Source organism: Meles meles, chromosome 1 (assembly GCF_922984935.1).
Source record: "Meles meles chromosome 1, mMelMel3.1 paternal haplotype, whole genome shotgun sequence".
NCBI lineage: Eukaryota > Metazoa > Chordata > Mammalia > Carnivora > Mustelidae > Meles > Meles meles.
The window spans coordinates 155,369,462-155,657,819 of record NC_060066.1 but is presented as its reverse complement, the minus strand read 5'-3'; positions in this window follow the sequence as shown (position 1 = coordinate 155,657,819).

Here is a 288,358-nt window from a genome sequence, read left to right as displayed (position 1 = left end):
AGTTTTCTAATGGTTTTCTATTAAGACTATTAATAGTCTTAATAGAAAATTACTCTATGGAATTACTTAAGAAATTGATTGGCTCACATGATTCAAGGTAGCATTTTGAAGCAGGAAATAATTCCACTTTGGTATTAAATTGGAATTGGGTCTAGAAGAATGCACTACTTTACTCTAGAGAGCTATAAGGAAAATGAAGAGAAGGTTTACTATATTTATGTCAATGTAATTCCACAATCAAAGAGTAATGTGCAGAAAGAGGAATATCTGTATTGGTTTGACTCACATGACTTTGCTTTATGAAGTTATACATTATCATACTAGTTAGCAAAAAAAAAAAAGGATTGCAGGAAACTACTACATTTAAATAAATGGGTTGTTTCTTTATGTACTGAAAGAAAAATTAATCCAGTAAAAATTGTATTTCTTTGAATGTTTTTCTTATGGTCTTTGATTTGATAAAGTTATATCCTACCAGTTAATGTGAAATCAGAACGCTCACTACTCCAAGCTGAAAGTTGCACACTTGTCATTCTCATTTTCACACTCAACAAACACTTACACCTACAACTCAACAAACACCTACTCTAAGTAGAGCAATCAGTTCCAAGTATTATAAATAGCAGAATAAATTGTGGATTGTTGGGGGATTGAATTCTAAATTTGCTTGATTTAAACTTACAAAAATCAGATTAAAAACTACCTCTATATACTTTGATATTTAATTATCTAAAAGCATAGAAACATTATCATTCTGAAAGTGTTTTTTATAAAAATTCATGTAAGTAATGTATGTTTTTAAATTACAAAGCTCTCTTCTAATCTTGTTTTCATAATGAAATTTAAGTCTAATATAAGCATAATGTAGAGTAATGTGTCTTCTATACCACAAAATGAATGTGGTGAATAAATTCATTATTTCTCTAGCGGATCTTTTTAATCTCAGAGCTATAGACAGAATAATTTTTTTTCTCTGACTATACTGATGAGGATTCCAAACTAATTTTCAATAAAATGAGAAGTCTTTAAAAATGTTTTTATCATATTCTTCAGCCTCCTCAACTTCCCAAATGTCTTCCTTTTAATCCCAGTTTTCATTTAATATGGTATTATTTGCCCTCTGTTATCAAATATAAGATAGTAGACATGTGTATTCAAACTCTCTGAAGGTAATTTTGTAAATAATCTTTATTTGATATAACTTTTAACCAGTATTCTCACTTTTTACATTTTGTAAATCAACTTTAGGTTTTTTATAAATGGAAAAAAATTCTATATGTTGAAACTCCTATTTAATTAAGTTTAAACATAGTGACTTTGCAATATAATCTCTAGTAGGACCAGTCCTTTCCAATCAATGGTCTAGAAGCCAAGTTAAAAATAGTCCATATGGCAATATAAATATTTGTAGAAGAAGCAGTTGCATATGTTTTAGAGAATGTATGCAGACAAAATCAATTGCGAATCCAAAATAAAAAGTTTATATCTTCCAAAATGTTTATTTATATTTATGTATCATTTTAATTTATTTACATTTAGGCATTGCAATTTCTTGAATTTTAACAATATGAGTATTTTTGTTTTGTTTTGCTCATTATGCTTTGATTCTCTATCACAACTCCTATAATAGATGGTTTTCACTTAATTAGGAAATTAACACATGGGGTTTAAGACTTGCACTTTGAAAATTCTATCTAGAGTAAGAATGAAATCGAACTGTACTTTATCCCTCTTGCTGGGTACAGGGGCTTCCTACTTTGGCTGAGTGTTTAGGAATGCATAGGCCTGCAACCTAACATATCTCATAACCATATTTAATCTGATACAAGACTAAACTTCATATGTATTGCCAATGCAAATTTGTATATACATTGTTCTTACTTTCTGATACTTCTGAATATTTCAGTAGAAATATATTTTAAAAATACAAAATAAAATGACTGTATAAGAAGTTGTTATTTAAGATTGATTAGCCTATATAATTTACTTCCAACAGAAGAATTTAAGGAAAAAAAATCCATGCTCTCTTCTTGATCCCTGAGAAAAATATTAAGTACTTATTACTAAATAGACATGCTATAAAATCAATTTATAACTTATAGAAAATATATAATTTAAAAATTATATATCAATATGCATCATGGTGGGTGTGATCTTAAAATATACAGCTTGGTGAGTTTTGACAAATGCATCCAGTTATCAGTTTATATCACATTAAAGCATAAAATATTTTGATCACCTTCAAAAGCTAACTTGTGTCTGTTTGTATGGTCATTCCTTTCTCTATCCCCTCAGTCCTTGGTAACTGATCATTTGTTTCTTACCCCTAGGATTTCATTGTTTTTGTTGTCTTTTGCTTTTTATATGGACTTATGTAAATAGAGTTATACAAAGTAAGACTTTAACATAATGTTTTTGAGATGTATGAATATATATTTATCAAATATCCCATTCATATTCATTTAAATTGCTTTCAGTTTTGCTTCTAATGAATAAAGCTACCATGAGCATTACACAAACGTCTTTCTGTAGACATAGTTTTTCACTTTTTTAGATAAAAACAAGAAGTGGACATGGTGGGATGAATGGTAAGTTATATATTTAACTTCATAAGAAACTTCTGAACTGTTTTCAAAGTTGCTACGTCATTTTGCATTGCTATTAGAAATGGGTGAGAGTTCCAATTATTCCACATCCTCAACAATATTTTGGTATCTTTATCCTTTTTAATTTAAAACCATTCTAAAAGGGATATAGTGACATTGCATTGTTGTGTTCATTTGCATTTCCTTAATGATTAATGATATGGAACATCTATTCATGTTATTATTTATTAGCTCTGTATCTTATTTGAACAACTTTTTGCCCAATTTCATTCTTGCTCACTATTACTGAGTGGCCTGTCTTATCATTGTCTTGTAATGATTCTTTATATATTCTGGAGGAAACAAGTACTTTCACAGGCATGTGTTTTGCAAACTAAAGTGTATGGCTTATCTTCTTAGTTTTTGTTTGTTAAGAGCAGAAGTTTTTAATTTTGATGATGTCCATCCAATCTATTTTTTTCTTAGTATGCTTTGTGTTTTATTCTAATAAATTGATACCTAACCCAAGGTCATAAACATTTAACATATGATTTATTCCTAATATTTGCTCATTTTAGTTTTTTCCATTCATGGATATCATTCATTTTTGGTTAGTGGTTATATATGATTTAAGGTAAAAGTTAAGGTTCATTATTTCCTTTTGAGATTTTATGTGCAAATTTTCCAACATATGATTAAAAGATTTCTCTCTTTGAATTACATGACCAGTTATACTGAAAATAAAATAGCATTTATTTGTGGATCTATTTATGAGCTTTCTAGTCTGTAGTTTTATTATTTTTAATCCATATGTTAAAATCATGCAGTCTTAAACTCTATCCATTTATGATAGGGATAGGAAAAAAAATCATGTGGTATGCATTCTCCCTTTCATTCTTTTTATGTGTCATCTTAAATGGCAGAACAATACACTTAAAAAATTATAAATCCAAGAGTACTTATTAAAAAAAGCACAGAGTATCATCACCTACATAAAAATATTGAATATAAGAATCAAATGATCATAACATTGATGGTTTCATATGGAAGACTGTGTAAGCATTCTCCAGAAAACACAATCAATAGAATATATATAGAGAAAAAGATCTGGAAGTCAAGTTGATCAAAAGTACCCAAGCTGAACAGCAAAAAGAAAAGAGAATAAAAAAAGAAGATATGTTAAGGAATCTCATGGATAGTATCAACAAAACAAATGCTGACAATATAGGGATTCCAGAAGGAGAAGAGAGAAAGAAAGAGGCAGAAAATATTTGAAGAAACAGTAGCTGAAAACTTCCCTAACCTGGAGACATCCAGGCTGAGGAAGCATGGAACGTTCCAAACAAGATGAACACAAGAAGGTCCATATCACACTGCATAAAAATTAAAATGTCAAAGATTATAGATAAAGAGATAATTTTAAAAACAGCAAGTAGGAAGCAACTAGATTTATACAAGGCAAGGAAAACCCCCTAAGCAAGCCCCTGATTTTCCAGCAAAAACTTAGCAGGTCAGAAGAAAGTGGCATAATATATTCAAGAGTGCTAAAAGAGAAAACAAAACAAAACAAGACAAAACAAAACAAAAACCTGCAACCACTAATACTTTATCTGGCAAGGTCATTAAGAACTGAACAAGAGATAAACAAGTCAAACAAGAATTAAATGAGTTCATCACCACTCAACTAGCCTAATAAACAGTGTTAAATGGACACCTTTCAATAGAAAACAATAGGCCACAAACAGAAGGGAGAAAATTATAAAACAAAATAATTTCATGAATAAAAGCAAACATGCAGTAAAGATAGTAGAACTATCACTTATAAAGGTACTATAAAGTTTAAAAGACAAAAGTAGTATAATGTGTCTAGAAAAAATAAGGGGACTTACAAAAAAACATGTTGGGCTATAAAGCAAGTTTCAATAAATTTAAGAAGACAGAAATCATCAAATATCTTTTCCAACCACAATGCTTTGAAACTAGATATCTATTACAAGGAAAAACAAGATAAAAAATACATGGAAAGATGGAAGCTAAACAACATGCTGCTGAAGAACAATGGATCAATGAAGAAATCGAAGAGGAAATTTAAAAAGTACATGGAAACAAATGAAATGAAAAAACAATAGTCCAAAATCTTTGAGATACATTCGAAAGCAGTTCTAGGAAGGAAATTTATAGCTCAACAAACAAAACATCAAATAAATAATATAACCCCACCTTAAGATACTGGAATGGAACAAAGTCCAAAGTTAGAGAAGAAAGAAAGATCAGAACAGAGAAGTAAAATAACTAGATGAACTAGAAGAACTAGAGAAGTAAAATAAATAAATAAATAATAAAGATAATAAATAAATATCAATGAAATTAATAGATACTTTGGGAATAAATGAACAAAGCAAATTGATAAAACTTTAACCAGACTCATCAAGAAAAAGAGAAGAACCAAATGAATTAATCAGATATAAAGGAAGAGAAATAACAGTGCACCACAGAACTGCAAAGAATTGGAGAAGACTACTACAAAAAATAATATGCCAAACAATTGAATAACAAAGAAGAAATGGATAAATTCTTAGAAACAATCTTCTAAAACTGAAACAGGAAGAAATAGAAGGTTTTAACACTCAGGTAACTAGTAACAAATTTGAATACATAATCAAAAACAAAACAAAACAACAAAAAATTCCTAACAAGCAAAAGTCCAGGACTAGATGCTTTTCCAGGTGAATTCTACCAAACATTGAAAGAAGAGTTCATACTTACTCTTCTCAAACTATTCCAAAAAATAGAAGAGGAAGGAAAGTTTTCAAATGTCTTTTACAAGGTCACCAGTTATCCTGATAACATAAACAAATACCCCCTCCCGAAAAAAAGCAAGTAAGCAAGAAAACTGCAAGTTAATATTCCTGATAAACATAGGTGCAAAAATTCAATAAAGTGGGATACAAAATTAATATACAGAAATATCTTGTGTTTCTATATACTAATGATGAGGGAACAGAAGGCAAGCTGAGGACAAAGCAGAAACTGTCACCCTGTAACATCTCATTCCACTCCCATGGGATGTATGTGACATTCCCAAGCACTCCTGGCTGCTCTAAAGGAAAAACAAATAGTTGACTTAGAGAGACCACAATCCTTCAAGACCTGAGTCTTCCTCAGTTTATTTATGAAAGCCTTCGCAATAGCTTCCAGAAGGGAATTAAATACAATCAAATGTCTTTATAACCGGCAGCCCATCAACAGATACTTGAAGTGGGCAGAGTGTAATGTTCCTCCAGGAAGTTCCCAACTATCTAAAGTTAATGCCTTACTAGAAGGGTAACCACCTTAACTTGATAATGTCAAGCCCTCAGGTATCCTGTGAGTCTTCTTTAGCATATGAAAGTTCTTTTAAAACCTCCCTTTTTCCTTACATTCCCCCAAGCCCATAGTATATAAGCAGCCACATCTCACAGTCCTGGGGTAGCAGCTCTGGCTGCCCACTGATCCTGTTCCCAAGCTTTAGTAAACCACCATTTTGCACCAAAGAAGTCTCAAGAATTCTTTCTTGGTCATTGGCTCTGAACTCCACTCCACCGAACCTGACCTATATTCCCAAACTCCATCACTAATAAGAGACAGAAATTAAGAAAACAGTCCTGTTTATAATTACACCAAAAAGAAACCCTCAATTCATTGTTGGTAAGAATGTAAATTGATGTAGTCACTGTGGAGAACAGTATGGAATTTCCTTCAAAAAAAAAAAAAAAGAAATAAATAATGGTAGAAATATCATACAATCCAATAATTCTCCCACTGAGTATTTATACAAAGAAAACAAAAACACTAATTCAAAAAGATACATGTCCTCCTTTGTTTATTCAGCATTATTTATAATAACCAAGAAATGGAAGCAACCCAAGTGTCTATCAACAGATGGATAGATACAGATGTGGTATACATATACTCACTCAATGGAATTTTACTCAGCCACAAAAAAAAAGAAGAAATTAAAAAAAGAAAAGAAACAAAAGAAAAAAGAGAGAGAGAGAGAGAGATCTTGCCATTTGCAACAACATGGGCATTAGACTAAGTGAAAAAAACCAAACATGAAAAGACAAATACTATCTGATTTCACTTATATGTGGAATCTGAACAAACAAAACAAAGAAATAGGCAAACACAAAAAGCAGAAACAGGCTCATAAATAGAGAATTAACTGGTGATTGCAAGAGAGAAAGGAGTAGGGTAATGGGCAAAACAGGTGAAGAGCAGTGGGAAGTATAAGCCTCCAGTTATGGAATATATCACATAGTCAATGGTATTGTAATAGCATTATATGGTGAGAGATGCAACTATACTTGTGGTGAGAACAGTATAACATACTTTTTATTTAAATCACTATGTTGAGTACCTGATGCTAATGTAATATTGTGTTCCCACTATACCTCCGTTAAAAAACAAATAATCAATTAAATCATAGTTTTCTGCTTAGGGTTAACTGACACCACCAGGCACTGTGTTGGGAGAATCTCTTTGGATTTGTCCCTTAAAAAAAGGAGGGCTTCAGTGCTATCAAATGTTATCTGTGGACTCAGTGCCATGTGGATATGATAACTGTATTTAAACAACTAACCTACCAATTTAGATAGTATATTTTTAAATAAAGAACAGAAATAGAAAATAACCTAATAGCCTAATGGCTTTACCTATATAAAATTGAATTTTTTTTCTATATAACAAGGTTTCAAAAGGCAAGAATTTCTAGTTGTTCATTGACAACTGGGGTGTATACACACACACACACACACACACACACACACACATTTTTTGGGTGATCCTCATGGTCAAAGGAGAGCTGCCAGTCATTTAAGAAGGATGGGAGTTAGAGAAGGGGGCTTCTCTTCTCAGTATTCTGTATTTGTATTGAAAAAGAAAATATTTTTTTTTCCTAGTATATTGTCCTTTGCATCGTATTCATTGAACTGGTTCATATGCCTACTTGATTTAAAGTAATCGTGAGCATTTGCAGGTTGAATCCCCCAGGGAGTAGTTGCTAGATAGACATTAGTATGTAGGACCTTCACTAAGGAATCCTCTTGAGATCAATACTTCTGAAAAGGCAGTGAGAGGAAACAGGATTAGACAGAGGGTGAAGTTAGACTTCAATCAGGAGCATGAAGGCCTCTTCTGACCCATAGGAAGATTTGGAAATGAGATAGCCTTTTCAGAGTTTCACATGTTTGGAGTGAAGTTTCTGGGCTTTCTTACATTCAAACTACTTAAGCACTAATATAGCCTGCTGCCAGAAAAACAAAACAAAACCAACTTACCTTTGGTGAGTCATCTGTCTTGAACCAAAGCAATCCTCAAAGAGTGCTGATAGCTGTGGTGTATCAACTGACAGCACATTCGACAGCTGGGAGAATAAATCCTTCATTCTCAGAGATGGTTTTGGGCTCTGCATCACAAAATTGAAAAAGAGAAGTGGAATTACCATAAATGGATTAAAATATTTATGATTCATGCTGAGTGCTTACAGGGAGGTACCCCTCTCTCGAAGGTAAAATTTCTCTCCCATACTTATTGCAATTCTGCAACTCAGGAGAAATTGCTCTTTGGTAGACAACCAATGTCTGTCTTTATTTTCACCCTTTACCCTACTATACTCCCTCTTTCTATTTACTCTTTCTCATTAAAAAGAAAAAAAAAGATTTTATTTATTTATTTGAGAGAGAAATAGCAAGAGAGCTCAAGCAGGGAGAGGGAGAAGCAGGCTCACCTTTAAGCGAGGAGCCTGACACATGACTCATTTCCAGGATTCTGGGATCATGAATTGAACTGAGGGCAGGTGCTTAAGCAACTGAGCCACCCAGGCACCTTCACTCTTTCTCACTTATCGATTCCTAACACACTACATAGCCAGAAGCAGTAGCTTTTATCTGTAGAATAAAATCCTAGGAGCAGCTCTAGAAACACTCTGCATGGAGTTTTATGGTTGATAGGTCCTGGGAGAAAAGCAGACCAGAGCTGTAAGTAACCTTGGATATCTACTCATCCCAGGGTAAAAAAACAATTATGAGAAGGAAAATTATAATGACTCAAAACATTATTCTAATGCAGTAATTTTTTGAGTTAGTCTCTGTAACAATCCCATCATGGACAGGTTCTAAATGCTTGAACTTTGGCTAATTATTTCATATATTTGAACATTAGTACCCTTCTATTAATCAGAAAACATAATACCAAATTGGTAGAATCATGGTAGAAATATACATTTACATCGCACATTATATATATATATAATACCATATAAACACTATGTTTATATTATATAACAGTGTTTAGTTCCAGTATATGTAATATTGCCTATATATATATAATAGTGTTCAGTACCTCAAACACAATATTACAAACACTCAGTAAAATTAATTGCTTGTCTATAATGAAAATTCTTAATATATATAGTTTTCCATTTCTAGCACTACACTAAGTATTTGGGGAAAAATTAAAAATTAAAAAAATATTCATAGAGTATGTCATATCTTATTTGCTTTTTTAAGAAGATATAGTTATTGGAGAGAGAGAGAGTGAGCAAGCATGCAAGCACAAGTGGGAGGGGCAGAGGGAGAATCTCAAGCCAACTCTTTACTGAGGGTAGAGGCTGAGGCAGGGCTCAATCTCACAACACTGAGATTACCACCTAAGCAGAACCTAAGCAGAACCACCTAAGCATGACCATGTCCAATTTTACTTTTTATGTATATTTTTAATTTCTGTCACCCTTTTATCCATACTACTACTGTCCTAGGTCAGGCTATACTCAATAAGATTCTTTATTACCATAATAGTCTCCTAACTGATCTCCTTAGCTCTAGTACACCTCTTATTTTCCTCAAATCTATCCTCCTAATGTATATTAAAACAATCCATGCTAATTTGACCATATCAATTTTATATTAAAGTTCTTCACTGGAATGATGTTGCCCATAAGTGGATGTATATAAATGTTTTAACATAAAAGGTTGGAGTTCTCATTACCTGGCCCCTGTATTTATTATTGACTTCTGTTGCATTACCTCTTCATTCTTCACAGTTGTAAATTTAACAAAAACCTTCACATAGTTACACATGCCATACTCTGTCTTGATTGTATGCCATCCTTCACATACATGAATTTTATTTTTTATGAAAAAAACAAAAACAAACAACAAAAAAACAAATTGTGTTCACCTGATACAATGTGTGGAGACATTAAAAGGACTTTCTGAAAACATTTATGTTTAAATTGTGGTGAAGATTTTTATTAAAGTCAATTGAGTTATACATCCTAGTCTGCTTATATCTGTATGAGTAATAGAAGGTAATCACTGAATTTTAATTGTTGAGGTTTAGTTTAAAATATTTTTGCTAAGTTTCAGGAACAAACTGAAGGAAAATCATTCATAAATCAACGTATTTGAATGGATTCTAACTTTAAAACTTGTAGCAAATTCTTAATAACTCATAAATAACAGTAAACACTGAAACTTCACATTAATCCCAAACATCCCTTTCTTATTAAACCTTGAGAGAGAGCATGCAATTTCCAAACAGAAAGCAATTTAGCACTTTTTGTGCTTAGAATATTACCTATCACTTTGGATAGGCAGGTTTCCTTAATTGCTTTGTTGCAAAAACAATTTATGTGCTTTCTAAATGAGTTTAATTTTCTTTTAAGTTTTTCTTATAAAAACATGCAGTATAGTAAAATCAAATAAATTATCCACATGGCAGACTTCATTCATTCTTCTTCTATCAATAAAACTAAATCCCTCAAGACTCTATCAGCAAGGCATATTGTATAGAAAGGCATATGTTGGTGGAAAATTCAAAAAAGGAAAATATTATTACCTGTATTATAAATATCTCCCTCCCCCCATTTCTCCTGAATCGTCACTGTAAATAAATAATGCTGTAAACTTAAATTGTAAAGATATGACCTGGAATACTACTGAAGATAATGGAGATTATGGTATATTTGTAAAGGATTTTCATAGCAACTTTAGAGGAATTGTAATGTTCTATTTAGCATTTGAATTATTTTAAAAAATCAAGGACATCTTTCAGCTAACCACAAAAATGTTTTAGTCTCATTTATTCTATACTGCAGCAGTGAGAACCAGAAAAGGAACACTGAGTATCAGATACAGAAGAGGACTAAGATATTCAAGTACTTGTTTGAGCCACTTAGAGGATAGCCATGGCATAAACTTTTAGTTAGGCTCTATAACATAAATAAGTTATGACTTAGGCAAACGCTTTATATCTGATATATACCATGCTCAAAAATTCCTGCTGGAGATGGCAAACTAAACTGCTGTTCCAGTTCACCGAAGGATAGCATTGTGCTTTTCTTTTCACGGGAAGAGGATATCCTTGGACACCACTGACAGAGCTTGTGTTAAGATGTTTTGTTCTCACACTGTGTGTGTGGTATGTCTGCATCTTTTTTGCTTTTACTCAGGGTCTCTACTTTTTTTTTCTTTTTTTTTTAAGATTTTATTTATTTATTTGACAGAGAGAGATCACAAATAGGCAGAGAGGCAGACAGAGAGAGAGGGGGAAGCAGGCTCCCCGCTGAGCAGAGAGGTCGATGTGGGGCTCGATCCCAGGACCCTGGGATCACGACCTGAGCTGAAGGCAGAGTCTTTAACCAACTGAGCCAGCCAGGCACCCCCAGACCTATACTTCTTTCAAACTTTAAAATCTCAAACTTTAAAATCTCAAAGATATGTAGAACCTTGATGTTGGCCTTGATAGATCTGAGGCTCTGTATAAACAATTCCTTTTTTCATTCTACTCCTCCAAAATTGTTGTATTTTTGTTTTGTTTTGTTTTAGGGCATCATGTTGGAGCTGGCAGCCCACTAATAAATCCTACTGCACTGTGCAATTGATTAAAACAAACTTGGGAAATGTAACAAAAACATGTCATTATGAGTTGTATTTATTTTTATGTATGATCCTTATTTAACCAATATGTTCAGATAGCTTTTTCTTTTTTCAGATAGCTTTTGCTTACGATGTCTGCTTCAAGTGGCTAGCACTAAAACTAAAGGAATAGCTACAACATGCTCCTACGTACTAACCTCAACTGACCTTCACTCCTTAGGAATAGGAGGGCCAACAATAAAGGCCATGGATAGTTATGGAGCTGCTGTGTTAAGACAGAAGAACTGTAGACCAAGTAGGAAGGGTCATCACTTAATGGAATGCTGAAACAGATCCAAAAACAGTCCCTGGATCTTCTGGAAACAATGTTGGTAGACAGGTCAAAATGATTCCTTGATCCATGAGCTACAGAATGGATATGGTATTAACAAGCATGAAACAGCATGATTGTTACAGATTTCCATCAGTTTTCTCAGGTGACCAGGTGCATTGTTGATAAGCAGTAATATTTTAAAAAATTTTTGTTTTTGGTTTTTTTCTGAGCAGTGGGTCTCAACCATCAGCTTAAAATACTCAGTAAATCTCACTGTAAATAGATGTGCTGTCATCCCAGCTTTGTTGTTTCATTGATAAAGCATAGATAAAGTAGACTTAGCATAATTCTTAAGGGCCCTCGCATTTTCAGAATGGTAAATAAGCATTGGCTTCAGCTTAAAATTATCGGCTGCATTACGCTCCAACAAGAGATTTAGCCTATCCTTTGAAGCTCTGAAGCCAGGCACTGACTTCTCCTCTTCAGGTATGAAAGTCCTAGATGGTACCTTCTTCAAATAGAAAGCTGTGTGTCTACACTGAAAAGCTATTACTTAGTGAAACCATCTTCCTTAGTGATCTTAGCCAGATCTTTTGAAAAACATGTTGCAGCTTCTCTAGCAGCACTTGCTGCTTCACCTTGCACTTTTGGTTATGGAAACCACTTAAAAAAAAAAAAAAAAGCATACCAACTTCATGAGTCAACCTCTGCTAGCTTCCAAGTTTTCCTCGGCAACTTCCTCACCTCTCTCAGACTTCATAGATTTGATTAGAGTTAGGCTTTAGCCTAAGGGACTATTATAGCTGGTGTGATCTATCCAGACCACTAAAACTTTCTTCATATCAGCAATTAGGCAGTTTCACTTTATCATCATTCATGTGTTCACTGGAGTAGTACTTTCAATTTCCTTCAGTAACTTTTCCTTTGCATTCACAACTTGTCTAACTGTTTGCCACAAGAGGCCTAGCTTTTGGCCTATCTTGGTTTTTGACATGCCTTCCTCACTAAGCTAGATCATTTCTAGCTTTTGACTTAAAGTGAGAAATGTGTGACTCTTCCTTTCACTTGAACAGTTAGAGGCCATTGTAGTATTAACTGGCTTATTTTCAATGTTGTTGTGACTCAGAGGATGGAAGAGAGGGATAGAGAAAGGGTAAAGGTGGGTTGGTAGAAAGAACACACAGAGCATTTACTATGTTCACCATCCTATATGGTTGCAGTTCACAGTGCCCCATAATGATTACATTAGTAATGCTAATGATCACAATAACAGATCACCATGACAAAGTAATGAAATATTTGAAATACTGTGAGAATTATCAAAATGTGACAAAGTGAGCAAATGCTACTGGAAAAATGGTACAAAGAGACTTACTTAATGTAGGGTTGCCACAAACCTTTAATTTGTAGAAAACATGGTCTCGGAGAAACATGATAAAGGGAAGTGCAAAAAAATGAGGTATGCCTGTATTGCAAATGCCTATTTTCAAATTTGTCTGTTATAAAGAACTTGATTAAATCCATGCATTCACTCAAATAGGAATTAAAAACATCACCATCAGTGGGAAATTTCCCTAATTTTTCAAGTAAAAGTTTGATCATCTGAAATTTAATAATTATGATTCTTCATCTCTATTCACACTAGTTTAATTTCAACAACATTCTGAACTGGAACACTTACTTTTTTTCTTACCTTTGATGAACTAAAATATTTGCTTTTCTGTGCCTGCTACTTTTCAACTGGGATTTGTTGGCAAAAGTCAGACAGGGCAGGGAAGTGGAGGGTTATTACTATAAATTCATGATAAATGCCCTCTCTAAATTTCCAATCTTCTACTTTTACTTAGTATCTTTCCTTATGTATGCAATGAACCAGGACTAACACAACCATGAAAACAAAAGTAAAATTTCATCATGATTGAAATATCACCTGACTGAAATCCACAAATGACTTTGCAATGTGAGGCTTCCTCAAATCAGTGTGATCCATTCTCACTTCATCTGTACTTCCCCTTTATTTTTTAACATTTCCCGCTTTTTAATAAAATTTAAGATTTTGAATGTATTCAAAATTCCTCTATGTAGGAATAGAAGAGATATAGTTCTTTTGTTCTGCCTCCTGACTTTCCCTCTCAGACAAGAAAATTTTTATGCTTCATCTTGAAAGACTACCTTTCTTAAAATTAATGATCTGTGTGTGCCTGCTGATTTTACTTTGCAATTGTTTTCGGTGGGAAAGAGAATACAGAGAAACAAAGACATGCTTTCTTCTCTCATTTGAAGGGCTTGCAACTAATTATTTTGAAACATTCCACCTACGCAGATTCGTGAATCCTGTTAAGCAGAATGTAATTTTATACATGTTAAGAATGTGTTTGAATTATATGCATGCATTCAACACATTTATTGAGGATCTTACATTTGACAAGCATTTTCCTGGATGCTGGGGATACAGAATACAATCTTGCACTCAAGTAACTCACCAAGTCTAGAGGCAAAAAGTATATAAATAAACCAACAGCATAAAGAATGTTGGGTGCTATGACAGAGATTTTTCTGTGTATATCATTGGAACCCTGAGATCAGCAGGGAACATCTAAACATGGCTTGGAGTATCTAAACAAGAGGCCCTGTCTCACACACACAGACAACCATATTACCTGGGCATTAATGAGGTATACATTATATATTTAATTAAACTAAGTTTCAGAATTATATCTGAAGTCAGGCTACCTACTGATCTCTGCTATGTCCGTGCTCTGTGTCCAAATTTTCTCAGACGTCAATTTTAAAAAATGGTAGTATTAATGTGATAAGGTCGTTGAAAGTATTAATAAAAAATGCACAGTATAAACTTAGAATAGGTCCTGGCACACAATAATCAATAAATCTTAGCTACCATTACTTTTAAAATCCTACTGTGACTAAAAAGCAGTGTTTATTGATTTTAGAAACAATGAAAATAAGTACATTAGCAACATATTTTTAAAATATTCCCTAAGAAAATTACCATGAAAAATATTTCTATTTATCTTCATTAAGATCATGATCCAATATATTTTTGTTTGGGCCTGTATATGAATGTACTTAAGACATTTATGAATCATTTCATACACTAAGGAGTCTTTTTCACTTAGCAAGGCATTGCAAATATCTTAAATTAATAAATACTAATTTGAAACATTTTTTCTTAGTGACTCAATAGCATGAAGGTTGAGTAGGTGTCCAATGATTTATTAAGCATATTTTCTATTACAGGACAATTATGTTGAGTCCTTATTTTCACTTATTAAAAAAGGCTACGATGAATAGCATTGTCATTTAATGCATATATAGTTAACTACTGCCTTAGGATTCATTCTTAGAAGTCGGAATTTCTCTCTCAAAACCTTGATATACCTATAAAATATTGCATTTCAGTTGAAAATGAAACTCTACTATAAAATACATTCTAAATCTGCAATGAAAAGGTTATTATAGGTGATTAGTCGGAATTTTAAAAAAGTGACAATAAACAGCCAAAATGGAAAAAGAATTTTTCTACATTTGCCATGCAGCTAGCCATTACTCAACACTATGTATCCATTAGCTTCTATAGAAAAAGCATGAAAAAAACTCATGGAAGTTACCAAGGCTTCCCTCCCTTCTTATACAAAGGAAATCTATTTGTATGAATCGGTATTTCTTTTGTGATTTTGTTTCATGAACTCTGCATAAAATTTCAACTCCAGGCTTTTTGGCGGTGGTTATGTTGGGGGAGGGAAAGGTTTTTTTGTGAAAAGTCTTTCCCAAAGTGATGACAAAAGCACTTTTTATTTCTTTGTAGGAAATAGGGATATTTAGAAACAGTCTTAGTTTCTTTGTTCACTGTTGAAAAAAAAAAAAAAAGCTTCATAAGTTTCAATATACTTTGAAGCTTTTTATTTTACACCAAAGGTACTAAACTTTAAAAAGTATTAAAAAATGTATTTTCCTCTTAAGGGGTGCTGCATCTTTTAATTTGGGAAACTACAATATTTGATTTGCACTCATGAATATTTATGTGCTCAGGAAGTATCTGAAAAATAACAACAATATTTCAAAGCGACTAAACTCAAAATAGCTCTTTTCCTCATCTGCATGTTTGGCATGAACAATGGGTCAGGCTTTTTCTCCTGATACCATGCCAATCTGTGATCTCAATATGGAGATTAGCCCTACCAAAGCCGGGAGTAAGGGAATCTTCAGAGCTGTAATTATTCTTCTTCCCCTAAATTGAGCACTTATGCTGTACCAAGAGCTATAGTGAGTGATTTAAAGTTATCTGTTTTTCATTCTCACAACAGCCCTGTGATTTTAGTATTTTATCTCCATTTTTCAGATAAGAAAAAGGAAAATCAAGAGTTGAGCTCAATTTTGAAATCTAGTATCTTGACCTAGAAATCCTTGAATTTTCATTTCCAGCATTCTGCTTCTCATTTTCTTCCTTGACTTACTCCTAGACCATTTTTGTTGTTGTTGTTAATATCTTAGATAACATTCTCCAGCTGAGCACAATGTCACCATGTGTCTTTGCTGGCCAAGGTGAAGCTACCTTGGCTCCTCTAGCCAAGTAGTAGTAGTCTAAGTAGTAGTAATAATAGTAGTCTAAGCTTCACCAGTGAGATTCATTAAACCCTTCTTTTTATAATTATAGATCATGTATTCTTTCCTAGAAAGAAGAGATCACTTCTATGTCACCAGGCTCTCCTGCTTCACCCTGAGCACCAAGGAACCAGACCCCATTGCACAACCTCCAGGCACCATGATGACATCTGTAGGTGGCACCAAGGAGACTTGTCACAAACCACTGTACTCCTTTAACTGATTTTTATTATTTATTTTTTTAGGTAGGCTCTATGCCCAGCATGGAGTCAACACATGGCTTGAACTCATGACCTTGAGATCAAGGCCTGCATTGAGTTCTAGTGCCCCATGGTTCACACACTGAGCCACCCAGATGCCCCTCCTTTAAATGATTAAATTCCCTAAGCCCCTTTAAAAATCTTTGGGCCAGGCAGAAACCTTGGAGTTCACTTTTGGAGTCCACCTTCTTTGCAGGTAGCCAGGCTCTTAAATAATACTCACATTCTTTTCCAATCAAAACTCATTTCAAAAAACCTACACACAAAAACATAAAACCTTATCTCTCGAATACTGACCTTTCAAGCTACAGGCAGCTATGCTTGGATTTCAGTAATAATGATATCAATCTTTGCTCCCCCACCTTGATCTGCTATTTTTAATTTCTATATTTTTGAATTTTCCTTTTATACCAAAACCAATACAATATTCTTTGTACCATACTGATATTCAGGGTTTTATAATTCTCCCCTATTTTTTTTTTAATTTCCTGTTTAAGAATCTTTATAGAGGAGGGGTTTTGTTTATAAGAAAGATTCTAAAAAGACTTTTAAGAATATAAATTATAAGCCTTACAAATTATTTTATAAGGTTATAGCAAGGTTGTACCAACGCATGCTCCCAGAGTGACCTAGTGCCATGATAAATAGTTCTGATGTGTTTTATTTTAAATTTAAAAGGTAGATGACTATTCCCTTATTTTTTGATACTTTCCTGTCACATAATTAAGGCTTCTTTTTGTTTGATTATTGGCTATTCCTATTTCCTCTTTATGAATAGACTACTTATAATCTTTGACATTGTTTTCTCCTGGGTTTATCTTTTAAATCAAATATAGAACCTTATCAAATATTAAAGAAATATTAAATGAGCATTTACTATAACTATCATAACTAATTTTCTCAATCTATTGTTTGTCTTTCTATTTTGTTTGGGTACAATCGTCATACATACATTCTAATTTGCATGTTGTCAAATCTATCAGTTTTTTTATGGTTTATGGCTTTTTTGTTCTGCTTAAAACATTCCCACCGGAAGGCATTCACATATTATACATTTTTTTTCTAAAATTCATTTTATTTGGGATATTACCATTTGAATGTACATGCTAAATTTCTCATTCTGCAGAGAGTAACTTATAGCCACTTGTAATCATGTAATTAAAACCTGCCTTCCTGTTCAAATCCCTTTTTCTATTTGATTTTGTATACAGCTCTCCTGGGAAGTATATCCTGAGATCATGCTTTTCTACCTAATGTAATCTCCAGTTTTTTTCTTCCACAAGAATGACGAACAAGAGAGGGAGCCATTAATTCAATTTGGGCAAATTCAAGTCTTTTTTTCTAAGTAGCTATAATAAAATTGGCATTTAGGAAAAAGAAATTGGCATTTAGAATAAACGTAATAACAATAAGCCTGACTCCCTTCTATCTTACTGCATTTGGGAGAGCTTTCTTCAAGGATCCTCACAAATCAGATGTAAGCTTCATGCATATGTGTATTTATCACATTATTCCTGAGCAATTCTCCTTATCTCCAAACAAAAATATATTTTAACATTCATTTTTTGATGTCTAACTCCACCCCCATCTGTACATTTCAGTTGTATTTGTGTGAATTTCAATTCTTGTCTCCTTCTGCCTGCAACCTGGCTTATTGTCCAGGAGATGCTGTCTGAAGATACTTCCTCATGCAGCTTTTCTTCCTGGTATCTTTCCTAGTCAAGCATTCAGTTCTGCTTTGTACTCCTCTTTCCTCATATTCCATGATCCCGAATATTTTCTTACAGACCATTGCTGATCCTGCTTTATCTTTTTTTTTCAACTTTCTAAGACAAGCAAGTCTCATTAAATATACTGAATTCTGCAAAATTTGTTTGGGTACCCACATAAACAGAACTCTTCCATTCCTTCCTGGGAATGGGATAGTAACATTTTTCTTGATCTTTGTTACTCCCTACCAACTACAGTTCCCTCTTTCCAGAAGATAATTCAGGAGGCATGAGCCAGCTATCACCAGTCACCCTATTAAAACAGTTCTAACTCCAAGGTGAAACAACACAGGTCGAAATAATAATGAGACATATCAGACTGTTAGAAACATATCTAAGATAAATGCTATAAGCAAGCAGTGACAGCGTCAAAAAAGATCTCACTGGCAACCCCAGGAGCAAATAAACCTTTTCGATTTTACATCATTTTTGTGTAACAAAATGGAAGGACATTTTCCCCTTCTTTGGCACCTCTTTCTTTGGAGAGGCCGATAAGAAAGGCAATAGAACAAATTACCAAACGGGTGGCTAGATCCTGAGTTCTATAAGAGATCAAGGGATTATAAAAGAGGAATGACTGATATTCCATTTTAGGGGTTTTGTTCTGCTAAGGCATAAATTCCAAAACCTCTCAAAGATGGAACTCAAGACTTACCCTGCATGCACTGCATGCCTAGCACAATGATATTTATAGAATGTCTAATTATAAATTGGACCTATCTGTAATAACTTTCATCATTATAGTTTTTAAAGATAAGTGTCATCGTGTCATATTTACAGGTGGGGAAAATGAACAGCTTAAGGTATTTACTCAATGTCACACCGGTGGTAAATATGGAGGTAAGAATTGAAGTGAAGTGATTTGACTCCCATAGCCCACAACATTAGCAGCATACAAAGTGTTCATTCATTAAAGGGTGAGATACACAAAAAAGTAGAGAGGTATTTTTTAGCTGGGTGGGTGAGCACTGAATACAAGGACTGAATTCTATGGCTGGATCAATCTGTAGCAAATCATAGAGAATCATGAGGATATTAAGGTGATTTCTTCATTGTCACTTACTCTCCATTTTCTTTCTTTTTATATTCTATTGGCTGGAATATAGACCTGATGCATATGAACAGTGTCAATGGAGATAAAGGAGATATTGTAGATAATGGAGAATGGCAACACCTACTTCCCTCTCTACTTGAGAAATACATTTTCATCTTACACGCTCTATTGAATTTGGTGACTCTCAATTACAGACATCAGTCTCTACCCTAAGGAATGCATTTCCTTTAATTCATTCTCCATAAAGTGGTCAGAATAAATTTTAAAATACTTTTCAGATCACTTATTTGCCTTAAAATCTTCCAGTAGCTTCTAATGTACTTTATTTGAAATAACCCCCACACCTTTTTTTTTTTTTTTTAAACCACAGCTCACAAGGCTCTTCTACTTTCCTTACACTCTCAAAGTGGGCCATACTGGCCTTTTTACTGTTCCTTGAACAGCTTGTACCTGCCTTTGGTCTTTGATACTTAATGTTCCTCTGGCTAAGGTCTCAATGTCCTTTGCATAGCCAAATCCTCTTCTTTTTTGTAGATCCCCTAAGAGAGATCTTCCATATAGTTACTACTCATTCTCATGCATTTCTATGAGTTATTAGGCTTATAACACTTTTCAATTTCTGAAAGTATTATGTTTATCTATTTTCTTTTTCATTACCTCCTCTTCTTCTCAGAAGGCAAGTTACTTGGAGGCAGGAACCTCTGTTCTCGTTAGTTCTGTAGACTGCCATTTAAGACAGGGTCTGCCTCCTTATAAACCTTAAAAATAATAATAATCAATAATTCGGTAGATGGAGGAACTGAGAAGTGAGCATGAGAATGTTCTATTTTTGTTCATCTTTTGCCATCCATTGTTTCCATGATTCTTGGTAGTATATTGGGATTATGATAGTTTATAAAGGGAAAGGAGTAATATACGGAGCCAAACATATATTAAAACACATAGTAAACCCAGCAGACAATGAGTTTTAAAGATGTTTCAAGCCTATATTAAAAGCTTTAATGTTATATCCAATAGAATGCAATTTTCTAAAGAAATTGTTTCCTAATGTAATCAGACACTTAAATTCTGGTTTAGTGAGATAGTTGCTTAATTATTTAAGATAGGCAATTAAGAGGAAGGGCTATAGAAGCAAATATAGTTCAGTAGAACTTTGGAATATTTAAAGAATTTTAGTTTGTTATGTCCAAAAAATATTTCTAATTGACATCTATACCATTCAAGCTTTCTTTTCACGAATGAACTGCTTACCACAAATCCCAGATGGGAATATTTATCCAGATTTAGATTTAACTCTAGTGTTTCAGAGTATGGGAACTACTTGGTTGAATTTTACAAAAATGAACTTAAAGTAAGAACAAACAAACCAAAACCTTGAAACTAAAATTTCCTACAAACTCCAGGTTTTCTTGGGAGCTGAAGAGCAGAAATTATGTAATTGGTCTTTAAATTCCTCCTAACAGTACAGTGTGATGAAAATATTATGTATATTGGCAGGAGAAGAGTTAATAGGCTAAGTGGGACTAATTATTTGGACAATATTTGTTTTCTATCTGGAGAGATGGTAGAATTTTCATACTTTCATTGAAGCTACGGAGTACTGAGGACTAATGTCTCACAATTTGCATAGCTAATTTCATTTAACTTTGATGTTTCCATCACATTTTCAAACATTATAATTTTTTCCTCTCTAATGCCATACTTCTGTCCCTGATAGCACTTAACATGGAGTTTTGCATATAGTAAGTGCTAAAAAATTTGGTTGAATAAATTGTCATCAGGAAACATATCTTACATATAAATTACATTTTCCCAGAGTCTGTGTATTTAAAAAAACAACAACAACAAAATAAAATTTTTGTCTGCAGGAATTTAAAATCTACACCTCTTCAACACTTGTTCTCCAAATTCAATATAGCCTATATTATTATCTTGTGGAACCATGGTGTGTGTGTGTGTTTAATATATTAACTTTACATGACCTTAATGCTGGTGAATTACATTAAAAAGAACAAGAAAGGCAACCAAGCTTGAAGCAAATATTATAAATTCATACATCCAAGATTTCAAATGTTTAATTAGCTATCCCAGTGTGATCCCTTCCAGGTATAGTATTGTTTAATTTCCTGGCAATATACAGCTTTCTTCTTTTCTCTTTTTGGTGTTAAGATTTTTATTGAACTATTTGATTCATTTTTACTGCAGGAAACAAAAGAAAGAGTCAAGAGAAAACTTTGAATGTCTTCTCCAACATTTTAGCAGGAAAAAAAAAGGCAAAATTCACATTTGTCTTTGAAAGAGGAGGTTTCCACTTTGATGTTTTATTTTAATGCTAATGTATTTGGGAAATGACTTTGGTTGTGTTACATTCACTCTATTTTGGGATAGCTAGGTTTATGAGCTATAGTTCAGTTTCTTTAACTGTATATGCAGTGGATTTATACACTAAATATGCCCACTATTCTAGTAATGGAAGAAAAATCTTAACAACCTGCCAATGACTGCTAAAATTGACCCTAAGAGAATAACTCCTATAAGTGATAACCAATTAGGCTATGGAAATCACTGGTAATTTTTGGAATGGTAACAGTGCTTGGGAATTTAATGTGGGAAGACCAGCTACTCTCATTGAGTACAAGGAGAAGAAATAGGACTAGTAGCATCTTCAAGCATGGAATGTGAGTGCCCTTCAAGAAGATGAAGGAATGAAGTGACACCGAATCCCTTTTCAAATGTAAAGTGTCTTTATTTTATACACACAAAGCACAATAAACGATAAAAGCTAGAACTGGAATGCATAAAAAACAAACAAGAGAAAGATAAATGACCTGCCTGGGTATGCTTTCTCCTTTAAAATAGTTATGGAGTATGTCTCCAAAAAAGATGTTGAAGTCTTAACACCAAGTACATCTCAATACAATCTTATTTGCAAACAGTCTTGACAGATTTAATCAAGTTAAGAGGACATAATTAGGATAGACCTTAATCCCATATGACTGGTATCCTATAAAAGGGAAAACAGAACACAGACACACAGGTAGAATGCTATGTGGCAATAGAGTTAGAGTTAGAGATTGGATGGATACATCTACAAGGTAACGAACACCAAGAATTGATGGGAACAACTGAAAGCTAATGAGGCAAGAAACGATCCTTCCCTAAAGGCTTCAGAGGGAGCATGGGCATATAAACATTTTTATTTCATTTCAGTTTTCTAGCCTCCAGAATTGTGAGGGAATGCATTTTTATTTTTTTAAGCCATGCAACTTGTGGTTCTTTGTTATAGCAAACCCCAGGGAACTAATACAAGATTATTTTCACTTATGTTATGGTAAAATCCATCTAAAATTACTCACATAATCCCCATTCTAACAATGTAGCAGGAATAATGGGATACTTATCTAGAAGTCCAGTCCAGGTTATTATTTTGATTTTGTTCATTTCTTTCTTTTTTTTTTTTTTTTTGTTCAGTGAATTGCCCCAATCTTATGTACCTAGGATTTTTTTTTAAGATTTTATTTATTTATTTGACAGAGAGAGATCACAAGTAGGCAGAGAGGTGGGCAGAGAGAGAGAGAGAGAGGGAAGTAGACTCCCTGCTGAGCAAAAAGCCAGATGTGGGACTTGATCCCAGGACACTGAGCTCATGACCTGAGCAGAGGACAGCAGCTTAACTCACTGAGCCACCCAGGCATCGATTTTTTCTTAAATTGAGGAACTTTATAGGTACATTCTTTACATGAATATATATTTACATTAATACTTACATGCTATAATAAAAATGTGGCAGAGTAGATTTTTAGATTATACCCAGTAGCAGTATATTGCCAAATATCAATTTTTTTAAAAGATTTTATTTACTTGACACAGAGAGAGAGCATAAGCAGGGGAAGTGGCAGGCAGAGAGAGAGAGAAGCAGGCTTCTCGCAGAGCAGGGGAAGCCCAATATGGGACTCAATCCCAGGACTCTGGAATCATGAACTGATCCACAGACAGTGGCTTAATAACCTGAACCACCCAGGCACCATCAAATTTTTTAAAGATTTTCTTTCTTTCTTTCTTTCTTTCTTTGAGATAGAATGAGAGTGAGAGAAAACATGAGCAGCCAGTGTGGAGGGAGAGAAGCAGGCTCCCCACTGAGCAAGGAGCCTGACATGGACCCTGGGATCACACCTGAGCTAGGCAGATGCTTAACCAACTGAGCCACCCAGGCACTCTGCCATATATCAATATTTTCAATGTTTGTTAATAGTGACATTTAGATAAAAGGGTATATTCCTAACTCATGGCTCCCAATTTTAAAACATCTCTGGTCAAACACTACTTTCAGGATCATTGTTGGCTGGTTCTTAAAACATAGATTCTCACCTACCTTTATTAGAGTGCTCATAGTTAAGCTTTCTGTAATCAAAGGTAATCTTTCTTCCTTCTATCACTCAAGCTCAATTCCTGACATGCAGTACTCATATGCATTATTAGAGAAGCAAAAAATAATGTTTTAAAAATCTATTTAACTTCCCATAATGCTGCATCACCACCTCCTTTTCTTCCTTTTTCCTACTTTGACAATGGAGGCCTCCTCTGTTTCTGAAGTTCAAAGTCACAAAACTTGTTTTACATCATGCTTAGTGATTCTAATGGGAGACAGATGAATTTCTATAATTACCTGAGATATATTTGAATAACATTATTTCATACATCACTCACCCACAAGTATTTATCATACACCTACTATATGTCAGATATGATAGTTAATTGCTGGAGATAAAAAGATAAATGCAACACAGCTTCTTCTAAGAAGTTAGAGTTCCCCATAAGAAGTAAATATGCAAATAAATTTCAATTCAATATAGCCTATAGCACTATAGGGACAAAAATTGTGCCATCACCAAGAACAAAGTAAGTGTTCCTGCCTGAGACACATTTTATGAAATGAATGTAATAGCCACCCCTACCCTTTGGGAATAACCTACTTGAGACAATATTTTGAAGGACACACTAAAGTCATACTATTTAACCTGTTGTGGCACAAGTTCTCTAAGTGTTTACCAGTTTTTCTGTAGTTTCTCTGTTGAACCTTAGTTCAAGCTGCATTTTCTGGGCCTTTGTTTCTAGATGACAATATGTAACTACTTTTCACCAATGGAAGCAAAAATGATATATAGCATTTCAGGAAGGGCTCCTAAAAATCTCTCAAATGATCTTTATTTTCTTAACACATATTTGAATATAGACGATCCAGTGGAGGACTGAGAGCTTTCTCAGAAAATCACAGTATTGAGATAAAAAGAGCCTGGATCCCTGAATTACCATGTGGAATGCAGCCTCCCAAATTCTCAATGGTGTGAATACATTTTTTGTATTATGCTTAGTCAATGATATTTTGGGACTCTTTGTTAAAACAATTAGAACACCTTTACTAATATGTACCCTTATCATATGCTGTTAATATGTTGGAAACTGAAAGTTTAATGAAGAAAGACAAAGAAAGATGAAGGACATTCTAAGGATAAGCAACACCATATACCAACAGACTGAGTCACAAAAAGTAGACTATCTAGGGAAGAGTGACTATCAGTGAATAATGATAGGTCATTCTCTGGAAATGCAGAGCAAGAAATATGCAGAAAAATGCAGAGCAAGAAAATAGGATAGTAAATTAGATGGATTTTAGAGGATTTTTATATACCAAGAAGGAAATGGAAACCAGAGACAGAAGGTTTTTCAAACAAAAGAATAAATGACACCAGTCATTCCTTTTTCCTCTTCCTCTGATCAAGAAGGATAACTCTATAAACAGTGTAGTTAATGATCTTAAAAGTGAGAAAGGTTAGATGGCTGGGAAATCAGAATACCAATAGAGCAGTTTCAAAGTGGTAGTAGGCCTTATGTATATAATAAGGAATTCGGCCTTGTCCAAAGAAAATCTGGCTTCTGTTCCCAGCTCTTAGGAGATAACTTCTAAATCCTTGGAATTTCCTGAGTGATAGTAGTATCTCTTTTTTTTCCTTTCCAGGTTTTCATGGCAGGCCCATTGGACCACACCTGATAGTTTACTCTAAAGAGAAGACACAGGTTCCACCAGCTACATCAGAAAACCCAACCACATGATTTAGAGTAAGAGTTTTGGATCCTGCACTATTAGTTAACCTAGAGACTGAGTTCAATTTAAAAAACAAGCATATTTTAAAGTTAAAATAAGGGTAATCAATCATGCCTACATAATAAAGCCTCGAAAACTCTGCTCACCTAAACCTGTATGTTTCCAGAGTTGGTAGTGCTCTGTGTGTACTATCACATATTGATGCTGATAGAGTAACTTATCTGGAGGACAACAGAAGTCTTGCATCTGGTATGCTCCTAGACTTTGTCCTCTGTATTTTTTCATTTGGTGCATTTCTACATCCTTTTCCTGTACACATTATAACCATGAGTGTAAGATCTTCAGTAAGTTCTATAAGGCTTCCTATCAAATTATCGAACCTGAGGTTTATTTTAAGAAATCCTCAGACTTGCAGTTGGTGTCAGAAGTGAGGATGAACTTGTGTGAACGTCTATGTGGCTTAACCATAATTGTTTGCAGATGGGGTTAGAAGTCTTAGATAAACGTAGCAGTATGGAAGATTGTTCCCTTAACTACACAGTGTGGCCAACTCTAGGTAGCCTGTACTAAGAATTGAGTCATCTTCAGTCATGATAGTGGAACACTTCCTTCCCCTATTCCTGTAAGTAATACCAGCTTCTATATGCTATCCTTAACTATGGCCCAGGGAAGTGGAATAAGATATCCTAAACATCTTGAGAGAGAAACAGAGTAACTCAACTTACTTTCTCTTCCTTCTTTCTCTTCAAAACAGTTTCTTGCAGGAAACGGACATACAGTTTTGTTACTTTCTGCTATAAGTTATTGGGCTGGCTGCAATAAGAAGTTTGACAAATAGATTTCTAATATACTAGTCTGTCTAATTCTGAGATTCAGTATTAAGTTCATTGTTAGTACACATCTAAACCTGTTCCTCCTATCTACCATTAGTTACTAATGAAGTCACAAATTAATTTCCATCTTCTGAGTTTGTCCATCTCTCAATTCATCCAGAATTGAGCCGGATTAATGAGGTTATTTATTATTGCCTCTCTGTCATCCTCTCCAAAATTTTAATAATAGAAATAGATATCTGGGGAAAATTTTTCTTAATAATAAAGAATATAAGATAGATTAATGATATCTACATGATATTTGATGGCAAGTTTCCACTTTCCACTGTACCAGACATTTTTTGTAACTATTTACTTTCATCTATTAAGATAATGGCAATAAAGATGTATAAGAATGGCAAGTTTGGGAAAATATTTTAGTTTTTGAAAATTAAAATTAACATGATTTGAAAGTTATTAGGTTTGAGAAAAGAGAAATAGTTTGAGATTTTGGGTATGGTAAATTAATAAAATGCAATATGAATCTGGGGAAAAGATAATTTCCCTTGTGAACATATTAATTTTAAGACTGTATGTAGGACATATAGATGTCTGGAAGATAGTCTAGACACCTGGATTATATAGCTACTAACCAATGCTAAGAGACCTGAATGTTTCCTTCATCTTTAGAATCCTATACTTTCAATTTCCTATATTATTTACACATAAATTGATTTTGACATCACTCCTAAATTAGGAAGAACATATAGAGTTGCTCATGCTTAGAGACCTGACACATCTTTTTTTTTTTTTTTTTTAAAGATTTTATTTATTTGACAGAGAGAAATCACAAGAGAGGCAGGCAGAGAGAGAGGAAGGGAAGCAGGCTCTCCGCTGAGCAGAGAGCCCGATGCGGGACTCGATCCCAGGATCCCGAGATCACGACCCGAGCCGAAGGCAGCGGCTTAACCCACTGAGCCACCCAGGCGCCCCGAGACCTGACACATCTTTAAGAAATTTCTGTTTATCTATGGCATGGTATGTTAGTTCTACTGAAGACTCATATCAGAGAAGCAAGGACAGTGAGGTGTAGAATAGGAGTTTACCATGCTTGTCCCCTCACAGAAACATCAACTTGAACAACTATCCACATTCAAAAATACCTTAACAGGAGTTAAAAATGCCAGGAAGAGACTGTAACATCTCAGTGGAGAACAGAAATAAGGGGGGGGGGGCATTGAAAAAGATGGGAAAGACAAACTTATATTACTCGTATCACTCCTCCCTCAAATCTAGGCAGCTCAGTGACAAGAGACACACATTCTCATTGGAGAAGGAAATGAGCACTTGATTTTGACATGGACCCCAGCATCAAGTCTGCCCCAGTAAACCCCATGCCTAGGCCAGCCGCCATAGGATGAGGACCCAGCCCAAAACCCTGGACCAAGGCATCAGACCAGGCCAGTGGCAAGCCAGCCCCCATGGACTTGCACTCAAGAGCTTCTCCAGCACCAGGACATAGGATTCAGATTGGCCCCTATGAACACAAGGCCTAGACCCACCTTTTTGGATCTAGTCATTAGGCCTGACCTCACAAACCCATGTAAAGGGCTCACACCAGTTGTCCCTGGTGGCAGGATGGCACCCACAGACTCAAGATCCAAGCCTACCTATGGACTCATGTATTAAGTCTGTCACCACAGAATCAAGTGACAAGCCATCCCTTTATATAGAAGCACCAGACTTGCCCCAGTGGACAAAGACTCCAGACCCACTCCCATGGACACAGATACCAGATCAGCCTACCTGTAGACCCCACCAGATAGTCTTTCCAGAATCTCTGATGGGCTGACTGGTGAAGGGCTTTCCCTGCCAAAGCCAGTCAGTAAAGATTTAGAGGTGCCTACTTCTTCAATGTGCAGACACCAATGCAAGGCCACAGGTATAACAAATAATCAAAGAAAGACACTATCAATGTAACAAAATGAAGCACCAGTAACTGACCCTAAGGAAATACAGATCTAAGGGTGCCTGGGTGGCTCAGTCAGTTAAGTGCCCAACTCTTGATTTTGGTTCAGGTCATGATCTCAGGGTTGAGATTAAGCCCCAGGGTAGGCTCTGAGCTGGGTGTGTTTGGAGCCTAATTAAGATTCTCCCTGTCTATCTGCTCCTTCTCTCTAAAAAGAAAAAAAAAAAAAAACCACAAAAAAACAAAACCAAAAATAAATAGATATATATGAACTGGTAAAAAAAATTCAATATAATTACCTTAAAAGAGTTCAGTGAGTTACAACAAAATCAGTAAAACAACACATGAACAACATGAGAAGTTAAAGAGACGATTCCAGGCAAACAAAAGCTGTATGAGTCCATCACCACTAGACCTGCCTTACAAGAAATATTAAAAGGAGTTTTTAAATTGAAATGAAAAGATATTAACCAAAAATGTAATAACATATGAAAATATAAAATACTAAAGGTAAGAATACAGTCAAATTCAGAATACTCTAATACTGAAGTGTGGTGGATAAATCACTTTAACCTTGATGTAAAAATAAATGATAAAAAGTATCAAAATATAACTATAATAATTTTAATGGATACGTAATACATAAAATATGTAAACTGTGACATAAATAATAAATTGTACTGGAAGGATAAGTTGAAGTATTAATTTTTCTATATGGCCAAACTTAAGTTTTTCTCAGCTTATAATCATTTTATAAGATGTTTTCTGTAGGACTATTAAAAAAACTGGTAAAAAACAACTAAAAACCAGGGGGAGGAGTCAAGATGGCGGAGAAGTAGCAGGCTGAGACTACATCAGGTAGCAGGAGATCAGCTCGATAGCTGATCTAAACATTGCAAACACCTACAAATCCAACGGGAGATCAAAGAGAAGAAGAACAGCAACTCTAGAAACAGAAAATCAACCACTTTCTGAAAGGCAGGACTGGCGGAGAAGTGAATGTAAAACGACGGGAAGATAGACCTCGGGGGGAGGGGCCGGCTTCCGGCAAGCAGCGGAGGAACGGAGCACAAAATCAGGACATTTAAAAGTCTGTTCCACTGAGGGACATTGCTCCAGAGGCTAAACCAGGGTGAAGCCCACGCAGGGTCAGCATGGCCCCAGGTCCCGCAGGGTCACAGAAGGATTGGGGGTGTCGGAGTGTCGCAGAGCTCGCAGGTATTAGAACGGAGAAGCCGGTTACAGAGACAGAGCCGAGGACTGAACTCTCAGCTCGGGGTTACCTTGAACTGGTCGCGGGCTGGGTGAGCTCGGAGCACGGCTAGAGGCTGGGGATACAGGAGTGATTGGGGGCTGTCCTCTGGGGGCGCACTGAGGAGTGGGGCCCCAGGCTCTCGGCTCCTCCGGGCCGGAGACTAGGAGGCCGCCATTTTCATTCCCGTTCTCCGGAACTCTACGGAAAGCGTTCAGGGAACAGAAGCTCCCAAAAGTGAACCCGAGCCGATTAATTAGTCCGGCGGCCGGTAAGGGCGGTGCAATCCCGCCTCGGGCAAAGACACTTGAGAGTCACTACAACAGGCCCCTCCCCCAGAAGATCAACAAAATATCCAGCCAGGACGAAGTTCATCTATCAAGGAAAGTAGGTTCAATTCCTAAGACGGCAGCGCAATTCCAGAGGAGGAGAAAGCAAAGCATGGAACTCATGGCTTTCTCCCCATGATTCTTTAGTCTTGCGGCTACTTCAATTTTTTTTTTCTTTTTTCAATTTTTTTTCTTTTTTCTTCTTCTGCTAAATTTTTTAAAACTTTTACCCTTTTCTTTTTTAACGTTTTTTGACTAGTTTATCTAAATATATATATTTTTTCTTTCTTTTTTATATTTTTTATTTGTTTTATTTTTTAAATTTTTTTCTTTTTTTTTCTGAACCTGTTTTTATCCGCTTTCTTCCCCCCACAATTTGGGGTCTCTTCTCATTTGGTTACAGCGCATTTTTCTGGGGTCTTTGCCACCCTTTTAGTATTTTATTTGCTCCTTCATATCCTCTTATCTGAACAAAATGACAAGGTGGAAAAAATCACCACAAACAAAAGAACAAGAGGCAGTACCGAAGGCTAGGGACCTAATCAACACAGACATTGGTAATATGTCAGATCAAGAGTTCAGAATGACGATTCTGAACATTCTAGCCGGGCTCGAAAAAGGCAGGGAAGATATTAGAGAAACCCTCTCTGGAGATATTAAAGCCCTTTCTGGAGAAATTAAAGAACTAAAATCTAACCAAGTTGAAATCAAAAAAGCTACTAATGAGGTGCAATCAAAAATGGAGGCTCTCACTGCTAGTATCAATGAGGCAGAAGAAAGAATTAGTGATATAGAAGACCAAATGACAGAGAATAAAGAAGCCGAACAAAAGAGGGACAAACAGCTACTGGACCATGAGGGGAGAATTCGAGAGATAAGTGACACCATAAGATGAAACAACATTAGAATAATTTGGATTCCAGAAGACGAAGAAACAGAGAGGGGAGCAGAAGGTCTATTGGAGAGAATTATTGGGAGAGAATTTCCCTAATATGGCAAAGGGAACAAGCATCAAAATCCAGGAGATGCAGAGAACCCCCCTCAAAGTCAACAAGAATAGGTCCACACCCCGTCACCTAATAGTAAAATTTACAAGTCTTAGTGACAAAGAGAAAATCCTGAAAGCAGCCCGAGCAAAGAAGTCTGTAACATACAATGGTAAAAATATTAGATTGGCAGCAGACTTATCCACAGAGACCGGGCAGGCCAGGAAGAGCTGGCATGATATATTCAGAGCACTAAACGAGAAAAACATGCAGCCAAGAATACTCTATCCAGCTAGGCTATCATTGAAAATAGAAGGAGAGATAAAAAGCTTCCAGGACAAACAAAAACTGAAAGAATTTGCAAACACCAAACCAGCTCTACAGGAAATATTGAAAGGGGTCCTCTAAGCAAAGAGAGAGCCTAAAAGTAGTAGATCAGAAAGGTACAGAGACAATATACAGTAACAGTCATCTTACAGACTAATAATGGCACTAAATTCATATGTCTCAATAGTTACCCTGAATGTTAATGGGCTAAATGCCCCAATCAAAAGACACAGGGTATCAGAATGGATAAAAAAACAAAACCCATCAGTATGTTGCCTACAAGAAACTCATTTTAGACGTGAAGACACCTCCAGATTTAAAGTGAGGGGGTGGAAAACAATTTATCATGCTAATGGGCATCAGAAGAAAGCTGGGGTGGCAATCCTTATATCAGATCAATTAGATTTTAAGCCAAAGACTATAATAAGAGATGAGGAAGGACACCATATCCTACTCAAAGGGTCTGTCCAACAAGAAGATCTAACAATTTTAAATATCTATGCCCCTAACATGGGAGCAGCCAACTATATCAACCAATTAATAACAAAATCAAAGAAACACATCAATAATAATACAATAATAGTAGGGAACTTTAACACTCCCCTCACTGAAATGGACAGATCATCCAAGCAAAAGATCAACAAGGAAATAAAGGCCTTAAATGACACACTGGACCAGATGGACATCACAGATATATTCAGAACATTTCATCCCAAAGCAACAGAATACACATTCTTCTCTAGTGCACATGGAACCTTCTCCAGAATAGATCATATCCTGGGTCAAAAATCAGGTCTCAACCGGTATCAAAAGATTGGGATCATTCCCTGCATATTTTCAGACCACAATGCTCTGAAGCTAGAACTCAATCACAAGAGGAAAGCTGGAAAGAGCCCAAATACATGGAGACTAAACAGCATCCTTCTAAAGAATGAATGGGTCAACCAGGAAATTAAAGAAGAACTGAAAAATTTTATGGAAACAAATGACAATGAAAACACAACAGTTCAAAATCTGTGGGACACAGCAAAGGCAGTCCTGAGAGGAAAATATATAGTGGTACAAGCCTTTCTCAAGAATCAAGAAAGGTCTCAAGTACCAACCTAACCCTACACGTAAAGGAGCTGGAGAAAGAACAAGAAAGAAACCCTAAACCCAGCAGGAGAAGAGAAATCATAAAGATCAGAGCAGAAATCAATGAAATAGAAACCAAAAAAAAAAAAAAAAAATAGAAAAAATCAATGAGACTAGGAGCTGGTTCTTTGAAAGAATCAATAAGATTGATAAACCCCTGGCCAGACTCATCAAAAAGAAAAGAGAAAGGACCCAAATCAATAAAATCATGAATGAAAGAGGAGAGATCACAACTAACACCAAAGAAATACAGACAATTATAAGAACATACTATGAGCAACTCTACGCCAACAAATTTGACAATCTGGAAGAAATGGATGCATTCCTAGAGACATATAAACTACCACAACTGAACCAGGAAGAACTAGAAAACCTGAACAGGCCCATAACCAGTAAGGAGATTGAAACAGTCATCAAAAATCTCCAAACAAGTGGCGCCTGGGTGGCTCAGTGGGTTAAGCCGCTGCCTTTGGCTCAGGTCATGATCTCGGGGTCCTGGGATCGAGTCCCGCATCGGACTCTCTGCTCAGCGGGGAGCCTGCTTCCCTCTCTCTCTCTCTCTCTCTGCCTGCCTCTCTATCTACTTGTGATCTCTCTCTGTCAAATAAATAAATAATCTTTAAAAAAAAAAAAAAAATCTCCAAACAAACAAAAGCCCAGGGCCAGACGGCTTCCCAGGGGAATTCTACCAAACATTTAAAGAAGAACTAATTCCTATTCTCCTGAAAATGTTCCCAAAAAATAGAAATGGAAGGAAAACTTCCAAACTCATTTTATGAGGCCAGCATCACCTTGATCCCAAAACCAGACAAGGATCCCACCAAAAAAGAGAACTACAGACCAATATCCTTGATGAACACAGACGCAAAAATTCTCACCAAAATACTAGCCAATAGGATTCAACAGTACATTAAAAGGATTATTCACCACGATCAAGTGGGATTTATTCCAGGGCTGCAAGGTTGGGTCAACATCTGCAAATCAATCAATGTGATACAACACATTAATAAAAGAAAGAACAAGAACCATATGATACTCTCCATAGATGCTGAAAAAGCATTTGACAAAGTACAGCATCCCTTCCTGATCAAAACTCTTCAAAGTGTAGGGATAGAGGGCACATACCTCAATATTATCAAAGCCATCTATGAAAAACCCACCGCAAATATTCTCAATGGAGAAAAACTGAAAGCTTTTCCGCTAAGGTCAGGAACACGGCAGGGATGTCCATTATCACCACTGCTATTCAACATAGTACTAGAAGTCCTAGCCTCAGCAATCAGACAACAAAAAGAAATTAAAGGCATCCAAATTGGTAAAGAAGAAGTCAAACTATCACTCTTCGCAGATGATATGATACTATATGTGGAAAACCCAAAAGACTCCACTCCAAAACTGCTAGAACTTGTCCAGGAATTCAGTAAAGTGTCAGGATATAAAATCAATGCACAGAAATCAGTTGCATTTCTGTACACCAACAACAAGACAGAAGAAAGAGAAATGAAGGAGTCAATCCCATTTACAATTGTACCCAAAACTATAAGATACCTAGGAATAAACCTAACCAAAGAGGCTAAGAATCTATACACAGAAAATTATAAAGTACTCATGAAAGAAATTGAGGAAGACACAAAGAAATGGAAAAATGTTCCATGCTCCTGGATTGGAAGAATAAGTATTGTGAAAATGTCTATGCTACCTAAAGCAATCTAGACATTTAATGCAATCCCTAATCAAAATACCATCCATTTTTTTCAAAGAAATGGAACAAATAATCCTAAAATTTATATGGAACCAGAAAAGATCTTGAATAGCCAAAGGAATATTGAAAATGAAAGCCAATGTTGGTGGCATCACAATTCTGGACTTCAAACTCTATTACAAAGCTGTCATCATCAAGACAGCATGGTACTGTCACAAAAACAGACACACAGATCAGTGGAACAGAATAGAGAGCCCAGAAATTGACCCTCAACTCTATGGTCAACTAATCTTCGACAAAGCAGGAAAGAATGTCCAATGGAAAAAAGACAGCCTCTTCAATAAATGGTGCTGGGAAAATTGGACAGCCACATGCAGAAAAATGAAATTGGACCACTTCCTTACACCACACATGAAAATAGACTCAAAATGGATGAAGGACCTCAATGTGAGAAAGGAATCCATCAAATTCCTTGAGGAGAATGCAGGCAGCAACCTCTTCAACCTCAGCCGTAGCAACATCTTCCTAGGAACAAAGGCAAAGGCAAGGGAAGCAAGGGCAAAAATGAACTATTGGGATTTCATCAAGATCAAAAGCTTTTGCACAGCAAAGGAAACAGTTCACAAAACCAAAAGACAACTGACAGAATGGGAGAAGATATTTGCAAACGACATATCAGATAAAGGGCTAGTATCCAAAATCTATAAGGAACTTAGCAAACTCAACACCCAAAGAACAAACAATCCAGTCAAGAAATGGGCAGAGGACATGAACAGACATTTCTGCAAAGAAGACATCCAGATGCCCAACAGACACATGAAGAAGTGCTCCAGGTCACTCAGCATCAGGGAAATACAAATCAAAACCACAATGAGATATCACCTCACACCAGTCAGAATAGCTAAAATTAACAAGTCAGGAAATGACAGATGCTGGCGAGGATGCGGAGAAAGGGGAACCCTCCTCCACTGTTGGTGGGAATGCAAGCTGGTGCAACCACTCTGGAAAACAGCATGGAGGTTCCTCAAAATGTTGAAAATAGAACTACCCTATGACCCAGCAATTGCACTACTGGGTATTTACCCTAAAGATACAAACATAGTGATCTGAAGGGGCACGTGTACCCGAATGTTTATAGCAGCAATGTCTACAATAGCCAAACTATGGAAAGAACCTAGATGTCCATCAACAAATGAATGGATAAAGAAGTGGTGGTATATATACACAATGGAATACTATGCAGCCATCAAAAGAAATGAAATCTTGCCATTTGCAACAACGTGGATGGAACTAGAGCGTGTCATGCTTAGTGAAATAAGTCAATCGGAGAAAGACAACTATCATATGATCTCCCTGATATGAGGACATGGAGAAGCAACATGGGGGGTTAGGGGGATAGGAGAAGAATAAATGAAACAAGATGGGATTGGGAGGGAGACAAACCATAAATGACTCTTAATCTCACAAAACAAACTGGGGGTTGCTGGGGGGAGGTGGGATTGGGAGAGGGGGAGGGGGCTATAGACATTGGAGATGGGAGACGAACCATAAGAGACTATGGACTCTGAAAAACAACCTGAGGGTTTTGAACGGTCAGGGGTGGGAGGTTGGGGGAACAGGTGGTGGGTAATAGGGAGGGCACGTTTTGCATGGAGCACTGGGTGTTGTGCAAAAACAATGAATACTGTTATGCTGAAAAAAATAAATAAAATGGAAAAAAAAACAACTAAAAACCTATAGTAAATGCACAAAAGATAATGAAAAAGGGAAGCATACTACTATGAAAAAACCAAAAACAAACCAAATTGTAAGAGAACAAGACAAGGGTAGGAGGGGAGGGAGGAAAGGAAGGATAGAGGAAGGAAGGAAGGATGGAAAAAAGAGAGGTAGGGAGGCAGGGAGGCAGGCAGGGAGAGAGAGAGAGAAAGGAAGGAATAAAAGAAGTACAAAAGAAAACAATTAACAAAATATAGGAGTGGCTGAATGGATAAAATAAAAATTAAGCTCCAATAATATGTTGCCTATAAGAGACTCACTTCTGCTTTGAGGAAACATATACGCTGTAAATGAAGGGATGGAAAAAGATATTGAACATTAAGGATAAACCAAAAAGAGTAGGGCTATACTTGTATCAGACAAACTTTAAATCAAGAACTGTCACTAGAGACAAGGAAAGTCACAACGGAATTCTACAGGGGTCAATTCATCAAGAAGATAAACAACCATATATATAGATACACCTTAAATTGGAGCACCTAAATATATAAAGCAAATATTGCAGAATGGAGGAGAGAAAAAGACCACAATAATAGTGGGGACACTGATAGCTCACTCTCATGATGAATAGATCATACAGACAAAATATGGAAGATGAAACAGCAAGCATGAACTACATTACGGATGAAGTGGATCCAACAGAATACAAAATGGCGCATCCAGTAGAACAGGATGCACATTCTCTTCCACTACACGTGGAATATTCTCCAAGATAGGGTAAGTGTTAAGGGGGAAAAAAAAAACAGCTCTTAATAAATTTAAGAGGACTAAAAGCCTATCAAGTATCTTTTCTAGCCACAGTGGTATAGAAGTATACATCAGTAACAGAGGGAAATTTACAAGTTCATAAATATATGGAACTTAACATAATCCTGAACAAAGGTGTCAAAAATGAAATCAACGGGGAAATCAAAAAATATGTGGAGACAAATTTAATGTAAGAACAATGGACCAGGGGCGCCTGGGTGGCTCAGTGGGTTAAAGCCTCTGCCTTTCGCTCAGGTCATGATCCTAGGGTCCTGGGATCGAGCCCCGCATTGGGCTCTCTGCTTGGCAGGAAGCCTGCTTCCTCCTCTCTCTCTTTCTATGCCTGCCTCTCTCCCTACTTGTGATCTCTGTCAAATAAATAAATAAAATCTTAAAAAAAAAAAAAGAACAACAGACCAAATATTATGGGATGCAACAAAAATAGTTCCAAAGAGAAATTTATAGCAAGAAGTCCCTACATGAAGGGGGGAAAGAAAGATCTCAAATAAACAACCTAGCTTTACACCCCAATAACAAAAAGAACACACTAAACTAAAATTATTAGAAGGAAGTAAATAATAAGGATCATTGCAGAGACAAATAGAGACAAGAAAAAGAATAGGAAAGATCAGTAAAAGTGATAGCTCGTTTTTGAAAACAAAAATAAAATTGACAAATCTTTAGCTGAACTAAGGAAAAAAAGTTGTAAATAAATTATAAATGACAGAAGAGACATTACAGCAGGTACTACAGATATGTAAATGATCATGAGCAATTACCATGAACATTTACACATCAACAAATAGGATAATTTATAACAAATGGATAAATTCCTAGAAGCATACAAAGTACTAAGATGGAATCATGAGGAGGTAGGAAGTTTATTTTTTTAAATATTTTATTTATCTGAGAGAAAGTGAGGATGTGAGAGAAAAAGTGCACACAAGTCAGGGGGAGAGCAAAATGAAAGAGAGAAACAGACTCCCCACTAAGTGTGGATCCCCACCCCCACCCATGCATGGCTCAGTTCCAGGACATTGGGGATCATGACCTGAGCTGAAGGCAGATGCTTAACTGACTGAGCTAACCATGTGCCCCCAGGAGGTAGGAAGTTTAAATAGGCATAGATCAAGTAAGGAGACTGAGCAGTATTGGAAAACCTCCCAACAAAAACAATAATAAAAAACCAAAACCTCAGAGCTTCATTGGTGAATTCTACCAAATATTTAAATAAGATTTAATGCCAATCTTACGCAAACTCTTCCAAAATGTTGAAGCGCAAACACTTTCAAACTCATTTTTCAAGGCCAGGATTATTCTCATACCAAAGCTGGTCAAGTACACTGCCAGAAAAGAAAATTCCACACCAATAAGCTCGATGAATATGAATTTAAATATCCTCAATAAAATCTTAGCAAACCAAATTCAATAGTATATTAAAAAGATCATACACCATGACCAAGTGTGATTTATCCCTGGGATACAAGGATGGATAAATTTATGCAAACTATAATTGTGATACATCTCACTAATTGAAAGTATATTATCGTATGATCATTGCAATAGATGAAAAAAAAGAATTTAACAAAATTCAATACTCTTTCATAATAAAAACTCTCAATGAGAGAGGTATAGTTTGATGACTTCAACATAATAAAGGCCATGTAAGACAAATCCATAACTAACATGATTCTCAATGTTGAAAAGCTGAATCCTGTCCCTTTAGATCAAGAAAAATACAAGGATGCTCATTCAGGCCACTTCTATTCAATATAGTGCTGGAAATATAAGCCAGAGCTATTAAGAAAGAAAATAAAGTGCACCCAAATCACAGAAAGGAAAGTTAAAATTACTTCCTTTTGGATAAGACATAATCTTTTAAAAAATTAATTAAATTTTTTCTCACCATAGCACATACCCTCTCCATCCCCCAGCCACCCTATCCCTTCCATACCTACTCCCTTCTAGCAACCCTCAGTTTATTTTGTGAGATTAAGAATCTCTTATGGTTTGTCTCACTCTCTGGTTTCATCTTGTTTCATTTTTCCCTCCCTTCCTCTATGATCCTCTGTCTTGTTTTACATAGGAAACCCTAAAGACTCCACTAAAAAAAACCTTTAGAATAAATTCAGTAATGTTGCAAGGATATAAAATCAACATACAATAATTAATTGTATTTCAAAACACTAAAAATGAATTCTCCAAAAAAGGAATTATGAAAACAATGTCATCAAAAACAATGAAATACCTAGGAATAAATATAACCAAATATGTGAAAGACCTGTACATGGAAAACTATGAGACATTTATGAAAAATATTGAAGAATCCACATAGATATCCCATGTTCATGGATTAGAAAAATTAGAATTGTTAAGATCTATATTACCCAAAGAGATCAGCAGATTAATACAATCCCTGTCAAAATCCCAATGACATTTTTCATAGAACTAGAACAAATTACATTAAAATTCATATGAGAACACAAAAGATCATCAAAAGCCAAAATAATCTTGAGCAAAAAGTACAAAGCTGGAGGCATCATACAAACTGAATTTCAAAACAAACTACGAATCAATAGCAACCAAAGCATCATGGTATTGGCATAGAAACAGACATACAGACCAATGGGATAAAATAGAGAATCCAGAAATAGATACACACATTTATAGTCAATTGATATTTGACAAATGTGGCAAAAATACATGATGGGGAAATGGCAATCACTTCATTAAGTGTTGGGAAAACTGATTATTCACATGCAGAAAAATAAAATTGGACGTGTATCTCATTCCCACCAAAATCAACTCAAAATATTAAAGACTTAAATGTAAGACCTAAAACTGTAAACCTACTAGAGGAAAACTTAGGGGAAAAGCTTTATGATATTGGTCTTGACAATGGATTCATGTGTATGAACCAAAAAGGATAGGCAATAAAAGCAAAAATAGACACATGGACTACATCAAACTAAAAAGCTTCTGCACAGCAAAGAAAACATTTCAACAGAGTGAAATGACAATTTAAAGAGTGGGAGAATATATTTGCAAACCTATATATCTGAGGGGTTAGTTTCCAAAATATATAAGGAACACAAAGAACTCAAGAAAACAAATAGTAAGAAGACAAGCAAAACCCAATTAAAACAATGAGGAAAGGACCTGGATATTTCTCAAAAGAAGACATGCAAATGGTTAACAGGTACAGAAGAAGATGCTGAAACTCACTAATCAGCATGGAAGTGTAAATCAAAACCACAATGAAAGACCACCTCACATCTATTGAATGACTACTATTAAAAGGACAAATGATTCTAAGTGGTTAGTATATGAATAAAAAGGAAACCTTGGGCAACTAAGTGTCCATCAATGGATGAAAGGACAAAAAAGTAATAAATATATAAAATAGAACATTATTCAGGCTTAAAAAAATAGAATCCTGTCATCTGAGACATGAACCTGGAGGGCATTTTGTTAAGAGTAAACCAGGCACAGAAAGACAAATACTGCATGATCTCAGTGATATGTAGACTCTAAAAAAGCTGAACTCAAAACAACAGACAGTAGAATGATACTGGTACTGAGAGTATGGGGAAGTGGGAAAATGTTCTTCAAAGAGTACAAAGTTGCAGTTGTGTGGGATTAATAGGTCTAGAAATAAAATGGATAACATGTTGGCTATAGTTAATATTGTATCATATACTGGAAATATGAGAGTAGATTTTAGTTGTTCTTATCTCACACACATACACACAAATGGGTGAAAACGGTGAAGCGATTAAGAGGTATAAAATTCCAGTTATAAAATAAATAAGTCACTGGGATAAAAATTATAGCATGTGGAAAATAGTCAATAATATTTTACTGATGTTGTATGGAGACAGAAGGTAACTACACTCATCATGGTGAGCAATAGCTTTTTTTTTTTTTTTAAGATTTTATTTATCTATTTGACAGACAGAGATCACAAGTGAGCAGAGAGGCAGGCAGAGAGAGAGGCAGAAGCAGGCTCCCCGCTGAGCAGACAGCCCGATGTGGGGCTCGATCCCAGAACCCTGGGATCATGACCTGAGCCGAAGGCAGAGGCTTTAACCCACTGAGCCACCCAGGCGCCCCAAGCAATAGCTTTATGTATAGAGTTGTTGATTCACCATGTTTTATACCTAAAGCTAATATAACTTATTTCAACTATAATTTTTTAAAAAGGGTAATTATGTAAGACACATTAATTAGCTTGACTATAGTAGTCTTTTCACTATGTATATCAAACCATGTTGTACATCTGAAATACAATTTTTATTTTAAAAATATGTACAAACCTAGATTTATATATGTAATTAGATATATACACACATAAAGCCTTATATTCTTATAACTTAGGTGTAAGTTCAGAGAAGATTAAAAATATAACTAAAAACTATTTTTTCTTTCTCCAAATTTCCAAGGGAAAGGTTCAACAAGTTACCAGGCAAAGATAGAGGATTTAAAAAGGGAATGATCTGAAGACAGCAAATAAAGGACTAATTATCAAGGATACAATCATTTTTTTTATTTTAAAAGAAGTAGATAATATAAATCTTTTGGGGCCATATGAAACCTAAGATTTTTTTTTTTTCACTTTCTGATCCTTATTTGACTTTTTGAAAGTTTTAGTTAGAAAACTAGCTCAGGGGACACCTGGGTGGCTCAGTGGATTAAGCCGCTGCCTTCTGCTCAGGTCATGATCTCAGGGTCATGGGATCGAGTCCCGCATCGGGCTCTGAGCTCGGCAGGGAGCCTGCTTCCCTCTCTCTCTCTCTCTCTCTGCCTGCCTCTCTGCCTACTTGTGATCGCTCTCTCTGTCAAATAAATAAATAAAATCTTTAAAAACAAACAAAAAAAAACAAAAAAAAAAAGAAAACTAGCTCAGGGAACATACATGCTTTTCGCTAAGCACTCTAATAAACCACCAGTCACTTTAAAGTTCTTCAAACTGTGTCATACTTACTTGTCTGGAAAGAAAATCACTATGTGCATCTAATTTTAATAAGCAGATTATTTTCACTAAGGGCCCTGAATACACCTAAGGAAAAGTTAAAAAAAAAATTCAGATTTTTAATTACTAGGCAGCCTGTTTGGGTTGAGAATCCGTAATTATATGTTAGAAGATGTCAGGCAGGAGAACAAATAAGAAAATGCTTAAGGGATTGGGGTAAGTATAAAAACAAATGTGATTTATAAGTTTGTATTTAACATCTAGGACCTCAGATTTTAAGATCCATATTCTCAGGGGGAAAAAATGGCTGTTTTACTGTGATAGGATTTCTCTGGACGAAATTGCTGAGCAGGCAGTTTGGAATAGGAAGCATGTTCTAAAGTGTTTTGAACTAATACCAAACATACATATAGCAGTTAACTGTAAGCCTTCCTCAGTTCTGGATGAGCTAAAAATATATACAGTTAATACCAATGAAGTCTATATGATTTTCCCAATTAGTAGATGAGGGAATTTAGGCAAAGAGTGATTTGATAACTTGACCAAGGTCATACAGCTTGTGTATTTTTCAGAACTTGCCACAAAAGCAAAGCCAGTAGGATGTGCATGTATATTACATTGCAAATATGTATATATGTATGGTGTGTGTGTGTGTGTGTGTGTGTGTGTGGAGAGAGAGAGAGAGAGATTTAAAGGAATTGACTCATACAATTATGGGGATTGCCAAGTCCAAAATCTCCAAGACAGCCTGAAATGCTGGAGACCCAGGAAAGAGCTTAATATTGCAGCTTGAGTCAAAAGGCAATCCAGAAGCAGAATTCACCCTTCCTTGGGGGACCTCAGTCTTTTTCTCCTAAAGCCTTAACTGACTGCATAAACCTCACCCACATTATGGAGGGCAATTTGCTTTACCCAAGGTCTACCAATTAAAACATTTTCATTTAAGAGGAGCCTGGGGGTTCCGTTGGTTAAGCAAACAACTTGATTTCAGCTCAGGTCATGATTTCAGGGTCCTGAGGTGGATCCCCCACTTCTGGCTCCACACTGGACATGGAGCCTACGTAAGATCTTCTCTTTCCCTCTGCTCCTCTCACTGCCCCCTCCCCAAATATGTGTACTCTCTAAAAGAGTTTTTAAAATAAGGCAATTTTATTTAAAAATTACCTTTTCAGCAACATCTAGGTACTGTGGTCTAGCCAAGCAGACAGATATTAACCATTATTTCTAAGTAGTAGAGTCAAAATATAAACCCAAACAGTGCTCAAATTTTGAAAAGCTCCAATTAAGACTAGGAAAAAATGGTGACTATTTAGCTCAAAGGAAAATTGTGAAGTGTTTGCCAGGTTGATTTTATTTTCTTTCTATAGCCCATTTTTCTAGAAGTCTCTTGTTTTTATGTTTATATCTTATTTTTATCTTCTTATATATCTTATTTTTAATCTTCTCTTTGGTTAATGGTACCAAAGTCTCTCTCTCTTTATCTTTGGTTAATGCAACCAAAATGTCCATTGAAGTAAATGAAGGCTTATCATTTCAAATGATTTTGTTTTCTCCATGAGATAGCATGATGGACTAAGAAGGCACATGCACATTTGTGGTCAGTTCTCATGTCTACTCTAGTTTCTCTCAATACTTATAGCACATCTGTAAGACCCCAGGCACAATAGCAATCCTTAGTTTCAGTTGTTTTAAAACCTGTAAAACAGGGGCACCTGGATGGCTCAGTGGGTTAAGCCTCTGCCTTCAGCTCAGGCCATAGTCCCAGGGTCCTGGGATCAAGCCCCACATCGGGCTCTCTGCTCAGCGGGAAGCCTACTTCCTCCTCTCTCTCTCTCTCTGCCTGCCTCTCCAACTACTTGAGATCTCTGTCTGTCAAATAAATAAAATTTAAAAAAAATTAAAAACGTGTTTCTTGATTTGCCCCCTCTCTTTAAAAAAAATAAATAAATAAAAATAAAAATAAAACCTGTAAAACAGTGTAATAATAACTACCTCATAAAAAGTTTTTAAATTTAAGTAAAAAAAGTCACACAATATGTCCAATTTAGTAAGCCTCATACATATAGGCATCCAATAAAATACTAACATCTTTCCCTTGAAGCATACACAGATGCCAAAATTATTTCAAAACTCAAATGAAACTTTCTATTGGTAGAATATTTAATGGCAGTAAGTAGTAGAGATGCTTTTGACAAAGAGGGATCTTATGTTTTCATTCTCTTTCCCCCTTTTATCTATGTATTTATCTATTTTCTACCTTAAAAAAACCCTACATTCATATAGTACTGATTCCATATATGAAGCACTATGTTAGAAGGCATATATAACATACATCATTTTATTTAACAATTCAAAAAATATTTATTGAATATAAACCATGTGGCAGGCACATTTTATATCCATATTCAATGGCCTTTTGTAGTTTTTATCCTTATTTAATAATATTTTATCCATATGATATAGATAGGAAATAATAAAGATGGTTAGAACCCATAACTATCTGCTTTCAATGGCCTCAGGACCAAGGTTGTCAGAAATATTTGTTGGTCTAGTCAGTTCTCTCTCAGACTAGTTCTGATTTTCTTTTTTCTCGATTAACTTGCTTCACTGTGAGTGGTAAGATTATAATATTGTTTATGTGCCAGTATTGTATCAATTAAAATCATATTCTTAACAGAAATTGAGCTCATTTTAAATAGCACTGCTGGGGTAAGAATAAAGATAATTGTTGTTACCTGATCCGCTAGCCATGAATATTAATTAAATACATCTCCCAATTGCCCAGCCTATTAATATGAAGAATTCATATGTGAACAGATGGACCACACTTGGCAGGTTTTTTTTTCCACATTCTCTAAAAAAATATATCCTGACAGAATTTGTGCAGTCCTGCCGTATTCCATTTTAGCCAGGCTTGTTTTAGCTAATCAGGCTTTCCAAAAACTTAAAAGCATGAGTCATAAATTGAAGCAAACAGAATATTTTTTATAGTACAAATGGCATGTGAACCAGTGGTCACATGGACTATGTACATGATTCAGATTGCTACATTGTGTTTCAGACATAGGCAGGAGCCTGGTTTGAGACTAATTGCTCTCGGTTCTAGGGTTTAAACCAAATCATCATCATCATCACCATCATCATCATCATCATCATCATCTAATAAAATGACATTTCCATTAAATTATGTATCATGAGTGATAATATACATGGTCCTAGACATTCATATTTGAAATTTACTGTTCTCAGTAACTAAATATGTCTGCTCAGTAGTTAAGCACAACAAATAATGCAAGTGTCAAAGAGAGAAGCTTAAGATATATTATGGGGACTCTTAAAATGTTCTCTCAGAGCACCAAGAATACTTATTTTTTCTTCAGTGTATGTACAGTATGCCATGTGGTTGGCAGTGAAATTTTAGTATTTTATCCCATTTAACCCTAGGACAATATTGAAATGTTGGCATTTCTATCCCCATGTTACAGATTAGGATACTGAAGCTTAGAAAGTTTAAGTAACTCATCATTATCAAATAGTGCTTGGTAGAGCCAGGGTTTGAGGTCATTTGTCTAACTCAAACCAAACTCTTATCCACACAATATCTCTCCATATAGGGGCTGGGGAAAATAAGGATACCAAATGTATAAGAGTTCATTTTTATAGTATCTGATTCTGTCCACTAGAATGTGTGGTTGGTACTTTATGGATACACCAATATTGATACACAACCATATTAAGTAAGTAATATTTTCTTTATTCTGCTCTCAAGAAAATTGTTTCAAACAGGCTAAGTAATGTATTTAAGGGAATGCAGTTAATAGGAGATGAAGCCAGGTTCCAAAACCAGATCAGTTATCCCCTCTACATTGCAGTCTCATTATGGTAAACTAGGCATCCAAAACTTAAGTCCAAAACTAAGGACATATTTTCAACTTCTCCTTCTGTCTTACTCCCCACAACCAAATAAAATATAAATGCTAATTATTTTAATTTCTACATAAGTACAGATTCCATTTTCCCTTCCCCAAATCTTTAAACTGTTCTGTTTCAGGATTTCCTTATTTTTGACCAGAAAAATTCCATCTGTCAAGAGTATGGCTGATTATTTGTTGAAAGTATTATTCTTCATGAATGCTGTCAGACCATTACAAAACCACATTCTTTAAAACAAACCCACAAGCAACCAACAAATAACCTTATTTCTTAAGATTTGGCATCTTTTAAAACCCTCCTCTCTCCCATCTTGGTTGCCAATATCCTCTGACTTTATAATCCCTCTCCTTATTTATTGTTCTGATATGTGAGCAGAGTATCTATTGCACTACGTGTATCAGTGTGGGTAACTTCCACATTCACATAGATGTCTTATATATTGCTCTAGTCTCTCAGTTAATCTCATAACGATATCATCATATAGTCAGAGTGCTAGATCATGTTACCAAACCCTCAGTGCCTCCATGTCATTAACAGAGGAAAGCCTAAGTTTCTTTATGTGCTATAGACAGCCTTTCATGACTTGGTTCATCTCTTCATTTCCAAATTCAGCTTCCAGCACTACCTGCTCTGCACTTTACGTTCTAGTAATACTGAATTATAGTGTTCCTTATAAGCACCAGTCTTTCTCATTTGTATGTTTTTGCATGGAACATATTTTTACTTTTATTCACCTTATTCAATCTTACACGTCCTGAAGATTTGTTTCAATGTGATCTTCTTGACCTTCCCTATATCAGTGCTGAATTATACTATGATGACCATAGGTTAGAAAAAACTTGGGACTTTTTATCTATTGTGCTCTGAATGTGCTTCCCCTAAGGCCCTAGTAATGCTTTAGTCTCTAGACTAGATGTTCCAGAGTTCAGGCTGCTAGCAAGTCTCATGTCTCCAGGATGGGAAACTGGATCACTACATTAAAAAAAAAAATGAATAAATAAACTGAAAACCTATGAAAACAGGGCTAGAGATATAAAAAGCAGTGTTGGAAGAAAGTCTTATTTCAATACTTCTGCTGTATTATGGGTTAGGTTGCATTAGAGACTTGTTAGAAACAAGTTTCTGGATCAGTACAAAATTCTTGCCTACCTATATTGCTGTCACATACACCACACTCACTTTAATTCCATGCATCTGTTAATTCAACATTTACTGATTACATTATATATAAAAATCAGTGAACGATTGCACATTCAAATTTAAATATTATGGACCAAATATTTCAAAATCTTACCCTTTTGGGAAGAATAGTTGCATTCAACTGTATCATTAAAAAAAAATGTCCGGATATCTCAGAAGAAAATGCCAAATTTAGTGCTGTTACAGTTTTGAGAAAGAGACATTTTTCCAGGTGAAAAGTCAGGAAGGGTGTCATGGGGCATGTACTATTTGTACCGGACCATCCTTAAACAGTTACCAGGATTTGGCTGTATAGAATCTGGAAAGTTGGAATGACTTTGTCCTATTAAGAATCTTTTTAAAACACACACACACACGGGGCGCCTGTGTGGCTCAGTGGGTTAAGCCTCTGCCTTCAGCTCAGGTCATGATCTCAGGGTCCTGGGATTGCATCAGGCTTTCTGCTCAGCAGGGAGCCTGCTTCCCTGTCTCTTTCTGCCTGACTCTCTGCCTACTTGTGATCTCTCTCTGTCAAATAAATAAATTAAAACACACACACACAAACCCACTAATACAATTTTCTTTCTTTCTTAGATCAAAGGATGAGGTGAAGAGTAAATTTGTGCAGTCATAGAACAGAGGCTTAGAAATACTAATACATCAGTTTATTGTGAATTGCTATTGATATATAACTGAAATCATTATGATTATAATTATGTATTAATGGCAATTTATAATTTCATAATTATTAAATGTCTGGACTTCTTTTTTGTCTTTCTATAGGAAAGGCAAACACTCTTTATCATAGAAAGTAGATCATAGTAAGTAGATCACAGAAAGTAATCTATAAACATTTGTAGAATGAAATGAGTGTTTGGGCAAATATAAAGTCTGTCACTTTTTCCACTCTTTATTGGGAAGTTGATTTTGCATATAAAAGAGTTGGGGGGGGCGCCTGGGTGGCTCAATGGATTAAAGCCTCTGCCTTGGCTCAGGTCATGATCTCAGGGTCCTGGGATCGAGCCCCACATTGGGTTCTCTGCTCCGCGGGGAGCCTGCTTCCTCCTCTCTCTCTGCCTGCCTCTCTGCCTAGTTGTGATTTCTCTCTGTCAAATAAATTAAAAAAAAAAAAAAAAGAGTTGGGGGAACTTGGATGTGGTCATTGGAATTTAAAGGTAATTAAGAGAAATCTCAATTAGTAAAACTATTCCAGAGCTTTGAGTATCCTTATAGGGAAGGTGCAGTTTTGTTTTTATAACAATGTAAGTTCATAGAAATTGATTCAGAAATATGTCAGACTTGTTCAGGAACATTATCATGGATAAGTTCTATGCATAGAAATCAGAAAGTGCCTTAAAAGTGGACTCTTCCTATAGGTTGTCAGCCTATACTATGTAGGGACTGGGCATCTGGGCAGATGATTATTTTAGGCAATCATTCTAAACAGAATTTATTTATATGCAACAGGACATCAGGTTAGCTACTTCTGCAATTCACATAATTTTAGAAAATCATATTTACTTTAATATTACACAAATCAAAGTAACATGGTTAAAATGTGTTTTTAATCAGATTCTCTTACACTGTCGAATGTTTTGAAAGTATTAATGATAGCCTATTACATCATATGTATATGCCAGTAAGTTAACCACTCAAAAATTGTTAGATATTAGGTTGTTTTTATCTTTCTTACTGTAGAAATAATTCTGAGTACCCTTTTATATAAAAAGTACAACATTTTGATTATTTACTTAGAAGGTCTAGAGTCTCAAAGAGATGTAAGTCTATTGATGTGCATTGCCAAATTGCTTTAAGAGAATATATACTAAAAGCAGCAGAATGGGAAAATATCCTGAAACCTACAGGAGTACATTAAATGGGCTCTACCTTTTAAAAATGTTTTTTGACTGAAGAAAAATGGGTTTGTTCTTTTAATGTACAGCATATTTTTGCTGCTGAGGTTTATATTCTGCCATCTTTATTAGCAATTTATATCTAATCTTTTAAAAAGAACATAATCTTAGTTCATTTTTAAATTAAGTTCATTAGTATTGTCATTGTTTTGTGTATAAGTGTACTATTTGTAAAGTTTTATCTCTTAAAGACATTAACTAACTATTTGATTAATTTGTTATAAAAACTTAACCCAAGGGGTGCCTGGGTGACTCAGTTGGTTAAGCATCCAACTCTTGATTTCTGTTCAGGTCATGAACTCAGAGTTATGAGGTTTAGCCCTGCATTGGGCTTTATGCTGGGCATGGAGCCTACTTAAGATTTTCTCTCTCTCTCTCTCTCCCTCTTCTTCCTCCTCTCCCCTACCTAAAAAAATAATAAAACATAAAAATAATTTAAAAAACTAGTTTATCATTTTTTAAAGATTTTATTTATTTGATAGACAGAGATTACAAGTAGGCAGAGAGGCAGGCAGAGGGAGAGGGGGAAGCAGGCTCCCCATTGAGCAGAGAGCCCAATGCAGGGCTTGATCCCAGGACCCTGTGATCATGACCTGAGCCAAAGGCAGAGGTTTAACCCACTGAGCCACCCAGACGCCCCTATTATTTACTTAAAATATAATTTAAAATATTGAATTTCAACTGGAAAAAATGAAATGACAAATTCCTAAGGAATGATTGCAACAGTGAATATTTATCATTATTTGGTAACCTAGTCTACTGCAGATAGCTTATTCATTAAGTTGAATTACCATAGATTTCAGTCTTGGGCATTGGCATCACTTATATTGGATCAGCAGTTACCTATTAGCTAAATGACTCCTAGTCTATTACTCGAGCTTCCATAGTTCTACCTGAAAAATCCCTGTATAACTAAAGATGAGTGTACATAGAAAATATTTAGGGGCACCTGGGTGGCTCAGTTGGTTAAGCCACTGCCTTCAGCTCAGGTCACAATCCTGGAGTCCAGGGATCGGTCCCATATTAGGCTCCAGCTTCACAGGGAGTCTGCTTCTCCCTTTGACCTTCTCCCCTCTCATGCTCTCTCTCTTTGTTTCTCTCTCAAATAAATAAAATCTTAAAAAAAAAATTTATTTAAAAAAATATTTAAGTTTCAGTGACTAATTGATAATAAATTATAGAATATGGTTCAACAATAAAAAAAAGTGAAGTAGATTTTAGAAATTATAGGATACACTTGGTCTGTAAGAGGCCAATATAAGTGAATCACTTCTAGGATTAAAATTTGCTATTTTTTCCCTCAGTCAGAATTTTCCACTTTAAATGACATTTTAAAAAATATTTTATTTATTTGTCAGAGAGAGAAAGAGCAAGAGAGTGTACAAGCAGGGGGAGCAGTAGGCAGAAAAAGAAGGCTCTCTACTGAATAGGGAGCCTGATGTGGGACTCCATCCCATAACCCTGGAACATGACCTGAGCCAAACGTAGACGCTTAACAGACTGAGCCACCCAGGGTCCCCTCTTTTTTATTTTTATTTTTTAAAGGTTTTATTTGAAGAGAACGAGAGTGAATGGGGTGAGAAGCAGAAGGAGAAGCAGACTTTCTGCTGAGCCAGGGGCCCATTTTGGGGCTCAATCTCTGGACTCTAAAATTATGACCTGAGATGAAAGCAGATGTTAACTGACTGAGCCAACCCGGCAGCCCCAAGTGACCTTATTTCAATTGGTGTTAAACTTCACTATTTCATTAATGTTTATCTAAAAACAAAACAAAACAAAAACTCTTATTAAAAATTTTATAAGTATGAATCTATATAAAAGTGAAGAAACAAAGGAAAATATAGATAAGCACATACACACACACAGAATTTATAATATTGTAGTTCTTTATTCTTTGCTCCCATCCATACTCTCTAGTGAATTAGAGACTTAGTTTCAGTCTTCTGTATCCTTCTTACTCTATTCTCCCTACTAGTTATAAAATCCTATCATCTTTGTTTTTAAGAAAAACTCCCCAATGTTTACTTAATTCCTCTCAAGCTTATTGTCACAAATTGAGTCCAGGATTACTTCCAAACTTGATTTCCTTCTTCTGATTTGAGTATTCTCAATTATATTACCATATTATATTATGAGCTCTCATCTTCAAACAATTCTGATCAGACTGATGTCTCTTATAAAAACTTCATGTGGTTTCCTCTCCTCCTTAAGATAAAATCCAAACATTCTGAAATGGTTATAAGATCTTCAAGATCTTGCCTTACTTTCTCCAGTATAATCTGCTCAAAATATATGTTCACTTTTATTTATATCCCAAATACACGTTTTCTTATCTGGGTTCTCCCAGGGGGGGTCATATTTGAGAAAATATGAATGTCAATGGTTTATTTGGGAGGAAATACCAAGAAGCCAGTGCAGTTGTGTTAATGAGTTACTATGATCAGCAACAGACCTGGAGCCTCTGGAGGACTATATGGTAACATTCTATGTATTCTCACCTGAGTGAAGAAGAGTTGGGATATTTATCTACCATCCCTGATCTTTATTTCTGTGGGCTACTCACAGGACTCCCTAGCAACTCTTGCCTGTCCTGAATATGGGTCAACTAGGGCTGACTTATGCATTTAGTAATGTCTATGACCTATAATACTTTTAGAGACTACCAAAGTTTTAATTTCCTTTAAACTCATTAGCAATGAATATAATATAGTACAGATTTTGTCTTTATACCAACACAGGCATGAAATATAATGCTTAATACCTTTTTTTATGGATAGGGTGCCTGGGTGGCTCAGTCCATTAAGCATCTGCTTTTTGGCTCAGGTCATGATCTCAGAAACCTGGGATCTAGCCCTATGCAGGGCTCCCTGATCAACAGAGAGTCTGCTTCTCCCTGTTCTTCTGACCACCCCCCCGACCTTGTGCATGTGTGTGTACGAGTGTCCTTTCTCAAATAAAATTTAAAAAACATATATACTTATTTTTTATGGATGAAGAGACCCTATGAAGACAATTTAGGGTCCATAGAAGTTGTAATATGGGGCGCCTGGGTGGCTCAGTGGATTAAGCCGCTGCCTTCGGCTCAGGTCATGATCTCAGGGTCCTGGGATCGAGCCCCGCATCGGGCTCTCTGCTCAGCTGGGAGCCTGCTTCCCTTCCTCTCTCTCTGCCTGTCTCTCTGCCTACTTGTGATCTCTCTCTCTGTCAAATAAATAAATAAAATCTTTAAAAAAAAAAAAAAAAGAAGTTGTAATATGGGCCGAGGATAAATGTGCTCATGTAGCCAGAAAGGCGTCAGAAAGACAGATATGGTTAAAAATTAGGGTATCGCATCATCTGGTCCAGAGTGCTATCTGAGTGTATCTCAGATACACTATCAGATACTCAGATACTCTATCAGAGTGTATCTGCAAGTGCTAAAATATTTGTTATCTGTGGAACACTCACTCTATATCATTTAACCCATACCTTTTCCCTTCAATAATCCCCTAATATACATGCATACATTCTCAAAAATGGTTCTGATAAATTCCATTAACTCCTCCATTTCAAGTTTAAAACTCACTGAATCTGGGAAGTATTTCCTGATCCCCGTGTTTGGATTAGATGCAGTTTTTATGCACTTTGCGTTCTCCTTTTATTTCCCCACCATTGTGTTTTTCACACAGGGATTTCATCTTTACTTGCATTCCTCACCTCTACTAGATTACATGATCTCTGAGAGTAGGATCCATTTTTATATCTACATGCACCATGCAAGCACAGTGATTAGCACATAGTAGGTAATCAGTTATAGTCCGGTAAATTAAACTCTTAGTCATGAACTTAAACTGCTGAGTTATATTTGAAGTCAACTTGATTAGAAAGATTGCACTAGATCATGTTATGTCAAGTTGACTAAGGCTGGATGGTTTTCCAAAATCACTTTGCTTGTATACTTCTGTATAAAAACCAAAAGAAGAAAGTACATGAGATTTGGCAGACATAAAGCAGAAATCATTAGTCTCCAAAGCTTATCACAATCAGCCATAGTGATGGACATAGGTGCCCAGAGATTCCTCATTCTTCTCTGTTGCACATTCTGCTACTACTACTAGCCATGCTAATTAAAAGTGGATTTAAGTCTGCCATTAAGACCTTGGTTGTGGACCTGAAGCAGGATGACTACACTACACACAAAAAAAAATTCCCTAGAGGTGGGTGGGGGGAGGGTCCCTCTTTGTAGTCCCTCTCTGGTATCAAGGTTTTCTTAAAAACCTTGGTCTGGAACAGTCTATGTAGTGGCAGAGGGAGGAAAGGCAGCTACAATGTGAAGAAGCTATGCATGGCTGACTTAAGTAAGACCCATGAACTAGATGTGGGTCACTTTGAAGGGACCAGCTAGTAATCATCTTTAAAGGAAATTTGCCCAAGAGTCACTTAGAGGTATGGTAGGGCTCCATTAGAAATGGTTGTGTTGAATAGATTATAGGACACTAGAAACTGAAGACAAGTTGTGGGTGGGTGGTGGGTGGTGGGCCATAGAAAATCCAAGTCTCACAGCAATTTTTGTTGGATGTTCCCTTTGAGAAAATCTGAGAAACCCACAGAAGCATTCACGAGAGAAAAGTCAGCTTTCAAGTCCATTATTTTCAGTATATACCAATACGAGATCACATATGCACCAGTCAATTAAGACTTTTTAGTCCCTTATTTCATCTTCTTTTTTCTTCTCAGAGCTATAAAATAGAGGGTGGTAAACAGCTATAGAATGGGGCAGAGGTAGGAGGAAAAGGGGGTATTAAAATTATGTGAAGGGAGAAGAGATTGATGAGGTCCCTCCTTCACAACTTCAGTCTCCCCCAACCCAAACCACTCCGCACTGGAGTAGATAAGAAGATACAATTTTTTTTAAAGATTTTATTTATTTATTTATTTGACAGACAGGTCACAAGTAGGCAGAAAGGCAGGCAGAGAGAGAGTGGTGGAAGCAGGCACCCCGCGGAGCAGAGAGCCTGACGCGGGGCTCGATATAGGGAACCCAGGATCATGACCTGAGCTAAAGGCAGCAGCTTTAACCCACTGAGCCACCCAGGCACCCTGAGAAGATACCATTTTAAAAGATGTTTGGATTTTCCTTATTAAAGTCTATTGAGTATTGTAATAGCTAAATTGTGACTGTTCATTTGGCTAAAGTGATCAGAAATAAATTTTAATATATAAGACTGACCAAAAGATTATAGCAGACAGAGATGCAAAAAAGAATGAGTCACAGATTGAGATTTAAAATGAAAAATGCTTTCTATTGAGCCCTATAGAATCCTATACTTTCAAAACAGTAGTTGGTTTTAGTTATAAAAACAAGACCATCAAGCATGATGATCAACTCTACATATATATAGATTATGTTCCTTCAACTATTACAAAATAGAATTCACCAAAAGGAGAAAGAAAAAGCAGGGTGCCCTATTATATGAAAAATCATACTTTAACATAATTGTTTCATTTTATGTTTTTAAATACACAATATATTTTTCAGCAACCCTTTAAATTCATGGATTTCATTCTAAAGACCATCTATAATAATCTCGCCATGTAATTCTTGGCCAAGAAATCTTTATTCCCACAATTATACTAAATGTATAATACAGAATGTGAGCTTTGTTGTGAGAGCATTATATAAATGTACAATAATGGTATAAAGTCCTGATTGAAAATATTATGATCAATATTATTGTTGTGCATTGACAAAGATAATTGTTTTTGTTTTAAACAAAATTCTATTCAATGACCATCAATGTTATGTGCCAAAAGGCATGCATTTTCTTTCTTTTTTTTTTTTTTAAGATTTTATTTATTCATTTGACAGACAGAGATCACAAGTAGGCAGAGAAGCAGACAGAGAGAGAGGAAGAGAAGCGGGCTCCCCGCCAAGCAGAGAGCCCGATGCGGGGCTCGATCCCAGGACCCCAGGACCATGACCTGAGCTGAAGGCAGAGGCTTCAACCCACTGAGCCACCCAGGTGCCCCGAAAAGGCATGCATTTTCAAGTGAAATACTTCTCCCTTCCTTGACAAAGGACTCTCAATTACCTACAAGGAAATGCATCATATGTGATGGGCATCAAAATTTCTAAAAATTTATAAATAGAAGATATTATTGGACATAAAGTAGAAAGAATATTGGTCATAGAAACCACTGGATTTAAATTTCAGTTCACTTGCTTATTACTTGTTGGTCTTGGGCAAGCCATTTAATCTTTTTCTACATGGAAATCTATCAGAAAAAAATAAAAAACAAAAAGGAGGTAATATGTACTTAGAGATTACTGTAGGGTTAAAAATAATTCACTCACAGGCGCCTGAGTGGCTCAGTGGGTTAAAGCCTCTGCTTTCGGCTCAGGTCATGATCTCAGGGTCCTGGGATGGAGGCCAGCATCTGGCTCTCTGCTCAGCAGGGAGCCTGCTTCCCCCCCCCCCCCCGCCCACATCTGCCTCTCTGCCTACTTGTGATTTCTGTCTGTCAAATAAATAAAATCTTTAAAAAAATAATAATTCACTCACGTAATATCTTATTCTACTCTATTACTGTTCAAATACTATTTTCTCTGTTCCATGGATTTTTAAGGAATGAAGTTTATATAAGTTTAGTGATTTTGATAAGATACATAAAAATAACATGGTCAGATTTTCTGTCTCTCTTGGTTATTTAGCTCTGCATAAAAACCTTGCTTCCCCATCTCCACCTAAGAATTCAATGTTTTGAAAGAACAACTGTTTTGCTGTCTCTCATGGTTTCATGTACTGACTGGCATTAGCTGTTCCACATGATGTCAGCTACTGCTATAATCACCTGGTGGATATTTGGGCCAGAATATCAATGATGGCTCTCTTATAAGGAAGAGCTTATATAGACTGTTGACTGATCATTCAGCATAGGCTCTGAAACAGAATGTCTACACACTGTTTCTCCATATGGCCTGGGCTTATCATAACATGGTGGTTGATTTCTAAGGGGGTCGGGGGTGGGGAGATTCCCAAAAGCAAGAGTTTCAAAAGACCAAGAAGGAAGCTGCAAGATCTTTTATGATCCAGCCTTGGAAACCAAGCAGTATCATTTCCACCATGTTTTATGATTACAAAGGCCAACCAACATTTAGTAGAGACTGGGGTTACTGGAGCGGGGCATCCTGTAGACTAGCTATTACATTGATTATAAAGCCACTGCATCAAATTATTTTTATGTAATATTATCTGCTCCAATTATTTCAAAATGTGGTTGGATAAATATAAAATGGGGGAAAATGAATGACTCACTATAACATTATTTGTCTTTGTCTATTCTACTCCTGGAGCGCTCTACCCATATGACAGGTTTATAGATATTTAAACTTAAAAAAAAAATTATCTGTTTGCACCTCTAACCACCGTCCTACTAAAAACTCCTTATATTTAAGTAGAGAGCAAGAACATAGATATTAGGGCACCTGGGTGGCTCAGTGGAATAAGCCTCTGCCTTTGGGTCAGGGTTCTGGGATTGAGCCCCACATCAGGCTCTCTGCTCAGCAGGGAGCCTGCTTTCCCCTTTCTCTCTGCGTACCTCTCTGCCTACTTCTGCCTACTTGTGATTTCTCTGTCAAATAAATAAATAAATAATCTTAAAAAAATAAACATAGATATCAACGTCAATTTGACATTCAATATACTTGTTAGTAAAATAGAGTAATAATAAGTGGTTATGAAGTAGCTGCTCTTCTGTTGGTTGTGAGAATAATATAGGGCAGTGAGAATGCTTAATATGGGGGTTGAAAGATATTAAGTTGTTAAATGTATGGTAGCTACTTCTATTATATGCAACGAACAATTAAATGTAGCAAATACAAATTATTAGTCTATAAACTTAGAGAGCAGGAAATGTAACTCTTTTCCCTATAACGGAATTTGATTTTTATTTCAAGACTCCATTTGACAAGGGGTGGCTTTATTTTAGCTAATGCAAGTAAATTTCAACAAATGTATGTCTTGCCCGCCTTTCCCTAACTCAAAGTCTATGAATCTGAGGTGAACAAAGAAATCTCGAATAACCTTAGAGAAAATGGAGAACAGAGAAATTCATGCTGTGTTCTCAATAAAATCCCCCCAAAATGGAAGTTGCCATTTTTCTCACCCCTACATAACACGTGATGTACCTAAGCCAAAAATTCTTAAGTACTGCAAGTTGCCTCATGATCTCAGATTGATTTGGAAACAGGAAACATTTGCTACATGCTAGAGAGGAGTAAGAAAGTAGTTGAGAGAACAAACAAGACTAGGAGAAGCCTTCTAATTAGGTTCAGGTTTTGTGACAATGCTCAGACCTGAGGAGGCGGGGGTATTTTTGCAATGACAATATAGCTATGTAACCAGAGGCTGGAAAGCCCTCCTCTACACCACCCCCTACCCACTCTCCCTGCACCACTCCTTGAGCTTCTAGAAATAAAGACATAAGCCTGGGAAATAAAGTGGTAAGGTAAAGTACAAAATTGATAGAGATTGCAATTCTTTTCCTAACTGAAATAAGATTTAAGAAAATAATTTTTATTTAATTATGGAAGGAATGTAACATCTTTTCAACTTGAATTTCTGACTTAGATTTTATCAGGTATGTATGCATCAAAAAGAAATCACAGCCTGCCACAAAATCAGTTGAAGGAATCATCATTGTTGGATAAACTAATTTGTGGATGTAATTGGGAATACAACTGGGAATAATCTGAATGACTTCCATGTGTAACTTTATGGAAATCATGTTAAATTTCAATCTAGGGTGGGTTTTTGTTGTTGTTGTTTGTTTTTGTTTGTTTTAGGTAATTGAGTCAATTCTCAGAAAGTAAAATAGAATATAGCCATAGAGTGTCAGTCAGAATAAGCAGAGAATACTTATGCACAGGATATCAAAACGTCTTAGAGTCTACGGAGATCTTCCTGGCAGTTGCTAAAAAGGCCATTTTCAAGTATGAAGGGCAGTAATATTCACTTCTAACAAGTCTTCATTTGTCTTGCTATGGCATGGGACTTAAGATCTCAAAACAATTGGGCCACTGTGACTTAATATATCATTTTCTCTTGGTTTCCAAGTAGCATAGTGTTGCATTTATATAAAGCTATGTCACACTTCATAAATCAACCTCTGAGACAGAGGATAAACAGTCACATAACAAAAAGCATGTGGACAAATGCTTGAGCTCACAAGTCACAGCTCACTGAGCAGCCTTCCCAAAAGCATCTACCTCAACTCCCGTCAGCTACTTGCTCAGAACTTACTGCATTTTGCAACTTTCCTTTCACCAAAATCACCCAGGCTGATGACATGTGATCAAAGCATCAGAAACAAATCAATGAATGCTTTACTTTCCAAGGTCTTTTTTCTTGTTTGGTGATTGGTTGCAGTGGATCCAGCATCTAAAGTATTGTGTAGCATGACCAAACCATGTGTGTTTTCTGTTTAAGCACTTGCTGAGCAGGATATAGAATGATTTTTTTTTTTTCAAGTCAATATGCAGTGTCTTTTGTTGGTATATTGTAAAAACAAAACAAAACAAAACAACTGCACCTTTTGCAGTCACTTTATAATTAGTTTCTAGGAAATGGAAAGGTACATGTTTACATACCCATGCAAATATTACCTCACCATGTAAACTTCTCTCTTGATATGGTTCCTTTTTCCCCTCCCACTGACATAAGTAGACTAACACACCTGGCCCACAATGGGAGAAAGGGATACCAGTCAAAGTATTCTGCATCAGATGGGTACATATGCATCTTCAGCCTCTAGATAAAAGCTACTTTAACATTTCAGAAATTCGCAAAAGGAAATAATCTAGGATCCTTTCTTATATTTGCCATCACCCTTTATATGTTCCTCCGTAGTGGATACTCTGTACCTTAGAACTAGTTTCTGAGGGCATGTCGGATTAATCCTTTGTTCCTCTGTAAGTAAGTTATCCTCCCCCACCCCGTCCCCAGATTTTTTTTTTTTAAGATTTTATTTATTTGACAGACGGAGATTGCAAGTAAGCAGAAAGGCAGACAGAGAGAGGGGGGGAAGCAGACTCGCCGCTGAGCAGAGAGCCTGATGCAGGGCTCCATCTCAGGACCCTGAGATTATGACCTGAGCTGAAGGCAGAGGCTTAACCCACTGAGCCACCCAGGTGCCCCATTTTCTACTGTTTGAAAATAAATATATGCTGAAGCATAGTTTTTGGATATTTGTCCTGCTTGGTGTTCTGAGTTCCTGAAACAGTGGTTTGATGTCTGACATTAATTTGGACAAATTCTCAGTCATTACTATTTCAAATATTTCATCTGTTCCTTTTTCACCTTTCTTTTCCTTCTTTTCTTTCCATTACATGTATTATACCTTTTGTAGATCACCCACCATCCTCAGACATTGTCATGTTTTTCTCAGTCTTGTTCTCTTTGCTTTTCCATTTTGGAGGATTCTATTGAGATATCCTCAAACTCAGAGATTCTTTTCTCAGCTATGTCCAAGCTAGTAGTAAGCCCAAAGGCATTTTTCATTTCTGTCACAATGTTTTTTAATCTATAGAGTATCCTTTTGGTTCTAAGGAATTTCATCTGCTTAACTGCCTATCTGTTCTTGTTTGCTGTCTACCTTATCCATTCGACCTTTAGCATATTAGTCATAGTTTGCTAACTTCCTGATGTGATAATTGCAATATGTCCACTATATCTTGTTCTGATGCTTCCTTTATCTCTTCAAATTATGTTGTCTTTAGGTAATTTTTTTTTCTTGATGGCCAGATATGACTTGCAGAAAATAGGCCTTTTGCCAATTGATGATGAGGTTTTGAGGAAGAAAATAACTTTACAGTCCTATGATTATGTCTCAGTTCCTTAGTGAGTCTGCCTCTGGGTGGTAAACTTCAAAGGTTTTGTTTTGTTCTGTTTGTTTTGTTTTGTTTTTTAATCACCCCTTATGAGAGAAGGAATGGCTAGAGTGGGCTAAAGTTGACTATTTCCCTTCCTTCAGATCAGTTAGGATTCAATACTACCCAAACTCATTAGGCTCTGGTTAAGTAGCTTCCCCCCCAAAGCAGGCCTTGTTAAGAACAGAGTACCCTGTATATTACCATATTATCATGAGATTCCTTTTCCCTCCCACTGCCAGAAACTGGGGGGATTTTTTCTGACATTTTCCGTGGAAAACTAGTTGAGCTCCTGGAACCTCACTGAGATGTGGAGCTCATAAAATTGTGTCTCCCACCCCCACTGAATTTCCTTGAAGTTTTTAATACTTAGGAGTTGTCCATACTGAGCCTCCAGCAATTCATCAAATGTAGTATTGGGTTCCTAAAGTAATTACTACTCTTGAGTCTCTGTTACATTAAATTGTTAGTATCTATATTCTCCTGTTAGCCTCTCCAATCTTGGGTGCTGTGATTTGCCCTTTGTCCTCACCTCTTATAAATCCTAAATGTGTTGTTAATTTTTCAATCTGTTTAGCTTTTCACTTGTTGCTAGGATATAATGGCGACTTCCAAGCTTCTTACATCCAGAATTAGAAATTACAAATTACTCAAAGGATTTTGAAGGCAGTGAAAATACTCTGTATATTCTAATGATAGATACTGGTCATCTTGCATTTGTCTAGTCTATGTAATATACAACAGCAAAATTGAATACTTAGGTAAATGACTGGATTTGGTTGATTATAATGTGCCAATGTAAATAGGAGCAAAAGGTATATGATAAATCTCTGTACTTTCCTCAGTGTGCTGAGAATCTAAAACTGCTCTTAAAAAATCTTAAATAGAGATCAAGGTGATGCTGGCCTCATAAAATGAGTTTGGAAGTTTTCCTTCCATTTCTATTTTTTGGAACAGTTTCAGGAGAATAGGAATTAGTTCTTCTTTAAATGTTTGGTAGAATTCTCCTGGGAAGCCATCTGGCTCTGGGCTTTTGTTTGTTTGGAGATTTTTGATGACTGTTTCAATCTCCTTACTGGTGATGGGCCTGTTCAGGTTTTCTATTTCTTCCTTGTTCAGCTGTGGCAGTTTATATGTCTCTAGGAATGCATCCATTTCTTCCAGATTGTCAAATTTGTTGGTGTAGAGTTGCTCATAGTATGTTCTTATAATTGTCTGTATTTCTTTGGTGTTAGTTGTGATCTCTCCTCTTTCATTCATGATTTTATTTATTTGGGTCCTTTAAGGATCCCATCAAAAGAGAGAACTACAGACCAATATCCTTGATGAACAAAGATGTGAAAATTCTAACCAAAATACTAGCCAATAGGATTCAACAGTACATTAAAAGTATTATTCACCACGACCAAGTGGGATTTATTCCAGGGCTGCAAGGTTGGTTCAACATCCACAAATCAACCAATGTGATACAACACATTAATAAAAGAAAGAACAAGAACCATATGATACTCTCCATAGATGCTGAAAAAGCATTTGACAAAGTACAGCATCCCTTCCTGATCAAAACTTTCAAAGTGTAGGGATAGAGGGCACATACCTCAATATTATCAAAGCCATCTATGAAAAACCCACTGCAAATATCATTCTCAATGGAGAAAAACTGAAAGCTTTTCCGCTAAGATCAGGAACACGGCAGGGATGTCCATTATCACCACTGCTTTTCAAAATAGTACTAGAAGTCTTAGCCTCGGCAATCAGACAACAAAAGGAAATTAAAGGCATCCAAATCGGCAAAGAAGAAGTCAAACTATCACTCTTCACAGATGATATGATACTATATGTGGAAAACCCAAAAGACTCCACTCCAAAACTGCTAGAACTTGTACAGGAATTTAGCAAAGTGTCAGAATATAAAATCAATGCACAGAAATCAGTTGCATTTCTGTACACCAACAATAAGACAGAAGAAAGAGAAATTAAGGAGTCAATCCCATTTACAATTGCACCCAAAACTATAAGATACCTAGGAATAAACCTAACCAAAGAGGCTAAGGATCTATATGCAGAAAACTATAAAGTACTCATGAAAGAAATTGAGGAAGACACAAAGAAATGGAAAAATGTTCCATGCTCCTGGATTGGAAGAATAAATATTGTGAAAATGTCTATGCTACCTAAAGCAATCTAGACATTTAATGCAATCCCTATCAAAATACCATCCATTTTTTTCAAAGAAATGGTACAAATAATCCTAAAATTTATATGGAACCAGAAAAGACCTCGAATAGCCAAAGGAATATTGAAAAAGAAAGCCAAAGTTGGAGGCATCACAATTCCGGACTTCAAGCTCTATTACAAAGTTGTCATGATCAAGACAGCATGGTACTGGCACAAAAACAGACACACAGATCAATGGAACAGAATAGAGAGCCCAGAAATAGACCCTCAACTCTATGGTCAACTAATCTTCGACAAAGCAGGAAAGAATGTCCAATGGAAGAAAGACAGCCTCTTCAATAAGATGTGCTGGGAAAATTGGACGGCCACATGCAGAAAAATGAAATTGGACCACTTCCTTACACCACACACGAAAATAGACTCCAAATGGATGAAGGACCTCAATGTGAGAAAGGAATCCATCAAAATCCTTGAGGAGAACGCAGGCAGCAACCTCTTCGACCTCAGCCACAGCAACATCTTCCTAGGAACAACGGCAAAGGCAAGGGAAGCAAGGGCAAAAATGAACTATTGGGATTTCATCAAGATCAAAAGCTTTTGCACAGCAAAGGAAACAGTTAACAAAACCAAAAGACAACTGACAGAATGGGAGAAGATATTTGCAAACGACACATCAGATAAAGGGCTAGTATGCAAAATCTATAAGGAACTTAGCAAACTCAACACCCAAAGAACAAACAATCCAATCAAGAAATGGGCAGAGGACATGAACAGACATTTCTGCAAAGAAGACATCCAGATGGCCAACAGACACATGAAAAAGTGCTCCACATCACTCAGCATCAGGGAAATAGAAATCAAAACCACAATGAGATATCACCTCACACCCATCAGAATGGCTAAAATTAACAAGTCAGGAAATGACAGATGCTGGCGAGGATGTGGAGAAAGGGGAACCCTCCTACACTGTTGGTGGGAATGCAAGCTGGTGCAACCACTCTGGAAAACAGCATGGAGGTTCCTCAAAATGTTGAAAATAGAACTACCCTATGACCCAGCAATTGCACTACTGGGTATTTACCCTAAAGATACAAACGTAGTGATCTGAAGGGGCACGTGCACCTGAATGTTTATAGCAGCAATGTCTACAATAGCCAAACTATGGAAAGAACCTAGATGTCCATCAACAGATGAATGTATAAAGAAGAGGTGGTATATATACACAATGGAATACTATGCAGCCATCAAAAGAAATGAAATCTTGCCATTTGCGATGACATGGATGGAACTAGAGGGTATCATGCTTAGTGAAATAAGTCAATCGGAGAAAGACAACTATCATATGATCACCCTGATATGAGGACATGGAGATGCAACATGGGGGGTTGGGGGGTAGGAGAAGAATAAATGAAACAAGACGGGATTGGGAGGGAGACAAACCATAAATGACTCTTAATCTCACAAAACAAACTGAGGGTTGCTGGGGGGAGGTGGGGTTGGGAGAGAGGGAGGGGGTTTTTGGACATTGGGGAGTTTATGTGCTATGGTAAGTGCTGTGAAGTGTGTAAACCTGGCGATTCACAGATCTGTACTCCTGGGGATAAAAATACATTATATGTTTATAAAAAATAAGAAATAAATAAAAAATTAAAAATTAAAAAACATCATTTGACAATACAGCATCCATTCTTGATAAAAACCCTCAACAAAATAGATATAAATCAAACATATCTCGGTATCATAAAGACCATATATGAAAGAACCACAGCTAATATCATCCTCAATTGGGAAAAAACTGAGAGCTTCCTCTATGTTCAGGAAGAAGACAGGAATGTCCACTCTCACTATTGTTATTTAATATAGAATTGGAAATCCTAGCATCAGCAATCAGACAACATAAAGAAATAAAAGGCATCCAAATCATCAAGGAAGTAGTCAAACTTTCTCTATCTGCAGATGACATGATATTCTATGTAGAATATCCAAAAGATTCCACACCAAAATTGCCAGAACTAATACATGAATTCATGAAAGTGACAGGATATAAAGTCAGCATACAGAAATCTTGTATTTTTATACACTAGTAATGAAGCAGCAGAAAAAGAAATCAAGGAATCAATCCCATTTATAATTGTACTAAAGACTGTTAAGATACTGGAGACTCAATCTAAATGAAGAAGTAAAAGATCTGTACTGAGAACTATAAACAAGAAATTGAAGATGACACAAAGAAAGGAAAAAACCTCCCATGCTCATGGATTGGAAGAACAGACATTGTTAAAATTTCTATATTATCCAGAACCATCTACACATTTAACAAAATCCCTATCAAAATACCACCAGCATTTTTCACAGAGCTAGAACAAATAATCCTAAAATTTGTATGGAACAACAAAAGACCCTAAATAGCCAAAGCAATCCTGAAAAGAAAAGCAAAACTGGAGAGTTCAGGTTTCTGGACTTCAAGCTCTCTTACAAAGCTGTAGTCACAAAGACAATATGGTACTGGCACAAAAACATGTTCAATGAAACAGAATAGAAAATTAAAAAATGAACCCATAACTATATGGTCAACTAAACTTCAATAAAGCCAGAAAGAATATCCAATGGAATAAAGACAGTCTCTCCAACAAATGTTGTTGAGAAAACATGACAGCAACATGACCACGTTATCACACCATATACAAAAATAAATTTGAAATGGATTAAAGACCTAAACATGAGAGACGAAACCATCAAAATCCTAGAGGTGAATACAGGCAGCAACCTCTTTGACTTTGGCCATGGCAACTTCTTACTAGACATGTCTTCAGAGGCAAGGAAAACGAACAAACAAAAAATGAACTATTGGGACTTAATCCAGATTAAAAGCTTCTGCACAGGAAAGGAAACAATAAAACTAGAACACAGTATATGGAATGGGAGAAGATATTTGCAAATGACATATCTTAAAAAAGGATAGTATCCAAAATCTATAAAGAACTTATCAAACCCGACAGACAAAAATAATCTAGTTAAGAAATGGGCAAGGAACAGACATTTTTCCAAAGATGACATACAGATTGCTAACAGACACATGAAAAGATTCTCAACATCACAAATCATCAGGGTAATACAAATAAAAACTACAGTGAGAGATCACCTCACACCTATCAGAATGGCTAAAATTAACAACACAGGAAACAATAGATGTTAGCAGGACATGGAGAAAGCAGAACCCTCTACCACACTGGTGGGAATGTAAACTGGTACAGCCACTCTGGAAAACAGTGTGGAGGTTCCTCAAAAAGTTAAATGTAGAAATACCCTAAGTTCTAGCAATGCACTACTAAACATTTACCCAAAGGATACAAAAATACAAATTTGAAGGGACACATGCACCTGGATGTTTATAGCAGCATTATAAACAATAGTGGAACCATGGAAAGGCCCAAATGTCTGTTGACTGATGAATGGATAAAGAAAAGTGGTACATATACACGGTGGAATATTACTCTGCTGTCAAAAAGAATGAACGCTTACCAACTACACTGATATGGATGGAGCTGGAGTGTATTATGCTAAGTGGAATAAGTCACTCAGAAAAATAAATACCATATGATTTCACTTATGTGGATTTTTTTTTAAAGATTTATTTGATAGTGCGTACACAAGCAGGGGGAGTGGCAGAGAGAGAGGGAAAGGGAAAGGAGAGCCCCCGCTCCCCAACTGAGTGCAGAGCCCTATGTGGGGCTTGATCTCATAATTCTAAGGTCATGACTTGAGCTGAAACTAAGGGTGGAAGGCTTCACCAAATGAGACACCAATATTTGGAATTTAAGAAACAAAACAGATGAACATAATGGGAAGGGCAGGAAAAAAAAAGAGAGAGAGAGAGAGAGAAAGAAAGAGGAAGCACACCATAAGAGACTCTTAACTATAGAGAACAAATGGGGTTGATGGAGGTAGGTAGGTGAGGAATGGGCTAAATGGGTGATGGGTATTAAGAGGGGTCTCCATTTGATGAGAACTGGGTGTTCTATGTAAGTGATGAATCACTAAATTCTACCCCTGAAATTAATTTTACCAAATATGGTAACTAACTAGAATTTAAAGAAAAACTCGAAAGAAATTAAAAAAAAATAAATTATTATAAATAAATAAATAAGTAAAAATAAATTACAGATTTAATGTTTTTAGGGTAAAAATCTCAAGTAGGTGGCCCTTAGGTTAAAATACAGTCAAAATTCAGGGTGGTTTGTTTTTAAATAGACCAAATAAATTATAATTGGAACATAACAGTGATAGAGCAAGTTTCTATATTTTGACTAAAGGTATTATGCAAGTGCACCCTATATCACGCAGTACTGTCAAATAAAAACTCACCTTAGCTACTAAGAAAGTAATAAAGCTTTGATAGTTATAATGAATTCTTGAATCCTAAGTGCATTCCTGAATGGATACAGGCATTTCAATTACCTCCTTGCAAGATGGTACAGAGAGAACATTCACTTACTAAGTATGAATTATATTCTTAACAACTACAAATTATTTTTCTATTTTAGTGTCAGAGGACAGGTTTCCAAGCCAATATTGGGAAGCTTTTGTCTTTTAAGTTTTATTGCAATTTAAAATATATCTTTAATATAACTCAATAAATCCTTAAATACAGAAATAGAAAAGCAATTAATACCGAAGAACATTATTATAACAACTATGTGATTAAGAAGAGGCTGTATTCCAAGAATGACAGCAATAAAGCTTCTAGAGAACCATTTTGTCATGTCCCTTACTGACTACTGACTTTTTTTTTTTATATATTTATTTGGCAGAGAGAGAGTGACAGAGAGAGAGGGAGAAGCTGGCCTCCCACTGAGCTGGGAGCCTGACATAGGACTCGATCCCAGGACTGTGGGATCATGACCTGAGCAGAAGGCAGATGCTTAAGGACTGAGCCACTCAGGTGCCCCTGACCGCCAACTTTTTGCCATTTCTTAGAATAGTTTCCTGATAATAACCATGAGGGTAATACTCTATTTCGTCTATCCCTCTATACTCCGAATAATCAGGCTAAATCCTTAGCTTTAATAATAACTCCTTATCTTATGAAGATTATGCAAGTAAAACAACTATGCAGCATGGACACAGAGGTTGGGCTCAGGTACAGTTTTAGAAATTATCACCTAAACTAAAAGCTCTTTCCAGGTTCCTGTCATTTTTCTTCCTGGTCTAGAAAAAATTCACAAGCCTAAATTCTTCATCTACTCATTAATTTTCTCAACAAGTCCACAGTATATGCCAAAACCTTTAATGGCATAAACCAGACTGCTATGCTATAGCCTTATGATACTTAAGATATAGTAATAAATTTAGATGTTTAAAACTAAAATTTTGATGAATAATATCAGGAATGTTCATAAGATATCATGGGGAAACATAATGATGCTTTGGGCTCAAGGGAGACAAGAAAAATGTTTTCTTAGACCAATTTAGTAGGAACAGTGAGTTGAGAGAAGTAGAGAAGAGATTGAAGATATAATTAGGAAGTGTAACTGACAAAATTTGAGTGGACATTTTTGGAATGGACCTAGACAGGAGAGTAAAATAAGATGAATCAAGGTTCTTGTCAGTAAGAATATACAGGAGGAGGAGTAAAAATGTCATCACATGTTATTAATCTGCATTCATATCTGCTGTGTTTGAGATGTCTGAGGTCTTTCTGAGGCGGGTATTCAGAATTGAGGTAACTGGAAGAGATTTGTATATTTGGCCTGAAGTATAGGGGAGATTCTGCAGATAGGATTTTGGAATCACATTATGGACACTGAAACTGTGAGAATGGGTGACTCCACTCAAAAAATGTATACAGAATGAGATACTTGCAGAAAAAGGCAAAATTCCCGAGTACACAAACTTAAGGCAGAGGCCAAGGAGGTTTCACAGGAGACATGAAGATGCACTGAGTTACTAGAGTCTTCAAAGTTGAGCAAATAGTGTGTTCTCAGAAGACACTGGTCATCCTCATCAAATTCCAACAATAGGAAAATGAGAGATGGAGTGTCTACTAGAAATGATAACAGGGAAAATAGTGCTGACATGGTGGGAGGTTCTTTCAGGAAAGTGATAAAGACAGAAGTAGGATTGCTCCAGATTGCAGAGTAGGTTGTAGCCGCCAGACTAATCTTTTAAAGACACACATATTAACCATTCTCTTTCTTAAAAAAATGTGGTAGGTTTCCATAACACATTAAATAAAACACTATATCTTCACCCTGGCCTCCCAGACACATCCTAAACCATTGTCTTGTACCTACCTTGCTTCTCACTAATCTCTTTACATTCGTATAAAACAAGAAATGATTTGCTTTTGAATTTGCCTTTTCTTCTTTCAAAGAAAGTTTTCCCTATTACTCTAGAAATTTTATCTCTTTATTAATTTTAAAAAGCTCTTTATGTCTAATATTTTAATTATATGTCTCTAACAGATATTACAAGTATTTTTTCTAGTATCTATGGTCTATGTTCAAATTGCAAACATATTCTGAAACCTTTCAGCCACCAACAGAAAAATGAGTAAAAACATTTTTCAAAAACAAATAACAACAAAAAAAACCCTCATTTTGTAAGGCCAGAGTAGGAATTTTTAAATATGTAAATGAGACCATAAAAATGTTAACTTAAAACTTTCCAGTGAGTTTCCATCATACATGGAAGAAAATCCTATTACAGCCTGTAAAATGTAACCCCTCTTAGCCCCTTCCTCCCCCAACTCACCTTGTACTGATCTTCCCCTTGCTTGTTGCACTCCAGGCACAACTAAGAATACTCCAAGTTTCTTTCTGTTTTTGTCTTTGAATTTGATGTTTCTTACTAACTTCGGGGTCACTCAGATTGCAGTTCAAATGACACTCTTCAAATGCTACTCTATTTTTTTTTGGAGCTTTTATTTGCTATTCTAATTATCTTCTTGGTTGTTGTTTCTCCTGCCAGACTGAAGTTCCATGAGGGTAGAGGCTTCTTTTTTTCCCTGCTGTCATCCGTCATATTGCACAGTGCTGGGGTTTGCTTTTTTTCTTGAGTCAATGAATTAATAGATGAATGAGGGCAATACCGAGGGGGTTGTGGATTAGATAAAAGGCCCTTTGTTTGTTTTTGTAAACTAAGAGAAAGTTGAACATTTTCATTGTTGCTGGGAAGCAGATTATATATACACACACACACACACACACACACACACACACACATATATACACATATGTGTGCGTGTATACACATATGTGTATATATATACACACACATATATAATGTATATAATACATATAAACAGATCATTTTACACACACACACAGGTTAAATATATAGGAGACAATAAGGATAATAGACAGAATAAAACTGCTAGAAGATTTAAAACACAACACCACTCTCTGCAGTAATCTATATTTTATTTCACATAAGCTACTCATACTTGCTTTAAGACGATAATTTTTCAAGCCCTGTGGTAACAATTTCAAGACAACAATTGCATTTTTGAAATATACTATTTTGGGGAGGGAAAAAAAACCCTCAAAAACTAGTGCTTGAAAATGAGGTCAATAAGGAAGACAATTTCAGAATCTTTCACACACAGTAATGTACCTCATTCAGCATGAGGCAAATGAGACCAAGGCAATACCATAGGAACCCCAAAGAAAATTATTTCTCCAATTCACAAGAGGTAAAAGATGTAGGTATATTTCTTTTGTTGACTTTCTGTACCTCTCATGTCAGAACATTTTCAATAGGCTTTTGAATATGCTACAGCTAAACTATAATTCTTAAAAGCAACAAAATGACCCCAGGAGTTCAAGGAAAATTCACTGATATCTCATCCTATTTCACTTACATTAACTGTGCTAAGCATTGAAAAGGGATAGGTAAAAAGATGAATTTATGTATGTGTGCATGTGTGTATGGTTCATACATACATGTTAAATATGTCACCTATACAATGATTAAGTGTTCTATCAAAAACAAAGATGTAGTATGAAATGGGAAAACATAAAGGAGAGCTGATTTTTTGGAAGGTAAAACAAAGGAACAGTTGATTTCATATCTAGACAATTATAGTAACTTCTCAGTCACCTAAAAGTCATCTTACTTTTCACTCCATAAACTCAGAATTACTATTCTAAAATATAAATTGAATCAAAGTAACAAAGTGATTTCCACCCTCCATTGGCTCAAACACTTCATTGATTCAGCAGGATTATTTTGCCAGGACCCCTTCTGCTTGATCTAACTCTTTTCTTCTTTCTCAACTTTATTTACCCCTCCTCCCAATATGCATCTTACGTTCCAAGTAAGGTAAACTATTTACATTAATTTAACACACTATGCATTTGTGTCTCTGAAACCCTCTACACATATTGCCTAATTTCCTGAAATCCTAGACTGTCTGTTCTTATAATATAAGTGACTACCATATATTTCTATACTAACACCTCCACCTTCATCCTCACTCAACATTTTAGCTAGCCTTCTTCTCATCAATTTTTGTAGCACACTAGGACAGTTACATTTTACCTTAACTATTGGTAGATTTCTGTGAAGAGACTGTATTTGGAGAAAAGCAGTCTTACTTATAAAATGGAGATCCACTAAGTATTAGATGTGAACTTTTAGCAAATTATATATAGACTTTCTCAGCCTCCATTCTTCATCTGAAGCATTGAATTGATAATCATGAAATCATTAATTTGTCATAGAACATGGCATATAAGACATTACTAAAAACTCAATCTGTATTAGTTCCTGTCCCTTTATTCCCCATTGATACACAAGCTGCTAGAGAACAGTGACTGCCATATGTCTTTCTCTATTCCAACACTTGACTTAGCATTCGAACATCACAGTTCTCAATAAATGTTACTGGATAGTGAATTAATTGGGATCGTTATAACCATGTGGTGAGACATGGAAATTTTTTAGAATATTGTCATAACAGGCTGAAAAATGTATTTGCTTCATTATACAAAGTTAGATCTGGTACATCAAAGTAGAAATTCCACATTTTTACCAATGGCTGTAACAACTTTATAGGACTTATTTTAAAGACTGAAGTAATTTATTTTCCTTATGAAGAACTCTTAAATATTACACTGCATGTTATCAGAAAAGAAATATCTTAGTTTTAGGGCCAGAACATTTATTCAAATGGGTGTGCCATAAATAGTTAAAAAGGTTAAAATTACATATGTGGCTTTGCTGTAGTATCTCTGGGATATATATCGTTATGTTCATTTTACAGACCACTTGAAGCAGTGTGGGCAAAGCAACAATGTGTTAAGAAAAGCATACCAGTATCAAGGGCAAAACAGTGTAGTTTATTTCATAGGATGTAGACAACCTGGATTCTAGATACAGATTAGCTCCATTCTTGTTCAGTGACTAAGCAACCCTCTGAATCTTCTGAACTCACTATCCTTGACTATACAACAGGACTAACTACTTTTGGCTATCACACGAATTATCATTAGGTCCAAATGTAATAATAAAAGTAAACACAGATGTTAACAAGGATGTGGAAAAAGGGAACCCTCTTACACTTTTGGGAATTCTGGAAAACAGTTTGGAGGTTTTTTCCAAAAAGTTAAAAATAGAACTATCTTATGACCCAGCAATTGTACTACTCAGTATTTATCCAAAGGATATGAACATAGTGACTTAAAGGGGCACATGCACCCCAATTTTTATAACATCAATGTCCACAATAGCCAAAATATGGAAAGAGCCCAAGTGTTCATTGACAGATGAATAGATAAAGAAGATGTGGTATATACACATAATGAAATATTACTTAGCCATCAAAAAGAATGAAATCTTGCCATTTGCAAGGACATGGATGGAACCAGAGGATATTATGCTAAGTGAAATTGATCGGTCAAATACCATATGATTTCAGTCATATGTGGAATTTAAGAAACAATACAGATGATCATAAAGGAAGAGAAAGAAAAATAAAATAATAGCCAAAGAGAGGGAGGCAAACCTTAAGAGACTTAACTGTATAGAACAAACCGAGGGTTGCTAGAGGGGAAATGGGTGGGAGGGATGGGGTAAGTGGGTGATGGGCATTAAGGAGTGAACTTGAAGTAATGAGCACTGTGTGTTGTATACAACAGATGAATCACTAAATTCTACCTCTGGAACTCATAATATAGTATATGTTAATTAAATTGAATTTAGGGGGACCTGGGTGGCTCATTCAGTTAAGCCTCTGCCCTCGGCTCAGGTTATGATCCCAGAGTCCTGAGGTCAAGCCCCACATGGGGCTTCCTGCTCAGCAGAAGTCTGCTTGTCCCTCTGCCCCTCTCCTCTGCTTGTGCTCTATCACTCTCTCTCCCAAATAAATAAATCTTTTAAAAAAAGGAATTTAAATTAAAAAAATTAAAATAAACATGGTTTGATTTTTTTTTTAAGTGTACAAATTTAAGGGACTAAGTACTCATAAAAGTGTAGCACTTGAGATGTACAAATGCATTCATTTGCAGATTTATTCTTACTAACAGTGAAAGCAAGTTAGGGGAAAAAAAAAGTCATGAGTGGCTTCTTTGGCTACCCTTGATTTCTTAAGGGTAAGTGTATTTTTGAACAGGCTCCAGAACAGTTTTTGTTTCAACATGTACCACAATAAATGGCTCTATGTTATGTGTGAGATAAGAAAAAAGTGTACCTGAAAAGACTTGATCACCCAGGTGATGAAAGATTGGTGTGCAGTTTTAAACAGTGAACAGTTCTTGCCTCAAGCCCTCTAATACGTGTGTACATGGTATGTGTGTCAAGATATTTACTTATTCCAACAATAACAACAACAAAAAAGGCAGAACTAATGGAAATGTACATGGTATTTTTGTTACTTAGCTTTTCTCCTGCTCATATGTTTATATTTGATGGCTTGGTTGATTCCTCAATTGCACCACTGCTAAAAATAACAAAATTAGGGATGCCTGGGTGACTCAGTGGGTTAAAGCCTCTACCTTCAACTCAAGTCGTATGTAATCCTGGGGTCCTGGGATCGAGCCCCACATCGGGCTCTCTGCTCAGCAGGGAGACTGCTTCCCTTCCTCTCTCTCTGCCTGCCTCTCTGCCTGCTTGTGATCTCTGTCTGTCAAATAAATAAATAAAATCTTTAAAAAAATAACAAAATTGACTTACAAGGGTTTTCTATTTAAGGTTTTGTTTTGTTTTGTTTTGTAAACTCATTCTAGAGCTTTATTTTGAGCTACAAAAACTTAAGCAATTTTTATTTTTAGAATAAAGACAATGTTTCTTCTAGAAAAATAACTGTTGATAGATATTAGACTTATTTCAAGGTTTGAGATTTTGGGATCCAATTATTCATGAATCACTCCCTTTTTCATTTAGTTAGTCATTAATAGTCAATTTACTTTGTTTACAATAATATTTTTGAAAAACTATTCAAACACTTTTATGGAAAAAAGGAGACACTGACTCCCTCTGAAACAGATTCATTTACTTTCCAGAGAAACAAATATAGAGATCTCTTTTTCCCTTGGAGTAAATTTGCTTACACTGCAGGATAATAATGTTCTTCTCTAGAAGGGAAGATGGACCAGTTTGCTAGGAGCCTCTAGCAAGATCAGGAACTCCTAATCCCAAGGGTTTTCTCTTCTAGTATACCCAACTGCATGGACAGGTAACACCATCTCACATTGTGGGAATTACCACTCAAAGAACCTGGGCCAAGATATTACTCTGGCTAGTGTTATTATTGTAAGTAATAAACTACCTTTTGTCCCTAATCAAAGGACTGGTCTTCTTTCCAGTACTCATGAAACTGTAGAAGACTATTTAGCTCACAGATATGGTAAAATCCAAAACATTTCATGATTCTTGACAATTTAGCACTGACTTTTATATATCAAGTGAGTACAAATATTCTTGTGCACATCTTTTTTTGTCATTAAGGTCTCATTAGTTTTCAAATAAAGTTAAACATAGGCATTCATCTACTAAACAATTCCCAGAGTAGTTACACATTATTATACTTTCACGTACAAACTAGGAGGGTTCCTTGTGTTCTTCGTGCTGACCTACATTTAGTCTTCTGGGGTTTGTTTTTGTTTGTCTTTTTCTATTTTATCTATTCCAGTAGGTGGGGAGTGACATTGTATTATGCTTTTTAGAACTTTGTTTTAAAATGAATTCAAATTTAAATAAAATTCACAAAGAACACAAAGAACTATTATATATGCTTCAACCAAATTTTCTGATTATAACATTTTAGCACATGTTCCCTGGCTCTCTCAAATGTCTGAATAGTTTGAAAGAAATTATATATTATGTCCCAATGGTCCTTAGCACACTTAATATTTTCCTTTATTAGAGTAAACTATTAAAACAAAATTAATACTAATACAATATTACTCCCAATCCAGACGTCTATTCACATTTTGCACTGCCTAGTAATTTCCTTTAGAGGTCCAAAATCCTATCCAAGACTAAACATATTTTGTTGTTAGGTCTTTTTAGCTTTTTTTATTATGAAATTGTTCCTCAATTTCTCCTCATTGTTCATAATCTTAATACTCAGAGGGGGAAAGAAAATTATTTTGTAGAATATCAGTTTCAGTTTATCTGATGTTTCCTCACAGCTTTAAATTTTTGTCAGAAATAGTAAAAATTTGTTGAGTATTCTCAGTGAATGCCATCAGGAGACATGTAATGTCAATTTGTGCCATAATGGGTGATATTAACTTTTAACAATTCATTAAAATGCTGAAAATATTTGTCAGGTTTATTCTACTGAAATTTAACACATATTTTATAAGTATTAATTAGTAGGAATAACATTAATAAGTAAAATTTTATCCATACAATATTTGAGATACACTTTAAATTTTTAAAATATCTTGCCTTCTAAACATTTAGTCATCAGTTTGGCATTCATTAAAGATTCTTGCTGGAATTAATCATTCTTCTCATTGTTGTTAAGTAGTATTTAACTTAATTCCATTATTCATTCCACATTTATGAGATGTTATTCTGCTAGAGTGCAGAGTTTGCCCTTCTCCTTCGTTGGCTGATGCACTCATTCATTCACTTATATAAATGGGGATTGATGGGATTCTATTCATTGAGCTCTTATTTTATTTGGATCTTCAAATTGTTCCATACTTCGCTAGTGGAAAATCATTCAAGCTAGATGGAGTATTTTATTAAGTGCCCTCCTCTATTCTTTGCATACTTCATTATATTGGGAAGATACCCCATGTACAGCTCATCTCTAATTTCCCTGTTTCAGCCCTAAATTGTGTCATTTCTCTAAGATAATCTGGTTGATTTTAGAAGAAATAGTATTTCAAATCCAAAATCCAGGGCCAAGTATACTAATTGATAGAGTTGTGATTGTCTCTGGAACAGCTCAGAAGAGAAAGCTAGGAAATATATATGCATGTATACCCCCTTCTTCCTGGCCTCTCCACGCTCATTCACTAATGTACACACAATTTTTAGACATATACCTAAATATATTGAAAGCCCTGCAGTTACACTATTTCCAATCTCAATTCAAACCACAAGCTTTAACTTTTTCTTATAATTTCCATATTAAGAAACTTTGTTTATTGTCTCAATATGTTTACTTATCCCTTTAATCCTCCTATATATAATTAATCTCCTGGTTATGCAGACCATTTCTTTAACTCAGCCAATCTCTATATTGCCCAGTATATTATTTGGTTCCAAACAAAATTATTTTGAAATAAAATGACGAAGGAGCCTATAACTTCTTTTGAAAATATTATTTCTATTTTCTTTTAAGTAAATTCTCTCAATGTGTGTACACACTCTCGCCTGTGATGGCTAGAATTCAACAAAGTAATTTTCTTTATGTGCTATGAATTTTAATATACAGATTCACCTACAATGGGAAATTTAGTTTTAGTTTTTTTTTTTATTTGCTTGTTTTTCTCTTCTCCTGTTCTTATTTTTATATCTGATGGTTTTGTGTTAGATTCCTCAGTTCTTTTTTTAGAAGACAGTTTTTTTTTTTTCCAAGAAAAATAAAACATGTAAGCATAGCCACCCTACAAATAGAGGATTTTTAAAATAAAATTTACCTAGCAAGATAATACAAATATGTTATGAAGCAATAGCAATTAAAGTGTCATATTGGCAAAAGTACTGCCTACACCATAAATCTAAATGTTTTGTTTTGACATGTTAATATTATTCTGTCATGGGCACTTGTTAATTTTTATGATTTTTGTCCTGTATTTTAAATTATATATAAAGAGAATATGTCTTACGACTCATAATTTGCAGGCCCTATTTCTTTAAACACAGAAAACATACATATTTTATTATCTGAGCATGGTAATTCCAATATTTGAAACTTTGTGCTTAGCTTTACACAAACTATAGTTCTCTTTATTGATAACCCTGTTTTCCCAAGTGATATTTTTAAGTTTTTTACTCCTATGCACAGTTTTTTTATTCCCAGTGTGTACTCCTGATGCTAAGGTAGCTTTCTCAAGAGCTAATTCAAGCCTCAGGACATTCAGAGGCTAGAATAACCAACCTCTCCGTCCTGGGCATTAGGCTCTGGCACTGAGCCCTGATCACCTTTAGAGTCTCTCCCTTAATTAAGAGTTTTCTCATGGGGAAACTTGGTTTCCTTTCTGTTAGTTGATCTCAGCAGTATAATTTAATTCCTTTACAGAAGCTCTAATTATGCACCTCAAATTCTATGTAAATCTGCCTATATACTACATTACCCAAAGATATCCTGTTGTCTCCTCCAAGGACAATTGGTGTTGACCTACGTTATGTTTACAAGGTTAAGAAAGACCAGTATTTCAAAAAGTAAAAATATGTTCTGGTGTGCCTGGGCAGTTCAGTTGGTTAAGTGTCTGACTTTGGCTCAGCTCAGGATCTAAGGGTCCTGGGGCTGAGCTTTGCCTCAGGCTCCCTGCTCAGTGGGGAGTCTGCTTGTCCTTCTTCCCCTCCCCTGCTTATTCTCATTCTCTCTCAAATAATTTTAAAAAATCTTTAAAAAAATATATGCTCCAGGGGTACCTGGATGGCTCAGTTGGTTAAGATCGAACTCTTGCTTTCAGTTCAGGTCATGATCTCAGGGTCCTGGGATCCAGCCCCACATCAGGCTTCATGCTCAATAGGGATTCTGCTTCAGATTCTCACTCTCCATCTCCCTCTGCCCCTTCCCCCACTCTTTTTCTATAATAAATAAATCTTTAAGAAAAAGTATGTTCCACGGTAATTTGATGCCTCTATATAGATAAAAGTGTAATAAATGTTCAGTGGTAGCTATTTTAAGATTCAAAGGAGCTAAGAAATAAATATCAATTTCTGCCTCACCAGAGTCTTACTGGTATAGAAGGAATTCTACAAGATAAATTCAAAGATGTGAATTAAACAAACAGACAGACAAACAAAAACTTCTACATAGAGAAGAAACAGCACTAAATTTCTTATTCCTTTGTCAATAAATGCTCTGCTATCTCACATTTTGTTCAAAAGTGCACAAGACCCACTGCATACAAATCCCTATATTTTGGGGATGGACCATAGGTACCAGGAAGGCCTTTAGCTGTTCTTGTAGGGTTTTTAGCCAATGAATGGAGGAATAGCAATTTAAAAAGTAAAGATTCATCTAGTAAAAGTATTTTTTAGTATAAAAGCAATAAAAAGTTGAAAAAAATTAAAACATTTGATTGCATAGAAATTCAAAACTGAATACCAGTACAAAAAAAAAAATGGTGATTTCTAGATTAGTAACCTGTTTAAAACCTTGATATGTAAAGACTTCATTAAAATTGTTGTAAAAAAGATTACAAAAGAAAACAGGCAAATGATAAATGTCTGATAAGCTTTAAAAACGTTCAGACCCATTACTAATGAATGCAATTTAGACTCACTAGTAATTGGTGTAATGCAAATTTTTATATACATAATTCAATAAAATAAGTTCATCAAAACAATTATTTATGGAGCACTTACTACCTTCTAAGTATTAAATGAGATGATTTACATAAAACAATTGCCTGTTTTCATTTATCAACCTTATGAGGTATGCTTCCCTATTTTAAAGAGGAAACTAGACCTAGAATTTCTCAAGTCCTCCCAGTTCCAAATCTGGTTAACTTTATGGCTTAGCAACAACCATAAGCAGTTACTCTTTTTTGACGATCTAATTAGAAAATGAATACTTTAATGATGTTGTATGTTAGCCAGTATAATAAAATAAGCACTGTCTTTAACTATTGGTACATTTACACATTGATATACTTCTAGAAATAATTATCCAATCTATATTAAGAACCATAGAATAATGAATACATTTGGAGCCAATGTTTTTCTTCCAGAAATCTAAGACAAAATCTGACATGCAAAGATTTGTATCTTTGTGTATATATATATATATATATATATACACACACACACATATCTTAAAGTATATTTACAATAGTAAAAGATTGTATAAGTAAAAGTAAAAATAGTAAAAATAGTAAAAGATTGGAAACAGACTAACAATATGGAAGTGGGTAAATGATCAGAAGTTTTAAAAATGAGATGCCATGCAAATCCTAAAAACCACACCTCATGAATATTTAATCACTTGCAATTTTCCACAGATATAATATTAACTAACTCTTTGAAAACAGACAGAAAAAATTAGGGCACACTCTGCTGTGCCCAGCTTTGCAGCATCCAGTTTGTAGAAATGTCAGGAAAGAAATGGAAAGGAAAGGGAGTAACTGTGTAGGCAGAACATTCTAACTGAGGTCCAATTTCTGTAATCACTGAAGGAGAGATGCAGGAAATAATATGACAGTACCACAACAGTGTGCTATGTTTATATATGGTAACATTCAGCTATATTTTGTTCTGTGCTTTATGTTACATTTATGCTAACTATTGTACTTACATTGTATTTGCACTTTTATAGGTGTTGAAATACACCTACACACCACACACATACACACACACACGTGTGCACGCACATATAAAAATAAGCCAATGTTATCAGTGGTTATTGCTACGTGTTAACATTATGGATTACTTTTATATCCTTTGTTATAGTCTTCTGCTTTTTCTGAAGTTTTGCAATGACTGTGAATCACTTTTATGTTAACAATAAAGTAAATGTAATTTTAAATAGCACCACCACCTAATGCAAATGGCAATTTTGAGGGTCAAGTCAAATACCATACATAAATAATCAAAAAACTGACTAAATGAGATAAATTTAGAAAACGAACTCTAAAATTAGTGAATACATTCCCTTAAGATAATCAATATACAACTGTTGGCTCTGAAACTGACTACTGGATATCAAAAGTTAGATTTTATAAACTGCTTCATAATTTTGTCTTCTTTGTCATCATGTACCTCCTATTCCAGGGAGAAAGCATGGATGAAGAGACCAAAATTAAAGCCATAGCAAAATGTTATCCCTCTGCTTTATAATTACGCAATGTTTCAGATGCTGGGGTTCTCAAGAAAGGAGAAACAGGAAAAGGTCATTCACTCCTGTAGTGTTCTCAAACATCAGGATTCACATGTCTCCATAGGGTTTATCAGAGAAGGATAGTAGAGAAGGTGAGAATGAGGCTGGAAAAATTTCTTCAGGTGACTATAATATACCTCTTTCATCTTCTTAAGAATAGTTGTATTTATTATTCCCATTCTAAAAGTCCATATTTAGTGCCACACAATAGTCTTTTCCAGGGGAGTTTAAATGAATGGGAGAGATTGTGGTTTATCACATGGATCAGAACCACAAATTTGGTAGCACCAGAGCAAAGCCTATTATACATAAACCATCCAGTGAGAATTTCTTTAAAACTTTTGTTTCTTCTGGACTGCTCAGTGTTATTTGAGAGAACCAATCCCTGAAGTAGGAAAAGGTCTTACATTAGATTTGTGATCTCTCGTGCTCAATGCCTAGAATGCTTGTCAGGTGTAGGCCAAAAGAAGGGATAGTGTTTACTTTTTCTCAGCCCATCACAAATTATACAGGGAGTTGGTGCAAAATGCGTTAGCTTTCTCATCACAATCACCTTGCACTTGACCTACACTCAGCCTTGGGTGAGTATTTTCTTCCTGTTCTCCCTCCTTTGTTTTCCGAGGCCTCTCATCTATTCCTATAGTCCTTCCTAAGTTTTCTTAAAGTCTTATTTACTAAGTGGGCAGTAGTCTCACTGCCTACTTTTAAGGATGCATCTTTCAGTTTCTTTAGAACATAATCTAGAAGACTAACAAAGCCTACTACCAGCCCCACCTCCCAACCTCCACTAATAGTTATTACCAAGTATACACGCTTGATGAGCAATTATAGCTAACAGAATCTTTACTTTTTGTCTCAAACACCATCCCATTTAATCCTTTCAATGAAGAGAAAGAAGGATGAAGTTGATACAACACCCCATTCTGCCATACAAATATTAGAGCAAATCAAATATCCATCCTACAACTCAATGTAAGAGCTCCATATCTAACTATTGTTCCTCTGTAATTTATGAGAAAGCCAGAAGGATGGCACTGTTCCAGGTTACAGGATGGTTATTTCTTTTTGAAATAAGTATTCTATAAATCAGTTAAGATTGTAAAATAGAACTATGTCGAATGTAGGACAACAAGCAAATTCAATGAAACAAAGACCTCTTCAATAGGCAGAGACCCTAGGACTTCCTACGGATGGCTTTCAAATTTAGTCTCACCATTAATTCTGTGTTGCTGCAATTTTTGCTTCTCAATTTAAAAGTTGACATTGACTTGTAATTAAGCCTGTCTGGGCTTGAAGACTGGGCGAACTTAAGGGAACTTCTGGCACTGTCTTGGTTGTAATTGTCACTGTTGTAAAGAGAGATGGCATTAGTTTAATGAGAACTATGAGCTACAAAACCACAATTAGGTCTTTCCCTATGGTTGGTGAACCATCGTATGTGTGCCAACAGGGTCATGAAAAAGGTTTGAGGCTGCCAGTGGAGAGGTGGTAGATACAAATCCAAAGTGCCTAGTAAATGCATGGTTAGCCATGAGAAAACATTTCTGTACAGCATGGGGGAAAGAATGGGAGAATATCAATCAGCTAAAATGTATAGCAGAAGAACCCTTTTAGTTGATTTTTTAAAATACACCTAAAATTAAAAAAAAAAAAAAAGGACACAAACACCACTTATTAACATCGCTGTCCGTGCAAAAGTTGGAAAACAGCTGTTGTTATAATCCAGACGGAAGAGTATATTCAAATGGGAGAATGGCAGTTTTAATTGCTGGAAACCCTAAGGGCAAGCTATCCTCAGCAACATGAATTAAATGTTGTGGGACAAAGAACAACTTCTGCATGGATAGGCCATCTGCACTACAGTGATCTTGCCAAGAAACAAGAAAATCTGCAATTGACATTGTAAAAACAAGATACAAGGACCTCGGTCCCTCCATAGTTTTCTAGGCCATCTTGGGTGAGACAGCTTCCAGGCTGGTCTGGCAGTCAAAGCAAGCAAAGTAAGTGGATCTCAATCATTCAGTTGTAAGTGCCTGAGTGTGTTCTTGAGCAGGACTGCCTCCAACTAACTTTACTGAAGAGAAGATAAGCACATTCTAGAATGGATTAATACTACCTTGAGCGCTCTCTCTCCCAAAGCGCTTACTTGTCTTAAAATATGTATTAGTTTTCTGTTACCGATACAGAAAAATCATTACAAATTTAGTGGCTTAAAACAGCACTCATTTATTATCTTATAATTCTGGTGGTTGAAAGTCTAAAATGGATTTTCTGTGCTAAACTTAAGGTGTCAGCAGAACTATGCTCCTTCCAAGGATCTACCCTGGTGTGTTTCTTACCTTTTGTAGCTGCTGGAGACCACCTGCTGTCCTTTCCTCACACCCCCTTCCTCCATCTTCAGAGTGCATCACTCCAACCTGTCTTTCCATTGTTAATTCTCTCTGAAAGTGACCTCCCTGCCTTCTTTTTAAGATTCCCTTCTAATTACACTGGTCCCACGTAGATCATTCAGAATAATCCTCCCCTCTTAAGATCCTTAAAAGTCTCTTTTGTTATAACATTCACAGGTTCCCATAATTAGGATATAGACATCCTCAAGGGGAGGGTGCAGACAATTATTCTGTTACCATAAAATATATGTTAATAGTACTATATTTATCTCCACACAGAAAGGAGGAACTCCATTTCAAGGACATCAGAAAAGACAGAAGACAGAAAGGAGACCAAAAAAAAAATTTAAGGGACTGAATGTACCTATAAAAATGAAGTGTGCAGAACACCTGTAGGTGTCCTTTGGAAAGGAAGGAATGCTAACTATTGCGAATGGCCTATGTGCTATAAAACCCCCTGAAGTTGTTGAATCAGGTAGACAGGTGTGTCAACTACCACTCTTCAGCAGGTCCCCTTTGTTAGCAGGATTGATAGACATCTGTGCAGGGAACCTGGCTTACTGGCTGGAATGCAGCTTGAATTCATACCTTAATCTTGTGAGCTCCATAGCCATTATGTTAATAAGTCACAGTTGTGTCAAAAGTGAGCCTAGAGTTAACCAGTTCATGTTCAGTTCTAATCAGCAAATATTCAGAAGAGGAGGAACAAGAGTCATGTACTAGGACAAAGCTGCAAAGGACTGACAAAGAAACCCCCTTTCACTCCTTGCTGAGTCCGGTCCTACCATACACCTATCTGTTTCCAGAACAAATTAGGTCTCATTCACGTTTCTCTCACCTTTGCCTTGAGCCTTTTTTTTTTTTTTTTCCAATTCAGAAGTCCTTTTTCTTTTATTAAATTGCCTTATATTTTGATTCTCAGCTCAAAGCCTGTCGAGAAATTTACCTCTATCCTCTTCAAGTGGCATTCATCAGGGCACCCCTCAACTCCTATAGTACTGTAAGTGGTACCACATTTTATTCTTCTCTCTCCTCCATAGCAGTTTGTACATCCCTAATCAATTAAAGTCACTGCACTGATTGGATTTGTTGTTTCAAGAACAACACCTTGAAATAATGCATCACTTATTAAAGGAGTTTCTTATTCATGATAAAAAAAACCAAAAAACAAAAAACAATTTCTCTATCCTTAGATCACCTGAGTAGTTTGTAAAACTGGATCCCAGAGTTTCTCTATCAAAGTCTAAATCAGTAGAACTGAGGTAAACTGTGGGTACTTATTTTACTAAGAACCCTGGAATATATCAATCTTTTTTTTTAAATGTTATTTATTTATTTGACAGAGAGAGAGAGAGAGAGAAATCACAACCAGGCAGAGAGGCAGGCAGAGAGAGAGGGGGGAGGCAGGCTCCCTGCTGAGCAGAGAGCCCGATACGGGACTCGATCCCAGGACCCTGAGATCATGACCTGAGCTGAAGGCAGAGGCTTAACCCACTGAGCCACCCAGGCGCCTCTATATCAATTTTATTTAAAAAAAAAAAAATGATCATCTCAATGGATAGAGGTAACTTCATAGAACCATCTCCTCCTTAAGAGTTAAATAAGATACTCGGTCAGAAATTTTTCTTGATGAACAGAGTCCTCCATGGGGGATGGGGTGGACATAAAATGTGGATTGACAGAAAGCACAGCCAAGTTCTTAATATCATCTGGAAAGAAAAGCTGTCAAACCTGGGATTCTCTGTCTCCAACTAGGTCATAAAAACCAGCTTAAGATTTTATCTAGACAGGACTCTTCAAGTCAAATAAAATTGATTCCTAGATCATATACATTTTAAAGTCGTAATGGAAAAATAGAAGCTAAAGTGAGCATCTAATCTATGTACCTTATGTTAGCTAATTTTTATTTCACTCCAAATGTGGTACATGCCCACTCATATCTCTTGTCCTTGGACCAGAAAGATTCCACTATACTTGACTTTTTTGTTTAACTGCTATTCTCATTAACATTAGTTCAGTTTCTTAAGCACTATTATAAGTTCAGCTTCTCTGAGCTATGATAATACCTGATTCAGCAATTGGCACCATGAGAATATATTCAGGAGACAGAGGAAAATGTAATGTAATATTAAGAAAAATATTTTTAGAGGTGATGTTTAACTTCAAGAGATTCTCATATGTATGGGATATCCCACTCATTTATTTTGTAGCACTTACCTTTGTAATAGGTCACATTCCCACACATGTGCATCACCTTTAGCTCATCTTGCCTTTCAGTTACACTTCAGCTTAGTTAGCACATATCTCATCATAGCCTTTCATTGGTCTTATTTCTGTCTTCCACAGGATCCTTCCTCCTGTAATTGGCTCACACTACAAAATACCTAATATGTAGACTTGATTTCGTTGCATGTGTACAACTGTATCTCTCTGCTCACAGGAGAGCAAAACAGTATATCCTTCCTTACAGCAAGAGTAGACTTATTTCTTATCAATGTGATTTTCAAAAATATATAAACAAAAGAAGTCATAAGTTTACTTGTCAGGTCTTAGTAAACATTATTTTTGAGTAGAGTTACTCCTTCCATGTGTTATATATTGCTATAGTTCCTCTAAGGTATTTGGCAAAGTCATAAGAGTAATTATTTCCTGATTAACCCCTAGGCTTTCATCAAAGCCAGAGTAAACTGAAAAAATACAAATATTCAGAACTATATAGTTATAGGTCTACTCATTTTATAGTTGAAAACATGATTGAACTGACATAATTCCGCACCTCTTTGTTTTAAATTATGTATATATAATGGTAAAGGACTTTGTATTTTGTGAGTATAGTTGACCTTTAACCAAGACAAGGGCTGGAGACATTGACCCCCCCAAAATAAAAAACTCATGTATAATATTTGAATCCCCTAAACTTTACTAATAGGCTTCTGTTGACCAGAAGCAATATTGATAACATAAACAGTCGATCAACCTATATTTTGTAGGTTATGTATTATATAATGTACTCTTATAATAAAATAAGCTAGAGGAAATGTTAAAATCAGAAGAAAAAGTACATTTAAGTACTATAAAATAACCACACTTCACCCAGTGGTCCCATGGACCAGTCTCTTGCTTCAGCAGTGTTTGGGCAGACCCTGGAATGCTGCTTCTTCCAGCTTTCCACCACTCCTCAAACTCTTTTCCAGTTACAAACTTCAGAAAGTTTATTGCCAGCCTCCACCTCTAGCACTGCCTCACACCATTTTTTGAATTTAGCCCCTTATTTCCCACCAACCTTGATCTCCCAGATTCATCAGAATGACTCCACCAAGGTGAAGGCTGCAGGAAACTGTCTGATCAACATTCATCTGCAGGCTTCTTAAACTTACCTCTCTTGGGGTGCCTGGTTGGCTCAGTGGGTTAAAGCTTCTGCCTTCGGCTCGGGTCATGATCCCAGAGTCCTGGGATCGAGCCCCACATCGGGCTCTCTGCCCCGCGGGGAGCCTGCTTCCTCCTCTCTCTCTGCCTGCCTCTCTGCCTAGTTGTGATTTCTCTCTGTCAAATAAATAAAATATTATAAAAAAAAAAAAAAAACAACTTACCTCTCTCTGGGCTTCTAATTCTAACACAAGGATGTAGCTCTGCAGCCGTTAGCCACTTCTTTCCTGAGCTGGCCTGGGAGAAGCCAGAGGGCATCCAGTGTCTTTCAGAGATCCAAAACCAGTAGGGTAGACAACACACTCTTCCAGTACAGACAGAAGTCCCAAAAAGACCCTATGGAAGCTACCAGTGTTCTGGGAAAAGAACCTCAACCAGTCTCTTTTGAATCTGCTTGTCCTAGGTTCCACCCACACACGGACTTCTCTCTGTGCCTACCCAGAAAACCACAACCCAGATGAGCAGGTGAAACTTATCAAGAGGATGGGGACCATCTGACTAAATGCTGCAGGCTGGCTGGTCCCCAGGCTGGTTTGGGTAAGTACCTCTTCAAAAGGCTGACATTCATAGACAATTAGAAGTGTCCAGAGCCCAGCAGCCTTTGAGGGGCCCCTCTGGTATCGCCCTACTGTCTGGGCTTCTGTCTGAGCTTCTCCCTTCAGCCTGCAGGCAACTTTTTAATCCACCCCATAGCCTTTCCCCAAACCCTGAACCAGATGGAAACAATAAGGCTTTTCCCAGGAAGAAAAAAAATAATAAAAATTAAAATAAATAAAAAACAAGCAAAAAAACACCTATGAGAGGACCACTGCAATTCAAACCTGCATTGTTCAAGTGTCCACTGTATATGGGTTGCAGGTGAAGGAGAAGCTAGTGGAATAGGTATGAAAAAAAATGAGAAATATTTGTTCACTAAACTTAAAAGCATTTCATTTTAAGACGATAAAGCTGACATGTACACACTGTAAGAGGAACACAAAGTAGGGCTGTGATATGTCATTAAAAGATTCTGTGCGCTTCAGACCAACAGGCAAATGGAAGAAAGATTGTCTAAAAAAATCAAAAAAGACTTCCCAAAGGAAGCACCATTAGAGGTAAAAAAGCTTTGAAAGTCTTTCAGCAAGTAGAGTGAGGGAGAATAAAGGGAGACTATTTTATGCATTTTTAATAATATGAACAACCCTAGAATGCAGAAGTGTACTGAGTGACTTTGGGGAAAACCATGGAGTTCGTTTTGATGTGTGAACAGAAATCAATTTTGAGATTAAGTCAGAAATTGGGTTCATAAAAGATAGGGATGAGCCTCAAACTATGTCTCAGGATTAATATATTCTGTGGGATTGTGGACCAGGGAAAATTTTTTGAATGGGAGTTGTAAGGTAATTCTGATAGAGCTGTGAGTTAGGGAAGAGAAGGAATAATACCAGCCAAGACAACATTGAGATACTCCACTTCTGGTCAACATGGAGTAATAGGGATGAGCTTTATTTTCTCAGCAAAGCAACTAAAAATATCACATAAAATATATGAAAAAAATAAAACCAAAGACGTTGAAAATCAGACAACCAAGTTCAATGGTCTCTGACAGATGGTGAAAGAGGTAGGTCCTTTAACGACACCACCTCATTGCCTAGGAAAAATCTCTAAGTCTTCCTGAGTTGAGGAAATGGAATCAAATCCAGAGAAAACAGGTGGGAAGTGTTTACTAAGCAGAGTGCTAGAGAGAAAAGAGAGTTGCACAAAGAAGGATCTTGTGAGAACTTTGCAGAATTCCCATCAAGTATTTAGTTAAGTACTGATCAACATGTGCATATGATGATATCAACCGACACTAGAAAGTATAGGGGATAGTACTTGGAGATGTCACTTAGCCAGGAAGAGCTACTGTCCCCAACAGCCAGAGTGGAAAACCCCATAATAAGAGGCTTTGGTTAGCCTACTGAGAAGGATATTATCCCAATCCTGGGGAAAAGTAACCTTGGTCTAACTGGTGCTCCAAGCCTACTAAAGCTGGCAGACAGATTTCTTTATTTTTCTTTTTCCCTTTTTTTCTTTTTTTAGATTTTATTTATTTATTTGACAGAGAAAGACTCTGAGATGGCCAGAGAGGGAATACAAGCAGGGGGAGTAGGAGAGGGAGAAGGAGGCTTCCTGCTGAGCGGGAGCCTGAGGATGCTGATTCAGCGGGGCTCACTATGGAGCTTGATGAGGGGCTGGATCCCAGGACCCTGGGATCATGACCTGAGCCGAAGGCAGAAGCTTAATGACTGAGCCACCCAGATGCCCCTGGCAGACAGATTTCCACAGTAGCCCCCAAGATTCTTGCCCCTTGAGGTAGAAGATCTGTATGATGCCATCTCTTAGAGTATGGGCATAACCTGTGACTACAATGAGATATCATACTTATATTTAGGTTATGCTTTATGCCAAAGGTGAGGAATTTTGCAGATATAATTAAGGTCCCAAATTATCTGATTTTTTTTTTAAGTTAATGCAAAGGGAAATTATCTGGGGCAGTCCCAGTTTAAACTTGTGGAGGCCCTTAAAGAAGGTCCTGACTCTTTTTGAATAGAGTGGTTTTTTTCTACCTGAAAAAGTAAGCTGCTGTGCCATGAGAGGGCCTGTGAGAGGAATACATCCCATAGAGAGGCAGATCCCTCTAGGAGTTAAGAATGGATCCTGGGTGACAGCCAGTCAGAAAATTAGGGCAGCTGCAAGGAACTAAATTCTGCCAATAGCCATGTGAGCTCATAAGAATACTCTGAGCCCCAGAAAACAATGCAGCCTTACCAGGATTATAGTCGTGTGAGACCTTCAAAATATGGCCTACCTAAGCAGTGACTGGCCAGCTACTTGCCAAAAACTAAAGGTAATAAAAGGATTTTTTTTAAATCACTAACTCTGTAATAATTTGTTATGTGGAAATAAAAAACTAACACACTAAGTCTGAAAGTAAGACTTAAAAAGATCAAATTGCTTGCAAACTTAAGGTTTGCAAAGATCAAGAACACTTATAGGCCTACAAATGCATCAAATGTCCAACAAGACAAAATTCATAACGTCTGACAACCAATAAAAATCACCAGCATTCAAAGAAGCAAAAAACAAAACAAACAAAAAAAAACCCAAAACAAAAAAACTCACAAAGAAGAGAAATAAATAGATCAAGGCTGACTCAGAAATTGTAGAGATTAATTAGGAAATGATATGTAAAAATATTAAATATATTTAAAAACACAATTAATAATGATATTAATTATTAAGTTTATTTATGTTCAAGAAAACAGAAGAAATAACATGGAAGATAAAAAAAGAGGCAACTCTAACTTTCAAGAGATAAGAAGTACAATGTGTGATGTGAGATACACCACATGACATTAAAGATATATCAGACATATATCAGACAGAAGAATAGTGAACTTGAGCATACAACAAAAGATACTAAACAGAGAACTAAAAAGATATTGGAAAGAGAATCAGTGACCGATAGCACAATTTCAAAGAGCCTAATATATTGTTTATTATAGTCTCCCCAAAAAGACCAAAAATTTTTTAAAGAATAATTACTGAAAATTTTTTAATTAAATGAAAACTATAAACCCACAAGTACAAAAATTTTAATCCCAATGAAAAAAATACACCAAGATACATGATCATAAAATGCTTAAGACCAGTAATTTAAAATGTCTTAAACAGAGCTAGAGCAAAAAATATGCATTATTTATGAAATACCAAAATAAAGGTGACAGTGGCAGAGTTCTGATCACAAACAATGCAAGCTACAAGACAGTAAAGCCACATTTTTAAAGTGCTGAAAGAAAAAAATATATATTTTTTTCTATATATTTAAGAAAAGTAGCTTTTCTTATGTAGTTGAGCTTTCAAAAACCAAAAATATTGTAATAAAGGCTTTTCACATATACAAGACCTGAAAGAATTAGTCACTAGGAGACTTGTATAACAATAAATATTGAGGGAAGTCCTTTAGTCAAGAGGAAAATGATAAATGGAAACCTGGTTCTACACAAAGGAATGAAGAGCATTGGAAATGGTAAAGACAAAATAAAAATGGCATAAATATAAAGACTTTTTCTTAGTATTCAAATATTTTGAGAAAAGATAATGTTGAAAGTAAAAATAACAACTTGTGTGGTGCATAATATATGTAGAAATAGAATGTATGGTAATAGTGACATAAAGGCCAGCAGAGAAAAAATGTATATTTTTATGAGGCTCTTACAGTATATGGTAAGTTGTATATTATCACTTGAAGGTATGTTGTATCTTTTAAAGGTTAAAGCAACTAAAATAGTATCAAAATAAGGGGTTATAGCTAATACAATACAAATTGAGATGATAAAAATTATTCAATCCAAAAATAGGGAGAAAAGTGTGTCTATTTTTCCAATTTTGTCTTCTTTAATAGGCCAATATTATGTTGTGATGCTCAAAACACTGAAGTTATCTCAGATCTTTCCCTCTCCATTATATACACTCAATCATTAAATCTTTTTTTTTCTCTTGAAAGTGAGAGCCTGTGTGTACACGTGCATAGGCTCCCAAGTTGGGAAAGGGGAGTGGGGCAGAGGGAGAGGGAGTGAGAGAATCTTAAGTAGGATGGAGCCCAGCACAGGGCTCAGTCACACAATCCTGAGATAATGACCCTGAGATCATGACCTGAGCTGAAATCAAGAGTCCTACACTTAACCAACTATACCACTTAGGAACACCACAATCATTAAATCTTTTCTCTTTCCTTAGATCTTGAAAACACATCTCCCTCTCATGTTTACTCATATTGTCCATTCCCTCATCATCCTCTGTTAATCACAATTCTCTTCTCTTTTGTCTCCAGGTATGCTTCTTCATCATTTATACCGCTTTTCTGACATAAAAATAATCATGGCACTTATCTGCTCTGTGTTCTTTAACCATCCCACTCCCAAATCTGTTTCTTTGGTTCTCAACCAAACAACGGGTCTACTCTTCCTCTCTGAAGAGAAATGAATATAGTATGTCAATTAGTGATTAGGGCTATGAAAATATAAAGCAGAATGAGGGCGTAGAGTGAGACAGAGAGGAGAATGTTTTTTTGTTCTTGTTGTTAGGTAGGTTTATGAGGCTGGGCTTTATTGGAAGATGCCATTTGTGTGGAAATCCTTATGAGAGCTCTCTGAGGACAGTACTCCAGGTGGAGAGCTGAACTCTCAGCCACATTTTATTTCTGTACCAGCAACTTCCTCATCATCAGGATAAGATTATAACTAAGGCTTCCTAAATGTCATAATGGAGAGCCAACTTTTCTACCTGCATGTCTAGAATCTAAAACATATGGTAACTCTTTAATCAACAATGCAGAATATAATCACTCCAGTCTCTTGCCAAAGTATTTGCAACTAATTGATCCAGCACTTGCCAAAAGCTCAGATGAGAATCTAATAGCCAATTGAGAGGGTCATGTTCAGTAAGCTCTATTCTTATATGAAATCACATATGCAATGTATGCTTGGTATATTACCTTCCCTGCAGAAATGCTGTCACTGAATAGTAATTTGATTTTATGGTCCCGGATCTGTATTTTTTAAAAGAAGGGCAATTTATATTCTATTTACAGAGGATAAGACACTAATTTGTAAAATGTTTGCTTATCTGTCAAAAATCATGGTTGAAGAAGACATGCATTATGTAGCTTGCATAGTAGTCGTATGGCCAATTCTCTAAGTAGAGTCTTGGGAAAATGGTTTCAAGACATACTTTTCAAATCTAGAATATATTTCTGGTATAATGTAATATTCCCAATTTCATCATCCTTCACTCTGTCCAGGTTTAATTATTCTACCAGAATTGTGTATTCTACCAGAACATGTCACCAGATCTCTGTATCTTCAGCGATGGGCTCCATTCCAAATGCATTCTATTATCATTACCACAGTCCTTACTTTGAAATATTACTTTAATTGCAATGCTATTCCAAAACTATGCTGGTGAAGTCCATTATAGCTATTGAATCTTATCTTTCAATACTCTTCTACCTATGGCTTTTACTTTAGCCAGGCCACTAGACTGCCAAAATGGTGTATTTTAATGAGATCCTTTCAATTTCTGGAAAAATTTTTTTTGGCTGGTTTCTTATCACATTTTAATTCAATGAGAATTTTTGAGGAAAAGTCTGGGGATACAGCAAGACTCAAGAATGGGCAGAAAGTAAGGGAAAACAAGAAGTATGATGTTAACATGTTAATTCATATTTTGTTTAGTAATCAGTTTCACAGATTAGTTTCTCTGAGGGGATAGAAAACAAATATGAATATTAAACTATCTCTCATACCAAAATGACCTTATCAAGATAACTACGTGAAAGACCATGTTCCATTTCCTCCTCTTCTATTGCATTCCCCATGCTTTTTCCCAAAACCAAGCCTTATTTTCTTGTTCTCATGTGGTACTATCCTTTTCCATCCAGAACTGTCCTTAACTCCCAATTGAATCACTCCATCAAAATTTCAGAGTTGGAATTGACCTTTTCCTGTCAATTTCTATAGAATCTTTTCAGAAACTCTCATATTTTCTTTTCATTCTCTTTTATATCTACTTTTAAAAGTGACATATCTTGATAGCCTCTCCATAGTCATTCTAAACAAAAAGTGTTTGATAAATATATGTGTCTCTTACAGGGCTCATCATAGTGCTGCACATATTGAGAGGAGTCCCTAAAAATCAGATGGATGATGAACCAATAAAGCATTGTGCTAATAAAATTAGTCTGCAAGCTTTGATTTTAGTTTTACAGCGAATATTTATATAATCAAAGTTCTTTTGGAATAGTACATTGCTTTAATTTATTTGCAATATATAGTATACTATTTCATTTCAAGGCTCACCCCAACTACTTAGTACATATAATAGGTTTCTTGTTAAAGACAAGGAACCAAATCACAACATAATAAAAGATTTGCCCAAGATCATATAGCTAATAGGTTTTGTAGCTGAGATCCTTCATATCTCGTATTCTTTCTATTGGATACCTTTTTTCTTGTGTCAAATATATATCCATTATTAATGCAGAAATTATTTTAAAAGTAGAGTATAAACAACACTTGAGGGGTTTCAAAATCAAAATTCAGATGATAAATTAAAAATTCCATTTGGGGCGCCTGGGTGGCTCAGTGGGTTAAGCCGCTGCCTTCGGCTCAGGTCATGATCCCAGGGTCCTAGGATCGAGTCCCGCATCGGGCTCTCTGCTCAGCGGGGAGCCTGCTTCTACCCTGCTCCCTCTATCTCTCTGCCTGCCTCTCTGCCTACTTGTGATCTCTGTCTATCAAATAAATAAATAAAATCTTTAAAAAAAAATTCCATTTGAATGACTATAAAAATATGTTTATTATAAATTTCATGTATGCATTTATAAAAATATACTGAAAATTTAAGGAATTCTCTGTTTAATCAGTTGCTATGTTGCTTTCTTCCTAAGTAAATTTATATTCAGTAATTACAACATCCAAAGTATACTGTGTGAAATGTAGTTCTATTTTTTACAATTCAAAAATCTGTGCCCAACACAAAATTGTTTTACAGCACAAAAGTATACAAATGTGAATATTTTATATGCATGAACATGAACAGCCATAGTAATTAAAACAATTGGCAAAGATAGTATCAGGGTCAGTTGACAGAAGGAAAATGGATTATGACTGACTTTCTGGTTGTTTTGTAAAATGCATTCTTAAATAACCACTATGGTTATTACAAGCTGTAACATACTTCATTCATTCATACAAATTTCAGGAAATATGAGTTGAGTACCTACTTAGTGGTTCATATATAACCTTTCTTCACAGAACACAAGCAATAAAATCTGGTAAACTGACCAAAGTAGTAAGAGTAAGGTTAAAAAATAATGAACTTACTTACGAGGAAGTTCAAAATGACTTAATATCATGAAATGCACATTTCCTATGGTTTCCTAGGATAGCCTCAGATTACTACAAAAAATAAGTTTGTACTGTTTCTCACTCTGAAATTTGTATACCAAGAAAATAGGCACAAAATTTATCTTAATTTATTTCTAAGCATACTTTGGCTATCTAGCATAGTTCCAGGCAATCCAGAAATTCTCATTCCTATAGCCATCATAGGGTCTCTCAGTTTCCATGATCGCATTCATAGCAAATATCCCCTCAGTCATTGTCAGATCCTTGACAGTGAAGCAAAATGGAACCTGGGCTTTGGAGTCAGGCAAGGAGCTCAAACCCCAGTTCCTTGATTCATTGACTGCATGACCTTGAGCAAGTTAGTTGTGCACAACTGTATTGTAAAAGAAAAAATATTTATGAATAGAGCTATTTCTGCATAGCTGAGTAATATATAGCTATACAAATATATGTAAAACATATGTAATAAAAATACTTCATGGAGTTGTTGCCAGGATTAAATGAAATAAGCCTGTAAAATTATTAACGGAATTCTAAGGACATACTAAAATTTAAACAATTGCAGTTATTACTCTATCTTATTTTCAAATTCTCCTAATTTAATTTGTTATCTTACATGCTTCCTCCTGTTTAATGTCATTTTTCCTCCACTACCAGATCCTATTCTTTTTCTTAGTGAGAGATTAAAAGCTGGTTTTGCTTTTTATTCTTTTCACACTTATGCATTAATTATTATCCTTGACTCTTAATACTTAAAAATAAATTTGACAGTTTCACTAAGACAAGTACCAGAAATATATTTATATTATCCCATAAAATTTCATTTTATGTTTTTAAAAGATCAATGAACTTATTAGTTATGTATTAGTTGCATTTGCATTTTTAAAAATTAAGATGTTGATATTTCAACCATTATTTTAAATACAGAATTGGGTCAAATCAACTAGGAAAACAACTCACTGAATGAAAGAGTTACTTTCCAAACTCATTGGTAGAAATTGAAGAAAATAAACATTTAAGAATCAATAACAGTTATTTCTATTTTATCAGACAAGTATAATTCTAAAAATTAAAAAAAATGAAATATCTCAAACTTTGGTTATAATAAAAAATAATCTCTAAAGATTAAAGACCTAATAAAATGGGGGTCTATTTTTATTTGAACTTAGAAGTGTGTGTGTGTGTGTGTGTGTGTATGTGAGTTTATACACATATAATAAAGACATTTGGTTATTTTGATTTTCAGATTTTAAATAATATTTTCTCACTTTGATCTAAGTGCATTTTCAGTAATATCTTTTTAAATCCATATTTCAAAGGATGTTTTTCAGTCATTTTGTGCTAGCTTTATGAGAAAACATTAGAACCAGTGCCTAAAGAAAAACAAGTGGCTTAGTTTTCATTCATTAAGCTGGAAAAAAAAATCCCACAAAATTTGTATGCATTAAAATTGCATAAATGATAATACAGTAATCCTAGCTCTAATTCTGACATGAGCTGTTAAGAACAAACCATATGTTATGTTCATAAATGTATTAAATACACATAAATGAGTCTCACTTATATAAGAAGATTTCTATATTATAATGTTTAGATTATGAATAGAGTGCTGATCTGAATTAAAAAAATGAAATTCCAGAAATAAGCATATTCTGCGATATCTTTAGTATTCCAGTGTGAGTAAGCAACAAACAACCAGTTTGCCATGTGCCCTTTATATCTGAAAGGCCACCTGCCAGCTCATTCCCATTTTCCCCTCAATGGGTTATCAGATGAATATAAATTAGTACAGTTAGGAGATTTTCAATAAGAGCTGCATTTCCTACTCCATTGTGAAATGGGTCAGATGGCAGCATTTACTTTGATACTGCCATTCAGATCCAAAGTCATGAAGTGCAACTTGCAAAGCTTTGTCCCCAAATGATTATCGCACATGGGCTAGGCAGCATGACAATGACTGAGTGTCAATTACTCCAGTCCAAAGGCAACCAGTCCAAACTGTTAGGGATTTTTAAAACAAAACATGTGTTCCCAATTCCCTTTAATACCCAATTGGCAGCAAGTCACTGGCAAAATCTGCTGCTCGGGGCAAGTTGTTAATGTGTCTTTCTCAAAGGTAACAAACAGATGTGAAAAGAACTGGTCAAGAAGGAGAGCATACTGCTCTAGTTAACACAAATCAAGCTCTTAATAGGAATGAAAAAATATGCAGATAATCTATTGTGATGTTTGTAACACCTGCCAACTTTAAAATAACAAAGAGGAATTAATGTTCCTCTCCTGAAAATTTGTATCTCAATGCATCAACTATTACGAACATTTTAATTTAAAGGTTTCTAAAATGTCATAAATCCTCATGCATTTTCTTAGTGCCTGTTGTTTCCAATCTAGGTTACTATAGACTTAATTTGGTGCTACAAAAATTATTAAAAGATTGGCTTCAAACATTAAAAACATCCATCAAGTGATTCAAAATTAAAGGTGCAGAAAACACCAAGTTTTGGCAAGAATATGAAGAAATAACTCAAATACACTGCTCATGGGGAGATAAATTATTATAGTCACTCAGGACAATGGTTTACTGGTATCATGTAAAAATGAAGACACACAAACACTACAACCTAGAAATCTCAATCCTTTGTATATATCATACAGCCCTGTGTACACATAAGCTCCAGAAAACATGTACAAAGTTTTTCACATCAGGTTTGCTAATAAAAGTCTAAAATTTAAAAAGAAAATCCCAGTATAGCAACAATATTATAAATTCTGCTATACTCACACAACAGATATGTTCATATAATATGCCCATGAAAATATGCTAATGATAGTATTTATACCTGCTTGGGTGAATCTTAAAAACTGACACAAAATATATATTCAATAATTACATTTATATAAATTTTTTATTTTTTATTATTTTTAAAATTTTATTTATTCATTTGACAGAGATCACAAGTAGGCAGAGAGGCAGGTGGAGAGAGAGGAAGGGAAGCAGTCTCTCTGCTGAGCAGAGAGCCCGATGGAGGGCTCGATTCCAGGACCCTGGGACCATGACCTGAGCCGAAGGCAGAGGCTTTAACCCACTGAGTCAACCAGGCGCCCCTATATAATTTTTTTAAACGCAGAAAATATTTCTACCTCCAGCCAACAATTTGTATCTAGAATAATCTAGATTAGTTCTTTAACAGTAAACAACTACAAAGTAGACAAATATATGAGGCTATTGTTTTTAAGCACTGGACTACGAGAAGTTGAGACTGTTATCCCAGAGACTAGGAGTCATGAAGTGAGCCCCACAATCACTCAACTGTGTGCCTAGGGACAACTTCCAACTTTGGTGAAGATCTCAATTATAACACAGTGGTTCTGCTGAGTTTAGGAGACAGAGACTATGGTTGAGAAAAGTTCAAGTTGCCAGAAGATAGATGCAAGGCAGGTCATTGGAGAAGGGGAGTCTCCAAAGAAAAGAGAGCAGAAATGTAAGTAGGGGTTTTCTACATGTCCTTGGCTGCCGGGCTGAGTATAGCAAAAGTCTTGCTAGAAAATGCTGATAAACCAGCAGTTACCTGGTTAAGAAAAAAAACAGAGGTACTAGAGTCAAACAATGCTGGAAGATGCAGGAGGTGCAACCCAATGAAAATGGCTATACTTCTTTAAGGGATATACTTCAGTATACCCCTTGCATCTAGCTGAGACACTAGAAAGGCCTCAGCTGAGTCTACTCTGACAAAATCTAAAACCAAGTCTTGACAGGATCCTAAGGAGAGAAAGAATTTCATCGTTGGGTCTGGTTGAGTTATAAAACATGGGAAACACCTTAGACATTCCAAAGAATTGTCCTAAGAAGCATGAAACCTAGACTCTGTCAGTACAAAGTAATTAAACAGTAATTCATCTGCCTATAAGAATGAAGACCAATAATCTTTAAAAGAAGATAACAAAATAAAAATTCTTCACATATCTACAATAGTCATCTGAAATAAATTTATTGGACACAAAAAAATATTAAATAACAAAATAGAACATGAAAATCTCACCTACAGGATAAGAATAAAGTCAATAGCAATGAACATCTACATGCCTCATCTGTTGGATTGAGCACCCAAAGACTTCTCCAAAGTTAGTAAAAACATATTCAAATAACTAATAATAATAAACCAAATTAAAATATTGTTTTAATGAGCTAACTGGTATGAGAATTTTAGCAGATAAATAGAATATACCAAAAAAATGGAAATTCTACAGCTGAAATGTAAAATAATTAAAATAAGATTTGGTTAGATAGGTTTACCAGCAGATTATAGATAACAGAGAAAAAGGTCAGTGAATGTGAAGGTAGGTCATTAGTAATAATCCAATCTGAATACCAGACAAAGAAGGTATGGAAAATGAACTGAGATTCAGGCAACAGAGCCATAGTTGTATGGCTATATACATCTAAACTGTCTATAATAAATGTCAGGAAGAAGAAAGTGAGATTGGGGCCAAAAAAATATGGTGGTGTATGATATAATTTTTTTTCAAATTTGATGAAAAAAATATTGATTTACAGATTGAGAGAGATTAGAGAAACCCAAGCAAAAACGTCTTTCCATAGGAACATAGGCTCTTTTGTTCTCTGACCCTATCAAAACTTTCTGAGAGACAGTGAGAAAATTAGAAACATCCATACCTTCTCCTGCTGACCTATGACCTCTGTAAATTTCCAATACAGTCTCTTCTTTTTAATATTTTTATAAGATTTGTAATTTCTCTTGTACTTAATATGGGAGAGTTGAAGAACAAGGCAAAAGTCATCTGGAATGAAAAATCATGATCCAGAAAAGAACCACCTTGCTCAATAATACCAAATACCACATACCTCATTTTGATTTGTGTAGAGCAAAATGTCAATTAGTGTAAAGGAAAACTTCTGGAGTCTAAACAGAAGATAATTACTGGTTCTGGGTTAAAAGAGAAAAATTAAGTTCTTGTATGAAATTGTGGGCAACTCCACTGAAGAGAGAAAGCATATATACTTTAAATGTGTGTTGTAGGAATCTTCAAAAACAGATTTGAAAGGATGAACAATATAAGGAAAAGGAAAACATGCATCTAAAGCAAGGCATACATTCATCTTCTATAAACTTCCTCTTGTGGCACAATCAGGTAAAAAGTAACAGTAATTCGGTGGGTGGCAATTTTAAAATAGTTTTAAGAAGGTGAATTAGATCTAAGTCAGAGATCAGCAAACAATGGTCCACAGGCTAAATCTACCTCATTTCCTGCTTTTATAAATAAAGGTTTATTTAACACAGCCATAACCATCAGTTTACATATTGTGTATAGCTTCTTTCTTCTTCTTTTTTTTTAAGATTTTATTTATATATTTGACAGACAGAGATCACAAGTAGGCAGAGAGGCAGGCAGATAGAGAGGAGGAGCTGGCTCCCTGCTGAATAGGGAGCCCGATGTGGGGCTCGATCCCAGGACCCTGAGACCATGACTCAAGCTGAAGGCAGAGGCTTTAACCCACTGAGCCATCCAGGTGCCCTGTGTATAGCTTCTTTCTTATTAGAAAGTGGTGCTACCATGTTAAAAAATAGTTCTTCCATGTTAAAATATGATTCTGCCTTCGTTGAGACTCTATAAGGGGGGAAAAAATGAGTCATAAGGTCAGGCATGGCCGGAGTTGCTCACCAAAGAGATTTTGCTTAAATAGGTCTCCGCTGGACTGGTGCTGATTTTTGATCTCCAGCTTCCAGAGAAATTTCATGCATGAGATACTTACCCTCATGTTTAACTACTTAACTGTTTTTCCATGAGAATTTATCATAGACTTCACCTTCTCAAAGTAGCCTGCAACACTGGGTTAGGTGCCTGTATTATAATAAGTGGGCTCATAATAGCTGCTGCAATAAATAAACCTAAATATTGTATATAAAAAATTAAAATATCCTTTTCAAAAACCCTGACATGACTAGTTGTAAAGAGTCTGTAATAACCACATGGCCTAGAATATTTATTATATGTGCTCATACAGAAGAAGTTTGGCTACTTCTTAAGTTCTTAAACGTTAAAGAGAAATGGATTAAGAAAGACTGTATGGTGCCTTTACTAGAAGAGAATAGAGACCAGATAAGGTCTCTATCCACTCAAATGGGTGGAACAGTAGGCTGGAATAATATTCTGAAATATTTGTCTTTTGGCAGATCATGTTGTAAGTTAAACTTGCTTGTGTTGTGACTCTACATCTTGGGCAGCTAATTACCAAATGAATCATGTTACCATAACAGATTTTGTGTTATGATTTTTAATGTTTGTTGCCCAGATGTTATGAAAGAATAAAGCTTTAAGAAATATTTTAACTTAGTTTACAATGAAGGTGGTTGAACTTAGGTACCTGTCTCCCATTAACTCATGTAAGGAGAGCTGAGATATATTCACTATTGCAGTTCTTAATTTGATCAGGCTAAATGAAGGTAGTAATCTGAGACACTGAAGACATTACAATTTAGTTTGTAGTCTTTCAAAAATTGCTCTTATGGTAACACTGAAGAATATACGATTAAAAATTTAATATATGGTAATTGGGGTTGTATTTGGTAAAACTGCCAAGATACTAATGCCATGTATAAATTCCCAGTTTACATAGAAATCCATGAGAGCAGAATGATGCTCAGGATTTTAAACATCTGAAAATAAGATGGAATTTTTCATCGTCTGTACTTTATAATTATCACCAGTTATTTTGTATTTCTGCTACCTTGATTTGAAATAAAATCTTTATACTTATGGAAACTGAAAAAAAAAAAAAAAGAAAGAGACAGAGTGGTGTCTGCAACAAAACAAAGGAAAGGAACTGGGAAAAGCTTGTACTTCGTGGAAGTAAAGCCATTGTCATTAAGAAACAATAAGAAATGACTGAAAAAGTAGAAAGAGAGAGGGAGAGGTAAAAGTCAGAAAACATGAGAACCAATTGTACAAGACCACAGAGTATACTGTTATTTATTCGTGATAAGTCTGGTGAACTCTATAAATAAAAGTTTTTAAGTGGAAGACAAAACAAAATTCTTGGTACAATAGCATTTCCATTCTAAGTTTTTCTTAAATCTATGACTAAAACATGACCTTTTCACTTTTTTTATAAATTCACCTTTTGGTCATAAAATAAATTGCTAGTTCATGTGCTAAAGACCTGGACATAACTGAAGTGGGCTACATTTAATTTGTGCTGTAAATATATTTTGCAGAATTGTGCATATTCTGATACTTTGTCATAGTCACTTGTGTATTTATCTTCATTGCAAACTACAGTCATATAAGAAATAAAATTTCATCTATTCTGAAATAGAACATATGCTGTCATAAGTTGATAAACCCTTCATTAATTGAAAAAAACATTAAGGAGGAAGAAAAGAAAACAAATTCATTGTAAATCTTGTTAAACAATCTTAATATTGCACAGTCTGACAAATAAGTATATCTAGTTATTCTGCTATTTCTCCACACTTTTATTTGTGGAAGGAGAGTAAAATGTGAAAGAATCACTTTTACTGAATACTTTACTGGGAATTGCACTAAGTACTCGAAGTTTTGAACTAGAACCAAGTGATTTAAATACTCAGTTGTTAAAATTTCAGTGCTTTGACATATGAATATTAGTTCTCCCGGTTTTAGCGACAGATATAGATCAAATATACAGTCTCCCTGTTTGTTTCCTTCCAATGAATTTCATCCAATATCTTTATTTTTTTTATTCTACAGTTGAATTTTTTCCTCTAATGCCAAATTGAGGACTTACAACTAAATATTACTCCCAAGCAGCATTTGTCAGTAGGCAAATCCTTGTGCTACATTCAGAGTCAAATGCATGACTGACATGGGGACTATAAAAGTGTATTGGATGACATTTGTGGCAAATGGAATTCAGAATTTATAGATTCCATTGTACATTGTACACTGATCGAATGTTCAATCAGAAAGTGACTTCTACATCAGCGCTATCTATCCAAATTTTCATGTATGTTTTGTTATTATCTGTGGACAATAATTGACCAGGGAAAAGGACACTTACTAGTAAAATCCTAGTGTAACATTTCAGTTAAAAGTGTTTGAAATCTTTATCTATGCTTTGTGGTTTCTCAGTAGTTGCAACAAGTTTTAGCATGAGCACATAAAGTTCCCATGTATTTCTTGAGATCTGGAAAACAACTTAAATGTCATTGGGCAACATGTTTTGCTGGGGACAAGAACCGATATGTTTCTAGATCGTATATTTTAAAGGAGCATGTTATGAAATGTAGAAGACAAGTTCAACGTGATCAATGGACACAAAAAGGGCATTTAAAAGACCAAAGCTGTCTTTCTCTTCTTTTTCTCCTACAGAATTTAATGAGCAAAATTTGGTTATGTTAACCTTTCCTTTCTAAGTCATCATTCACCTTTTAATGATGTTTATATTTCTCTAAATTTCCTCTAGTGAAAATATGTTTTTTCTCCATGTTGACATAACCTTTAATATGGTTTCACTTCTGTGTGTATTCTACAGTAACGATGCTGTCCTTTGAATAAAATGTTCTGCCAGAGACTGGAACATTTTTTGGGAGTTACACTGTTTATAATATTCAGCAAGAGACCATGTGGATTATGAGGTAATCAGTCTACTTCTCTCTGGGACTCTGGAGTATTAGTAAAGAAATCAAAGCTGTTAACACTCTGCTACATCCTCGTGTCTTCACTTTGGGAGATTTTACAACATTACAGAGATGATTATGTGGACATGACTGGGCTAAGCTCCACTGTCTTCAATTCCTACCTTCCACTACCACCATCACCCTCGCCACCGGCACCACTGCCACATCACCCCCTCCATCACTCTCATCACCCCCATCACCACACTGTCCCCATAGCACATAATGTCTCTATGGCTTTACAGAAAGAATACTCCTCCCTCCCATAATCAGGTAAATTATTTGCATAGCCAGTAATCATTTCCTGAAGGAACTATGAAGGAAAAACTTTTTTTGCAATACTGGTAGAAAATATACATTGACCATAAGGTATTCAGAGAAAAATAATAAAATATTTCAAAGAAGTAACTGGCTAACAGTATCTTAAAGAGACTATTTGATTTCATTGTGTTTCACCAGTTTTTCAAAATAGGTAAGTCTACATGTATCAAGCTAAAATCATGTGGGACTTAACTAAGTTTTCAAATTCAATTCAACTTAGGACTTCTATAAGAAATGACTCATTACAATGATTAGTTTAGAGCTAGAGTTAAATCCTCTGACTAAAAGGAAAAAGGATGGCTCCAAAGTGAAGATCAATGTTCCACACTGAAGAAAAAGGTTTTCTTTTTTTTTCTTCTTCTTCTTCTCTTCTTTAGGCTATTAATGTTGACAGATATCCATTAAGGGACAGAAATGATGTCATGCTACCAGATATTTCTCTGACATAGTATTCCAACTAAAGATCCTGGCTGTCTCATAGAATGGCAAAATAATACAGATTTTCTGCACAGTTAAGAATAACATTGGAATCTATGATTGTTTGTAAAATGTCAGAATATTAAAATAATCTGCCTCCAAGCTAAATACAAGCAATTTTAATAGTGGATCTTTGGGAAAAAAGATATCTCCTTGTTTTGTAGAATAGAGAAAGTAAGTCTCCTTGGGAGAATAGGGGATATTTTTCCAAATTTTGATACCATTTCAAAATTCCATAAGAAAATGAAAAAAATCTTTAAATCGTTATTGCAAAGTTTGAATGTAATAAAAATTCTGGTTTAGACATTTAAAATTTAAAAAGTCTTAACATATGACTCAACAATCCCATACCTACTGTTATCTGGAAAGGAAAAAAAAAATATGTATCCATACAAAAATCTAAGCATGATGTTTGTAGCCCTTTTTTTAAGCATTTTATTTATTTATTTGCCAAAGAGAGAGAGAAAGAGAGACAACAAGCAGGGAGAGCCGCACACAGAAGGAGAGGGAGAAGCAGGCTTCCTAATGAGCAGGGAGTTGGATGTAGGACTCTATCTCAGGACCCTGGGATCATGATCTGAGTGGAAAGCAGACACTTAACCAAGTGAGCCACCCAGGGATCCCAGTATTTATAGTAGTTTTATTTGTCACTGCCCACAGCGGGAAAGAACTTACATGTTCTTTAGCTGGTAAATGGGTAAACAAATACTGATATTTCCATACAATGGGATACTACTCTACAATGAAAATAATGTACCTGTTCATATGTTCAGCAAGATAGAAAAATCTCAAAAACATTATGTTAAGTGAAAGAAACAATCACAAAAACTTGTGATTCCATTTATATGACAATCTGAAAAAGAGAAAAATATAGGGTTGCTTTAATATCTAATTTTGAGATTATTTTTTAAAAATCAAGAAACAGATTTCAACTCTTTAAAGTAAACATTAATAAAAGTCAGTGAAGAATGCCTTTTATATAGATTAAGCTAAAACACATAGAACCATTAATAACACATAGAACACATGACTAGTGGTTTTCTCAAAATGAGGCAACTAAGTAATAGTATGTTAAATTTAATAAAGAAGAGACTTTTTGTATATAAAAGTGCAGTTATTTTACATGACAACTCCAAGAGGATTACCTAACAATTTCCTAATTATGAAAGAAAAAATTATGACTGAAAAAACAAGCATACAGATCAAACATACTTCATTATCAGTGACTAAAAGTTGAAATGAGAGAATCTATCAATGTACCATGCTGAGAAGATAAAGATCATGTTATCTCTGAATTTTTTACCATTAAAGTGAAATACCACTCTATACCACGGTCTTGACATCACAATATGTATACTTCATGGTATGTGCATATCCACTACAACACATCTCTATTAGACTGTTTAGAGGACCATATGTAACAAAGTCACATAAATTTAGTATTTTTATCTTGAATCCTGGAGTTTTCAAAAAAAAGCATATATAAAATACACATGTATACCTATTCATTGTATTTAATTCTTACACAGAAACATGCAAATGAAATTATAAGGTTATTGATAAACATGTATTTAAGGTTTTGATTTGTTGACATTCTGAGTGATACCTGATACTATAATATGGTCTCAATTCATAGAACTATCATGATTCTGTAGATACAAGAGTCTTAAATAGTTAGATTCCTGAGTTATCTACCACCAAATATGATATCACTGGCTCAATGTATCAGCTGTTTACTCTTTCAATCATACTAAAACTAATTGATGTTTGGTCAAAGAATTATATTGGTAAGATGCTGGTTTTTTTTTTTTTCCTAAATAATTAGATGCTAGAGGTGTTATTATTGAATTATTGTTTAAAACATAAGCATTTTATATTGCTTACAATATAAAGAAAGGAAAATATTTCTTTAATGGATTCTTTCAAAATATCATAGGAGAATTTGTCTGTTTTTTCATAGTTAATATTTCTGCCGTTTCACATAATCGCATATTGACATATGTTTATAATTTGTTATTACATATGTAACCTGTTTTAAAATGGAAGAAAATACTATATTACAATATACTAAATAGAATATGATTTACCCAAATGTTTAGAACATTAATAAAATAAAATTTTCGGTAAATTCTTAAAATTCTAGGGACAGAAGGAACTTAAAGGATAGGTTCCAATCTACAACTTACACTGGCATCACCTGAGCAATATAGTTTTAAAATTTAGATATATATATGCATGTCTGAAAAAGATACTTAACATAAAATTATGAGCATAAAAATATATCACATTTTTCTATCAAAGTATAGCCTTATCTCTAAAATTAATATTTTTCTTAATTAAAAATAGCTCTATTTCCCAATATCCAGAAATTGCACAAACTCTTCTACTGTTCTGAGGTAAAACTCAACTAATCAAGAGACTCAAAGTCACTTACAATGTGTAAATTTTACCCTTTTGTGCTTCCTGTTAGGACTTACTTCTTTGCAAGGAGGGAAAATTCATCTAGACTTGGTTTAAATTTAAAAAAAAAAAAAAGGTCATACAATGGCTTGCATAATGGCAAAGACTGGCTAACTGATTTAGAAACTCAAATAATATCATCAGAACTATTTCTCATCCTGAGGTTTTACATTCCATTATTTTTGCCTCATTCTCAGGATCCAAGTGAAGTCTCTTTAACAACCAGATGAGGTTGTTTGTTTGTTTTGTTTGTTTTCTTGCCAAGTTCAAGCAAATCAGAAGAAAAAACACTCTCCTTGAGATAACCCTGTTAGGGTTGATCTGAGACAGCTGCTCATGCTCATTCAGAGGGGGCTAGAAGAATGTGATGTTATGAATAATCTAAATCCTAGAATATTTCCTGGAACATTCTAAGAACTGAATAAAGGTTCACCATTTGTATTATTAGCAAATGCTGGTTTTTGTGCTACTCCTGGAATAGAAAAAGAAAAAAAAAATATATGAAAGGGAGATCCCAGGGAAGCTGGGGTAATATTACTGAGGAAGGGTCCTAGATGCTACCCAGCCTCAAATGTCCAGTGTCCACTACACCAATCCCTCATCTACATTGAATTTTCATTTTCTCTCACCAGCATTGTTCACATTTGTCCATTATGGAGATATATTTAAAGTTAAAGACTCAAATTTTTTCCCATTTTTTACAAAATTAATTCAATTTATCTTTAATTTTTAACTACTGAGAGGTTCCATTGGATGCTACTACAACTAGGTTAACTTTGTTTTTCAATCTTTTTTCTTTCTTTCTGCTTCAATTTTGATGATTGCTATCGATCTGTCTTCAAGTTTAATGAACCTTAGAGTCCAATCTACTCTGAAGTCTACCCACCGAAAACTTATTTCTCAGACATTGTATTTTTCAGTTCTAGAAATTCCATTTGTTTTTTATTAGCATGTCAATTTCTCTCTTAAACCCCAATCTCTTTGCCCATTAGATTCATCCTTTTCTGAATTTGCTTTAAGATATTTATAATTGTTTTGAAGTACTCTTCTGCTCATTCAACTAACTGGTTTGTTTCACAATTTTCCTTCTCCTGATAGTGTTGTCTGTTGATCATGGGTAAGGTTTTCTTGCTTCATTTAATTTCTTATGCTATTTTATATACTCTACTTATTGTGTAAAAAGGACCATGGACATTGAAATTATATTTTTGTTTTATTATAACTTTCTATGAAAATTAAGTCATATTCTCTCTCTGGCAGTAGATTTTATATATTGATTGTATATTTAGCAAACTTCCTAAAATTTCTAAATGGTTATAAATATATATCTATAATGGAGGGTTATCAAAATAGAAAATTACATAATCTTCAGTACTTTTCTCTATTTCTAAGATACTTTATTTTTTTACATTGCCCTGCCTTGTTCCAGGACTGTTTTGTAGAACATTGCAGGATTGCATTGTCTTACTATTGCATTGACATATAAATCATAGCTTTCTTTAAATGAAGTAGTAATAGCTAGAAAATATTTATATTCTTGATCTTAAAGAGAATTGCTTCAATATTTCACCCCTAATATTGTATCTGATGAGATGACTTTTGTTTTTGTTTTGCTGTTGTTCTTCTTGTAGCTGTTCCTAATAATTCTCTCTCTCTCTTTCTCTCTCTCTCTCTCTCTATATATATATATATCTCAACAAGATTTGTACTTTATCAAAAGCTCTACAATATTTGCTGGGGTAATCCAATGAGTTTGTCCTGAAATGTATTATTACTGTCAGCAATGTTAATCCATTTTTTTAAAAAATAAAGAACCCTGTATTCCTGTTACAGATCACAGAAAGTCATTTACCTAGCTGGATTTGGTTTATTGGTAGTTTATTTTAGATCATTGCATCAGCGTTTGTGAATGAAAAAGGTCTAAAGTTTTCTTCTTTAGTATGACTGTGTCTGGTTTGGCAATCAATGTGTTCTGTTATCATAAAACAAAAGGAGAATGTCTCCTTATTTTTTAACTCTGGAATTGCTTCTGAAAAACTGAATATATCATATCCTAGTTGATTACATAGAACTTGGCCTTATGCTAACTGAGCTAACTTGTCATTTTTGGGAGTTTAAGTATTGCTTTGATTTCTATTAAAATTATGAAAATTAAGATTGTTTACTCCAAGGTTAGTTTTAATAAATTGTATTTGCAAGAAATAATCCGGGGCGCCTGGGTGGCTCAGTGGTTTAAGCCGCTGCCTTCGGCTCAGGTCATGATCTCAGAGTCCTGGGATCAAGTCCCACATCAGGCTCTCTGCTCGGCAGGGAGCCTGCTTCCCTCTCATTCTCTCTGCCTACCTCTCTGCCTACTTATGATCTCTCTCTGTCAAATAAATAAATAAATAATCTAAAAAAAAAGAAAAAAAAAGAATCCATTCATTCTAAAATTTCAAATGCATTGGCATTATTATTATATTTCTTTTCTTTTCTGTTTGATCCCTGAAATACTTCTACTTATATATCTTCTCATCTAAAATTGTTTATTAATACTTTTTGATTCTGGTTATATTTGTCCTTTTTTTTTTTTTTACTTTATAAGTCCTAAATGCCAACTTTTGGTTTTGTTGTCTCTTTATTTTTTTTAAAGATTTTATTTATTTACTTGACAGAAAGAGATCACAAGTAGGCAGAGAGGCAGGCAGAGAGAGAGAGGGAAGCAGGCCCCCTGCTGAGCAGAGAGCCCGATGCGGGACTCGATCCCAGGACCCTGAGATCATGACCTGAGCCGAAGGCAGCGGCTTAAACCACTGAGCCACCCAGGTGCCCCTGTAATTTTAGATACATTTGTAAAATTGTGCATGCAGCAATTTGCAGTTTGTACAGGTGAGACTGTCTCATTGTCATTTTTTAAAATTGGTCTGCTATATATATATTAATAAAAGATGTGTGATATAATGTTCACGATGATGAATTTGTTCATTTGTCTTTGTAAGACTCTCAATTTTTGCTATCTGTGTTTTATGTTTAATTGTCTTACTTTCCTCATTTTCTTTGGTGATAAAATACCTTAGTTGTTTTTTTAATCTAAAAATATCTTTCCTTCATTCTTGAAAGATGGAGTATCTAAATGTTTGATCATTTTTATTTCCTCCTAAACATTTTAATGTATTATTTTAGTGTCTTCTAGATTTTCTTCATTTTAGCTGAAAATTCATCTTTTAGTTAAATTCTATTTCTTTAAAATGGGATTTATCTTTTTTCTTTGGCTAACTTAAAAATATATTTGTCTTTAGTGTTCTACACTATTAGTACAAGGAGTTCATATGTGGATTTCCAGCAAATGAAGTCTTCATATATCTATTTCTTTGTTGTTGCTTTGGATTTTCATATATGGCTCTTTTTATCTTTTTTCTAGTATGTTTTGTTAGTTTTGTTTGAAAACTACTAATTTCTCTCAATCTTAATGTGATAAGCCTTCTAGATCTGGGTTTGAGGGGTGAGTCCCTTTATGAACTGTTTTATAGGATTTACAAAATGTTTTCTCCTACTTTTTCTGGTATGCAGGCAACCTGAATAATCTTCAAATAGCTTCTCCTGCTTGATCTTTGTTTACTTGTAGCACAAAAGATGTATGCATTCAAACTCCAAGTACCAGTTAGAATTTGTAGTTTCAGATGTCAAAGGATAGATTTGTCCTGTGTCGAAGTTGAAACAAATTTCTTTTAATTTCCTAAATGGTGGGGCTTATTTCTCATTTAATTTTGTGATATATATGTACCACTTTGGGGTTTTAGCTTTATATGGGGATTCTACTCTAAATTCTTCACTTCAGACTGGTCTTTGACTTTATCTTCATCTCTTGACATCCTGTGAAGGTATCAATGTGAAACCTCTGGTAATCGGGGTTCATTACAAAATTTCAAATCAAAGGTAGACTTTGAAACTCACTAACCTCCCAAAGCCCTTGCTTTCACATGATTTTGAAGTTTTAAATATCACCTGTCTTTTGCCAGATCAGTAATTTTAGTATGTGATTTTTTTTTTTTTTTTTTTTTTTTTTTTTTTTTTTTTTTTTTTTTTTTACTGTTTTAGTTCTTGGTTGGTAGTTCCCACTCTTGTTTCCTCACAATGTGAGAAATACAACACAAAAACACAAAGGCTTGCTTTCTTTTCCTCACTGAGGGATTTTTACATTAAGTTTCCTGAGGGCCAATTTTGAGTTACTCTTTCATCAATAGTTAAAAAGGTATCTGAATGAATATCTTGAGAATGTTTATCTCCTTTTTCATTCTTTTACAATTTTCAAGTTCAAAGGGTTTCTGAATATAGAGATTTTATTGGAGAGCTATAAAATTTGCTTTTTTACAAATTTCACTTGTTTGCATTTCAATCCATTCAGTGAATACACTGTCATGGAAATAAATGGTGCGAATAGATAAGATTACTGAGAACTTCTAAATTACTGGCTAACTACATTAGATGAATAGATAAAGATGTAAGACACACACACGCGCGCGCGCGCGCACACACACACACACACACAGTGTAACAGTCAGCCATAAAAAAGTATGAGATTTTGCCCTTTGTGATAACATGGGTGGACCTAGAGGGCATTATGCTAAGTGAAATAAATCAGAGAAAGATAAGTACTATATGACTTTACTTATAAGTGGAATCCAAAAAACCAAATGAATAAACAAATAAACAAAACATAGAAAGAGACCCATAAATACAGAGAACAAATCAATGCTTGCCAGAGGGGAAGGGAGTGAAGAAATAGGCAAAATGAGTGAAGGGGAGTAGAGGTACAGGCTTCTAGTTATGGAATGCATAAATCATAGGAATAAAAGGTTTAACTTGGAGAATTTAGTCAATAGTATTGTAATAGCATTGTATGGTGACAGATGGCAGCTACACTTGTAAGCATAGCACAACATATGCTGTAACATACCATAACTTATTGAATCACTATTCATACATTTGAAACTACTGTAGTATTGTGTATCAATAAAACTCAAAATGTTTTAAAGTAGAGTAAAAGTAAATAAGTAATTTTCACTTGTTAATATTGGTGTGTAGTTTAATAAAAACAATTTGATATTTGTTTTAAACATCATGGAAACTTCTGAATGCATCTAGTTGACTTGACTTTTTTTTGCTTTTGGTAGTTATTCTTCACCTTCCCAAAGCCACATCTCATCTATTCTAAGTGCTACACCCTCAGCAAGTTATAAGTTAAGTTTTTATACACATGTGTTGCTGATTTTTTTTTCATTTAATGCTCATAGGTTTTAACTAGATCTATTTTTCTGTTAAAGTTTTAGTTTAAATTAAGCTAGGTTAAAAAATATGCCAAAAAAAATCATCACATTTTCTAATGAGAAATAGAAAAAATGGATAGCAATATAAGCTCCAGTTCCATTTAGTAGTTGAAGACAGAACTCTAAGATATATCAGCTTTCCAGGAGGTTGGCTGGGAAAATGGTGGAGTAGAAGAATCTTAAATTCACCTCATTTGATGGATGCAACTAGATAACACTCACATCAGTATAAATATCTCAGAAAATGATCCAAAGACTGATAGAACAAACTCCACACTAAATAAAGGTAGAGAAGAGGCCACATTGAGGAAGGTAGGAAGGGCAAAGATGCAGTCTGGGAGCAAAACAGACCATGGCTGTGCATAGTGGAGAGGGAGCAGGTGATGCAGAGAAGGGCAAAAAGCAGACTTTCACACTAGGGAGCCCATGAACAGGGAGAATGAATCCCCTTTGAATATGAGAGAGGTAGAAATTTGTGAGTTCTTATAACCAATGGGACTTAACACCTAGTATTTTAAAAATCGGTGGCAAAAACTACAGGCCAGAAGGGAATGGCATATCTTCAAAATGCTGAATGTGAAAAATCTACAGCCAACAATACTCTATCCAGAAGGTTATCATTCAGAATAGAGAGAGAGATAAAGAGTTTCTCAGACAACAAAAACAAAAGGAGGATATGACCAACAAACCAACCATGCAAGAAATATTAGAGGGATCAGGGCACCTGGATGGCTCAGTGGGTTAAGCCTCGACCTTCAGTTCAGGTCATGATCTCAGGATCCTGGTATAGAACCCTTCATCGGGCCCCCTGCTCAAGAAAAAACCTGCTTCCCCCTCTCTATCTGCCTGCCTCTTTGCCTACGTGTGATCTCTTTCTCTGTCAAATAAGTAAATAAAATTAAAAAAAAAAAAAAAGAAATATTAGCGGGATCTCTTTAAGTGGAAAAGAAAGACTATTAGTGAGAGTATGAAAAGTAAAACAAACAAACAAAAAAACCTACAAAAGCAGTAAAAATGAATATTTCTGTGAAAATCAGTCAAGGTATTCATAAAACCAAAGATATAAAATATGATGTCATATACCTAAAACATGGTGGGGGGAGTAAAGAATAGGTTTAAACTTAAGCAATCATCAACTTAATATAGACTATATGCAGAAAGTATTATATACAAACTTAATGGTAACCACAAATCAAAAACCAGTGAAAGATATACAAAGAATAAAGATACAGGAATCTAATTATAAAGCCAAGAAACCATGTAAGAGAGCAGGAGAAGAAAGGATCAGAGAAAATCTATGGAAACAACCACAAAACAAGTAACACAATGACAATATATATCTATCAATAATTGCTTTGAACATAAATGGACTAAACGCTTCAATCAAAAGACATAAAATGACAGAGTGGATAAAAAACAGGACCCATCTATATGATATGCTGCCTACAAGTCACTAATCTCAGACCTAAACACACCTACATATTGAAAGTAAAGAAATGGAGAAACATTTATCATGTAAATGAATGTCAGAAGAAAGCCAGAGTAGCAACATTCATTTTGGACAAAATAGACTTTAAAACAAAGGCGATAATGAGGCAAAGAATGACACTGTGTAATAATAAAGGGAGCAAAACAGGAGGATATAAAAATTATAAATATTTATGGACCCAAAATGGAAACACCAAAATACATAAAACAATTAATAAAAAAACAAAAAGGAACTAGTTGATACTAATGCAATAATAATAGGGGATTTTAATACCTCACTTCTATCAGTGGACATATCATCCAAACAGAAAATCAGCAAGGAAACAGTGGTTTTGAATGATGCACTGGACCAGAAGAACTTCATAGACATATTCAAAACATTCTAGCCTAGAACAGCAGAATACATATTCTTTTCAAGTTCACACAGAGCATTCTCCAGAACAGATCACATATTAGGACACAAAATAAGCCTCAACAAATTCAAAAAGATCAAAGTCATACCCTGCATCTTTTCTGACCACAATGCTATGAAACTAGAAATCAACCACAAGAAAAATCTGAAAAGATCCCAAATACATGGAGCTTAAATAACATGCTACTAAACAACGAATGGGTCAAATAAGAAATCAAATAAGAAATATAAAAAATTACACAGAAAAAAATGAAAATGAAAACGCAATAGCCCAAAATTTCTGGGATGCAGCTAAAGTGGTTCTAAGAGGCAAGTTTAAAGCAATGCAGGTCTATCTCAAGAGACGGGAAAAATATCAAATAAACAACTTAAGCTTTCACCTAAAGTAACTAGAAAAAGAACAAATAAAACCCAAACTAGCAAAAAGAAGGAAATAATAAAGATTAGAGCAGAAATAAATGATTTGGAAACATAAAAAAATAGATCAATGAAACCAGGAGTTAGTTTTTTGAAAGGATCAACAAAATTGATAAATCTCTAGCAATATACATTGAGAGAGGGAGAGAGGACACAAATAAACAAAATCACTAATGAAAAAGAAGAAATAACAACAAACAGCAACTGTAACAGTATACTATATAAACCTATATGCAAATAAATTGGACAACTTAAGAAATGGAAATTCCTAGAAATATATAACCTACCAAAACTAAGGCAGGAAGAAATGGGAAATTTGAACAAACTAATTACCAGCAATGAACCTGAATCAATAATCAAAAAACTCCCCCTCAAAATAGTCCAGGACCAGATGGCTTCACAGGCAAATTCTACCAAACATTTAAAGAAGAGTTAATACCTATTCTTCTCAAAATATTTCAAAAAATACAAGAGGAAGGTAAATTTCCAAATTCATTCTATGAGACTAATAGCACCCTGATACCAAAACTAGATAAAGACACCACAAAACAAGAGAACTACAGTCCAATATTCTTGATGGATATAGATGTAAAAATTCTCAACAAAATATTAGTAAAGTGAATCCAACAATATATTTTTAAAAAATCATACACCATGATAAAGTGGGATTTATTCCTGGGATACAAAGGTGTTTCAGTACTCACAAACCAGTCAGAGTGATATGCTACATCAATAGGAGAAAGGGGAAAATCATATCATCATTTCAATATATACATACAAAAAAAGGATTTGAAAAGTACTACATCCATTCATGATAAAAACTCTCTGCAAAGTAGGGCTAGAGGGAATATACTTCAACATATTAAAGGCCATGTATAAAAATCCTACAGCTAACATCAAACTCAATGAGGAAAAACTAAGAGCTTTTTCCCTAGGTCAGGAACAAGACAGGATCTCCACCCTTGCCACATTTATTCAACATAGTACTGGAGTTCTGAGCCACAGTAATTAGATAAGAAGAAGAAATAAAAGACATCCAAATTGGTAGGAAAGAAGTAAAACTCTCACTACTTGCAGATGACATGATACTATGTATAGAAAACTCTAAAGACTCCACCAAATAGCTACTAGAACTGGTAAACGAATTCAGTAAAGGACAGTATATGAAATTGATGTACAGAAGTCTGTTGCATTTCTATACACTAATAATGAAGAAGCAGAAAGTGAAATTACAAAACAGTTCCATTTATAATTGCACCACAAATAACAAGATAGCTAGGAATATACGTGACCAAAGAGGTAAAAGACCTGTACTCTCAAAACTATAAAATAGTGGTGAAAGAAATGGAAAGACATTCCATGTTCATGCATTGGAAGAAGTAATATTGTTAAAATGTCTATACTACCCAAAACAATCTACAGATTTAATTCAAGACCAAATACCAACAGCATTTTTGACAGAACTGAAGCAAACAATTCTAAAGTTTGTTGGAATAACAAAAAAAAAAAAAAAAAAAACAAAACCTCAAATTGCAAAGCAACTTTGGAAAAGAAAAACTGACTGAAGGTATCACAATTCCAATTTCAAGATATATTACAAACCGTAAGTAATTAAAACAGTATAGCATAAAAATAGGCACAAAGATGAATAAAAGAGAATAGAAAACCCAGAAATAAACCCATAATTATACAATTAATCTTTGATAAAGGAGAAATGAATATACAATGGGAAAAAGATTGTTTCTTCAAAAATAGTATTGGGAAAACTGGACAGCCACATGCAAAAGAATGAAATTGGACCACTTTCAATCACCATACACAAAAATAAACTCATAATGGATTAAAGATCTAAATGTGAGACCTGAAACCATAAAAATCCTTGAAAAGAGCACAGGCAGTAATGTCTCTGATATTAGTCATAGCAACATTTTTCTAGATATGTCTCCCAAGGCAAGGGAAATAAAAGCAAAAATAAACTACTAGGACTGCATTACAGTGTTTCTGCATGGCAAAGGAAACAATCAACAAAACTGAAAGGAAACCTACTGAATGAGAGGAGATATTTGCAAATGACATATCTGATAAATGATTAATATCCAAAATACATAAAGAACTTATCAAAAACAGAATAATCCAGTTAAAAAATGGACAGAAGACATGAATAGACATTTTTCCAAAGAAGACATACAGATGACCAAGAGACAAAAGAAGTTCAACATCACTCATAATCAAGGAAATGCAAATAAAAACTATAATGAGTTATCACTTCATCCCTGTCAGAATGCCTAGATCAAAAACACAAGACACAACAAGTGCTGGTGAGGATATAGAGAAAGGGGAACACTCTTCCACTGTTGGTAGGAATGCAAACTGGTATAGCCACTCTGGAAAAAAGTACGGAGTCTCCTCAAAAAAAATTAAGATTAGAACTACCCTACAATTCAGTAATTTCACTACTGGGTATGTATCCAAAGAATACAGGATACATGCACCCTTATTTTTATTGTAGCATTATTTACAATAGCCAAACTATGGAAGCAGCCAAAGTGTCCATCAATAGGTGAAAAGATAAAGAAGATGTATATGCATGTGTGTAAATATAGATAGATAGATATAGATCTATATCTCAGGTAATATACATATATATTTACACACATGCATATACATCTATATCTATATATAGATCTAGATCTCATGTAATATTATTCAACCATACAAAAGGAGTAAATCTTGGCATTTGGAACAACATAGATATAGCTAGAAAGTATAATGCTAAGCTGAATAAGTCAGTAAGAGAAAGATAATACCATATGATCTTACTCAAATGTGGAATTTAAGAAACTAAACAAATATGCAAAAGAAAAGAGAGAGAAACAAAGAAAAAAACCCTCAACTATAGAGAATAAACTGGTGGTTACTGGAGAGGAGGTGAGTGGTAAGAGATGGGGATCAAGAGTACACTAAATAAATAAATAAATAAGAAACGCCAGTTTTTCTTTCCTCTTCTTAAATGAAGCAGTTTCATTGTATTCAATGTTGTTAGAAAACAGCCTTCATAAATTACAAACATCAGAGAAGCAGCAAGCATTACTGTTTTATACAGAATGCCAAGGTTTGGAGGAATATCCTGCCATGTCCACACATCCCCACATGTCCTATATAATTAGTTTCTGACAAATATAAAGTGGAAGCTTTTCCCCCAAACATAATCATAGACTCCATATCTAGTGATTAAAAATGTACATGGGACAAATACTACAGTAAATACTGTTTTTCTAAATGGGTTTTTTAATTGTCTAAATGGATAAGCTATTCACTGAGTAAGATCACATTTATGAAGGGTGAATACTAACCCTATCTAATTTTCATTAAAGAGAAGGTCAGTTTTATTACAATCAGCAAGACTCATCAAAAAACATGACACTTCATCCATGTTATCAAAACAGCACTGAAGTTTTCTAACTAGTTTGGTACTTACAGAGTTAATTTTATTTTTTTAACTAGGAAATCTATATTTTCATTTTCATTAAAACAAGTAGAGCCTTAACAAAAATTCCTTTGCCATACTTTTTCCTTTTTTTCACATAGCACTTACTAGTTCTACTTTTAATGTAAAGAAATGCAGGGTTGATATCTGCAAACAGAACAGTAACTAAAGCATGGATTAAAGGCATTTCACACCTTGCATCATTATTTGCAGGAGGACATGCTGAATGATGCCTTGCCATATATTAAATAGTAGAACTGTTAATTAAATGCAAACAGTAAATGCATATTATCATATACCTCTACAAGGTCCAGATTTTAATTCACTTAGCTTAAGTGATTAAGCCTATTTGTGCAATATGAGCAACAGATAATGGCAGAATATGACAATATTCTTAAAAAATTCTTTTTTCAATTTCAGAAATACTGCACATCAATGCTGAGTTGCTTGAACTGTCTCTCAGTACATATATATGTTTAAATCAAGGCTGAGTTATTGCCAAACCAGCACTGACCTCTCAATAGGGGTGACATTAAGAATTTTTTGCAGTTTGTGCTTTTGAACAAACTAACATATAACTTCCAGAAGCTCCCATCCAATGCATACATTCATAGTTCTTTGTTCATTTTCTTCTTTTGTGTCAATGACTTTTAGATGGAAATATCTATATATCTATATATCTATCTATATATATATATAGCTTTATGCTTTGCTCTTTTAACACTTGCAGATTGTAATATATTTTTTTCATGACACCTACTAACACAGAAAGATGATTTTATTATGACACATGAGAAACAAAAAGAAAATGAGTGTGAGAATAGGACATTGGATATCTTGAGGGTAAAATACTTATACTGTTGCATTTTTACAACAAAAACACTCTCTCAAGAGGAATGAATATTATTTTTAAATAGGAATTGTGTCCTATTTCTTTTCCCCAAGGTTTGATGATTTCCTACATACTATGTAATATAATCTTACAAGGCAAAAGCAGAGACTTGTAAACTGCATTCCTTCTTGAATAATATAGTACATAGTTGCTTGTTTTTTAAATGTCAGTAAGGACTGATTTATTAAAATGCATGCAGGTAAATGTGTTTATTCTTTCATCATAAATTGCACAGTTGCTTAATTTTATTTACTTCTGAAAAATATCTGTAATATCACTGCAGATAAGGCAAGCAAGGATTCAAATGCATACATTTTACAGATCTCTCAAACAAACAAAAGGTGTGTATCCATGACAACTAAGCCAGTAAGATCCATCAGTATGTGAATAAGGTACTCTTTAGCATTATGTAGATTTTCTTTTTAAAAACTGACATGTAGTTACTGCGATAGAATTTATAAATGTGTAAATGTAAGTGCACTATGTACTGCTGAATTTGTGTATGATTTATTTGACCAAAAGCACTAGAAACGTTCAACCTCGCGAATGACACTAGCTAGAATCAATTTTTAAAAAAATTTTTTTGCTCTGATTTTCTTTTGAGGAGAAGGAGCTTTGGGGATTTTAGTTTATTTATTTTGATTTTTAGGCTTTTGATGGAAGATGAGGAGGTAGGAGGAGACAAATCCTTTTAATAGATTGTCCAAAAAAATGTAATCATTAAGCTCTTGTACTCCTGCTTCTAAGGAGTGGAAAATGGGGAGATGGATTTGAATTGTACTAATACTTCAGAAATAAGACAAAGTTTTCTGTTTGGTCACTAGTAATATATGTTCCCTATTTAGATGGTGTAGTCTGCTTCTAGCTAATTCTATGCTAAGTTTCAGTTCTAAGTAAAGCCTACTTTTCTCTCTTTTTATCCTTAAAAGAAATCCATTTTATTTTTTAGGAAACTTATTTTTGTTTGCATATGTTTTTATAAGAGTCTAGCTTATTTAATTATTATAAAGTGCTTGTAGTTTATGTTACTTCAATCATCCAAGAATTAGAGCAATTTTGGTGTATAGAGACCAGAAAATAATTATAAAAGAATAATATTGGAAGAGGCCAAACTACATTAAAATATCCCAATCTCATCATTTATGTAAAATTATCTACTGTATTTGGGTCCTCAAAGTTAAAGTGATGTGAAAGGTTCTGCCTTTCCTATTGCACTTACATAGCTGGGTTTCATCATAGAACTCAAGGCCATGCATTTACTTACCTCAAACTTCTATTCCATTTTCAACTTCCCTACTCCTATACTTATAGCTCACATTCCAGTGAAACTAGAATCATAATTTATGAATTTATCTCCCATGCCCAATGCAGTGATTGACACATAATTAGTGATTAAAAAACAACAACAACAATAACAAATGAAGAATTTACATATTTGATGAAGAAAATCTTGGGGTAGCAGAATCAGATTTGTTTTGTTCTTGTTTTCTTTTTTTTTTAATGAAAAAATGTTTCCATACTATTGATTAGACGTTTTCATGTAGGAGCTTCCACTTGACCTTAGGATAATGGCACAACTAAAGCAAATATAAAGTCACCTCCAGGAAGACAAAGTATATCATTAAATGCCAAGACACTGAATACAGGTCTGGGACTTGGTAACATACAACACTGACTATAAGAAATGAAATAAAAATGTGAGGGACTAAGCAGCATTTTCAGAGAGGCATCAGTTTCGATGTAGAAAGACATAGAAAGGTGGCACTTTTTCAGCTCATGAAAACCCATTCAACAAAATCAACTATGAAGGAAAGATAACTGTAACATAGCTTCCATACAAGTTATGAATGTAATTTTTAAAATTATAGATATAAGGGAAAATAACTTGAATTAGATATTCCAAACATAAGGCCATAAATGAAAGAATAGAGATAAGTGAAATGTGATTTTCTCAAACTCTGGTGAACAATTAAAAAAAAAAAAAAACAAGCAAACAAACAAAAAACCCACCACCTATCTCAGTACTAAAGAATAAAATACAAGATGTACAAACCAGAATATATTTGAGTAAAAATTTACTAAAGGTCATTGAAGAGAGGATAGTAAACATCCAAGAGAGAAAAAAAAAAGAAATAAAGGAATAAGTTGAAAGAGTTAGCAAATAATTGAACAGGAAGCCAAGCAAAGAAGAGCAAACAGACATATAATTGGACCCAGTAAAGCAGAAAGAGAAAACAAACAAGAGAAACCAGAAATAATGTTTAAACTACAATTTTAAAAGATTTCTCAAAAATAAGATAAAAATAAAATCTACATATTTAAAGGGTTCATCATGTATCTGAGATAATTGGCCCAGAATAATCAACTACAAGACATATTTTATGGTAAAGTTAGCCTTTAAGGACTGAGAAAAAAATTCTTCATTCTCTAATAAGAAACAATAAAAAATTTATAATAATATATGAGACTAGAATAACAATTTTCAAAACCAACAATTCAAAAAATTAGAATGAAACCAGCATTTTCAAGAAATTCACAGAAATAAAAGTGTAAGATAAGCACTGTATATATCTATTGCACTTTAAGACTATATAAAAAAAAAACTGTTTAAATGTGCAAAAATTCAAGACATACGAAATTGCAGAATATTTCCAGAAAAATCTATTAGAGAATGATCTTCATCCAACTAAGAGATGTATGAAAGAGACTTCAGCAAAATAATTGTGGGTGAACATTTAATATATTTATCTATATATTAATTACAAATTAATACAATGTTTGGAACAGAGCTAGTAGAATAATATGTAAATAGAAGGTAAAATAGGAAAAAGAAAATTTTAAAAAGGGGAGAAAAGGGCAAAGTATAATCAGTTCATTGATTGATGTTTTAGAAATAGATAAGAATTAAAAAAAAAGAAATAGATAAGAATCAAAGAATACTATTTTAAAGTGACACAAATGTTAAGTAAATGTTAAGACAGTAAAATGTTAAGAAGAAAAAGAGGTTAAGGGCGCCAAGATGATATAAATAAAAAAGTAACCAAGGCGGGAAAATGCAAGGTCCTTAATACCAAAGGATATTAAAAATCTCTGTGAACTGAGAAGAAATGATCTTTTGATAAGATATTATGAGGGGGGAAACAAAGTACAGAAAAATAACATATATGCATACACACACATACATTAACTTTTCCAAGTAAAAGAAAAAGCAGAAAATCTGTCTGTCCATGGGTCAGTTTAATTTTTCAAAGAGAAACACAGGAAGGATACCTTGAAGATCATCAAACCTGTTTGTTTACAGAGGGAGTAGGGGAAGGTAGGGAAATGATATGAAAGGGGTAGAAAAGAAGCTAAATTTTTCTGCTTTTTTGAATTTATATCTTTTTGTATGGATTTAACTTTGAAATTATGTTAATGGCATACATATTTGAAATATAGAACTAAATTTTAAAAGATGGAGGAATAATGCAAGATGGAATAGAAACATGAATAAAATTATATTTCAAATGAATAATATAACCACATTAAGAGAGAACAGTATAATACTAATTTATGTAACTTTTTTTTAAAGATTTTATTTATTTATTTGACAGACAGCGATAACAACTAGGCAGAGAGGCAGACAGAGAGAGAGGAGGAAGGAGGCTCCCTGCTGAGCAGAGAGCCTGATGCGGGGCTTGATTCCAGGATCTTGAGATCATGATCTGAGCCAAAGGCAGAGACTTAACCCACTTGAGCCACCCAGGTGCCCCATAATAAAGAACTCAACTGTCCTGTTGCATTTCTCTTTGGCTACTTTCAAGATTTTCTTTGTAGTTTTTAGAAATTTAGTTAGGTACATTGGTATGCATTTCTTTACTTTTCTTCTTCTTCTTTTTTTTTTTTTAAGATTCTATTTATTTATTTGACACAGAGAGAGAGATCACAAGTAGGCAGAGAGGCAGGCAGAGAGAGAGGGGGAAGCTGGACTTGATCCCAGGACCCTGGGATCATGACCTGAGCCGAAGGCAGAGGCTTTAACCCAATGAGCCACCGAGGTGCCCCTAATTTATGTAGCCTTTGAAGAGAAATGTTGACTTCTTATCTTCAGTCTAAAGACAATGCTAAAAGCAACCAACTTTACTAAAAGACAAGGGTTTTTATAGTGTTGTTGGTATAGCAATTCTGAAACTACATCAAGTACAGTGTAAGATTATAAAAAGAAATATATTCCTTGACATTGTTAGAAGCCCGGTTCTCATTTTGAAAGAGAAGAGATACAAGATGAAATAGTAAGTCAAAAAAGAAATTTGTTAATGGGTATACAGACAGAAATTATTAGCAGAAAGACATGAATTCAAAATATTGAGTTCTGGGGGCCCCTGGGTGGTTTAGCTGGTTAAACAACTAACTCCTGGTTTGGGCTCAGGTTAGAATCTTAGGGTGTGATATTGAGTCCCAAGTTGGGATCTGCACTCAGTGTGGAGTTTGTTTGAGACACCTCCCCACCTCCTTCTCTCTCCCTCTCTTCTCCTTTCCCTGATCATGCCTCACTCTATCTCCCTTTCTCTATCATTCTCTCCCACTTGAAAAGATAAATAAATAAATAAATAAATAAATAAAATCTTTTAAAATTTTTTAATTTATTTTTAAATTTCTTTTCAGTGTCCCAGAATTTATTGTTATGCACCACACCCAGTTCTCCATGCAATATGTGCCCTCCATAATTCTCACTACTAGGATCATCCAACCTCCCACCCCCTCCCACCCCTCCAAAACCCTCAGATTGTTTTTCAGAGTCCATAGTCTCTCATGGTTCATCTCCCCCTCCAATTTCCCCCAACTCCTTCTCTCTATCTTCCCATGTCCTCCGTGTTATTTCTTATGCTCCACAAGTAAGTGAAACCATATGATAATTCACTCTCTCTGCTTGACTTATTTCACTCAGCTTAATCTCCTCTAGTCCTGTCCATGTTGATACAAAAGTTGGGTATTCATCCTTTCTGATGGAGGCATAATACTCCATAGTTTATATGGACCACATCTTCCTTATCCATTCGTCCATTTAAGGGCATCTTTGTTCTTTCCACAGTTTGGCGACTGTGGCCATTGCTGCTATGAACATTAGGATACAGATGGCCCTTCTTTTCACTACATCTGTATCTTTGAGGTAAATACTCAGTAGGGCAATTGCAGGGTCATAGGGAAGCTCTATTTTTAATTTCTTAAGGAGTCTCCACACTGTTTTCCAAAGTGGCTGCACCAACTTGCATTCCCACCAACAGTTGTAAGAGGGTTCTCCTTTCTCCACATTCTCTCCAACACACGTTGTTTCCTGTCTTGCTAATTTTGGCCATTCTGACTGGTGTAAGGTGGTATCTCAATGTGGTTTTGATTTGAAGCTCCCTGATGGCTAGTGATGATGAATATTTTTTCATGTGTCTGTTAGCCATTTGTATGTCTTCATTGGAGAAATGTCTGTTCATGTCTTCTGACCATTTTTTTTTTTTTTGACATGGTTATCTCTTCTGTGTGTGTTGAGTTTGAGAAGTTCTTCACAGATCTTGGATATCAACTCTTTGTCTGTATTGTCATTTGTGAATATCTTCTCCCATTCCGTGCATTGCCTCTTTGTTTTGTTGACTGTTTCCTTTGCTGTGCAGAAGATTTTGATCTTGATGACGTCCCCAAAATTCATCTTTGCTTTTGTTTCCTTTGCCTTTGGAGACATATCTTGAAAGAAGTTGCTGTGGCCAGTGTTGAAGAGGTTAGTGCCTATGTTCTCCTCTAGGATTCTGATGGATTCCTGCCTCATGTTGAGGTCTTTTATCCATTTTGAGTTTATCTCTGTGTATGGTGTAAGAGAATGGTCGAGTTTCATTCTTCTACACATAGCTGTCCAATTTCCCCAGCATCATTTATTGAAGAGACTGTCTTTTTCCCACTGTATATTTTTTTCTGCTTTGTCGAAGATTATTTGACCATAAAGTTGATGGTCCATATCTGGGCTCTCTACTCTGTTCCGCTGGTCTATGTGTCTGTTTTTGTGCCAGTACCATGCTGTCTTGGTGACCACAGCTTTGTAGTGAGCTTGAAATTGTTCAATGTGATGCCCCCAGTTTTGTTTTAATAAATAATATCTTTTTAAAAAAAAGTAAATACTGAGTTCTGTCCTTTAAAAGGTCTAGAAGCAATAAACGCTATATGGAGATAAGACAAAGATTTTTTCTGCAATGGAATTTCTACCAATAAATGTGAAACAAATGTTAGAGTTAGAACATCACCATTTTTCAAACTTCAAAATTGTATCTGTTTTAGGCAAGAATCATAAGAAATTCCAAATACAGACTGAAATATTTATGAGGGATAACATTTACATAATCACAAAGTATATTCCACAAATTACTTCTTAATTATAAAAGAAAAAGAGTAAATTTACAGTGAAGGTATCTAATGGATAGTACCTTAGCTCTCTACATCTTATTAATAAGTCCCATCTGTTTTATCTCTGCAGATGATTTGGCACTACAAAGATCATTAGCTACTTCAGCAAATGCAGTGCCATGGAATACTGTTAATAATCGGTTATATTATATTCAGTGGTTTGAAGAATGAATGAAATATCAAAAATTAAAAGAAGTCAGTGAAGACTAGTCACAAGAAATTTGGCTGTGGAGAGGAGAGAGCTGGAAGAGGACAGAGAATTTAAGAAAGAATTATTTTTTAAACATAATGGAAATTTAACATATTTGTATACTAAAGAGAAATCACCACTGGTGTGACAATAAAGTAGCTCTTAAACGAAGAAGATCCTAATCTTTACCTTTTGCAGATTTGGGTAGTATATGTATATAAGTATATAAGTATGTAACTATATGTATTCCCACTATGGATGTTTCCAAACTACCAACAGTTTAACAACTTCTTAAAATCCTTGACTATTTGGGGTACCCATGTGACTCAGTCAGTTAAGTGTCTGCCTTCACTCAGGTCATGATCCCAGAGTCCTGGGATTGAGTGTCCCATCATGCTCCCTGCTCAGTGGAGACCCTGATTCTCCCTCTCCCTCTGCTGCTCTCCCTGTTGTGCTCTCTCTCTTGCTGTCTCTGTCAAATAAATTAATAAATAAATTTTTTTTTAAAGTATCACAATACTATTACTATTCTATACCTTACATACCCATGATTTATTTATTTTATAACTGGAAGTTAGAACCTTTTGACTTATTTTACCCATTGCATCAACTTCCCCACTTTTGCCTCTGGAAATGACCAATTTCATCACCGAATGTAGGTAGCTTATTTTGTTTTTTGCTTCCACATATAAGTGAGATCACATGGTATTTGTATTTTTCTTTCTGACTTATTTCAGTTAGCAAAATGCTCTCAAGTTCCAACCACGTTGTCATTTGTCATAAATGGTAAGAATTTATTGTTTTTTTATGTTTGAATAATAATATTTCATTATGATATATATATGTATATACCACATATATATACATGCATATATATATGACATATTTTCTTTATCTATTCCTCCATTGATAAACACTTAGGTTGTTCCATATCTTGGCCATTGTAAATAATACTGCAATATACATGGGGTTATATATGTTTGTTCAAATTAGTGTTTTCATTTTCTTTGGATAAACACCCAGAAGTTGGAGTGCTGGATCATATGGTAGTTATATTTTTAACTTTTTGAGGAACTTACATAATGTTTTCCATATTGACTGCACTGATTTACAGTGCTACCAACAGTGCACAAGAGTTCCTTTTTCTTCACATCCCAAGCAACACATATCACTTGTCTTTTTGATGAAAGCCATTTTAACAAGCATGAGGTGGTATCTTATTAAGATTTTAATTTTAATTTCTCTGATGATTACCCATGTTGAGCACATTTTCATGTATGTGTTGACATCTGTATGTGTTGACCATCTGTATGTCTTTGGAAAAATGTCTTTTTAAACCTTGTGCACATTTTTGAGCAGATTGTCTTTGCTACTGAGTTGTATGAATTCCTCATATATTTTGGATATTAACTTCTTCTCAGATATATGATTTGCAAATATTTTTTCTCATTCAGTTTTTTTTTTTTCATTCTGTTCATGGTTTCAGATTTCTGTGAAGAAACATTTTAGTTTAATATAGTGTCTCTTGTTTATTTTTGGTTTTGTTGCATTTGCTTTTGGTGTCCAATCCAAAGAATAATTTTTTGTAAGTACCAATGTCAAGGTACTTATCTTTTATGTTTTCTTTTAGACATGATCTCAGGTCTTACATTCAAGTCTTTAGTCCATTTTTAGTTAATTTTTGTTTAGGGTCTAGTTTCATTCTTTTGCATGTGGCTGTATAATTTTCCCAACACCTTTTGTTAAGGATACTTTCCTTCTTTCCTTTGTATATTCTTGGCTTCTTTGTGATAAATTAATTGACTATACACATATTGGTTTGTTTCTGTGATCTGTATTCTGTTCCATTGATTTATGTGTCTGTTTTCATACCAATACCATACTGTTTGGATTACTATAGCTTTGTAATATACTATGAAAGCAGAAAGTATGATATCTCTAGCTTTATTTTTCTTTCTCACGATGGTTATTCATAGTCTTCTGTGGTTCCATACAAATTTTGGGATCATTTGTCCTATTTCTTTGAAAAATGCCTTTGGGGTGCCTGGGTGTCTCAGTGGGTTAAAGCCTCTGCGTTTCACTCAGTAATGATCCCAGGGTCCTGGGATCGAGCCCCACATCGGGCTCTCTGCTCAGCAAAGAGCCTGCTTCCCCCCTCTCTCTTTGCCTGTCTCTCTGCCTTGTGATCTCTGTCTGTCAAATAAATAAATAGAATCTTTAAAAAAATAAAAAAAAATGCCTTTAGAATTTAGATGAAGATTATTTTGAATCTGTAGATTGCTTTGGGTAATATGGACATTTTAACAACACAAACTCTTTCAATCCATGAGCATGGAATATCTTTCTGTTTAATTTTGTCTTATATTTCTTTCATCAGTGTCTTATGGTTCTCAGTCTACAGGTCTTTCACCACCTTGGTCAAGCTCACATCTAGGTGTTTTTGTTTGTTTGTTTGTTTCATTTTTTATGTAATTGTAAATGGCCTTCTTTTCTTAACTTTTTTTTTTCTGATAGTTCATTTTTAGTGTATAGAAACACAACTAATTTTTGTAGATTGAGTTTGTATCTTGCAATTTTACTGAATTCATTTATTAAGTCCTAATAGCTTTTGTTACAGTCATTAGGTGTTTTTATATATAATTTCGTGTCATCTGCAAATGGAGTTTTACTTTTTCCTTTCCAGTTTGGATACACTTTATTTCTATTTCTTGCCAAATTTCTCGGGCTAGGACCACCAGTATTATTATGTTAAATAAAAGTGACAGGAGTGGGCATCTTTGACTTATTCCTGATTTTAGAAAAAAGCTTTCAACTTTTCACTGTTGAGTATATTATCAGTAGGCTTATCTTATATGGCCTTTATTATGTTGACTTATGTTCTCTCTACATGGGTGTAGAGTTTGTTGAGAACTTTATCATGAATGAATGCTGGATTTTGTCAAATACTTCTTCTCCATCTACTTATATGATTATATCATTTGTATCCTTCATTTTCTTAATGTGTTCCTCTCTTTAATTTTTAGGGGGAAAATTATAGATTTATCAAACTCTTTAAAATTATTACAGAGAGGTTCATTCATTCAGTTTCCTCCATAGTCACATTTTATGTAACTATAATAAATATTAAAACCAGGAAATTGACCTTGATACAATGTGTACATGTATATAATACATACAAATATACCATATCATTTTTATCATGAGTATAGATTCATGTACCAATCACTGAAATAAAAATTGAGAAATATCCCTATCACCAAGGAAATTTCTTTTGTTACTACTTTATATTCAAACTCACACTCTGCCCTGCAACATTCCTAACACCTGACAATTATTAATCTGTTTTTTGTGTCCATAATTTGTCATTTTGAGAATGTTGTAAAAAATTACTCAGTATATAAGCTTTCAGATTCCTTTCACTTAGCATAATACCCTTGAGAGTGTTGTATTTGAGGTGAGTTTCTTATAGAGAGTGGATAGCTGGATCACTAAGTATTTTTATCCACTCTGCCAATCTGTTTTTTAATTGGTGCATTTAGGCCACTTATACTTAATATAATATAACTGACGTTAGAACTTTATTTAGTATGGGGGTTGTCCCTTCTTTTATTTCTCATTTTTGTTCTCCCTATCTTCCTGTTGATTTAAACATATTTTAGAATTTCACTTTTATTTACTATGGTGTGTTTGCATGTATTTTCTTGCACACATTATTTAATGGTTGCTCTAGATGTCACATTGTATATACATACCTTATCACAGTTTAGTGGTGTCAACATTTTACCAATTTAAGTGTGGAAATACTACCTCCCTTCATATCTCCCTCTCTTTTACCATCTACCATTTATAATTTATTGTCATAAATATTTTCTGTACATACTTGGAGAACACATCCATGAGTGTTATAATTTGTTTCAATTGCCAAATATCATATAGTAAATTCACGTGCAGAACAGCAATCTACTATATTTATCCATATGTTTGCTCTTGGCATTGGTCTTCCTTCCTGATATGACAAGAATTCTTCTTTTACTATTTCTTTTCTGTTTAAAGAAATTATTTTGGCCATTCTTTAGGTTAGGTTTCTGGGAAACAAATTCTCTTATTTTTTCTTAATCTGAGAATGTATTAATTCCCTCTTCTTTCCTGGATAATATTTTAGCATATACAGAATTCTGGTTTGATGGCTCCTTTCTTTTAACACTTGAAAGATATTGTTTCTTCTGATATTTCAGACATTTCTTCTGAACTTTATGGTTTCTGATGAGAACTCAATTGTCTTGTTGCATTTCTCTTTGGCTACTTTCAAGATTTTGCTTTATAGTTTTTAGAAATTTAGTTAGGTACATTGATATGTATTTCTTTTTTTTTAAGATTTTATTTATTTATTTGACAGAGAGAGAGAGATCACAAGTAGGCAGAGAGGCAGGCAGAGAGAGAGAGGGGAAGCAGGCTCCCCACTGAGCAGAGAGCCTGATGTGGGGCTCGATCCCAGGACTCTGAGATTATGACCAGAGCCGAAGGCAGAGGTTTAACCCACTGAGCCACCCAGGCACCCAAGTATATATTTCTTTGTGTTTTTTCTCTTTAGGGCTCAATAAGTTTCTTGGATCTGTAGGTTATATTTTTTGACAGACCAGGGAAATTTTCTACTTTTATTTATTTTTTTTTTAATTTTTTTTTTGGCAACACTTACCCCAGCCTTCAACAATACTTACCCCTCTCCATCTTCTTCTAGACTTTGATAAAAATAGTATTAAATTATTTGCTATAGACCCAGATACTTCAAAGTCGGGTTATTTCTTTGTTTCTTTCCTCTGTTTCATTCAAAGAGGTTATAATCTCAGTGTTAGCATCTGTTGATTGTCTTTTCTCATTCAAGTTGATATTTTCATGGTTTTGGTATAACAAATGATTTTTTATTGAAATTTTAAAATTGGGGTATTATTTTATGAGGCTCTGGATCTTATTTGAATCTTCTCTTTTTTTTTTTTTTTTTTGTTTATTTACAGCATAACAGTGTTCATTGTTTTGGCATCACACCCAGTGCTCCATGCAGTACGTGCCCTCCCTATTACCCACCACCTGGTTTCTCAACCTCCCCCCCCCACCCCTTCAAAACCCTCTGGTTGTTTTTCAGAGTCCATAGTCTCTCATGGTTCATCTCCCCTTCCAATTTCTCTCAACTCCCTCTCCTCTCCATCTCCCCATGTCCTCCATGAATCTTCTCTTTTAATAGGACTTCTCTGACAAACCTAACAGGGAATCATTACTGCCTCATTACTATAAGGGTACCATGTCTCCAATTTGGCTTCCTTTGACACTGTGGTTGGAGAAGTCTCCATACCACTGGCTGGTGGTGATAGTCCTGATTCTCCACTGGGCTTCTTCTGACATCATCCTCTAAGGGAGAGGAAAGAGTATATTATTACTGCTAAATGGTGGTGGATATTCAGGCTTCCCAAGTGGTTTCCATGGATACCATATAAGGTGAAGGCCTTTTTATCACTTGATATGCATAAAATTTTGATTCTTCACTCAAGCTTCTTTGCTGACTGGGGTTTGGGGTACTACCTTAGAGTCTAGTAAGGGTAGAAGTCTAGGCTCTCCATTCAACCTTTGCTAAGGTGACTGTGAATGTGACCAGAGTCTTCTCTGGATTACTCAGCTGTAACAGAATGGTTATTTTCTAAAACTTTCCCATCTTGCTGGGTAACCCTTGTATTGCTCCTTTGGTTAGCACAGTAGGTTTTTCTTATGGCTTTTACTATCTGAGCTCTTTGGTGTCTCCAGATTGCTTGTTTTTCTAGCAGAAAACATATATGAGATAAAAAAGAAAATTCTGGGAACTCAGCAACATTTTGTTTCTTCTGTCCTTAGGTCCCTAGCCAGTTTTCCTTCTCTCCATCTTTCTGACTCTTATTTATGTTTATTTTATATATGATATCCAGAGCTTTTAGCCATGTTTAGCAAGAGAAATAGGGAAAAATAATCTGCTCCATCTTTTCAAAACCCTGATGTCCATGTTTTTAACCCTCATTTTATCCTACCTCTAAGTGAAATTGTGTACTTATAATTTTTGCTTAATATATAACATAAGACTTCCCAAAGTCTCATTATCTAGATTTATAAAATTGGGATAATAATATTGCATCCAATATTACTGTGAATAGTAAATCACATAGAGTAAGTGAAGATTTTGGCACAGTGCCTAGAGCTTAGTAAGTATTCAGTAAACTATAGCTCTACAAATAATAACTATAACTTCAAGAGATTTTATTAAAAACCCCCTGGTAAAGAGAATAAGGCAAAAACTATTATCAAGAATAACATTAGAGGGAAATTAATATTCAACTAATAATAATGATCTTTAATTTTTTTTGACTATTGATTATGCCCCAGTCTTTCTATTTTTGGAAGCTTAATTCTGAATATCGTGTTATGAAGCAGATAATATTATCATGCCATTTAATAGATGAAAAGACTCGGGAAAAAAAGGGACAAGTCTCATTACCCAGTTTTCAAAGAATACAATATGTGGATAGAATTTGTAACTTTCTCCAGGCAATATCCCCCCAAACAGTGATCTTTTCTGAATTGGCAATATCTCAAAATTTCCATACTGACCTCTTCAAATTATATATGTTAAGTATATACTTAAGATTTTTGAAACCACATGAACAAAATCATGTAGAGTCTTTTGAATTTAACCAAATACAAATATGAATTATAATCCATATACCATGCAGGAGATTAAATCAGTTCTTGACACAAAATCCACAGAAAGTATGGTACAGGAAGTAAACTGAATTCTTTAAAGGTATTTACAAAGGAATAAAAACTAATGGCTATATGCTTTGAATAAAAAAAAAAAAAACAGGGGTGCCTGGCTGGCTCCGTGGGTTAAAGCCTCTGCCTTCAGCTCAGGTCATGGTTCCAGGGTCCTGGGATCTCTGCTTGGTAGGGAGCCTGCTTCCCCCTCTCTCTCTGCCTGCCTCTCTGCCTACCTGTGATCTGTGTCTCTGTCAAGTAAATAAATAAAATCTAAAATAAATAAATAAATAAATAAAAACCGATTTGAAAAGTAGAAAAATAATCATTCTAGAACAAATTAGACAATGTGGTATCTTGAAAAAAAAAACAGGAATGAATGAATGAATCAATAAATAATAAATAAATGAGGGAGGGAGAGGAGGAAGGGGAGAAAGGAAGGAAGGAAGACCATGGATTTATCATTACTTTAGATATTCAAAATGAGGCACAAACTGCACTAATGCATTAAGGCTACAAATTTCCTCTCATAGTAATGCTGAGGGAAAGAGAAAAGGAGAACAAAAATTCCTTTCAACTTTAATTCCTCTCAGCTGCAGACCATATGATTCACTGTTGGTGTTACCTCTATAATCACATAGTAAAACTACCTATTAGTATCTGAAATCTTATTCCATTTGTTTGTTTGCTTGTTTAAACTATCAGAAGAGGAAGGCAGAGAATGATTAAAGCTTGCAAAATGCATGTGATTCCATGGAAACTGAGAGTCCAGTCAAGTACAGTATTTGCCAAAATATCGTCTCTAAAGAAGAACTTCATAACTAGAAAATTGTTTAGAATGATAATTCTTATCCTTACCCAAAACAGGGCTGAATCAGAAATTCTGGGGTAGACCTCCCAAATCTTGTTTAAAGAAAACTTCTATGTAATACTTATGTATGCTAAAGTTTGAAAACCACTGGTGTAGAGACCATAACCAGCTTTCTCTTTAATTCCTATCAGTTGATGCCATTAATACCTACATATCAATTCAACAAAATACAATTCTAAAACCAATCTAAACAAAAGCAGAGACATAAGATATATGCTCTCTAATGTCTTACTGTATGGACCTGAAATATTATTTCCCATCCATGGGCAGTGGATACTCGCTTTCCCATTAACACATTCTTTGTTGGTGACCTTCACTCAGCACCGCCTTCCCCAGTACTTTGGCCTTGCTATACTACCAAGATATATCTAACTTTCTCCACTGACAATCAACTCTTCCTTCAGACTTTACTTCTTTCTTGAAACACTATTCCTTTCTTGACTGTCAGCCTTTCTAACTTACACTCTGCTTGATATTTAGTCAAGTTCCATCCAATCTTGGAAACTGGGTATATTGCTGCCTCTTGCTGGCTGTGAACAGTATGCCAGTCTGTAAGATTATAGAGGTAAACAAAATATGAAAGTTCTTTTTTGTTTATAGAGTTTATAATCTAGAGTGGGTAGTCAATATTGGTGAAATAATTTTAAGTGTGAATTGTATGAAAGAAAACAAATAGAAGAAAGTCCTAAGAGAAAATTGCATTCCAGATTGGAGATTCATGGAAGGGTACTCTGATAAAGTACATATAAGTTTAATCCTAAAGCAAGAGAAACAGAAATGAAATTAGCTAGATGCAGAAGACATGAAGATGAACATTTATGAATTTCTTAAGGAGGGAGGAGAGGATCCTTAAGTACCCAAAAAAAGTGTAGTTGGAAGACAGTGGACATGGGGATGAGGATATGTAATTGTACACATAGTACTCAGCTTGAAAGTTAAGTACTCAAGACTTTCTAAGTCAGGTAAAGAGTACTGAACTCAATCTCCAGTGCAATTAAAAAAAAAAAATGATGATGAGTGGTATGAGGACATTTGTCATCAAGAAATGTTGTTTAGGGGGCACTTGGGTGGCTCAGTGGGTTAAGCCTCTGCCTTCAGCTCAGGTCATGATCCCAGGGTCCTGGGATCGAGCCCCGCATTGGGCTCTCTGCTCGGCAGGGAGCCTGCTTCCTCCTCTCTCTCTCTCTGCCTGCCTCTCTGCCTACTTGTGATCTCTCTCTCTCTCTCTGTCAAATAAATAAAAAATAAAAATAAAAAAAATCTTAAAAAAAAAAAAAAGAAATGTTGCTTAGTTAACCACAGAAAATGAATTTGAGAAGGATAAGAGTGGATGTCCGAAAGGAGCCAGAAATCTAGTGGCATCAGGTAAGGGAGAGATGATGTTAACCTGGACTGAAGTGATAATATTGGAGATAGAGTGTTACAGGTGGATTTAAGAGATAATTAATTGTTTCCAGAGGGAGTCAAGAATAAAATCAGGTTTCTAGCATATAAGAATTGATAATATCAAGATCATATTTTTAATATCATTTTAATTCAATTTTTGTTGTCATCCATTATTTCTAGAAGTATTTTTCAAAACTTTTTACAGCATTTGCATATATATATATTAGTATCCTTATATACGTCCCTGAATCAGAATGAAGAAAGCACTAATTCTCAGGGAAAAGTAAAACTCTTACCAATTCCCATTTGTATCATAACTGGTATTCATTAGAAACACAGACTTTCTCGACATGATATTTTGAACTTGAGTGAAAGGCTTACATTCTATATCATTCAAATGTATCATGTCTGGATAATACATGCACATTTTAAATATTACTCATCCATAAAAAGGAAGGAAATATTGCCATTGTGATAACATGGATGGACTTTGAGGAAAGTATGTTAAATGAGGTAAATCAGATGGGGAAAGACAAATACCATATGATATCACTTACATGCATAATCTAAAAATGTTGAACTAATAAAAACAGAAAGTACAATAGTAGTTATTACTGGGAGTGGGTGAATTAGGGATATGTTGTTTAAGGGTAAAAACTTAAGAGCTAGTAAATAGATAATCCCTGGAGATCTAATATTAGCATAGTGATTTTAGTCAATAATACTGTATTCTAAACCTCAAACTGGCAAAGAAACTAGATCTTAATTGTTCTCACAACAACAGAATAATAATTATGTGACATGATAGAAGTGTTGACTACATTGTAGTAGTAATTGTAGTAGTAATTACATTGCAAAATACTGATATCTACACACTGTTGTATTCTACTCTCAAAGCAATCACCAATCTATTTTCTTATAATTTGGATTAAATATGAAACTAAGAAAAAATTCATTGAACTTTAGTTTCAGCTCTGAGATGTAGAGACCTAAAAACAGCATTGCTTTCACTTATAACAAGAAAGTAGATAAACAAACTGCAATTTAACATTTTTCTTGATTCTATGAGAGAACTGAGGTTACATAGCAAAAAAATAATCCAAAATATGGAGAGAGACAGGAACCTGCAGGGAGAAACAAGATTGGAACAACTGTTTACCTAGGGAAGAAGAAACAAAACATCACAGAAACTGAAGAAGTTTCAGCTAGGAATCTAAAGAAATTGTTATGGTTGAGTGGGTTAACAAGTGAATGTGAAAACCTTACAGGTTTCAGATAGTAAATTCTTACCCTCTTTCTGGCTTTTCCTTCAGAAAATCTTCCAAGAGGATTAGAAAAAGTCTTACCAGAAGGAGGGAAGGAATCCAGGGAAAACTTTCTTTGTGATGCTGACTTGGGGAAGTAGCAGCAAATTATGTTGAAACTTTAGCCAGGACCATATGTTTATTGTCCTTAAGAATTAAGAGCTTTAATTTGCAGTGGTAGAGCCAAAACCCAAAACAAACAAACAACAATAAAATTGATAGCCTAGGTGTACTGGTGGTAACCTACTGCAGCTTGGAAAGAACAAGAGAGAAAAATAAAAAGTCCTACTCTAATGGAAGGGGCAGGACTATAAGCCAGCATTATATCTGGAAGAGGACAGGAACATTTATGAAGGCCATAACCCCAAGACTCAGGTTTACAGTGCCTGCCTAAAACTACGGCTTAATCAAAGAATCCCATTCTGGGGCACGTGGGTGGTACAGTTAGTTAAATGTCCAATTCTTGGTTTCAGGTCAGGTCATTATTTCAGGGTTGTAAGACTGAGCCCTGTGTCAGGCTTCTTCTCAATGCAGACATGGTGGGGATGTTAGAATTACCAAACTAGGAATTTAAATTATCAATGACTAATATTTTAAGGGTTCTAATGGATAAGGTAAACAGTAAGCAAGAAAAGATGGACAATGTAAGCAGAGAGATAAAAATTCTAAGAAAGAATCCAAAAGAAATGCTAGATTAAAAAAAAAAGCTAATAGGAAGAATGGCTTTAATGGGATTACTACTAGACTAGACAAACTGAGGAAAGAATCTTTGAGTTTGAGGATCTATCAGTAGGATGCATGACACTGAAAAGCAAAGAGAACAATGACTTTAAAAAAAAGGCATAATATCCAAGGATGGTGGGAAAACTATAAAAGATGTAACATATGCATAACAAGAATATCAGAAAGGGAAGAAAAAGAGAAAGGAACATAATAAATATGTGAAAAGAAAATGACTAATAATTTCCCCAAACCACAGATTCAGGAAGCTCAGAGAATAGCAAATAGGAGGTTAAGAGGTATAAGCTTCTAGTTATAAAATAAATGTCATTGGAATGCAGATAATAATACAATATATACAGTTAATATATGTATATTCAATATACAGTTAATAATATAATAACCTTGTATGGTGAGAGATGATAACTAGACTTTTCATGGGGATCATTTTAAAATGTATAAAAATATAAAATCACTATGATGTATACCTGAAACCAAAAGGGTATTATATTCCAATTGTACTTTAATAAAAAATAATAGCAACAGAATATACAGCAAAAAATTTTAAAAAACTATATATAGACACAATATTTTCAAATTACAAAAAAAAAAGAAAGAAAAAATACTGAAAGAAATGAAATGAAAAAAAGGCCTTACTTATAAGGCATAAAGACAAGAATTTCATATGATTTATCCAGAGAACCACAGAAGCAAGAAAATAATGGATTTAAAATGTTGAAAGAAAAATACACCAAACTAGAAATTTTTTCCCTGGAACATTTTCCTTTAAAAGTGAAGGAGAAATAAAACTTTCTCAAATAAAAATTGAAGGAATTTCTTGCCAGTAGAACTGTCTTCCAAGAAATGTTAAAAGAAGTCCCTTAGAAGGGGGGGAAAAAAAGTAATATAGGTCAGAAGTTGGATCTACATAAAGAAAGGAAAAGTATCAAAGAAAGAATAAATAGAGGTAAAAGAAAACTTTTCTTTTTCTTGTGCTTAATTGACCCCACAGATACCAGTTTATTCAAAATAATAGCAACAATGTACCGATTTATGTATGTTTAATATATATCCTACAAATGTACATATGCTTATACAAATGTGAAATGAATAACAACAATAATAGGAGAGAAAGCTGGAAAGAATCAGCATTACTTTACTATTATAAGATATTTACACTACCCAAGAAGTGGAATATTATTATTTGGAAATTATATTAGTTGTAAATATACATTGTATAGGGTAACCACTAAAAAAGATGTATAGCTAATATGCTAAGAAAGAAGAAAAAAAATTGAATCAGGAATCATGTACAATGCTCAGTACAATGCCTTAACCATAAAGGCATAAAAAGATTAGAATACAAAGTAGAATAAAGCTATTTTATAGATACAGACAAATGAATTTTAAAGTTTATATGGGGAGGCAAGAGACACAGAATAACCAAGAAAGTATTGAAGGAGAAGAACAAAGTTGGAAGACTGACACTAGTCAACCTCAAGAATTACTAAAGAGCTATAGTTATTCAGAAACTTTGATAGTGTCAGAAGAATAGACAAATAGATCAATGAAACAGAATAGAGACCAGGAATAGACAGACATAAATATATCATCAACCAACCTTTGACAGAGGAACAAAAGTACTGCAATGAAAAAAAGATAGTCTAACAAATGGTACTGAAACACCTGGACATCTATATGCAAAAAAAAAAAAAAAAAGCATTTACACATTTCACAAAAATTAACTCAAAATGGATCACAAAGATAAATGTAACATGCAAAACTTAAAATTTCTAGAAAATATTGGTACACCATGAAAGGTGTGTTTCACCATTAAAATTAAAACTTCAGGTCTACAGAAGATAATATAAAGACAAATAGAAGATAAGCCACATACAAGGAAAAATATTTGCAAAAGACACATCTTTTAGAGAACTACTGTCCAAAATATACAAAAAAACTCCTAAAACAACATTAAGAAAACAGCTTTAATTTTAAAAAATGGTCCTAAGGGTGCTTGGGTGGCTCAGTAGGTTAAGCTTCTGCCTTCGGCTCATGTCATGATCTCAGGGTCCTGGGATCAAGCCCTACATCAGGCTCTCTGCTCAGCAGGGAGCCTTCTCTCAACCGCCAACTCCCCACGGCCTGCCTCTCTACTTACTTGTGATCTCTCTCTCTGTCAAATAAATAAACAAAATATTTAAATATTAAATAATTTAATACTAAATTATATTAATTTAATATTAAATAATAAGATATTTAAATATTAAAATAATTTAAAAATAAATAAATATTAAAAATGGTCTTAAAAATGGTCTAATAATCTTGACATACACCTAACCAAAAAAGAAATAGATATGGCAAATAAGAATTCGAAAACATGCTCCATATAAGTCATCAGGAAATACAAATAAAACAACACTGAGGGGTTCCTTGGTGGCTCAGTCAGTTAAGCATCTGACTCTTGGTTTCAGCTCAGGTCATAATCTCAGGCTTCTGGGATCCAACCCCAGGTTGGACTCAGGCTCAGTGTAGAGTCTGCTTAAAATTTTCTCTCTCCCTCTCCCTCTGCCCCTCCCTACTGTGCACTCTCTTTCTCTCTTTCTTTCTTTCTATAATAAATAAATAATTCTTTAAAAAAAATAAAATAATGAGATACTTCTACATACCTACTAGAATAGCCAAAATCAGAAACACTGACAAAACCAAATGCTGGCAAGGAAGGGGCAGAACAGTAACTCTCATATATTGCTGGTCAGAATGCAAAATGGTATAGCTACTTTGTAATACAGTAGACACACTTATAACACACCATCCGGCACTTGTACTATTTAGTATTTATTCAAAGAAGTTGAAAACTGTGTCTGTACATGGGCATTTATAGAAGCTTTTTCATAATATCAATGTTTGGAAGCAACCAAGTTGTCCTTCTGAAATTGAATGAATGAATAACCTGTGATACAGCTAGACAATGAAATATTATCCAGTACCAAAAAGAAATGAGATATCAAGCCATGAAAAGACATGTAGGAAACATAAATATATACTATTAAGAGAAAGAAACTAGGGGCACCTGGGTGGCTCAGTGGGTTAAGCCGCTGCCTTCGGCTCAGGTCATGATCTCAGGGTCCTGGGATTGAGTCCCACATCGGGCTCTCTGCTCAGCAGAGAGCCTGCTTCCCTTCCTCTCTCTCTGCCTGCCTCTCTATGGTTTCTCTGTCAAATAAATAAAATCTTAAAAAAAAAAAAAAAAAAAAAGAGAAAGAAACTAATCTGAAAAGGCTCTATACCGTATGATTCCAACTCTATGACATTCTGGAAAAGGGAAAACTATGGAAAAAAATAAAAAGATTGATGGTTACTAGGGTTGAGGGAGGAGGAAATGAATAGGTAGAGAACAGAGGATTTTTAGGGTAATAAAATATATGATTTATAATGATAGATATATGTCATTAAATGTTTATCCAAACCCACAGCATTCACAATGCCAAGAGTGGGCCTTAAGGTAAACTCTGGACTTTGAGTGATTAAGATGTGTCAATGTAGGTTCATACTTAGTTTTTAACAAAATGTACCAATCTGGTGAGCGATGTTGGTAATAGGAAGACTATCCCATTATCTAGCTATGCCCTTATGAGGTATATGGGATATCTCTGTACTTTCCTCTCAGTATTGTAAATATTGTAAAACTGCTTTAAAAAGTAAGGTCATTTTAAGTAAAAATAAACAAAAAGGAAAGGAAAAGAAAGGAAAGGAAAGAAAAGGAAAGGAAAAGAAAGAAAAGAGAAAAGAGAACAACTAATTTTTTGACCGAGGTACAAAAGCAATTTGATAGAGAAAGGATAATCTTTTCAATAAATGATGTAAACCAACTAAATGTTCATATACAAAATAATGAACCTCAGTATATGCCTCACACCTTAAACAAATGTTAACTTAAAATAGATCATTAGCCCCCAATGTAAAACGTAAAACTATACAATTTCTAGAAGAAAACAGGAGAAAATCGGCATGACATTGGATTTGGTGATTAGTCTTTAGATATGACAGCAAAAGCATAATGCATAAAGCAATTAATAGATTGGGTTTCACTAAGTTAAATAATTTGCTCTGCAAAATAAACTGGTAAGAGAATAAAAATGCAAATCACAGACTGGGATAATATATTTGCCAGTCACCTGTCTCATAAAGGACTTATATAATACATACATACATACCTACATACACACACGCACATACTCAATTAAAAAAAATCACTGGAAAAAAATTGGCAATAATCTAAACAAACACTCCTGCACAAGATATACAAATGGAAAATAAGCCTTTGAAAAAATGCTCAACATTATTAGTCATTAAAGAAACGCAAAATAAAACCAAAGTGACATAAAACAGCATATCTTGTAGAATAACTTTAAAGAAAATAAAACTATCAATATGCAATGTGGGAGGAAAGGCAGCACAGAGCATCAGGAATTTTCCTTCATTGCTATTGGGAATGCAAAATGGTACAGGCACTTTGGAAACAGGTTCACAATTTCTTAAAATGTTAATCATATATTTATAAAACAATCCAGCCATCCCACTCCTAGATATTTACCCAAGAAAATTGAAATTTTCTGTTCATACAAAACCTGTATGTGAATGTTTGTAGCAGTTGTATTGATAATGGCCAAAGCCTGGGAATAACAAGATATCTTTCAACATGTGAACAAATAAACCAACTGTTACACATTCATAAAATGAATTACTACTCAGATCTAAGAAAATTCTCTATTGGTTCACACAACAAAAATTAACCTTAAATGTACGTTACTATTTGAAAGAAGCCAAACCCCAAGGCTACATTTTGTATCATTCTCTTCATACAGCATTCTGGAAATAGCAAAACAATAGTGATAGAAGACTGGTTATTGATTGTCAGAGATTTACATTGTGTAGCTGGGTAAAGGGGGCCACATCAAAAATTTTTTAGAAGTTGGAACTGCTCTTTATGATACCTCACTGCTGGATACATGACTCTATGCATTTTCAGAGCCAATAGAACAATATAACACAAAGCATGAACTTTATGCATACTATAAGGAAAAATCAAACAGGATATCAATCACAGTATGGAATGTAAACTGTGACAATGGAATCTAATTTCATTACAAATGTATCCATTGGGTATATGAAGGTGAGGGTGAAGGGGCTAACCTAAGTAACTTTCAAAAACAGTGTTTTGACTAGATAAAGACTGAAGCCTAAACAAATAAAACTATATAATAACATTATACTCTAATTTACAAATGTGTTACTCATAGAGGTTCATTGAGCAATTCTGAAATTGATTTACATGTATACTAGGTTGAATAAATAGGTATATAAATTAAAGATAATGAGAATTAAGTTTCTCACTGTCAGAAAAATAAGTTATATAAATACATATACAAGCAAGGTAGACGGTATGAATGAAGACTGTGATAATGGATTAGAGTGGAATATATCATCATGAACTCATATTTATCTTAATATATATCAGATAAATAGATATACAAATATAGATATGTGTGGACACATAGATTAGAATGTATATACATGTTTCTTAGTTTGTCTAATGAGAGGGCCTAAAACCCAAGTGAAATGAGTACATTTTGTACCAAGATATTGGATTCTAAATTCTAATCTCCAGTAAAAGGATCAGTGCGTGTTCTTTTGAGCAATAGCTGATTCTAGAACTGTAAATAGGAAAATATAAGATAAACCTAGCATCTTGCAGTGCCAAGAAGGAAGTGTTGAAAACAAATAAACAAAAGGATTTCAAAAGGATACAGCAACCAACCTGAAATGGCTTCCAATGTTGAAAGCTGGGATATTTGGTCAGCAAAATAAATCATTATATTATTGGATTATAATACAAAGAATAAGATAAATATCCATACGTATATATTTATATAAATACATCACTAAAAAATAAGTAGATGAAAAAGGGACAAATCTTCCTTATAGATGAATTCTAAATAATTCATGGATTCCAAATAAAAAATGAGGGAAATAGATCACCATTAAAATACCACAATAATAATTGCTACAGGCAAGGTCCACTTTTGACTGATATAATTAGCAGGCAAACTTTGAGGAAAAATAAAATAGTTCTATAACCTCAAAGTATCCTCCTGCAAATATTTCTTAATTACTATGGTTGTTTAACTTATGTCCATAAAGTCTTTGATATTTTTTGCTCCAGGAGATGGAGCTTAATTCCCCTTTCTCTGAATGTGGGATAGAATGAGTGGTTTGCTTATAACAAAAGGAGGAAAAAAAATAGTAACTTCACAGTGGAGAAATCCAGCAGACATCACCTTAAGTATGTCACCAAGGTTAAAATGACCAGCAATAAGCCACATTGCTATTACATACGATGAGTTGAGAAGGGCGTTTCCCTACTGTATTTATCTTCCCTCAAATCTTATCCCAGTTTAATTAGAAGGAAATATAAAACAAACCCAAATTGAGGGACCTTCCACAAAAATACCTGAACAGTTTAAAAAGTAGCAATGTTATGAAGAACAACTAAGGACAGAAAATTTCACAGGCTGAAGGAAGCTAAAAGTAAAGTGATGATTAAATGCAACATGGTAGAGTAGGTTGTACACTGAGTCATCAAAAGGACATTAGGGGGAAACTACTGGATCTGAATAAAGTATATAATTCAGTTAATATTTTTCTGACATTGTTTTCCAATTTTGATTAATTTACATAGCTGTATGAAAAGAAAGCTGTGAAATATAGGAACTCTCTATGCAATCTTTTTTAAAACTTCTATAAGCCTAAAATTATTTCAAAATAAAAAGTTAAAAAATAGGGCGCCTGGGTGGCTCAGTGGGTTAAGCCGCTGCCTTCGGCTCAGGTCATGATCTCAGGGTCCTGGGATCGAGTCCCACATCGGGCTCTCTGCTCAGCAGCGAGCCTGCTTCCCTCTCTCTCTGTCTGCCTCTCTGTCTACTTGTGATCTCTCTCTGTCAAATAAATAAATAAAATCTTTAAAAAAAAAAAAAAGTTAAAAAATAAGTCATTGGTTCTTACATAGATTCCAAACATATGCCCAGGGCTGATTCATACTTAGTTGTTTTGGACAACTCTAAATTGACAAATCTATTAAGACACATATGGGCTATTAATTTTTCTTCTATATTATATGCCACTGATAGTGTGTAATGACAAAGAATGCCATTTGAGAGAGGAATTCTGCCAACTGCTAATTCTGTTTTCTTTCTGAGCATATTATTTGTCTGGTTTTCTAAGACACTTGGCAGTAGAATGTCATGTCTATTAATGCTATATGTGGAGTGCAACTTTGAATGATTCTTCCATACTTGATCTTTCTTCTGAACTTACTGACAAAATTCTTCCTTTAACTAGAAAATACTCATTTGTAGCTTGGGAAAAATAAAAGAATTTGATTAGTTACCAAAGATTACAATATTTAATTTGAAAGTACCTGGTAATATGTGATGATGTAGAACTATTTGGGGGAAGTTTTATATAAGAAAATAAACTCTGTAACAAACTAATCACTGTTCCAATGAAACCACATAGAGAAATTTCTCTGGTTTTTGTACACATATATTAAACTTTCTGATTCACTTAATTAGCACAGATTTCCATTATATATCCATAATGCAGCCCTGTTCACTATGATTACAACTTGATTCTGAGATCTGGTATTATGTTGCTATTTTCACTTCTTCAGCAAGTAATTTTTAAGCCATAGATACATCATTGTGAATTAGTGATTTTATTAATTTTCTATTGCTCTGTAACAGATAATGACCACTTCAAGGGCTTTAAAAAAGACATGCTCCTGGGGCGCCTGGGTGGCTCAGTGGATTAAGCCGCTGCCTTCAGCTCAGGTCATGATCTCAGGGTCCTGGGATCGAGCCCCGCATCAGGCTCTCTGCTCCACAGGGAGCCTGCTTCCTCCTCTCTCTCTGCCTGCCTCTCTGCCTGCTTGTGATCTCTCTCTCCGTCAAATAAATAAATAAAATCTTTAAAAAAAAAAAAAAAAGACATGCTCCTTATTTCACAATTTCTGTAGGTCAGGAGTCTAGACATCACTTGACCAAGTCCTCTATTCAGGATTCCACAAAGCTTTAATCAAAGTATTAGCTGGGCTGCATTCTCATCTAGAAGCAAGACTGGGAAATAATCCATTTCCACTGCTCACTCAAATTGTTGACACAATTTATTTTCTTGTTACTCTATGACTCAGGGCTTTAGCTTTCCATCGCCTAGAAACTGCCTTTTGTTTTCAGAGGTTACCCACAGTCCCCAGAGGTTTCCCAAAGTACCTTGCCATATGGGATTCTTCCCATGGTTGTTCCATCAGGCCTGCAGGTGGAATTTTTATTTACCATTTATTGAAGATAGTGTCTTATATAAAGTCACTTAATCATGAAAGTGACATCCTATCACCTTGCTATGTTCTGTTAGACCCAAGTGGTGGGCTTCATCCACTCCCAAAGGAAGTGATTACATGGTGACATGCCTACTAAGACGTAAGGATCATTGGGGATCATCATAGGGTCTATCTACCATGGCAGTGTAATATAATACATAAATATCATAAAATGGAAATTAAATAAATAAAGCCAAAACACAAATCATAGGAAATTATGTTCACTGAGAATTTTTGTGCTCTATCAACTGAATACTAGGTGAAAAATATTTGTAAAACAGCACCAAATTTTACAGATTTTATGATTAATAATAATAAAATGGTAATGTATGTAAAATTATAATTAAATCTACATATCATATGTACCCATGAAAATTTACTTTTCTCTGAAAGTACTAAAATGCCTACCAGCCATTGAACAGATCACCTGAGACCACCAATATGGAGCGGACTCTTCTTTAAGAAACACTGCCTGGAGTATAGATCTATTAGACAATAGCCCATGTTATCTCATCAAGATAAAGATATGGATTTGGGGCATTTTCCTCACTCTGATTATAAAGTGATGCTTTGATTTTTTTTTCTTCTCAATAAATTCTTCCTTGGTTAATATTTCAGAGAATTAAAAAAAAAAAAAGTGGTAAAACTGTTACAACCTGCAACTTCTCCTTGTCTTCTGGGGAGATACTTTCTGTGCAAAGGTGAATGCATAGCAGTTTTTGATACATTACTATGCTGGAGCTCCAGCTAAGTTGTGAAAATGTAGAAGGTTGAGTAAGACAAGGTCCCAGATTTTCTGGCTATTTAAGCAGACATTATTAAAATGTGCCATGGCAACTCTTTATGTAAAAGATGGGCAAGAAGTGATCTCAGAAAGGAAAACAAAGTTAATCACTTATTTTGAAATTGGTTTGTGATAGATTATTTAGCTCAATTACTAGGAGCAAATATCATTGTTTAAGCACAATTGAAATAAAGAAAGGAATATATTAAACTTGTAGGTCTTTTCCTAAAGACCTATTGTTTTCTGTGTTAACTGGCCTATTCCAAATACAGTCATTCAGTCAGCAGCAGTGCACTGCATTGTCTTTAGTTATTTCTTTTTCCTGGCCTAGAAGCCTAAGTGTGCTATTAAACTATATAAGGAAATAGATATGAAAGGCATTAAAAATATAAATGGAGCATTTCAAATATGGCACTATAATGGGAAAGTGATATGTCTCTTTTACAGGCCTAGATGAAGCACAAAAGAAGATGAATATAGCCACAGATTTATGGAATGTTGCAGGAAGCTCCTTTGTAAGTTTTTAACATACAGGTTTTCATCTGCTTTGAACTAACTATCACTTCAGGGGGTGGGACTAATACATAACACACTATTTCATTGTTGTAGCTCAACTTTTAAATAGCATAAAAGTGTATTCCTCTGAAATATTTGCTTTATTTGCTGTGTGTCCATAACATTATCAAGACATTGATAACTTAGCTAGATATGCTTAAATCACATCATATAAAGACCTCTTTATTTATGTAACTACTTTTGCTTAAATTCAATAGCTATATACAATAAATCTCATCTAACTGTGGCAGAAAATAGAAAAATTATATATTAATGCTGTATAATGGGTTTAAAGTTAAACACATTTTACAAAGCCATAGGTCTCATTGTTGTGAAGCAAACTTTCCCTTTAGCAATATTTTTCTGTGATTAAGTTAGAGATCAAATAAACTTCTTACTCAGTATATGCCCAATAGCAATATAAAATTCAATATCAGCTGCATTAGTCTATAGACTTATGCCATAATACATGCAAAATGAATACAAAGTAAACAGATAAACCTAATACAATATGTAAAACACACAAAATTTATCATTTACCAATATGAACAAAGAGGGCAAAATAAACAGAACAGAATTTGTGGTGGCAATAAAATATAGCAAAAACATAAGTCTGCAACTTTATAATTTCAATAAGCATTTTAGATGGGCTTTGTTAAGGCATGGGTGCTATGAAATGGGAAGTATGAATTGTAGAATCACCTCTATTAATAGGCATTGCTACTGTGGGCTTGCTTTCACATCCATGTATAATTTTTTCTTTCTTCAGAAAAAGCTAAAATTATTTCATTCAAATAAAATCAAAGCATGAGTTCAACAACTAAAACTACAGCTGGCTAACATTTATCTTATGGTAGAATAAAGTGTGTGCAGTATTTATAGATTTGAAACTGACCAATTAGCCTCTGAAAAATGGACTCTCCTGCCATGTTAGATACCATCATTACCATTGTCAAACAATATGCACTAAATATTGGTTGAGACAATGTGATGGGGTGCAAGCAACTGTAAACAATTTGAGTGTTATCTAGTATTAGTGTTCCAGTGGAGTCAGCACTGTGTTTAGAACACTACTGATTTTATACAATTTACTGAACTATATACATGCTTATGTTACAGCCATTAAATTAGGCTTTCTAAGAGTTTTATTTTCCTTGAATCTTCTGAAGTTGGATAAGGGTGGGATTAGCTACATAGACAAAAATCAAATACACTTGAAAAAAAAATTGTTCTACTCTCAGAATGTATTTAGTCAAAATTCATTTTGAGAATTGCCAAGTTGAAGCATGCATTTCTAAAACTCCTATTTCCTCCCCTTCTTTGGCAAATTAGACTGAGATGAGTAAATACATCTCTGAACATTGTGTGCTTTTTATCCCTTTCTATAGCTTTCTACTCCTTCTCATCTATATACACAGAGATTCTTTTCCAGTTTTAACAACAAGAGTTGATTTCAATAAAGTTTACTTTTAATTTTTCTGTGAAGAACAGTGTCCATTAACTCTATTTACTTTTGTCCTTTTTCTTCTAACTAGGCTTGGTTTATCTCTGTAGGAAACACGTATTAACCACATTTCCCATACTTAGCAGCATGATTCTCAGATAAGCCATTAGAAGTATATGCTGGATTACTTACTTGAGCAAATTTAAGTTATACAACTTGAAAATTAAGAAAATATTTTCCAGTTTTCAAAATCACAGCATGAAAAATAAATCCTCCATTTCAGAACTTTTCATAAAATGGTAGACGTCTATTTGTCCTGGGATAAACTGCCATTTACCTTCCTGGACACATTTGGTAGAGAAATCATCTAGCAAACTCTGTGCTGGGAAATTTGCTAGATGGTATGCATGTACTTGAGAGATACTCTTTTGCTCCATCAAAGAGCATGCTTCCTATTAGAAGAGACAGAAGCATTCATAGTGTTTTACACACTAACACTGAAATAAGCATAGGATACATAGAGCAGACAGGAATACTACCCCAAATCAGATGGGGAAGGCAGAACCAGAAAGAAATAACTGAATGGGACACTATCTGAGATTTTTTTTTTTTTTGGCATTATCAAAGGAAAATGATACACTGAGTGTTAGCTACAAACTTCTACCTTCATAACAAATCATTGAGTTAAAAAATGATATAGCAAGTTTAATTAATGCAGATCCATACTCAGATGTGACCATAAAAACTGGGAAATCCAAGCTTTTAAAGCATAGGAAGCTTAAGAAAGACCTTTGGCAGGTACTCAACTAGGCATAGAAAAGGGCCAAAGACAATTAACTTGGAGTTGAGAATTTTAAGCACCTCTTTTACTTTCCCTCTTTTAGTCATCTATTGTCCAGGGTCTGGGTATATAACATGGAAGGGTTCTTAAATGGGCCAAAGGTGAAAAGCATCTTTGCCATCTTTGCTATTAAGTGTGAGCATTCATAAATTCATATTTTTCAGACTAGAACTCTCCAAATGGTAGTGGTATTAGGGAACATTGCTGAATAGTTACACAAAAGGTCATAGTCATGAATCAGAAGCACTGGCAGCCCTTCCTAATTCTGCAACACAATAGATGTCCACCCTACCTGATAATAGGAATACAGCAATAACAGTAAGAGGAAGCAGGCAAAGCAGAGTAGATACATGGGAAGATTGAGAAGAGTGGTCAGAATATACCAATAGGTACAGAATAGTTGGCTAGTTTCTGTCCATTACTCATGGACCAAACCATGTAGTTCCAGTAGCTGGGAGAAAAAGTGATTCTCCCTGTGTGAGTACAATGCCTGAAATTAAAAAAAAAAAAAAAAAATGGGGTGTCTGGTTGGCTCAATGGGTTAAGCCTCTGCCTTTGACTCAGGTCGTGATCTCAAGGTCCTGGGATTGAGCCTCACGTTGGGCTCTCTGCTCAGCAGGGAGCCTTCTTCCCCCCCACCCCCACCTGCCTCTCTGTCTACTTGTGATCTCTGTCAAATAAATAAAATCTTAAAAAACAAACAAACAAACAAACAAACAAACAAAAAAACCAGACCAACAAAAACTGAACAGAATATTCTGGAGTGTGGATAAGGAGGTTATTCTAGAATAGTGAGTGGATTAACCTTGAATACTAGTAGTAGAAGTATTCTTGGAATAGAAAAAGATATTCTTCCTATGGATTAACTCAACCAGAGAAGTACAATCAATACACTGTTTTGTGCTTTACCCAGAGATGGCTAATATTTTATAAAAGAATAGCAGAAAATCAATAATACAAGAAATCAAAAGAAGAAAATATGGTTCCTATAATTGATATTTCAATGGAAAATTTTCAACAGGAAAATAAGGTATGATAAATTAATTAAAATTCAAGGGAAAGTCCTAACACATAATTAATTACAATTCTCTGTAGATTAACCTTGATGATTAAAGATAAATACTCTCAAGTAGAATTCAAGAAAAAACATGATCTGGCCATATGTTATTTTTAGAAGAAACACTTTAATACAAACACAAAAGGGAGGAAAGTGAAGGAATGGAAAATAAAACAAATAAATACAAATTGGAAGAAAAGAGAACATTTTAAATATCTAAAATAATAAAAATTGTGTACTCAAAAAAGGCTTAAAAAAAAGCTTCTAGTAAAACTAATTAAGAAAAACAGGACAAAATAGGAAATTCAGAATAAAAACTACAACCACAGACACAGAAGTTTTTTAAAGTATAAAACAATTATATGAACAAATAATGCAGATTTTGAAAATATTTTAAAAATTGGCATGTTTGGAAAGGCATACAATGCTAAAATATGTCATTAAATGGTTATCAGAGAGAACAACATGAATAAATGCAGAAAGGACACCAAATCATTATAAAGTGGTTTAGTAGAAAGAAACACCTTTACTGGAAGAAAATAGGGAACCTTAGGTAGTCTTAAAGCAATGGAATAAAATGACCAAAACTAATTTTAGGAGGATTGAGAAGCTGCAAATTTTAAGGTGACCACTGTTCTAGTTTGCCAGAGTGAAGGATTTCCTAGGATGCATGCTAAAATTAGGAAAGTTTTTAGTGAATTGAGCCAAGTTGATCACCCTAGCTGTGATTTTAAAAGTGAACAAACAGCAACCAGTTGTGAAACCAATGATTAGAAAAACAAAAACAAAAAAAGAAACAAACCAAAAACAAACAAACAAACCCAGTCACATGACACAATTCTGCGGAAATATCTAGTATTTATATTACCAACAGGAGTAAATTTAAAAAAAACAAACAAACACATTTTTGGACTATAAAACACATCTTACTATCTATGTATGAGAAGAGGAGAGAGAACACCAAACAATGTAGTATGGTATCACTATCCAACTAATGTACCGAATTCCAGAGCATGGAGCTATTCTGACCGGATAAAAGTCAGTCATTCCTCAAAACAACATTCTAAGGCTAACAAAAAGAGCTCTGTCAGCTCTTTCTGTCCATCACCTGCAGTTCTCTTCCTTCTTCCATTCAGAAAGTATAATTGTCATTAGTCATAAAGTGATTTTTTAGAATCATGAGGTAGGGCTGTGTTGTTCTTGAGGATGCTGTGTAAAAAACTGTTTTATGAAAGTCAAGCTGGGTGTTGGGACCTTTGCATTTCAGAGACTGCATTCATCCTTTCAGTATACTTTATAGATGAGACAGAGAACATGAAAGAGAGATTACTCAGCTCAGATCTTAAAACATACCTGAGTGTTCACAAATCATGATTATTCTTGAATTTGAGTGAGAGGAGGTAGCAGACGCAGGTGGACAATGATGGAGGCAACACAAACCTCACATGCAAACACTGCACCTATAAATATCTGTCCCAATTTGAAGATGAAAAAAAAGAAAAATGGTATCCATGAAGGAGGAAAAAAATCACGGCAATAGAGATAAAAAGAATATTATACGGAAGTTTCAGCGTAAGGGTGTATTTCTGAAAACAATATTTTATTAAAAAAGTGAAATTTAATAAAACACCAGTTCATTATCCTGGAGGGTGGGGTGGAAAAGAAGAACTTAGAAAGAGTAACTTCTACAAAAAGGCATAGTTGGATATGAAGATAGTATTAAAATAAAGGTGCAAAGGAAGACTATAGAAAATAGGAACTCTTTCAAGGAACTCAAAGTGAAATACCAAGATTTAATGCATGTGTATTTTTTTAAAGATTTCATTTATTTATTTGGTAGAGAGAAAGAGATCACAAGTAGGCAGAGTCAGTCAGAGAGAGAGGGGGAAGCAGGCTCTCTGCTGAGCAGAGAGCCAGATGGGGAACTCAATCCCAAGACCCTGAGATCATGACCTGAGCTGAAGGCAGAGGCTTAACCCACTGAGCCACCCAGGCACCCAATGTATATGTATTTTAATGTAATATACATTTTACATATAAGACGTAGATAAGGATTAGAGAGACTATTAGAAAACTGATGATCAGGAAACACAACAATCTCTATTAAAATTGAAGGGGAAGAAAAAACAAAACAAGAAAGAAAGAAACTAAAATTCTAAGAATAAAGGTGATAAATAAGAAAAATGAATATAAATCCAATCTAAGATGATAGATTGAAGAGGAAGAAAAAAGAACAACAGAAGTAAAATCAATTATATCAAATATAATGATAATGAGGAAGAGGTCAAGAAAAAGGATGAAGGTAATGGTAAAAAACAATAGCAACATGCTTGTGGGAAAACAAATTCTAAATGCAGGCGAAAGTATTTGATACCCAGAAAATTTAACACTTATACAACTATCTAAAAAAGCTAAGTAAAGATTCTAATTCTCTAGTACTAGTCATGATTCTTTAAAATATATAAAAGTAGTGTGGTTTTATTATTTAAAAATCTGGGAGGAGGCAAGATGGCAGAGAAGTAGCAGGCTGAGACTACATCAGGTAGCAGGAGATCAGCTTGATAGCTTATCTAAACATTGCAAACACCTACAAATCCAACGGGAGAGCGAAGAGAAGAAGAACAGCAACTCTAGAAACAGAAAATCAACCACTTTCTGAAAGGTAGGACTGGCGGAGAAGTGAATCTAAAACGACAGGAAGATAGACTGCGGGGGGAGGGGCCGGCTCCCGGCAAGCGGCGGAGGAACGGAGCACAAAATCAGGACATTTAAAAGTCTGTTCCACTGAGGGACATTGCTCCAGAGGCTAAACCAGGGTGAAGCCCACGCGGGGTCAGCGTGGCCCCAGGTCCCACAGGGTCACAGAAGGATCGGGGGTGTCGGAGTGTCGCAGAGCTCGCGGGTATTAGAACGGAGAACCCGGCTACAGAGACAGAGCCGAGGACTGAACTCTCAGCTCGGGGTTACCTTGAACTGGTCGCGGGCTGGGTGAGCTCGGAGCGTGGCTGGAGTCTGGGGACACGGGAGTGATTGGGTGCTGTCCTCTGGGGGCGCACTGAGGAGTGGGGCCCCAGGCTCTCGGCTCCTCCCAGCTGGAGACTAGGAGGCTGCCATTTACATTCCCGTCCTCCAGGAAGTCTACAGAAAGCTTTCAGGGAACAGAAGCTCCCAAAAGCGAACCACAGCAGATTACTTAGTCCGGCCCCCGGTAAGGGCGGTGCAATCCCGCCTCGGGCAAAGACACTTGAGAGTCACTACAACAGGCCCCTCCCCCAGAAGATCAACAAAATATCCAGCCAGGACAAAGTTCATCTATCAAGGAAAGCAGGTTCAATTCCTAAGACGGCAGCGCAATTCCAGAGGAGGAGAAAGCAAAGCACGGAACTCATGGCTTTCTCCCCATGATTCTTTAGTCTTGCGGCTAATCCAATTTTTTTTTCTTTTTTCAATTTTTTTTCTTTTTTTCTTTTTTCTTCTTCTGCTAAATTTTTTAAAACTTTTACCCTTTTCTTTTTTAACGTTTTTTTGACTAGTTTATCTAAATATATATATTTTTTCTTTCTTTTTTATATTTTTTATTTGTTTTATTTTTTAAATTTTTTTCTTTTTTTTTCTGAACCTCTTTTTATCCCCTTTCTCCCCCCCACAATTTGGGGTCTCTTCTGATTTGGTTACAGTGCATTTTTCTGGGGTCTTTGCCACCCTTTTAGTATTTTATTTGATCCTTCATATCCTCTTAGCTGGACAAAATGACAAGGCGGAAAAAATCACCACAAACAAAAGAACAAGAGGCAGTACCGAAGGCTAGGGACCTAATCAACACAGACATTGGTAATATGTCAGATCAAGAGTTCAGAATGACGATTCTGAACGTTCTAGCCGGGCTCGAAAAAGGCATGGAAGATATTAGAGAAACCCTCTCTGGAGATATAAAAGCCCTTTCTGGAGAAATTAAAGAACTAAAATCTAACCAAGTAGAAATCAAAAAAGCTATTAATGAGGTGCAATCAAAAATGGAGGCTCTCACTGCTAGGATAAATGAGGCAGAAGAAAGAATTAGTGATATAGAAGACCAAATGACAGAGAATAAAGAAGCCAAGCAAAAGAGGGACAAATAGCTATTGGACCATGAGGGGAGAATTCGAGAGATAAGTGACACCATAAGACGAAACAAAATTAGAATAATTGGGATTCCAGAAGAAGAAGAAAGAGAGAGGGGAGCAGAAGGTCTATTGGAGAGAATTATTGGAGAGAATTTCCCTAATATGGCAAAGGGAACAAGCATCAAAATCCAGGAGATGCAGAGAACCCCCCTCAAAGTCAACAAGAATAGGTCCACACCCCGTCACCTAATAGTAAAATTTACAAGTCTTAGTGACAAAGAGAAAATCCTGAAAGCAGCCCGGGAAAAGAAGTCTATAACATACAATGGTAAAAAATATTAGATTGGCAGCAGACTTATCCACAGAGACCTGGCAGGCCAGAAAGAGCTGGCATGATATATTCAGAGCCCTAAATGAGAAAAACATGCAGCCAAGAATACTCTATCCAGTTAGGCTATCATTGAAAATAGAAGGAGAGATAAAAAGCTTCCAGGACAAACAAAAACTGAAAGAATTTGCAAATAGCAAACCAGCTCTACAGGAAATATTGAAAGGGGTCCTCGAAGCAAAGAGAGAGCCTAAAAGTAGTAGATCAGAAAGGTACAGAGACAATATACAGTAACAGTCACCTTACAGGCTAATAATAGCACTAAATTCATATCTCTCAATAGTTACCCTGAATGTTAATGGGCTAAATGCCCCAATCAAAAGACACAGGGTATCAGAATGGATAAAAAAACAAAACCCATCAGTATGTTACCTACAAGAAACTCATTTTAGACGCGAAGACACCTCCAGATTTAAAGTGAGGGGTGGAAAACAATTTACCATGCCAATGGGCATCAGAAGAAAGCTGGGGTGGCAATCCTTATATCAGATCAGTTAGATTTTAAGCCAAAGATGATAATAAGAGATGAGGAAGGACACTATATCCTACTCAAAGGGTCTGTCCAACAAGAAGATCTAACAATTTTAAATATCTATGCCCCTAACGTGGGAGCAGCCAACTATATCAACCAATTAATAACAAAATCAAAGAAACACATCAATAATAATACATAATAGTAGGGGACTTTAACACTCCCCTCACTGAAATGGACAGATCATCCAAGCCAAAGATCAACAAGGAAATAAAGGCCTTAAATGACACACTGGACCAGATGGACATCACAGATATATTCAGAACATTTCATCCCAAAGCAAAGAATACACATTCTTCTCTAGTGCACATGGAACCTTCTCCAGAATAGATCACATCCTGGGGCACAAATCAGGTCTCAACCGGTATCAAAAGATTAGGATCATTCCCTGCATATTTTCAGACCACAATGCTCTGAAGCTGGAACTCAATCACAAGAGGAAAGCTGGAAAGAACCCAAATACATGGAGACTAAACAGCATCCTTCTAAAGAATGAATGGGTCAACCAGGAAATTAAAGAAGAACTGAAAAATTCAAGGAAACTAATGATAATGAAAACACAACAGTTCAAAATCTGTGGGACACAGCAAAGGCAGCCCTGAGAAGAAAATATATAGCGGTACAAGCCTTCCTCAAGAAACAAGAAAGGTCTCAAGTACACAACCTAACCCTACACATAAAGGAGCTGGAGAAAGAACAAGAAAGAAACTCTAAACCCAGCAGGAGAAGAGAAATCATAAAGATCAGAGCAGAAATCAAAGAATTAGAAACCAAAAAAAAAAAAAAAAAAATAGAAAAAATCAATGAAACTAGGAGCTGGTTCTTTGAAAGAATCAATAAGATTGATAAACCCCTGGCCAGACTCATCAAAAAGAAAAGAGAAAGGACCCACATAAATAAAATCATGAATGAAAGAGGAGAGATCACAACTAAAACCAAAGAAATACAGACAATTATAAGAACATACTATGAGCAACTCTATGCCAACAAAGTTGACAATCTGGAAGAAATGGATGCATTCCTAGAGACATATAAACTACCACAACTGAGCCAGGAAGAAATAGAAAACCTGAGCAGGCCCATAACCAGTAAGGAGATTGAAACAGTCATCAAAAATCTCCAAACAAACAAAAGCCCAGGGCCAGATGGCTTCCCAGGGGAATTCTACCAAACATTTAAAGAAGAACTAATTCCTATTCTCCTGAAACTGTTCCAAAAAATAGAAATGGAAGGAAAACTCCCAAACTCATTTTATGAGGCCAGCATCACCTTGATCCAAAACCAGACAAGGATCCCACCAAAAAAGAGAACTACAGACCAATATCCTTGATGAATACAGATGCAAAAATTCTCGCCAAAATACTAGCCAATAGGATTCAACAGTACATTAAAAGGATTATTCACCATGATCAATTGGGATTTATTCCAGGGCTGCAGGGTTGGTTCAACATCCGCAAATCAATGAATGTGATAGAACACATTAATAAAAGGAAGAACAAGAACCATATGATAGTCTCAATAGATGCTGAAAAAGCATTTGACAAAGTACAGCATCCCTTCCTGATCAAAACTTTCAAAGTGTAGGGATAGAGGGCACATACCTCAATATTATCAAAGCCATCTATGAAAAACCGACCGCAAATATAATTCTCAATGGAGAAAAACTGAAAGCGTTTCCATTAAGGTCAGGAACACGGCAGGGATGTCAATTATCACCACTGCTATTCAACATAGTTCTAGAAGTCCTCGCCTCAGCAATCAAACAACAAAAAGAAATTAAAGGCATCCAAATTGGCAAAGAAGAAGTCACACTATCACTCTTCGCAGATGATATGATACTATATGTGGAAAACCCAAAAGACTCCACTCCAAAACTGTTAGAACTTGTACAGGAATTCAGTAAAGTGTCAGGATATAAAATCAATGCACAGAAATCAGTTGCATTTCTGTACACCAACAACAAGACAGAAGAAAGAGAAATTAAGGAGTCAATCCCATTTACAATTGCACCCAAAACTATAAGATACCTAGGAATAAACCTAACCAAAGAGACTAAGAATCTATACGCAGAAAACTATAAAGTACTCATGAAAGAAATTGAGGAAGACACAAAGAAATGGAAAAATGTTCCATGCTCCTGGATTGGAAGAATAAATATTGTGAAAATGTCTATGCTACCTAAAGCAATCTAGACATTTAATGCAATCCCTATCAAAATACCATCCATTTTTTTCAAAGAAATGGAACAAATAATCCTCAAATTTATATGGAACCAGAAAAGACCTCGAATAGCCAAAGGAATATTGAAAAAGAAAGCCAAAGTTGGTGGCATCACAATTCCGGACTTCAAGCTCTATTACAAAGCTGTCATCATCAAGATAGCATGGTACTGGCACAAAAACAGACACATAGATCAATGGAACAGAATAGAGAGCCCAGAAATAGACCCTCAACTCTATGGTCAACTAATCTTCGACAAAACAGGAAAGAATGTCCAATGGAAAAAAGACAGCCTCTTCAATAAATGGTGCTGGGAAAATTGGACGGCCACATGCAGAAAAATGAAATTGGACCACTTCCTTACACCACACACGAAAATAGACTCCAAATGGATGAAGGACCTCAATGTGAGAAAGGATTCCATCAAAATCCTTGAGGAGAATGCAGGCAGCAACCTCTTCGACCTCAGGCGCATCAACATCTTCCTAGGAACAACGGCAAAGGCAAGGGAAGCAAGGGCAAAAATGAACTATTGGGATTTCACCAAGATCAAAAGCTTTTGCACAGCAAAGGAAACAGTTAACAAAACCAAAAGACAACTGACAGAATGGGAGAAGATATTTGTAAACGACATATCAGATAAAGGGCTTGTATCCAAAATCTATAAGGAACTTAGCAAACTCAACACCCAAAGACCAAACAATCCAATCAAGAAATGGGCAGAGAACATGAACAGACATTTCTGCAAAGACATCCAGATGGCCAACAGACACATGAAGAAGTGCTCCACGTCACTCAGCATCAGGGAAATACAAATCAAAACCACAATGAGATACCACCTCACACCAGTCAGAATGGCTAAAATTAACAAGTCAGGAAATGACAGATGCTGGCGAGGATGCGGAGAAAGGGGAACCCTCCTACACTGTTGGTGGGACTGCAAGCAGGTACAACCACTGTGGAAAACTGCATGGAGGTTCCTCAAAATGTTGAAAATAGAACTACCCTATGACCCAGCAATTGTACTACTGGGTATTTACCTTAAAGATACAAACATAGTGATCCGAAGGGGCACGTGTACCTGAATGTTTATAGCAGCAATGTCTACAATAGCCAAACTATGGAAAGAACCTAGATGTCCATCAACAGATGAATGGATAAAGAAGCGGTGGTATATATACACAATGGAATACTATGCAGCCATCAAAAGAAATGAAATCTTGCCATTTGCGATGACGTGGATGGAACTAGAGCGTATCATGCTTAGTGAAATAAGTCAATCGGAGAAAGACAACTATCATATGATCTCCCTGATAGGAGGACATGGAGAAGCAACATGGGGGGTTAGGGGGATAGGAGAAGAATAAATGAAACAAGATGGGATTGGGAGGGAGACAAACCATAAATGACTCTTAATCTCACGAAACAAACTGGGGGTTGATGGGGGGAGGTGTGGTTGGGAGAGGGGGAGGGGGTTTTGGACATTGGGGAGGGTATGTGCTATGGTGAGTGCTGTGAATTGTGTAAACCTGGTGATTCACAGACCTGTACCCCTGGGGATAAAAATACATTATATGTTTATAAAAAAAAGAAAATTGGAGGGGGAGGCTAACCATAAGAGACTATTGACTCTGAAAAACAACCTGAGGGTTTTGAAGGGTCAGGGGTGGGAGGTTGGGGGAACAGGTGGTGGGTAATAGGGAGGGCACGTTTTGCATGGAGCACTGGGTGTTGTGCAAAAACAATGAATACAGTTAAGCTGAAAAAATAAATAAATTAAAATAATAAACGTAAAAAAAAAAAGAAAAAAAAAATCTGAAATTTATGAGAGAAGAGAACCAGAGCAGAGTATATCCAATTGTCTACTCCATGTGAATATGGGACAAAAAACTATTATTTTATTTTGTACTTTGGTAGTCAGAGAAATAGGTTGAGTTAGACAGATGTTCTTTATCTTTTTTCCAGCTTTACTGAGGTATAATTAACAAATAAAATTATGAGATATTTGAAGTGCACACTATGGCAATTTGATATCCATATACATATACACATTCACCTTAAAAATTAAAGAAAATCACTAGAATAATTAAAAACTGAATTTCCATCTACTAAATTACTATAGAATCTGAATCACATTCAGATTCTCAAGGGAATGATCAGCAAAGATATGAAAACAGTAAAAAATTTGAATGTCTGAAAGTATTTTTTAGATTAAAACAAAGATGAGACTATACTGAAAAACTACAAAGAACGTATTTTCACTCCCTTATTTAAAAGAAAACAACTTTATGGAGAGTGAGAATGACAAGAACAGAATTCCACTATCATAGCCAAAATTTAAAAATGAACCTAGGTAGGAACATAGGCAGGTAAAAATGTAAACAGCTGCATGTTTCAGGAATAAGAGACTGTTTTAAAGGAATCTGTAGGGACACCTGGGTGACTCAGTTAGTTAAGTCTGACTCTTGTTTTCAGCTCAGGTTATGATCTCAGGGTTGTAGGTTTGAGCCCTTCTTTGGGCTCTGCATTCAGCAGAGAGTCTGTTTGATATTCTCTCTCTCCCTCTGCCTTTGCCCCTCCCCTCTTCTCTCTCTCTCTCTCCCTCTCTCTCTTAAATAAATAAATCCTTTAAAAAAAAAAAAAGAGGAATCTCTAAAAGGAAACCACCCCCTGGGAGCAATCAGACATAAATAATCATTTACCAAATTATGCAATAGATGGTGGAAGCACTTTGTCCTAGACCAGAATGTGGAGGATATAGGTAAAGGGATAAACATTATGTAGATTGATAGATGACAGATAAATAGATACATACAAACAAACATAGATGATAGGTAGATTTGTATATACAGCATTATATATATTATATAATATGCATATATATATCTTGCATTACTTTATTTTTTTGCAAGTCCAAGTGAACAGCAACAACAAAAGAAAGAATGAAAGATAACTTTGTTACATAATCCTTCTAAGAATCTCTCCTACAAGTATATTTGCACATGCAGAGGAAGATTTATGCATGGGGTATAAATCTTATACCCCATATCTGGAAACAATCTAGAAGTCCATCAATAAGGATTAGTTATATAAATGATGGTACATCTATACATAACAGTGTAGTACTTAGGGTAAAAATGAGTTCAATCTAATTGTATTAGAATATATGTGGTTAAGTGAAAAAATGAAGCAAGGTACAGATTAATGCCAGTGGTATACGTTTCTGCATATCATTAAAGATGATAGGTATGCATATCAATGCATGAGATATGGCTGTATTGAAAATCACCAAACTATTGAAATTATTTGTCTTCATATTGTACAGCTGAGAGTCTGGGATAGCAGAAGAGTATTTTCCATTACACTACTTTTGTAATGGTCGAATTGCATGTGTCACATTTATTTTAAGCTATCTTTTAGAAGAAAACTTCCTTATGCTGAAATTTAGAGTTGGCTACATATGAAATGATTGTGAGAACTGAAAAAGTGTACAGATATTTTCAACTAACATGTCTATCACCATACACTAGTATTACTCAATATTACTTAGATAGAATCATAAGTATGCAATTTCAAAATTGGAATAAAGCCAGATTTAAATCTTGAGATTATTTGTTTTCTACTATAATTAATACCTGTTGTCAAAAATACAATTTTGTCTTTGAGGAGAGAACCCACAGCTTTTACATCTCTAACTCTGGCTCTGCAAAAGCAATTGGTCAAATGAAAGCAAATAGCCAATTGTACATTGACTGTACAAGCAGTTGGGGGCAAGGATAGGAATAGTTGCCAACACACAACAGTTGATGTTGGGGAAACTGGCCATAGAGTTCCAGATATTAGAGAACCACTGGAGAATGCTATATACCCAGAGTCACACATAATATAATATGACCTTAGATGAAAAGAGGGAGAAGAAGACAAATTATATTCAGTGACTTGATTTTTTTCTAAAATAAAAGACTTTTCCATAGTAAGTTCATGTAGAGTGACTATACATGCCAGATGCATCTTGAGGCAGGCTTGCCCCCTAAAAATTAATAAATATTTGGGCATTAGTCCTTGGTGCCTGCTAGAAATTCCTTGCATTTATAAACCAATGGAAGAAATATCTGCCTTTGTTGGCAGATCTCAGATTGTCACCCTAAATCCATTAGCTCCTTTCTCCACAATAATTAAGTTTCAGTGGGACTTACCACCACCCAATTAGTTTAACAATTCCTAGTGTCTCTTGCAACTTGGTATGTCAAATGACTAAGTTCTCACCCATGGAATGAAACAAAAAATAATAAATGGAACTGACATCTCAGATGCTTAAAGGGAAGGGGTTTGCCCTGGACTCCATTTTTCCCTCTTCCTACAGTCTTAGAGCACAGACATGGCATCAACATAGCTGCAATCCAACAGATGTGGAAAATCCTATAGACAATGGTGGAGCAAAGAATAAAAGAAAGCCAGATCTCTGAATTCCTTGTGGAACAAAATTTGTAGAATAAGAAACAAATGTCTATCGCATTGCACCCATTATGTTTGAGTTCTTTTTGCAGCAAATTAGCCATTACCCTACCTAATAAATCTTTATTCTCAATCAAGATATTGAACCTCTGATGCACTGACTTGACTAAAGTCACAGGTAGAATCAGCAGCTAATTCTATCTGTTCTGATTATAGTCTTTCACATGCCTTCTAAAATCCTTTTCCTAGGTATATTTTAACCCAGTATCTTCCTGTCTCTGATATCTTTGGAATAACCACTCTTTTCAGTGAGTCTTTCTTTCTTTCTCTTTCTTTCTTTTCTTTCTTTCCTTTTCTTTTCTTTTCTTTTCTTTTCTTTTCTTTTCTTTTCTTTTCTTTTCTTTTCTTTCTTTCTTTCTTTCTTTCTTTCTTTCTTTCTTTCTTTCTTTCTTTCTTTCTTTCTTTCTTTCTTTCTTTCTTCTTTCTTACTTTCTTTCTTCCACACTAGTATTACTCTGCAATAGGGGTTTCTAAGAAAATGTTTAAGTTAGTACATTGCCTGAATGGTAGAGATTATTTGGGTATGTGGGGGGGGGGGCTGATAGCTTTCTATGGATCTTTGTCTCTGAATCCACACACTCAAAATGTTTTGTTTTGTTTTGTTTCTTTGTTTGTTTTAAGCATTGAGCATGCTCACATCATCAGAGCTTTAAAAGCTAAATTAAAATAATGTGTGAAAGTACCTACTACCTCAGTATCTAGGGAGTCTCAAATCTAATTATTCCCTTTCTCTACTCTCAAAACTAATGGCCAAAAAATTTAATCCAAATATTTTATTAAAAAAAGAAAACACACAACTGAAATAATTGTTTCTATTCTATTTTTAGGGCAAAATAAAAGAGAAACTAAATATATAAAACAACAGATCCTGCTAATTAATATTCTTTCCTTGAAATGCAAACAAGTCATAAGTTATTCTTAACAATACCTGACCAGAGTCCAAAAGTGAAACAGTGGCCATGGATACTGTATAAACGGATATTCAAGATGACTAAGAATTAACTGCAATTGAATCTGACTATTTATTCAAGAGATTCAGTCTTGGATTTATATAATCAAAATGTATGTTCCCTTAGTAACTATAGCCCATTTCTTACACTTGGATAGTATACATATATATGTTGACACACACCTAAGTAATACATATCATATACACGTGGTATCTTTTAATAGTTTATAATTAATAAATAACATTTATAATAAAATTAGTTATTTACTAACATGATGATAATATAATTTTATTAGTGTGAATCTGGAAGAAAATTAATATGATATGGATACGGTATAATTCAAAGTTCAAGTTATTAAAGCACATTAGCAAATTCCAAGTTGTAGATTTGGAATGAAAAGAAAGTCTCCTTGATTTCACAAAACATTTTTTTCCCAATCTTTCCCACAAAGCTCTTTTATATTACTAATCTAATAAGCCCTTCAGTCTGGGAAAAAAAAGTTTTCTACTCTTAATACAGAAAACAAGTCTTTTATTTCCCACATGAGAGTGTTTATTAGTTCTCACTACTTAAAATTTCTCATTCCAATCTGTAAGGACATCCTTTCAACCTAATTTGTACCTCTACTTCACCATCAAGCCTTCTTTGGCTCTCTTTGTAGGACTAGTCTTTGGTATATCTTTTCTTCTTTTTCCTTTTTTTCTACAGATTATTTATTTTATTTAATTGTCTTATTTAAATTCAATTAGCCAATATACAGTACATCATTAGTTTCAGATGTAGAGTTCAATAATTCATCAACATGTGCTCAATAGTGCTCATCACATCACCTGCCATCACCCAGTTACCCCATTACCCCACCCACCTCCCCTCCAGCAACCTTCAGTTTATTTCTTATAGTTAAGAGTCTCTCATGGTTTTTCTGCCTCTCTGATGACTTCCCATTCAGTTTTCCCTCCTTTCCCCTATGATCTTCTGTGCTGTTTATTATACTCTGCATATGTGTGAAACCATACAGTTATCTTTCTCTGATTGACTTATTTTGCTCTGCATAATACTTTCCAGATACATCCACATCAGTGTAAATGGTAAGTAGTCATCCTTTCTGATGGCTGAGTAAGATTCCATTATACACACACACACACACACACACACACAAACACACTCACACACAGAAGAGGCGGTATGTATATGCCACCTCTTCTTTATGCATTCATCTGTTGATGAACATCTTGGCTCTTTCCACAGTTTGATTATTGTGGACATTGCTGCTCTAAACTTGGGGTTAGGTGCCCCTTTGGATCAATACATTAGTATCATTGGGATAAATATCTAGTAGTGCAATTTCTGGGTTATAGGGTAGCTCTATTTTTAAGTTCTTGAGGAACGTCCCTACTGTTTTCCAAAGTGGCTGCATGCGGTTTGATCTCATGACCCTAAGATCATGACCTGAGCAAAAACCAAGAATCAGACACTTAACCAACTGCACCACCCATGCACTCCTGCTATTTCTTTTCTGAATCCCTCATGTGACATTTAAACACAAAAATGGCTCTGATGTATTGAGTGCCAAAGAGTGTACCAGTCATTTGGTATCACTATGTATTTACTATAGGTATTACTGTGTTTTAGGAAGTGTGCTAATGAAGAGATTAAATCAAAATGCTCAATGTCACAAGCCCGGTAAATGGTGGAACCAGAATTTGGGTCAGGTCTGTTCAACTTTATTTTCCAATATAGCACTCATTTGAGGAAACTGGTTCAGAAGTCCAAATCAGATGAGTAACACTCAGTTTAAAATCAGTGGTTTAGGCCGCTGCCTTCGGCTCGGGTCATGATCTCGGGGTCCTGGGATCGAGTCCCGCGTCGGGCTCTCTGCTCAGCAGGGAGCCTGCTTCCCTCTCACTCTCTCTGCCTGCCTCTCTGCCTACTTGTGATCTCTCTCTGTCAAATAAATAAATCAAAAATCTTTATTAAAAAAAAACTGCAAATGCAAATTAATCATACATTTTCCTATAACTCTATTTATCAAGGGAATGAAATACTTTGAAATATGTACTTTGACTAGGTTTGGGATAATAGCAATGAAGAGTATTAATAAAGTCTCTACCATCCCGAGATTTTATGCTTATAGGGATAAATAGATCAGGGGAAATAAGATGATTTCAAAAGCAGTAAGTATCAGGAAGCTGGAAAATAGTAATATGACAAAGTAATGGAGACCATGGATTCCTCGTATTAGACCTGAGAAGCCTTTCTGACACCTAAATGATTAAGAAGATCCAGTCATGAAATTATCGGGAGGAAGAAATTTATAAGAAGAGAGCATAGCAAATGCAAATGTCCTGAGATAAGAGTAAGGTTAGAGAATTTGAAAAACAAGCAGAAGTCTTGTTGTCTGGAGAATTCTGTGAAAAAGCAGGCTAAATGGCATAAAGTCTGAGAGGAAGGCTGGGCAGTATTATAGAGGCCATAGAAAACACCTTGGATTTTAGTCTAAACTCAAAGGCTTTAAGCAGAAGATGACCTGGTAATATATGTGGTTTAAAAAAAAAAAAAAAAAGATTCTGAAAATAGGTCAAGAATGAAGTATGGGGTAAAGGTAAAAGTAAGCACAGGTAGATCAGTGGCTACCATAGTGGTGGCTACCATAGTCTAGGTAAGAAATGATGGCAGCCAGGGCCAAAATGAGGATAGGAAAAGCACATGAATTTGGGACTTAATGGAAGGGGGTAATATCAACAAGACCTTTCAGCATATTGGATGTGGGGAGTAAAGAATAGATAAGATATAATCAGAAGGACTCTAAATCATATAGATTGGAGCCAAATAAGCTTGAATTTGAATCCAAGCTATACCATGAATTAGCTCTGATACCTTTATTGAGCAATTTGCCTTTTCTTAGTTTCATTCTCCTTATCTATAAATTGAGAAAATACTCAGTTTCAGAAATAATAAATGGATTGAGTTAAGTAATTCTAAAACTCTTAACATATTTCCAATACATTGTAAACACTCACTGAAGGTCAATATTAGTATTAAAACTATGTTTACTTCATGAAATGAAAAGCACTAATTAAATTATAATTTTTGTTGGAATCATGATTATCTCAAATCAGTTCCATTGTCTCAATTCTGTCAAAAATAAACAAAAACAATGTAAAAGTTGTTTGTTTGTTTTTACCAGAAATATAATACTGTCCATCAAATATTCAGTGGTCACTTAGTACATATAAGAACTGTAGAAGGCACAAGAACATTAAAAATGAGCAAGAAATAGTCCCTGATTTCAGAGATCTCAATGGCTAGCAGGGGAAACGTGCTTGTAAAAGTTACTGTCCCATGAGGTAAATACAGGAATATATATATATATACACACACACACACACACACACACATACATACATACATATACATACACTATTGTGATCTCATATGTATGGGTAAGAGAGCATGTATTTCTGGGTAAGGAGAGAAATGTTAAAGAAAGAAATAGGGAAGAGTTTTTTTTTGTTTGTTTTTTTCGGTCATCCCATAGAAAAGGGGAGTAAAAAGGAGAAGAAGGACATTCTAAGTTGAAGAAACAGTATCAACAGAGAGAGTATGGCGGGGAAACACTGGGTGCATTTCCCGGGCAGAGAGCAATCCACTATACCAGTGCAGAGAGTAGATGAAAAAGAGCAGGGAGGTAGGAAAGAGATAGTAAGCTCGGGTACCCTGTTCTCTCCATGTCAAAGTAGGCTGAAGTAACATACGTGCCAGTCTTCCAAGGCCATGATAAGTAGTTAGGAGTTATTCTCACTGACAGTGCAGAGCCAGAGTTATCAGAATGTTTTAATTATGATGAAATTTATATTTTAAAAATATTACCCTCTTGGCTTTTGAAGTTTAAATCAGAGTTAAGAGCTGCTAGAGAAGTAAAATTAGTTCAGACTATGGGGGTCCCCCTGCCCTCCCTTTTATGATGGAAGTGAAAATGGTACGTATTTGGTAATTATTAAGTATATAGAGGTTTTGTTATGGTCCCCCCGCCGCCACCATAGCCAATCATAGGGTTAGTCAAGGTCAAGAAAACAAGTCAGAGACATAAACCAACCCACAGCTCCTGATTCTCTGTTCAGTACTTTATGTGGTTAAATAATGTGAAAATGTGCCTGGATGCTGCCTGATAGAGGGAAGTTTCCATTTTTATATGTAAAAACTACCTTTATATGCACAAAATAAATTATAAGAGCTGTGCCACTTTAATCAATCTGTATTGCTAGAACTAGACTCTATAGCTATTAAAAGACTTCTACTTCCTGAGACTTCCTCATGCCACGCAGCTTAGTCATGCCTCCTTGAGCACATGGAGGCATGAATAAACTTTAAAAGAGAAAGAGGAATATGCCTTCACTGCTTTTGTAAACACAGTAGCTGATGTGTTTGCCCTGAAGGGAGAAATCTGCCACTTTGTAAGTTAAGCCTGAGTGAATTGCAAGGCTTCTAGACAGATACTCAGGAAACAGGAAGGCAAAGTTTTAAAACAAAATCATTACCCTCCTTCCAGAGCACAGGATATAGGGTAACTGGCTATTCAGGAAGAAGGTCTAAAAGGTTCAAGCAGAATGATAGGTGCCTTTCATGATCACCTGAATCTATGGAAGTAGTTTATTACGAAGACTTATTTTTAAAATGAGGAAGCATAAGCAACTCAATTAAAGTGCCTTCCCCTTGGGATGCCAGGTTGGATCAGTCATTAAGTGTCTACCTTTGGCTCAGGTCATGATCCCAGAGTCCTGGGATCAATTTCCCCATAGGCTCCCTGCTCAGCGGGGAGCCTGCTTCTCCCTTTCCCACACCTCCCTGCTTGTGTTCCCTCTCTCACTGTCTCTTTCTCTGTCAAATAAATAAAACCTTTAAAAAAATAAAATAAAATAAAGTGCCTTTTCTCCAATCTTAGTGACCAAGTAGAAGCTCTGTAATTGCAGATCTGGCCTCATGATGGCGCACACAGGCGATTTTTCTATCAGGCCACCCTGCATGCAGTGAAAGCATGCCTTCATCCTGTCTGTCTTCTTCTTCTGTCTTCTGTCTGTCCCAAGATGTCTGTCTTTACTGTGAAATTCCCTCCTCGCTTCCTGCTATTGAGAAATGTATTCTGTGTAATCACAAACTAAGTTTCCTCTTAATTCATCCATCCGTTCATTCAGCAAATATCTATTAAGCATCTATGAGCTAAGTGCTGTTACAAAATCTCTAAGAAGTTCATAATCAAGAAACAAAGTAGGGAAGAAAGAGACCAAACATGTAATCACCAGAGAGGGTGGAAAATATTTTAATTATTTTCTAAAGAACAGGTGAATAACAGCTGAAATGGAATAATTAAAGCTTCTTCTTTCTCTTTAAATCACTGAAAATATACTGCTTAAAGTTTTGTTAAGCCCTTAAGAAATATCAGGTGCTGGACACTGATGTATTCAGAACCACTTCCTAATCTTCACAGTGAAATGAAATGTAAATTACATGGTGAAAAATGGGAATTTCCCCCCAAATAAAGGCCGGTCTGCCAAAATGTGAAATTCTCATAATTTAAATCATTTAAGTTAATAGACACCAAAAGCAACAACATTATTATTTTTGAAGTGGGCTCCGTGCCCAACGTGGCATTCAAACTCACAACCCTGAGATCAAGAGTCACCTGCTTGACCAGCTGAGCCAGTCAGGCACCCCAAAAGCAGCAACATTGTTTTCTTAAAAAGTGAATTCCAGTTAAGACCATATTAATTCACTAAGAGGATTCAGTCATTTAGATTAGCCTGTTGATAGACCAGACCCTTAGATATTGATAATGGAAATGATGACCTCTTTGAGCTTTTGGATTGTCCGTAGATTCATCTTCAACATTCTCCCTTGGTGTCTTTAAAAAGAGCTCTTAAAAAGCAGGACAAAAGATCTTGAAATGAATAACTCTTAGAGATAACGCCCTCTCAGGAGATAGAAAAAAGTAATCATTTTTCTCAAACTATACAAAGACAAAAGGCCAATAAAAGAAACTTACTTAAATTTAAAAATCCACTTGCCTCCTAAAAACAGGTTAATTAAATGTCATTTCAAATTTTATACAAAGAATTTGCTCTGTCCTGTTATCATAAAACCTGGAAGTTATGAATAAGTCACTGTTTACCTGTGAAAGAGACTGTTAGCACAGTCTTTCAAGTTGCTTTCAGTACTTTCTATTTCTGACTTTTTCCCTTTAGAATAAAATCAACAAAGAATATTTTATAAGCAAGGGGCGCCTGGGTGGCTCAGTGGATTAAGCCGCTGCCTTCAGCTCAGGTCATGATCTCAGGGTCCTGGGATTGAGCCCCGCGTCGGGCTCTCTGCTCCGCAGGGAGCCTGCTTCCTCCTCTCTCTCTGCCTACCTCTCTGCCTACTTGTGATCTCTCTCTCTGTCAAATAAATAAAATTAAATTTAAAAAAAAAGAATATTTTATAAGCAAAAAAGAAAGATATTTGTATTTAATGTAATATACTAAATAATGTATTTAGATTTATGAGCTACATCTCAAATGAATTAAAAAGGATCCTTATAATGCTTTCTCTGACAATCCTATTGAATATTTCTGTTACTTTTGTATATGCCACCTTCTTCAAAGCTTGCAATATTTTAAAAATCTCTCCTTGAGCGATGAATCACAAAAGCAAGTCATTTATACTTCATTTAAAATTAACCTGTGGCCATTGATATTAAAAATAGTGTGGTCATGACTTCTCCTCCTGTTTTGGGAAGAGGCTTGTTCAAGACTTCTGATGAGTTTGTCTCTGCTGAACAGAGACTCAGATTCCCCTGAGTGATGAAACCCACTGGAATCTAGAGGGCCTACATCTGGTGACTGGATATCAGACATAGACTAACAGACACAAATCAACTACCATTGTCTGAGACTTAAAAAAAAAAAAAAAAAAAGGCCAAGGTCAAGTTTGTTACATTTTCAGTGTTTCTAACTCATTCTGATGAGCTCTCTTTGATGCTGTTCTTCCATGGCCCTGTTCACACCTGTCTTATCTGATGGACCCATTAGCTTAATTACTGACTGTCTGCCTTAGAATGTGCAGACCTTACTATTATCAAATACATTTCACAAAATTTGCCTTGTAAGTCATCTGCATCAGAATCACCTGAGATCCTTATTAAAAATGCAGATTTCTATAGGCTTACAGCCTGAAGATGTAGCTGAGACATCTTTATTTTAAACCAGTATCTCAAGTGATATTTTTCAAGCTAAAGCTGGAGAACCAGTGACTTATAACATGAGAAAGTCTTATTCTAGAACTTGGTATCATGCCTTAGTCACAAAACAGAGCCAATACTTTAATGAACTCTCAGCTTATTGATGAGTTTTTCTATTTTCCTTTTTTTTTTAAATTAAAATACTTTATTTATTTGAGAGCAAGATAAAGAGATACAGCTGGGAGGGGAGTAGAGGGAGAGAGAAAATCTTAAGCAGTCTCCATGTTCAGCACAGAATCCTACATGGAGCTCAATATCAGAATCCTGATGTCATGACTTGAGCTGAAATCGAGTTGGATGCTCAACTAACTGAGCTACCCAGGCACCCCTCTATTTTCCTTTTAAAGATTCAGAAATGACATAACTATGAAAAGATCAGGCTTTAAAATGAGGCAAACCTAAGTTCAACTTGCCTCAGTTTCCTCACCTATAGAAGAGAATATTCAGTAGTATCTCATGTGATTGGTTATTGTCTGTCTAGTCTAGAATGTAAACTCCAGGAAAGAAGTGTTCTATACTGTCTATAGTGCTCTGTATTCTCAGCATACAATTACACAGTAATTGTTCAAAACTATATTTTGAGTTTGTTATACAAATTACTTTGATTGAGGTATATACAAAATTGTAAAGGCATCTGCAAAGTAAACTAAACTGTTCTTGTTGGTTTTTTTATTATTATTATGACTTTAAAATATGCGAATATTCAAAATAATAGAAAATAGTAAGGACAGATATGTGGACTATGGTTTTCTTAGGAAGAAAAAATAAAGTAATATTACATTTTCTTCACTAATGCATGTATCAATTCAGCCAAGGTAGAAAGGTGATTTTGATTCAGAGGAAAAACCTGTCCTGTAGAATAAATCATGCAATCCAAAGAAAAGCATACATAAAATTGAGAAATCCTTTTTTTTTTTTTTTAAAGAATTGCTTAAGTTTAGATTTAGAACTCCATTGAATGAAAATCAGAATAGTACCAATTAACATTTTGTTAATTTGGTATATCTTTAAAGAGGGAAAATATATCTAAACCTTTCCAGATAAGTAAGCTTGAACTATGAAAATAATCATATACCTGTACTGCTAGCAATTCTCAAATAGATGCTAGTGGTGGTCCTGAAAAACAATAATAATATTTCACCCAAAATTATCTCAAGGCCCACCTCGAGACAGCCACCTATCACTGGCAATTCATTTATGCACCTCTGATATCTCTGTCCAAACATTATCTAATTAGAGAAGCCATTTATGGTTTCCTTATATGAAGTAGTAACTCATCTCTTGTTCTTTTTACTGCTTCTCTTTACTTTTCTTCATGGCATTGATCACCATTCAGCATACTATTCTCTTCTATTTCTGTATTGTCTGTGTCCTCACTCAACATTATATAAGCAGACCTCAGTCAGTGGACCCCTTAGACCACAGACTATTTGTCCAGAGTTAAGAAAAGTTGTCAAAAAGGCAAAATTTGGGCCAAAACAATGTTGGATGTTGAACAGTCAGTACTGGTCTTGGGCAGTGATGGACTTAGTGATGCCATCTCCAGTAAGATGCTAATAGGCACTGAAAGCCACATGAAGATAGTCTACTTGAATGTCAGATTCTAAGTTAGCATCTCCTAAAGCATGTTCTATGAAATAGTTTGGGGAGAAAAAACTGACCAAAAAAACCCAAAACATAAATTAGCAAAATAAAATAAGGAAATATTTCTCTAAATCATACCTTGTCTTTGAGATTCATAAACCAAAATCTATGAGGAATCTTGGAGCAAAAAAATCTCCTTACTTGAATACTCTATGTGTGGGGTATATAGTCCTTTCATCAAGGGCTATTTCTTCTTCCCCACATCACATGCATTAACAGCGAGTTTGAAATAAGTGATCAAAAAGACTTAAGAATGCAACGGGTTTAGCCATTTGGGGAAGGAAGTAAACTTCTAAGAGAACTTCGGTGTAAACTCATTTGGCCCCGCAAACTCAAATTAGGGAGATGTGACTCCCTCCTGAGATATTCATTTTCCTCATAGAATTCAATAGATACTTCATCTTGCTGGATCTGAGTCTGAGTTCCACACGGAAGTGTGTAATACTCAATAACACTCCCGTATGTATTATTTCTTTATTTCCCTGTGATTCAGTGAACAACTAAGGTCACAACATTCAAACTGAACCCAAATGTATAGTGGGGTCCCTGAAGTAATGGTGTTTATTTCACTGATATGTAAAACAGATCATTTTGATTCATGTTTAACCTAAAACCTGAGGGAAACTTGGGAAATCAAAAAACATTTTTTTTTTCCAGTAAGTATCTGTCCAAAGGGCATTTTGGCAAATATCAAATTTAAATGACCTCTCTTTTGCTATGTCCTGAAACTGAGAAAAGGCAATTTTAGTATTCGAGAGGAGACCAGAGTCTGGGCCAGTAAATCTCCACTGTGTCCCTTTTCAGGTCCTTACCGTCAACCTTGATGGGTCTTTGAAGTCAGAGTAGGGATGGAAATGGTGCCGTGTTGGAAGCAGCAGCAACATGAGCTCCAGATGTGCTGACAGGTGGCCTCCAGGAAGGCTTCAGTATAAGGGCAATTAATATGGATGTGACCTTCATCCTGAAATGAGCCAAAGAGACTTTTTGATATCTTCCACGTGTCAGGTCTGAGACTATTTCACAGCAGTCAGTATCAGATAGAACAAGCCTATTAAGGCTTGAATTTTTGGATTTGAATCCCTGGATTCAAATTTGCAGAGTGTGTTTAGAGGAAAGAACATTTATCATGGAAGGTCCAAATTATTTTAAGTTTTTTGCCCTCCATAAATGATAAAACTGTATCTTAGAAGCCTCTATTCCCACCCTAGTTCATGCCACACACACACACACACACACACACACACACACCCTTCTGCAAATCTACAGATGAACACACACGTACACACAGATATACATTTTATATTCTTATCATACAATGAATATAATACATAATGGAATATAAATTCCATTTGGAGTTATATAACATGCTGTATCATGCTCCACACTATGGAGTTCACATAGAATATATTTCTCTACTTCTCATGTGACATATCCTACTCATATTTTAAATTTTAACCCCCTCTGAAAATCTTCCCTTACCTTACTTCAGACTGAGTTAAATGGTTTTTCCTCTGGGTTTCCAAAGCATGTGGAAACCTCTATGTTTCTTGGAAACCTTATTGTATTACACTGAAATATGATTAAGCATCTTATGGTCTGAAGATTTCTCAAAGGGCAAGAACCTAGTCTTGTATTATCAGAACCAAACAAAGTATCTCACACACACTATGCTACCGATATTGCTTGTAGAATTTATCCATATCTGAGTCTGTGTACACAGTTAAGTAGCAATTTATCCAGACATGTTGATTGAATGCCTAAGAGAAAGCAGACACATGAAAATATAATGGGGTCAATGTACTAAGTTATTTTGTATGTATGAGAGACATTTCTTAAACTCACGTTTGACTGATATTTTCAAATAGAGTTAATCATCCAATCAAGTATGGTTAAATACAATAAATATAGTTTATAATCGTGGTGCTAACTTCCTCTCTAATTTTTGTTTCATGGTAGAGGGTCCAAAATTTTTTTAATCTATTAAGTAAATTTTATTTTGAATTAGGTATTCTTTGATCAAACAAAGACAACAGAATAATAATAATAAAAAAAAAACGATTCCTCCCATTTGTTTCGAATAGAACATCTCAATCAAAATGCTTGCTCTCACTAAATAAATATGATATTTGCAAATGGCTTGCATTTGGCTTGCAACCATGTCTTAGTATTATGTATTCCTCTTAGCTTGAAAAACCTGCTCTCTCTGGTTTTCCCAGTAGGAATAGTCACACGCAAAGAAAGGCACTCCTTTTGCAAAGGGAGATCATGGGATCATGTCAGCTATCATTTGGATTATGCGTTTCTGATGAAGTACTTTTATTTACCATTATCATCACAATTTAAACACCTATTTGGCTCTAGCCCCACAGGGACTGATTGAACTGTCACAAGGTTAAGAATGTGTACATAGATAGCTGAGACTATTTTTAACTACATGCACTATTTTAGGCTAGTCTGATATTTTCTAAGAGCATACTATCTAATACTCTATCTGGAGTTTTTCACCATCTTCTGAAACATTTACTTTCAGAAACTTAGTATAATGGATAAACTTTACCAACTTCATATCTATGTCATCTTCCAAATTATTAATAAATATAGCACATAAACCATCTGTACCTCTAATCCAATGTGATTAAATAGTCTGAGGCTGATTCTATTTTACCAAGTTGTTTCAACTGCCCCTCATGCTGTTGTTAAATATTTCTCTAAGTGCAGTCTCATTTTAAGTCCATTGTTCATCACTTGTTATAAGAGTTATAAGAAGGTGACTCATCCACCTCCCCAAGTAAATAGCACTCCACTGTGGAAACGAATTTATCCTTTCATAATCAGAGTGAAAACTTCTTTCATCAACTGCTCAATGTCACGCACCACAAAATTAAGGGAATGCTTTCATTTTCTTTTCTAGGCACCAAACAAGGTATTCGATGCAGTGATTTATTTATGAGAGCAGGAAAATGGTTCCTCATACCACCTTTCCGGTCTGTTGCCGAAGTGGGTAATTCTTCAATAACTAAGCTTATTATTCTCAATGTGAAATGATTTTGTAACCTATTGTTATTTAATTTATAACCTTTGCCTTTCAACCACAGTGAGAATTAACCACAATTTATGGGTTTCTTCTCTCCTTTTTGAGAAACACACACACACACAAATAGCAAAGGACAAGCATCAACAAAGATACATCATATATAATCAGGAATGATGCCGCTTTTCTCAACATGGTAACTGCTAGCTTAAAATTTAAACCATTGGATGATTTTTCTTTTTTAAATCATCTTTCTCATTTCCTTTGTTTATTAGAACAATGTGTTTAAAAATGAATAAGGCATAAAGTCAAAAGACCTAAGTTTGAATACTCTTTTTCATTGGCTATGTGACTTTTGGAAAGCCCAAACTAACTCTTAAATTTCATTTCTTCATTTGTAATGTGGATGATGGTGACTGGCTTATTTACCTTGGCAGGTCATTCATTTTAAGACTCAAAACAGATACTATGTAAAGGAACTTTATAAGATACAGAACAGAATACAAAAGTGATGCAATATTATCAGTCTTCCCAGAAAATCAATAATGTTGAAGAAAATTAAAAATTAAGGCAATACCGTGATTTTTACATAAGCTTGTGAGAGCATATTTTTTTTAATTTTCCTGAATGTTAAAAGATAATGTTAAAACCAAGCCTAGCACCCTTAAACTGGAGTATTGTTCAAGAGCTGTGATTACAGCAAAACTATACTTCTCTTTAATGGAAACAAACATTAAGTAATACAAAATGAGAAAGGCACAGGTAAATAATTTTCCCACAAAATAGAATCAAAGTATTCTTCCTAATAAGACTATGTATAATGGTGGTCATTCACTAGAGGGGGTAAGAGAGCCAAAGAATAAACTAGAAATTTGGATGGGAGTCCTTAAAAATGTAATCTAGAACTGATGTGTCTTTATGCCTTTGGCTTCAAAGGAGTTAGAGAAATAGAGCACTCAGTTATAAGTACTATTAATAAACTTTGCTTAAAGAGAAAGAGTCCAATGCCTTAGCTTAGCAGTTGAATAAATTGTTTCAAAGAGAATTGGTGCAAGAGAGAGAGAAAATAAATTGTGAACTGGGTTACTAGAAGCTGACCATGGTTGAAAGGAAGAATTGATACATTTAAGAAAAACAAAGCCTATTGAAGAACATCCTGGATAGTCAGACCAAAGTGATAGTTCCCTTAATCTCTTGTTCATTTCTTTCCTTTACCTAATTCACTAAGAATATAGGTAATTAAAAAAACAAACAAACAAACAAAAAAAAACCCTGAGCTCTGGTTAAATCTCCACTAGTAAACTAGGTTTGCAACCTTAAACAAGACCATGAAATAGGACATTGTTACTTGATCTATAAAGTGGGGAAATCAAAGCAAAGATTGGGATTCTTCCAAATCTTAATTATATTTTCTAAAAATTCTTCTTCTCTAAAGTGGTCTTCATGTATGTGTTAAAGCTAATTTTTATTGCTTTGTTTGTTTTCAGGATAGGAATTGAGACCTAATGCTTTCATTCTTAGTCACCAATGACTAATACTTGTTATGCTCCACTCTATGCCCTTTATGGCTCCTCACAGTTACTCTTTCCCCCTTTGTCTGTTTTTGAACACCCATTTCTGTTTTAAGAGGTTTCTTTGATGCTTTAAGGTTCTGAAATGTTCACCAGTCTAGAAGTCTTTGAAGAGAGGAGTGACTTGAGATTTTGGATAGTTGTGTCCAGTAATTATCTCCCTGAAAATAATAGTATAGATATTTTAATGTTCACCGTCCATGGACATAACTGGGGATTGGGGAAGGAAGGAGGACATCCTCCAATGATCTTCTCAAGTAGGCAATACCTTGACTCTTAGACCAGATATTTCTGAAATTCTTGATCAATAATGAAAACACATTGATACCAGTGTCCTTGAGAAATTAGTTCCACCATGATCTCAGTAGTAACTTTGGCTCTAAGAGAAGATATGATAGCTGTAAGGCACAGTTTCTCTACCTTCTACCATATTATCCATCTATAACAGGCAAAAATGCTGGCATGATATACGATCAAAATGAAAACTAAAGAAGACACAGGCACCACTATAGTTATAATGCACAGAGTGCCTATAATATAATATGGTATTTCCTTCATTACTGAGAATACTATTGTACAAAGAGATAAACAGACTCCGAAGGGCTTAGTAACCTCTCCAAATTTATGGAACTAGAAAGAAATAAAATCAAAGATTTAATGCCAGATTTATCTGAGTACAGGCATTATATGTCCAAGATTTTTTCAGGTGTCATCAAGGATAAAAGAAGCAGTGGTAGTTAACAGAATTGAGTACTTACTACTTTGCAGGCACTGGTATAAGAATTTTGCATATAGTACCTCATTTATTCTTCACAACAAGATTTTTAGATAGATATTATTATAATTCAATATTTAAATTTTAAAAAAATAGACATGGAATTTAAATAACTTGCTCACTGTCATCCATCTAGCTAGTGGCAAAAACCTGGGTGTGAATACTATAATTTTGACCTCAAAGCCAACGTTCTTAGCCAATACTCTTGATACGCAACGTTTGAACTCTAAAAGATTATATTCTATTTGGAACCAGAATTCCACACTCACAGCACTCATGCATTCATTCAATGAATTTTTATTAAGTATTGACTATATGATACACTCTAGTGTATTGGCTAAGAACGTTGGCTTTGAGGTCAAAATTATAGGAGAAGAATAAATGAAACAAGATGGGATTGGGAGGGAGACAAACCATAAATGACTCTTAATCTCACAAAACAAACTGGGGGTTGCTGGGGGGAGGTGGGATTGGGAGAGGGGGAGCGGGCTATGAACATTGGGGAGGGGAGGCGAACCATAAGAGACTATGGACTCTGAAAAACAACCTGAGGGTTTTGAAGGGTCAGGGGTGGGAGGTTGGGGGAACAGGTGGTGGGTAATGGGGAGGGCACGTTTTGCATGGAGCACTGGGTGTTGTGCAAAAAGAATGAATACTGTTACGCTGAAAAAATAAATAAAATGGAAAAAAAAATAATAAAACCCGTGAAATAGCAAAAAAAAAAAAAAAAAAAAAGAAACTAGGGATTCAAAAGAAAGTAAACCAATGTGTTTGCCTTTGGGAAGTGATTACAGTACCAGTAGCCAAAACCAAACCCAATCACAGAAGGCCATCTATACTTACATGATCACATATGATAACAGTCACAAATCCTAGCCTGGGTAGAAATAGGACAGAAATAAAATACTAAAAGCAAGATGAAAATAATAGTAGTATTTATTTCAGATATGCATAGAGTCATGCTATATGTCAAATTAATTGAAGTAAACCCTCAACAAACATCCTGTACTGACTCTTTTTAGATACTCAGGAAACTGCTAGTAAAGGGAAAAGAGAGAAAAAATTCCCTATCTTAATGGAGCACACATATGATAATGTCCCAATTGTCTTTACTGTATTATGTTTATTAATTACCTTTATCAGTAGAAACATTATTAGTCTTACTGATAGATAAATAGAAGACATTTGCTATTGATTTTGTGTATTTCCAGGTATATATGGGGAGATAAAAGAATATGTAATTTTATAAATAAGTATTATTCATACTGATGATTGTATCTCCTGATTAGTTTGAATGTCATTTTCCTCTGACAGAGAGTGAAATAATACCTTACTTCTACTTTCAACCCCTTTGTTGAGCTCCTTATTTCAATCACAGTAGTGTTTGTGCATATAGGTCTGCATGCCAATCAAGCTCTCTCTTACTACCTGACACTCCATTTCCCCCACACGATGCCACAGCTCTCCTAAATCAGTTAATAGTAAGTAAAAAGAGGATACTACACCTCTACTCTAAATCCACACCATCTTATATTATATCCTAACATATTCCTTTTCTCTTGGTTTCTCTGATCTTCCTTCCTCCCTTCCTTCCTTCCTTCCTTCCTTCCCTTTTAACCAAATGTATTGTGATTGTGACTTCATGGCAAATAGGCAAATTAAACGTGAAGAAATAAAAGCACTGCCCAATTTGGCATAAGTGCAGAAGTCCATTTAATTCTACTGCTCTTCCCAAGTAGTTCCCAGGGTCCACACTGAATGGATATAATTTTGCAACTACTAATTTTCTTAGGGATTCAAAAGAAGTCATGAGAAAATATGTATGTGGCCAAAAAAGAGCTTTTTAATGCATTTTGCAATTTATGCAAATCTATACCTACTATAGCTTGCCATTTAGGAAATTGCCTTAAACCATTTTCCATTCACCCACCATTAACCTAGCTTGACGGATGTCCACTAACTTCCCCACAGTTAAGGCACTATAAAATCTCCATTTATCCCACCAGCCAAATTTTATTTCACTCAAAAGCCTCCTGCCACCCCCAGTGGTTGTTAGCCACCATGCAGAGCCTTCCCACTTTTGTTTTAGTGAAAACCTTTCAAGCCAATACTCACAAGCATTTACCTCAGAACCCCTTCCTCCATGTCTCACATGTGCTGCTGAAAACAAAGCTCAAAGATATTTTTTATTTTTTTTTTAATTAATACAATTGTACTTAAAAGGTTGTTTGGTTTGGGAAAAGACTGATATAAATCTTTTCTGCTGTGCAAGCATCCCTCAGTAATGCATATGCTGTTACCTCTTGGCATTTTTCTCTAGCTGCTTGAGTGTACCTGTCAACTTTGAAAGAGGCAATAGCTGATTTTCAATGCAAGCTCATCTGCAAGCAGAGGCTCAGGAAGAAACTTTCAAATAGCGCTTTTACATAATGCCTTGTTCCTACGGAAACCATTTTTATTTTGTTTGAGCAAGAACTGACCCGTTTGTATCTTACAAAAGAGTGTGTATGCACGTGTGTGCTTTAGTTTGCTTTTTGATCCTCAGACTATAATTATAAACCCTGATTCACTCATGTTGAAATGGCATTATCTTATATGTTTTCTCTATGTTTATTTTTTACTCAGTGAGTTTGAATTTGAACTAAAGAGACTGGAGACAACCTTTGATATTATAAACATTTTAATTGTTTATTAATAAAAACAACTATGAATTTATTGAGATCGGGAAGGTAAATGCAGTAGTATCACTGTGCTAATTTATTGATAAAGTATCTCAATGAGAAGGTAGTTATTCTAGACTTCGTAGAAAGAAGAAAAGTACTTTTGTATAAGTTGTTCATAAGATGTATTTCTCCACGTTTACTAAAAGATATTGACATTCACACACCTTCAAGTACATTTAGTCAAAAGTTGTTGTTTATCTTCTATATGTTGTGTAATGTGAGGATCACTGTGCGAATCAGACTGTTTCGATTCTAAAAATTTATTTCCCTTTCTTTCCTTGTGGGGGAAGGGGAAAGTGTTCAATTTTCAGTGACATTCAAAAGAAATTCTAGTTACTCCAGATTGTTCATATTCCTGAATAAGGGAATCAGGCTCAAATGGAAAACTTTTTCTCTCTGTAATATACTATGTTTTTAAAATTGGTGGCTCCAATGTCAGCATGTCGTGGAAAATAATCAATATAATCAGTAATTTCTTTGTTTCTGAGATGTATTCCAAAGTGCAGAGTATATCTCAGGGGCAAATCTGGATTTATCTTTCTCCTTGATTACAAAATCCATGGAATTAGGAATGAGAAAATCATAATATAATTGTGTATTATAGTAATGATTCTCTCTCTTTATTGTCCTACTTCCTATCAGTATGCATGAAGTAATTACCTCATTTTTCCTCATAAATAACACCTACAGCCTGGGAGGCATGGTTCATACTATTCATTTTCAGGACTGTATCTCCTGCAGTTGATGCTGTGGACACATGATGAGCGGGAGATTTGCTCATCATTCAACTTTGTTGCCTCTCTAGTATGGCTATCACTCAACAAAGATACTGTCTAATTAAAGCACTATGTTCTCTGAAGGGACAAAAGAACCCAACATGAGTAAAAGAATCCCATTATGGATTTGGCTTTTCCATGACGGTTCTGTCTCTGTTGTTGTTGTTGTTGTTTTTTAATCATCACTCCCACCAGGCAGTGCTTGCCTATTGAGACAATAACTAAATGAGTTGAGAATTCTGTCAGGTTTATATCAGCAGTGGGTACTACATGCATTACCGACTCATTAAAAAAAGAACGTCAGAAGAAACAAAAACGGATTCTTTCTTTCACTCTCAGATACCACTATTTAACAAGGACGTTCACGGTTCAAAAGGTAAGAGATGCAAACAATGGCTCCCCAATAGACCAAGTTATTTTTGTATAATCAACATTAATAAATGCCTAAGTAAATGTTGCCTTATAATTTCATTCTTGTTTCCATACAGCTATGTGTATTACATGACCAAAAGAGTTTGGCCCCCTTATTAGCACATCTTTTGACAAATAGTAAGACCTCAGTAAATTACATACATAAGAACAACACTTCTGAAAATAAACTTTCCCTGAAAGGACAATATTGATATTCCATCATTGAAGAAAATTAAAACTATATGTTGGAGGCTTAGAAGAGAATTCTGAGTAAGGGGATCCCAAATTATTTTTAAAATACGACTTCATTTTTTAAATGACTTCATCTTTGAATTCAGATGTATTGGATTCTTAAGGTGGGAATGCCCATAAGTGATTAAATGTTCAGCTTCTGACATGTTTGTAAAGACTCAGTTCTTTCACTCTAAAAGAGTGTTTTTAACTTTTGTTTACAGTGGGACTCCTGGGTTGCTCAGTCAGTGAAGCATCTGCCTTCAACTCAGATCATGATCCCAGGGTCCTGGGGTCGAATCCCACACTGCTCAGTGAGAAGTCTGCTTCTCCCTCTGTGTGCCACTCCCCCTGCTTGGGTCTTCTCTCTCTGACAAATAAATAAATAAAATCTTTTAAAAAAATTTTTAAAAAAGGAAACTTTTGTTTACAGAACCATGGGTTTCAATAGCATTGCCTTGGCTCCTGCTGCCAAGACCTGGGGAGAAGGGGTTAGGAAGGTGATGCTTCATATGTAGGCAACTAAAGTACTCAAAGTAGAAAAAAAAAATGTTGAGAAGAATCTTAAAATGGAATATGGTGCAAGGTTTTTCCAAAGCACTTATTATTATTAAAAGATAATCTATGATGATAATACAAAATGAAAGGCAGTTGGTAGGGTAAGGTTGAAAGGGCACTGACTTCAGAGACAAAGAGACTGGGTTTGATTTCTGTGGTTATTGCTTAAAAATGTGACAGTCCTGGGCAAGTTATTAAACCTTTGAGATTGCTTATGCATGCCCAAAACTGCAAATACTTCTAAGAGCCGTTGTAATGAGTAGGCTAAGTAACATACGTAAAATTTTCAACCCCATGTATGGAACATACATGCACAAATCCTGCATTTTCTAAGGCAGCCTTGTGAGTATGCTCAGCTGAGGTGAATAGCAAGGTAATAATGCAAACGCTATTTATGAGTGTATATAGAAAATAAAGATTAGATTTAATTAATTATAAGAATCATAGCTAAGATTAGTAACACTATAGTACTATAGTACTACAGTACAATAGTTCAACCTATGATTTTTCAACTTTATGATGGTGAGAAAGTGATACTCATTTAGCAGAAACTGTAATTTGAATTTTGAATTTTGACCTTTTCCCAGGCCAGTGATAAGAGGTATAATACTTTCATGAGGCTGGGCAACAGCAGTGAGCTACAACTCCCCAGCCACAGGATCATGAGGGTAAACAAGTGATACACTTAAAACCATTCTGTACCCAGACTCATTTTGTTTTCCACTTTCAGTATGGTAGTCAACAAATTACATAAGATATTCGACACTTTAATTATAAAATAGGTTTCATGTTAGATGATTTTGCCCAACTGAAGGCTAATGTAAGGGTTCTAAACACATTTAAGTTCAGCTAACCTAAGCCATGATGTTCAATAAGTTAAGTATATTAATTGCATTTCAATTTACAGTATTTTCAATTTATGATGGGTTTATCATGACATAACTCCATTATAAATTCATGAAGATTCTGTACGTAAAATATTTTTATTCCTTTTTTTAGAACAGAATGTCTAACTGAAAGAATTTCCCTCTTTCATGTGTGAATATAATTAAAAAGATGTTTTGGTATTGTTATTTGGAAGACAGGAGGTAAGTGGCTGGCTTTAATAAACATGTTGCTACCATTTTGGAGAAAATGAACATTTTAAAACCTCATGAGTTGAGGCAGTGGAAGGAATGTTGCAGTGTCTCATGTACCATGATGTGTCTGTAGCATTTAACATTATTAACAATATCTTTTCACATTTAATCCCCTCTTCAATTTCTCCTACAAAAAATGAAACCCTTTGTCATCCCAACTGCCTACTTTCTCTCCTTTCACTTGGCACAAGGAACATTAATTGAGGGGGGAAAAAAGCCAACTGGATGCTTTCTTTTTTTCTTTTTTCTTTTTATTAACCTATAATGTATTATTTGTTTCAGGGATACAGGTCTGTGATTCATCAGTCTTACACAATTCATAGTGCACAGCTTAGCACATACCCTCCCTAATGTCCATCACACAGCCACTCCATCCATCCCAACACCCCTCCACTCGAGCAAGCCCCAGTTTCCTGAGATTAAGAGTCTCTTATGTTTTGTCTCTCTCTCTCTCTGGTTTTGTCTTGTTTCATTTCTCCCTCCCTTCCCCTATGACCCTCTATCTTGTTTCTCAAATTGCTCATATCAGTGAGATCATATGATACTTTCTCTGATTGACTTATTTCACTTAGTATAATACCCTCTAGTTCCATCCACGTCATTGCAAGTGGCAAGATTTCATTTTTGATGGCTATATAATATTCCTCTCTGTGTGTGTGTGTGTGTGTGTGTGTGTGTGTGTGTGTGTGTGTGTGTATCACATCTTCTTTATACATTCATCTGTTCAATGGAGATCTAGGCTCTTTCAATAGTTTGGTTATTGTGGAACTGTGCTGCTATAAACATTGGGGTGCACATGCTATAAACTTTGGGGTGATGCCTTCAGATCACTATGTTTGTATCTTTAGGGTAAATATCCAGTAGTGCAATTCCTGGGTCATAGCGTAGCTCTATTTTCAACTTTTTGAGGAATCTCCATACTGTTTTCCAGAGTGGCAATATCAGCTTGCATTCTGACCAGCAGTGTAGGAGGGTTCCCTTTTCTCTGCACCCTTGCCAACATCTGTCATTTCCTGACTTGTTAATTTTAACCATTCTAACTGGTATGAGATGGTAACTCATTGAAGTTTTGATTTGTATTTCCCTGATGCCAAGTGATGTTGAGCACTTTTTCATGTGTCTGTTGGCCATTTGGATGTCTTCTTTGCTGAAATGTCTATTCATGTCTTCTGCCCATTTCTTGATTGGATTATTTGTTGTTTGGGCATTGAATCTGATGAGTTCATTATAGATTTTGGACACTAGCCCTGTATCTGATATGTCATTTGCAAATATCTTCTCTCATTCTTTTAGCTGTCTTTTGGTTTTGTTGACTGTTTCCTTTGCTCTGCAAAAGATTTTATCTTTTTCCCCCCAGTGTTCTAAAATTCATTTTTTATGCACCACACCCAGTGCTCCATGCAATACGTGCCCTCCATAATACCCACCACCAGGCTCACCCAACTCCCCATCTCCCTCCCCTCTGAAACCCTCAGTTTGTTTCTCAGAGTCCACAGTTTCTCATGATTTGTCTCCCCCTCCAATTTCCCCCAACTCACTTCTCCTCCATCATCCAATGTCCTCCATGTTATACTTCATGCTCCACAAGTAAGTGAATTCATATGATAATTGACTCTCTCTGCTTGACTTATTTTACCCAGCATAATCTCTTCTAGTCCCATCCATGTTGATGCAAAAGTTGGGTATTCATCATTTCTGATGGCTGCATAATACTCCATTGCATTTATGGACCACATCTTCTTTATCCATTCATCTGTTGAAGGGCATCTCGGCTCTGTCCACAGTTTGGTGACTGTGGTCATTGCTGCTATGAGCATTGGCGTACAGATGGCCCTTCTTTTCACTACATCTATATCTTTGGGATGCAAGAGTATTTCAACATTCACAAATAAATCAATGTGATAGAACAAATCAATAAGAGAAGAGAGAAGAACCACATGGTCCTCTCAATTGATGCAGAAAAAATTATTTGACAAAATACAGCAACTGTTCCTGATTGAAAAGATTCAAAATAAAGGGATAGAGGGAAAATTCCTCAACTTCATAAAATCTATGAAAAACCCACAGTGAATATCATCCTCAATGGGGAAAAGCTGACAGCCTTCCCTTTGAAATCAGGAACATGACAAGGATGTCTACTCTCGATACTGTTGTTCAATGTAGTACTAGAAGTCCTAGCAACAGCAATCAGACAACAAAAAGAAATAAAAGGTATTCAAATTGGCAAAGAAGAAGCCAAACTCTCTCTCTTCACAGAGAGAAGTCTTTTGGAAAACCCAAAAGACTCCACCCCCAAACTACTAGAACTCACATAGCAATTCAGTAATGTGGCAGGAAACAAAATTAATGTACAGAAATCAGTTATGTTCTTATACACTAACAATGAAAATATAGAAAAGGAAATTAGCAAAATCTTTTATCTTGATGAAGTCCCAGTAGTTCATGTTTGTTCTTGTTTCCCTTGCCTTTGGCAATGTGTCTAGGAAGAAGTTGCTATGGCTGAGGTTGCTGTCTGTGTTCCCCTCAAGGATTTTGTTGGATTCCTGTCTCATACTGAGGTCTTTCATCCATTTTGAGTCTATTTCTGTGTGTGGTGTAAGGAAATGGTCCAGTTTCATTCTTCTGCACGTGGTTGTCCAATTTCCCAACACCATTTTTGAAGAGACTGTCTTTTTGCCATTGGACATTCTTTTCTGCTTTGTCGACGATTAGTTGACCATAGAGTTGAGGGTCCATTTCTGGGCTCTCTATTCTGTTCCATTGATCTATGTGTCTGTTTTTGTGCCAGTACCATACTGTCTTGATGATCATAACATTTTAATAGAGATTGAAGTCCGAAATTGTGATGCCACCAACTTTGGTTTTCTTTTTCAACATTCCTCTGGCTACTGGGGGTCTTTTCTTGTTCCATACAAATTTTAGTATTATTTGTTTCATTTCTTTGAAAAAAGTTGATTTTTTTTTTTTAACAGACAGAGAGATCACAAGTGGGCATAGAGGCAGGCAGAGAGAGTGGGTAAAGCAGTCTCTCCGCTGAGCAGAGCGCCCAATGTGGGGCTCAATCCCAGGACCCTGAGATCGTGACCTGAGCCAAAGGCAGAGGCTTAACCCACTGAGCCACCCAGGTTCCCCAGTTGATGGTATTTTGATGGGGACTGCATTAAATGTGTAGGTTGCTCTAGGTAACATAGACATTTTCATAATTATTTGTTCTTCCAATCCATGAGCATGGAATGCTTTTCCATTGCTTTGTGTCTTTTTCAATTTCTTCCATGAGTATTCTATAATTTTCTGAGTAGAGATTCCTTGCCTCTTTGGTTAGATTTATTCCTGGGCATCTTATGGTTTGGGGTGAAATTGTAAATGGGACTGACTCCTTAATTTCCCTTTCTTCTGTCTTGTTAGTGTATAGAAATGGAACTGATTTCTGTACATTTGTTTTATATCCTGCCACTTTACTGAATTCCTGTATGAGCTCTAGCAGTTTCAGAGTGGAGTCTCTTGGGTTTTCCACATAAAGTATCATATCATCTCCAAAGAGTGAGTGTGACTTCTTCTTTGCCTATTTGGATGCCTTTTATTTCTTTTTGTTGTCTGATTGCTGAGGCTAGGACTTCTGATACTAAAATAGCAGTAGTAACAATGGACATCCCTGCCATGTTCCTGACCTTAGAGGAAAAGCTCTCAATTTTACCCATTGAGGACAATATTCACTGTGATTTTTTCATAGATGGCTTATATGATATTGAGGTATGTGCCTCTATCCCAGCACTGCAAAGAGTTTTAATCAAGAAATATGCTGTACTTTGTCAAATGCTTTTTCTGCATCTATTGAGAGTATCATAGGGTTCTTATTCTTTCTTTTATTTATGTATTGTATCACACTGGTTGATTTGCAGATGTTGGACCACCTTACAGCCCAGGAATAAATCCCACTTGGTCATAGTGAATATGCTTTTAATGTACTGTTGGATCCTATTGGCTAGTATTTTGGTGAGAATTTTGCATCCATGTACATCAGGGATATTGGTCTATAATTCTCCTTTTTGATGGGGTCTTTGTCTGGTTTTGGCATCGAGGTAATGCTGGCCTCATGACATGAGTTTGGAAGTTGTCCTTCCATTTCTATTTTTTGGAACAGTTTCAGAAGAACAGCTATTAATTATTCTTTAAATGGTTGGTGGAAATCCCTTTGGGAAGCCATTTGGCCCTGGACTCTTGTTTGTGGGGAGATTTTTGATGACTGCTTCCATTTCCTTACTGGTTAAGGGTCTGTTCAGGTTTTCTATTTCTTCATGGTTCAGTTTTGGTAGTTTATATGGCTAGGAATGCATGTATTTCTTCCAGATTGTAAAATTTGCTGGCGTATAACTGCGCATAATATGTTCTTATAATTGTTTGTATTTCTTGGTGTTGGTTGTAATTTCTCCTCTCTCATTCATGATTTTGTTAATTTGGCATCTTTCTCTTTTCTTTTTGCAAGTCTGGTGTGGGCTTGATCAATCTTATTATTTATTCTTTCAAAGAACCTAGTTTCATGATCTGTTCTATTGTTCTGTTGGGTTCTATTTCATTGATTTCTGCTATGACCTTCATTATTTCTCTTCTCCAGTTGGGTTTAGGCTTTCTTTGCTGTTATTTCTCCAGCTCCTTTAGGTATAAGGTTAGGTTGTGTATTTGAGACCTTTCTTGTTTCTTTTTTTTTTTTTTTAATATTTTATTTATTTGAAAGAGAGAAATCACAACTAGGCAGAGAGGCAGGCAGAGAGAGAGGAGGAAGCAGGCTCCCTGTGGAGCAGAGAGCCTGATGCGGGGCTTGATCCCAGGACCCTGGAATCATGACCTGAGCCAAAGGCAGAGGCATTAACCCACTGAGCCACCCAGGCGCCCCGATCTTTCTTCTTTCTTGAGAAAGGCTTGTATTGCTATATACTTTCCTCTCAAACTGCCTTTGTTGCATCCCAGAGATTTTGAACAGTTGTGTTTTCATTTTCATTTTTTTCCATGATTTTTAAAAATTCTTCTTTAATTTCCTGGTTGACCCATTCATTCTTTAGTAGAATGTTCCTTAGCTTCTATGATTTGAGTTCTTTCCAGCTTTCCCCTTGTGATTGAGTTCTAGTTTCAAAGCACTGTGGTCTGAAAATATGTATGGAATGATCCCAATCTTTTGGTACTGGTTTATTTTGTCTTTGGCTTAAAATCTAATTTGTCTGATATAAAGATTTCCACCCCAACCTTTTTTTGATATCCATTAGCCTGGTAAATGGTTTTCCAACACTTCACTTTAAATCTGGAGATGTCTTTGGATCTAAAATGAGTCCCTGGGAGACAGCATATTGATGGGTCGTGTTTTTTCTCAAATCTGATACCCTGTGTCTTTTGATCGGGGCATTTAGCCCATTTACATTCAGGGTAACTACTGAAAGATATGAATTTCATGCCATTGTATTGCCTGTAAGGTGATTGTTACTGCATATTGTCTGTTCCTTTCTGGTCTATGTTACTTTCAGGCTTTCTCTTTGCTTAGAGGACCCCTTTCAATATTTCCTATAGTGCTGGCTTGGTGTTTGCAAATTATTTTAGTTTTTGTTTTTCCTGGAAGCTCTTTATCTCTCCTTCTATTTTCAGTGACAGCCTAACTGGATACAGTATTCTTGACTGCATAATTTTCTTGTTTAGTGCTCTGGTTATATCATGCCAGTCCTTTCTGTCCAGCCAGGTCTTTGTGGTTAGGTCTGCTGACAATCTAATATCTCTAACATTGTAGTTTATAGACCCCTTGTCCAGAGCTGTTTTCAAGATTTTCTCTCTGTCTCTGAGACTTGTAAGTTTTACCATTAGATAACTGGGTATTGATCCATTTTCAATGAATTTGAGGGGGGTTCTCAGTGCCTCCTGGATTTTGATGCCTATTTCCTTTCCCAAATGAGGGAAGTTCCCCGCTATAATTTGCTCCAATATACCTTCTGCTCCCCCTTCTTCTTCTGGAATCCCAATTATTCTAATATTGTTTCATCTTATGGTATTATTTATCTCTCAAATTCTCCCCTCATGATTCAGTTGTTGTTTATCTCTCTTTTTCTCAGCTTCTTAATTTTCCATCATTTGGTCTTCTATACCACTAATTCTTTCTTCTGCCTCTTTTATCATAACAATTAGAGCCTCCATTTTTATTGTACCTCATTAATAGCCTTTTTGACTTTGACTTGGTTAGATTTTAGTTATTTCATTTCTCCAGAAAGGGATTCTCTAGTATCTTCTATGCTTTTTTCCAGCTCAGCTATTATCTTTATTATCGTCATTCTGAACTCTAGTTCTGACATCTTACTAATATCTGTATTGATGAAGTGCCAGGCTGTTGGTACTGCCTCTTATTTTTGTTTGTTTGTTTTTTGTTTTTATTGTTGTTGTTTTGTTTTGTTTTGTTTGATGAGTTTTTCTGTTTTGTCATTTTGTCCAGAGAAGAATAGATGAATGAGAGAACAAAATTCTTTTTTTTTTTTAAAGATTTTATTTATTTATTTGACAGAGAGAGATCACAAGTAGACAGAGAGGCAGGCAGAGAGAGAGAAGGGGAAGCAGGCTCGCGGCTGAGCAGAGAGCCCGATGCGGGACTTGATCCCAGGACCCTGAGATCATGACCTGAGCCGAAGGCAGTGGCTTAACCCACTGAGCAACCCAGGCACCCAAGAACAAAATTCTTAAAGGGTAAAAACAACTCCAGGTAAATATACACTAAACAAATCACAAGAGACCCAAAAACAGAGGGAAAAAGAAAAAAAAAAAAGAGAGAGAGAGAATATGATTATGCTGGTGAATGGAACAGAGCCACACACTATATTTTGGGTATATTTTGGTCTGTTAGAAGAAATTGCCTCTGAACATTTTAAGGAAAGAAAAATTTATATATATATATATATATATATATATATATTTACCTATATATATATATATATATTTACCTATATATGGGTAAATATATATATATATATATAAATATATATATATATATAGGTAAATATGATGAAGGAATGGAATATGACTGTACAGATGAAAATTTAAAAAGATTTTTGAAATGGAATTCATAAGATAAGAAGTCGGTTGAAAAAAGAAAATAAAAACAAAAACAAAAAAATAAAAAAGGAGAAAATGTGATCAGGCAGGAGACTAGAACAAAGCAATACACTAGATTTAGGGTATATTTTGATCTATTAGAAGAAACTGCATCCTAAAATTTTAAGGAAAGAAAAACTACACACACACACACACACACAATAAGGTTAAATATAATGAAGGGATAGAATATGACAATAAAAATGAAAATTAAAAAACATTTTAAAAAAGGAATTGATAAGGTGTTGGTTGAAAAAGGAAAGAAGAATTCAAAAAATAGAAAAAAAGTAAATTTAAAAAATTAACTTTGAAAAAAATTAACTTTGAAAGACTAAAGAATCATGGGTAAAAAGCCATGAATTTTAAGTCCTATATTCCCCTAGTGCTGGAGTTTTGCAGTTCTCACTGATCAGTAAACTTGGTCTTGGCTGGATGTTCTTGCTGATCTTCTCAGGGAGGGGCCTGTTGGAGTGATTCTCAAATGCTTTTGTCAGAGATGAATTTTACCACCCTTTCCAGGGTCCAAGCTATGTAATCTGCTCAGATTTGGTCTCAGTAGCTTTTGTTTCCTGAAACCTTTCCATATAGCTTTGAAGGATAAGAATGAAAATGGCGACCTCCCAATTTCTGGCCCTGGAGGGGCCGAGAACTTGGGGATTCACTTCTCAGTGAGCCCTCAGAGAAAAGCAGTCAATCACTCCTATCTCTCTGGTCTCCAACCACAGTCCATGCTTGCCTGGCCTGTCACTGAGCATTTCTATCTCAGGCACATGACCCTGTTTTCAGGAGAGATTCCTATGGTGCACTTCTCTGCCACTCCTCCTAGGGGAGGAAGGGAGTCTCCCTGAATCTGCTGCTTTTTTGGTTCCTGTTCAAAAAGTAGTGGCTCAAGTGTGACACAGATCATGGTTTATGGCAATTCCAAGTTGAGAACCCACTCCTTGGATCCATCTTTGCAGCCATCTTCCCTGCTCTGATACTTGGGTGTTCTGCTACATTCAGATACCCCCAATATTTCTGTGACCCCAAGGGTCCTGAGACCACACTGTCCCAGCGACAGTTCCACTCCCTACTTAGCCACTGGACTGACATCCCTAAGCAGAACAGACTTTTACAAGTTCTGATTTTGTGCTCCACTGCTCTATCACTTGCTGGTAGCCAGCTGATGGAGGCTACCCCCAGCCCTGCCACCACCATGTGGTCTATCTTCCCATGTACTATCTCAGATTCACTTCTCTACACTTCTCACCTTCCAGAAAGTGTCACTTTTCTGCTCATAGAATAGCTGCTATTCTTTTCTTTGCTCTCCTATTGAGTTTAAAGGTGTTCAGAATGGTTTGATAACTATCTAGCTGAATTCCTAGGACCAGATAAAATTTAGGTCTCCTACTCATTCTCCATCTTGCTCCCCTGCCAACTGAGTGCTTTAATGTCACTATAGAATTATAGTCCCCAACTTCATTTGGGACCTTGGTTATGACCATGAATCCCATTAAATGCCTCTATTTTGCTTTCTTTTGCAATTCCAGCTGAAACTAATCCAAAATTTTCCCAGTCTCATTAAGACATTTGCACCTCACATTCACTTTTAGCAGATGCCTTTAACTTTTATTTCAGAGAAAAAGGTGATGTTTCTGTCACCTCGGATAATAAGAATCCCAACTTTTTTTCCACCACCCACAAATATATATCTACATCAGAAAACATCCTATTTTATTTTCCTTTTTTAGTAGGCAAGTGTTATTCTGTGTTCTAAATAGACCCCTTCAGAGACCTGACTCCCTAGACTTTAATTCTTCCTCTTTCCTAACTCTCAAGGATATGAACACTCTTAAAATTAACATTAAAAAACAGCAATAACCATTACCAAATTAATAGTGAAGTGAAATACAAACATCATTTTTACCTCTTTTATCACCATTTATTCATCAATTCACTGTTATCTGGATGCTTTTTCTCACCCATCACTGAGTCTACTGTGATTGGGGTTAAAATATCCTTAGGGAAATAATACCAGACAGATAATTGGAAAACCTAGGCCTATGTAAATGAATCTTTGGTTCAGAAATAAATATAAAAACTCATTATTCCTTGTTTCTTAATTTAATTGATAAGAAATTGACATTTATGTTCCTAGGAAGATGGGTAAACATACTATTCTCTATTTATTCCAATAAAAAATACCTAAGGGGCGCCTGGGTGGCTCAGTGGGTTAAAGCCTCTGCCTTCGGCTCAGGTCGTGATCCCAGGGTCCTGGGATCGAGCCCCGCATCGGGCTCTCTGCTCTTCAGTGAGCCTGCTTCCTCCTCTCTCTCTGCCTGCCTCTCTGCCTAGTTGTAATTTCTCTCTGTCAAATAAATAAAATATTTAAAAAAAATACCTAAAACATTGAATATAATTTATTAAATAAACACAAAAAGTCTATGAAAGGTGGAGCAAAGATAGACTGTGGATGTTACCAGCCAAGGGATGATATGATGGTGATTTTTTGGAGTTTCTATTTTTGCCTCATAGATCTAAGACCAGGAGCTGAATATACTAGCAACCTGGAAAGACAAACCAGAACAGAAAAGTCCGAACAGAAACTGTTCTCTCTAGGCAAAAACTGGTTGAGAGGCAGCTTAGCACAACAGAAGATGTTTTAGACATAGTCACTCTAGTCCAGCCAAAGAACAAACACATACAAAAATTGTGGTTCCACCCAATCCTTGTCAGCAAAGAGCAAATGGAAAGCCTGGACTTCCACTTTTGTGAAGCTGTAATAAGGTGATCTAACATCTATACTAGGGTAGTGTCAGAGAATGCCAAGTAGGGAGTCAGAATTTTCTTATCAGCCACCAATATACTCCTCCCCACAGAAGGGTAAATGGAGACTTAAGATATCACTATACTCCAAGGAGAATTTAAAAAAGTGTATATATATATATATATATATATATATGCTTTGTATATGTGTGTGTGTGTGTATAATATATTCTATATAGCAACACCAAATGCTGGAAGATGCAGAGAATCTGAATCACTCATAAAATGCTGGTGAGAAAATAAAATGATACTGCCATTCTAGAAAAACAATTCAGCAGCTTCATAAAGAACTAAATAAACAGTTACTGTATAACCCCAAAATTACATTCTTGGTGAGACAATAAAATGGTACTGCCATTCTGGAAAAACAATTCAGCAGCTTCATAAAGAACTAAATAAACAGTTACTGTATAACCCCAAAATTATACTCTTGGGCATTTATTCCAAAGAAATAATGACTTATTTTCAGACAAGAGCTCTACACAAATTTTTATAGCAACCTTATTTGTGATAGCCCCAAACTGGAAACAACTCAGGTTTCCTTCAAAGTATGAAATCTTGATATGTCCATACAATGGAATACTACTCAGCAATAAAAAAGCAACAAAATACTGATATAGGCAACAACTTGGGTGGATTTCCAAAGAAGTGTGCTCTGTGAGAACTGGTTGAACGAAAGAAAGCCAGTCATAAAAACAATTTACTATATAATTCCATCTAAATAACCTTCTTAAAGTGACATTATAGAACTAAGGAGCAGATAGTGATCTGCAATGGTTAGGCAGGGGTGGGATGAGAGGGAAGTAGCTATAGCTAAGAAAGGGCTAAATGAGAACTCCATGTACTAATGGAGATATTTTGTATATGAACTGTGTGTGCATGCCCATATTCTGAGGAGATCAGGAGCGTTCAGGGTGGTAGGGCCATAGACATGCATGCCCATATTCTGGTTGTGACATATACTATAGCTTAGGACAATGCTATCATTGGGGGAAACTGGATAAAGGGTACATGGACTCTCTCTACAATTGCAGCTGCAAATGAATCCATGTCAAAATAAAGTAAACAGAAATATGAAAAGACTGTTGGATATTGAATGCAAAACCAAAATAACAAGCTGACTGGTTTGTTATATTTATAGAAATGACATAGAAAATTAAGCAAAATATTTCTAAATTTCCCACTGCCAAAGAATGAAAACACAAAGAAAATTAAGAAACATTTTAGACTGAATGATTAAAATAATAAAACATTAAAATTTATAGTATGCTACTAACATTTTTTAAAGGACAGTTTTTGTTTAAATGCTTATATTAGAAAGAAAGAAAATTTAAAATTATTGATCTTAGTGTACAAATGTGAGAAGCTAAACAAAAAGATTAATTAAAGCCAAAGTAAATAGGATGAAGAAAATTATAAATATATGAGAAAAATTAAGTAAAACAGACCAAACAATAGAGTGAAATTAATAAAACTAACAAACACACCTTTGGAAAGATCATTATTTTCAATAACCATCTAGCTAAACTGAATACACAAAAATATGATTTAAGGGCAACTGGATGGTTATGTGTCTGCCTTCAGCTCAGGTCATGATCCCAGGGTTCTGGAATTGAGCCCTATGTCGGGCTCCCTTCTCAGAAGGGAGTCTGCTTCTCCCTCTCCCTCTGCCTCTCCTCTTCCTCATGCTCTTTCTCTGAAATAAATAAATAAAATCTTTAAAAAATACATTCTAGAGAAAACACAAATTATGAATGTCAGGAAATAATGGTACAAAATTTCTACAGATACTAAACATAAAGCGTTTAAAACAATATATTTGACAGCTTAAATGAAATGGACACATGACTTGAAAGCTAAAAACTACTTAAACTGAAACAAGGAAGAATAGAGTATCTACTAACCTTAAATCTTTTAAAGAAAATGAATTTATAATTTAAATATTTCTATAAAGTAAATGCCAGTCCGATGACTTCATTGGCAAATTTTCTTCCAAATATAAAAAAGATATAAAACCAGCTTTATACAAGAAATAGAAAAGTTTTCGAAATTCACTTTGCCACACAAGAGTATTACAAGGAAATAACATGTGATTTTAAATACAAAAAATGCATAGATAAGAAAATAACATGTCAGGGCGCCTGGGTGGCTCAGTGGGTTAAGCCGCTGCCTTTGGCTCAGTTCATGATCTCAGGGTCCTGGGTTCGAGTCCCGCATTGGGCTCTCTGCTCAGCAGGGGCCTGCTTCCCTCTCTCTCTCTCTGCCTGCCTCTCTATCTACTTGTGATCTCTCTCTGTCAAATAAATAAAATCTTTAAAAAAAAATTTAAGAAAATAGCATGTCAGAACAAAATAATTTATCTATATAGACATAAAAACTCTTAACAAGTGAGCAAATAAAACCCAGCAGTATATAAAAAGGATACACTAATATGATCAAAGTGGAATTTAGCTCATGAATGCAAGTTTAGTTTTGTTTTCCAAAGTCAATTAATGCAAGTAGCTAGATTATTAAAGATGATAAAATTATCACAATGAATGCAGAAAATTCATTCAACAAAAAATAGTATTTTCATGAAAGAAACTTTCAGCAAACTGTTTCAGAAAACACTCTTCAATGTGTTAGAGTATAGTTAAATTTATGTGTGTATATAAGTAAATGCATGTGTACGTATATACACATACACACAGCCACAGCTGATAGCATAATTAATGGAGAAATACAGAGCAGATTTCTTCTGTTCTATATGTGAGCAGTCCTATCCAGTATAAAAAGGTGAGGGAAAAAAAGCATAAAGTTTAAAAAGAGAGAAAAAAACATGATTATCCATGCAGAAAAGCTTAAAAAAAAACAAAACTACACACACACACACACACACAAACCCCATGAGTTACAAGAAGACTTTTAGCAAGGTCAGTGGACAGAAGGTTGATGTAAAAATCAGTTGTGTTTTTTTTTTTTTTTAAAGATTTTATTTATTTGACAGAGAGAAATCACAAGAGAGGCAGGCAGAGAGAGAGGAAGGGAAGCAGGCTCTCCGCTGAGCAGAGAGCCCGATGCGGGACTCGATCCCAGGATCCTGAGATCATGACCTGAGCCGAAGGCAGCGGCTTAACCCACTGAGCCACCCAGGCGCCCCCAGTTGTGTTTTTTTTATACTGGCAAAAATTTAGAGAAAAAAAACTTTTAAAATTATATCACTTAAGATATATAAGAATATAAAATACTGTGGCATAAATTTAACAAATGATGAGAGAAACACCTAGACTGAAAACTGATATGAAATGTTAATTTTAGGTAAGGCAGTCCTAAGTAAATAGAGAGATATGCTATGCTTATGAGTTGGAAAACCCTTAACTGTTAAGATTTAAATTCTCCTTAAAATGATCCATAGAATTAATCCCTTCCCAATTCAAGTCCTAGCGAGGTTTTTTGGAAGAATTGACAAAGAGATTCTAAAATGTATGTGGAAATTTCAAGGATTTAGAATAGCCAAGCAAATATCAAAAGAACAAACTTGGAGAATTTCTATTGCCTGATTTATTTACTAGATAACCACAGTATCTAAGACAGTATGATAGTCGTAAGGATATATAACTTAATCATAGGTAACTAGATCAATGGAATAGAATAAGGAGTCCAAAAATAACTCATACTTTTATTTCCAATTGATATTCTACAAAGTTACCAAAGCAGTTCAGTGGAGGAAGGGAAGTATTTTTAACACATGGTGCTGGAAGAAACATAAGAAACATTCAACCTTATCTCATCTATAGACAAAAATAATTTGAGAAAACTCATAGCCCTGAATGGTAAAACACAGGAAAATATCTTTGAGACACCGTTACCAAGATTTCTTAGACAGTACCCAAAAAGCAACAAAGAAAGATAAAAAGGAGTAATTTGACTTCAGAAAATGTAAAAATAAACTTATTTTTTTGAAAGAATCATTAAGGAAACAAAAAGATGTCACAGATGGTGAGAAAACATTCACTCTATATCCTAACAAAAAAATTTGTTTTCAGAATCTATAAATATATTTATAACTCAATAACAAAATTTTCAGATTGATATAGACACTTCATAATATATGTTAGGGGCTGAGTTGTACTACCTCAGAATTAATATGTTGAAGACCTAACTCCCCAAATATGACTGTATTTGGATACAGCATCTTTAAAAAGGTGATTTATGAAGTTATTGAAATGGGCCCTAGTCCCATCAGAGGATGTTTAGCCACACAGATAACAGAAAACTTGGATACACAGACAACAGGAGTCACCTTGCATGGGATAAAGACCGTGTGAGGAAGCAGTGATGTGCAAGCCAAGGAGAGAAGACTCAGAAAAACCAGACCTGCCAGCACCTTCATCCTGGACTTCTAGCTCCTAGAACTGTGAGAAAATAAATTCCTGTTGCTTTAGCCACCCAGACTGTGGTGTTTCTTTATGGCAACTCTAGCAAACTAATACACTGAATCTATAAAAGTAATCAGTAATACTTAAATAGGTGTGTAATATCATCAGTAATTAGAGAAATACAAATTTAAGCCAAATAGGGTACTATTTGCACCTATTAGAATAACTGAAATTAAAAGGCCAACAACACTAAATATCAGTGAACTTACAGAGAAATTAGAACCTCCATGCATTAGTAGTAGGAGAATAAAAAAGAAAAACCACTGGAAAACTCTATCGATTTCATACAACCTCAAACATACATGTATCCTATGATCAAGAAATTCCACTGATGGGTAGTCACCTAAAAGAAATTAAAATATATGTCCACAGAAATGTTTACAGGAATATGTAATCCAACTTTAATATAATAGCCTAAAACTAATAACACAAATATAGATATGATATAGATATATAGAATTCTCTCTCTATATATATAGGAATATGTATCCTATATATATATATTCTATATATATATATACACATACATATTCCTATATATATATATATATACATATTCCTATATATAGGACACATATTCCTATATATATGTATGCATGTATATATACATATATATATCCTATATATCCTATATATATGTATGTATGTATATATATATATACACATACATATTCCTATATATATATACACATAAATACATATTCCTATATATATATAGGATACATATTCCTATATATATATAGAATTCTATATTTATATCTATAGAGTTAATTAAAGGGAGGGGCACTTGGGTTACTTAGTGGGTTAAGCCTATGCCTTCAGCTCAGGTCATGATCCCAGGATCCTGGGATTGAGCCCCACATAAGGCTCTCTCCTCAGCATGGAGCCTGCTTCTCTCTCTCTCTCTCTCTCTGCCTGCCTGCTTCTCTGCCTACTTATGATATCTGTCTGTCAAATAAATACAATCTTTAAAAATAAAAGAAACACACAGAAGAATATAAATAGTAGTATATTTGAAAAATGGAGTACTACTTAGCAATAAAATGGAACTACTGATGCATGAAAAACACGGATGAATTGCAACATTATGTTCAGTTAGAGAAAAAAGAACAAATATACCATGTATTCTTCAAGGTATATGAAATTCAAGAACAGGCAAGACTATAATAGGTGATAGAAATCAAAACTGCATTATCTCTTGGAGGGAGGACAGAGATTACTTGGGTCTGAAAATAAGGGAAATTTGGGGAGGGTCATTCTTTATAGGAATCTAATTTACATTTATGCATTTGTCAACACTGACAGAACTACATAGGTAAAATTTGTGCATTTTACTCTATATATTTTAAAGTCTCAGTCATTGGAAGATTGTCCTAAAAATTAGTAAGAATGCTGCACTTAGGGATGAAATTTGGATGCCAGTGGGACAGTGTGAAAATGTTCACTTTTACAGCTTTTGAATTTGTATTGCTTATTTAAAAATATAACAAAAATGGCTTCAAAATTTTGTCAAAACGAACCAGAAACTCCATTTTAATTAAGCTAGGAGCTAAGTATAATCTCTATACATTATACAGGCTATCAATGGGACAAGAGCAAAGGGAGAGGAACAGGTCAAAGGTCAGGCACCTCCTGAAAGAAGTTTCACAAGTAGCAAGGGCAGCAGATTTTAGAGTACCAGTCCTGATACACTTCACAAAGCAAGGGATACAATTGATATACTGACTGCCAAGTCAATAAATATAAATGAATTTAGCTCAAGTTTTAAAAAGCACATCAGACTATATCACAAAAGAAAGCACACAGGATGCTTGTGTGGCTCAGTAGATTAAGCATCTGCCTTTCTGCTCTGGTCATGATCCCAGGATCCTAGAATTGAGTCCCACTTCGGGCTCCTTGATCTGGAAGGAGCCAGTTTCTCCCTCCATCTGCCTTCCCCCCTGCTTGTGCTCTCTCTCTGAAAAATAAATAAACAAACAAACAAAACCTTAAAAAAAAAAAAGCATAGTTTTGCAAAATGTAAATGTCATATCAAAATCAAAATGACTAAGAAGTTCTGAAAAGAAACAGATGGGCAAATGTATATACCAACACAGAGTATGTGGGCATAATTATTAACATTGAACATGGTGGAAATTAGTGCAAAAGGGCACTGATTGGAAAAAGTAAAGAACCTAAAATGTTAAAAGTTACAACTCAAAAAGAGGACCTAGAAGTTAGTGATGTATATGAACTTATATAATATAGCAACATTTGCAAGTCTATAAACAGAAGATTAAAAGAGAAGTAGATGAAACACAATTGAAATGGAAGATTTTAATTCATAGCTAACTTCTCTTACTCTAGTACAGCTCACATAGGCAAAAAATTATTAAGATGTATGCAGGACATCTGGATGTAACAAAGACTTAATATTAGGGTTCAGAGTCCCCAAAGATGAGGATCACTTTTGAAAAAGTGATCTTTTGCTTTTGAAAAGCAAAAGTGTACCTTTAAATCTTTCATGGCAACTTTAGGAATTGGCTAAAACTAGCTGGCTTCAGAAGTCTTCTTGGATTCACTTTGGTTCAATGAATCAGGGGAAGTAGATTCAGAACCACACAAACAAACTGTATTTGCAAGAGGCAGTCTGCTTGTCTGGCAGCAGAGCAGAAGGGACCTTGGAGTTAGAAGAGCCAACAAGGCTGGAATGTTACTCTGGCTCCTTCCCATCCTATCGTCCCTTTCCAAACCCCACCATAAATTTTCTGCCAGTAATTTCCTGCCATGAAAACCCAATTCATTCAATGATGATTAATAAAAAAGGATCAAACACAGATAAAATACCTAAAATAAGAAACAGAAAGGCAGAAGACTGTATTTAACTACTGAACTCAAGAGTAAAACAAATACATCAGAATAATAGGATATGAATATTACATGGCCTAATAAAGTAGAAATAATGCAGAAATTATAAATTAAGTAAAAATGGAGAAGAGAGAGAAAGAAGAGAAGAAAAGAGAAGGTGAAAGCTAGACTAAGTTAACTGGTTACATTCTGATAAAACCAGGCATTAAACATCATTTTCAGCTGAGAAATCAAGTAAAAGAGATCCACTTTATCCTGAAATGAAGAATGTCCCTTCTTTTCAATTGTTAAAGTAGTGGTTACTAAAATTTTTCATTTAGGAGGTATCAAAGATAATCTTCCAAAAAAGAAATAGTGAGTGTGTGTATGCATACACACAACAATAGTCTCTAAACCAAATGGAATAAAACTAGGTATTATTAAACTACAAAACAAAAAGTTTCTACCAATGAGAAATTTAAAATTCTCTCTTAAATGTCTCTTTTTTGAAATAGTGAAACCAAATATAAGGTACAGAATATTTAGAAAATAATGTGAATAACTGCACTACATGTGAGCATCTATGGGAAGAAAGATAAATCTGGCTAAACCTGCGGCCTCATTTCTCACTTGTGCTTTTGGGGAAGCTTAACAGAGAGCTGGCACAGCTGAAATGAGTCCATCTGCAGAAAGGCACAATCATCTTCATGTGATGTCATCATTCCTGTCTGACAAGGCAGCTCTCAAGGCCCCTTGTATGCATGCCTTGGCCCTTGGTTTGTGTTCTTTCTAATGATGCCCCTGGCTGCAGAGATCTTTTGATGTATTTCTTTTTACTTAGAAGAGAATGATGAGAATGGTGTTCCCTTGGCTTCTCCTATACTCACCAATTAATATGAATCACAGTGTAGATGTGGGACTTATTCTTGTTCGTGTGGTGCTTCTGATCCCAGTCTTCTCTGCTAGCAGAGACAGATGCTTCTCGGTGGCTAAGTTGGCCACAGTGCATATAGAATATTTATGGTGTATATAACAAGAGTTCCAGGAGATCATGTGCTCTTTTACTTCCCTACTTATATTATTTTCCTTGATACGACCTTTGTTATATTTGCCTGAGAGCTTGCACACAATGCGGGTTTCATATTTATGGAATTACAGAGTTTAACTGGACCACTCCAAGGTTTGAAGGCTTTCCACGTAGGGACAACACCGAGCCACCAGTAAGGCTAATGAATAGGTGTCCAGTAACCCAAGAGTGGACATCCTCTAGGGCGTCTACTGAAGCATCACTGGGTTAGATTAAAAAAGGGACTAAGCAGCCTTGGGAATCCAATAGCACAGGACACAACAAGGTGTTGGAGATAACTATTGGGGGTCCTTAGAGACAATAAGAGAATAAAGTCCCCTAACAAACAGACTAGGACATAAGGATATGCCACAAAAGGAAAACCCCAGATAGTGGCACTTGTAGGAGACCAGATTCTTTGAGGAGATACTAAAACATATGTGTTACTTCTGAAAGCTGCAAAACTGATAAAATTACAAAGACAAGGAAGTAGTGAGATGTAGTGGTTGCTCCTGTACCAATAAAATGGATGGGCCAATTCCAAAATTTATATTAGACTTCAAAACAAAAAAAGGATGGGAAGAACAGGGACAAGGATTAGTCTGGGACCTGCTCCTACACTCCTCTCTCAGGTTAACATACCAAACATTCTTGAACTTGCTGGATACTGGATAACACATGCCTAGTATTTGAGGATTTTTTTTTTTTCTGTCTTTCTGAACTGTAGTTGCTAGTCTTATGCCATCTTGTTCTTTTATCTTGATAAGGATGCTTCAAGCAATTGAGTGCTATATTAGCTTTGTATTGCTGCACAAAAATACTACACAGAAGCTTGAAACAGTATATATGTTGTTTTGTTTTTGTTTTTGTTTTGTTTTGTTTTTAGCTCCAAGTTCTGTAAGTCAAAAGTCCCAGGTACAGCCTGGCTGGGTTCTCCACTCAGCATCTCTTAAGACCAAAATCAGGTGATGGACAAGTTACAATCTCATCTGGATTCCTGACTCCTCCTCTAAGCTCATTCAGGCTGTAAGCTCCTATGTTCCTGTGAGCTCATTCAGTTCTTTGCAGGTGTAGAACTAAAGTCCTGTTGTCTGTCAGGCAAAGATTGCTCTCAGTTCTTCTAGGACCTTCTTAAGCCCTTTCCACGTGGCCCAACTTCCCTCTACCTTCCAAGTAAGCAAAAATAATCTCCCTCATTTAGAATTCTTTTCATGCTTCAAATCCTTCATCTTCATGGTTCCTCCTGATGCCCTCCTTTACCATCAGATAGGGGGAAAAAAAAAATCTCTGCTTTTAAAAACTCCTATGGTGGTGCACATGGGTGGCTCAGTAAGTTAACATCTGACTTCAGCTCAGATCATGATTCCAGGATTCTGGGATGGAGTCACACATCAGGCTCCCTGCTCAGTGGGGAGTCTGCTTCTCCCTCTACTTCTTCCCCTCCCTCTGCTTTCTCTCTCTCTTTCTCTCTCTCATGCTCTCTCTCTTGTGCTCACTCCCCTATGCATGCACATTCTCTCTTAAATAAATAAATTAAAATCTTAAAAAAAAATAAAAGCTCATATGGTTAGTGAAGCCCACCCAGATAATCTCCCTATTTTTTAAGTTCAATTAACTTTGCACCACAATTACATTTTCAAAATCCCTCAAGAGGTACATAGATTGATGTTTGACTGAAAAACTGACAGAAGTGCTGGAACCCCAGTGTTTGGGGGTCTTCTTAGAATTCTGTCTACCACATACCTAAACAAGTTGATTAGATAGTTATCTTTGGAATCAATGAGTAATATAATGTATGGCCAAGAATGTATGCATGTCACTCAGATTGTGCAACTGAAACGGTAACACAGACTGGGAGAAAAAAATATATATATTTGATCTGCCCAGAGAGTAGAGAGTTCAGACAGTTGTGTTCCCCAATGTCCTTTCTAAATTTAGTTTCCCTTGCTGGCTAATGGAAGTCAATGATACTTGGAGTCTTTCTGGGGACCACAGATGCTTAGACAAGAAAGCAGCCCTGTTCTTTTTTATCTGACATCCTAACAGTAAATAAATGTGCTACCACTACTGGCACTTAGACCCAAGTCTTGGACTTTTATTTTGTATATATCTCTTGAAAGAAAGACAAAAGCACTTTACCTTTATTACAGGATATCAATACATTAGACAGACTCTAATACAAATGAGAACTGTTGCTGGATGTACAATCCATATGAAGATGACTTTTTCCACAGCTGGGAACACTGCTTAGATTACATTGAATATCATCTAAACACAACTGACTAAAGGTGGATGGACTTTGGCGGGAGGAGGACATAATCTAAGGTTTCACTACCCAAGTGTTGACCTTGGGAGCTGGATGAACTATAGCCCAAGAACATTATACGCAAACCATAAACAACCACTCAGAAGGTCCAACACCTGATTAGTCACTTTGGGTATTAGAGATAGCACATTTAACTCTCAAGAGTTTTGTAACCTCTGTATCAAGTCAACAAACATACAGTCAAATTTAAGTGGAAGTCCTTATAGTGAGTAGTTTTGAGGGCAGCATAGATAATAAAAAACTAAGTTCAGTGCTGGAATCCTCTATGTCACATCATACCACTGCATTCAGAGCTAACTACAACTCTGTTCCAAATCATTTCTCACCCAGATTGTTGCAATAGTTTCTGAAATTGTCTCCTGCTTTGCCTTTGCTTTATCATAATCTATTCTCCATTCAGAAACCAGTGTGATTTTTCTAAAGTGTAAGTAAAAGATCATCTCACTTTGCTCACTGCTCAAACTGCTCCACAACTTCCCATCCCACTCGAGTAAAGTGTGAGATTCCCACACAGAGCTTTCTCAGCCTGGTACCTAAACAAGTGTCTGACCTTATTTCCTGCTATTCTCCCCTGCTCACTCTGCTTCAGTCATGTAAGACTCCTTATTTTAAAGGGAATGCTGTTTCCCCCTCCTGAAATTCTCTTATCCCTCTACTTCAAAGCCTTATTTCTTACTCCTACATGTTACTTCCTCAAATACTACTTTTCCATGATGCATTTTGCCCTACCTGAAATACCAGCAGCACTTTTCCCTCAGAAACCTATCCTTGAAAGAAAGAAAGATAGAAAGAAGGAAAAAGAAAAGAAATCTATCCTCATTCTTTGCCTTATTTTCTTCTTAACATATAACAGTATTCATAGTATGTTACTTTCCACTGTTGCAGTCTGTTCCATCTATTCCAATATAAGTTTTCCAAGGGCAGAGTTTGGCTTGTTTTATACCCTGCTGAATTACCAGTCCCCAGAGCAATGGTGACACACACTCAGCATTTGATAGCTACTTGTTGAATGAATTGAGTAAATAAACAAAAGATAATATCTCAAATCACAGAGAATCTAATGGTATTACAGCCCAATAAATGATACTGGTAGAGTGCCATAGCTATGTTAGAAAAATAAAATTGTGTCCATACTTTACAACTTATAACATGATACTTTTCAAAGATTCAAAGATAGAAATATGGAACAAAAACCATACAAACTAGAAGAAAATTTAGAAATATTATTTCATAATCTCAATGGAAGAATTGTTTTACACTATGACACAAATTCCAAGAGCCACAAAGGAAAAAATTGATAAATTGTACCACAAAATTTAAACTCTAACAATAGGACAAGTGCTATGGTAAATAAACTCAACAGACAAAAAACAAAATGGAAAAAATTAGCAATTAATAGTGTAGAAAAAATGAGTAACATCCCTCATATTTGTGTCTATAAATGAATATGAAAATGACAAAACCAGTAGAAATTATAGGCAAAGTATATGAACAAACAGTTCATTATAAAGGAGATTTAAATAACACTTAAATGCAAAAAGATGCCAGTAAGTAAACCACAAAATCTAAATATATAGGGTTTTTAGTAAAGACCTGACTGGTAACAACTTTATTGACAAGAGTGTAAAGAAATAGTAAATACTGTTAAGAACATATATTAGTACAATCGTTATAGAGGAAAGTTGACCAAGATATATCAAAATTATAAATCCATATGCCCTTTGTGTCAGCAATTTCACTTCCAGGAATATATATTTCAGACATTCTAGTATTAAAGCACTATCTCTAACAGAAAACTATCGGTATCTTTTATTTGTTTTATTTTCTTAAAGATTGACTGATTGATTGATTGATTGATTTGGAGTGTGGGGGCAGAGAGAGAGGGAGAAAGGGAATCTCAAGCAGATTCCCTGCTGAGCATGGAGCCCCAAGCTGGGCTTGATCTCCTGGCCCTGAGATTATGACCTGAGCCAAAATCCAAAGCATAAGTAGGTCACTTACATGACTGAGCTACCAGATACCCCATATTGATATTTTTTTTAAATGGACATTAACAGGGACCTGGGTTAAATAAATTACACTAAAGTAAATGAAGAATAAAAAAGGCCTATACATAATATGCAAAAATTTCTAAGTAGAAAACCTAGTTGTACAACAGAAGATATAGTATACAAGGATTTGTTTTAAAAAAGCAGAGAAAAAAAGACATCTTTATATTTCCTTGTATATATGTTTTATAAACTTTAGAAGAATATTCAAGATATCAAAAACAAGAGCTACAGGGCACCTGGGTGGCTCAGTGGGTTAAAGCCTCTGCCTTCGACTCAGGCCATGATCCCAGGGTCCTGGGATTGGTCCCACATTGGGCTCTCTGGTCAGCAGGGAGCCTGCTTCTCTGTCTCTCTCTGCCTGCCTCTCTGCCTACTTGTGATCTCTGTCTGTCAAATAAACAAATAAAAATCTTTAAAAAAATTTTTAAAAATAAAAAAAAATAAAAAACAAGAGCTACCTCTGTGATCAGGTGATAAACAGGCTGATGAGGCAAGGATGGATGGGTTTCAGTCCATAATTCAATTACCTTTTACTACATAACTCAATATTTTAACTGTGCAAATGTTACTGCTCAACTGAGTGAATGTTTCTATGTAAAAGCATTAATCAATATTGTAATAAAAAATAAGCTCTCTCTAGAATATAAACCGGTTGTTCTAATCATACTAAACCATGTGCCATTCTCCAACATTGCCTCTTAGTCTTCATGCTCTTACATGTCTCCAAGTAAGTCCCAGGAGGATATTCCAACAATGATAATACAACCTTTTAGCCAGCAGTTCTTATTAAAGCGCTACCAATTTCCCACTCATATAAAAAAAATTCATAAATAGATAAAAAACAATCATAGACACTAAGATAGAATGAAAACAAAATGCCAGAACTCTAGACAAATGTTCACCACCCCTAAGAAAAATGGAACTAGATTGAAAAGTAGATACAGATTTTAGTTAATGGCCCAAGAAAGCCTACTTGCAAGAATTAAAAGTTATTTTGAACATTATAAAAGTTAAAACATAATACATCAGAAGAACAAAGGGATTACAAAGCTTCATTCAATAAACAAATACAATTGGCTATAATATGTTGAAGGATGTGTTGAAGAATGCTGTTGACATATAGTATGTGTTCAATCAATTTCCCTGCTACCTGAAAACATGTCTATCTTATTACATATTTATTTTATGCATAAAACCAGTAAGTACCTCCCAAATTATACTGTATCAGGGAGATTATTAGAAGTAAGATACTTGATATTTTAGTAAGCTCAATATCATTATCTAGGTTGTTTAATCTTTGTCATTTCAAAAAATCATGTCCTATAACACCCTTCATTTGACTTAGTACATGTTAACATGTTTGTATCATGTGTCATTGGTATCTTCAAATAAATATTTATAAGAAAAAAGGGAAAAGAAATAATTGGATGCATGATGACCAATGTAGCCTTGCATAGTAACTTTCAAAATAGAACAGCTAAATTCACCAAGTTTATTTAATTGAATGTGAAACCTTTTAAAGCTGTCTTCTTGAAAATGTCCCAAAAAAACAAAGTTTTAATCAGATGACTCTAAAATAATCTGAAAGCATATGAATAAATTTTATGTCTACATTACTCAGATATTTTAAAATTAAGGATAAAAGTGACTGACATTTTGTTGCATTGAATTTTCGAGAGATCTTTCATTTGAAAATACTTCCAGACATTTAACAAGTCCAAAATGTGACAGAATTTATCCTTTCTCAATTTAGATGTCTGATTTGACTAATGAGGCAGGGCTTTTCATTTGAAAATGCTTCCATTTTGGATTTATTTTGGCTTAATCTTCCTCCTTAAGATGAAGACAATGACACAGAGCACCCATCTTTTTTTTTTTTTTTTTATATCTTCAGTTTTTTTTTCTTTATTTAAATAATATTCATTAGCCTGAAATTTTGCTTCTTGTATTTTAATATTTCCTTATTTCTATTCTTAAGTATAAAGACAAATCTTGGAAACTTTAACTTTTGTAGATAAGGCAACAATAAAACAGAACACACAAAATACATTACAACCTCATTATGGCCCGAGTTGAAAAAGCAAGGATGGCCGCTTGTTTTCAAGTTTCATTTCTAAATTAACCTTGGCATTAGGTTGCATAAAGGAAGGAAATGACTTCTAATATTGTTAAGGTCAAAATTGTACTATTTGGTAGGTTTTACCACTATTTCTCATACTTGTTTAACATCATCTCAGTAGGTCTTGTGATGTGGGAAAGTTTTATAGCCAAAGAAATGTGAGACGTAGTGAATTTTTAAAATAGAATATGTATTACCTGGGAGGGAGACAAACCACAAATGACTCTCAATCTCACAAAACAAACTGGGGGTTGCTGGGGGGAGGTGGGACTGGGAGAGGGGGAGCGGGCCACGGACATTGGGGAAGGGAGGCGAACCACAAGACTATGTACTCTGAAAAACAACCAGAGCACCCATCTTGACATAACTTTTCTTTTCTTCTGTCCTGTACTTAGCATTTTATTTTATCTTTCTCATTATTGGACAGCGCGGGCCACTGAAAACGTTCATCAGTTGTTGAACTGTTACATAATTTATTTAAACCTCTTGATTCCTGATCTATTTTTTTTTTAGTTCAAAGTTTTTATTTAAATTTCAGTTACTTAACATATAATATAAAATTAGTTTCAAGTGTAGAATTTAGTGATTCCTACCTACATACAACACCCAGTGCTCATCTTTAGTCCACCCCCCACCCAAGTCTCTCACAACAACTCTCAGTCTATTTTAAGGTTTGCCTTTCTCTCTCTCCCTCTTTTCCTCCCTGATACTTGATTTTGAGTCAGCATCAATAACAGAAGGTATAATCTTTCCCTTTCCTTCTCTCACACCTCTCTCACACCAAGACAAGCATTAAGATCTTTTCCAGGTGGGGTGCCTGGTTGTCTCAGTCAGTTAAATGTCTCCCATGACCCCAGGGTCTTAGGATAGAACCCAGTGTAGGGCTCCCTGCTCAGCAGGAACCCTGTTCCTCCCCTTTCCTCTGCATCTCCCCCTGTTTGTGCTTGCTCTCTCTCTCAAATAAATAAGTAAAATCCTTAAAAAAAAAAAAAAAAGAACTTTCCATGGATGGCCTCCAACAGAAGCCAGTAAAAATAAAAACATAAACATCACATAGTAAGCACCTTACCTTCTTGTTTGATATAAATTGTATATATGAAAGCCATCTTTCAGCTTTCCAGCATATGTTTTTCAACTTTTATATAAGCACCAATAAATCATAATGATAATATAATCTGTAGATAAAGCCACCATTCTGATAATCTTCCTGAATTGACAGCCACCTGGAGTTATATTATTCCAACCAATGTAAATTTTGCATAATATTATCCCAGTTATGATTTGATGATTAGAAATGACAAATACTTTTAAAAGAAGAGTATAACAGGGTCAAAGAAGGGAGCAAAAGAGAAATATTCACAGCAGGATTAAAAGATTCAGCAGTGAAGCTTTTATCAGTCATTTCATCATTCACAGAGTGATTCCTACAAAACAAAAGGAGGAGGAAAGGTGCTTAAATGTAAATCTTCAGAAAAGGAGAACCGAATTTGAAGGTGAAATACTCTAAGTGAGCATTCACAAAGGAAATTATAGGGTGTGTGGTAAGCTGCTTGCAGCACACAAAGCTAAGTGACCCTAGCCAAAATTCTGCTCCCAGTGCTTTTGCATCTCCCCTAGCATTTTCTCTTTGACAGTGAGCTGATAGGCAGAAACCCTTAATTCCCAGTTCACTGACAGACTTTCATTAAAATGGACATGGGAAACAAAGTCTACCAGACAAATGCCCCCATAATTCAGGGTAATAATAATGGAAAAGAATAATGTATATTGATATTCAAAAAAGAAGGTTTACATATAGAACATGTGGAAGATTCATTATCCAGCTATCCAGAGTATTATAAAATCAAGAAATTACAATATCAACCATAATGTTTGGTGCTGGAATTTTTAATGACTACCTCTATGGAAATGAGTGAAAAAAAGCCTATGTATTTTTCCTCTAAAATGCATATCTAATTTATTATTTAAAGCATGTCTGTGATTATTAGCCTTTTAATGAAATGTGTATAATTTAAAGATGAGATTGTACTCCTTCCCTTACCAGAAATATTCAACAGTGAGGATGAAAAAAGATAGATTTTAGGTTTAAGTCCTCTGGCCTATATTTGTTGCATGTTAGTTTACTCATCGGGTTTCTCTATGTAGAGTGTGCAAAGGCATAGCATGTTCTACTCTGAGATACTTTCTGATTTCCCACTTTATAATTGTCTGGTTACCACATAGCCAATTGAGGCAACATGATCAACAATTCATAAAAAATAATACTCTTTTAGGACAAAGTGAGACACTGGTCATACATTATAGTATCAATAAAATCATATTTTATTTCAACATTGAGTTTTCTCCTCTTAAATACTACTTTGATGGTGTAGTGAAAGATCACTGAGATCAGAGTAGAGCTCAAGTAGGCGTATCCCAGCAGCAGCTTTGTATCTTTGTGTAAATTTCATTCCCAGTTTTCTTATATACAAGTTAAAGTACCCTTAGGTTCCCTTTCAGTTCTAGCATCCTGTAACGTTACATGGAAAATCTGCATATAAATCATGTGAGCTATTTTATGAAGAGGATGGGGGTATAAAAAAGAATAAAGACTGATGGAAATGGTATGTGTAGTTAAGACGGCAAATGACTTTGTCGCTAATTGTGATTCACTATTGTCCTAACTATAAAACTCTAAATGAGTGTTTTAAATTCTGTAGCCATTGGTTTCTTCAACTGTAAAATATGAACATGCTCCAGATCCAAGGTTTCAACACCCCAGTTTACATACTATTTGTACACAACAAGTTGTTAATTAGGAATAAATAAGTACCACATCAACGTTTTGCAGCAAATCTAAATGATGGCATGACATGTAATGCAATAACCCTAGCCCATTAAGTAATCCAAGAATGTGTATGATGTTAAAATTCCTATCACCATAGAAAAACATGAGAATCACAGAATTTTAAAACTAGAAGGTAGTAAATATAATCGTTTAATGATATATATTATATAGATATCCTCTGCATATTTCTAATAAATCATCACTTCAGTCTATAATTTGAAAAAAAATCTGTATGCATATTCAGAATAATATTTTTGTTTCTGCAGTTGGCCATGATATCAATCTTATGGGTCACAAAGATGGAGGTTTCTGAAATTCCCTCCTCAGGATTGCAAAGACTACTTTGTTACAAATTACATGAATTACTTTCATCTAATACAGTGACCATAAGTGATCACCTAATACAGTGATCACATAAGCATGGATTAGCAAGGATCCTTGCACACTTCTTGATAAGTCCCTTTGCATGACTAAGGGAAAGATACTTTGAAGTTCTTAGATGAATCCACAAAAGTAACTCATCCAGGGTAGCTATTGTAAATTGTTGCCAAATTTCCTAGACAGATTTTGTTCAGTTCTGAAAATATGCATTGGTTACCTTTAATATACCAGAAACTATAGGTTTAGGAAATTAGGAAGTTAAGACTTTAGATGAATTAGAGGTACTGAACAATGAATGGACTACCCTAGAGTAAGAATATTGAATTAAAGTGCTTAGGCAGATTGGAAGGGTCTTAGAGTTAGTGAAAATTGAGTTCTTAAATCTACACATTAACCCAAGATACAGCACAAGAAGCAGACTGGTAGCAAGTTGGAGATGGTACAGAAATATTAATAGACTGGCTATATTCTATGGAGCCTTTCCTATGATCCTGACTGGTAAGTTAATTCTGACATCATCAATGTAACTGAGTCTCTTTAATCTGCTTATAATTACCTTAAGAGACAAAGATGAGGTTGATGTTTAAAGATGGAAAGAAGAGTCATACATATAGGAGCTTGCCTAGTAAATGTGGACATGAAGTGACACCACAGGGGGGACCCACAGGATTCTGTTATGGGGGATTTGGAAACATGACAGTTCTTTAAATTTCCATGTTCATTGTAAGGAGACATAAATCTCAATTCTTAACTATAAAGATCTCAGATTTTGATTAAATCCTATCTCTATTAATCAATAGCTATGAATTTTGGGCCAAGTTCCTTAACTTTTCTGAACTTCAATATCCCACATGTAAAATGGATTAAATGAGATAATCCACATAAGGCAGTTAGAACTGTGCCTGCAAAACAGTATGAGCTGAATAAATGCTCGCAATCATTTTATGTAGAAGTTCTGCACCCTTCTCTCCATCCTCCATGCAATATTTGTCTGATGAAGGCTCTCTGGCTTAAGTTACCTTACTCTAGGTCCATGTTAACAGCAGTGCTAATAGTTAGCAACTATTCTGAAGAGAATAGTTGACATATTATTTTAGTATTTGCTTTATAAGACATTATTCTTTCAAATACCGAGGATGTAGTATAAATTCCTTCTAAAGGCATAGCAACCACGGCTGTGTGGCAACTGCTGAATTAGACTTGCATTGTTCTCAAACACTAAAATCAAATTAAGTGGCTGTCCTATTAATAGCACTCCTTATTCAGCTCCTTTCCTCTTTAAAGCACTTTACAAACATTAACTAATTAATCCTCACATTCTTATGAGGTAGGCAAATACTCGTTAACTCCCAGTTTGAGGAAACCAAGGTTGAGGTTAAGTGGTTTGCTTGCTCAGGACAATAGAGTGAGGCAATATTTAAGCCCTAAATTAGGGCATTTTAATTTATATTAATTTATATTAGATACTGTATTGGATTTTTAGTGATAATTTACTATATTGTATTATCGACACAGTTTCTGTCATACAGCAGATGGGAAAATGTAATTCATTGCTGAGTGAATGAAAATGGGTAAACAAGTACTCCACAACTATTGTCCCCATTACTCACTATGACACCAAGAACTTGCAGGCCAAGCAGTTAACTAGCCAGGAAGTGCCAGTCATTTCTTTTAACATCCATTATTTCTACAAGTGCCTGTGCGGGGATACACACACATATTATTTTCCACACAATAAAATATAGGTTCTTTAATTTTAGAAACCATATCTCACTAAGGTAGATATCTCCAAAACCTTATTTAGTAAGGAACTTCTTACTACCTTGGGGTATCAGAAGTGTTTAAGAAACAGACCTTCCTGATAACCTTCCAATTCTTTTTTTCCTTTTCCAACTTTAAACCTCGTCTTGTCTATTCTCCATATTTCTATTCTACTTTTAAATAACAGGACATAAACATCGTCATATTGTTCCCTTCCTCAAAGTCACAAATGCCTCCATATTTCTGCCCTGATCTTCAAGCCCTTTATTTTTTACAGGAATTTTGTAATGTGAAACTCATTGAAACATTTATCATAGCACTTAAAAACTTACAGTACAACTCTTTATGCAGTTTATGACTGTCCAGTGAAGGCAGAGAAGATATATTCCAAACTAAACTTTGTGTCTCTGCATGACACAAAGGAAGTACTCACTAAACATTCTGTAAATGAAGAAATAGTGGTAGAAATAAAGATGCTGTGCTGCCTTTTTCCAAGGTGAATTTGGCAACCTACTGGTTATGAATTTTATTATTTATGAATCTCCTCATGTTTAACTTTGATGTCCACCAGAGAGAATCCTTTATTGTTTATCTGGACTTGGCCTTTTGAATCTTCCTATCATCTCTCTTCTGTAATCCATATGTCATCAGAATGTCTGTACCCTCCTATAATCTAAATTTTGGGAAGCTCCTGGGAGAGTGGATATATATTAGGTCCAGATTTTAGGAAGACCAGTTTGTGGATGTGAAGGAATTTTTGCAGCAGAAATTTCTGACACAGTATCCATGTGATTAACTCTTTGTACTACCTCTACACAAAGCTATATAGGTTCTTTCTTATGTTATATTCTTTCCTTAATTATAGAAGTAGTAAAAATATATTTTTTGAAACCCTTGATCCAAAGGATGTGGCAGTTTTTCTGCTGCTCTAGAAATGGCTATTTGGATGGAAAGCTTGGGCAATAACTCCTTTAAGCCTTGTGAGACCATGTTATCTCAACCACCATCCCAGGCCTTTAGTAATTCTTAGGTTATCTAGGTACATGAAAAACTGAGATAGGGAAATTTTCAGAGCCATTAGTCTTCAGTCTACTGGGGAGTACCAAGGCTAGTAAAGGGATTTCCAAAAGAGTTCCTTATAGAGACTTGTTGACTGCACTGTGGCAAGATTAGTATCTCAAACCCTGAATAGAAGTGTGATTATGTGGAATCTTCTCCCATCTACTTTTTGTGTTTATATAAATAATGGTAGAAGAGAACAGGAGGCAATATGGAGGCAAACAGAAGGAGCCCTCAGTGGAGCAGCCTGTACTCCCACAGTTTGACATAACATGGATATAGGATTTTCACACAAACTGATAGACACCATGCAAAGTTGTCAGACTTTAGCCATTCTGTTAATAACCCCACCCCTGCAAATGATGATCCTCGAGGATGTCAGATGGATTGCCCAGGATGGGATCTCAGAAACTGCATTAACACATAGAGAGACCTATCCAATGAAGAGACCTTTGAAATTCATTCTGAAGAGCTCCTAGATGCACCCCATGGAACTTGGATGCCTGCCACTGAGAGGGCTGGGGGATGTTAGCCAGAGAAGCAGTGGAACCAAATGAGGACAAAAACAGTTTCAATTAAGCAAATCCCAAAGCAAGTAAAAGAATACAGAGGGAGGAGAGAAAGAATAAAGTCACAGCTCACTTCCCATTATAACTAAAGAGAGGTGATGAAGCTCCCTCTAATTATTAAGTTTCAATGGTCTACAAGGGAACAGAGTCTCAAGTATTTTGCACAGCAAGTTCACCCTTGCTCAAAGACCTGAAACTTTTCACGGAAGCCTTCCTTACTACCTTACTAAATCAAGTCTTTCAAGCTGAATCCTGGAAAGACTGAAAAATAAGATGAGGTAGCTGCTAATTTGGATAGAAGATTCATGTTTCCAACCAGAGAAAAGAAGACAGAACTGAAAAATCTGGAAGGCAATGGTATCTGCCTGAGGTGTCATTAATGGCCTGGAAAGGCTGGCTTGAGACAGCATGGTTGAAAGCAATAACTGGTGAAAATCAAAACAATTCATTTCATGTTTATGTCTTCATGGAGTTCAGACCGTTCAGTATACTGGTTAGAATAGCATTTAGTAATTATAATTAATTGACCTTTTTAATATCTAATTCTTTTAACATTATAGTTTAAGTGTAAGTCACCTGTAATGTTGCCTCTGGAAAAAAATAATCTATTTTAGATTCTTGATGACATTGGCATGGTGCTTTTTCTAATAATGATTGCTTCTTTTGGTAATATCTGCTGTCTTTCTTAGATGTTCTGCCAGTAGTAAATATTTCATATGAATGAACAAATACATGAATTGATAGTTAAGGAATATAGGATTACAATGGAATAGTCACAATTGTCTAGTAAATTTAAGCCACCATTTTTCAGGAATCGATGGGAGGGTGCTCTCATGTTACCCACACCCAAGAAAATTGCTTTAAGCCCCTTTTATGTTATTTCTATTTGTATATTTTTGATCTTCTGTCCCAAGGATTTCAAGGATGCATGAAATAAAGTATAATACTTTGTCACCTAGAGTTCTTGAAGTCAGTGATCTGAAAGGCAGCCTGTAATAGATTCCCCTGCTATACACGCAGGTAGGATTATGCTTTATCTAACACCTCTGACCTCATGATAACTCTACAATCAGTTTTATACCTATTCCCTCTATTAAGTCAAAAATCCATCTATAATATCTATATGATCCTTTTGTGTTTATATATTTCAACATTACCATTATATTTATTAGATGGTTCTGTCCACAACATTTTCCATGGTAAAAGCAGAGAAATCAGGAAAATACAGCCAGCTCCCAGGGAGCATAGTAAATTCTTTCAAGACCACTGTGCTGACCTTATAGTGCCCGAATACCAAAGGGAGATAGAAATTGATGAAAATAGCATGATGACTCTTGAATAAATTTAAAAATTATGAGATATGGACAAGAACAAGCCTTTCCAGTAATCAAGCACATGCCTTAGTATTTCTTAACCCTAGAGCACTACAAGTTCAAAGCATTCAATTTTAGAAATCTAATTGCAGCAAATTCAAGAAGATACATATTTTGCTAAGCAATAAATAGAGCCATTTCATTTTCCTTCTCTGAAGGATAAAAAGCCTGGTGCTAGAAAGCAGCTGCAACTCCAAAAAGATAGACTCAGTGTCTCAGAATACATGGGTTGGGTTTTTTCTAAGTGGACTAAATGAATAGCCAGTCCCATCTCTCTGCTAAAAAGATGCGAGTGAAGCATTCTTTCAGACAGCTGCAAATATGAATGATTAAAGTGACTCCGACAATGGAAGAATTGAAACCTGCGTTTGCAGATGTCACCTTCAAAATAACATGGAGTAGACAGCTAATGTTTTTTATCTGCTCCCTCCACCTAAGAAGAAGCAAATTGATTTAAAAACTAGGAAACAATATGTTCATTTTTATAAGACACACAGACAAATAAAAAACAAAAGCAAAAACAAAAAACACCAGTCAAGTCTGGACTCTGTATTTTTGTGGTTTATCTAGAGGACAAGGCACTGCAATGGTATTATTTTCTGTAACAATAGAGCTGATTTTACCTTTAACAGTCAGTGAATGCAAAGGTATGTAAACAAGAGTTCTCAGTAATTTTGAACCTCATGTGACTTCATGGCCTTTAGTCTCTCTCCAAGATCATTACTTTAGGTGCATTTTTTCAGATCTTCAATTTGATTTAGAAGGGGTTCTTTTTCTTATTGCCCCATGCAAATTATGACAAACAGCAATCATCACCGAAGGATGTGTACGGAAGGTCTGGTTTTTTTTTGTTGTTGTTTTTATTTATTTATTTATTTATTTATTTTACAGAGAGAAATCACAACTAGGCAGAGAGGCAGGCAGAGAGAGAGGAGGAAGCAGGCTCCCTGTGGAGCAGAGAGCCTGATGCGGGGCTTGATCCCAGGACCCTGGGATCATGACCTGAGCCGAAGGCAGAGGATTTAACCCACTGAGCCACCCAGGCGCCCCGGGAAGGTCTGTTTTTACAAAATTTAATTCACATTATTTATACCACAAAAAATATATTTTGTGGAGATGAAGAAGAAGATAGTGTACTAGCAGAGAATATTTTCACTTTGCAAGGTTGTTGGAACTAAGATTTCTGTGAGTTCTCAAAATTTCTTTACTTTATGTCACTTCCATTCCCACCTTCTGTGAAATTCTTAGTCTCCGTTTTGTATCCTGTAGCTCTTTTCCTTATGTCCCTTTGCACACCACATTAAATAGCATTCAACACAGGCAGCTGTAATAGAACTTTAGTGGAAGGTAAGTAGTAATCGTTCCATGGAGGCAAATAATGAAAAGTTGAAAATTAAAGATTAAATACCTGAATTTTTCAATAAGACCCTGGATTTATTTCCATCATCTTGGACTTCAACAATCTAAACTGAATCTTGGTTCTCACCTCCTACTCTTTGCTTTTCTTCACTTCTTCCTTTAAATCCATGTTTATATCTTAGGCAGAGATACTTAGCTGTTTCTTTTTTGCCTTCCTAAGAAATGTGCTCTCAACTTCTCACCTTAACTATCCAAGAAGATTGCTGGATATTTTCTCAGATAGAGAATTTTTTCTTTTCTTTGGGACCAATTCTGGTGATAGGTGTTATTCAATAATTGTCCTCATACTACACAACAAATAAACTTTCTCTCATGCCACTCTTTCTCATTCTTGCTATGCATTTTCCTGCTTTAGCTCACACTTACCTCACTTCCTTCTTAGACTCCTTGCACTGGTCATAGTCTCCATTTGATCCATCTGACCATAAATTATTCTCATAGGTTGCATCGTCTTGTCATTCAGCTCTCACCTCAAAGGACCTCTTCTCAGAGAATGATTTTTTGACCACTCAATCTAAATCACATTCAACCAGGGGGTGCCTGGATAGCTCAGTTGGCTAAGCATCTAATTCTGATTTTAGCTCAGATCATGATATCAGAGCTATGAGAACAGCTCATTGTCAGGCTCCACATTCAGTGGGGAGTCCACTTGAGATTCTCTCTCTCTGTCTCCCTCTGCGCTCACCCATACCTATTCTCTCTCCCAAATAAATAAAACTTCTAAAAGAAAAAAAAAAAAAACAAATAAGTCACATTCCCATCATACACTCACATTGGCTTTTTATTGTTTAATGATGTGCTTCTAACATTTATTCTTATGTAAATTTATTGTGCTTGCTTACTTTTATTCTGATTTATTATCTGGAGGTGAGACAGCAGGAACAATATAGCCAAGGTTCCAATGTCACCACCACGGCTACTGTACACTACCATCTGCTGTAGCACGCGTAGCTCCTGCATGCCACTGGGAAACATGACTGCACATGAAAACCCAACCACTCCTTCTTTGCTATTTCAGTCACTCAGACCCAGACTCCTGTACAGCAGCATCAGATTCTCCTAGCCTTAAGTAATGGGACTTCCTTGGCTGTCAATGCAGTGAGTGGACAAATGTTAACAAGAAGGGACACTGTAGTTCAAAAGGGCAAAGAGAACATTGTTTTTGAAATGCAAATAATTAACAAGTAGCTTGGTTTTCTAGTATTTTCCTCTTGAATTAGAGAATTTAACAGAGCAAAATTTTTTGACTTTTCTCTTTAACTAAATTTAGTAGATATATATACATATATCTATATACATATTTTCCTTAAAGCAAGAACATTTTTATGGCCTTCGACATGGACCTCAGACCAATTCTTTGTATTACATTCTGTTGCCCCATGGCTATATAACTTCTGAGTGCAAATCATGGAACTCTTTAATAAAGTATTGTAGAGACTAAATCAAAATATATATAAAAATACCCATAACATATTTAGAGTTGAGGTAGATCATGTATTTAGAACACATGGTCTATATTTCACTAAGAATATGTTTACGACTTTTATCTAATAGCAGTACTAACTTTGGACACAAAATTAGTTTTCTACATGTGAAATTTAAAATTACAAGGCATTCTTCATTTAAATATATATATATATGCATATATGTATATACGTATATATACACATACACCTGGGTAACTCAGTCATTAAAACATCTACCTTTGGCTCAGGTCATGATCCCCAGGTCCTGGGATCAAGTCCCAGGTCAGGTTCCCTGCTCAGCAGGGAGCCTGCCTCTCCCTCTGCTTCTACCACTCCCCTTGCTTGTGCTCTCTCTCTGTGTCAAATAAGTACATAATATATTTATTATTATGTACTTATTTGATATAAATATGTATGTATATATATTTATATCTACCCATTCTACAGTAGCCAACAAGAAAAAATGAAACAAACTCACTTTTAGGGTCTCAGAACAGTTTTAAAGTGAAATTAGACAAAAGTTGTTTTAAAACTTAAATTATAAAATCTACTAGTATACATATCTATCATCTATCTATCATCTATCTACGTAATGCATTGAAGGAATTTATGAATGATAACTACGCAAAAAAAAAACAAAAACAAAAACAAAAACCAAAAAAAAACAAAAAGAAAAAACCAAGAAGGCCGCCTTGGTGGCTCAGTGGGTTAAGCCTCTGCCTTTGGCTCAGGTCATGATCTCAGGGTCCTGGGATTGAGTTCCACATTGGGCTCTCTGCTCAGCAGAGAGCCTGCTTCCCCCCCACGCCCCGCCTACCTTTCTGCCTACTTGCGATCTCTCTCTGTCAAGTAAATAAATAAAATCTTAAAAAAAAAAAAAAAAGTTTAGTTCATGATAAGACTGCTACAGTTACCTATTATAAAAATGCCGGGGCACCTGGGTGGCTCAGTGGGTTAAGCCTCTGCCTTCAGCTCAGGTCATGATCTCAGGGTCCTGAGATCGAGTTCCGCATCGGGCTTTCTGCTCAGCAGGGAGCCTGCTTCCCCCTGTCTCTCCCTGTCTCTCTGCCTACTTGTGATCGCTCTCTCTCTCTGTAGCAAATGAATAAAATCTTAAAAAAAAAAAAAATGAAAAAAAAAATGCCACCTGAAGGCTTCATTTGTATTCAGAAAAGTTATGGAAGGAAAGGACTGTACAATTACAAGCTCATTTAGTTCAGCCCCTGAGCAAGAGAGACCATTCCCTACAATGTGTTTTCTAGAAGGTTGTGATCAGTGTGTGATTGGGTCTAATTCTTGCCATTTTTTCCAGAAATCTCTGAAGCTGTCTCGCATTCTTAGGCTTTGGAAAGGTGAAAGAAGTGCTTGTGCATGTACAAAGGAAATGATCTTCATTTGCGTCTCCTTGGTTTGTGATTTAATGTCTGTGCTGTCTAATGTTATTAGGTTATATGTATTTGAACAAAGACACCTGGTGCTTCATTATCTCACCTAGTAAAAGTTACCATTCTCTACAGTTCAGAATGATGAGGTACTAGTGGAGTTATTAGAAGTCCGTTTTTACTTATGTTGTAATAACAGCTAATAAATTTGAGCAATTACACTGTGAAAAGTGCTTTGTGATTCATATTAGTATTCATAACATATTTAATCCTCACAACAACTCTAAAAGCTTAGTATTTATCTTCCCATTTTAGAGGTAAGAGAAGTCTCAAAACTGAAATAACTCATTCAAGATCATACTGCTAGAAAGTGGCAGAGCTGAAATTCAGATACACACCTCACTGATTCCAGAGTCCATGTTCATAAGTCTATTAAATCAATTGATTTTCAATAAGATAATAAACATCAGGCCTCAGTTTGGAGTTTCTATTCAACTAGAGCCAAACCTATGGGTCTTTCTTTGACATTTTATAATTCACTACAAGATTGCTAAATTTATTATCAGACATTAGGAAAATCATAAAGATAATTTTAAAAAAAGCTCTTCATTTTTTTTTCCATCTCTGTAAATCATCAATATTTTCCTTGGTGATCCTATTAAGGGTTCCTGCAGCAGAACATCCGTTGGCTTCCTAGAAGCAGATAGGAGAGAGTAAAAGGAAGTGACCCTCCATGTATTGTTTAAAATACAGCCATTTCATAAATAACCAGTACCTTATCAATCAGCCTAGAGGAGCACTTTAAATCATCAAGACTTTTCCCATGAATCATTCACTCAGTTCTTCATTTGATAAATATAATCTTGTGTGCTCTATAAACCAGACATCTTCAGGGTACTTAGGGTAGAGAAATGATAAAAAATCAAAACAAAACAAAACAAAAATACGTTCTCATGGAGGTAATACTATAGATGAGAGGAAAAGAACAAACATGTGATATTTTGATGCATTATTACATATAGTTTTTTTCAATTTGATATTTGCTTTGGCTCAAAGAAAATGCATAATAGAGTTAAAGGGGTGCCAGAAGTAGAAATGTGATCAGGGTTGTCTTCATTGAAGAAAGTGAGAAAGAAAGCCATGATGATTTAACAGGCAAAGATTTCCTGGTACAAAGAGGAGTCAGTCAGAAACTCTTAGGAAACTGGTGTGATTAAAGAAGAACAAGGCCAGATGGCTGAAGGATGGTGAAGAAAGAGAAGAGGATTGTGTGAGGACAAGAGGAAAAATGTGATAAAGACCTTGACATTCCCTTTGAATTACATGAGGGACAATTGCAGGGTTTTCAGCAGAAATTTATGTTTTATAAAGTATTACTCTGATTGCTTCACCCGCAATAAATTCTAAGGGTTAAGGAGTGCACATAAAGGGGTGCTGCAATTATCCTCCAAAATACTGTTTATGACCTAGATTAGATTGAACATTCTCTCTCTCTCCCTGTCTCTATATCTGTCTCAATCTCTCTAAAACAGATGTATGCATATATTTCTATATATACTTGCATTATGAAAATATTTCAAAGACAGTAAAACATAGAGAGAAAGGATTCTATCACTCACTTCAATTACCAACTTGGACAAACTCATTTACCCATACTTCATCAACTTCCTGCCTCCTTTATAATTCCTGGGTTATTTTGAAGCAACTTCCTGTATTTCAAAGGTACAAATTAGTGATGAATTGGATATAAGTAGTCTTGGTGAACTTTGGTGTTTTGACCAGAGCAACTGGGAGAATGGAATGGTCACCAGCTAAAGTGGAGGACAGCTATGAAGGGAGCAAGTTTAAGGGAATATGCACCATAAGAATTTTTGGATATATTGATTTTGATATAGCCATTTAGCATCTAAGTGTATCTACTCAGACACTTTTATTGCAACATTTAAATACCTAAAGTGATCATTAGAAAGTCTAGCTGTGGATTTTTGGCAAATAGTGTTTGTGAAACCGTGTCTTTTATTCCCTATCTTTTCTTTGGTCTTTTCCATAAGGCTTTTGAAAATATTTATTTATTTATTTCAAGAGGAAGAGAGAGAGAGAGAGAGCACACATGAGTTGGAGGGAGGGCAGAAGGAGAAAGAAATTCTCAAGCAGACTCCCCACTGAGTGCAGAGCCCCATCTGATGTGGGGCTTGATCTCAAGATCCTGAGATCATGACCTGAGATGAAATCAATAGTCCAACACTCAACCAACTAAGCCACCCAGGCACCCCTCTTTTCCTTAAATTTAAGGAAAAAGGGGCACAAAAATGCCCATGATGCCTAATATACGAAATTGTTCAAGAAGTACCTCTAATAGATAAGGTACTGGTTATTTATTGAAACAGTTGGATTTTAAAAAATACACGGAAGGTCACTTCCTTTTACTCTTTCCTATCTGCTTCTAAGAAGCCAAAGGATTTTCTGCTGCAGGAACCCTTAATAGGATCTGTAAATAGGATTTACAGAGATGGAAAAAAATGAGGAGCTTTTTAAAAAAATTATGATTTTCCTAATGGAAAGATATCAGCAGCCTTAGCTTCTAAACAAATAAAACAATCTATCCAATGCTCTTCTAAATTTTATAAGAAATGATGTTAGAATCACTCGAACCTTTAGATAAACTTTATGATAGCCAGCCAAATAGTTTCAAATCAAATGTTTGATAATAGTGTTTTAGATTCTGTACATTGATCATAAAATATAATGAAGCCCTCAATCTGAAATACAGTGTTAGCTAAAGGTTTATATCTATTTTATGACACTTAAAACATTATTTTTTCAGTAACTGAAGAATATGAATACTGCACACATATTTTTTATAGTTTACTATTGGCCATGCCTCTGGTTTATCTTATAATTACTAATCAGGAAGTAATTCCTTTCTTAAATTTATAACCTTGGTCCCATAGGAGTTTGAATTTGCATTCAAATTTGAATCAGTGACCTGATTCATAGCCCAATGTTCTAAGACATGATTATATAAACCAGGTACTTTTGGTTTTCAGCTCTCATTTAATGTTGCCATCCACTATAATTTTGGAGATATTATACATATATATATATATATATATATCTTCTCTGAATCCTCAGGCACATTAAAGCAATTTTCACTGTATATCATCATTATACACTATTTTTTTAACCATTAAAATCATCTTGTTTTACTATTGCTTAGCAGAATTGAACTATACATATTGAGTAACAATCAAGTAATGATTTCTAAACCATGGTCCCCATATCTAAGAATGTGTTTAGGATGGGTAACTTAGGTTGAGGGATAAAATATTAGAAATTGTGCTTCTAATTATTTTTAACTCATTTTTATATTTTTTTCTTGTGGAGAATGTAGTTCTAATTGTAAATAATACAATAGGAAATGTAAGAGGTCCCTGAGCAACTCAGTTGGTCAAGTGTCTGTCTCTTGATTTTGGCTCAAGTCATGATCTCAGGATTATGAGATGGAGCCTCATGTTGGTCTCTGTGCTGGGCATGGATCCTGCTGAAGATTCCATCTCCCTCTCCTCATTTATGCCCCTCCCCTGATCTACTCACACACACATTCTCTCTCTCTAAAAAAAAGTAATAATAAAATAAATTTTAAAAAAATAGGAAATGTGAATAACTTAAGTAAATAAATTCATCAAATGTATAAAATGTAAATATTGTTTATAACAAAATGATATAGTGGAGATATGCAAAACCTTTAATGATGGTGTGAAACATTATAATTACTTTGAAGTCCTCTGGTTTAGAACACTTGAGAGGAGACTGTGCTTAAAATTGTGTGCCTCAGCACACCAATTAAAATTTAGTGACTTAAAATAATTTCTCTCTCTCACAGTTTATAAAAATGACTTGTTCAGTGCAGTGGTTCTTATTTGGGATGTCCCGAAATTCAAATTGGATAAGGGCTGGGAGAGACTGAAATCAACTGCAGTCTTTACTGAGTAGTCATCCAAGCTGATCTCTTTCTGTTTGAGTCTGGTTCACTTGTGTTTTCTGCAACCTCTATCTCTAGGAGAATAGTTTGGACTTCTTACATGGAAACACCATGTAAGCACACCAAACAGGGTTCCCCAGAAGAAGATAGCAAAAATTGCCAGAGCTCTTAGAGGCTCAACTTAAAACTGGCACAGCAGTCAAAGCCAGACCAGATTCAAAGAGCTGGAGGAGGAGATACCATCTGTTATTCAGGGAGTTACATGTGAGTATAGGAAATATTGATGGCAGCCACCTTTGTAGATAAGTTTTATAAATAAGCTAAATAGTTTGCACTTATAAAATCAATGTCACTTGCATAAATTTGTTTTACTCATTTATAAAATAGAAATAAAAATAATGTCTAAATTCTAGAATTATTTTAGAACTGAATGAGGTAATGCATGTAAAGTCTCCAGCACTTTGCCATGTACATATTCTCTAAACAGATCTCAGTTAACATTACCTTTACTTCCCATGACCTTGGGGCCTCCTAAAGAGCAGAAATTGTATTTTTCACCAATATCTCAGCATAATAGAGTATCTGATAAATTTCAGGCTACTAATAATTATTATTTCATATATGAATAAATGAATGTTCTCCTAAATATGTCTATATTTATAAAGTTAGAGGGTGTGCCCACTACCATTAAGTGGAAAAAAGCAACCTGTGTCTAAATTATATGGCAGATATTATCTTTCCTAAATTAACCAGTCTTTAATGAAATTGATATACTGCTGTTGCCTTGTGTCATATAGACATGCCTCAGGATGAAAGATTAAAGTATCTTTTCTTGACAGCAAAAAATATTTGAAGTTAGAAAACAAATATTGCACATGCTAAATAAACTCTCTAACATTAGCTAAATTAAAGCCACTTGTCTTTCTCAGTAAGCTAAATAAAAGAGCAATACATGGATATAAAATTCTTGTAGGCAACTCGAATATAGGCTGTGTAAATGTCTAAAAAGAAAAGAAAAGCAAAACAACATGGGCAGAAAACAAGAATATCTTCAAATTATTTCTTATTAATTAAAGAAGTATTGGTAATACACAGTCAGTGAGCAATACCATACTAGAGAGACTTAGATGATCCCTTTAAAAAAAATCAGTTTACCAGGACCTCTGAAGAAGACAGCCGAGAAGGAGGACCCTAAGATCACCCCATCCCACAGATACAATTAGATAACACCCACATCAGTTTAAATAACCCAGAAAATAACTCAAAGATTTGCAGAACATTCTCTACAGAGCTAAATTGACAGATGAGGCCACATTGAAGAGGACAAGCAGGGCAGAGCTATGGCTGGGAGCTAAATGGGCCTGCAGGAGGGAGAGACACCATTATGCAGATAAAGGAAAGGAGCAGATCCCCACACTAGGCACTCCAGGCATGGGAACCCCATACAGGGAAGATAAATCCTCATAACACTTAACTTTGAAAACAAGAGGGGTATTATTTTGTGAGTTCTTACAATCATGAGGCTTAATTCCTGGAACTTTAAAAATAAGCAGGATGGATTTGGGGAGATCCTGGGGGCAATAATAAACTGAGTCTTCACCCTTAAAGAGACCAGACAATAAACACTCCAATAGAGATGAGTATAGAAGCAGCAGCTTGAAAAACACTTGGAGTGAAATTTGTTTATTCATCTCATAGCTTGTGCCGGAGGGTAAGGGATCTTTGGGAGACTACTCCAAGAAAAAAAAAAGAATTGGTGAGTGCCATTTTCCTTCTGCATCCTCCAGCCTAGACACAAAGATACCTGAAGGAACCAACACAGCAACAATTCTTGCTATCTAACTTGTTAATAACATGCCCTGCCACAGCATTCTCCTGAAGATACACTCACTCCAGCCAGGCCTCCAGTCCAGGTCCCCTCCCATGGCAGACATGAGCAAACATTGCAATACTACATATCCTGACCCTGGATTTTCCTGCAGACCTGCCCATGCCAGTATGTTCTTGGCCTGAGACCCTCCAAAGCAATTTCACAAGCCTGGCAGTGTGCAAGCAACCCCAACGTAGACCAGCACCACAGCAAATGGACTCCTGCCCCTGGGAGAGGAGAAGGTAACCACACACACACCCCAGTCAGACTATGGTGAAAGTAGTGGGCCAGGGGCAGATATTTGGTCTTACTGTGAGCTCCACCCAGCAACAAAATCTTCTTAGGAATCAACATAGGAAAACCACCTTGCAATTCTTGCTACAGCATCTTTGGTAAACACTTGGTCTGACTCAATTCAAGGCCCAGGTGGTCTCAGACTGTCCCACGTACAATACAGGGACAAAATACTGTCCACAACAACTGGGAGAGAGAGTTGTTGTAGATGACTGAAGGCAAAAGTGACTCAGCTATAACAGTAGGGTGTATGCAAAACATAGGAAGTACCCCTGAAACACCAGGTTCTTGGAAACAGGGGACATTGCCCTACAGGATACTGCTGGACCTTTTCTTCATTTGACCACTACTTTCAAGAACAGGAGATGTAGCTGACTTTTCCAACACAAAGAAATAGACACAGAGAGTTAGAAAATATGAGGAGACAGGGGAATATGTCCCAAATAAAGACCAGGACAAAATTAAGCAAGAGAACTAAATAAAACAAAAATAAGTAATATGTTTAATGGAGAATTTTAAGTAATTGTCATAAAGGCAGTCACTGGACTTGAGAAAAGAGTGAAAGACTACAATGAGACCTCAACAAGCAGAGACAACAAAGAACCAAAAAGAGATGAAGACTTAATAACTAAAATTAAAAAATACAATGAATGGAATAAATGGTAGACTAGTGGAAGCATAAGAGAACAGTGACTCGGAGGACAGAGTGATAGAAAGCAATTGAGCTGAACAGGAGACTGAAAAAAATAATAAAAGTATAAATAGACTTAGAGAAGTCAATGATACCATTAAGTGTAATACATTCATATGTAGGGATCACAGAAGGAGAAGAAAGAGAAAACAGGGCAGAGAATATATTTGAAGAAATCATAGGTGAAAGCTCCCCAAGTCTAAGGAGAGAAAACAGAAATTCAGATCCAGAATGCACAGAGAGCCCCTAACAAAATCAACCTAAGGAAGTCCAAACCAAGAGAGATGGTAATTGAAATGCAAAATGTAACAGTAAAGAGAGAATTTTAAAAACAGCAAGAGAAGAGAAAACAGTTATATCCAAGGGAAACTCCATAATGCTATCAGCTGATTTTTTCAGCAAAACTCTTGCAGACCAGAAGGTATTGGCTTTATACCTTCAAAGTGCTAAAAGAAAAAGCAAAACAAACTGACAAACAAACAAAAAACTACCAGTAAGGATACTCAAATCAGCAAGGATATCAATCAGATAGAAAGAGAGATAACGAGTCTACCAGACAAATAAAAGTAAAGGAATCAAAGACCACTAAATCAGCCCAACAAGAAATCTTAAAGGATACTCTTTGAATCAAAAGAAAAGAACATAAGTGGGAGTTAGAAAAGTAGGAAACACAAAAACAATAAAACTAAGCCAAGGGATTCACAAAATAAAAGGATGTAAGGATGATGCCATGTATCTAAAATATTGAGGGGAGGAATAAAGAATGGGTTCAAACTTAAGGGATCTTTAACTTAGTATAGATTATGATATGGATCAGATGCTATATACAAACCTAATAGTAACAACAAAAAATAGTAATATATATAAAAAATAAAGAGAAAGAAATCCAAGTATATCACTATAAAAGCCAGCAAACCATGAGAGAAGAGAGCATGAGAAGAAAGGAACAGGAACTATAGAAACAACCATAAAACAAGTAACAAGTAACAAGCAACCCGAGTCATATCATATGTCCTTTTTGAGCACAACACTATGAAACTAGAAATCAACAACAATAACAACAACAAATCTGGAAAAAACACAGATACATAGAGGTTAAATAACATGCTACTAGACAATAAATCAGTCAACCAAGAAATCAAAGAGAAAATTTAAAAAAAATATGCAGACAGAAATGAAAATGAAAACACAATGTTTCAAAATCTTTGGGATATAGCAAGAGTAATCCAAGAGGGAAGTTTACAGTAATATAGGCCTACCTCAAGATGCAAGCAAAATCTCAAATAAACAACCTATCCTTATATCTAAAGGAATTAGAAAAAGAACAAACAAAACCTAAAAACAGTGGAAGAAAGGAAATCATAAAGATTAGAACATAAATAATTAAAACAGAAACTAAAAAGAAAAGTAGAAGTGATCAATGGAACCAGGAGATGGTTCTTTTATTTATTTATTTCTTTATAAAAATTTTAAATAAAAATATAATGTATTATTAGCCCCAGGGTTAGCTGAACAGGAGACTGAAAAAAATAAAATTCACAGGTCTGTGAATCACCAGGTTTACACACTTCACAGCACTCATCATAGCACTTGCCCTCCCCAATGTCCATAACCCCACCACCCTCTCTCTAGCCCCCTCCTCTGGCCAACCTCAGTTTGTTTTGTGAGATTAAGAGTCTCTTAAGGTTTGTCTCCCTCCCAATCCCATCTTGTTTCATTTATTCTTTTCCTACCCCCCAAACTCTCCACGTTGCATCATAGCAGTAATATCCACAATAGCCAAACTATGGAAAGAACATAGATGTCCATCAACAAATGAATGGATAAAGAAGATGTGAGATATATATATATATATATATATATATATATATATATATATATGAATGAATACTACGCAGCCATCAAAAGAAATGATATCTTGCCGTTTACAATGACATGGAGGAACTAGAGGGTATTATGCTTAGTGAAATTAGTCAATTGGAGAAAGACAACTATCATATGATCTCTCTGATAACAGGAGATGGTTCTTTTAAAAGAACTTTGAAAAGTTTCTTTGAAAACTGATAAAATTTTAGGCAGATTCATTAAAAGGGAGAGAGAGAAAGGACTCAAATAATTGAAATCATAAATGAAAGAGGTAACAAATGACACGGCAGAAATACAAAGGGTGATAAGAGAATATTATGAAAAATTACATGTCATTAACTGGGCAACCTAGAAGAAATGGGTAAATTTCTAGAAACATATAATTTCCCAAAACTGAACCATGAAGGAAAAGGAAATTTGAGCAGATTGACTACCAGAACAGAAATTGAATCAGTAAAAAAAAAAAACAAACTAACAAACAAACAAAACAAAACAAAAAACTCCCAACAAATGAAAGTCCAGGACCATATGACTTCATAGGTGAATTCTACCAAACATTTAAAAAAGAATTAATATCTATGCTTCTCAAACTATTCCCAAAAGATAGAAGAGGAAGGAAAACTTCCAAATTCATTCTATGAGATCAACATTACCCTGACACCAAAACCAGAAAGACACCACTAAAAAAGAGAACTACAGATCAATATCTCTAATGAACACAGATGGAAAAATTCTCAGCAACGTATTAGCAAAGTGAACCCAACAATACATTAAAAAACCATTTACTGTGACCAAGTGGGATGAATTCCTGGGATGTAAGGGTGGTTCCACATTCTCAAATCAATCTGCATGATAAATAATAGAAATGATAAAAACAGTATCATTTCAGTAGATATAGAAAAAGCATTTGACAAAGTGCAATATACACTCATGATGGAAAAAACAAAAACAAAAAAAACCTCAACAAAGTAGGTTTAAAGGAAATATATAATATATATATAATGTTATATAAATATATAACATTAAAAGGCTATATATGAAAAATCCAGGGCTAACATCATACTCAGTGGGGAGAAACTGAAAACTTTTCCCTTAAGATTAGGAACAAGACAAAGATGTCTACCCTTATCAATTTTACTTAACATAGTGCTGGAAATCCTATCCAATCAAACAAGAAACAGGAGTAAAATGCACCCAAAAGGGTAAAGAAGAAGTAAAAGTTGCACAATACAAAATCAATAGGCAGAAATCCCTTGATTTTCTACATACTAATAATGCAGTAACAGAAAGAGAAATAAGAAAAGAATCCCATTTATAATTGTACCAAGAAGAATACAATACCCAGAAATAAACTTAACTAAGGACATAAAAACCCGTACTCTGAAAACTGCAAATACTGATGAAAAAAATTAAAGATGACACAAATGTAAAGATATTTCATACTCATGGATTAAAAGAATGAGTATTGTTAAAATGTCTGTACTACCCATAACAATCTACTATTCTAATGCAATCTCTATCAAAATACCAACAGTTTTCATAGAACTAGAACAAACAATCTAGAGCAATGTAGAACATACAAAAATGTTTGTATGGAACCACAAAAGACACTGAATAGTCAAAGTAATCTTGAAAAAGAACAAAACAGAAAATATCACAATCCCACATTTCAAGATGAACTACAAAGTTGTAGTAATCAAAATTGTATGGTACTGGCAGAAAAATAGACATACATCAATGGAACAGAATAGAAAGCCCTGAAATAAACCCATGTTTATGGCCAATTAATCACTGACAAAGGAAGCAAGAATATGCAATGGGAAAAAGACAGTCTCTTCAACAAATGGTGTTGAGAAAACTAGATAGCTACATGCAAAAGAATGAAAGTGGCTCAATTCCTTATGCCATATGCAAAAATAAACTGAAAGTGGGTTAAAGACCTAAATTTAAGAAATAAAACAATAAAAATCCTAGACAAAAGCACAGGTAGTAATTTCTCTGACATGGCCCTAGCAATATTTTTCTAGATTATGTCTACTGAGGCAAGGGAAACAAAAGCAAAAATAAACTATTGGGAATACATCAAGATAAAAAACTTCTGCACAGTTAAGGAAACATTCAACAAAACTAAAAGACAACCTATAGAATGGGAGGAAATATTTGCAAATGACATATCTGATAAAGGGTTAGTATGTAAAATATATAAAGAATTTACTAAACTCAACAACCAAAAAACAAATAATCTAATTAAAAATGGGCAGAAGGAATGACAGACATTTTTATAAGGAAGATAGAGAAATGGCCAAAAGATACATGAAAACATGTCCATCTCACTTACCATCAGGAAAATGTAAATCAATATTACAATGAGATATCACTTCACAACTCTCAGAAAGGCTAAAATCAACAGCACAAGAAAAATAGGTATTGGTGAGGATGTTGAGAAAAAGGATGTGCATTATTGCTAGAAATGCAAACTGGTACAGCCACTGTGGAAAACGGAAGGGAGGTTCCTCAGAAAATTAGAAACAAAATTGCCATTTGATCCAGTAATTCCATTCCTAGGTATTTACCCAAAGAGAATGAAAACACTAATTTGAAAAAATATATGTGCCCCTATGTTTACTGAAGCATTATTTATAAGAGCCAAAATATGGATGCCACCCAAGTGTCTGTCAACAGTTGAATGGGTAAAGATGTGGTATATACATACAACAGAATATTACTGAGCTATAAATAAGAAGAAAATCTCCCATTTGCAACAGTATGGGTGCATGTAAATTGTATAATGTTAAGTGAAATAAGTCAAAGAAAGACAAATTCTGTATGATTTCACTTATACATGGAAGTTAAGAAACAAAATAAATGAACAAAGAAAAATAGAGACAAACCAAAGAACATACTCGTAACTATAGAGAAGAAACTGATGGCCACCAGAGGGGAGATGTGTGGGGAGATGTGTAAAATAGATGAAGGGGATTAATAGTGCACTCATGAGGATAAACACTAAGTAATGTACAATTTGTTGAATCACTATATTTACACTTGAAACTAATATAACACTGTAAGTTACTGGAATTTTTTTTAAATAAATTTACAAATGAGAGGAATACATTGACAATACCCTTCAACACCATCTCCCTTGTCCACAGAATATTCTGCCACAAGTAAGTCTCCCTTTCCCAGAGCAAAACTGTCCTCTGCCATATTCTGGTTACAAGGATCCAAAGTGCTTCCCAGGCATCTACCTCCTTTTTAATCTCAATCTCTTTTCCATAGTACATTTAATGTCTTAAAACTTAGGACATCGTCCTTCAAAGTCTATAAGCACAGATATAGACCTAGTAGACATCTAGAAAAATACCATTATAAAAAGTGATTTGGGCTTCTTAAAGACTAAAATTAAAGTGGGTATTGGAACTATGGTAAGCACCATATATACTTCTTTTTTTTTTTTAAAGATTTTATTTATTTATTTGAAAGACAGAAATTACAAGTAGGCAGAGAGGCAAGCAGAAAGAGAGAGAGGAGGAAGCAGGCTCCCTGCCGAGCAGAGAGCCCGATGCGGGGCTCGATCCCAGGACCGTGGGATCATGACCTGAGCCGAAGGCAGAGGCTTTAACCCACTGAGCCACCCAGGCGCCCCACCATATATACTTTTATATGGCTGTGTGTGTTTATGTATTACTATATCTACATCTATCTATATCTATATAGGTCATTTTATCTGTAGATAGTTGATGTATTATTTTTTATTTTTTTTTAAGATTTATTTATTTTAAAGAGAGAGAGCAAGGAGGTAGGGGCAGAGGAAGAGGGAGAGAATCTCAAGCAGTTTCCCTGCTGAGAAAGACAGTGGTCTTTTTCTTCTGGGGCTCCACTAATGACCCTGAGATCACAACTGAGCTGAAATCAAGAGTCAAACACAACTGAGTAAGCCATCCAAGCACCCAGATAGATAGACATTTTACATTTCAGCAATATCCTTTCTTTCAAACATGGATATTTTCCATATAAAAATTTGATCTTCCTAAATAGAATACAGGATAAAGTATGGAATCATACTGGTTAGAATTTTATCACTGTCACTTATTAGCTGCATAACTGAACAAGGTATGCTTCAGTTCCTTGTCTGTAAAGTGGAAACAGTAATAATACTATATGTATGGAATTGTTGAGATTATTTATTGAGTTACTACATTCAAAACTTTCAGAAATAGGTCTGATATATAGTAAATTAAAAATATATATATATATAATTGTTAACTAATAAGCTATAAGAAAGCAACTAGATTTGGAGTGTCTGTGACTTTGCTTTTAAAGATTATTCTGAAAATGTGTTATGTCCTTTTTTTTTAATCTATATTGACATACAAAAATTACTTTTTCATTTTTATATGGTATATAGATACAAAAACATATCAGGACAAATACATTTTCTAACAAGTTGTCTTAATGATCAACAATATGAATCTAAACAAAAATTTAATGCTAGTATAGCAGACGTTACATCAAGAAGGTAGAAGTGTATTTGATATACCATGACATTTAATTTGTGGTTGAATATGGAAGCTTTGTGTGGGCTTGCATCTGAATCTTTATCTTACTTGCCTATTATTGCCAGTGAATTGAGGTAGGCCATTGTCTTCATTGGATGTTGTATATGAACTTAGTGGTAATCACGAGCCAAAAACTTAGACACACAAAAAATAAAGCAAAAGGAATCCAAGAAAAATACTAAAGAAAGTCATCAAGTCACAAGAGAAGAGAACAAAAGAAGAAGAAAGGAACAGAAAAGAATTACCAAAACAATCAGGAAACAATTAACAAGATGGCAATAAACACATACCTATCAATAATTACTTTAAATGTAAATGGTCTAAATGCTCCAATGAAAAGAGAAGGAGTTGCTGAATGGATAAAAAAAAAAAAATAGAAAAGAAAAAAAAAAGACTCATCTATATATCACCTACAAGAGACTCACATTAGAACTAAAGACACAGACTGAAAATGAAGGGCTAGAAAAAGATATTCGATATAAAACAAGCAACAAAAAAGCCGGGTAGCCATACTTATATCCGAAAAATAGACTTTAAAACGAAGACTATAATAATAGAAAAAAAAGGGTATTAGTATTACATGACAAACTGATTAATCCAACACAAGGGTATAACATTTATAAATATCTATGCACTCACCTTGAGAGTACCTCAATGTATAAAGCAAATATTAACAGACATAAAGGAAGAAATTGATAGTAATACATTAATAGTAGGGGACTTAAACAGCCTACTTACATTAATAGATAGATTATCTAGATGGGCAATCAATAAGGAAGCAGTGGCTTTGAATGACACATTGGGCCAGACTGACTTAACAGATATATACAGAACATTCCATCCAAAACAGCAGAATACACATTTTTTTCAAGTGCACATGGAACATTCTCCAGGATAGACAATACATTGATCACAAAACGAGTCTTAGTAAGTTTTAAAAGACTGAAATCATACCAAGTATCCTTTGTGACCACAAGTTATGAAACCAGAAATCAATTACAAGAAAAAAACAAAAAACTGGAAAAAACACAAACATGTGAGGGGTAAACAACATGCTACTAAACAACCAGTGGGTCAATGAAGAAATCAAAGAGGGAATTTAAAAAAAAAAACAAACAAACAAACAAAAAAAAAAACAACCTGGAGATGAATAAAAATAGGAACACAATTCAAAATCTTTGGGACATAGCAAAAACAGTATAAAAAGACAAAGAAATGCACAGCTTTATTTTTTACCAATGCATAATGGCTTTTACCTGTTAAATAATGATAAGTAGAATCTCCTTCCCCCCTCCCCCCCAAAGGAGACTTCGATAAAAGTTCTGCAGGCTTGATTTTTTTTTTTTTTAAGATTTTATTTATTTATTTGACAGAGAGAGACATAGTGAGAGAGGGAACACAGGCAGGGGGAGTGGGAGAAGGAGAAGCAGGCTTCCCGCCCAGCAAGGAGCCTGATGCAGGGCTTGATCCCAGGACTCCAGGATCATGACCTGAGCCAAAGGTGGACACTTAAAGACTGAGCCACCCAGGTGCCCCTGCAGGCTTTGATCTTACAGAATTTGTAAGGTACATATTACTTGTATGTCAATCTCACAGCATAAAGGGAGGTATGTGAAAGTCAAGTATTTATAAGTATTATTTAAGAACTCAAACCATTGACCCAGTGACCTATGAAATGATAGTAATATGAGTATATTGACAATCTGTAATTCATTAAGAAAATGATGTTTTTCAATCTCTTTTTTAATTTTTGCAGCTCCGAATGTTATGCTTTTCTATAAGAAAAAGGGCTGTCATGGAAGCCTTCACATTTCTTGTCTGAATGAACCAATTTTCTCATTTATACTTGTCATTAAGGGTCAGGGAATCTTCTCCACACAGACTAACCCACCAGGACACTTAATTAGAACCATAACATGGTTTATGTCAAAATTAATCACACTTTGTGTTTAAAACAATCCCTCCTGAAGTAGAAGATTATGTCTGCTTATTTTCTGATAATTTTTATGGTACACTTAACAAATACTAGTAACTTTCTTTTCAGGAACAGGTCTAAAAACCATAATATTTAGCCAAAGAAGGATTGATCTATGTCATTTTTCTCATCAGTAAAATAGACCTAAACCTAAATAAAGTTGAATATAGATTCATTGTTTGCTTGGGGCAAGTGTCCAATTTGGAACCATTTTTTTTCCCATATTAAGAATAAATTTTACCTATTGAAATTAGAGGTGTTTAGAAATAGTATTAATAGTTTCTTATGATGCATATGAATTGAAAATGTCTCTCTTTCCCCAGGCAAACCACATTCCTGATCCCGGCATCATTCTTAACAATTATAATAGTTACTGTATGAAAATGAACATGGTAAATATAAACAAATTAATTGAAAACATACACATACACATTTTCCTTTAAAATAATAGGAATCTATCTTTTGGTACTGAAGGAGTGACTGGTTCTAGATTTCTCTTACAAGGTGGCCAAAGACTCCTGCCATTTCATTGCATACAGACTGGGATAAATGCAGAGTTCAGAGCAACCATTTTTATGGAGGTTATCCAGAAGTTTCATACATATCTCTGCTCACACTCAGATAAATAACTTCATACAATTTCAAGGGAGAATAAGAGATACAGTCTATACCAAGGGGATTATGTGTATGGCTGATGCTCAAATGTTCGATTGCCAGAGAAAAGAAAGGATATTGGATACTGAGGCACAGTTCATAGTTCATACCTCACAGACATTTGAGGATTTTTGGCTGCCAGGCACCTAACCTCCATTCTTCAGTATCACGAATTTCTGGTGGGGGAACCATGCCTCTTCTAAGTTATTTTTTTTTTTAATTTAATTTGGTTTCTATCCCGACTCCAGGAGTGGGGCATTTTAGCCAGGTCACGTTAATTAGAATAACTTTATTTTGTTGGCCTGTTGACTGGTTCTGGGATCGATGTTAAATTTACCTAGGCACAAATAAATAATCGTTGGTCCTGAAAAGGAACTGTAGTCTCTTTTCCATTTAATGTGGACACAAGGCACAATTCTCTTGGAGCTATTGACAGCCATTTAAGTATCACGTGGAGGTTGAAAATGAAGCCAATACCAAATAAAGCCAAGTCAAAGAATAGAGATAGACACAATATATCTCTATTACCTTCCAGGAGTCCTATGTCCAGCCTTGTTTAAATTTATATTTATCTCTAGACTTTTCAGCTACGTAAAGCAATACATCCCCTTCACGACTTAACTGATGGAAAACAATACAAAGAAGTACATAAGAGAGAAAATTATTCTATTGTTGATAATGTTTTATAGATGATGACTATAAAACATAGTTGACTAATGAATTTTTGCCCTCTGAGCATTTATTCCAAATATGTAGTATTTTGGAATTTTTTTCATGGATTATAAAACATTTTCATCAATAACATTATACATTATATGAATTTGCACCTTTGTCAAAAAATCAGTTGACTATATTTATATGGATCAACTTCTGGATTTTCCATGTTGTTTCACTGATTTGTCCATTCTTTCACCAGCATCATACTTTCTTGGTTATGACAGCTTTATAGTAAGTCTTGAAGTTGCATAATCTCTTTGCCTTTCTTCTTCAGTATTGTGTGGGCTATTCCACATCTTTTGCCTCTCCATATAAAAGGATCTCATTACATTTTGTTTAAGTGGAATAAAGCATTTACTAGTTCTTAGGTCAACCATTCTAGATAGTCTTTGCAATACTGATGCACTTGCCTACATAAAAAAGGACAATACTCCAGACTCATAAACAATGGAGTATGGGAATGAAAATTTTGTGACCACTTTGTCAATGATAATAAAACATGTGTCCTGTTTTCTCTTAGTAGTCATATACCTTATTCTTGAGGTGTTTGGCTTGACTAGACTTAGAGTCTATTTAATAGACTTTTTTGCTAATAAAGGTGATCACACTTGTACGTTCTGTTTGTTGGGGATAGCTTTGGTATATAAACTGGAGTAAAGAGAGTTCTACACTTCCATTTAGAAGACTTAGATCAGTCCTGTCATTTCCTGTGTAAGCAGCTGTTTGATCTCAGATATTTACCTATTCACTCAGTTCACCCAAAAGCAAAGGTTCTCTGTGTATTCTCATGATCTGAAACCAATGATTTCTTTCATAAAATAAGCTATTTTTTCTCCTAGTATTGAAATAGATACCGCATGTGAAATTGCATCACTTGGGTATAAAGAAGGTATACACAAGTAGTAGTGGTTTTTTTTTTTATTCTTAGTAGTGTTCTTGAATCTTCTATTATCTGATAAGATAATGTTGCTTCCTACTCAGTAATAAACTCTGTTCCTAAATGTCTCAAACTCTACCAAGTATATGAGAGGTGGCAAAAACTGGCATATTAGAACAGAGTGGTGGCTTTCTGCTTCTACTATCATTTTGAACATTTAATTGCTATAGAAAGTAAAATGTATATAATAGGGTTTAGCAACATTTTAAAATAGGCTACTCTTTTCTGAAGAATTTAACTCCCAAACTGTTATCTATATTGAAAAGAGGTGTTTTCTGAAAGAGTTGTGTTTGCATGTCTTTTATGGGCTTCTCTACAATCTTTTTTGGATTTATGATTTAATAAGAAGTGTATTCATAAAATGATGGCTTTGATACCCTTTCCTTTATCTTCTTTTACTATTCATACCTTTGATGATTTTAGCAATGGATTGTTTATACTAGGTATGTTATTTTATTTAGTGACTTGAACATTATAAGAAAGGGATTTTAAAAAGGAAAAAAAGTGAGCCAAGTTAATTGCTGCATGTTTGGCATCTGGAAGGGCAGGCTTTTTTTTTTTTTTTTTTTACAAGTTAATATATAGCTATGTGTTTTATAATTTATTACTCATGAAAATACAAGTAATGGATTTTTTTTTTACTCAAAATACCAGATAGGAAGCATTCCTCTATAATATCATTATGCTATATGATGAGTGATTTAATACATTTCATTTCTTTATTTAGAAAATTTCCCCCATTCCTCTTAACCAAAGGGAAAGGACAGGATAGCTTAAAAAAATAGATAAGGAGAAATGATGCTTTAAAAATAGTCTTCCAATATTCAGATAATCACTTAGTAAGAGTAATAAAATATGTGGCAGTTATGAGCTCTTTTTAAATATTAGGCATTGTGTTAAACAGTTTACAGATGAAAACAATTATTAAAAACCAGATCTAGAAATATGAAAAGAGTATTTGTGACTGAAGAAACATAAAAAACAAAACAAAACAAAACAAAAAACCTTTTTGGAGGAGAGGTTTTGTGTCCTAGAACTCACAATATAGCAAATGTGAGTGTACCATAGAAAGCTATAAATAGAAGTGAGGCTGAAAAAAAAAAAAAAACCCCATAGAGGTTAGGGAGTTAAATTTGATCTTAAATGAAACATTGGTATTACAAGTTTTGGTGAAGACATATATGGGCATACATACAAATTTGTATTTGAACATGACAATTTATTCTATTGCAACAGTCCAAGTATATAGTAATATAAGCCCGAACTAGAGCATAGTTGTGACAATTCAAAGAATATATATATATATATCATATTATGATATATTTGATATATAAAGCATTTGCCATTTCTTAGGTCAACCATTCTAGATAGTTTTTGCTATACTGATGTTCTTTCCTACATAAAAAAGGACAATACTCCAGACTTGTATACAATGGAAAATGAAAATTCCCATACTCCATTATGTATAGTATGGGAATTTTCTATATATATATAGAATTTTCTATATTTATATAGAATTTTCTATATATATATAGAACATTCTATATATATATATATATATAGAATGTTCTATATATATATATATATATATACACACACACACACACTTTTTATTTCAAAGTGGGAATGAAATTACTATTTGGTGATAGAATGTATATGAATGTTAGAAGGGGATTAAAAGATGACTTTGGAGATTCAATTTGCCTGACTGGTTTTGTTGTTAATAAAAAAAAAAATATTAAAGCCACATATATTAATGACACAACATGCAATTTCTTTGGAGAAGCTTTAAAATTCTCAAATGTTAGGTTTTTATGTAGATCAGATCAAAGCCAACAGTAACTAGCAGTGTCATAGGAGGATAAATGTTTCCTCTGATATGCTTTCTTGAATTGTGATACCATCTCAGAATATAACTTTATTCTTAATTTACAAAATGAGATTATGGAAAAATTTTGATGGGGATTTGTCAAGAATTACATGTAAATCTTTTTTTAAGATTACACACCCAATTTTTAAACCATGCTCAGATTCTGTTATAGCCTAAGGTGTTGAGGTGGGGTGATGATAGACAGTCAGTTGTGATAGCTCCTCATTCTGGTTGGGAATCACTGTGCTAGAACCAGAGTTAATGGAATATAAAAAATGTGTATTAATCAAGCCAACTACAGGTTTGAATATGTATTTTAATGATCCAGTGAACTTCTGAGTTAAAAACATATAATAAAGATAAAAAAGAAGATCTGACTATGAATTTGCTGAATAATTGATATTATGACTGTATTGTTCTATACATCCAAGCACTTGAGAAAGGTTTATTTTATTTTATTTTTAAAGATTTTATTTATTTGAGAAAGAGAGTGAGAGAGAGAGGGCCCAAGTGGGGGGAGAGGCAGAGGGAGAGGAAGAAGCAGGCTCCCAGCAGAGCAGGGAGCCCAATGCAGGATTTGATCCCAGGACTCCAGGATCATGACCAGAGCTGAAGGCCAGATGCTTAAATGAGTGAGCCACCCTGGTGCCCTGAGAAATGTTTATTTTAAAGATTAAATCGAACACTTGTTTGTTTGTTTTTTTTTTCTGAAATTTTCCCTTATCACATTAATATTTATTTTGGACATAGAGAATATATATTAACATTTGAAAATAAGAATTTCAATTGTAAGCAGAAACTAATGCATCAAAAGACCATTAGCTAATAGTAAGATGGCTCTGGATTCCAGTGTTTACTCATTTAGTAAAATTATATGACCTTGAAAAAATGTGTACTGAAAATCATTTTTGTCATTTAAAATATCAAGATAACATCACACAAACTCATTGGGTTTTTGTAAGAATTAAATTAGATAACATGAGTAAAAATACCTAGCAAAAATCTGGACCTAATAAGCAATCATTAGATATCTGCTTCCTTTATCATTTAAATTAGAACAAAGCATCACAAAAGCATGGAACAGAATTGTCAATAATGTAGCCATTAATACTGAATATTTATAGTTAACATAATCAGAATAAATCATGCTGATGATTTAAGACAAACACAGACACAAAGAAAATAGACAAAATAACAACACACACACACACAAACCACCTCAGTGATTCAATAGCCTCAAAAACAGTTTTCAAGATTCTCTAATAAAACCACAGGTATCAATGAGAATTTATTATGTAATACATCCAAAATTATTAATCACAATTATACTCTAACTTTTTATTTTAAAATAATATAGAACTTACTGAAAAGTTGCAAAAATAGTGAAGAGAAAGTCCATGTACCATATACTCAGTTTCACTAATTTTTACTTTGCTACATTTTATCCAAATGTGATACTTTAAAAAGGACACAATAAAGTTTTGGTAGCATTTCTTCTGGAGAAACGTAACTTGAAACTAAAAATGAGAAGACATTAAACTACTCATCTTTTTAAAGAAATTTGTAGCAATGTCAGTTGAACTCTTTTCACCCTACTTTCTACTGTTACCAAAAGACACACTTCTCAGAAAAGAATTTAGTTTTTGTGTTGTTCCTGACAAGCAAGCATTTACCATCATATTGAATGCAGATTATTACTAGGTTCTGGAAGAATTAGTCAAGGACACAGGGTGTAATACTCAAGACTTATTACAGACCATTTACCCAACTTGGCAAATCCAAACTTGGAAACAGAAACACAGTTGTCTATAAAACATAGGCATATTCTTAATCATTTTCTCATAGTAATTACTTCAGAGACAAAAAAGTTCAGTTTTTATTTGTTTGAATGACAAGTTGGAAAAGTGGAGAGTGTACATGATTCAATTTACCAGCCAAATTCATTAGTAAAACAACATCCCATCATGGGAATTAAAACAAACCACAAACAAAATTCAAGGAATGGTCAACTACACCTTCTCCAAGTTTGTCATAGATTTACCCACTTGAAAGGAGAATATCACTACAATTATTTCAAAAATATAACTAGATCTTTCTAGATCAAGACTCTTAGGTATTTATTGGATACTTATTTACCTATCAGAGGACTCTAAATTGCGCTGACGTTAGTATTCAGTTATAGGAATTACTGATGAGAGTAGAGAGTAATTTCCCACCAAAATGCTCTGAGATTATACTCAAGCCAGCTTAAACTTTCTGAAATTGCTGAAGTAACACCTGTCTACAAGCCGGTTTTTCTTATCTTCCATAAGAACAATATTCCCCTGAGTCTCCCTGCCTGTATCTATCCATCACTCATCTCTTAGTAGAAACAGTGTTATGTCTTTGGTCTTTCTTCCTTTCTGTCCCTGTCCCACTAATTTATCATGGACTCATAGAGCTGAAGAGTAAAACAGAATGCATCTAGCTTCCAACTACCATTTGTAGTAATCACTAGAGTATGGTTTTGTTTTTTTTTTAGATTTTTATTTATTTATTTATTTAATTGACAGAGAGAGATCACAAGTAGGCAGAGAGGCAGGCAGAGAGAGAGGAGGAAGCAGGCTCCCTGCGGAGCAGAGAGCCCGATGCGGGGCTCGATCCCAGGACCCTGAGATCATGACCTGAGCCGAAGGCAGCGACTTAATCCACTGAGCCACCCAGGCGCCCCTAGAGTATGGTTTTGGTAAAAAAACGAACAAGCAAATAACAACAACAAAAAACTGCTCATTTTTATGACAGGTCCTTCTTACTTAATTTTGGGGCTCTAAATACTTTTAATGGTCTGCCTAATAGAACTTTGGGTCCTGTAATACGTATTTTTTCTTCTGCTTTACATCCCTTCAGGCCTGATTATAGCATATTTATTCTCTGTACTCTTACCTTAAGATTGAAATGGCACTGCTTATACTAAGTGGAAAACATCAATCTGTGAACCTTTTCTGAAACTAACACAGAACTTAATCTCATTTTTGATAGATAAAAATTTTTCACTAGCCCTAACCAGTAAGTGAACTTTTAATACAGGCAAATAGTTACCGACTGTATTTGACTAAAACAAGAGCATCTTTATAAAACCAAAATGGCGATTATACATTTTAGATGCAGAACTTCATTGCTTGCAGGTTAGTAACTAGGGGGAAGACTGTATCCTTATCTGTTTAATTAATGATGTAGGCTTTTATATTTGGTTTTCATAAGAAATCAGTTGTTGCCTGGTAACCGATTTGCCTGTGGGCTCTCAGAAGAAGCTGGGCTTTCTAAGCAAAGCACCCTGTTGTCTTATAAATAGGGCAGTAAAGCTTGCTCAGACATGCCTCAGGCATTCAGCAGCTCTTTCACTGTATAAGCATCTGATTCTGACTGGAAGTTCTCTTTGCCAGGGACACACTCCAGTGGACAAAGAGGAGGAAGAAGAAAGGCCTCAGTCTCCATTTTAGCTTAACAGTATACAGGAAAGAAGAGACCAGAGATCTCATTTTCCAAACTGGGAAAATAAATCCAGCAGAGGAATATTAATTAGCTTCAAATAAAAATTAGTTATGATTCCTGGACAATTTAGCTCCAGGACAAGCTAAAGCATAGCAGGAAAATGGCAAACAGTGACACCAAAACAGAGACCCTGAAGAAAATTCAACTTACACAAATGGATTCTATAGGTTTTATGTTTCTGATCATGAGGAAAGGTTTTATTTCTGCAGGGTAACTATGTTGCCCATGCTACCTTTTAAATGCCCTACTATTGCTTGTATAGAATTATCTTCTATTGGGTGCCTGTATGGCTCAGTCAGTTAACTGACCAACACTTGGTTTCAGTTCAGGTCATGATCTCCGGGTTGTGAGATCGAGCCCCTCTGGGTTCAGGCTCCATGTGAAGTTTGCTTAATATCCTTTCCCCTGCAGCTCATCCCACTGCTCGTTCTCTCTCTCTCTCTCTCTTTAAAATAAACTAAAAAATTATCTTCTATTCATGTGATAAAACAGTTTGCTTTTTTCCTATGACAATACAAGCTCTGAGAGGACAAGATATTTTTTTCTTCCTCATCTATGTTCACAATACCTAGAATAGAGCCTGACACAAGACTTGTATCCAATAAATGTTGGCTGAATAAAAGTCAAAAGCACTTTTAGTAGTCCATGAGTTCTTCAAGGATAGAGACATTGTTAACATTCTTGTTTTGCTTTGTTTTTCTGTTGTTATTGCATATAGTTGTTTTTCAGTATAGTTTTATTAAGTGAAGGTAGCATAATTGCTTAACAAATGGATGGATAAGATGACTGACTGAAAGAATATATGAATGAGTGAATAAAAAGAGAAAAAATCCTCTTAACTATACATCAAAATAAAAAAATATTCTTCACAGCAAAAAAAAAAATGAAGTAAAAATACAACTTATACAAAGGTTTGAAATATGTGCAAACCATACATCTGAAGAGGAGTTAATATCCAAAACATATAAAAGAATCCAGACAGCTCAAGACCAAAAACAAAAAACAAGCAAACAAAAAAACCCTCAATTTAAAAAAATGGGCAAATGATCTGAATGAACATTTCTCTAAGGAAGATATTTGAAAGGCCAACAGGTAAATGAAAAGATGCTCAACACTATAGATGATCACTGACTTAAGATGATCTGACTTACGATTTTTCAACTTTACAATGGTGCAAATGCAATACTCATTCAGTAGAAACCATACTTCTAATTTTCAGGTTTGATCATTTCCCAGACTAGCAATAATGCAGTACAATGCTCTTGTCTGATACTGGGCAGTAACTGTGAGCTACAGCACTGAGTGTGTCATGTGATCACAAGGGTTAACAACCAATACACTTACAACAATTCTGTACCTATATGGCCATTCTGCCTTTCAATTTCAGTACAATATTCAATAAATGCTTTGTGTTTGTTTGTCCAGTTGTAGGCTAATGTAAGTGTTCTGACATATTTAAGATAGGCTAGGTTAAGCTACGATTTTCAGTAGGCTAGGTGTGTTAAATGTATTTTCAACTTACGATATTTTCATCTTACAATGCATTTATCAGGTGATAACCCCATTGTAAGTGTAGGAAGATACGTAGTCATTAGGGAAATGCAAATTAAAACCACAATGAGACATTAACTCATGCTTATCAGAATGACCATTATCAGGAGGATAGGAAATAAATGCTGGCATAGATGTAGAGAAAAGAGAAATCCTGTGCTCTGTTGGTGGGATTGTTAATTGGTGCAGCAACTATGAAAAACAATGTGAAGAATCCTCAAAAAATTAAAAATAGAAACAACCTTTTGATCCAGCAATTCCACTTCTGGACTTCTATCCAAAGGAAACAAAAATACTAACAAAAAATATCTACACCTTCATGTTCATAGCAGCATTAGTTACAATAGTCAAGACATGGCAACAACCTAAGTTTCCATCAACAGATGAGTGGATAATTAAGTTGTGATATATATCTGCAATGGACTCTTAGCCATTCAAAATGAGGAAATTGTATCATTTGCAACAACATGGATGGATATTGAAGGCATTATGCTAAATAAAATAAGCCAGACAGAGAAAGACAAATACTGTATGATCTCACTTATATTAGAATCTAAAACAAAAAGCAAAAACCTCACAGAAAAAGATCAGACTTATGGTTACCAGAGGCAGAGAGTGGGAAGAGAGGGAATTGGAGGAAGGTGGTCAAAAGGTATAAACTTCCAATTATAAGATAAATAACATACAACATAATGACTATAGCTAATACTGCTGTGTGATATATAAGAAAAATCATTAGTTAAATAAACCCTATTGGTTCTTATCACAAGGAGAATTTTTTTCTCTTTTATTGTATCTATATGAGAAGATGGATGTTAGCTGAAATTATTGTGGTGATCATTTTATAACATATGTAAATCAAATTATCTTGCTGTACACTTTAAACTTCTATAGTGATGTATATCAATTATTTCTCAATAAAACTAAAAAAAGAACACCATCTAACTGAATATTCATAGATAGAACAGCTCAAATGGTACTAAGGCATGTAAACTAGGGAAAGCTACTTTAACGCAGTAAGTAAACGCCTGTGGATATACAGTAGGATAAAAACTGTCATATGCATTCTAAGAACCAACTGTGATACTTATAATCATCACTAAACTCTGTCTCAAAGGATTATTTAGCATCTTAAATTTAGTTACAATTTAGTGAGTGTTACTATATTCTAGACACTGTCCACAAAATATTTCTAATCATTAATACATATAAAGTTAGACATTAGCCTTAATCTCTCAAGCTAAGAAAACTAAGAAAGAAGCCAAGATTTATAACATTTCCACTAAAATTAAATGAAATCCGCTAATGCTATACAAGTAAACTGAAAAATATTCTATATTTATTAAAATTATACCAAAAGTCCAAATCAATATTTAAGTTTTAGAGTCAATTTAATATTCACAGCTTATCTACATGGAAAATAAAATACTGACTAAAATGTTGAATCTTCCCTTACATAGTACCCTGGTCCTCTAAGATTTACACACCAGGTGAGCATGTTTGTTTTTTGTATTCTTAATTTTTACTATAATTAGTAAAGATTCCAGAAAGTTTTGTACATCCATGTTCAACTTGATAGAAGCAAACAACAACAACAAACATTTGGTAAAATCTATGGCAAAGATAAAGTTTTTATTAAAACATCGATTTCAGAGTAGTGGTTTTTTTTTTTTTGCATACCTTGCACTATTTCAGTGCTATCTCTGATTTTTTTAAAAATCACAGCTTAGAGTTCTAAAAGTAGGTATCAAAATCAAAAAAAGACAAGGGAAGAAGCTTTATGAAAATAAATGTAAATTAGACTTTCCTATTTTCCGTGTTGGCAATAATGATTTATATTATTATTATTGTTGTTAATTATTATTATTATTTGGGTTTCAAAGTAAGTAATACATTCCTTTTTTCAAAACAAGAATTATTTCTTTTAGTGTATTTGTTTTCTAAGATACACAAAATGATTCTTCGCTAAAACAATGGAATTGAAAGAAATAAAAAATGAAACCCATTAAATAAAAAATATTTTCTCTGCCCTTGTAAATAACCAACTGTATCCTATAAACTGGTGTTGCAACCTGTATGAAGTAGCAAATAAAATACAAAATGAATTGCTCATCTTACTATATATTTATAGTAGTTCTCTCCTAAAATAGCCATTTTGAGGCATCTGCCATATTGGAAACATATCAACTTACTAAGAACTTCAGAGAGAATAATTATAAAATGACAGCAAAGCAATGGTTTTGAAAATATAATGTCACAGTTGGAGCCAAGTGGAGAAGAGCAACTCAACACATCTAATGTGGTATAACTAAGACTATTCTATGAGTTTATTTCTTGAAATTTGTACTATTAACTTTGAAGCAAAGCCCATAAAGCCTAAACTCGGCATCAAAAATTCATTTTCTCATTTCTATTGGATGGCTCCTTGGAGATAGGAATCTTTCTTATTAGTTGAATTTTAAAATCTGTCACTCAAAGGTATGTCACCATCAATAAGGAATTAATATGCATCTACCAAAGAAGACTCAAAGCATTCAGTAACATATATTTGTACCAATAAAAGTCACTATAGTGGTAACAATGTATCATAGTAGTTTACCAGCAACAGTATGTAGACTCTAGAATCAAACTGTGTAGGTTCTGGTACTTGGTGATCTTTTTTATTTTTTTTAAGATTTTATTTATTTATTTGACAGAGAGAGAGATCACAAGTAGACAGAGAAGCAGGCAGAGAGAGAGGAGGAAGCAGGCTCCCTGCTGAGCAGAGAGCCTGATGTGGGGCTCAATTCCAGGACCCTGAGATCATGACCTGAGCTGAAAGCAGAGGTTTAACCTACTGAGTCACCCAGGCACTCCTGGAACTTGGTAATCTTATGGACTGGGTACATCTCTCTTCTTCAGCAGACTCATAAAATTGAGATAATAAATAGTGCCTATCTAATGGAATTACTGTAATAACTGAGTAAGACCAACAATGCTAGATATCACTATTAGTGAATTCTGGTAGAGATGTTCATTTAAGTTCCACAAGGGTAAGAACCATACATATTTTTGCTTACTACTGACTCCTAATACCTGTTAAAATTTCCAGAAAGCATTAAATATTTAACAAAGGTTTGTTGATTAAGTGGATGAGTAGGTAAATAAAATGACAAAAGATTGGATAGATGGAGAAAAGACAAAATGTGATCAACACTTCACCAGGTATTACATTTTGAAAATGCAAAGCTGAATACTCACCCAATATTTTTTTTCCCAATAAATTATTCTGTTGTGGAGCTAAGTAGACCAACTATTCTATATGATCCCTAAGATGACTGTTTCACTGCTGCAGGGTAGAAGCAATTTTCTCCAAAAGTAATTTTAAATGTCCCCTTACATTATTAAACATTTAGAATAATATGTGAAAGAGATAGAAATGATTTTGGTTTCAGTTACAACTTAAGGCCCTTCCTTTGCTCGTCTTGTGGTGCTTCAAATGTACCCATTCATGTCTTCCAGGTGACCTGTTTTTATTGGGTGGAGTCAGTTAAATTTTTCTTGAGAGGTTAGATTTTCTTTATAGTTCCATGACTGACACCCAAGCCTAAAAAATCTTTCTTATTTTGATTCAGAAGGAGGAAAATTGAAATGAAAACAGTTAAATGAACAATTACTGAGGAACTACTATACTTGGGGTCTTATGCAATTATTTCCCTTCCATATGTTCTATAATTTAGTCATAAAAACAATTTTAATTTTAGGAAACATTACACCTTGGAGTTTTGCAGATGTATTAAGCTATGTATTGTTCATACCCAGTACTATGATCAGCATGTGAAAAAAATGTACAATAAACATTTGTCAAGTGAAGAAATAAAATGATTTTCCTCTATTCAATTAATGGTAGGACAGGGGAGTGGTAGTAAGGAAGATTAATATTAGCATAGAAAAATAATTTTGGCATTCCTATAGGAAATAACCTTATATAACTTCATCTAACCAAGATTTTGCCAAGGTCTAGGACCTTTTAATTTCTTGGCATATACACATCAATTAACAATTAACCAAGAAATTTGGTTAATTAGCTCTTTTAGACTCTAGCCACAGTGTAGGTGTATGTTTGGGTTCAATAACAAAATACTCAAAGTTGTATGTGATTATAAGAGCCAAAATTGTGAATATGTCATAGAAGAAGAGAAATCAGATGTGAACAGCAATCCCATATGACTTTTTTTTTTACAGACATTTAGATCACTTACATCAAAGGCAAAACAAAATTCCAGTAACTTGCACTAATTTACTAAACTTTAAATAAAACTTACGTTGTTTTTATTGGATCATGAATCAAAGCACATTTCCTCTTAATCAACAATAAGATTCAGGGACCCAGACATAGTTGCATTTTCTAGATCTATCAAATTGCAGTTAAAGGCCTATCCAAATTAAAGAGAACATTTTCAGAAGGAATATTTTATTTAATCCATGGTTAATTAAGCCTCTTCTCTAGCCATCCACAGATGCATATTTTGGTGGCTTCAAATTCTCTTTACTTATCAGATCCTAGTTTCCGGATATTAACTACTATTTACAATGATTTAAGCCAGTTCACTTGTACAACACAGAGGGCTAATGGACCAGCAATATTCAAAGTCTCTATAGTATAAAGTTGTACCTAGGAATATCTTCTAGCCATCTTGTATTTAGATGGTGCCAGTGACTGATTCTAGTCAATGAAATATGAACAGAAATGATATGTGTCAATTCCTGGCTGAGAGATTAATACACAAACTCTTCTTCCGTTTTTGGCAAATTCAGAAACCTTGTTTTACAGATGGCAAATTCATAAGCTGGATGGAGCTTGAATTTGTGAGAGACACCACATGGAATAGGGGCACCTTGCAGAACTAGTTAATAGGAACATCAGCATTGTAATTTATATGAACAAAAAATAAAACTTACTGTGTTAGGCCATTCTAATTTAAGGCTTGCTTCTGAAAGACCAAGTTAGCCTATCAGACTAATAAAGATTTCTAGAAAATTCCAAGACCTTAGAGGTAAATTACACTTAACAATTAATCAATTATTAATAGGAAAGTTGCACCTAAAGAACATCATAAGAATAAAAGGCCTTTCTTTTGATGTGAATTTCTCTCATATATTCCTTCTTTTGTATGCCAATCTTTGTTTTATAAAAAAAAGTTCTGATCACTTATTATGTGCCAGGTACTAAGTATATATATATTCAGTTTCTACCTTCTAGGAGCTCAGAGACATTCTAAAGAGATGGTTCTTTAAATTATTATAAAACGTGATGACAGCTACTAGAAGTACACCCAAAGGGTATGGAAAAACAAAAGAGTTGGTATTTCAATCATCTTCATAGTATCAAGGAAGTTTTCATCTGGTAGTTAATTTCTAAGTTAAAAAGTAGGAAGAGGGGTTTGACAGAAGGCCAAAAAGTGTGGTAGATATTTCAGACAGATGGAACCATATGAAAAATGGCACAGAATTAGGCATGCATATTTAGAGAATGGAGAAAAATTTAATAAGGATAAAGCCTTGAGTTCTGGTGAGTGGCATGGAAGGAAATCGAGAGATGGAGAGCAAAGTTATGACTATGAGATTAACAGGTTACATTGAAGTCAAGGTTGTGAAATGGCATATGTCTTACTAAAGAATTTCTTTCCACAGGCCTTTAAACAAGTTCCTTTTGTATTTCATGAAAGACTGTACTATAACTACTTGATTCACTTCTTTGTCTTACAATATGAGCTCCTTCATGTTAGAGGCTCTAAAATAATCAACTTTGTGCTCCTAACAATATACACAATGCTCAGTAAATAAATATTACATATTGGTTTAAACATGGATTTGGTGAGTCACATAACTGGTTTCAAATAGTCCAAGATGATTACTGGAATAGGGGTAGAGAGAACTTTTGAAATGTGTACAATCATCAAAGGAAAGTGAATATCTTGGGCAACTATATGTATAAGCTAAAATGATGGAAAGTGTGGGTGTGGGGGGTGGTTAGTCTTATGGAATACATTTACAGTAGAACAGTTTTGTCCTGTTTTTACTTTTATTTATTTATTTGTTTGTTTGTTACAAGAGTACTGACCTCAAAGTATCGGTTGGCATGCCAAGAAACAACTGACTGGTTGGTTGGACCAGGAAATAATTTTTGGAAGTGTGCAGGCTGAAAGGAAGTAGAACATGGTCAGCTACTTGAGGCAGTTACAAATTAGGAAGAGTCATATGGATTTGTTTAACATCACAGATAAGAGTAGATGTTCTAGAAAAAGAGTGAAATAGAAGAGAAATGAGGAGACAAAAATTTCAGGAGATATAGTGGAAAATGTTAGAAGCTAAAGGATCGTATAGGGTAATGTTTGATCAATAGCAATGAGTCTATTCTAGCAACATCTTTTTAAAGAATCTATCATTTTAAAACCAACTATACATAGCACATTAAGTCAAATGTCCCCCTTAATCAATGTAATATCATTGAGAATTTGACTAAAGATTAACTGGGTCCATGATCCTCTATTATGGGTTTGTCTTCTGTGATTGTGGAAGATAAATATTTCATGTTAGTCCTGTGGTTTGCTTACAAATGATTACACGGCACTATAAATAACCACTTTCCTTTTAATATTAGATTGGAAGCCCCTTGAAGGCAAATGCACTTGCTTCCTGTTGCCTACCTATCTGATAAGTTATGAAAGTTGCTGCTTTAGAATTATTGGTTTTAACAAAAGTTATGAGGGGAAAAAAATTCATTTATATTTGTTTCAAGTTACCCTGTTACTGTATGATGAGAAAATAGAAATATTTTGATAGATTCTACTGAAACGTAGAAAGATTTGCTATAGTTTCTTTTAACAACATCTTGTTCATCCATTTATAAATGTACTGTTGTCACTTTCTTCACAGTGAATGAAAATTTAACCATGTTTATGAAATAATTGCCATGAAATAGAACACCTGCTGCATTCTTTCTGAAGTATAGGAATATGATAAGCTAACCAGATAATTCAATTTACCAATTTTTTAACAGGAGAAATGATGAATTCATTTTTCCAGATATTAGAATAATGCTGAGGAAATATATTTCTTTATGGTATTTTAGTATATTTAAAAAAAAAGAGAGACCCAGGGCCGCCTGGGTGGCTCAGTGGGTTAAAGCCTCTGCCTTCGGCTCAGGTTATGATCCCAGGGTTCTGGGATTGAGCCCTGCATTGGGCTCTCTGCTCAGTGGGGAGCCTGCTACCTCCTTTCTCTCTCCCTGCCTCTCTGCTTACTTGTGATATCTGTCAAATAAATAAATAAAATCTTAAAAAAAAAAAGAGAGAGAGAGAGACCTGAAATGTTTACCATCAGCTAACATTATAGAGACCACATTTTCTTATATTGTATAAGACCTTAAATTCAAAAGCCTAATAACTGATTAACAGAGTTAAATACTAATCTACCATGTCTTTTCAAAGTTGACAACCTTGCTCATTCAGTCACAGTTCCCTTGGTTTTATTGTCCGGCCTCTCAAAGAAAAACAAACACAAGATAAATGAAAAGGTAGCACCCAGTTTCCATATTATGAATTTATAAGACATGGCTAAAAGTTTTATATAAAAATTTGAGACAAAGACTCTGATTAAGTAGATTAGTTTTGCTTATTCTTAAACCTCCTATAAATGGAATTATATGGTATACACTCTTATATCTGGCCTCTTCTGCTCAATATAATGTCTATGAAATTCACGTTGTTGTTGCATATTGTGGTGATTTATTTATTTCATTGCTCTGTAGTGTTCCCTTTTATTAATATATTGCAATTTGTCAATTTTGCTGGCATTGGACTTTTGTTATCTGCAATTTGTTTTCAGCTATTATGAAAAAGTAGTCATGAATATTCTTGTACATTTTTTTTGTGGAAATATGAACTTATTTATCTTGGAAATACATCTGGCAGTGTAATTTCTGGGTCATAGGCTAAACATATAATTGTTTCTGGTTTTGCAAAGAAATTTTCCAGAGTAGTTTTTCCAATTTACACTCCCACCACCAATATATAAAAGTTCTGTTCACACCATTCTCTTGTCCTTTCTTGAGATCCTCAGTCTTTTTAATTTTCATCATTCTGCTAAGTGTGTAGCAGTACCTCATTGACAGGTATTTTTATATCAAGTAAGCGAAAGAGATAAACCTTAAAAAAGGACAACCTATAGTTTTGACAATGCCATGACTATTTCAAAAATAGCTCAATGAGAAGAAACTAACAAACTGTGCATATAATTTATATTTCAGATGCAAAAACAAAGTATTTACTATTGAGATTTTAAGAGGACAATACATAGTCCTGCCTTTTCCTTCTTAATCAAAATGGCTTGAGTAATAAAAAACATGTAAAGAGAGATGGAGAAGAAATGACCATCTATCATATTTCTAACGCTGTCTGGAGACTATGGGCTCTATATCTCTAACCACTAACCCTCTTTAATCACACACTATGCAGCCCCTGGTATAGATGAGCTCAGATCACCCTATGACATAGAAGCTATCCTATTTTTGCCTGCTTGAAAGATCAAATACACCTCCACTGCAGAGTCATCAGGGTTTGGAAAAAACAAAAACAAAAACTCACAAAGAATAAAGTGATCATGTTCTTTCCTTTTCTTAAAATTAATAATTATATCATCCCTGAGAAGTGGAGGGAGGAATGGGCAGGAAGTATCTATAGGTACTAAGAGTATTAGTATAATAAAGTCTTACCATGTGGCTATACACAACCAGAGAAATTTTTTTCCCACTGGACATTTCCTGAAAAGGGTGCTTCTTTGTTTCATAGCATCACAATTGGAGTACTATTTGCATTCCCCAAATATGTCCCATGTGAAACCCTCTTATAAGATGAGCCTTTTCAAGATAAAGTCTCATTTTTTTAGATTGGCAGACTGAACATTATACCCACTCCTGTTCTTGCAGAAGATCGGAGCTTTATTATTTGAAGAGATTACTCAGAGAGAATATGGTACTAAGCGCCCCAGACCCTACTGTCATGGAGATGAAACCCTGAAAAAGGCAGGAGTAAGTAAAAGACTATCTACTTAATGATGAGACCTCTAGCATTTTTAACCTCATTCAACATACAGTAAGCTAGATTTCTACCTCAAAGTAACATAGGAGAAGAATGTTGTCTACCTTAAAAGCATGAAGGGGCACCTGAATGTGCTGTTGGTCAACTTCCGACTCTTGTTTTCCAATCAGGTCATTATCTGGTGATGTTGGAGTTTAAAGACCAGCAGGCTTGGCATCCTCAGCAGGGAGGCTGCATGAGATTCTCTCCCTCTGCCCCTACCACTGCCCCCTCATGTTAGCTCTCTTGCTCTCTCTCTCTCCCAAAAATAAATAAATAAATTTTAAAAATATATATAGATTCAAGAGTAAAGGTCTATAGCCATTTCCCTCTGAGTCCAACACACACAAAGTGAGCAGCCCATTAGATCTTTAATCATTCTGACAATATCTGTCACTGACTCTATTTACATTTAATATAATTAGTGATGTCATTGGATTTAGGTTTATCATTTTTTTCCTGTTTGTCCCTTTTGGTTTTTTTTTCCCTTTTTCCTATCTTCTTTTGAGTTAAATAACTATCTTTTTTTTTTTTTTTTTTTTTTTTTTAGAATTCCATTATAATTAATCCATTCTTCTTTTTTTTTTTTTTTTTTTTGCCTCAACATTTTGTATTATTTTTTCTTTGGTGTTATTCTAGGATTACAACATAAAACTTTTCACAGTTTACTTAGAGTTGCTATTGTACTGCTTTATTGTAAATTGTAAGAATTTCACATACAGGTCCATTTACCAATCCCCCATATCATTCATGCTAGAGTTTTTAATGTATATCACATCTGTATATGCTTTAAACTACATAGTACAGGTAATACATTTTATTTAAACAGTTATATGTATGTTTAAAAAAGTAAGAAGAAAAATCATTTTATATTTATCCACAAAATTATAATTTCTGGTGTGCTACAATCCTTTCTGAAGGTATGTGTTTCCATCTGGAATCATATCTTTTTAGGTAGAACAGCTCCCTTTTAATGCATGTCTGTTGGCAATTAATTTTATTGTTTTCTTTATTTAAATATGCCTCACTACACTTTTACAGTTGAAGAATATTATCTCCAAATATAAACATTTTTTTCTTTTAATACAAGACGCTCCACTGTCAAGGGACACCTGGGTGGTACGGGTGGTTAAGGGTCCACCTCTTGGTTTGGGCTCTGATAGTGATCTCACAGTTATGAGATGGAGCCCCAAGTTGGGCTCCACACTCAGCATGGAGTCTGCTTTGGATTCCCTTTCCTTTTACCTCTGCCTTTCCTGCTTGTGCTCTCTCTCTCTCAAATGAATAAATGAATAAGTGTTTAAAAAAAAAAAAAGATGCTCCACTCTCAAGATTAATTCTTCTATCTTCTGACCTCTGTTGTAGCTGATGAGAAATACATATTATCTGAAATCATTGTCCTCTTTTTATTTTACTTTTTTAAACTCTGTGTTGTTGGGGTTTTTTTTTTAAGGTTTTATTGATGTATTTGAGACAGATGAGAGAGAGAGAGTATGAGAGTGGGGAGGTGCAGAAGGATAAGCAGATGTGGGGCTCAATCCCAGGACCCTGAGATCATGACCTGAGCCAAAGCCAGATGCTTAACCCACTGAGACACTCAGGTGCCCCACTGTCCCCTTTTTAATGCATAGTTTTACTCTAACTGCTTATAAGATTTTTTTGAAAGATTTTATTTATTTATTTGACAGACAAAGATTATAAGCAGGCAGAGAGACAGGCAGAGAGAGAGGAGGAAGCAGGCCCCCCGCAGAGCAGAGATCCTGATGTGGGGATTGATCCCAGGACCCTGAGATCATGACCTGAGCCGAAGGCAGAGGCTTAAACCCCAAGATTTTGTTTTTATCTTTGTTTCTCTCAGTTTGACTAGTATGTCATTTGCTTTGTATTTATTCTGCTCTTTATTCAATAACTTTTGAATCTATAAATTTATGAATTTACAAAATTTGGGATTTTAGGGCAATTATTTTTTCAAAAACTTTGTTCTATTCCTTTTTTGACGCCTCTAATTCTGACACTGCAATTGCTTGTGAAGTAGAAATTTAACTGTACAGATAACTTATGCTTTGTTCATGTACGGAGTCAGTATTTTTTTTTCTATGTTCTGATTAGATAATATCATCTACATTATTTCTGTTAAGCTTATGCAGGTATTTTATTTCATTTACCTTCCAGGTATAGAATTTTAAATTGATCTATCTTTACAGTTTCTACTCCTCTGCCGAGATTTCATCTATGTTCATTTATTTCAAGAATGGCTTGCTTTATATCATTGAATATAGTAATAAGAGCTGCTTTAAAATACCTTTCTCTTAAATTTTCCATGTAGGGATTGGTTGTTATTGATTACCTTTTGTTTGAAGGATGGGTTGTGTTTTATTACTTCTTAATAAGCCCAGTAATCTGTGATTATATCCTGGACATAGAGAATGTTGTGTTGAAGAAGCTCTGGATTTTTTTTTTTTCCCTTTCCTCTGTATAATGCTGATTTGGTTTGTTTTGTTTAACAGGCAATTAACTTTGAAGGACTGATATTAAAACTTCATTTAGAGTCTCTGTTTAGTTATTTTAACCTTTGGGCTACTTAGAGTCTTTCTTATGCATGCATTGATCAGAGTTCAGTCAGAATAAAAACAACATATGAGAACTGTTCCACCCAAAGTGTTTTCTGTCCTGAAAATGTGAACATCCCTCCAATTTCTCTCTGATTTTGTTGCAGTGGGACTGGTCTAAATAGAGCATTTGGGTCATCACGGGGTCAATAAGATTTTAGTAATTTGCATCTTAATTATATGAAATTGCAGGCCATGTATCATGAAATTTTTAAAGACAGCATTTCATATGAAAGGTATGAAACAAATGGACAAATAAAAAAATGAATGAATGAATGAATGAATGAATAAATAAACAGTAAAACGAGATGTAAAAACCTCAGGAAAAAACTGAAACAAGACAGGGGTAAGAAGAAATTTTATAAAATTTATAATTAATATATATAGAGATATGAGCAGGTACTGTATTCAATTATTTTAATAAATGTTAGCTGAAAGATAATGAGAAGACCTGTTCTAAGTAAACAAAACAGACCAATAGTCTCCCCTCATTGGGCTTACATGCTAGTAGAGAAGGTAACCAAGCACAACATAATTAATACATTATATTGTATATTAAAATATCTAATTACTATGGTGTATATAAACAAGAAGTTGAGACAATCTCGAAATTTTAAATAGGATAATTAGAGAAGACTTTACTGAAAGTGATATTTGAGATACCATTAGATAAAAGCTTGTAAGATCAAGGAGTCTTGTTTACACAGAGTGAAATGAGCAAAAAGGAAATGCAGGAGAGGAGGACAGATAAGTAATGGGAAGTCAAATTATATATGGTGTTGTAAGCTGTTGAAAGGACTTGGTTTTTTATTCTGAAGAAGGTGAGGAGTCATTGTAGGACTGTTAGTAGAGAAGTGACATGGCATGACTAAATTTTCAAAGGATTATTTTCAATGACATATTAAAAATAGATATATAAAAAAAATAGATATATAAGAATTGGTTGGAAGCAAGGAGACTATTGCAATAATCTAGCAGAAAAAAGATAATGGCTGGACCCACAGTGATAGCATTTGATTTGTAAGAAGTTAGCTCTATATGCTTTGAAGATAAAGAGAAATGTACTTTGTCATTTTGTGAATTGTAAGAGAAAGAGTAAAAACTGACTTCAAGGTTTTTTGGTCTAATCATCAGAAAGAATAGGGTTGCCACTTACTAGAATGAAAAAGACTATGAGTAGAACATAGAACATGTTTAGGGGTTGGAGAAAGAGCAGGAATTTAAATATTGGTCTCATGCAGTTTGAGATGTCTGGCATACATTCTAATAGAAATGTAAAGAAGGCGGCCAGGTGTAAAATATTTGATGTTCAAATGACAGGTCCAGGTTAGAGATATATGGCCAGAAAACAGTTAAGTGTAGAGGATATTTAAAGCCACAAAACTGAATGAGATCACCCATGAAATGAGTACAAATAGAAAAGAGAACACAGAATTGAGCCTTTAGACACCGCATTAAGATACTTTGGGAGATGAGGAAAACCCATTAAAGGAGATTGAGAAATATCTGCCAGTGAGTTGGAGGATATACTAGAGAATGTGAGATTCTAGAAACCAACTAATAACATTAATCAAGGAGGAGGAAATAAACACTCTGTCAAATACCAATGATAGGTCAGTTAAGATGAAGGCTAAGAACTGGCTATTGGGCTGAACAAAAACTGGGCCATTGACAGCTTCACAAAGATAGTTGTAACAAGAGCACAAAGTGGCCTATTAGCAAGAAAGGCCTGATCTGCATGAGTTTAAAAGAAAATGGAGCAATGAATATAGACAAATTTTCTAAGATGCTTTCCTGTCAAGGCAGTGAAAGTAAATAGTCACCTGGAGGAGAAAGGAGGAGATTTTAAGACAAGAAACATTATCATTTGATAATACGCCATATTATGCCATCTCTATGGGAAAAAGTGACAAAGCCAAAAAAATTTGAGAATTGCTGGAGTGATGTCTTTGAGTGTATGAGGGGACCTGGAGTCTTTGTTTTCCATTTCACTGAGGAAAATTAAAAAGAAAAAAAAAAAAAAAAGAAAAAGAAAAAAAGAAAAGGATTTTTACAGGCTCTTAATTAATTTTACAGGCTCTCATTTACTCAGATACTACAATTTGAAATATTCCCCCTCCTACTGTTCCTGTAGATGAATTACCCATGCTTCTATCAAATGTCTCCAGCTGACCATAAGAATGGGAAAGAGACATGGAATTCATAGATGAATTTATCATCTAAGAGAAAAAGTAAATTGTTTGAGATATAGATCTAGTGAATTTACGAGGCAGCATTAAGTACCTGGTATAAATAGGATGCATTAAAGAAAGGAATATTCAGAAAACAAAAGGAAATTCTAAGAAATTAACATGATAAATAGCAAAAGGAAATATTCAATTCAAGGGCTGAAAAAAAATTGAGTCTATTTTCCAAAATTTGAAATAATTAGTTGTAAAATGGAATAAAAATACATCAAAAGGAGGAAATTAATTATTAATATCTAAATAATAGAAGTGCCATACAGAAAGAAGTAAGAAAACATACAGAAGGGAAAAGTGTAATAGGGAAGAAGATGAGAGAAAAAAAAAGAGCCCTACCAAGGTTCTATTGCTATGATACCAAAATTGAACACTGAAAGCCAAAGAGCAAGGAACAATTTCTTCAAAATTCTAAAGGGAGTTAATTCTCAATTTAGAATTATTTACTCAGTCAAGGTCTCTATCAAATGTGAGGCAGCAATAAAAACATTTTCAGAGTTACAAGTACTGAAAAAAAATTACTTTCCATGCCCCCTTTCTCAAGAATCTACTAAAATATTTGCTTAACCAAAATGAAGGAGTTATCAAGAAAGAAAAAGACTTTAGATAGTTAACAAGACATCCATTGCAGGCAAAGGGCATTCTTGCCGATAATAGTGAAGAGACATTCCAGTATGAATGCATACATTAAGCAATTCAGACTGCTGGATAAAGGCAGGGAGCCCTAGCAGTAAAGATTAAAGAAAAACACAAAACTTCTAGAATTCCTGCTGTGTGTGAACAACAGGGTTTCAATAGGAAAACAACACCAAATAACTCACCTGACTCCCTGAATTATCTCTTAACTCTTCTTTCTGTTCTATTCTGCCCTCCTCTCCCCTGGCATGAAAAAAAAAAAAAAAAAGAAAAAAGAAAATTGGTCCCCACTATTCTCAATACAAAACCAAGGTGATCCTTTTAAAACAGAGGTCAGATTTTATCATTTCTCTGTTCAAACCCTAAACCCCCCCCCCCCCCCCCCCCAGAATGAAAGGCACTCCTAAGCATTTCCTCATCTCACTTAATCTCCTACCACTTACCTACCAGTTTGCTCAGTTTTTGCCATGTTTCTCCAACCTGCCAGGCATGTTTCCATATTGGTACTTTTCACAGACTATTTCCAAGCCTTTACCTCTTTTAATGTCTTCTCAAATGTTATCTTTCCAAGGAGGTCTGCCCCTATTTAACAAGGAAATCTGTATTATACCCATTATAGTCTACCTTATCTTTTCTTTTCATAGCTTCTAGCCCTTCCAGTATTATAGATTGCAAATTTATACATTATAATATTGTTTATTATCTATCTCAGAATCAGAAATGTGCATTCCAGTTGGTCAGGGAGCTTTTTATGGAACACTGTCAAATCCTGATTCTCAGAGTGGTTTCTAGCAACCAACAGGTAGGCAGAGAATATTTCTTAGAGATTTCTGTTTCTAGAGAGTCTGAGAATGAATTAACAAAAATTCTTATGAAATTAGACAAATGAAAAAATTCTCAGGTATTCATTCCCCAAACCCACAAAAGTTTGCCTGAGGAATAAAGTAAAATCTCTTTACAAAGATTTTATTTGATAGAGATCACAAGTAGACAGAGAGGCAGGCAGAGAGGAGGAAGCAGGCTCCCTGCTGAGCAGAGAACCCAATGTGGGGCTAGATCCCAGGACCCTGAGATCATGACCTGAGCTGAAAGCAGAGGCTTAACCCACTGAGCCACACAGGTGCCCCTAACATAAAATCTTAATCTATACCTGACTCAGTTGTGAAAATATTTATATAGTCTTAGTAATGTCAACTTTGCATATGGCTAGGAACAAAATTGGTAATATAAATTTAATAGGAAAAAAGGTGAAGGTAAAGTGTGGGTATAATTTTATCAGTGTGTGTGTGTTTGTCTGTAATAAGTATAAAAACCTAAACCTTCCTATTTCATTGTAGGATGTAAAAGATAATAAATACCTGACTAAAAAATGACTATTTTAAACATTCTACAAAATTGTTTTGATAAAAATTGTCAGAGATTTATTCTGGAGAGTGAAAACTAGGGATGCTGAAGCAGGAAATCATTGTTTTCTTATAATGATACTTACAGATAATTCTTCTTAAACTGTGTGTGTGAATTCCCTCACACCCATTAGGATGGCTACAATGAAGAAAACTAAAAATAACAAATGTCAGTGACAGTGTGGAGAAATTAGAACATTTCTGCACTGTTTGAGGGAATGTACACCCACTGTGGAAAAAGTATGGTGGTTTCTCAAAAAATTTAATAAAGTTTTATCATGCAATCTAGAAATTCATATATATATATAGATATATCTATATAGATCTATATAGGTATCTATATAGGTCTATATAATCTATATAGATATATATATATCTAAACGAACTGAAAACAGAGTCTTAAAGAGAGATTTGTACAACCATGCTCATGGCAGCATTATTCATGATACATAAAAATGGAAGCAATACAAACGTCCACCCACAGATGAATGGAGAAGTGTGCTATATGCATGCAATGGAATATTATTCAGCCTTAAAATTGAAGAATTTTCTGACAAATGCTACAACATGAATGAACCTCGAGGGATATTATGCTATGTGAAATAAATCAGTCATAAAAAGGCAAATACTATATGATTCCCCTCATGGGAAGTACCTAGAATAGTCAAAATCATAGAGACGGAAAGCAGAATGGTGGTTGTCAGGGGCTGAAGTGAGGAGAGAAGGGAGTTCCTATTTGATGAGGACAGAGTTTCAGTTTTGCAAGGGATGGAAAACATTCTGGAGATGGATGGTGGTGATTTTTGTGTAACAATAAATGCATTTCTTACCACTGTACTATACACTTAAAAATGGTAAATTTTAAAGTTGGTATATTTTGTTATGTATATTTTACCACAATAGAAATTTGAGGGGAAAAAAACTATATATATATATAAATATCTTTGATTTTTTAAAATAAATGAATATTTTTAAATGTAATTCATCATTTTGCTATTTTTCCCAGTCATGATTGTAAACTGTTTAACCAACACATATGGATCAAAATCACAGAGTTATTTTAAATGTCTTCTTCATTTTGTGAACTAAAACACTGACAAACTAGTATAGTCATTGTGCAATATAAAATCCAATCCAATTATTTAATCATACCTAACCTCTAAAGCTATATATATCTATACATATAGATATATATAGCTACCTATATATATCTATACATATAGATATATATAGCTACAAAAGAGTAAAGTAAAGTCAGTTTATTCATTTAATTAATGACTTAAATTATAGTTTACTAGAACATACAAATATAATCATGTGTCTAACTTACTGAAACTTGCCTTAGTTTTTATCCATCTAATTCATATGTCTCTTACATGGGACAGGTGGGTTTATAATTCTTTAGCTGCATAAGGAGATGATTCACATGTAGAATCCTTATGAGCATAATTTGGATTGATTTAGAATGAGCTCCAAATTTCACCCACTTACTCAAAAGACAAAGAAGTAAAATATGACAATTCCAAGAAGACTAGGATTCTAGGACATTAAAAATCTGGAACAAATTTAGCTTCTGAAAGGTAATGGAAATGAGGAAACCCTAAAAACAAATAATCAGTGTAATGTCAGAATCTTCCTGCAAGTATTCTGTAAACATACTGCTTCACTTCAAAATTGAATCTTTAACTATGTGAACTGAAGTGGGAAAATGAAGTTCAGTGAGCAGGTTAGTAGCAGCCCAATTACAACTTCATCATCTCAATGCTCAAAGTGCCTTACAGTTTTTCAGCTGGCCTGTGGATAGAGGTGAATGTATTAGTTAAGGTAAAGATCTTCTATAATCTCATTTAATTTTATTTTCTTTGAATTGGGTTCACAGAGAATTTTTTTTTCAGCTAACTTTAATCATAAAACAAGGTATCAGTAAGAGGTAATACATTATCTTTACCTTATATTTGAAAGGTCAGCCACCCATCATACATCCTTCTCTGCCTTAAAGGCAACATGAGATCACACAATCTTATTTTATTTGACTTGCTGCTGATTTATCACTTCTCTGCTATCAATGGGACACAACTTATAGCATGTTGCTCACAACAGCCATGATATCCATCTGCCAAAGAGGTTGCTACTTCCATTAGGATTTCTCCTTCTTAATAAGAGAAGCTCTTCCATTCCTCATTTGCTTATTTTAGAGGACCTCCCCCCCCTTTTTTTAAAGATTTTATTTATTTATTTGATAGACAGAGATCACAAGTAGGCAGAGAGGCAGGCAGAGGGAGACAGAGAAGCAGGCTCCCTGCTGAGCAGAGAGCCCGATGCGGGGCTCGATCCCAGGACTCTGGGATCATGACCTGAGCTGAAGGCAGAGGCTTTAACCGACTGAGCCACCCAGGCGCCCCAGAGGGCCTCCCTTTTTAACTCACTTTCCTGTTGTACCGGTTTAGTTGCAGTCATGTGTGAAATTTTGTTCTGGTTTATAGTACGGCAAAAACACAATGTGCATTCTCATTCATTTAGCATAATCTTACTTAGCTATCATTACATGCAAAGCTCTGTGATAGATACAAAAAGATGAGTATCATATGTTATATGAAGCCTCAGCATAAGTAATAATATATTTTCCAAAAATGAAATGGATCTACCTTACAAGTAATTAGTTTCCTATCACCAGAAGTCTTACACATTGGCTAGATGACTCATTCACAATCATAGATGACTAATTTTTCTGAGTCATAATATATGAGAGAGAAGAATCAAAGACAGCATGAGGACAAATACTGTAAAGAATTTAAACTTGGCAGTCTCTAAGCCCTTGGAGCGTCATGTCTGATAGGACTGTGTTCATATGCCTGGAAGCTTTGGATCATGCCAGATGGTTCAAAATGTGATTTCAGGTGGGGCATGCCCACTGTCTTGATGTCTAGTGAATCTTCCGTGAGTGCTGTAATCCAGCAGGCAGTTGGAGTAAGCTGACCAACAGAGACCAGAATCAAACCTGTTCAGTTTGTCTCATAGACCATTTAATGAATACTAAAAAACAACCATGCTCTAAGCATCAAGGTGAGGCCAACATGCCTTACTAAACTCAAACGTGCCTCCCAGGTTCCCAGACCCCACCAGCTTAACCAATTCCATAAGCCCTCAGAGTCTAGTTTAGGAAAAGAAGTGGTGTTTCCATCTAGTAGTTAGTGCATTAACCTTTATAAGGTTTGTATATTAACTTCTTCACTTGACCCAAAGCATCCAATCAGGTACAGCATAATGTGTTAGCAGTTGCAGACTTTACACTGACCAGCAAGAAAGACATCTAAACCATGTCTATCAACCATAATAACTCTCGCCAGTGATTTGATGCTGACTTGAATATCCTATCAGCTGAAGTGATGTAAAATGGTCGTATCAGCTAAACTCAAGGACAAATTTCAGCATAATTTTCCTAATTACAGGACCCACATTATATGGATAAATAATTGTAATAATTTTAAAACATAATAATGAGCTACTTATCCCTCTAGAAAGCTCCTATAGTAATCAAGGATATACTTCCCAGTAAATTAAAGGGAGTGAGAATCAATCAATGGTTAAGTTGGAATCATCTGGTGGAGGATTGTCATCCCAGAGGTTGGTTAAGTTTAAAGCGCTTGCAATAGTTTGAAAGAGCTAATAGGGCATTTTACTTCATGACAAAGGTTGAGGGTGAAGACAATTTTGAAAGTCAAACAAGCATTAACTTTCCTCTCTCTGTCATGCTTCCCAGGGTCTAAGACATTCTATCCTCAGATCCTGAGGTTACTCTCATACTACAAAATCAGTGTGCTCCTTTTCAGGAGCTATAACTTCATCATTTTCCCAATAGTTCCCTATTGACATCAAGAACTTTTGTTCAGAAGAATCAGATGCCAGAGAAGCAAAGGCATTGTTAGAAAATTCAACCCAAATTAAATTTGAATTCTCTGTTCTTGTTTTAACAACCTGCCACTTAGAAAGTAGGGTTTCTGGTCAGGTTTAAAAAAAAAAAAAAAAAGGAAAATTTGCTCAGATATAATCAGAGTGAAATCCTGAATGTTCACCACCTTAATACATGCTTTTTACTAACCCAACCTCATTTGGCTAAATTTGCTTCAAATTTTATCTCTACCTGAATTCTTTTATTCCTCTGGACCAGTTTAGGTGGTTTTCTTTTCCTTCCATGAAGTGTTTGCCACAATGTATAAAATTGCTACATAGATCTCAAAGTTCTGCCCTCCGGTATTTATAGGCTTACACTATATCTTACTCAACAGTGTATCTGCAACATTAGGACCTGGCACATAAATAAATCTCAATAAATAAGTATAAAATAAATGAATAGAATGAATAATAGAAAAAATAAAATGTTTGTAAGATAATTTCAATATTTTAATGAAAATTTTCAAAGAGGTGCAGCTGTATTTTAGCAATCTCATTCTGGAAGTGTCCATAAAGTTGTATATGCATTTGTATATTTATTACTCCATTGTTTGTATAACAGGCCTTAGTAATTAGATATTTGACAATGGGAGAATTGTTGAATTAATTGTGAGTCATCCATGTCATAGAACAGCATGTAGCTACTGCAAAGAATAAGTTGTATCTCTATATATTGAAATAATGTATCACCAATATATTAAAGAAAAAAATAATTACAGATTATTATGTATAGTGTGATCCCACTATTATTTTTTTTTTAAGATTTTATTTATTTGAGAGAGAGAGAGAAAGAAAGAGAGCAGGAGCAAGGGTGAAGGGAGGCACAGGGATGGAGGGAGAGGGAGAAGGGACTCCTGGCTGAGCAGGGAGCCCAAGGCTAAACTCAGCTCCAGGACCCTGAGATTATGACCTGAGCAGAAGGCAGACACTTAACTGATTGAGCCCTCCAGGCAACCCTGATCCCACCATTAATAAAAAACAAAATGCACACTTCCAGAGAGGTAAAGAGATGAAGACAGAATGAGAGTAAAAGCAAAATAGAGAGAGATGGGTAAATCTAGGGGAAAAGCAGGGATGCTATAACCATTTCTAAAGAGGGATAATTTCTGAGGATTTTGAAAGGTGAAATAAAATGGGGTCACTTCTGTAAAGGGCTTTTAAAATAGAGCTGAGAGGCCAGCAAGGCGACGGGCCCTATGCATGCGCTCAGTGGGTAAAATCTTAACTCTTGAAGTGGGCCAACCACAAATATTCCAAGGACTCTACACAAGCATCTTTGAAACTTCCTACAGTAAAGGACTTATGCTTACGGAGAGGCTTAGCAAACAATTAAATGGAGCTGAAATTCCTTTTTTGCCACCAACAGTGATTAAAATTCTTTGCAAACAAGGTATAAAAGCAGCTCCCTTTGTCTTTAGAAACCTCTGATTTTTGTTCCTTAGTGGACACAATTTTGTTCCCTAGTGGGCTTCCACATAAATCTGTTTTTCCTAAATTGCAATTCTAAGACCCCAAATAAATGGTTGTTTTTTGTTTTTTTTTTTAACTTTAGTTCTGCCTCTTTTCTCCATGGATAGGATGAACTGGAGTTTGGCGGGGGAAGGCCTGCACTTCTTTATATCATGGAAAGTAAGTGTTATATTCATCTACATTTTTTTTAAACTTATCTTACACTAAGCTTATACATTAAATAAATATTATCTAAGAAGTTTTCTTGGCAAAACCTAGGAAAGTAATGAAGATTATATGGTATATCTTCCACCCTGTTCATCTTTAAAGTAAATGGATTGTGATGTAGGTCATAATTTTGCATTTAATTGCCACTTATGCATGTTCTTGGCACTGGAATCAAAATGGACATAATGAAGAACATTTTTATATCTTCTGTATAAATAATTAGAAAGCATCTCTCTTGAGTTCATCTGCCATCAAGGTGGATGTAATGTTTCTATTTTAGGTATCGATTCTAATAGAGTGAAAACCCATCTTGTTTATCCCCTCAGTGCCTGGGCTTGTGTTAGGCACACATAGGTTTAATGAAAGTTTATTGAACATCAGAATAATTGAATAACTATAAAACTCAAATCAATTAAAAAGCAGAGGAAGGTTTAATTCCCCTAGGGAGTTTTTTCTGAAACAAAATTTTACAGGCCAAGGGAAATATCCATTTTGGAGTTGAACTCTCTATGGCTGGAACTGCATGGGGTGTCATGATAAATATGTTTCCTTAAGGTTGCCTTTGTCTAACTGTTAGCAGCTCACCAGGTGGCTGCAACTGTGGAAAAATATTTAGTTCTTTAAACATTTCAGTCAATGCAGTAGTTATTTAAACAGTGACAAATAGTAAACATTTCTCCATAGCTTATAGCTTTTTTCTTAATAGGCTTTTCAGTGGGAGGGAGAGCTCCTATTTAGTCAACACTTAGTCAATGCTATTTTTCTAATTATCCTATATGACTAATTTAAAATGTCTTAACTTTTAATCAAGTTATCTTTTCACCACAGCATGACTATTTTTTTCAAAGGTAGTTTCCTATTTCTCAGTATACTCAACTGTTCAAAAACAGATTTCCTTAGATTGTGTAGAATTTAGCCTACAGTATTGGTTACCATGTTTGGGGTAAAAACCTGTATTAAAACAACCTTATCTTCTAAAGCTATCCAATTATATATTCTTAGTACCAACAAAACTGTAGCATATTTGTGTTTGCCAACCCTTTTTGACTTTTGCTTTTCTCACTCCTCCATTCTAAAAATAATCCAAATCTCTAGTTATTAAAATCTACCCAGTCTGTAAAGTCCAGTCAAATGCCACTTCTCTATGGAACTTCATCATTGCTCTTTACTCAGAAGTATGTTTTCTGTGCTTTGAAAATTCATAATACTGCCTTGTATTTATACTTGAATATGATTTTATATTTTGCAAATTGTTTTCATCTACTTATTTCTTTGAATTCCTTTATCACTTGATCTATTCAATAAGCATTTTATTTTATTTTATTTATTTATTTGACAGACAGAGATCACAAGAAGGCAGAGAGGCAGGCAGAGAGGGAGGAGAGAGGAGGAAGAAGGCTCCCTGCTGAGCAGAGAGCCCCATGCGGGGCTTGATCCCAAGACCCTGGGATCATGACCTGAACTGAAGGCAGAGGCTTTAACCCACTGAGCCATCCAGGCACCCCTATTCAATAAGCATTAATTGAGGGCATTCTATATAACATTTTTGAGTATTGAAGAAATAAAATCACAGTGAACATGAAGGTGCCTCTCTTTTTAAGTTTTACATCTTAATGTATTCCAATTTATGTTAAAATTACCCTGGTCTTCCAATACTAGAATGAAAGTGTCTTTTTTGAGGAAGACACTTGATGATATTTATTCTTGGATACTTTACTCATCAGAGTGTGCTCTACATAATGTGCATTGCAATATCTGACTGTTAAATAGATAATTTATACTTACATAATTTTTTATCCTTTACCAAATACATTGGAATATATTATCTCTTTTAGCCTCATTATGGTTATATTAGGTATATATAATATAATATAATATACTTTATTTTAATGATCTTATTCAAATTCTAGTGTTCATTCATTTATACCTCAAAGTATTAGGAAAATTTTCTAAGATTTTTACATAGTGAAAACTATAAAACTCTGAAATTCAATGGTGCAGAAATCAGACGTAGTATAGGCCAAATATCATGATCATCTTTTCTTTCTAAATAGAGAATGTAAGAAGCCTAAGATAATCAAAATTGTTTGGAAATAGTATCAATACTAAGTAATTAGGCATGTTCAAAGCATTTATCACCAAGATGGTCATTGGAAATAGAAACTGTGGAGATAGATGTCTAGCATGATAAGGCACTCAGATACAAATATTTGACTTTGTAATTACAGAAAATAAAGAGTAGTAATAGTCTACCTTTTATAACTATATTAAAATCATTCAGTGATTGAAGAATACATCCATTGCAAAAATATAAAATTCAGTCACTGAGTTAGTTTACGGATACAGGGAATCTACTATAGCTTCTTGAGTTAGAGAATAAGTCTCAGTCTTCAACCCCTAGCTCTTTGGACCTACACTATCTTGATACTTTTCTCAAAGGCTAGAGTTTGCTTCTTTATCTCCTGACCCAATCCTTCCAACCTTCACATGACTATCAAAAGTTGAAATTCCTCAAAGTTCTGTGCCAAGCCTTTTATCTTCTGACTTATTTTTCTACAAAAGTAACTATGGTCACTCCCATAACTGTAAATAAAAGGTGGTATGTCCATACTTGCCAGCCTACAAACTCTAGCATTGTCTCATTTTCTGAGCTATGGCCCATTTTGATAGGTAGTCTGGACACATTAAATCATAGAACGCCATGTAGGAAATTATAAGACTTTGTATTTTTTTCTTCAAGTAAAATAATGAAAGCAGAGGAATGATATGATATGGCTTATGTTTTGAATCAGTAATCTTGGCTCCTCTGGTGAGAAGAGACTACATATGTGACCAAGGATGGAAGGATAGAGAGGGGTGGATTCAAGAAAGTGAATAGAGACCATTCTGTACTCTAGCCATTATCCAGGCAAGAGCTGATAGTTGATGATGAACAGGGTCATAGTAGTAGAAGTGAAAGAAGTGAAATATCAGAGGGTGAATGGACACAGCATACTGATGGGGGCTTTACAAAAGGAGAGTTTTTGTTGTTGTTTTATTTGTTTTTTAAAGATTTTATTCATTTATTTGACAGACAGAAATCACAAGTAGGCAGAAAAGCAGGCAGAGAGAGAGGAAGAAGCAGGCTCTCTGCTGAGCAGAGAGCTGAATCGGGGCTCTATCCCAGGACCCTGGGATCATGACCTGAGTTGAAGGCAGAGGCTTTAACCCACTGAGCCACCCTGGTGCCCCAAAAGGAGAGTTTTAAGAATGAATCTAGAATTCTTGGTCTATTATCTAGAAATTTGGAGCTGACATTTACTGAGATGAGAAATCTAGAAAAAGTAGCTGGCAGGGGGCAAAAATGAGGTTCCACTTTGGACTCCTTAAGTTTTACATGCCTGTTAGATAGTAAAGAAAGAGATGCATCATAGATGGTTGGATGTATGACTCTAGAGTTGAAGGGAGATGTTCAAGGTGGAGATACAGATTTGGGAGTCATCAGGTGGGTTTTAAAGCCACGAGATTCGATGAACTACACTTTCAAGTGGTGGTAGACAAGAAAAGCGGATCCGAATTCTTTGTAACTCAGCCCCTGACATCTCTCAGAACAAATCTAGATCAGACTATGATCATAGTCTGAAAATCAGATCACAGTTCAATATTTGAGTACATATTTGTCTCATGTATTTATGAGACCTAGGAGGTCCTTGTGGGTAGACCTAGGAGGTCCTTGTGGGTAGAAAGCATACATTTTATTTATTACTGTCCATATTGCTATACCTATTTCTTGAAAATATTAGATGCCCAATGATCGTTGTGTTAAACTGAGTTGGAAAATGTTCCTATAGGAAATTCAGTTGGTGCACATTGAGGCATGGTTCCAGCTTTTGCAGTGTTGGCTGGTAATTGTTCACATCTGTATTCTTCTCTGGAGGCTTCTCCTTGGCTAAAGGACCTACTTTTCAGGGAGATGCCTAGGAGACTATGCCCCACTCCCTCCCAAGGGTCGCCAGTAGCCAGTGATTGGAGAGCATATATTACAACTGGTGGAATTCATGTGCCAGAGCTCCCATCAGGATCAGGTCTCTGTACATTCCTCCCAAAACCACATCTTTGCATAGTTTCTTCCCCTACCCTATTACTCAGGTTTCTCTTTAGAGCCCTCCTTCTGTGAATCACTTTCAAAGAGATTTCTGCCACAAACCCTACTTCTAAGTAGCTGAATCTAAGATATTAGCCATGGATGGAGATACCTTGACTCCCCAAAACATCTCTCTAAGTGCATTTGTCTATAATCCTTAAGTTACTCAACTTTTCTAGTTTTGGGGTAGAATGGGGAAGGGTTCCTACTCTGTATATTCTTCTTAGGTTTTCATGTATATATATATATATATATATATATATATATATATATATATATATATATAATGGCACTGAGTCATCATTTTTTCTCACCGTCTACTACCCTACTAAAATTCTATGCATTTTTCTTTTTTCTAAGGTAGGCAGCTACACTTAGCTGAGTGTACAGACATGTATACTATCTAAATTATAGCAAAAATGCCTCACAAAAGAGGTAAGGAAGCTTTTGTAATATTTTAAAACTCTGAAAAAAATATTGTAAAACTCTGGTGTTTAAAATTTTAATGGGCTGTTTTAATAATATTTTAGTAGACAAAGCCAATATCCTATGCTTTAACCTCATGATTTCTTTTAAAGATTTATTCATTTATTTTAGTGGGGAAAGTGAGAGAGAGAGACTCTCAAGCAGACTCCCCACTGAGCATGGAGCCTGAATAGAAACTTGATCTCAAGACCCTGAGATCCATGACCTCAGATGAAATCATGAGTCAGTCCCTTAACTGACTGACCCAACCAGGTGCCCCTCAAGCCCATGATTTCATCTTTAATTTTCTCCTAGTAAAGAATGGATCAATATGCTCTGTCCACCTGCCCATCTGTTCACATGTATGTGATACACAACATGTGCATCAAACTACTTCTGGGGTCATAGAAAATATCAGGTCCAGGCCTCTCTTTTGGGGGAGGGGCCAAAAAGAGAGAAGAGAAAGTAAGAGAAGGAGAAAAAATAAGAGAGAGAGAAATGAAGAAGGGAATGAAAAGGTCTGAGGAAGCGAGCCTGGCTGAGAATGAAAAGTGCCTAGAAAACTGACATCTGAGGAAACTGAGGCATGACAGCTAACTAGTGGATTGTAGAAAACTGCTTTCCTTCACCCAGGGAATTCCTCTTTGGTCAGGAGAATTTTAAGTACTGGAATGTATCTCCTTTGGCAATGTTCACATAGCATAACTTGAATGAAAAAAAAAAACTAAAAAAGAGGGCTCACATTGTTAGAAGACTGTGGATATGGTGACTTAGTGTGGATGGAATATAAATGCTTTCATACTGTTAAAAGTTGGGTGTAAAGAAATACCTGACTAGAAAATCTAACAGTGTCAATGATTTTGCAGAGACAGCTTGTCTGGCCCTGCCCCTTGCATGGCACCATGCTGTGTGGGGCTGGTTGGAACAGGAAGCTCTTTTTCATTAGTGTTTTTCTTTCTGTTCTGCTAATGTAAAGGTAAATCTATTTTTATCTTCTCAGCTATAGCTATTGATATTCAATGACACACAGCTCACCTTTCAGCAGAACTAAAGATATTACTGTTCTCAAGATTATTGGTTTTCTTTTTTTTTTTTTCATCTACACTGAACAACGGTATCATCACAATAATCATATGCTATTTTAATGATGGCGTAAATTTATTGGCATTTTCCCCTTCAGGTGGGAGAACTCAGAGTGACGCTCTCTGCCCGGAAGATAAAATAACAAGTTTTTCTCTATATTGCTGTGCATGTTGGTATTCTGAAGGTGGCATGCTGAGAGAACCTGCCCTTTCCTAAAGCAAATGCTAGACAGTTCAGGAAAAGGTCCCAGGTCCTTAGAAATCTCAGATTCTCTAATAAGGGAGCTGAGGGATGTAAATAGAAGGCCACCAGCAGTCCCCTGGGAACACTGTTTCCTCATAGAGAACTAGTAGTTTGCACTGGGATTCTTTGGCTTCTTTTAACACTGTGACACACTCAGGTTTCCAAGAAAATATAACATGGCATTCTTCATAAAAATGCCCATTACTATTTCTGTGCAAAGTTCTGTCCTGGGAACTCCTCTAGGAAATGGGATGAAAATCTTGATTATAAAGAAGTATTCAGAATGTTTTCCTTTATGATTCTGGGTGTTAGAGTCACAGAAGGAGATAGATGGCACAGTCAAACTGAGTAATTTTAGAAGAACTTAATAGAGGTACAATTTAAAAAAGTGTGTTTATAATCACAAAGTAGGGCTAGTGCAGTACTCTGATGATATAACAGTGGGGCACCAAGAGGGAAAGGGTACTAGAACCCGCAGAAAGACAGTTGTGAGGAGAGATCCACATGACCACCAAGGGTTTCAACTTACTCTAGAATATCCACAGAGAGTGGGTCTACTCATTCCTCTCCCTTCCTCTCGTCTCCAGCCAGTATTCCTGTTTGGCCACATATGGCTACAATCCAAGAGAGAGAACAAGGAAAGTCATTGAGCTAGTTCTGATGGATCTACATCCTGGATAGGGAACAGGTCAGAGAGGGCAAGAGAGTAGATCTGAAAAGCCAAACAGAAGTTCACCAACACAGTCTAGTTTCCAGTTGAGTGCCCAACCTACTACTGCTAAGCAACCTTTAAATTCTTAGGAAAAGAGCATAATGAGCTCAGGCTAACCTGCCATGCACACAGCTCCAGGACCTTTTACTGAATTCAATGGCTCTGCCACTATGTTAGAGGTAGTGGTAGTCACATTATATCTTCTAAGGTTGATATCTCCCACCTGTTTATTTTCAAATGTCCCCTACTGCCACTCTGCTACTACCTTCTACTTACTACACAGCTTTTTAGAATTGAAGATGTGTGGTTTCACTGGCTCTTACCATCATCTAGAATTTTTATGGGATTGCAGCCATAACTCCTCCTGGTCCCATCAACATGTGATTTCCCCAAGAGGTGGATTATTGTTTTTAGTAGACCCTAACTTTAACATCTGGTCACTACACTGATAGTCGCATGAGGGAAGGATTAATATTAGATATATTTTTCACATTTAACCTCTTCTCCCAGTCAATAAGGAATAAGGAGTCAATAAACCTTTTAAAAATAGCAATGAATATGAAATTCTCACACTCCATTTTCTTCATCTTTAAAAATGAGAAGAATTCACCCTAATAAAACATACTTGCATTTGTTCAATTGTAGCCAAAACTCTTTTCACTTCACATCAAGGCCTCTATATTAACACATATTTCTAAAAAAAATAGAATTAGAGAAAAGATTACATGCTGAGAACATATGGTGAGGTACAATCCCAGGGCAACAAGGGTGAGGGAGGGAAGAAGATAAATCAAATAACGGCTATGTATGTCCAAATTATCCAAAGTTACGCTAGAAAGCATAGCCATGATGCAGTCATTTAGAAAGTGTAGCCAAGGTTGTTCAGAGCCTTGGGGCCTTGTAACAGTTGCCTAGGAAAAGAAAGGAGAAGAATTTATCTTCAGGCTTCTTGATTTTGTCCCCTTTTTTCCTCAGCGGCCCACAATTAATCACAGGCATATTAACTCTTCCACAAACTTTCCAGTTGTGTCAACTAGACACTTTAGAAAGCTGCTAGGGAAGCTAGGTCTCATGTCCCACAATATGATCCTTTATCTAAGTCCAGGGTGGTGGGGAAGCTATAGACTCTTTAGAGCTATTTATGTTTGGCCTGCGTTCTTTCACTGCTGAAGGTCATTGCGAAGGAACCAAGGAAAGCCACAGTAGAAACTGATCTTTGTCTTGGGGGACACTTTGCCACAAAGATAGCAGTGTGGGTAGATGGGGTAACATGGTTTTCCATTGAGCAAGTGGCTCATGGCCCAGAGATGAGTTCTTTATCAATTAACTGTAGAACAAAATCTGAGGAACATCATACATTGGGCCACTCAGATCTCCACACATAAACTCCATGGTATCTGGCTCTATAGTAGAATGAAAGGACTAGTTAAATGCTTTACTTCTTTATGAACAGAGAGGAACAAGTCCAATCCTATAAGTATTAGAGGAAGATACCAAATTTTAAAGTCATTTGTAATCACAACCTTACAGCTCTTTCCTTGAAATTCTCTTTTCCAAGACAGGCTACATTCCCCTCCCTGCCACCCCGCCACCCAGATTCATTCATTCTAATATCTATGCGTAAATTTGGACTATTTTGAGCTAGAATAAGGATTAATCAACAAAATTAGTACTATTTTCATGAATAAGCTCTAGAAATGAGATATATTTTAATTTATCTTATTCTTGCAAGAGAAAAATAACAAATAATAGTACATCTCTGTCATTGGTGCTCCTATGACAAATGCTCTAAACGGAATGGTACTACTAAAGTTATCTTTGTTCGTTTCCCTACAGAATTCTTCCAAACTTATAGGAAAACTCAAAACCAAACCTGGTAACAATTATACTAACAGCTGTGTCCATGAAACACTTATCTTCCTGATAACATCATCAAGGAAATAAAAAGCAATTCTGAGATTCACCTCATTCCTAAAATTACTGACTTAATTATTTTTTTAAAATTCCTTTTCTATAAACTCATCAAAATATTTTATTCCTTTTTAAAATTTTATGTATTAGTTTAGTTTTACTTATTTTTTTAATTGTGTTATATTAGTCACAATACAGTACATCATTAGTTTTTGATGTAGTGTTCCATGATTCATTGTTTACATATAACACCCAATGCTCCATGCAATCCGTGCCCTCCTTAATATCCATCACCAGGCCTGGTAATGGATAGTTCTACTTTTTCAGCATATGTGGTGTACCATAAAAATGTTTCTAGAAAAAGAAGTATTCCTTTCTTTCTCTACCCTTTTACTGTACTCTGTCTTGAAACCAATTCAATTCAATCCAAATGGAGGTATTTCCAAAACTCCATTAAAACTGCTATTGCAATGATGACCTGTGTCTTCACTGATGGTCTCACCTCATTTTACCTGGAAATATCAGATGCAGGTAATGGAACTGATTGTTTCTTCCTTTTTAAAATATTTTCTTCACTTGACTTCTAGAACTCAACACATTCCTGGCTTTATTTTTACTTCGAAAGCACATATGTTCAGTATCATTGATCGTTCCTGCTTCCCTGACAACCTTCTATTAGAGTGTTTCATTTTTGTCAGCTCTTCTCTTTTCTTTTCACTCATATACCTAAGTTAACTCATTCAATCACATTTTATTATTTTTTTTAAGTAGCAGGGTTTTATTTTATTTTTTAAAGATAGATTTATTTATTTATTTATTTATTTATTTGACAGGCAGAGATCACAAGTAGGCAGAGAGGCAGGCAGACAGAGGGGAGGGGAAGAAGACTCCCTGCTGAGCAGAGAGCCCGATGCGGGGTCCAATCCCAGGATCCTGGGATCATGGGATCATGACCTGAGCTGAAGGCATAGGCTTTAACCCACTGAGCCACTCAGGTGCCCCTCAATCCCATTTTAAAAGAAAAAGTACTATTCATTGTCTGGTGACTCCAAAATTATATCCCTAGTCTAGACCTTTATCCTGAACTACATACCCATTATATTCAATTGCCTTCCCACATTTCCACTTCATATCTAAAAGGCATTTCACACTTTATCTTCCCCCCAAAACAATTTTTTTCTCTCCATCTAAAGCTTTCCTTCCACAGTTTCCTCAATAAATTCCATTGTTCCTTCAGGTATACTGGCTAAAAAAATAACAATCCTCTTTAATTCTTCTTTTCCTTCTAACATAGTATTCAGTCTATAGGCAAATATTCCTGTATTAACCTTCAAACAACCGAACAACCATTTCTTGATGCTACTATTGTCACTATACTGATCCAGGGCACCATCCCATCTTCCTTGGACTACTCCATTGAGCTCATAATCTCGCCTCAATAGAGTACATCCTCTACACAGCAGTCAGTGATCCTTCTAAATCCAAATCAGATTATGTTGCCCTCCTGCTCTCAACACTTCAATAGTTCCCATAATACTTAGAACAATTCCAAAGCCCCTAGCTACTCCTCAACCCATTGCTTTCCACATCCCTCTCACAATGTTCAGGACACATGGGCCTCTTTACCCTTGTAGTTAGTGCATGCCAGAGTAACTCCTACTTCACGGCTTCACTCTTGCTATCCACCTGAAAGTTTTTCCCTTTTATGGCCTTTTCCTCTCCTAACTAAAATATCAGTTTCTCAGATAGCCATTCCCTTAACATCTTATCATTATGCTCAGTGGCTTTCTATTTCCTTTTACTACTTATTTGTCCTAATGGGTTAATATGCTCAAGAAAATTTATGATTACCTCACATTTAGTATTTTTAATGGTTTATTTTCTCTCTCTTTCACTGTAAGTTCTGAAAAGATCAGCTGTTCCTGACACATAGAAGTGTTTGGTAAACAGTTGTTAGATGGATAAATAATTTTCATTTGCTGAGTTCACTGATAGCATGGCACCCTAAGATACTGTTCAAAGAACTTGTTTTTGCTTGAATTATGTCTTATCAGAGCGAAGTGTCACCAAAGAAATCCTATTAGTCATTGCTATCATGATGACCTTCCTTTACCCATTAAATCTCTTAAAAAAACAATAGTATGCCAAATGTCCTTTTAGGAAAAAGGTAGGAAATCCCCTTTTACTCATCCATATCATTCTTTATAAGAACAGAATACAGAAACATGACTCATGCCACTTTCTTTCCTAAGACATTGGCAAGTAAGTAAAAGTTGAATTTTTTCTTACTGCTTGTCTCACTAAATTTTCTAGGCTACACCTCTCTTCCAGGGTTTTTAATTGATACGGAAGAAATTTAATTGACTACATCTTGCATTTTAAACATAATCATGACTATAGGATCAACCATAAATCAACTTTTAACTAGAGGATTTTCTCATAGGTGTCCAAAGTGTTTTCTTACTGAACATTTTAAGCACATAACTGAGCACATTTTAAACCTAGTGTTTTTGTCACACTTTATTAACACTCCATGGAAATTCCAGAAAATATTCATTTTTGTCAAATATGTGTAAATCAATTCAAATCAATGCAGTAGAGAGCTTTATTTAGAGAAATGGCACAGTGAATCCCTTTTAAAAACACATTTTATTAAATGAATCATCACTCCCTCAAACGTCTTATTTTAAATTTCAGATTTTCATTTATTAGGTTTAAAATAGGTCTCCTATTTTAGCTAAGTTTCTTTACTCTAATATATATAATTTTTTGGCTTGAATCTTCTCTAAGAAATAAAGACATTTTTTACAGTTTGATTAGTATATCATCTTAAATGGATTCCATGACTGGCACATTTCTGAGACTGAATTCTCCTGAGGAGTATTTCTTTGGTCACATTTCAACATCTTCTCAATCATCATTATCTGACCAAATGAACCCCCCCAAAAAAAAACTCGTGTACTTTTAATTTTACTTTTATGTTTTATTATGGTAAAGTTTAAGCATATGCAAAAGTAAACTAAAGTTTTCATCTATAACCTGTGGTTTCTTAACATTAGTGGTACTGACATTTTAAACTTTGTAATTCTTTATGTGTGGATGGGAGGGGAGAAGACTATCCTGTGCGTTTTAGCATGTTTAATAGGATCCTTGGCCTCTACCTTTTAATGGCAGTAGTCCTTGCTTCCCAGTCATGACAATTAAAAATATGTCCAGACCTTGCCATATGTCCCCTCAGAGACAAAACCAACACCAGATAAAAACTGCTACAAAGCCCATTCACTCCCCACTACCTCCCACATACCATATTATTTGATCCATATATTCTGTCTATCTATCATCTATCCATCTGATAATGACTTTTTAAAGTAAAAAACACCATTACCACACCTAAAAACTGGGAACAGTAATTCCTCCTTTATCATTATACAGCCAGCCCCTTTTTCAAATCCAATTATGTCATAAATGTCATATTTCTCTTTGCGTATTCTTCATATTCTGTCTCTTTTCTCTCTTTCTCAACCTCCATACAGAGATATAATAGATGATGATAGAGACATAGATAGAAGATATATGTCTACACTACACACACGCCACACACAGAATACATACATGTATATAATACATGCATATATACATGTGTGTGTGAGCGTAAGTATGGGTAGGTGGATATAGTTAGTTTAAATTATAGTATGAATAAGATAAACATAATTAATTTCAAGACTTCTTATTAAAGTATAATTGATATACAATATCCTCTTAGTTTCAGGTATATATCATAGTGATTCAATATTTTTATACATTACAAAATAATCCCCACAATAGGTCTATTTATCATCTGTCATTATACAACAGTATTATAATATTATTTACATATTACCTTTGCAGTAAATTGTTACTTTAATATTTTAATTTTTTAGTTTTAATACACATCATTCTCTTGGTTTTCCTGATAAGTTATAAATTGAGGAAATTGCTTCGTTTTTTTTTTCCTGTAGAATTTCCTAAAGACTGGATTTGCTAATTGTATCTCTAATTCTATTGCCTTGGTATTTCCTGGTAGTTGAATATAGCATATGATCAGAATCAAGTTCAAAAAGTTTTTTTAAGATTTTATTTATTTATTTGAAAGAGAGATCATGAGGAGGGAGAAAGGGAGAGGAAGACACAGACTTCCCCCTGACAGGGAGCCCAACACGGGACTCCATACTAGGACCCTGGGATCATGACCTGAACCATAGGCAGTCATGTAACCAACTGAGCCACACAGGTACCCCTCACGTTCAGAATTTTATGATAAGATGATTTTTCAGAGTTTCTGTCCCTCTAATACAAGGTACAGGATTCTTGAATGTTTCTCTTTATGGAATGTTAGGAGCTACTGATGTTTAATACCCAGATCCTTTGGTTCTAGGAAGAGGACAAAATGATGTATTCTTTCTAATATTCCTCCATCAACCTATTAGCTGGAAAATTTCTATAAATAGAGATTTCCCTCATCTGCTATTGAACTGCTCAGGAGTGGAGAATGTACAGAAAAGGCAGGATAAATAAACAAATTTTCTAATTTATTGACCAGTTTTCACAATAATAGCTAAAGTCAGTAAAATATTCCAGTAGTGACAGATTAGGTTTTTTAATCTTTTTATATTATGCAAGCATAGATTTAAACATCCTTAATGCACTTTAATCTATTGTACTTATTACTATTTTTTAATACTTAAGATTTTCCTAGTAGATTCTCTTCAAACTGACTCCTGAATACTTTTGACATGATCCAAGAGTCTTTGAAAACTTCTTTAGTTTTTTTAGATTGCACATATAAGTAAGATCATATGGTTTTTGTCTTGTCTATTTCTAATGTCTCAGCCATTTTTCCAAGGATAAAAGAGCATAAACTCTAATTGCAACTAAAATAATGGTTTGGTACCAATTCAATTTTCTTCATCTATGAAATGCATATGGTGTATAACATTTACAAGTCATTGTTTACTTTAAAAAATCTCAAAATATCCTGATGAAAATTACTAGTTCTATAAACCTGCCACACTACTTAATCTCGTTGAGTTCTTTTTTTGTCTCCAAAATGAGAATATTATGTTGATCTGTTTAACATATAATGTTGTTTAACCTGTTCAGTGTATTTTATCATTCTATGTATCAGTATATTTTATAGTGCATGGATACAATAAATAATCTTAGCTAGCATTATTCTCTTTTACCAATTGATCTCCATCTGTAAGGCAAACCTACCCCTTTCCTCTCAAAACTATATGAGGTATAATTATTTTAGTAGTGGACATCATATTACCTGTCTTTCCCATGGCAATTTTTGTTTGAACACAGAAACAACAGGTCTATTAGATTACTATGGAAAGGATGAAAAGCTGCAGTACAAAGGAATGATATCTGATCATTTTTCTTTTCTCTCTTGTTACCAACATCACCTATTATCTTGTTTACTTTCCTTTTCTACTGCTGCGCACTGATAGTTTCAATGATTCTTTCATGATAACTTTCCAAACCCTCTTCCTGGTCAGTGTGCTGAATAATTCTTCCATTTAGCACCTACTCTCTTGGCTTTATTTCCATCTTCTGGAGAAATGAAAATTTATCTTGAACTCTAGCCCCCATCTGCTTGTCTGGATTATAAACCAGATGACTTGTCACAAGAATCTTTGGGGAGGAATGGAGTGGTTGTGATTTTTGAGGCTAAGATTATTATGCCAATTTAAATGGGTGAGACCATTTGCCCTGTATTTTTACTCATTCCATCAATAAGAGTACTTTGAATCTTTGCAGACTGAGAAACGCTCTCTGGTTGAGTGACACCTTTAGGAAAACCAATATCTCAGTTCAGAGACTCCATTGCCAAGAAAGAAAGAAATGCGGGGAAAAAAAAGCTTTTAAAAATAGAACAAAACAAAACAAACCTAATACCTCTCTTTATGGGGACTCAGCACATGCCTTGTTCTCAGCCACGCACAAGCTAAACAGATTTAATTGCCTTTTCCTATGTCAAAAACCAGCCTGTCCAGAGGGACACAATATGAGAAGCTTGTACAGGAACATTTTATGCTGTATCTGTTCCTGGAGCAATGGTGCTTGTGTTTCCAGGGCTGTCGATTAAGCATATTTTTTCCCCAGCACATATTCATTAAGACACAGTTGACAATTTCATTGCCACTGAATTTTTTGTTATATATATATTAGTTCTGGTTGAAGGACAATTTAGGAATGTTTTTATGGGGAATAAAGAAGACCTCTGGTTGGAAGATTTTTCTATCATTTATTACATTATACTAGAAAGACAAAATGGCTTTGTGCCCCTAATGAACACTCTTATCTGCATTTAACTTAGCCTGATCCTTTGAATATCTTTTTGGAATAATGTTCTGTTAACACAGAAACTGTTCATAAACATATCAAATTATATTTATTGGCCTTGCATTGATGATATATTGGTAGCTATTAGACAATGGGGGTGGGAATATGCAGCAAATGACCAAAGGGATTTTGTAACAAATGGAGATATAGATCCACTAAAAAAGTCAATCCCAAAGTTCTCTGTCCAGGTGGTCATAGGGGTGGAAATAGAGAAAGCCAAAGAAAGAGAAAAAGTGACCCCCACCCCGCAAAAAAAAAAAAAAAATAAATAAATAAAAATAAAAGCAAGAAAGAGAGAACGTTTAAAAACAAAACAGGTGTGGTATGAAGATATCTTAAAGTAAAGCTGATAGTCTTCCAGTCCTGTCTCTTTGAACTCTGTCCTAGTCCCAAGAGAGTAGAGGAAAAATATACTGCTCAGTTGATGGATTGAGACCTAAGTTTGGGTACAAGACAGCATCCAATCTTAAACCAGGGAATAATGATGCCCACAAGTGATCATGTGCCAAAAATTACAGAGCATACACACAGGCTAAAATTCCTTGACTGGTGAAGCACATGATCAACTCAGAATTCGTTAGTTACTGTTTGATAGTGACCAAGAATTTCCACAAAGTTACCATTGCAAAGAGCACAAGAAAGGCACACCACTAGGAGGTTTGGTTTTTGACACTATTTGAACATTTCTGTAGCTACCAGGATGTTTTCTCCTCTCTCCTCTGAGTCATGCTGTTACAACGCGGACTCCAAAACAGCTATAAGCATGAAGGTGGTTCATTAGGGAGTGTTCTTGGCACCAGAATGTGTGAAAGAGAAGGAAAGGAAGCAGCAGCGGGCAGAGAGAGGAATTCGGCTGTGATATAATATCCACAGACATCTCAGCTGACACTGTGGTATGTTCTGAACATAGTGTGATGCTTGGTAGTTATATGGAGCTGGAGAGAGAGAGATGGCTGTTGATAATCCCAAACTGATGTCATTTGATGTGAGCAGTGAAGGGTTTGCAACCTTGGATGAGGCAACTCTCTTCATCGGAGGCAGTGCCTTAAGGAGTCTGGCAGCTGTGGGGTTTAGTTCTGGACAGCACTTCAAGCAGATGGAGAGATTCCGGGCACTGCATCACATCTTAGGCAACAGTGGGAATGATGATAGTTTTCTCAAAGTGTTGTTGTGATAATTAAATTTAACCAACTGACTTCAGGGCATAGGGCATGGGCTCAGTAAATAATATTTAAATTCTTCTTTCTTTAGAACTCAAGCAGCAGTTTTGAAAATTTTTGATATGTATAAACATTTGTGGAAGGGATTTCTGCTATTTTATCTTCTAGCCTCTTGGAGTCAGAACAAAAACTTTGATTAATAATTTTTTCACCTAACCTTTGAAACAACCGTAATGTAAGTATTCTGTGATTCCATTTTATAGGAATCTGAGACTAAGATTAATTTAGAAATATTTACAAAAAGTATTTGTACAAAATATTTGTAAAAAAATAGTTGCACAAATCAATTGTAAAGAACCAAAGATTTATATAATGGCTTCTTTTTTTCTATGATTGAATGACAACAAGACTTATGATCAGAAGATCTGGATTAATCATGGACCTTTCCCCTTGTGAGCTTTATGATTTTGGTACACTTGACATTTTTATTCTGATTCCTTATTTCTAAGTATAACTTGTATTTCCAGGCTTTATGAGCCATGTTTATCAGGTGTGTCTTTTACTACAAGTGAGGTAGGAAGAGATACTTTAAAGGCAAAGTAAAGAAACACAGGAAATGCATTTAGTCGTAAAAATGTTCAGATACTATCTGAAAATAGCATACTATGCCCAGACCAAACAATGTCAGACATGAACTTGCAGAGAGAAGTAAGAAGGAATAGGAAAGAAATAGAACCTTTATATGCCCAGACATGAAACTTGGACTTGAAGTTGTAGACAATGATGATCCATTGAAGTTGAAATAGGAGAGTAGTTATATGAATGTTGAGTTTTAGGACTAACACTCTAGAAGCAGGTGGATGGTAGAGAAGAAGAGAAAAACCTGGAGGTGGAAATTCTATTCAGAATCCTAGGCTAGAAGTACTGAGAGATTTAAAAGGGGAAAAAATATGATAGTGCATATAAAGAGAAGGGCTTAAGTTTAAGAAATATTAGAGATAAAATAAATATGAACTTAGTAAAACTCACCATTTATTGGTTTACTTAACAGAGTATTTTCTAGTACTCTGTAACAATAACTTTATGAATCCCTGGAGATTACTCCAAGGTTGGATAGAGAAAAATGCTTAAAATAATTTCTGTTAACTAATATTTTGAAGAAAACAAGAAGCATGTATACATTAAACCCTTATTCTACTACTTTGCTGTCTTTTATTGTCTGCCTTAAAAGAACCTCTATTAGTCCCCATTTTTCCTCTTTTTTGACTTTCTCACTTACTTTGATATATTTTATCCAGAATTAATATCTGTATTAATTCTAGATTCAATTAATATGAGTATTAATTCTAGTTTCAAAGTAATACCAGGTGCTAAAATAAATTAATCCCATAATTTTTAAGGTTTAACTCAGTAAGATTTTAATATTTATTCACATAATAATCCAATGTGGGTATTCCTGTTGATGAATGCATTCTACTTGGACTCTCCTCAGGATGCTTCCACCCCTCTGGCTATATTCAGCTCTAGGCTCTCTGTTCTATGCACTCAGCTATAAATTGAGAAAATAATGGGAAGATTAGAAAAGGGAGGTTATTATAGGGTATGAAGGAAATAGCACATATCATTCCTATTCATACATTGTTAACTATCATCAGATAGCCATACCAAAATGCAAATGAAGCCGAGGAAAGCATGTTAGATTCATGGCAAAAACATAAGGAGATGGATTTGATAAAAAATTAATCTCTGAGATTTTTAGTCATGATAGATTAACCAGTCATGGTAGATTAATCAGTGTCTTAATTAATTAGTACTTCAAATTCATTAACTAGTACCTCAACTATTCTTTGACAGAGACCCTGGGGAGCATGGTAAAAAACAGGAGTTGGAATATCAAAGAAGTACAAAGATGATTTACCTGCTGATAACGGAAGGGGAGTCAGAGTTTGGAGTTTGAGTATGGGCAAGTTGGGTTAAAGAAAAATCACTCTTCAGCAGATCTTTTTTTTTTTTTTTAAAGATTTTATTTATTTATTTATTTCACAGACAGAGATAGGCAGAGAGGCAGGCAGAGAGGGCAGCAGGCTCCCTGCTGAGCAGAGAGTCTGATGTGGGGCTCCATCCCAGGACCCTGGGATCATGACCCGAGCCGAAGGCATAGGTTTTAACCCACTGAGCCACCCAGGTGCCCCAGCAGATCTTCACACAATCCAGAAACTCTGCAATTTATATTTATGATGCTCAGATCTGATCTCATTTCATAGTCATATAAAGAAATGACAAAATATAATCTGAAATCAAGGAAAAATGTCATCAGCAAAATGCAAATCAAAATTAGAATGAGATATTGTCTCATACTTGCTCAAATAGTTATTAACAAAAAGAAGAGATATGTGTTGGCAAGGACTTGGAGAAAAGGAAACCTTTAAACACTGTTGGCAGGTATGTAGATTGGTACAGCCATTATGAAAATACTATGGAAGTTCTTCAAAAAATATAAGTAAAAATTTTAAAATATTTTCAACAGATATCTGCATTCATATGTTCACTGCAGTACTATTTCACAATTGCTAAGACATGAAAATGATGTGTCTAGTGACAGATAGATGGATAAAGAAAATATGATATTTATGAAATGGAATATTATTCAACCATGAGAAAGAAAGAAATCCTGCCACTTGGAAAAACATGGATGAGCCTGGAGGATGTTTCGTTAAAAGAAATAAGCCAGACACAGAAAGACAAATACTGTATGATCTTACTTACATGTGAAATCTAAAAATATTAAACTCAAAGAGCCAGAGAGTAGAATGGTGATCGCCAAGGGCTAGGGGAAGGGGAAATAAGAAGATGATGGTCAAAGAGTACAAACTTTCAGTTGTAAGATCATTAAGTTCTGTGGAAAATATTAGAAATGCTCATGGCTGAAAACCCCCAAATTGATGAAAAACAGCAAATAAAATCCAAAAAGCTGACTATCTCAAAAGAAAACTTACTGAGCAAAGTTCAAGATGACTTTGAAGTTCGTTTTGATTTTAGATTGTATATCAATAAGTGTATGCAATCAAAAGAATGTGTTCAAAATTTTCTTGAAAAAGTTTTCTTCATTTCAATCATGAAATTTCTTAATTTCATGTACAGTTGTATTATTATGTTTCATTTGTACATCATTTTTAAAAGTTTACTTCTATAATATTCTATATTTCATTTTATTTTTGAATATATGAAATACTGGTATGCTTCAAAAATCAAAGACTGTTCCACCTCATTCTTCCTATGACAACAGTGACCTAGACTCTGCATCTCACAACACATGAACTTTTTAAAAAGCCAAGTTCTTCATATATTCAGAGAAAGAAGAGGCTAGAAATTCTATTTTAACCAAGACTGGTATTACTTTTTTCTAATTTTTTAAAAGATTTTATTTATTTGACAGAGAGAGATCACAAGTAGGCAGAGAGGCAGGCAGAGAGAGAGGGGGAAGCAGGCTCCCTGCTGAGTGGAGAGCCCGATGTGGGGCTCGATCCCAGGACCCTGAGATCAAGACCTGAGCCGAAGGCAGAGGCTTTAACCCACTGAGTGCCCCAAGACTGGTATTATTTTTATTAAAAAGACATGAGTAGGATAGCAAATGAGTATTTAAAAGATAATAAAGCAATATTATAAATAACTCCATGTCCACAGATTTGATAACCTAGATTAATGGACCAATTCCTTGAAAGACACAATCTACCAAAATTCACACATTTAAAAAAAAAAAAACGTACAGCTAACATCATACTTAATAGTGAGTAATTAGATGCTTTCTCACTAAGATGAAAAACAAAGCAAAGTTGCCCTCTCTCACTACCCTTATTCAAAATTGTACTGAAAGTCTTAATTAATGTAATAAAATAGAAATGTAAATCAAAGGTAAACAGGGAAGGTAGGGAGAGATTTTTATATAGGAAATCATAGTCAACAATAAGTCAATTGCTGATAAACAATTAAATTTGCAAGATGTAAGAATAATATGTAAAAATCACCTGTTTTCTTATATACAAAGAATAATCAGAACTATAAATTTAAAGCACAATACCATTACATTAACACCCCAAAATTAAATATTGAAGTATAAACCTAACAAAACATGTACAAGACCTAGATAAGGAAAACTACAAAACTGATGAAAGAAGTCAAAGTACTAAATAATAAGTGGAGAGATTTCCATATACATGGACAGGAAGACTCATTTCCAAGATGTCAGTCCCTCACAACTTGATCTGTACAAAAGATGCAGAATAACTAACAGAATTGAAGGAGTATAGTAAAAAAGACCAGTGGTTCCAGGGGTTCAGATCAATGGGGAGGAAGAACAGGTGGAACACAAGAGATTTTTAGGGCAGTGGAACTATTTCATAGGATACTGTAATGGTGAATATGTGTTGCTTTATACTGAAGGTTTGTGTTCCCCCAAAATTGATATATTGAATTTTAACCTAATGTGATAGTATTTGGAGGGGGGCCTTTCAGAGATGATTGGGGCCTGGGGGTCATGAGTGGGATTAGTGCCTTATAAATAAAAAGTCCCAGAGAGCTTCCTTACCCCTTCTGCCATGTGAGATTACAGCAAGAAGGCATCCACCTATGTATCAGGAAGATGGTCTTGACCAGACACAAATGTACTAGCACCTTGATTTTGGACTTCTCAGCCTCTAGAACTAAACTGTGGGAAGTAAGTTTCCATTGTTTGTAAGCCAACCTCTGTACAGCAGCATGAGTGAATCAAGACACATGATTATGCATTTTTCAAAAATGTATAGAATGTACATGAAATGTATGACACAAATGATAAACCCTTCTGTAAACTACAGACTTTTGTTAATAATAACATAACAATATTGCCTCATTAATTGTAACAAATATACTACAGTAATGCAAGATGTTAAGGAGAGGGGAAAATTGGGAGTAGGGAGAAATGAGGAACTCTACGGGAACTCAGTAATTTCCCCTCAATTCTGTAGACATAAGACTGCTAAAAAATAAAGCCTATAAATTTAAAAAAAAAAGTACTTTTCATTTTTAGGTATTTTAGGCTTTTTGTGCTTCTATAATGACTTTTTAAAGTTATAAAATGCTGGTCTCCCTTAGAAAAACTGAAAAAACTCCCTTAGCACTGTTTTACACATGTTGAGGATTATGTTTTTTTGTTTCTTGCTTTTTGTTTTAGTTCTGAATGTTCGCATGTTTAATTCAGTAATTGGGGACTGAGCCTTCAGAGAATTCTTTTCTGTAAAAGGGATTCAGTATTGGTGAATACTGTGACTTTCTCCTAATAAATCCACTTCTTTATTCTATGAAAAAGAAGAATATTTTACTTCCACAGTTTGGTGTATGGCCTGGAGATGGTCTGTCCATGTTTGTTCTCAGATGCTCTGAAGACTCCCTCATGGGATGGCTACTGCAGGTATATGAATGGAAATAGCCCACAGTACATACACAACTGGCAATTCCTTACTCACTTGCCATATTATAGTTGATTTTTACACACTGCCAAGATTTCTCAGGGCAGGCTAAAAGGGAATATTTTGTCAATCATTCAGAAAATATTACAGGATGATTTGGGGTATTGATCTCTTTCTCCTGCTGAGCTGTTGCTAAGTTGCCTTTCATATTATTTTGCTAAATGCTTTGTTCTCATCGATTCATTCATATTAGAAATATGAATATGATTTTTTTGCTTCCTAATGATTATTGAAAAATAAAAGAAAATAAATCACTGTGCATAGAAAAAATAGATACATTCCCATAAGTCATAAGCTACTCAAAAATGGTGTGTTCCTTTGAAGAGACAAAATATGAATTTTCTTTAGCTACTGACCTGGAAGAAAAATTGGGGGATAGATAAGTAATTTCTCTTCTCCTTGAAAGCAAGATACCTAACACGATAGGAGTATGATTACATCCATACAATAAGATGAATTATTGAAGTTATAATGATGATATTATTGTTATAATTTGTAAGACATATATTTTGTGACAAATAAATGTTCACCATGACTTATGTCACTTAAAAACTTATCACCTACCCTTGAAATAATACGCCATGATCTTACATATCAGATAGCCAAAGATTCACATGTTTATGGAAGCTGTCTGTGGTCATAGGCTAATAAGGAATGAAGTCAGGATTTGAAATCAAGTTGACTTCTTTTGAGATCAAAGATAGCTATACAAGATAAATGTGCTATACAAAGAGAGCACATTAACTACAACAGATATATGAACAACCCATATGACTTACTATAAAGAAATAGTTTTAATGGCCCCTCTGTACTTATAGGGATACCTCAGATGCTAGCATTTGAGAAGGGTTAGAGATCTCTCTAGTCCTATGAAATTCCTGTCAGAATAGTCTGATCCTTTGCCCAACAACTTCTATGCAAGTCCGTGGCTCACTTGAAAAATTTCTATTATAAGAAATATTCTCCCTACTCAGATTTCATGGGTTGATTTACACTTCTTTTGTGTATTTGCTCAAAATGAAAATAATTCAATTCTTACCACTAACGAAAACAAGATTTCATTTGGTTTATCAAAACAGGATATGGCCTTTACTTTTATTTTTATTTATTTATTTTTTTAAGGATTATAAGAACAACACAACTAGTAATATAAGAAGATATAAAAATACAAAGAGGAACAATTTGTTACTAATTCTATCAAATAGAAAATCATCATGAGTATTTCTATTTTTTGAGGCATTGTAAAGACACAATGTGGTCATACTAGTAAATAAAAATCATCCCCTCTGTTAAAAAAACAAAAATCTAGTTACACTTGAGTCTGAGCTTTTAATGTGTAAGTATGTATGTTAAAATAATATACACATTTATTTAAAAAAAACAGGATATGGTCAAAATAAGGATATTCAATTACAATTTTAGAAAACATTTCTCATCAGATTCTTGATATATCTGATAACTCCTTGTCATCCATAGCTATATATTTATCTAAAGTCTAAATAGCTGATTCTCTGCAGTGTGGCCACATAAGAAACCAGATGTTGGTACTCTGCTATCAAACAAACTGAGATGATACTCAAACTCTATAGGTCTGAGAACATGAGGAATTTAGTACTCTGATTCAACTGTTCTAAAATAAATATGTCTATTTTTTGGAAAACAACGATCAGTCACTCAAAATAACTTCCCTCAAACACCCTTTAGTTTGAACATATGACAAAATCATTCTTCTGATAATAAGAGAGGAAAGGGAAGTGATGTCGGGTATTGGCTAGACTGCCTAGACATGAAGGATTAGCCTGGGACTGATTTCTGATTGATTAAAAATATAGCAAAGGCTTTTCACCTAAGATGATGGATTGAGCACACCTGGTTATCTTATGTTCCGTTTGAGACTACAGTGAAATCATGACAAAGGGAAAAAATAATTAATAACAACAAATAAGAGGAAGATGGTATTATTGCAAACAATTTTTAGAAAATAGATCACAGAGAAAAATTTCTAAATTAAGAAAGTTGGGGAAAACACTCTATCTAAGAATATATAAGAAGATAGCTTTGTCTAGGATCCGATCTATGTATCCTCCAGGAGCACCCTAAAGAGGCACAGAAACCAGACACTTCAAGTACTCGAGAGAAAGTGAAAAAGGGATGGTAAGCTTGAAGGAAGGAGATGGAAAAGTTATCTCCTACAATCCTTGTCAACTCAGCATGGAGCCCAACTTAGACTGGATCTCACAACCCTGGGATCATGACCTTAGTCCAAATCAAGAGTCAGAATCTTAACTGATGGAGCCAGGTGCTTCAATCCTTGTCAACTTCTGATTACATGCTATAGAACCCTAAGTCTTGTATCCTCCAGGAAAAGAAATAGTTTTCTTTTCCAGAGAAAGAACACACAGAAAACTCTAAGATAGCATTAACCCAGCAGATGCTGGCTGACTCCTCAGGGCTGCAGGGTATGGAGGCCAATAAACTGTTCATCAACAAGACAAAGCCCTGTGTCCACAACTGTGTTTACTGTCATGAGGAACAATAGTGGTTTTGATTGCTTCATTTTAAGGCATGGACATTTACCCAGGCATTTGAAGAAAGACTGATTAATTCCATTCAGAAGCAATAATCAAATCCTAATATATGGCAGGCACTACTCTAGGCTCTGAAGAAACAGTGGTAAACAGAAAAACAAAAATTCCCTTGATCTCATGAAGCGTCATAAACAAATATAGAAAAATTATGAAATGTCAGACTTTGGTAAGTGCTTTTGAGGAAAATAAAACGGAAAAGGAAAATAAAGGAAGGGAGATGTTGCTGTTTTCAAGGCATTGTCATGGGGGTCCTCACTGAGAAGGCGGAATTTATGCAAAGACCTAGAGGACAGATGAGAGTCATCCAAGTGGAGAATCTTAAAAAAGAAAAAGAAAAGTGTAAGTAAATAATAAAGGAAAACACTGAGGTTGGAACACACTTAAATCATTCAAAGGAAAACATGATGGTATGTACGAGATGTAGTAAATGTGCAGGTAAGTATTAGGAGATGAACCATACAAGGATAAAATTTAAGGTCATACAAGTCGTCCAAAAGACTGGCTTTGTTACATACAATAAAGTGCACAAATC